The 288,358-nt window shown below is 33.7% G+C and overlaps 2 protein-coding genes across 3 annotated transcripts; one reads left to right on the top strand and one right to left on the bottom strand.

The window, feature by feature from the left end:
• Positions 1-121,338: 121,338 nt before the first annotated feature.
• LOC126888581 (uncharacterized) lies at positions 121,339-125,847 on the bottom strand. Its single transcript, XM_050656932.1, has 3 exons — positions 125,495-125,847; positions 125,075-125,428; positions 121,339-121,567 (listed from the first exon to the last, which is right to left on the bottom strand). The coding sequence occupies exons 1-3, from the start codon at positions 125,845-125,847 to the stop codon at positions 121,339-121,341; spliced, it is 936 nt and encodes a 311-aa protein (XP_050512889.1).
• Positions 122,075-267,288, top strand: LOC126887612 (cytochrome P450 6k1-like). Of its 2 annotated transcripts, none has more exons than XM_050655205.1 (7): positions 122,075-122,196; positions 190,449-190,826; positions 205,472-205,667; positions 237,316-237,603; positions 243,560-243,766; positions 245,584-245,832; positions 267,046-267,288. In XM_050655205.1, the coding sequence occupies exons 2-7, from the start codon at positions 190,449-190,451 to the stop codon at positions 267,213-267,215; spliced, it is 1,488 nt and encodes a 495-aa protein (XP_050511162.1). In that variant the 5' UTR covers positions 122,075-122,196; the 3' UTR covers positions 267,216-267,288. The 2 variants fall into 2 exon arrangements, with proteins under 2 accessions (XP_050511162.1, XP_050511163.1); XM_050655206.1 differs by lacking the exon at positions 122,075-122,196 and adding an exon at positions 167,743-167,886.
• The last annotated feature ends 21,070 nt before the right edge of the window (positions 267,289-288,358 follow it).

Here is a 288,358-nt window from a genome sequence, read left to right as displayed (position 1 = left end):
CAGTTTTATCCATATATTCTGATTTATCCATGGCAACCGTACACCCACCTTTGTCTGAATGGCTTAACCAACAATATAATCAAGCTGCTGAACGGAATTCCTAAAATCAAAATAGCGAAATACAATAGCATATCCAACTACAGCTTATTCTCGAAGCTTAAAGACCAGACACCGCTTCTAAATCAGAGTCATATCATCTATCAACTTTCTTGTCTCGAATGTGATGGGCAGTATATAGGACAAACATCGCAATGGCTGAAACAAAGAATAACGCAGCACAAAGGTGATTGTAAAACACACAAAAATACTTGTGCAGCAGCACACCATTCCATAACAACAGGACACCAATTTAATTTGTCAGATATCAAGATCTTACATTCAGAAAGCAATTATAAGAAAAGATTGTTCCTCGAGATGTACCACATAAACAGTAATAAACGTTCAATTAATTACAAATCGGACACAAGTAGATTAAGCGAAATTTACTGCAATGTTTTAAAATTCGAAAAATAGCAGAATATTAAACAGATGGCTCGATATTGGAACTTTTGACCCTTAACACATGTGAGAAAAGATACCTGACTCAGTGCCGCCCTCGACGTTCTCGTGAAACGACATGCATAGCTTTAAGTTAAATTGCTTTATATAACATACCTACAACAATTCGTAAGTTATATCATTGTAATATTATGTTTGTACCTAACTGTTAGTTAATTTTGTAGTTTGTTCCTGATGAAGATGAAAAATTAATAAATACTCATCGAAGTATCGAATTCAACAGAATTAAATGTAGTTTCAATCTAAGCCACAGACCGCAATTCCCGATAATTTCAACACTGTTTTATAGTGTTATAGAATATACTTGCACGGTCGATAAATACATCGGATTTCGAATCCAGTTCTGTATATATATATATATATATATATATATATATATATATATATATATATATATATATGTATATATATATATATATATATATATATATATATATATATATATATATATGTATATATATATATATATATATATATATATATATAGTCTTTTAAGTCCCTTTTACTTTTCAGTGTCGGGAACCAATCACCTATAATAAAATATTTGGCATTATTTAATAGTTGTCATTATTATTAATTTTATAATATATTATACTATATATAATACTATTATGTAAACAGTAAACACTTGCAAGTTGCAGCAATAAATTGTTTCTTGGCATAAAACTTCAGAAATAAATTATGATAGGGGAGCCCAAGCGGGGGTTTTTGCAGTTACTCGAGCGCGTCAGATTATCATATGGGGAGAAACCTTGTACCCTGTAAATGTACCTCTACCATATATTGGCCCTTAATACAGGGTAGTTCGTAAAGGGGGGGCCGAAAAAAAATCCATCCTTAGAAAAACTCCAAATCGTCAGATTGATAATATAAGTGAGGTACATCCAAAACAGTGTATATTTTAAAAAATCTGACGATTTGAGCGGGCGTAAGGTAAAGGTTTTCAAAAATCTATCGAATGATACCAAACACGACTCTCCACGGATAGTGGTGGGGGGTATATTAAAAATAATACGAATCCCGCGATATTCCGCGAAATGAACTTGAGATCGCAAAACCGCAAAATACACGTATTCAGTAGACTTGAAAAATCTATCGAATGACACTAAACACGACCCCCCATGGAGGTGGAGTGGGGTTTACTTTAAAATCTTAAATAAGAAACCCCATTTTTATTGCAGATTTGGATTCCTTACGTAAAAATAAGTAACTTTTATTCGAGACATTTTTTTAGATCGAGAAAAACGATTGTTGAAAATGGAAAATTAAATAAAAAATGGAAAGTCACCACTAAAATAGAAAACTTTACTTAAATTTTTTTGATTTTAGGACCTATTCTTCACAACCCAGTAGATGGCCAAAGCGCTTGAGTGACTGCACATTTAGCATACTTCACTCCCCTACTATTAGTGTTGCCCAAATGCAAGACCAAGACGAGACTTAGAGAGTCTTGGTTTTGGTCTTGCGACAGTACACCTGGTCTTGGTCTTGGTCTTGGTATTGCGCTCCAGGTTTTGGTCTTGGTCTTGCAGCAAGAGTCTTACAAGTCTCGCAGTTACCCACTAGCCTATTACATATCTTAGAACAACGTAACAGAGTAGGTCAATTTTAAGCTTAAATATCACAACCGTAGTAAAGGCCAACCAAATTTATAAATATCTAAACAACTGACACCGGGTGGGATTTGAACTTACGATCTAACCGATCCGTGTCTATGTTCCAACTGTCCAAAATTTATTAGGAATTTAGGTATTTTTTCGATTATTTCATTCATAGGAGATTCTGACCAATAGAAACCTACAGAAATGCAAATTAAGGTGATAATTTTTGATAATATCCCGTCGTCAAGTATATTACGTCAGATGCCCTTCGTTGCTAAGAAAAAATACATTCAATGACATTAATGACAATTAATGTTTTAAAAGTTATAAAAGTGATGACTTTCAACCGTAAAATATTTTATATGAACTGTGTTTTTAACAGTACTAATTTGTACTTATATAAATAAATTACAATAAAATTTTGGTTTTGAACAGTTTTATTCATGAAATAATCGCAACAACTTGCACTCGATCTCTAAAATTAATATAGAATTTTAGAGCTCTTGTGCAATTACTACTGAGTATTTACCATTGACAATGTGTGATTTGAAAAGCATTTAATTCGGTGACAGATGTGCACAATATGAAGGGTCAGAGGTAAAAAGGATGAATGTAAATTTTTGGTCATTTTGAGATTTTTGTGCAATCTGTTAGCTTAGAAAGAGTACTATCAACCTGGGAATGGACAAGGGGAAATAAATATGACAATCGTCTTAAAATCACGTCACAAGATTGGACGCAAGGGGTAAAAACAATGAATATGTAACTTTGTTTTTCATTTTACCGAAAATTCTTGCGGATAGACGTTCATTCGTTCTTTCCCCTAGCTCTTCATAATGCCAGTCCTTATTGTGGTACAGAATACCAAACCGAGAATTATACACTTCTCCAAGAAATTAAGGCACCTCCTTAAAAATGGGTTATTTTTGATGTCTCGAATTTTCTAAACCTGTTATCTGATTTAAGTAATTTTTTAATATTATATAGCCGTATTCGTTAACAATATCGCTGTAATAATATTGTTGCTAGAAGTTAAATTGTCGTTGTACCAACCAAGCTGTGTTTTTTTCTCAAAGTTAGCATCATCCTGTGGAATATTCTAGCATTTATAAAATACTGAAATTAAAACCCAACTACAGTCTGATATTTTTTTAACATTTTGTTTTTTCATTCGCTTATGTTGGATAACAGTAAAGTAGGTATTTTAACAACTAGCATGTTTTTCATCAATACAGGGTGTTTTTAAATAAGTATGGCAAATTTTAAGGGGTAATTCGAAACAAACGGGTCATATTACCCGTATGCGCGTCAATAGTGAATATTAAATTCTTAAATTGTATGTCAAAAATGCGTAATAACTACCTCTTAAACCCACCAAATTTCATTTGCCTATCTCAACCGGTTTTAGAGCAATAAATAAATCGTCAGTTTGTAAGAAAAATTTTAACACCCTCTATTTCGAAAACGAAGCATTTGCGAACATACATTTATAAAGCCAACTGTCACATTATTTTTCGTGCAGAATTACCCCTTAAAGTTTGCCATACTTATTTAAAAACACCCTGTATTGATGAAAATCATGGCTAGTTAAAAAAGTACCTAACTTTTTATTATCCAACATAAGCGAATGAATAAAACAACAAAATGTTACGAAAATATGAGGCTATAGTTGGGTTTTAATTTCAATATTTTATAAATGCTAGAATATTCCACAGGGTGATGCGAACTTTGAGAAAAAAAATATAGTTTGATAGGTACACCCGGTGTACAATGACAATTTACCTGTCTAGAAACAATATTATTACAGCGGTATTTATACATATTAAGGCTATATTATTATTATAAAACATTAAAATCAAATAAATAAAAAATCAAATTGGAGTAGTGTGTATCAACCAAAGAGTTACAAAAGAACAGTCGATTGATAAAACAAATGACCAATTTAATTTAACTACCTACAGAAAAAACAGCTTATGAATATCCTTTTGTTTTCCAAGTATTTCACTGTAAAATATTTCTTTGTTGAATGCCTCGTAGACAGTATACCGTTACTAAATATTTGGGTATTTGGTTACACGGTATACCGGCACGGCATTATCTGTTACATATTATTATTAGCCTGTTATGTCTCGTTTCGTAGTCACACTCAGCAGAAAAAATATACATAATAGTCTTATTATTCTATATATCGATATGATTTTTGTAATGTTTAAATTCCAAGAAAATTGATTAAAGAAAAAAATGAACTACCTATTAGGTAGGTATATTTTTTTATCAGCATATGACATATTTTTGAAAAGTTTGAATAAATTAATTTATGAATAGAGAATAGGGGAGGGCTATTCTCAAAACCTGGACAATTAATTTCAGAGCGAAGAATGTATGTTTGTTTATGGTACTGTTCGTAAGGCGCATAAGTCCAATTTTACAAATTCTTTTGCTTCTCATAGAGTACCTAGGTACCTAAGAATATACCCGAACTACTATACTTCATAAAACGACTCTCAGTTCTAATTGCAAGACGCAGGAGTCTTGCAGGCTTAGTCTTGTTCTTGCTCAAATCTTGCACGGTAAGTATTGGTCTTGGTCTTGCTCAAATTAGGCGGTCTTGGTCTTGGTCTTGCAAAAACGCAAGAACAAGACCAAGACTGTAAGACCAAGACTGATTTTGGGCAACACTACCTACTATTAGTAATTAATTCCTCGCATTTCACTTTTCAGGCTTTGTAGTTTTTGACCGATATCTCGACTTTTGGAGTGAGTTTTTTGCTAGGGTGAGGATTAATAGGGTACTTTTACTAATAATATATGCCGCTAAGATGGGCCCTATTATAGTCCTTAGAGTAGTCGAGATATACCTATGATTGTTAAATTTACCGTAAAGTTGGCATAACTATTGCTTCTTAGAAACGGATACAGCAATAAATTTTTTCTTTCCGTAATAACTTAGCAACTAATTCCGTGGGGTTGAATATTCTAGTTTCATCATTTTTTCGGGGGTGAATTTTGCGCTAGAGAATGATGTAGTTTTTCGGGATTGGTTAATGTACCAATCAAGAGTAGTTAATTAACAATAAAATATGCCGCTAAGATGGGTCTTGTACCCTTTCCCTTACCGAGATATAGCTTGGGTGCTGCTAGCTTTACCGTAAAGCTAGCAGCACCCACTGTTTCTCGGAAACGGCTACAGTAATAAATTATTTCTATCGGTAATAAATTAGCAATAAATTAGCAATAAATTATAGTCTTAGTCGGAATTCGGTCTTATAAAATGGTGCTGCTGACTTTACCGACATAAAATTAAAGACGAAATCGATAAAGCGATAAAATTACCGTGACCTATCTAAAACGGACGCCTATGACCGGTACTAGAAATTTGCCGTTGATAAAATCTATTCATCTCTGGAAGATAAATAAACGTACCAGTTTTCGTTTCTTTAAATAGTTTTTTTTAATTTTTGTTCAAATTCAAAACACGAAAAATTTTCAATCGATTTTTTTAGAAAACGGTGTTTTTAAAGCAAGAGTATCTTTTAGTACTAGAATACCTCGGAGATTAATAATCCAGTGTCAAAAATACCTAAAAGTTAAATATACAAAAGTTATGGAATAAAATAACCGTTGCCCTACCCAAAATGGACGCCTATGACCGTTACCAGAAATTCTCAATTGATGAAATAGATTTATCTCTGGAAGATAAATAGATGTACCAGTTTTCGTTTGTCTAAATAGAAGCGTTCTGTAGCTATTTAAAAAAAAATAATTACAAGACAACATATTCTTTTTGAGCTCTAGCTCCGTTAGGAAGCATTTTTGGACCAGTGAATTGGGTTAAATTATCTTCAGATTATCTGCGGTATCGTTTGTCGGGTGGGTTTCTGGACACCCTGTATAAGCAGCTTATCGGTATGTAATTCTCCAATTCCAAAGATATAAATTTGTTTTAAATTATATAATAAATGGATTAAAAATAGGGGTTTATAGGGATAAAGTTATTTAGCCAACCAACAATAATATGTTCAAATATAAAAATACCTTTATTTAGCTTCATCAAACGTTACTAAAGCCTAAAAATTACTTTGATTGACGTTACAACTTGTTTCATTTAATTTTGACAAAAAGGGGTAAATTTCAAACCCCCAAAAAATGGTAAGCTTACATCAGCATAGGGTAGACTTTAAATCTGGAGCTAAGTAGAGGCTATTCCCAGATTTTCATTAAAATCCATGCATTAGGATAGAATTTGGAGGCCATATCCCATTTTTGCTCCCATTGACTGGTGTATATGATTTTTTTAATAATTGGGCATTCGGTATATATGAAATTGCCCATTAATTTTAAGTCTATAATTTCTTGTTTTATATAAGTTACTTATTTGCATTTTTTTATAATACGAGCAGAAGGTCAGTCACTTTTTAAATCATTTAGACATCTCTATTAAATTTTTACACATGTCAGACATAATAAGCGAAAATCCTTGGCATAAATCTAACACTTTAATTTTCTTACTTTCTCAATTAAAAGAGTTGAAAAATATACTATATTTTAATAGATCTGGATCCCGCATACCAAAAAAGTTGATTAATAGCAAGCTGAAAATTTAACGGTGTCTAGTCGGACAAACTTTGATGTACGGGAACACTGTAACAGGGGAAGTTTAAATTTTGGAACATTTTAAAAATTTGGAACGTCAGATTACGAAAACGTCCCATGTTGGTTGGACAGAACATCCAACTTATTTGTTACCCTTTCATTAAATTTCATGCAAACATCAGACTACAATTACTAACCAACATGATTCCTGTCATTTGACATGTTCTTCGTGTTCCTCTTATTAAAATGCCCAGTTGGTGATAAACATCAGTCTGATTTTGGCATGAGAGTTTAATGAAATGGTATCAAATCAATTGAAAGTTCTGTCCTACAAAATATATGGAACGTTTTCGTACTCTGACGTTCCAAAATTTTAACCTGTTCCATTGTTCCCATACATCAAAGTTTGTCCGACTAGACACTGTTAAGCTATTAACAAATTTTCAGCTTGCTATTAATCAACTTTTTTGGTACGCGGGATCCAGGTCTATAACTATAAGGTCAGATAAATATGATCTATAACAGGGGTGGCCAAGCTCCTTGATAGTCCGAGCCACTTTTCATAAGTTGAAATTTTTCTTGAGCCGCAATTAAATACGTATTCAAAAAGTATGTAAGGGAGTGTTCAAGTATTACGTAACGCGACTTTTGAAGATTTTTGACCCCCTTCCCCCTAAGTAACGCACTCTAATGGGCGTTTAACTGTTGCGTAACGCAATTTTTGAAGATTTTTTACTCAGAATCCCAGAACTTAGGGAGCAAGAATAGGATATTACCTGTATCCCGAATGAAGTACGTGCCTCCTAGTGGCGGGATACGGGCAACAATACATTGGCTTATAGGGCAGTCCTTACAGTAGGGATCCTGGCCTATATAGAAAAATGCAGGCGGGTGTGGGGTAATACTGCACTTTGGTTGCATTGGTGGTGTATTGGCTAAACGTGCAGGACAGGGCAGGGTATGATGCTGATAGAAAAGGCATTCAGGCATCAAATATCAAAAAATCTTTTCAGGCCATAATAATGAAAAGACCTTCTCCAAACGAAATAAAAACTTATACTGAAATGATAGCTTCTCCTGAGGTAAAATGTTCCGGAAGTAAAATGAGCCTCCATTCGGATCTCCGGGTGAGGACTATCTCAGGGGGAACACCATTTCAGGTTAGAAAAATCAGGATAGGATCTTGGAATCTTGGTAGTCTTACAGGTAAGAGTCTGGAGTTAGTGGATGCGCTCAAACGAAGAAGAGTTCAAATTGCTTGTATTGAAGAAACTAGGTGGAAAGGACAAAGGGCGAAAGAACTAGGTGATGGATATAAATTGTGGTATGTAGGGAGTAGTAACACTAGAAATGGAGTTGGTATAATTGCTGATAGTGAAATGAAAGATAACGTAGTAGAAGTTGTAAGAACGAGTGATAGAATGATGTCAGTGAAATTTGTAATTGATAAAGAGGTATTGAATGTTGTGTGTGTGTGTATGCTCCTCAAACAGGTCTGGGTGAGAATGAAAGAACAGCTTTCTATGATCAATTAGGAGACGTACTGAGTGATATTCCAGCTGAGGAGAAAGTTATAATAGGAGGTGATTTCAATGCACATGTGGGCCAAGCCAAGACAGGATATGAAACAATACATGGGGGATTAGGCTTTGGAACTAGAAATGAAGCTGGAGATGATATGCTAGAATTAGCAACAGCATTGGATATGGCGATTATTAACACATTCTTTAAAAAGAGAGAAACTCAACTAATTATACAAAAGTGGACAACATCAATCCCAAATTGACTACTTCATGATAAGGAAAGAAAACATACGTGAATGCAAGGACTGCAAGGTAATAGTTAGTGAGACAGTAAGCTAAAAGATGTGGTGGATGCTAAAAGATGAGAAGGAAGGTCTATTCAGGGAAAGAATAGTAGAAAAAATATGTTGGAACATGAAAGGAAGCACTAACACAATTTGGAGAAAAATTGCCAATATTATTAGAGAGACGGCTATTGAAATACTTGGGAAAACGTCAGGAAAGAAGTTTGAGGATAAAGAGACTTGGTGGTGGTCAAATGAAGTACAAGGAAAAATAAAAGAGAAGAGAAAATTATATAAAAAAGGCAAGAAACCAGATCGGACATAGATCTTCAAAACTATATGGTCGCCAAATAGGAAGCGAAAGTAGCAGTAGCTAAAGCTAAAACAGAAGCGTATTCAAACCTATACGATCAACTTAATACCAGGGAAGGCGAAACGAAGATATATAAAATAACCAAACAGAGAGCAAAGAAAGCAAAAGATTTTAATCAGATTAGATGTATCCGAGATGAAAATAATAAAATACTAATTCACGAAAGGGATGTCAAAAAGAGATGGAGAAAGTACTTTGACAGCTTATTAAATGAAGAATTTGACAGAGAGCCTGTAGAGTCAACGGAGACAGTAGCAGCAATGGTCACCAAAATAACCAACAAGAAAGTGGCTCAAGCGCTTCAAAAAATAAAGAAAGGAAAAGCGGTAGGACCAGATGATATTCCTGGGGAAGTGTGGAGAGCATTGGGAGAGACAAAAACAAGGTGGCTAGCAGGTATATTTAATAGAATTATGGAAGTTGGACAAATGCCAGACGAATAGAGAAGCAGTATACTGGTACCTGTTTACAAAAACAAGGAAGATATACAACAATGTACAAACTACAGGGCTATAAAACTGCTTAGCCACACCATGAAAATATGGTAAAGAGTAATTGATAGACGGATACCTGAAGAGACCGAAATATCCGAGAATCAATTTGGCTTTATGCAGGGTAGATCAACAACAGATGCAATTTTCATTCTGAGGCAGTTGATGGAAAAATACAGGAGTAAAGAAACAAACGCTCATATGGTATTCATTGATCTTGAGAAAGCATATGATAGAGTACCTCGAGATTTTCTGTGGTGGGCACTCAATAAGAAAGGAGTCCCTGGTGAATATGTAAAGATTGTGAGGGATATGTATGAGGGAGTAACGACTAGTGTTAGGACAGGTGTGGGAGAGACTGATAAATTTCATGTGAAAGTAGGATTGCATCAAGGTTCTGTGCTTAGTCCGTATTTATTCTCATTAGTTTTGGACCAGATAACAGCGAAAATACAGGGTAACCTTCCATGGTGCTTAATGTATGCTGATGATGTCGTGTTAGTAGGAAATAGTGAAAGAGACTTAGAACAAAAACTGGAACAGTGGAGACAAGCTCTGGAGGAAAAAGGTTTAAAACTTAGTAGGACAAAAACAGAGTATTTGGAATGTTCATTTAAAGATGGAGAGCTACTACAAATAAAATGGTATCTTTGGATGGTGAAATGATTGTAAAAAGCAATAGTTTTAAGTACCTAGGATCGGTATTGCAGAGTAATGGAGAAATAGATGGAGATGCATGCAGTAGAATTAGGGCTGGATGGATGAAGTGAAAAGAAGCGAGTGGTGTGTTGTGTGACAGAAAAATTCCAATGAAGCTGAAGGGAAAATTCTATTAAACAGCCATAAGACCAGCTATGATGTACGGAACTGAATGTTGGACAGTGAAAAAGAAAGAGGAACAGCGAATGCATGTGGCGGAAATGAGAATGCTTAGATGGATGAGTGGAGTGACAAAGAAGGATAAAATTAGAAATGAGTATATTAGGGGAAGTCTAGTGGCACCAATTGATGCCAAAATGAGAGAGCATAGGTTAAGATGGTCATGTTCAACGTCGAGACGTTAACCACCCAATATGAAGAATAGCTGAAGTGCAGATTCCTGGAAGGAGTAGGAGAGGAAGACCAAAGAAGACCTGGGGGGAGACGATAAGGCAGGCCATGTTGGTAAAGGGGATTAACATTGATATGGCCCAAGATAGAATTGTGTGGAGAAATGCAATTAGGGAAGCCGACCCCGCATAGGGATAAGGCAAATGGAATGATGAATAGGATATTACCACCGAATTCTATCCTACTGCATGGATTTTAATGAAATTTTGGGCCTAGCCTCTACTTATCTCCTACTTCAAAGTCTACCCTATGCCGATGTGTGCTTTTATCTTGGGGGTGGTTCCCACCCCTTGTTAGGAGTGGAAAATTTTATGGTTAAATGACCACGGTATTCGCTAGAGAACCTTATTCTAAGCAAAAATTGTTCTATAATTTTTTGTTTAAAACTCGGTACTTTTTGAGATATTCGTGGTTGAAAATTAACCATTTTCATTGAAACATAATACCTTTTCGAACGGTTTTTTGCGAATACCTTAAAAACTATGCATCTACCTAAAAAACTCTATTAAACATTTTTGTAGGTTATAAAAAAAAACAAAGAGACACTTACCCTCATAAATCTACTAGTTAAAAAAAAAAAAGAGATGTTGTAGGTGAAAATAGTTTGTTTTTTTTTGGTACATTCTCAAATTGGTGTATTCAACTTGAAATAACAGAGAAACGGTCGATTTTAGGTGTATAATGTCAATAATACTTTTTATAGTGCTTGAAGAGACCTTTAAAATGAGATGTATTAAAGGTCCATTGCATTAAAACTAAGCGATATATGGTGTAAGCAAAATTGATAACTAATGTATTTTAAGAAAAAAATGTAATGTAAATGTAAAGTAATTTTAACCCCCATCCACCAAAATGTAAATGCATCGTTTTCCTTCTACAATACTTTTTATTATAGTGTTATTTCTATGAAATTAGATGGGTTTAAAATGAATGGTTTAAAAAAAAGATCAAATTATAGAGCGCATTTTTAAAATTTCTTAAAAATCTTAAAAAAGATTTTTAAGAAAATTTAAAAATGCGCTTATAATTTGATCTTATTTTTTTTCAAAAACCATTTATTTTAATCCAGTTCAACTTTTTGAACATAGAAATAACCCTATAATAAAAAGTATTCTAAAAGGAAAATGATGTATTTAAATTCTGATGGATGAGGGGTTAAATATACCATTTTTTCTTAAAATATATTAGTCATCAACTTTTTTGCAGAATATCTCGCTTAGTTTGAATGTAATCGACATTTAGTACTGCTCATCTTAAAGGTCTTTTCAAGCACTACAAAAGTTTTTAATAGTATCATTATACACCTAAAATCGACAGTTTCTCTGTTATTTTAACTTGAATACATCGATTTGAGCATGCAGCAAAAAAGAAGCTCTTCTTACCTACCATATCCCTCTTTGTATTTTAACTAGAAGATTTATGAAGGAACGGATCTCTTTGTTCTTTTATAACCTACAGAAAAATTTTATATAGTTTTTTTGTTAGATGCATAGTTTTTAAGGTATTCGCAAAAATCTGTCCGAAAAGGTGTCATTTTTCAATGAAAATGTCCAATTTTCAAACACGAATAACTCAAAAAGCATTGAATTTTCGAAAAATAATTATAGAACAGTTTTTGCTTAGAATTAGGTTCTCTAGTCTCCCCGTGGCTATTTTAACCAAAATATTTTTCACCCCCCGAGAAGGGGTGGGAACCACCCCCAAGATAAAAGCGCACATCGGCGTAGGGTAGACTTTGTTTTTAAGCTATTCCCTACTTACTGTGAAAATATCAAGTACATCGATGTAGTAGGATGGAATTCGGAGCCCTCATTGACTGCCCTAAAAGGAACTCAAGTACATTTATCGAGAGCCACAAGTAATCCCCAAAGAGCCGCATGTGGCTCGCGAGCCGCAGTATCGCCACCACTGATCTATAATGTAATAAATGGAAATTAAGTGGAATCGAACTAATAACTAGTAATGGTACGGGAACCCAAGCGAAGACTATTGCAGTAACTCGAGCGCGTTAGATTATCATGGGGAGAAACCTGGTACCCTGTAGATGTATCTCTACCATATATTGGCTCTAAACACAGGGGAGTTCATTAAGGCGGGGCCGAAAAAAAATCTATCCTTGAAAAAACTCGAAATCGTCAGATTAAGATAAGGTAAGTTAAGTACATGCAAAACAGTGTACATTTCAAAAATCTGACGATTTGGGCGGGACGTAAGGAAATGGGTGAGTCACAAAATTTCACAAGAAAAAAGCGGATATTTCGTGAAATGAACGATAGATCCAAAAATTAAAAAATACGTGCTCATATTTCTCAAAAATCTATCGAATGATACCAAAAAGGACTACTCACGGAGAGGGGTGGGGGGTTAATTTAAAATTTTAAATACGAATCCCGCGATATTTCGCGCAATGAACATCAGACCGAAAACTGAAAAATACACTTATTCAATATGTTTGAAAAATCTATCGAATGGCACCAAACACGACCCCCCCACGGAGGTGGGGTGTGAGGTTACTTTAAAATTTTAAATAGGAGCCCCAATTTTTTATTGCAGATTCGGATTCCTTACGTAAAAATAAGTAACTTTAATTTGAAACATTTTTTCGAATTATGGACAAATGGCACCTATAATCGGAAAAAAACATTGTTGGAAATGGGAAATTAAATTAAAAATGGAAAGTCCCCACTCAAATGGAAAACTTTACTTAACTTTTTTTGGTTTTAGAACCTACTCTTCACAACCCAATAGGTCCCCAAAGCGCTCGAGTAACTGCACATTTAGCATACTTTCCTCCCCTACTATAAAGGGTTACTGCAAATTAGGTGCATATCGAGATAGAGAATTATTATTAACAAAAAACAAATTTTACAAAAAAATATTTTGTATATATTATTTTTACAGATCTATTGAATACTTGACAGTTTCCTACAAGCAAGTAAACCACAACCATGGACCACACATTAACAAATTGATGTTTAAGTTTATATAGATGATGTACTAAGGTCAAAAATCAATGATTACTTAACGATGGTAAAACGCATAAAAAAGAAAAGAGAAAACTATGTAATTGTATTGGACAGAAGAACTCAAATGAAGTGTGTATATTTCAAGTGTTTATAGACAAGGGCATTTTAGCCCGATCAAGGAACACAAAACTTTACGGAAACCTCCAAAAAAATAAAGGGAGGATGAAAATTTGGGAACCGGTAGTTGAAATTGTATTATTATATAAGAAAAAGTTTACAATTCTACATCCCCTCCATTTTACAAAAATGGAGGTGAATACCCCCTTCTCGGGGGTGAAAATATACATTTAAAATAAGTCCGGTATCGGATCAAATGACTAATTCTAAGCAACTTTTGTTCTATAGAGTTTTTTCATCAAATCAACTTTTTCGAGTTATTTGCGAGTGAATATGTTCATTTTTAACAAAAAAAAATATATGTTTTTGGACGGTTTTTCGCAAATAACTCAAAAAGTAAGGATTTTACCGAAAAAAATATTCTTAGCAAAAATATAGCTTATAAAAAAGTGAAACAAAAATGGTGTATGCATGAAGTCTGCTGACCCAGTAGAAACAGAGTTGTAGCTAATGAGTAGTAGGTTCTTCTTCGTTAAATTTCAAATCGAATATTTCGACGTGAAATAACCAACCACGGAGCACTTTTCAGGGAAAACTAATTACAACTTTTCTAAATTATTTAAAAAAAGTTGTAAAGCTTCTAGCAGTAAAAGTAAGTGAGTCTTTCTCAAAATATTGCTGGTGGCTTTTATTTTTTGGTAAAAAAATCGCGAAAATTGACACCTAATTATAGCATCCCAAATAAAATTAATTGTTACCGCCTCACAACTTACTTTGCTTATATATTCTTTATCTGATCTGTAAGTTTCATTGGTTCAAAGTGCTTATTTTTGAAAAGGCTGTAGTTCAAATAGCTTGAACGAGTCAGTAATCACGAGTGTATGCAAATTTTGAACATAGCTTAACCAATTTTTGTTTAACGGGAAAACAAAGAAATCCAAAATATTCAGAAAAGCAAAACGTACTTTTTTTACTCTTTGAGATTTTTGGTATTACTAATAATTTTTAAGTTATTTTAAAAAAAAATGTAATTTTTTTCAGAATTAGAAATTTTTTTTAATTTAAAACCATTTTTTTTAACTGAAGAGTTTGAACCAATGAAACTCATAGATTATTATAAATAATACATAAGCAAAGTAACTTGTGAAGCGGTAATGATTAATTTTATTTTTACCAAAATATAAAAGGAAGCAACAATATTTTGAGCGTAACTCACTTACTTTTAATGCTAGAAGTTTTTTTAAAAAAACAAAAATAACCCTTTTATCTACTCTATGTCATAATATGACATAATGTGACATAATATGACATAATATTATTATGTATATGTTTTTAGTTGGGATTTACTTTTTCGCACACTTTCAAAGGGTTTTTTGGCATACTTTCATATAATCAAATATCCTTAACTTTAGCGTTGTCATGGTGATGACAATATGAGCAAAGACTTACAACCAAATATTTGGCAGTTTTATGGTTTGAAAGTAGTTAGGATTTTTAAATGTCAAAGTTCTAAAAATTGTAGAATAGAAATGAATTCCAATGATGAAGAGTTACAGTTTTTTTTATTTGTTTATCGCAGATAAAATATTGTATGAAACTGTGCGTGAAGTACTTTTTGCGAACTTAGGCGATGTATAGCACTCGCTCCGTTGTCGCTCGTGCTCTAAAAATCGCGTGCGTTCGCAAAAAGCATACTTCACGAATTGTTTCATAAATAACTATTATCTACTCTATGTCATATTATGTATAAGTTTTTAGTTCGGGAAAACTGTCATTATAGATAGCAGTGCGTGAAGGGTTTAAAGTGTGTGTGAAGTAACAATGTATTTTAAATGGGATTTATTTTTTCGCACACTTTCAATGGGTTTTTTGGCACACTTTCATATAATCAAATATTCTTAACTTTCGCGTTGTCATGGTGATGAGCAATGAATTACAACAAAATTTTTTACAGTTTTGTGGTTTGAAAGTAGTTAGGATTTTTAAATATCAAAGTTCTAAAAATTGTAAAATATAAATTAATTCCAGTGACGAAGAGTTACAGTTTTTTTTATTTGTTTATCGTAGATAAAATATTGTATGAAACTATACGTGAAGTACTTTTTGCGAATTTACGCGATGTATAGCACTCGCTCCGTTGTCGCTCGTGCTCTAAAAATCGCGTGCGTTCGCAAAAAGCATACTTCACGAGCTGTTTCATAAATAACTATTTTTAAACACTTTAAAAAAACTTGTAATGCGTTTTCCGAGGAAAGTGCTCCGTTTTTTGGTTATTTCACTTTAAAATGTCCGATTTGGAATTAACCCCCTCTGTGGCTCAGTGGTAAGGGTGCCTACCTTTGGATCGAAAGGTCCGAATGGTCGTGAGTTCGAATCTCAACAGCGTCAGAAATTTTTCGTTTATTATAAATTAATGGATGAAAATAGTTTCTGTCCATGTGCGATCGGTACTCACCGGAGGGACCGCAGACGTTCGGATACAATTAGCGTCTCATTTCAAAGACAATTTGAAAGACACACACACACACACACACACACACACACACACACACACACACACACACACACACACACACACACACACACACATGATTTGGAATTAGGCGAATAAGAACCCACTTTTCATTAGCTACAACTCCGCTTCTACTGGGTATACAGACTTCATGCGTACACCATTCTTTTCAATTTTTTATAAGCTATATTTTACTAACAATATTTGTTTTGATAAAATACTTACTTTTTTTTGTTGTTAAAATTGAACATATTCACTCGCAAATAACTCGAAAATTATTGACTTAGTGAAAAAACTCTGTAGAACAAAAGTTGTTTAGAATTAGTCATTTTACCCAATACCGGACTTATTTTGAATGTATATTTTCACCCCCGAGAAGGGGGTATTCCCCGCTTTTTTGTAAAATGGAGGGGAACTAGAAATTTAAACTTTTTTTTATATAATAATAGACAATTTCAACTACCTATCTCCAAATTTTGATCCTTCCTTTATTTTTTTTGGGTCAGATTGTTCTTTGATCGGGCTATTTATTAGGGTGGGCCGAAAACACTAAAATTATTTTTTTCAAGTCGTAATAACGCGGAAAAGTTGCGAATGTATGAGACTAAAAAGGGGTAAGAATTTAAAAAATATTGGTTTATATCTTCCATTCGCGCATGAGCCATAAATTTTGCCGAGTTTGTTAAAAAACTGATTTTTTGCGATAATTTTTAACAGATTAAATTTAGCGTGGATACGTTTGTAATAGCTCATTTTCTCATTCTTAATAACCATACTAACTAAATTTAACCGTGTTATTAAAATCTCTTATCATTTTCGTTCGCACATAAGGCATAAAAATAGCCAAAATGTGACAAAATTGCATATTTCATACACGTTTAATTTTTCGTAATTAAGAGTTTAGTTGAATGAAAATAATACTCACATATACATTTTGTTAAACTTGTATTGAGAACATTTAAAATAAACACCCTTTAAACACATCATTTTCAGAACATTAGTAGGCTATTATTTAAAAATATTGTTTGTGAATATAGAAAAAACCAAATTTTTTTACGAGATGCAAGTTTTCAATTCGACAATATGGTCCAATGTCCACCAGTCCATTGTCCGTCCAGTCCATCTTGTATTATTTTAACACCTTTGTGCTACTAAAGTATTACAGTAAGTAGTAAAGCTCAATTTTATATTAAACAACACCTTAATAGGACCAGTTTTGATATATGGGGCTGGAATGTGGACCTTATCTCAAAATGATGAAAGACTTCTTGGTATTTTTTGGAGAAAAATTCTTAGGATGATTTTTGGGGCTGTAAATAAAAATGAGCTCTGGCGTCGAAGGTACAACTTTGAACTTTATCAGTAATACAGCGATCCAGACATTGTGAAACTCATTAAAGTACAGAGAATTATATGGACTGGACACATTGCGACGATGTCAGATCATTGTAACCTCGGAAAACTTTTTTTTGGATGGTGCTAGAAAGGTCACCAATGGAGACACAGCGACGGCAGCCAGATGGTAGGGGGAAAGCGAGTCGTGGGTTCGAAACTAGCTTTTGGAACGTGGAAGGGAGTCAATAGAAGAAATAGACAAGAGAAGCTAGATTAGAGAAGAGAGAGAAACAGATAAAAAGATAGATAGGTAAAATTTCCCAAGATAAGAGAAGAGATACAGGGCGCCACTTAACTTTTTGGGGTTGCAAGGGGAAAATTAAGAAACCTTAGAAACGAAAACAGGTAGGTAAGGAAAGATAATGAGGTTCTGAGACCAAATACAAGAAAAGATATAGACAGTTAATTAGTAAATATTTAGCGGTAAATTCTTATCAGGGAATTTATTATGAGTAGATAAATAAAACTAGTGAAATAAATAAAAAACAATATATTAAACAAATGGTTCACCAGAAGGGTGAGTCCCAAAAAAACACAAGAAATAAAGAGAAAACAGAATACACCAATCAAAACTGCACCAACAGTTGGTACAGTTAGAAATAATCAATAATTATGATAGAATAGGTACATACAAGTATCATATTATAACAAAAACATGCACAATTAAAAACACAGTAAAGAGAGCCTGGTTATGAATTTAAAAAAAATCAAATCAAGCATCCATCATGAAAAATATCTCTTTACTGTTTTAGAGCTTATCTCGAGATAACTGATATGGTAAATTTAATGATTGATAGAAAGTATAAATTACAAAGATATAATAAAAATAAAATGCAAAGCATACAAAATTAACAAACGTTTACTGTTCAAAGATCAAAAACCACCCCGCAATCGCACAGCTATTAATGAATTAATGAATGTTTGTACTTAGTTTTGACAATGAAAAGTTCTATTAATTGATAAAAAATTCTATTGATGAAATCGCTGATGAGATTACATCGGAGGTTAGCCTTAACCACAGATTGAAGATATTTTTGAGGTAGATAGCACATAGATTGCTCTATTTTTGGAAATAGTTGTAGGTAGTATAATTAAAACACTTACAGTTACTCTGCCTCTTAAATTTCACTGACTCTATATTATTTACTTTACTTAGTAAGCAAGCACTGAAGTTATTTGGTAATTTGAATCTAATCGGCTGGTAGCTCCAATTATAGATACAATCAGAGAGTGAGTATCACTCAGATAAGATATATTGTAGGTAAGGTAGATGGTAGATAAGATATACGGTACTCTAGAGACACACGTCTGTACTTCCAGCTATTCAGCCGCCAAGTCCCCTTTTTCTCTTCGCAATCTTTGCGATGCTTTCCTTCTAAAAAAGTGGGAATATTTCCCTACTCAAAAAATGGATCTCTAAAAAGGAACCGACCTACTTGCGTTTTTAGGTAAATTAACGGTACATCATACAGATACCGACAAAATGAAGTCAAAACCTAACGGTTGTTTTCAGAAGGGAAAGTGATTCCTTTGAAATGTCACTGAAACGGAAAGTAACCGTAAAATCTGGTAATGCCTTTGCCGCCTTGAATAAAGTGACATACCTAACGGAATGTTAGTAGTGAACTCCTTGGGAGGTTTCTATACGAAACAGATAACAATAGCGAGAACCATATAAAATAAGGGACTTTGGGTTTATTTCCAAAACATTGTGTCTTGGCAAAGCTGCAATAAAAGAATGGTCCCGTTTATAATAATAGACTCAGTTACTTGCGTTTGTCATACCGACAACGAATTTGCCAGTACCGTTATGATAGTAAATTTAGCCAAGGTTAGTTACTTACTGAAACGGCCATAGGCGTACCCGTAATGAGTACTAGCGGGTTTAAAATTTAATCCAACGGGTAAATTAGTTATTAATTAATCCTATTATATAAAAAAATGTTACACCATGAATACACGAAGAGTTTAACATTTTTAAAACCAGAGGCCACAAGAAGTAGAGGACGACTACGAAGAAGATGGAATGAGAATAAGGAAGAACAACTAACGAATCTAAGGGTCAGAAGATGGAGGGAAGTTCATAACCTCTGGCCTACCTCAAGGTATTGTTTTTGATTTACTTTTGTACCTATTGTATACGGCTGACCTACCTTCTTCTGATCAGTGCTCTTTAGCAACTTTTGCTGATAATACCGTCTTCCTCTAGTTTCACAAAATCCTTTAAGGTATGTATAGACATCCGCGCTGCACACTTCGCGCCGTATGCTTTAAGTTTTTTTTTAATGGTTCTTATGTTGAGGATACCACAATGAGGATTGTCCACGATAAGCATCAATAAGTTTGAGCGCGCCAAAACCAGCAGGATTTTGGCGAACCTGTCTAAATACGTATTGCAAACCATCAAAGAATTCGTTTAAAAACCGACAAAAGTTGGATCAGGGTACTCCGTGTTAGCGGCGTTTGTGCGTCAGTTGAAAACACTTATTAATCTAGCGAACATGCTGCGGGCGAGCGAGACGCGCATATGTATACGTACCTTTAGAAGTACGTAGATCGTTGAGACGTGATTAAATTAATGAAAGGTTAATGAAAGTAAATATTCAACCAACAAACTTTTACAAGCAAACTCAGATATGGCAACCTACACATTCTTCGGCACTTACCTTGATTGACGACTAATTTCAAAAAACCACATTTTAAATAGACGAAAACAGCTTAATGATTAAAATTAGACAACTTTACTGGCTACTTGGAAGAAGATCTTAACTGTCATTATAAAATAAACTACATATTAGTATACTTACAGTCATTCGAAAACCCTTATGGACCTATTCGTTGTGTGCAAGTACTTGGAGGGGATACCAGAAACGATCGTGCGCGTGTAGCGGACAAATCTTGCAACTTTCTTAACATATGTTTCTTAAATAATTCATATTGTTAATTGAAATTGTCAAATTAACGTATATCCCATACCTAATGTCATTGAAGAAAATGGGATTTCGCAAATGATGTACTATAAAGTGTAAAAATTATATGTTGCTCCATAATATTGATTTGATATGCAATTTTTAAAGTGAATTTAATTAATGGTATTTTGCTTGTAGTACAATACAATGATACAATGTTTACTATTTAATGACATAACTTCAATCTTACTTTTTCTTGTTATTCTTTTTTGGGCTATGGCCTTGACGATTATCCAGTAACAAAGACTAATATACATAATTGGCCAATATACCTAATTAAAAGTGCTAAAAATGTTGCCGAGCTATGAAACCAGGTGTCGCTCTTCCGAACTTGCACGCTCCCAATAACATTCTGAAATAAAGAAAATAAATTAACTACTACATTTTTTATTTTAAGTCATAAACGCTCTTTTGTAAAACACTAAACTAATTTAATGTACAACAAATTTTTATTACAACGTATACATCCTTTCAGAGCACATTGTTTAAATATAAATAAATTTTGCACACACTATGTATTAATTTTCCAGTAGAGCCTTCGCATCCCTTCCTTTTAGATGTATTTTGGATTGGCAGTGGTACAGGCCAATGTCTTCTTTATCTACTCCAAGGATATTCGCTGCGACACATACAAGTTTCCGGGTTAGATTTAGGTTGTAAAATTAAGTCACCGTGATCCACTACGTAACTATTTCGAATTTGAAAAGATAAAAAACTGCTCAATTTACCATTGTACGAAAAAATGCCTTCTTCTTCTTCTTCATGTACCATGTCCTTTCAGAACGTTGGTTACCATCATAGCTATCCTAATTTTATTCACTGCCACCCTAAATAGCATGCTTGTATCAACACCATATTAATCTCGCAAGTTCTTCAACCATGAGGTTCTTCTTCGTCTTGGAACGCGTTTGCCTGCTATTTTTCCTTGCATAATATTTGGTAGCAACCTATATTTGGGACCTCTCATTACATGTCCGAAGTACTTTAGCTTTCTCTGATGCTTTTTATGATCTCAGTAGTCTTGCTGAGACGTTCTAGTATTGTGGAGTTTCGAATCTTCTCCACCAGAATTCTCCAAAAATGACTGACCAGAGAATATGTGGAGAGACAGCAGATTGTTTTAGAATCATAATTAGTTACTTACAGAAACATATCCATTGGCTTGTTTTATTTTTTTTTAAATAAATTTTATACATTTATTCATTCACTTTTCAAAGACTTTATCAAGACAAAAATAAATATAATTATTTGTAAATTATTATGCATTCTAATTTTTGGTTAAAAATATATGACACGTTTATTTATAAAATTTTGACAATAAATAAAAAATAAAACAATGATGCACATTACAGTTTATTAGTACAAAAACATAATGCATTAAGGATTTCCCTTTAAACTGTCTTTCTACTCCAGGGAATTAAGGCAAAAGTATACCATGTTCGGGACACTTGAGCAGCCAGGTTGCAAATGGGTTTTTTGGGTATTATATACCTAATACATTATACATACAAAAATGCCCGTCACAGTTCGGACGAGAAATTTAGTTATTAACAATTAAGTGTCAAAAATGGCAGTTTTTTCGTTTAAATCGCTACGGGTAAAAATAGGGTAATTACTAATTAAATATCTTATTTATACTGTTATTCTTTTAGTAGATGAGCCAAGGTTTAAAATAGCAGTTTTTGAATTTCGGTTCGATCATTTGTTGCTTCAGAAATTGAAAAATAAAACTAAAATTTAAAAAATAAAAAAATTGCTATAACTTTTGTGAAAATGACCTTAAGACTTTCATACTGCACAAAAAGTTGAAACAAACAGTCCGTATAATGCACAAAAAATTTTAAGACGATTCGTCAATTAGTTTAAATTTTATTCAATTTGTTTATCCCAATGAGCTTTTTCTTCGCAATATTGTTGTTCAGAAAATAGTAATGTAATAGCAATTCTGTGAAAATCATATGAAAGAAGAAAAGTCATGTTTTCAAAGTGTTTTAAAAAAATCATTAAAAAGTCATTTTTATCATTCCGAAAACATTTTACTAAAGTAGGGTTATTTTTAGTTCATAAACAATTTGAATAACTTTGCTAATATTAACTGTAGATTAAAACTACTTTAGGATTTGAAAAGCTGGTATTTTCATACGAATTCTCAAAAAAAAACACTTTTTGCTTAGGTTAATTACAGTCAAAGTTAGCCTCTTTTTTTATTTAATTGACAGCTACTTTGTTTATAACAATTAAGCAACCCAACTAGCGCCATTTCGAAGTTGAAGGTATATAGTTTATGTGTAAAAGTTTGAGTAAACTTTAAACTTCAACAGAGTTGTTAATAAACCTTTAAAAATAGCGTTCTAACGAAATCGATTTGTGGTCGGTGGAAATGAATATTAAAATCCGTGCACTCAAAAAATGAAACTGATTCTTCAAACATATGCTGCGATCTCCAGAGCTTGTTGATGGATTTTGATCATAATTTTTTAAATTGTATGTACTCGTATTTGTGTAGAGTACGTTATGTACGTAAATCCCCACCTAACATTTCAAAATATTAGGGGGAGTTCCCCTTATCACTCAGGGATATGAAAAATAGATTACGACCGATTCTTAGACCTACCGAATATACATATATAATTTCATAAAAATCGGTCAAGCGGTCTCGGAGGAGTATGACAACAAACACTGTGACAGGAGAATTTTATAGATGTAAATATATAGATGGGTATTAACAAACAGGGATTGGTGATGGAAAAGTGTAAATTAAGGGTTGTATGTATTTTTTAAGCCTACATCATATAAAATTAACATAGACAATTTTGTCCAAAAAAATTTAAAAAAATGTCAGGGGGCAACCCCCCTTATCACTTATGGGTATGAAAAATAGATTAAAACCTATTCTCAGTCACATAGGATATACTTGTAAAATTTTATAAAAATCGGGTAAGCCGTTTCGGAGTAGTATGGTAACAAACACTGTTACAGGAGAATTTAATGTATATTGAAGTAACTGTGAATTAAATAATAAAAGTGGCTAACTTTGACCCTAATGAACATAGGCAAAAAGTTTTTTTTGAAAATTTGTGTAAAAATACCAGCTTTTGAAATTTCAAGGCAAATTTACTCTACAGTCAATATTAACAAAGCTATTCAAATTGTTTTCAAGCCAAAAATGACTCTACTTTAGTAAAATGTTTTCGTAGTGACAAAAATTACTTTTTAATAATTTTCTTCAATAATTTGAAAACAAGACTATTGTTCTTTCATGTGGTTTTCACAGAATTTCTATATATTTATTATTTTCTGAACAATAACATTACAAAAAAAAGCTCTTTGGGACACACAAATTGAATAAAATTTAAACTAATTGACGAATCGTCTTAAAATTTTTTTGTGCATTATATGGACTATTTGACTCAACTTTTTGTGAAATATAAAAGTCGTAAAGTCACTTTCGCGAAAGTTATAGCAAATTTTTTATTTTCGAAATTTTACTTTTATTTTGCAATTTTCGAAGCAAAAAATGATCACACCAAAATTAAAAAACTGCCGTTTTAAACATTGGCTCATCTACTAAAAGAAGAATACTATAAATAAAATAGTTAATTATCATATTTTTACCTGTAGCGATTTAAACGAAAAAACTGCCATTTTTGACCCTTATTTGTTAATAACTAAGATTCTCGTCCGAACTGTGACGGACATTTTTGTATGTATAATGTATTAGGTATATAGTACCCAAAAAACCCATTTGCAACCTGGGTGCTCAAGTGTCCCGACAAAAACCTTATTTCCCTGGAGTATTCATAGAACTGTCTTCTGTTAGATCGATGAATGTTTCCTGTAATTCCAACTCATTTGGTGAGGTTCCTGCAAAAGGATTTCTGATCCTGTCAAGTTTGGAATAATCTTTGGATGGATATTAAGAAGAATTATATCAGCAACCCCATCTGATATTGGAGATATTCGTTTTCTTCAAAAATTGACGACAGCGTACTAAATGCAGAGACATCCTTGCCCTGTATTTGAGAACATAAAAGATTCAACTTTTCTTTGAAATTTATTTTCTCATCGGCTGTGAAGGGTGTTGTGTTCATTTCTTGAAGACCCATGTTCAGCATATTGAGTCTATCAAAAAAAATGTCGGCTAGATACGCCAGTCTTGACAATCATTCTTCATCACAAGCCAAGTTTTTCTTGTCAATATTTTTTCAGTTAAAAGAATTAAAACTTCTGATCTCGGTTCAAAGAGACGGGTGAAAATTTTCCCTTAAGATAACCACCTCACTTCTCTATGCAACAGACGAGTTTTGAACTAGCCACCCATATCTTTACACATCAAGGAGAATAATCTTGAATGAAGAGCCCTAGCCTTTATGAAGTATGTTATAAAATGGATATCATAATTTCTGGTATATTTTTAGCAGCTAATTCTTCTTGATGTATGACACAATGTTTACGTCAGCATTCAGAAGTAAATTTTCATTATCTTTGCTGCTAGTCCGGTCAATTTTCCTGTCATAGCTTGTAACGGGTAGCTCTTTCAGGACGACAGACTCCGTAAAATACAGGTTAAAATAAAGTAAATATATTTAAGATAATTATATACAGTTTAAATCAAATAAAATAAAATATCATTCCGTCTTCTGTGTCCGAGGAAGATTCCTGTTTCTCTCTAGAACGAGTAGCCGATTGGTATCTATTTGCACAAGATATCGAGCAGAGAGGAAACTGAGTCGAGAATTCAAGCGAGTCCTGTTTGTTTGTTTATGAAGCAGTCTGGACGAGAGGGACCTTTCGCAACATCCTAAGAGTACGTGTGGGAGAATCGAGGACGACGCAATCCGAGAAAAAAAGTAGAGAAGAAACAAAAAGGTTAGTCAAATCATTTGTGAAACGGAGAGAGTTTGTTTATATCCATACCATGTTTGCTTAATTTTTGTATTGAACAGTTCTATAACATAATTAGTCATTCAAAATTTTAAGGAAGAAATAAGTAATCAATTCAAAAGGAGAAAAGTAAATTTTATTAAATTTTGTAATAATAAATAACGAATTATTTAAATACATTTTTTTTTGTTAAAACAGAGGAGATATCAGAATTAAAGCTTAATTTAGTAGATGAGAAATAGTTGCAACAAATTTAGATTTTAACATATTTTTTAAATCCTATGTTTATGGTATATTGGACAAGAGTAAAAAACCGCTATACGCCGTAAAAATGAGTGGCGCACACAATATTCCAGCTACAAAATAGCTGATATGAATATTACGTGGCGCGTTAATGTATTTTTATTTTGATGAAAAATAAAATTCTAGTTTTATTTTAAAATATTTTTCCATAATATTTGCTAAATTTGAAGTAAAACGCGCCACAAAAGGATAACTTTGACACAATTTGCATTTAAAGCTCTTTTGTGGCGCGCTTTACTTCAAATTTAGCAAATATTATGGAAAAATCTTTTAAAATAAAACTAGAATTTTATTTTCCATCAAAATGAAAATACATTATGACGCCACGTAATATTCATATCAGCTCTTTTGTAGCTGGAATATTGTGTGCGCCACTCATTTTTACGGCGTATAGCGGTTTTTTACTCTTGTATCAGGAGTTTTTCAAATTTATTTATAAATTAAATGTATGAAGTTGAATGCAATGTTTATCGAATACACGTTAAGCTTTATAAATAGTGTCGCATGTAGGGATATTATGCGCCACTGGCGAGAACTGCTGTTCTCTGGTAATAAGTTTTTAACGTACACCATACAAAAAAACACCGCTAACTTACATTATTATGCTTCCAATTGGATTTTTCCATTTTTTTATTCTCTTGATTTTTTAGCCCTAACTTTTTTATATTTTATATTAGAAAGTTTGTTAAAAAAAAATTTTTGTAGGTTTTTATAAGATCTATAAGACTATTAATATTAAATCCTTTTAAAGTCCTCAGTCGCAAAAAGAGGTGACTTTGAAAGGGTTGGTGAAGGTGGTTTTTGCATGTTATTACAAGTTCTAATTGTCTGTAGCTCACTCAATTTTTGTCGTAAAAAAAATTTTCGTAAACCAAATTCTTAAGAATTAAACAAGCTACATTTTCATATGTAAAAATTTTTTCGCATATCTGATGCTAATCTTTCTATTCTGAAGAAAAGGCATGTTTTACCAAACTACAAAAATTCGTTATTCTCTTTTAACTCCAGTTTTTTTAAAAACTAGTTGTCTTAAGCCGGTCCTGTAATCAATAAAAAATACATAAATAAAAAATACGGAATAAGGTCGATGACTAATTTTAATTAGGGTGGTAATTAGGGGGTTGTTTCCGATAACTTTTTGACTGAAAACATAGGGACTGACATTCTTTTCATTATAAGTCACTTAATTTTTAAGCTACAGACTTTATTTTTTATTTTTGAAGATAAATCTTTTTAAACATTTAAAATTAGTTTCTATCAGTTATTCTCGAAAAATGCATAGTTTTTAGTTCTTTTGACTTTGAAACTATAATATTTAGTATTTGACGAAGAAAAGCTAACATATATAAAAAAGTACAGCTCGATTACTATTGGTCTTAAAGAAAATTTAAAAAAACGCTTTGTTTCTTTTTTAAAAGGTATATATTCGTTAAGTAAAGTTGTTTTGATAAAACAAAAACTTTTTGAGTTGTTAGCAGAAAACTGATTAATAACATTGATTTTTTCGATATAAAACTAACACTTTCTGTAACCAATATATCGAAAACTATTAATTTTATCAAAGACTGTATAAAACATTTTTTGCTTACAATTAATGTTTTTACCAACATTTGCGGTCAAAATATAATAAAAAAATTCCACTCCCGAGATGGGGTGGCAACCACCCCATGGTAAAAGCGTCTTTCGGCATCATATAGATTTTGATCCTTGGACTATCCACTACTTATTGTCAAATTTTCAAGCAAATCAATCCATTCTGTAAAAATTGCGAAGTGAAAAGTTTCAGTTCCTGGACTAATTATACTTTTGGAGCTCTATAACTTCTGAACGGCTTAACTGATTTTGATCAATAAACATGAGTTTGAAACGTATTGACAATAGTATCTGATGCATCTAAGATCAAATATGATAACTAAACGTGTTACAGGAATTATTGAGTTTGAAAATCCGTTTTCCCCATAAGAAATAGATTTGATTATAATTATGAAGCCTATAACTTAAAAATTCGAATTTTCCCAGATATGAGGTATACACCGTTAGACGCGACTAGAGACCTCCTACAAATGCTCAGTTATTGGCGCAACCAATTCGTAGGTTGAAATTTTGAGTAATTGCCGAAAAACCAAAATTTTCAAAGTTTAATTTTTCAGTTTTTCGGCTATGGTGAGCAGTGTATATGTCTCATATCGATAGCTTAGGCACTATTTGAAAGTTTAACTCAACCCTATTGATTTGGTTTATTTGCAGTTTTCCTGTCTTTTCTTGAACCTAAAATATATACGCTCAAAATATATGCTCTTTTGTAATTCCCTAGCCCTCTAGCTGGCTTACGGGTAGTCAGAAGTCCAAAATTACACCGGTTCTGAATCGGCCCTCACATGCTCTTGAAACACAGAAAAAAAACATTCAGATCGGTTTAACTTTTCCACACACATACATACATATATACATACAAACATATCCACAAACATTTTTCCTTTTTAAATAAAAATTGAGTCATATTTCTGAGCTCGGTACCTTTTGAATGGTATAACCGATTTTCAAAATTAGACATCCGTTGGAAAGATAATGATCAGTATTATCAGAAGCCGTAAAGGTCGGACTTAAATTTTTGAAATTTTTGGGAGTTTTGCGGACGAGAACGAAAAACAGACCCTAAATGGGAAGGGCCGTAAAATCCACACCCTTGGACCAAAATGGACAGTTGATATATGGATGGGTGAGCCTTTTCCTAAACTTTAAGATGGGATTTGGTCCAATTTTTTATTCAGTCAGATTTAGAAAATCGAAAATTTCGTGTATATATAGTGTCGCTTGTAGGGGTATTGTTGTTAGGGTTGTGCGCCATGACGAGAACTGCCGTTCTCTGGTAATAAATAAATAATATTTTTAACATTTATGTGACATTGAGTGTGTTTAATTTCCCTGGTTTTTCCTGGATGGAGTAAGCAACTAGAGATACCAAAAGCCACAAACTAAAGGTAAATCATCAAAAATAAAATGGCTCTGAGCTCTCACATGCTCTTGAAACACAGAAAAAAAACATTCAGATCGGTTTAACTTTTCCACACACATACATACATATATACATACAAACATATCCACAAACATTTTTCCTTTTTAAATAAAAATTGAGTCATATTTCTGAGCTCGGTACCTTTTGAATGGTATAACCGATTTTCAAAATTAGACATCCGTTGGAAAGATAATGATCAGTATTATCAGAAGCCGTAAAGGTCGGACTTAAATTTTTGAAATTTTTGGGAGTTTTGCGGACGAGAACGAAAAACAGACCCTAAATGGGAAGGGCCGTAAAATCCACACCCTTGGACCAAAATGGACAGTTGATATATGGATGGGTGAGCCTTTTCCTAAACTTTAAGATGGGATTTGGTCCAATTTTTTATTCAGTCAGATTTAGAAAATCGAAAATTTCGTGTATATATAGTGTCGCTTGTAGGGGTATTGTTGTTAGGGTTGTGCGCCATGACGAGAACTGCCGTTCTCTGGTAATAAATAAATAATATTTTTAACATTTATGTGACATTGAGTGTGTTTAATTTCCCTGGTTTTTCCTGGATGGAGTAAGCAACTAGAGATACCAAAAGCCACAAACTAAAGGTAAATCATCAAAAATAAAATGGCTCTGAGAATAAAGTTTATTAGAAAAGTTAATTTAAATTTGGTTTTGTTTTACATAAGCAGTAATTAAAATAATTGAGTAATTAATTAAATTAAGAATTTGCTCATCAATCTCATAAAAGAGAAAAATACAGAGAATAACAACATGGCGTCCCAACTGGTGAGGCATTAAAGGGTATTTCTGGTTGCAACTTTGAAAGGGAAGACAGGGGAAAGCAGGTGATTGAAAGTTTATTATTGAGTGGTCAAAAATTGATATATTTGAATTTAGACATATGAATTTACTTTAGGTACAATTTCTAATAATGTATTTCATTTATTTGATATTGCATTTGATAAATTTGGAAATATTTGACAATTATTACATTGGGTAAGAGAGAGTTTTCGTATTTGCAACATACATATAGGGCGTTTTAAAGTTTCCTATTTGGCGGGGATAGTATTTCGTGAAAAGAAATATATGGGACAAGAAACAAAAGCAAACAAAACAAAAAACAAGGAGAACATTTGGAAAAAGAAGAACATTCAGACCAAGAAGAACATTTAGAACAAGAAGACATTTTAGACACAACAATCATGGCAGCAGGAAAAAAGGAATTGTCAGAATTAGAAAAAATATTACAACTTATGCAAATACAACTACAAAAAATGGATAATAATCAGGAAGAATTAAAACAAGCCATGAAAGAAGCATCGGAAAAAATAGATGAAAATGAACGTGGAACAAAACGAGTAATAGAAGAAAACCAAAGAGGATGTAACGTATGATTTTTCTGGTTGAATGGGGTAGCTTAATAAATGATTAAAGTTTTACAGAAATAGGCTAGCTGGATAATTAAGAGACTAAACAGTAGGGCTCTGGGGAGGATCAGGCCGTATTTGCACGCCCGAAATAAGACGGTACCTAATGAAGTACTGGAGTGTTAGAAACTAAATTAAAATAAGGAAAGAAATGATAAGGAACTACTGACCGAGAAGATATTACTGAGAATGTATAAGGGCGCCAGGGAAGAATTGAATATATTCTTCTCCACGTGACCTATATTGCTGTACCTAACTAATACTATTAATAGATACTATTAAAATGATAGGATAATAAAACATATAAGTATGTACAACCACATTTAATAAAAAAATACCTATAAACCCTATATACAATTTTATACACTAGCTAAATATCCGACGTACTATGGTAGTACACTCCTGTCGATAATGTAGGTTTTACAGTATGAGAAAAACTAATATATGTAATGAATTTATTCTACTAAGGAAGTGATTTGATCTAAATATGCATGTACAAACTAATTATTACTGTAGAATACAAGATTGGCTGACAATCCCGTATCTGATCGGAAGTGACAACCTGACAATATCTGGTGAATGGAATAAATATTATTAAGTAGGAAATAAACCCTTCGATAGTGTGCACAGTATCGTCCCAGATAGTTTATAATCCTGAGATTATTTTAAATACCTGATACAATCATGAAAATGAAATATAAAATTTGTTGGCAAAAAAAATTATTGAATATTATAAAGCTAATAGGTTTTAACCCTTAAGTACTAACATCTTAAATCAATGGCGCAAACACTAACTAACCGCCTGACAGACGGGTTTCACATTTTACTGGTTATTTTTCTTTTGTTAAATATTATAATGCAAAAAAATATTTCGATGACTTACTGAAAGTATTACTTATCTAAAAAACACAGTTATTGATCTAGTTTTTCTGTATTTATTAAACTACAAAACATTATAACAAGAATGGAAGGATTGTTTGTGTGACTTTTTATTCCTGAAAAAAAGTGGGATAAAAATGAAACAAATTAAAGAATTTTGATAAAAATTTACAATCGAGTTAAACAAAGAGTAATAAACATGAAAATAAAAAAAATTTAAAAAATATTAAAACAAAAAAAAACTGACAGGCACTAAAATTTGTACAGTGTAGCAATGGTAGTCAGTGGCAACATTTTCATCACAAATTGATCCCACTTCGCTTACGTCGTCTTCTACCTCATCAAGTCATTTCAAAAGAGTTTCCTCATAGTCTTTATCCCCTTATTTGAACTTTTTGACGAACTGGGGCACATTATGTTAAATGACGAACTGGGCACAAACACTAACACCCCGTCTATTAGACGGAAATCACACTTTGAGTCTAAATATCTTTCGAATAACAACCTGCAGCAAATTGCTGAATTCAATACTAGTAAATAACAACCCAACTTGAAAAGTCATAAACGGATGACCTTCAAATTTTTCTAGGAAGGGAAATATCCCACTTTCAACAAACGATGCCGTCTGAGAGACGGTGTATTAGTACTTAAGGGTTAAGAAGGTGAATTTATATTATTATTATTAAGGTTATGTATTTGAGTTATTGAAAAAAAAATTGAAAATTGAAAACTATTATTTAAAAGGATTGAAAATTTAAATTTTATTATAAAAACCTGGCGTTTCTACAAAAGTAGGCCTGTGGCTTCTTCAAAATCCTGGTGGGGTTGATGATGGGAGAGCCAGGTAGGTATCCTCCGATCTTCCCAATCCTCTGGAGGTAAGGAACAAAAAACATCCAAAACTCTTCCAATCCAAACCCAAAATAACCCCAAAATGATTGCTTATTCCATAAATAACTGAAGTATCCAAATGTGACTTAAATTTTGTTATAGTCTCCCTCCAGTGGCTAAAAGAACAGAAAACCTTCTATTAGCTGGTTTTCCTTAAGTATCTAAGAAACAGGGCCTCTATAAAAAGGTGTTTCACCTTATCAGAACTTGACAGAGAAAAAAATCTAAGGAAAAAGTGAGGTTTGATGTACATGCTTTCATTGACCTTGATTATTCTTGACTGGAAAAAGCCTTTTTAAACGAATATAAGGAAGTATTTGGACAAAAAAATGTGGATCTTGTAATCAAAGATTATATGGAGTTATCTAAATATGGTATTAAAAATGATTTAGATGGTTATTTTTTCCTTGGCATGAAAAAGAAATGGCAAACTATAGTTAAGTGATATTTTTTTCATACATACCCTTTGTTTTTTCAAAAAATATTGAAACCAAAAACTCTTCACAACCCCAAACAAAAAATAAAAACTTCCTCCAACGTAAATTAATCTTCTTATAACTTATTTCAACCAAAAGGTAAATTCTTACAATGGCCACCGGAGAGACTTCCTGATCGGACAAGAACGAAAATTCAAGTGAAGGGCCAGCCACTAAGGCCGATATGACATACACCCCTGCCGGATATCGTCATTGCCAACTGCTAGATCCTAATCTACCAGATATTACCAACTTTATCGTCTATCAACTGCAACTTCTAATACGAGTGCTTGTAAAGTTGGTTGCATACCTAGTTCCCATCGGAATAACATTTTAGTAACGATAGTAGTAACTCATCGTTACAAGGAACATCAAAGAACATGGATGAAACAAAAAATCATGGAAGAAACACAACAAAAAATGCAAGAAAATCAGGAGGAAACAAAACAAGGAATAGAAGAAAACCACCAGGAAATGGAGGAACGCATAGGAAAATATGAAAAGGAAATAAAAGGATGTTTGACAACAATGAAAAACGAGATAAAAGAACAAGAAATGGGAATTAAAGATGACATGAAAGAACAAGAAATGAAAATTCAAAATAAAATGAAGGAGTTAACAAATTGTCAGAAAAAGGAACTAGAAAATTTGGAAAACAAGTTTGAAAACGCGATTCAAGAAGACATGGAAGAAGTGGAAAGGAAGATCAAAGAAAACGAAAGAAAAATTGAGGAAATCAAAACGTAACAGCATTTCGGAGAAAGAAGAGAAATGGTTATACATAGTACAGATGACGTGAAAATACGGTTTGGCGGGGATGTAAGAAGATTACACCCAGTGCCCTTCATAAATAGCCTAAAAAAATTACAACACATCGGAAATTTTGAAACAGCTAAAGAAACGATCAGAAACCATCTTAAGTATGAGGCAGGTCTGTGGTTTGACAGCAAAGAAGAAGAATTTGACAGTTGGCAACAGTTTGAACAAAAATTTTTAAATTATTTCTGGGGAAAAGTACAACAATTCGAAATCAACAAGGAATTACAAAATGGGAAATAGGATGGGTATCTCAGAAAGAACATACGCATTACAAATATACAATAATGCAAAACATTTACAATATAATTATTCGTCAGAACAATTAGTCGAACTGATTGCAAAACATTTCGAAGAAACGCTAGAAGACCATATCACGTTGCAAAATTACAAGGACAGAGATAGTTTGTGCCAATTCCTACAAATAAGAGAATCGCGTCTAAGAGAAAGAAAGTCAAGAAGATCGCAAGAAGATTACAGACCCGGAGAAACACCGGAATACAGAGATAGAAGACAAAATTATAGGAGGGACTATAGGGACTATACAAAACGAGACTTTAATCCCAGGAGAGAAAACGATAATAGAGACAACGGAAGAGGAAATTATGAATCAAGAAGTCGGCAATGGAATGAGGACAGAAATCGAGAAAACCAGAATAGAAGCACCACACACACAAATCAAGAAAACAGAAATAATAGTAGACAAAATGAACAGGGATATCGAGAAAACCGAAACAGATCCGACAGACCAAGAGGAAATTGGAGAGAGGTAAATAATACTCAGATAGAAGAATATGAAGAAGAGAGACACTACGACGAAAATATAAACAACGAGGAGGAACCGGCGTCTTTTCACGAAGGCGCTCACTAAAAACCAAGAACCAAACAGGATTTTTTTGTCACCCGAAGGAATTTATAAAACTGGCAGGAAACAATGATAAAAGAAATGGAATATATTTAAAATTTGTGGATGGTTTTATCAACGAGAAACCAATTAAAATTATGATAGACAGTGGTTCGGAAATAACACTGGTCAACAGAAAATTAGTAGAAGAAGTTAATTTAACAAATTTAATTTACAAAATACCTAGGGTGAACTTAGTGGGCGCAAATAAACGGACATTGGCAAAAATAAATGAAGGAATACTAATAAAGGTACGATTGGGTAGGAGATTTTATGCACTACAATGTGTGATAATGCCAAATATGTCGCATGTCATGATCGTCGGAGTTGACGAATTGACAGAAAAATATGTAGTAAATGATTTCAAAAATAACAAGATGAAACTCACAGAGGAAGATGAAGAAGAACAGGAATATTTGAAAAATGACAAGGAACATGAGAAACAAAAAATGGACGAATCAGGTAAAGAACAAACAGTGGAGATGAATTTGGCAACGAAACAAGGACAAAGCAAAAGGAAGAAAAGGAGGCAGAAGAAGGCAAAAAAAATGAAACCTGGGATTCCTCAAAAGAAGAGATGAGCCCAGAAGAAGAAAAAATGAGACTAACAAAAGAGACTGAAACCTGGGATTCCTCAAAAGAAGAGATGAGCTCAGAAGAAGAAGAAGTGAGATTAATAGACGAAAAGAATACATTTAAAACAGTGTTGTTTGAAGAAGAGGGATGTGAAAACGAGAATACAGAATACACGATAAACATGTTTAAAGAACTTGAGAAAAAAGAAAGAGAGATTATCTGCGGAGAAGGAAAAGAAAAGGAAATGCGGTTGATTTTAAGAGACTATGAAAAAATAAATGAAGAAAATAGAGTGGTAAAAAAGTATGAACATTCAATCGAGGTAAAATACTGAGAAAACTTTCGATCGAAAACTTACCCGATTCCATATAAGTATCGACAACAGGTGAAAGAGGAGATTAATAAAATGCTGGAAGATCAAATCATCGAGATATGTGACTCCCCTTATATCAATCCAATCGTGATAGTAAAGAAAAGCAGTGGAGAATTGAGGCTATGCTTGAATGCCAGAAATATCAACCAACACACTTTATCACAATATGAATCACCGTTAAACATCGAGGCCATTTTTGGAAGAATTACAGGTTCACACATATTCTCTAAAATTGATTTAAAGCATAGTTTTTGGTTGATACGTTTAGATGAAAAATGTAGAAATTATACAGCATTCTCAATCGATGGTATTGTATACCGGTTTAAGGTAGTGCCTTTTGGGTTACAAAGTGCTTGTGCAGCATTAGTAAGAGCGCTACACACCATCTTAAGACGTCATGAAGGTTTCATAGTCCACTACATCGATGATTTATTAATTTTTTCACAAGATAAACAGAGTCATTTGAAAAATAAAAGTAATTATGCAAGTATTGGATACAGCCGGATTAAAATTAGACATCGAAAAATGTCAATTTTTCCAAAACGAAGTGATATATTTGGGTTTCAAATTGGACACGAGAAGTGTTAGCTTAGCCGAAGACCGAGTCAAGCTCATCGACGAATACCCAAGACCAACAAATCTGAAAACATTGAGAGGCTTTCTCGGCACGATCAATTATTTAAAAAAATTAATTCCCGATTTAAGTCAAAAAGAAATACCTCTAATAAAGTTACTACAGAAAGGGATAAAATAGAATTGGAAAGAGGAACAGGAGAAGGCTTTCCCAATTTTAAAAGAAGAATTTTCAAAAGGAACAAAAATATGTCACCCCATGTATAATCTACCATTTATACTCCGAACAGATGCATCTATCCAAAAATTTGCAGGAGTGTTATCGCAAATACAAAACGGACAAGAAGTGCCTATACATATGTTTAATCTCTCGGGTGACAAAAACACATGAACGAAAATATAGTGTGACCGAGTTAGAGTTTGCAAGCGTATTATTTTGTGTGAACAAATTAAGGTTCTATTTGTTGGGGGCGAATTCACAATCGAGACGGAACATGCAGCGTTGGTCCACATCATGAAGAATCGATTAGTGAATATTCGAATACGCAGAGGCATCCTGTTATTACAGGAATACGATTTTGAGTTTTGAGTTCCGATACATCAAAGGAAAAGATAACATCATAGCCGATGCTCTCACCAGAGATGAAGACACAGGAAAAAAGGAAGCAATCACGTTACATGTGGGCTTAAACATCTTAACACAAGAAAAAGGTATATTTTCGTTAAACGAGCTGCAAACAAATCAAGAAGAACTGGATGAGGGAGAAAAAAGAAGAGCAGAGGAAAAATGATCTATTTTCAAGAGAATAGACGGGAAAGAACTTTGTTTGGTGACCCAAACGTTGGCCGAGAAGATTATAAAAAACTACATGAGGACAATGGACACATCGGCAGCAGGAAAGTTCGGCTGGTTTTTCGAGAAAACTACATATATCTGCCGACAGGACTACCGTATTGCCTTGGAGATTACGCAAATATGAGATTTGTCAAAGATACAAAAGTAGGAATTTCAACAATGAAAATATCACAAAAAACATTGTGTCCCGTGGAAAATTGGAAATTGTAGCAATAGATATTATGTTAAGTGACCTGATCATGACGACCCAAAGGAACAAACATATGTTGGTGATGGTTGATGTTTTCTCAAAATATGTAAAATTATATAGTTGCCGTACCACAAAAGGAGCAGAAATAATGAGAAAGGTCGACAATTTTGTCGCTACAGTAGGAACACCAAGAAGAATTCTCCTGGACAATGCGACGTATTTCCGAAATGATCGTTTCAAACGGCAGCTGAGAGAAAAAGGAATAGAGACAATCTTTGTTAGCATCAGACATCCTCAAAGCAATCCATCTGAACGTTTTATTCAGGAAGTGACAAAATTTCTACGTATTGTGACGAATGGACAACATCGACGATGGGATAGGAAGGTAGCGGAAATTGAAAATTATCTAAACACCATCCCGAGTACAATAACCAAAGAGACACCGGAATACATAATGAAAGGTGTGATGCCGATAAGACCATGGGAAGATCCTGAGCCAAGAGTATACCAAGAGGTGGTGGAAACGGTACAGACAAGGCTGCGACGAAGTAATGAAAAATATGATCAAAGGCAAGATCGAAATAGAAGAAAAAGACCAGTGACGTTCCAGAGGGGCGAAAAAGTGCTTGTAAGGGCCTTAAGAATGTCCAATCTCACTAGCGATATTTGTGCGAAGTCAATGCCTGTGTTCGAGGGTCTTTACATAATAGATAACGAAAATGGGGTAAATAGCTATGTTTTGAGGCATGCTGATTCGGAAAAGATAAGAGAAATTTATAATAATCACGATGTGTACAAGTATCATGAATAAAGGAAGGAAGGACACATAATAAATAGTTAAGGTAGGGAATAGGAAATAAATTAGGAAAATGAAATAGGTATACCGGAAAATTGTTTTGCCTCGAGAAAATCAGTTGCAGATGCAAAGATTTTTATCGAGTTCAAAGGCGGGGATTTGTTGTATAATTTTTTTGTGGGAAAAATTTAGTAAATAAATTTATATCAGAGACCACTAAATTATAGATTTTCATCGCCCTCTATATGACCAAAAATTGTAATCGGATAATTTAGTTGGTAATCAGTGTTTCGCGGAAAAGTGAAATCGTTAAAAGATGGTTTTTCTTAATAGGTTTTTGAACGGACTTAAACAATGGTGCGGTCAGATTAGACAATACCGTTTATTTCGCTTTGCAATGGAAAATAACACATTTTATAAAAAATTCGAAGAAGGTTAAGCAGTAAACAAATTTATTGAGTTTAGAATGTAAAGTTTTTTGTTTAGCAGTTTGAAACAACGAAAGTAATTTGAAGTCTCCGAGAATTTAACAAAATGGAAAGTTGTATATAAATTAATTTGGTCTTGAGAAATGATAATATGGGTAGTGGGTAGAAAGGATGTTTTGTGATTGGTGGAAAATGATGGATGGAAGGGATGAGAGTGTTGAGTTTGATTTTGACGAGAGAAAAAATAAGCACTGTATAAGGAATATCTGGAGAGAGTAGTCCAGTTTTTGAAAAGTGAGAAGTCAGTGTAAAGTTGTGAAGTTGGCCTTTGCGAGCAGAATCAAGTTGAAACGAATTCGTTGACCGAGTTCGGAAGTTAATTTTCCTGTGTCTGAGGAAGATTCCTGTTTCTGTCTAGAACGAGTAGCTGATTGGTATCTATTTGCACAAGATATCGAACAGAGAGAAAACTGAGTCGAGAATTCGAGCGAGTCCTGTTTGTTTGTTTGTTAAGCAGTCTGGACGAGAGAGACCTTTTGCAACATCCTAAGAATTCGTGTGGGAGAATCGAGGACGACGCAATCCGGGAAAACAAGTAGAGAAGGAACAAAAAGGTTAGTCAATCAAAGAAGAAATAAGTAATCAATTCAAAAGGAGAAAAGTAACTTTTATTAAATTTTGTAAGAATAAATAACGATATATTTAAATAAATTTTTGATAAATTTTTTTTGTTAAAACAGAGGAGATATCAGAATGAAAGCTAACTTTAGTAGATGAGAAATAGTTGCAACAAATTTAGATTTTAGCATATTATTTAAATCCTATGTTTATGGTATATTGGATAAATAAATAATATTTTTAACATTTATATGACATTCTTCTTCTTCATGTGCCATCTCCTCTAAGAAGGTTGGCAACCATCACGGCAATTCGCACTTTCGATACCGCTGCTCTAAAGAGATCAGCAGAAGTGCAATTAAACCAAGCTCTCAAATTGTTTAACCAGGAGATGCGTCTTCTTCCGCGACTCCTTCTACCCTGTATTCTTCCTTGCATTATCAATTGTAACAAGTTATAACGCTCGCCCCTCATAACATGTCCCAGATATTGCAGTTTTCTGACTTTAATTGTATTTAAAACCTCTTTATCTTTTCCCATTCTTCTCAACACCTCGATATTCGTGACTCTATCCACCCAACTTATTCTTAATATTCTTCTGTAGGCCCATAACTCGAAGGCTTCTAATCTGTCCGAAACATCCTTCTTTAATGTCCAAGCCTCCAACCCATAGAATAATACGGAGAACACGTAGCATCTCAGAACTCTTATCTTTAAAGAAATTGTAATGTCCCTGCTACAGAGTACTTTTTTTAGTTTGTTGAAAGCATTTCTTGCCTGTCCTATTCTTGCTTTAATCTCTTCTGTGTACTCATTAGTTTCATTAATTATTTTACCCAAATATTTATATTTTTCAACCTTTTTAATTTGTTCTCCATGTATTGTTATGCTTTCCTGGCGCTGTTGAACTTTTGTGATTACCATAAATTGTGTCTTTTTTGTGTTTAGGGACAGTCCGTTTTCTTGGCTGACTTCTACCACTCTGTCAACCATTTGTTGTAAATCCTCAAGACATTCGGCTAATAAAATAGTGTCGTCGGCAAACCGTATATTATTGATTGGTCGACCATTTACTTTTATTCCCGTGGTTAGGTCTTCTAGTGCTTCCTGGATTATTTCCTCTGAATACAAATTGAACAAAGTAGGAGACAGGACACAGCCCTGTCTGACGCCCCTCTCAATACGTATTTCATTTGAAAAGGCGTTGTTCTCTTTTACCACAGCGATCTGATTATAATAGATAGCACTAATGATCCTGATGTCCCTCATATCTAAGTTTTTCTTTTCAAGTAATTCGATAAGGCGGTTATGTCTGACCTTATCGAAGGCTTTGTTGTAATCCAAGAAACACATATATACTGGCTGATTAACATCCATGCACCTTTGCACAAGTACATTTACAGCGAACAGGGCTTCCCTCGTTCCCATTGCATTTCTAAATCCAAATTGCGTGTCGCTTATGTCCTGCTCAAGTTTGTTATGTATTCTCCGGTGTATAATTTTTAAAAATATTTTGAGTGTATGACTCATTAAACTTATTATCCGGTGGTCTTGGCATTCTTTTGCATTTGGTTTTTTTGGCAGTGTTATGAACGTTGACAGCAGCCAATCTCTGGGAATGATTCCTGTACTGTATATTGTATTAAATAAGTCGACCAATATTCCAATTTGCTGGTCCTCTATTAACCGTATTATGTCTACAGGTATTTGGTCAGGACCTGTTGCCTTGTTGTTCTTTGTTCGCTTTATCGCCTCTAGTACCTCATCTTCTGTTATGTCTGGGCCGTTGTCGAACTTTTCCTGCTCTAGTACTATTTCAGTCCGTTCGTCTTTAAATAGCTCTTGAATATATTCCTGCCATCTTTTAAGCCGTTCACCGACGTCTATAATTATTTTTCCGTTTTTATCCAGCAGTATGTTTGATTTTTTCTTAATATTAGTGACTGTTATTTCACTAATTTTCTTATGAAGGTTTAAGTTATCATGTTTCTCTACCAACTGTTCAATCTCTGCGCATCTGTCACTATACCATCTTTCCTTTGCCTCTCTTATATGACATTGAGTGTGTTTAATTTCCCTGTTTTTTCCTGGATGGACTAAGCAACTAGAGATACCAGAAGCCACAAACTAAAGGTATAGCATCAAAAATAGAATGGCCCTGAGAATAAAGTTTATTGGAAAAATTAATTTAAATTTGGTTTTGTTTTACATAAGCAGTAATTAAAAAAATTGAGTAATTATTTAAATTAAGAATTTGCTCATCAATCTCATAAAAGAGAGAAATACAGAGAATAACAATATATATCCACGACATGGATCTTTTACTGTGTCTGTGTCTTTGTCTGTTATCAATTTGTGACTTCACTTATATGGTGTTTTATTATTCCTCTGGTGCCAATTTGTAACGGGTAGTTACAAACTGCGTAGCTTTTATTCTGCTCGGGCGCCATTTGTAACGGGTAGTTCTTTCAGGACGTCAGACTCAGTAAAACACAGGTTAAAATAAAGTAAATATAGTTAAAGTAAATAAAGTTAAAACAATAAAATAAAATACAATTCGGTCTTCTGCAAAGGAAAAACAATATTAAACTTTATTTCAGTCATCCGAACATAATAGTAATATTAAAATGATACGATAAACAATACAATATAATACAATAACAACTTCGCTATGTTAAATCAACATAGCCATATATTCCGATCCGGAGATATACCGCATTTCACTTCAATGCGGCACGGCGACACGCAGTCACTTTTTCCTCGCTACTACCGCCCACTGTGATAATGGTCATGGCATCATGGCTTCACCACGGTGGCGTCTGCCTAGGCATAGTTCCACCTCAAGATACGGTTCATCTTTGCCAATCAAGCTATTGCTATTTCAACACGCTAGCAACAGCTGTCGAGCCATTTCTTGTTCAACACGCTAGCAACGACTGACTTTGTCATTTTCCTGGCTCGCCTTAAATATGCTTTAGATGCCACTACTCCTTCGATTTCCCCCAGCGGTGCTATCGCCAACACGAATGCTCCTACGGTCGTCTCCGGTTGACCGGCCCATCATATTGTTACAAGCTTTTGCTCCATATCCATATTGGTATGGGAGCCCAAGCGGAGATTTTTGCAGTTACTCGAGCGCGTCAGATTATGACATGGAGAGAAATCTTGTACCCTGTAAATGTACCCCTACCACATATTGGATCGTAATACAGGGGAGTTCGTTAAGGGAGGCCCGAAAAAAAATCTATCCTTAGAAAAACTCGAAATCGTCAGATTAAGATAAGGTAAGTTAAGTACACGCAGAACAGTGCATATTTCAAAAATCTGACGGTTTGAGAGGGGCGTAAGGAAATGGGTGAGAAACTAAAAAAATATGTGTTCAATATTTTTTAAAAATCTATCGAATGATACGAAACACGACCCCCATAGAGAGAGGTGGGGGGAAATTTAAAATTTTAGATAGGAACCCCGCGATATTTCGTGAAAAAATATCAGATCGAAAAACTGCAAAATACAAGTATTCAATATTTTTGAAAAATATATTGAATGACACCAAACACGACCCCCACGGAGATGGGGTGGGGGGTTACTTTAAAACATTCAATAGGACCCCCAATTTTTTATTGGAGATTTGGATTCCTTACTTAAAAATAACTAACTTTTATTCGAGACATTTTTTCGAAATATGGATAGATAGCGTTTTAATCCGAAAAAACGATTGTTGGAAATGCAAAACTAAATTAAAAAATGGAAAGTCTCCACTTAAATGGATAACTTTACTTAACTTTATTTAATTTTAGGACCTAATCTTCATAACCCAATAGGTCCCCATAACACTCGAGTAACTGCAAATTTAGCATACTTTCCTCCCCTACTATATTATGTACATAAACCAATACACTTTTTCCAAGGAATGCTTATTCTGAGCACATACTCATTTATTGTATTAAACATGAGTTCCGCTGTAGTGTTTGATTCAAGTGGTTTGCAGAACAAAAACTCTTCTATATCTATTTCATGAAAATCAGATTTTACAAATACGAGTAGCGCACTGGCAGTTCTGCAGACAGAAGCCCAGCGTAATAGCTTTTTTCACCCAAGTGACGCATACCACCTGAAATCTTCCCGCGTACCACCAGTGGTACGCATACCCTCAGTGGTACCCGTACCACCGGTTGGAAACTCCTGGTCTAGAATATAGAAAATATATTAAATATTAGGTTAAGTTAAATTTATAGGCGTAACCAGGGGGGTTTGGGGGTTGTAACCCCCCTTGGAATTTACTTTATACTCTATACGCTTAACACCATTACTATTCCATACCCCTCAGCGACTCTTCAGTAGTTGTAACCCCCCCTTAGGGTCATCCTGGTTACGCCGTTAGTTAAATTAAGTTAGGAAATTACCAGCGCTGGCAGGTAATGTTTGCTAATCTTATGCCTGGTTGCACCAACAAATCTTAAGCTCCAGCTTAACTCAGCTCAGCTTATTAATATGACCGTTTTAAGTTTAACTTACTTTGCACCTTACTTTTCGATTCTTATCGATCCAATCCACATGGCAATCTATTGTGACAAGCTGAAAATTGATCTAAGACTCAATGATGTAACACTTATGTTTCGTAAGCTGAGCTTAAAGCACGTCTTAAGCTTAAGATTTGCTTATGCTGCCAAGCATTAATTATCTTTAATTTGAATTACCCAGTTTAATGCTGGTATGATCCAGGCCGAACAGATTGCAAATCTTTACTTTGGAAATAAAATACAAAAAATTATTACTTTTTACTTTATTTGTACCTGTTGTATTTATTATAAGTACAGTAATAACCAAATTGTTGTCTTTTTCTGCAATCTTTGGCATATATTTTTAAACCATTTATGTGTTTTTTATTTCATTATTTTCTTGAAATGAATATTTCTTGTCGCCGAAATTAGTACTTGCTCCGACCCTGTCATTTGCTTTTAACTTCTCTTCAACAAAACATTATGTTGGCCTTTGCTAGTATCACCTGTTTTAATTAGTATTCTTTTTATGGAATTTTATTTTGACTCTGATATGAATAATTAAATTGATAATTTACATATTTCTCTAATTTATGAATTTTTATTACTTTTAATTTAGGTTAATTTACGAATTTTAATTAATTTTTTCACGATGAAAATAATCAATATACGGGACTTCCAACCAATTTCGTCAGAGATCAGACCAAACTCAATGTTTCATTGTCCTAAGTCCTAAGTTTCATGTCCTCTACAAAGATTGGTAATGTCTAAAAACGTCTACACACGTTCCGACCAAACCTCCTGACACGACAGAATTCCCCGACCATTCTTGTCGGGGTTAGCTCTATACACGTCCTGACCAAACTATCTGACACTTCTTCTTCTTTAAGTACCGTGCCCAAATTTTTATGCGTGGGTAGCTTCCATAACAATTTGCCGATATCGTTCTCGATCTTGTGCGGCATGTAACAATTGATCTGCCGATAAGCCAGTCCATTGCCGAAGGTTTCGGAGCCATGAATATTTCTTTCGACCAATTCCTCTTTTTCCGTCGATCTTTCCATTGAGTATTAACTGCAGCATCCTGTATTTGCTACCTCTCATTATATGCCCCAGATATTCAAGTTTTCTCTTTTTTATCATCTTCATTAAGTCACCTTCGCCTTGACCTACTCTGTTTAAGACTTCTCTGTTAGAAATACATTGAACCCACAACGTATAATTATTATTATCACCACATGATCCACATTATGTTGATATCTAACACAACGTATAATTATTATTTTACTTATATATGTTGTCTAAAAATAACGTGCATAAGCCGTTAGTCTGGGCAGGTTATCGGAGAATAGGCCATTTATCCGAAAAGTTATTTACCAGCAAAAGGGCTCCCGAAAATCTTGTTTTTTTCAATTTAGCGCTATTTAATTTTCAATTTCAATTTTCAATTTAGAGCTCTATAACTCCAAAGATTTTAACTTTACACCAAAAACAATCAAATAAAAATTCACCGTAATTAAATTCTGCATAGAGACGTGTTTCTTCCGATTTACTTCGACGAAAATTTTCCTCGGAAAATTCGGGGTTTTCCAACAAAATCTTTAATTTTCAACTAAAATTTTAATTAATTAATTATTTATCAATAATTAAATAACGTGGTGATATAAAAGCACTTTTGGTATAGATGATATTTCCAGATGCCGATAAAAATTGAATGAACAGTATAGCAACAATTAAATTGTTAATTAAAAATTACGGTCGCTATAATAACTACAATAATATTATGATGCATAAGAATAACTAAGATTTTTGTATAAAAAGCCACCATACCTATCTAATGTACACAGAATTAAAATTGGTCCGTTTAAGCGGTCTCAGGAATATTTTAAAATTATAAACAATTCTTGGGCTTATTCAAATAGAATATCTCTGAAAATATTAAACTAAATTAAAGTGTGAAAACAGTATTGGAAATAACGTGGCATGATAATTCTTTTAAAAGGAAAAACGTTTAATTGCGATGAGAGGTTCCTGAGATACAATCGGTCAAAGTTGACCGGCATGTACGGCGAAGATATAAACAGTACTAAGGTAATTTTTAAACCATCACCTTCTTATTTCGATCCTCTTTCCTCACACAACTTTTGATATCTTTAAAATATAATAATAAAAACAATCGATAATACGAGTAAAAAATGCCAAAAATATTACTTGTCAAATATAGGAAAGAGCATGCCAAAATTCCAATAATTAAAAGATAGGTTGGAGAAAATGGAATCTCAGAGTTCAAAATCGGTATACGTTAAAAAAATGCATTTTCTCGGCTTCCCATGGAGCAATGTTCTTCATTTTTTTTGGTCCCAAGTACCTCGAGTAGAGTCATCTAACTAACGCATTATTAAATGTCAAAGGTGCTTTTGTTTTGTTAGAATAAATTAATTTTTTATAAGAAAATAAAACTACATATTTTTTCCACGTGTAGACGTATTTTTAGATAAACTTACCACAAACGTACCTTTTAACGTTTAAGATTAAATATTCTCATTTGAAAGCTGTATAATTATTTAAACAAACTTTGTTAAAATAAATTAAACATTTTTGTTATAATAAATAAATAAATTTATTTTTACAAAACAAAAGCAATTTTGACTTTTAGCAATGCGTTAGTTAGATGGCATTACTCGAGTTATTTGAGAACAAAAAAAAAATGAAGAAAATGCTCCATGAGAAGCCGAGAAAATGCATTTTTTTAACGTATGCCGATTTTGAACTGTGAGCTTCCATTTTCTCCAATATAATTTTTGATTGGAATTTTGGTATTTTTGGCAATTTTCACTCATAATGTCAATAGTTTTTATTATTATAATATGTATATGAATAGTACAGAGGAAAAACAAGGAATGTCACATTTTATACATATTGAGATAAACACCAATAAAGGTCCCTTATGATGTCTAAAAACTACTTATCCAGTACCCTAGTATAACTAGTATTCATAATTTATCATGTGAATTTTAACAATTGCTCTTCTATGAAGGATTTATAAGAGGACGAAGCTCTGATGATGGCACGTTATGTGTTGAAAGTATTTAGCTGATTATTAAAATTTTTTTACACACTTTCAATTTCTTTGAGAACATACACCTGTTTGCCGGTTTGACCTATTTATAAACACTTAGAGCTAAAGCGGCCCTGTACATCCCATGAGTTTTTAACTTACAGATTATTGTCGCTGAAGATGAAACAAAGATTTATAAAAAATAAAACATTTCTACGACCAACTGAAGCCGAGCTAAATGTTGGGTTTGAAAATAAGGGGGCAAATTTCGTTATAAACACTTAGAGCTGAAGCGGCCCTGTACATCCTATGAGTTTCTAACTTACAGGTTATTGTTGCTAAAGACGAAACAAAGATTTATAAAAAAATAAAAAAATATTACAACCAACTGAAGCCGAGATAATTGTTTCTTTTTTCTTAAATCGTAGTGCCTTTATTTATAACAATTAAGAAATTATTTTACAGTCATTGACTAAAGAAGGACTTATATTATCTTAAAATAAAAACTATTATAAAATATAGTTACATTTAATTATTAAAAATTATTTTTAAAATCGGTGCTATTGCAAGCGGCCGAATTTTGCAAATCGCCCGGCTCGCTTCAAATCCGCGCGCTCGGAAAATTTTTACGTAACTTGTATTAAATTTTGACCGAAAACAATTTAATAATATTACCATTATAATATACAGTCTGTTTACCACTGTATTTGTTTTTCTTGATAAACTTTTATATGTGAAATCTCATTTCTGAAGAAATAATATTACAAAAATGATACATATATATGAAATATATAACTATATTTATATAACTATAATAATAATGTTACTTCTTATTATACAATATAAAACTTTTTCTTCTTGTAGTGACTATCCGTTTTGGATGTTGGCGACCATCATGGCAATCTGTACTGGCACACTAAATCGGTACTGCTGCTCTAAAAAGATTTGTAGTTGTTGTGTTGAACGGCGCACGTACGTAAATTTCTAGCAAGGTAATCCTTCGCCTTCCTGTTTCTCATTTTCCAAATGGGGTTTGCCAAATTGCCATGATGGTCGCCAACATCCAAAACGGATAGTCACTACAAGAAGAAAAAGTTTTATATTGTATAATAAGAAGTAATATTATTATTATTATATTTATATAACAATGAAAAAATTAAAAATATAGTTATATATTTCATATTATATACGTATCAATTTTGTAATATTATTCCTTCAGAAATGAGATTTCACATATAAAAGTTTATCAAGAAAAACAAGTACATTGATAAATGCACTGTATATTACAGGGTGTCCCGAAAAGAATGGTCATAAATTATACCGAACATTCTGGGGTCAAAAATAGTTCGATTGAACCTAACTTACCTTAGTACAAATGTGCTCATAAAAAAACTTACAGCCCTTTAAAGTTACAAAATGAAAATCGATTTTTTTCAATATATCGAAAACTATTAGAGATTTTCTATTGAAAACGGATATGTATGATTTTTATGTCAGAAACATCTTAAAACAAAATTATAGTGAAATTTGTCAACCCCATAAAAATTTTATGGGGGTTTTGTTCCCTTAAACCCCCCCAAACTTTTGTGTACGTCCCAATTAATTCATTATTGTGGTACCATCAGTTAAACACAACGTTTTTAAAACTTTTTTGTCTCATAGTATTTTTTCGATAAGCCAGTTTTTATCGAGATGCGGCTTCTTTTTTAATATATTTACATAAAAATGTTCTGTGGGTTTTGCTCCTTTAAACCCCCCAAATGTTTGTGTATGTTCCAATTAAACTATTATTGTGGTACCATTAGTTAAACACAGTGTTTTTAAAACTTTTTTGTCTCCTAGTCTTTTTGTGATAAGTCACCTTTTATCGAGATGTGGCTTCTTTTTCAAAATATACATAAAAATGTAAATTATAAATAAATTTTCAGATTATTAACAGGTCTCTATAATCGTACTTAACCATATACAAATATGTGGTGGATTCGACAAATACTTAAAATATCTCGATAAACACTAGCTTGTCGAAAAAGTACTAAGAGGCAAAAAAGTTTTAAAACTGCTGTTTTTAACTAATGGTAATACAATATTAATTTACTTCGAACGTACACAAAAGTTTGGGCGGGTTTAAGGGAACAAAACCCCCATAAAATTTTTATGGGGTGCACAAATTTCACTTTACTTTTTTTAAGATGTTGCTGCCATAAGAATGCTACATGTTCATTTTCAATAAAAAATCTTTAAGAGTTTTCGATATATGAAAAAAAATCGATTTTAATTTTGTAACTTCAAAGGGCTGTAACTTTTTTTGTGTGCACTATTGTATATAGGTAAGTGAGTGTCAATCAACCTATTTTTGACCCCAGAATCTGTGGTATAATTTATGACCAATGTTTTCGGGGCACCCTGTATAATGGTAAATTATTAAATTGTTTTTGGTCAAAATTTAATACAAGTTACGTAAAAATTTTCCGAGCGCGCGGATTTGAAGCGAGAAGGGCGATTTGCAAAATTCGGCCGATCGCAAAAGCACCGACTTTAAAAATAACTTTTAATAATTAAATGTAACTATATTTTATAATAGTTTTTATTTTAAGATAATATAAGTCTCTCTTTAGTCAATGACTGTAAAATAATTTCTTAATTGTTATAAATAAAGGCACTACGATTTAACAAAAAAGAAACAATTATCTCGGCTTCAATTGGTTGTAGAAAATTTTTATTTTTTATAAATCTTCGTTTCGTTTTCAGCAACAATAATCTGTAGGTTAGAAATTCATAGAATGTAGAGGGCCGCTTCAGCTATAAATGTTTTTAACGAAATTGCCCCCTTATTTTCAAACCCAACATTTAGCTCGGCTTCAGTTGGTCGTAGAAATTTTTTATTTTTTATAAATCTTCGTTTCGTCTTCAGCAACAATAATCTGTAAGTTAAAAACTCATAGGATGTACAGAGCCGCTTCAGCTCTAAATGTTTATAACGAAATTTGTCCCCTTATTTTCAAACCCAAAAATTAGGGGTTAAAAAATATTTTACGCATTTATTTACATCAGAATATGAAAATATAACTCTTTAGAAGGAAATTGGATGTTTCATCAACTCTCTACGACTTTTTTTCAAAAAGTTATAGTCTTCGACATTTGATCTCTTGGGATAAACAATTTATAATATCTAAGCAACAAATTCGTTAATCCGGCCCTACAATTTTTTTTATGTTTGGAATTGAAAGACCTTTATTTTATAGCTTTAAAAAATAAAAAAAAATATTTGTACAATAAATAACGCAATTGTAAAAAACGGCCATTTTGGAAATTTCGCAGGTTGTTTTGCAATAACCAATAAACGAATTTTAACTTACTATAGCTCAAATTGTAGGTTTTTTAATTTACTACAACTTTCTATTAAAAAGTTTTTCTCTAGAATCAATATCCTAAGCTGCAAAATTAAAAATCTTTAAAAATTGCAAATTTAACAAATGAAAATCGCAATAAAAAAAAGCTCACAATATTTTTGGTCACATTTTAGTAGAAGTTATTCCTGGCATCGTCCTTTACAACACCTGATAGGTTTCAAAAATTCCTGAATTATATCCTGAAATCGACCTATTTTTCCCCCACAGCCTGGAGTATATAGTATATTATGCAACGAGCATTTAATGAAGGTCATTATGAAGCGAGTGTGAGGGTTACGAAACGAACCGCATGCGGCGAGTTTCGTATAGAGTACGAGCTTTATAATGATAATTAAATGCAAGTTGTATACACTATTTTTTCTATCACCATTCACAACAAAAATATATTCAAATTTATTAATTTTGTAACACAAATCAATTCAGTAGTTTGTCAGTTTGACGGTTTGCTTACATATTGAGAACTGTCAAAGCGTATGTATTTGACTCGCCATTGGTCACTGCGCGTGTACCACCTTTATCGCGAATGCCATATCGCGATTCTATTGGTTAAAAATCTGTATCTTAATGAAAATCTGTATCATAATGAAGTCCATTATGATACAGGTAGTGACATCAAAATTGATGTATTATAGTATGAGAATAGAAAACCATTCCTTATTTCTGTCTAGTGGCGTGCGGACAATCCAGGTCCTTCGCCTAGATACAAATTTTAAAAACATTTATATAGACTGATCTCTCTGGTTATTGTTCTGAATCGATAGTCTAGTCGATAGTACTCAGTTTTTGCTACCACATGGCGAGAAAAGCCAAAATTCATGAAAAAGTGACATTCCTTGTTTTTCCCCTGTACTCTTCATATGTTATGAGTCTTTTAAAGATATAGTAATTTGTGTGGAGAAAGAGGACTGAAATAAAAAGGTTACGGTTCGAAAATGACCATCCTATTACTTATATTTCCCCGTACATGCCGGTCCTCTTTTGACCGATTGTATCTCAGGAACCACTCATTGCAATTTGAAGATTTTTCTTTTAAAAGAAGCGTCCTGTTGCGTTCTTTTCAACACCGTTTTCACGATTTAATTTAACATAAGATTTCCCGAGATATTCTATTTCTTTATAAGCCAAAAGATTGTTTTTTATTTTAAATTATTCCTGAGGCCGCTTCTCTCTCTCTCGTTCCATCCCTCCTTGTGGAGTATTGCGCGCTTATGCGTTTCTTGGCCAAAAGTGTAAGATTGCTCTCTGGCCGGGACATCGCATCTTCTTATGTTTTATTCCCTGGATAAATTGTGAACTAATTCCTTCCACTCTCTTCTACCTTTAGCTCTCTTTTTGACTTCGCTCCATCTTAGTCCAATTTTTTCGTGTCCTCTCGTTGCTGTTCTTTTCCAGCTGTTGTCTGGTCTGCCTCTCTTTCTTTTCCCCTCTGGTTGGTATTCAAGTGCTTGCCTTGCTATGCTGCTTTGACCTTCCCTCAAAGTGTGGCCGATCCATTTCCATTTTTTTCCTTGACTGTAGTAGATATGTTACGTTTGCTTTGTCCTTTCCCATAGTTCTGTATTAATTATTTTGTTTGGCCAGTATGTTTTTATGATTTTTGTTAGAGATTTGTTTACAAACGTTTGTAGTTTTCTAGTTGTCTTTTCGACCTGTTTCCATGTTTCTGCTCCATAGAGCAGTATACTTTTAATGCAACTATTAAAGATTTTATTATTTTTTAGAAGTTTAGTATTCTCTGTGTTTATTCGAAGTCCGATCGTGTCGGAGGACTGTACCAATTTGTCAATTTTTGCTTGCATATGATTTCTTTGTTCAGTTATCAGGCAGATGTCATCTGGAAATTCGAGATCTTCTAACTGTTTGAATAGCTTTAATCCACCTGATGCCTGTTCGATCGTCGATTACTTTTCTCATTACCCAATCTAGCATAATAAGGAATAAAATAGGGGATAGTACACAACCCTGTTGGACTCCACTTTCTATGGATATTTCTTCTGTTACTTCACCTGAATGTTCTAGTTTGGCTTTGTATCCTTCGTAGAAGGGTTTAATAAAGTTTATGATTTTTAGTGGTATCCCATATAATCTAAGGATTTTACACATCTGTGCCCTATTTACACGGTCAAAGGCCTTTTCGAAGTCGATAAAACTCACATCTATATCTTAATTCCATTCATTTGTCTGTTCCAAGATAATTCTAAGGGTGCAAATGTGATCAATAGTGGAATGATTGCAACGGAAGCCTGCTTGGTTGTTTCTCACTTTTTTATCTAGTTCCGGCTTTAATCTTTCCAACATGATTTTGGTCAGCACTTTGGATGTTGCACTTAGTAGTGTTATTGCACGCCAATTGTTGAATTTGCTCAGGTCTCCTTTTTTTGGGTATTTTTATAATCAATCCCTCTTTCCACTCCTCTGGCAATTCTTCGTCCGTCCATATTTTATTCAAAAGTGTATGTAGCATTTCTACTGACTGCTCGGTGTCTGCTTTTATTATATCAATGGGTAATAGTATGGTATAACTAGACCCAAACCCAGACATCCAAAGTGAAAGTTATCCTCCAACACCAAATTGTTCTATATGGTCCACATAATGTTCAGAAAAAAGTCACACCATTTTGAGCGTCGGGTTTGGGGGGGGGGGGGAGAGGGGGAAGAAATCGGTAAATTCGTAGATTTTTATATTTTTCGTCAATATTTCTAAAACTATGCAGTTTAGCATGAACAACCTTCTATACAAAAATATTCTACATAAAATTTGAAATACAAAAGGCTCTATGCATAATCCTTCTAAAATGAACGGTTCCAAAGTTACGGAGATAGTATATTAATTATAATTGGTCCAAAAAAAGGCCCAATCCAGACATCTAAAGTAAAAGTTTTCCTCCAACACAAAATTGTTCTATATGGTCCACATATTGTTCAGTAAAAAGTTACACCAATTTGAGCGTCCGGTTTGGGGGGGGGGGGGAGATGGGGGAGAAGTCCGTAAATTAGTAGTTGTTTTAGGTTTTCCGTCAATATTTCTAAAACTATGGTTTAGCGTAAATTATGTTCTATACTCAAATTTTCTACATAAAATTTAAAACAATAAAGATTGTTATAAAATCAACGGTTCCAGAGTTATGGAGGGTGAAAAGTGGAGGTTTTCGATACTTTTTATATTTTTTGGGCAATTTATAATATTATTACTGATGAAAGCAATTTTTTCGTAAATAAAATTTGCTATTTCAGTGGCCGATGGTATGTTAGTGATAAGCCCTTAAAGAAACATCAACCTCACCACCCAAAATCATCATCAATTGTCCAAATAATATAAAAAGTATCGAAAACCTCCACGTCTTACTCTCCGTAACTCTGGAACCGACCGTTGATTTTATAACAATTATATATAGTACCTTTGTTGTTTTAAATTTTATGTGGAACATTTTTGTATACAACATTGTTTACGCTAAAGCCTAGTTTTAGAACTATTGACGAAAAACATAAAAAAAAACTACTAATTTACCGATTTCTCTCCCATCTTCCCCCCAAACCGGACGCTCAAAATGATGTAACTTTTTACTGAGCAATATGTGGACCATATAGAACAATTTGGTGTTGGAGGAAAACTTTTACTTTGGATGTCTGGGTTAGGCGTTTTTTTGGACCAATTACACTATACTACCTCCGTAACTTTGGAACCTTTCATTTGAGAAGGATTATGCATCGAACCTTTTTTATTTCAAATTTAATGTAGAAGGTGGTTCATGCTAACATAACATTTTTGTATAGAAGGTGGTTCATGCTAAACCTCATAGTTTTAGAAATATTGACGAAAAACTTAAAAAACTACGAATTTACCGGTTTCTCCCCCCTCTCCCCCCAAACCCGATGCTCAAAATGGTGTGACTTTTTTCTGAACATTATGTGGACCATATAGAACAATTTGGTGTTGGAGGATAACATTCACTTTTGATGTCTGGGTTATGCCATTATTTGGAACAATTTTATCATACTATAAATTGTCGATTCCTGCGGCTTTGCCATTTTTTAGAAATTTTAGGGTGTTTCCAATTTTTTCCCTTGTAGTTTCTCCAATATTCACTTCTAGCTCTGGTCATTCTACTGCATCTTCTATGATTTGAGCTAATTCCTGCTTAGCATATATCTCTTCGAAATATTCCTGCCATCTTTGTATTATTTATTTCTCATTTTTATTATATTTCCTTGTTTATCCTTTACTTCTCGTATTTTTCGTTGTGCTTTTCCTGTTAAGTTTCGTATGATTGTATATTGTGCTCGTAAGTCGTTTTCTTTCGCTGCTGAAAATGAAGAAAATGCTCCATGAGAAGCCGAGAAAATGCATTTTTTTAACGTATGCCGATTTTGAACTTTGAGATTGCATTTTCTCCAATATAATATCGACAGTTTTTATTATTATAATATGTATATCGCACACCTAGTTCAATAGTGCCACAAGTGCAAAACACAATATTCTCGAGAAATGAGCAAAACGTTCTGTAGTAAATGCGTTATGCCCTGTAAATAATTTATTTTGAGAGTGACTGGCTTCAAAATTACAATTTAGGTAGTAAATTATACACTTATTGGCTTGATCTTATTACAATTTATTAAAAATAAAACGTTATTATTGTTTTGATAGTTATGGCGATATTGCATTGTGAAGAAAGTCATTTATAAAACAATACTTAGGAGATGCGGTGGCAATATAATGAAAAAATCAATTGATTTTTGCAGTTGTGGCCGTATTGAATTATACCGGTTGTATTGTGGCAGTCTATATTATCGCCACATCTCTCTTGATTTTTGCAGTTGTGGCCGTATTGAACGTATTAAATTACATCGGTTGTATTGTGGCAGTGTATATTATCGCCACATCTCCCAGTTATGGCCGTATTGCATTTTCAAAACCTCCAGAAACCCTACAGTGAAATACCGAAATAACTTACTTTATACTTATCCAAAAAATATTTTAGTTCAGGCTGTCTTGCATTAGATGGGCCAATATATAGGCAACATTTTACAGCCTTAACCAAAAATTCGAATTTTTTGCAGTTGTGGCACATTTGAACTAGGTGTACGATATGTTATGAGTCATTTAAAGATATGATAATTTGTGTGGAGAAAGAGGACTGAAATAAAAAGGTTATGGTTCGAAAATGACCATCCTATTACTTATATTTCGCCGTACATGCCGGTCCTCCTTTGACCGATTGTATCTCAGGAACCACTCATCGCAATTAAAAGTTTTTCTTTTAAAAGAAGCGTCCTGCTGCGTTCTTTTTAACACCGTTTTCATGATTTAATTTAATTTAAGATTTCCCGAGATATTATATTTGTTTATATGCCAAAAAATTGTTTATTATTTTAAATTATTCCTAAGGCCGCTTAAATAGTCCAATTTCAATTCTGTAAAGTACATTAGATAGGTATGTTGCCTTTTTATATAAAAATTTTAGTTATTCTTATGTAACATCATTATTGTGGTTAATATAGCGACCGTTAATTTTTAATTAACGATTTAATTGTTGCTTAACTGTTCATTTAATTTCTGTCGGCTTCTGGAAATATTATAGTCTATACCAAAGAGCTTTTATGTCACCAAGTTATTTATTTATTTATAAATAATTACTTACCTAAAATTTTAGTTGAAAATTAAAGCTTTTGTTGGAAGAACCCGCATTTTCCGAGAAAAAATTTCGTCGAAGTAAATCAGGAAAAACATGTCTCTATACAGAATAAAATTGCTGGTAAATAACTTTTCCTTGTATTTTGCTAATTAGTCCAGAGTACGTAATTTATAATTTCTGATGTAGAATAGAATAGAATAGAAACATCCTTTATTGTCATGGAAAACTTTACAATTTTATAGACAAAGTACAAAGAGTCATAAATAAAAACAATAACAAACCCAATTTACTAAACATATATGAATCGTCAATATAAATAAAAAACAATGAAGTAAAACAAAAAACAATAAAAATTTTAAAAATTTCAAAAATTGCAAATTGCATAATCTACCCTAATAAATTAAAGAAGTTAAGTTAAGCTGCTGCAAATTACACTCAAAGGTATATTAAAATCCTACTTATACATAAGAATACTCTAATTTCTTAGTTATTGGTTAAGAAACTCTGCTACTGAATAATATGTTCTTTCAGATACATAGGCTTTTGTCATACCAACATATCCTGGAGCTGATATAAACTCTGACCATAATCCTCTTGTAGCCCAATTACCAGTCAGACTAAAAACCTTAATCCAGGAACAGAATAACAAAAGATTAGATATGGATCAACTTAGAAATCCCTAGATAAAAGTAAAGCTTACAAATAGCATTAATAGTAATGTTGCTTTAACAACCAATACTGATGATATTGAAAGAGACTGGATCAACATAAGGGACGCTATAATGAACGGTGCGAAAGAAGTAATTGGTGACTACGAGCGGAAGAAGAAGGACGAATGGATGACAGATGAAATATTACACTTCATGGACAAAAGGAGGGAAAATAAGAATAATCCCGAACAGTATAAAGAACTGGATAGAACTGTCAACAGAAAGATAAAAGAATCCAAAGAGAAATGGTTACAAGAAAAATGTCAAGAGATAGAAGAGCTAGAACGAAGACACGATAGTTTTAACATGCATAAAAAAATTAAGGAGTTTACTTTACAAGAAAAAACAGTTTGGTAAGTTAATAGACGAGAACAACAAACTTATTATAGATAAAGAAGAACAGTTACACACTTGGACAATTTACATAAAAGATTTGTTTACGGATTATCGTCATATTTCTACGAACACTCTTGATCTGAATGGACCAAAAATATTGAAAAGTGAGGTGATAAAAGCTATAGATCAAACGAAAGATGGGAAAGCAACAGGATGCGATGAAATACCAGTCGAATTTTTAAAACTTTTTAACGAGAACAACATGAATGTAGTATTGAAACTGTTCAATAAGATATACGATACTGGTCAAATTCCATCGGACTGGCTGAAATCTACATTTGTGCCCCTTCCAAAGAAATCCAATTCTAAGACGTGTAGCGAATATCGCCTTATAAGTTTAATGAGTCATACCCTTAAAGTATTCTTGCGTATTATCCATTCCAGAATACGAGCAAAATTAGAACACAGCATAAGTAAAACACAGTTCGGTTTTAGATGCGGTTTTGGAACTCGAGAGCCCCTATTTGCAATACAAGTCTTGATTCAAAAATGCCTGGATCAACAGAAAGATGTTTACGCCTGTTTTATCGACTATGAGAAAGCATTTGATACTATCAAACATGACAAACTCATAGAACTATTACATCTTTCAGGACTTGACACTAAGGACATCCAGATTATAAAAAATCTATATTGGAATCAAACAGCCCACATAAAGAATGGACGTATGGTGAGTGAAAACATAAGCATTTCTAGAGGGGTTAGACAGGGCTGTATTCTTTCGCCACTGCTTTTCAACCTGTACACGGAACAAATATTTCTAGAGGCACTGGAAGAGTACAATGAGGGCATCAAGATTAATGGCGTACCAATAAATAATTTTCGATATGCAGATGATACTGTTTAACTAGCCGATAACATCGAAGATTTACAGATGATGCTAAATAGAGTAAATACAACTGGCAACCAATTTGGACTGAAGATCAATAGAAAGAAAACTAAATTTATGGTGATCAGTAAAAAGAACATTCAACTTATCGACCTGAATATTGAAGCCGAACGTATTGAAAGAGTACACCGATTTAAATATCTGGGATATACAGTAAATGATAAGTGGGACCCAGACGTAGAGATTAGGATCCGAATTGAAATAGCAAGATCCAAATTCATAAAAATGAGAAAGCTCTTAAGCAACCGCAACCTAAGCGTTAACCTCCGATGGCGCGCCACAAAATGCTAAGTACTCTCTACGCTACTTTACGGAGTAGAAGGGAGGACGTTAACAGCAGCAACTATAAAGAAGTTAGCGGCTCTAGAAATGTGACTGTATCGACGCATACTGAGAATTCCTTGGACAGACAGAGTGACCAACACAGAGGTTTTGAGACGAATGGGTAAAGAGTTGGAATTGTTAACAACTGTTAAAAGGAGGAAAGCGTCATACCTGGGCCACGTGTTCCTTAATGATAAGTACAGTCTGCTACAGCTTATCGTCGAAGGCAAGATTGAAGGTAGAAGAGGTTTGGGAAGAAAGAAGAAATCCTGGCTGAGAAACTTGAGAGAATGGTTTCAAATACCAGAAGCTGCGAACATAATACATGCGGCACAGAACAGAGAAACCTATCGTTTGATGGTCGCCAACCTTCAGTAGAAGACGGCACATAAAGAAGAAGAGGCTTTTGTCATTTTACGGAACTTGGGGAAAGCTGTTGCAGATTAAAGTTGTAGAGGGAGATGGTTGTATAGTTTTTTTGCAGAATAATATAACTCATTGGACGGTATCGGTAAATAGATGTCAAAGGTAGAATTTCTTGTGAAATAGTCATGACAAGATCTTGCTGGAAAGACATGTAGATATTTACGAATTAAGCAAACAGTTTATAATATATTATATAAAAAAGGTAGTGTTAAAATCATGTGACCTTTGAAGTAGCTTCTGCAATTTGTTGCTCTTCAATGTGTGATTTTCTTCGAAACACTCTGGTCACTCTTGTCTTCTTTTATTTGCGGTTTATTTGCGGATCTTTGAGCCCGAGTTAAAGTCTCTGCTTCATAAGTTTGTACGAGCAAAACACATTGATGATAAACATTTCGCTTGAGACACATGGAAATTGAAATTCTTAGAAAATATCATAGAATTGAAAATGTTCATGTGTTTGAAGATCTGTGCCTATTTTGATACGGTGTCCCAGATATTTGTAAGTGTCTGTTTGTTATATGGTTTTATTGTCAGTATTTATATTTCAGCTCAACCCGTTCATATCCGTCACGAATGACCACATATTATTCAGGAAAAAATAGAAGGGAAACGTGTATGTCGTCAGTTAGTCTAGGCACCAGAAGGGTCACCGTGTGCTTTTCAATTCTGATGGATAAACTCAACGGTTTCTTATGGATTTTTGGCTGCTGATAACGAATTTCGAGGGTGGATTTCGATCCGAGTGGTCAAAAAATTGTTATAAACAATTTAACTGTTTATAAATTGTTAATAAGGCTCTGGCGGCTCATAAACTAAAAGAGATAAAAAAATGTTTCAAATAAAATTTATTCGTTAATAAAAAACGAAGAAAAAAACGTTTACTAAACTTAAATCCAACAATGTTAACTCAAGATATTGTAAAGTTAGTGCACAATGCAAATTGCAAATTGCATAATAAGTATTTTTAGAAGCTTTATCGATCGTAACTCGGCTTCTACGGATGCAAATGAGATTTGGAAGTTCTTATATTTTAAAGATTTATTAATAGGCTTCCAAACAAAGTTTGTTAAATTACCTTATCTTTATTTGCTTTAAAATTATACTCGTTTCAAATTATAATTTTCTTAAAAAAATTGTACATTAATTTTTTTATAAGGGTTTCAAGTAAATTTGGGCTGTAAACGTTTAAACTTTAATTAACAATAATGATAGAAAATCTCAAAAGGAATAATTTGAGCTTAAGAAAATGTTCGTAAGTTTATTTTTGGTCAAGATATCGATATTTTAATGGCGCGTTATGAGGCGCAACGTCGGCTCACAGTCAAGTATTTTTCGACGCTTTATCGATGGAGCAAATATTTTTTTGGTTTAATGTTTATTTTGCAATCTGCTACATCATATAATAACAATAAGCATACATGTTGATTGGTACAATGTCATGAGAGAGAGTTTGTCCAATGATCCACTCTGTGTATGCACTTTTACATTCTTACATTTATGTTAAAAACAATAAAAATTTGTAACTTTACATTATTACATCGATATTAAAAAATAAAGTAAAACTATCACAATTTAAAATTAATTTCATATCTACAATTATTGCTGTTAGAATGGTAGATCCAAGGGTGTTCTTATTTTCAGCCTTCGGGTCTCTTCACTGTTGTCAAGCAGATTAATTGCCAGTGTATTTGGATGTTGCTTTAAGCGTCTTTGGTAGTTTGTGCTAAGCTGTTTAGTCACTGCAGTAACCGTTGGCATCTCTAAATTATTATAAATGTCTCGGTTTGTTACGAACCAAGGAGCATCTACTATACTGCGCAAGGCTTTTGACTGGAATCTCTCGATGATAGCAATGTTCGATTTAGATGCTGTTCCCCATAACTGGATTCCATAGGTCCATACTGGTTTGAGAACGGTATTGTAAGCTAGTAATTTGCTCCGCAATGATAATTGTGATTTTCTGCCAAGGAGCCAGTACAGCTTTTTCCATTTAGTATCCAGCTGCTTTCTTTTTTTCCATATGTGGGTACGCCAGTTTAGATGTTTGTCCAGGTGTATCCCCAAATATTTTACGCTGTCTTTTAGGTATTCGTTCATGGTTGAATGTGATGCTTGGCGTTTCACCATGGCATTTTGTGAATGTTATGTGTGCAGATTTACTTTCATTTATTGTAATTCGCCATTTCCTTGCCCACGTTGCTATATTGTTGATACTGGTTTGTAGTGTTATCGCTGCTACTTCAGGATTTCTGTTTACTGCTAATATAGCTGTGTCATCAGCAAAGGTAGAGGTGACTCTGTCATCAGTACATGGCAGATCAGCCGTGAAGAGTAGGTATAAGACTGGGCCTAAGACACTTCCTTGTGGGACTCCTGATTTGATGATGCGTCGTTTAGTTACTTCATTTTCATATCTGACTCTGAAGTATCGTTCTTCTAAGTAGGATTTTAGAATCAAATATATTGTTGTTGGTAGCTGCGTATTTAATTTGTAAAGGAGTCCCTCATGCCACACCTTGTCAAAGGCTTTGCTGACATCCAAAAAAGCTGATTCACAGTAATCTTTATCTTCGAATGCTTTGATGATTGTGTTAACAACACGATGCACTTGTTCTACTGTCGAGTGTTTCTGACGAAACCCAAATTGATAGTCTGGGATTAAGCTTTTTGTTGCGACAGTTTCCATCAGTCTCTTCATCAGTAACTTTTCGATTATTTTTGACAAGACTGGTAGTAAACTGATTGGTCGATAGGAGCTAGGTTCACTTGCCTGTTTTCCCTGTTTATAAATTAATAAGATTTCTGCTACCTTCCATTGTGCAGGGAAGTACTTCAGTCTTAGAACTAAGTTGAAGAGTTGCTTCAACATAACGACCGCTTTTCTAGGAAGTTCTTTTAATATTTGGCCGGTAACCAGGTCATAGCCAGGTGCCTTCTTGGGGTCTAAGTGATTTTTTATAACGTCGTAAGTTTCTTGTATTGTGAAGTTTTTAATAGGCTCCATTTTTTGCTCGTTTTCCTCAAGGAATGTATACATTTCGTCGTCATTAATTCCGTTTGCAGGTGGTAACGGTTGAAATACTTCCTCCAAATATCTACCGAAAACTTCTACCTTTTCTCCATCTGTTTTGGCCCAGGTACCATCAGATTTTCTAATTGGTGGGATTTGATCTCGTGGCTGTTTTAGGTGTTTTGTGGCTTTCCAGAGACTATAGTTAGTATCGGCTGAGGGTGATAAGTTTTGTAGATATTCTGTGAATGATTTATTTTAAGTATTCTAAGTGTTTCTTTTAGCTGCCTTGCAGCTCGATTGTATCTTCGTCTATCATCTGGGTGCCTTGTTCTTTGCCAGGTGTTTCTTAGTCTTCTCTTTTCGTTAATCATCTCTCTGACATTTAAGGGGCAGTTTACTTGTTTTTGCTTTGGTGTTGTGGTAGGGGTTGATTCCCATGCAGCCCCTTGGCCAGTGTTGTGAAGTACTCCACCGCATCTTCGAGTGTTTTGCATTCTTTAAGGATATAGCTAGGTTTAGCTTTTCTTCAATTTTATCCCGGAATAGATACCAATTAGTTTTGTTATTGCATAAGGTTATTGGTTTTTCTTTTAATACTACCGAAGAGTTAATTGTAGCAATTACTGATGTATGATCAGAGGCAATATCAAAATTTGACTGTATGTCTAGGTATCCTTGTACAAAACCTTTTGTAATGAAGAAATCTAGGCAGTCAGGTATTTTTCGATGATCTGTTGGCCAGTAGGTTGGTCGATATGTAGATAGATGGTCTAGTTTTAATTCCTGTTTTACTTGATGGACTATTCTGCCTCTACCGGGTGCTGTAAGCGAGATCCCCAGCTGGTATGTTTAGCATTGTAGTTACCCCCTGCTAGGAATCTATTGCCAAGACTTTTCAAGACGTTGGTGAATGCTTCTTTGTTAGGTGGATAATTAGGAGGGCAGTAGGCAGCTGAAACCGCTATTGGCCCTATCAAATCCTCTATGACTAAGCTGACTGCTTGGAGGTATGTTTCTTCTACTTTGTTAGCCAAATGGTGTTTAATGCCAGCCTTTATTAGGACCATGGCTCCTGCTCTTGCCAGTCTAACAGCATCGGGGTGCGCTGCATTATAACTGGTATATCCATGTATCCTGAAACTAGTGTTAGAAGTTAGGTGGGATTCTGAAATTAGCATTATATCTATTTTATGAGACTCTAAAAATACCTGCAATTGATTTTTATGGTTCAATACACCATTAGTATTCCAGATAGCAATTTTGAATAACTGTGCCATCTATACTTTAGTTTCCCTGTCTTGTTTTACCTCCAATCTTTGGTTTTTAACCTCTAGTATTAAGTCGTTGACTGAAGCTTGTTGTTTTTCAATCGTTAGCTGCAGTTGTCTGTTTTGTTGCTGGAGGTAATTGTTTTGGTGTTGTAGAAATGCTATTACTTGAAAATCATTTGCTGAGGAATTTGGTTGGGCGTTTTTATTTGTTGGTAACACTACATGTTCTGCCGCAGCTTCTGCATACGTCATAGCTATTGACCTTTCTTCATTTGTGTTACTATGTTTTTTTGTTTTGGCTGGTTGGGCTGTGTTTATTTTGCCAGGTGCACTTCTATTTTGAGGAAATCTACGATTTATGACATCAAGATATACCTGGCACCCTTTGTAGTTTGAGGTATGCGCTCCTCCTCAAAGAGAACATTTGGGTGGCTTACCATCCTCTTTTTTCTTTGTGCACTGTCTATAATCGTGTAGTCCTGCATATTTAACACATCGAAATTGCTGTGTACATTGATTTCTAGTGTGTGCATAATTCTGTCATCTTTTCCACTGGACTATTTTTTGCTTTTTATATGGCATTTCGAATCTAACCACTGCATGCAGTAATATTTTGATGTTATAGATTTCTTTATTTTTTTCGTTTCGTTGGAGGTCTATAAAGAATAAGTTTTTTGGCTCCTTGGTTCGTTTGCCTCTGACATTTAATATTTGATGAACCATGTGACCTTTTTCTTTTAGCGCTATTATTATTTCATTTGTGTCTGTACTGTGGTGAAGGTTTCTCAAAACTCCTCGAAAAAGTTTTTCTTCTGGTAATTTGTATGTATGTCTTACAATCTTATTTTCATCCAGTAGTGTTTTAATTCTTTTATAATTTTCAACACTATTGGCTTGTATTTTCATTTTATTATCGTAAAGTAAGCGATATGTAAAATCAGTTGTTACTGTTTCAATTAACTTTAGCAGGTTTGGGGCATTTTTATTCACCCCGTATAGTATAAATGGTGGAATGCTTACTTTCTTTGTGGTACTTTTGTTGTCGTTTGTGGTTTCGTTTTCATCTCCCTCAGTATCTTGCAGTATATCAAAACGATTGCTCAGTTCAACTTTGTTACTTATGGTCATAGTTTTTGCTGATTTCGAGTTGTTCTGTGGGCTGTCTCCGCTTCGTTTGCGTTTACTCCGTGATTTTATTGTTTGGAATTGGTTTGGTTCGTAGAGCTCTTCTACTTCTGGTTCATTTTCTTTTGATTCCTCAGAGAGTTTGGTTTCATTATTTCGCTTAGAAACGTGGCATATTTTATTGATGGGAGTGTTTTGCGTTGGTAAATCCGGATATCTCGATGTTGATGGAAAAGACATCTGTTGTGGGACGTAATTACCTGTAGTGGGTTGTTGGTATGCTACCTGTATGGGTGGTTGTGTGTAATTTGCAGCAGTTGCCATTTGATCAACCATCATATTTGTTGTCTGTGCTTGGGATCGACCATATGCAATTTGTGGGTAATGTTGTTGAAAAAATAAAGCTTGTGGTTGGTGTGATTATAGCTGGCTTTGGCCCTGTCATTGATTTTGGAGCGGAATGTTGTATGGATATTGTGGTATAAAATAATTAACATTATTTTTACCTTGAAAATTATGTGGATCCCCTGCGGACGGGCCGTCACTGGTTCCTTGCATCTCGTGGAAGTTGTTCAATTAAACATATATGTACCATTTTTCTATTTAAAATTCCACACAATTAAATGATAAAAATTGTATATTTATCTGTTGTTTTGTTTTTAGCTGATAACAATAATGGAAATCAACAAAAACTGGGTCTAATTTTCGCCAATATGAATGTGATATCCATATAAAATGGATCAAGTTATTTTGCAGCATCATCATTGCATATAAGACGAGCATTTATGTTGTGGCGGCATACACACAATGACGTGCCTTGATGATGCTGCAAAAGAACTAGATCCACTTTATATGGATACTATCCACTATCCACTAGATATGTATATGATATAGATTATATCTATATCATATAGATAATTAGACTCTGAAACCTCAGAAAGTTTTAGTTTTACTGCGTACAAGAACAGACTTAGTACCACCATGTAACTGTAAAAATTGCTCTAAGAACTTATGCAGATGTAGAAAAGCTGAGATTCCCTGTATATCACGATTCAGATGCATGAAACAAAAAGTTTGTAAAAATATTATTAATAAATAATATCAACTTACTTTTTAGTTATATTTCTGAAATATTAGTATTTAATGTTTTTGTCTCATTTAGTACAAAAAATAGAAGACAAAGTAAATAGGATGAAAGGTGATACGAGGTTACAGTATGATGATTTAATTATAAGAATTATATAATAAAAGTTTATTAGGATCTTCAAAAATGAAATATAAAGATAACGTATATATACATAGAAATTATAATTTGCATCGAGAAGTTAGCGCGTGAACCTTTACGCGGTGAGCCGATCTTGCGCCTCAGAGCGCACTATTAAAATATCGATATCTTGGCCAAAAATAAACTTAACAACATTTTGGTAAGCTCAAAATGTTCCTTTTGAGTTCTTCTATCATTATTGTTAATTTAAGTATAAATGTTTATAGCTTAAATTTGCTTGAAACCCTTATAAACAAATTAATGTTCAATTTTTTTAAGAAAATTATTATTTCAAATGGAAATAACTTTAAAACAAATAAAAGCCAAGTAAGTTAACAAACTCTATTTGGAAGGCTATTAATGAAGATTTAAAATGAGACCATCTAAGGTTTATTTTCATGCGTAGAAGCCGAGATACGATCGATAAAGCTTCGAGAAATACTTATTTTGCAATTTGTATTGTGCACTAATTTTACAATATCTTGAGATATAATTGTTGGAATTAAGTTTAGTAAACGTTTTTTTCTTCGTTTTTTAATAACGAATAGATTCTATTTGAAACATTATTTTTTTGTCTCTTTTAGTTAATGAACCAGAGCCTTTTAAAAAATTTATAAACAATTAAATTGTTTATAACAATTTTTTGACCACTCGGATCGAAATCCACCCTCGAAATTCGTAATCAGCAGCCAAAAATCCATAAGACCGTTGAGTTTGTCCATCAGAATTGAAAAGGACACGGTGACCTCTATTTGGCGCCTAGACTAAGTACCACGACATTATTTAGGTCCGTTCCCGACAAAATAAAAGTCACGTGACTGATCGTCAGTGTTCTTGGAGGACAAAGAACTTAAAAAAAGGAAAAGGAACAGCAATGCACCAAAAAATAGCAATGCCTCTATAAAACTATCTTCATCATCATCAGCCAGCCTTCTGCATCCAAAGTTAAACATAGGCCTCTCCTAATTTCTTCCTGTTATGTCGGTCTTGGGCTTCCTGCAACCAATTCCCAGCAATCCTTTTGATGTCGTATGTCCATCGTGTATGTTCTACTTCTTCTGTCTGATGGTGGTGATGGTCTCGTGGTCTTCACACTGTAATTTTTTGGGTCCAGCTCGCTTCTTTCATTATGGCTACATGCTACATGGCCTGCCCAATTCCACTTCAGCCATGCTACTTGCACTGTGATATCTATGACGCGTGTCCTTCATCTGATTTCTTCGTTCCTGACCCTGTGTCTGAGAGTCAGTCCAATGACCGTTTCATTCTTCTTTGGGTCACTCTAATTTTGGTTGCTGTGGCCTGGGTTAACGATAGTGTGTCGGCGCCGTAACTCATGATTGGAAGCACACATTGGTGGAACGTTTTTTTTTTCAAATAATTTGGCATGTTTCTCTTTAAAATGTCTGATAGAGCTCCATATGCAGCCCATGCTAAGGCAATAAAACTATATTAAACCAAAGAAATATCTCAAATAATATAAACGTTTACAATATTCACGTTTATATTGGTAAGTAGGGCTCTGAAAATATTTTTTTTAGATTTTTTTATAGTAAATATTTTATTTTTGTTCAATCCTATATTTTGACACCCACTTCCGAGGTGAGAGCGGCAATAGTCTAGAACTACTCTAGAGAATTTTAGAGAAATATTGATTAAAACGTTTACCGTCATGACTTTTGTTAACTGTATAACGTCTAACAAATTAGCCACGTAACAGTCGCTATGATCATTAAACAGATATATTGCCTGCAATGCAATTTCCCAGAATTACACGAAAATCTAAGATTTCAGGATCATGTCAAAAATATTAACAAAAAAGCTTTTTCATCATTGAAACCCATTTTTATGAATCGTCACATTTTAAGTAAAGAGTTAAAAAGCTTCTTTGTGAGAGCCTTGTTCTGTCTCACTACTCTTATGGTGATTTTATGCCATGTCTACTGGAGACAGAGAAGAATAGGATACAGAACATGCAAAACTCGTGTTGTAGATGGATTTACGGGATTAGAAAATATGACCACATTTCACATAAAATAAAAGAATGCGGTTGGCTTAATATGAAAAATAGAAGAACGACATCAGTGCCGTATTAAGGGGGGGCTATGGGACTATTAGCCCCCGGCGGTAAATTTTGAGAGGCGGTACGTCGCCTCGCTCCCATCACGTTTTAGTTCTATATGTGGATATTTTAAATTTATGGGGTTGCAGCAGAATGCACTATGGAAAGAACTTCTTTTTTTTTAGTTGCTGAAGAAATTTATGTTTTTTTCTCAGCTTCAACTTACAGATGGAAACGACTCACTGATCTATTGAAAAATTGTGGCCATACAACATTTGTTCCAAAAAGAGTTAATGTGACTCGATGGTCAGGACGATTTAATGCATTAAAAGCTCTTAATTTATGCTATCAAGATATAAAGCAAGCACTTTTAGAGTTATCCTCTAACGACGACGAGAAGATGCCAGTTCGCTGTCAAGCGAACAATTTACATGAAAAGACGGCTACGTTAGAATTTGGTATTTATATTGCCTTTTGGTTCGAAGTACTGGAAAGAACTGACCTAGCGAGTAAATCTTTACAAAGCGCAAATATGGACTTACATACATGTTCGTCTTTGTATAGCTCATTACAACATTTTTACGAGTCTCTTACGAGTGATAAATGTAATTTATTTCAACAAAAGGGGTAGCTCTTATCACAACAAACGGAATAGAGCAAAGAAATTAGAAGTAGGAAAAGAAAATTACAGTTAGACGAAGCAGATGCAGAAGAGATCCTTACACCGCAAAGTAAGATTAGAACTCAAGTGCTGTACAAAACAATTGATTATATTATTTGGCAAATGCCTCGACACCGTAAGGTACGAGAGGACGACTTAAGTAAGTAAGTAAGTAAGTATTTGACAAATAATCTGAAATCTAGAGAAAAAGCTTATGAAGATCTTGCCATCACTTTCTCATTTTTATTTTCTCTGCCTCTTTCAGGGGATAATGTGATTTCAGACAAAGCGTCGGTACTAATAGTGAATATTTATTCGAATGACTTGGATACATCTCTAGCAAGCGAGTGTATTCAATTAAAATATTTTATAATGTCACTACTATGCCAAGTTGAGTATGAAAATCAAACAACTCACAGTGCTACTTTTGTGATGGAGCTTTTGCATAAAAATAATATAATTGCAACCTTCCCAAGCCAAACGTAGAAATAGCACTAAGAATCGTCTTATCGCTGATGGTTACTAACGCAACTGGTGAAAGATCATTTTCCACTGTAAAGCGGGTCAAAAATTATTTTAGAAATACGATGACGGAAGAAACATTAAATTCGTTCGCTGTTTTAAATATTCATCATAATCATCTAATTACAAAATTAGATTTTATTAAAATCATCGACCTATTTGCAAGTAGGAAGTCCAGGAAAATTTGTTTGTAAATAATTATGTTAATTTACTTTATAAGTTGTGAGTTTAATTATCTCTTGTGAGTAAATTACCTAGTAATATTAAAATAGTTTTAATGAATTGTTAACCTAAGACGCATCTATACCTACTGGAGAGTGGCGGTATATTATGACCTAGCCCCCGGCGGTCTATTAACTAAATCCGGCACTGCACGACATATTATCTAAATAACTTTATTCACAAGTCACTTCTGATGCCAAACACCTCCACTATCCTTAAACAAAGCTCGTCCGAAGAAAGGAAACTCATATGCGAGACGTGAGATTGAATGACACTTTCACAATGCCACAACATAGATCAGCTTGGTTCCAAAAGAGTTTTACCTACAACGCAGTAAAGCTGTATAATTCAATTCCTCATAATAATAAACTGTATTCAATTAATCAATTCAAGTATAAATTTCGTTTATGTCTTTTTGATAAGCAATAACATTGCTTAAGAATTATGTTGTGCATTAAGTTGCATGGACATATTTTTGGATGGGCTGTTTTGAAAGATTTTTTTTTCTCAATGATGAGTTTGAAAAAAATATTTTATTTGAGTACTTGGTTAATATTTAGTTTTTTTTTCCACCTTTTTTTTTAAGTTACGTTTCTTTTTAATTAGTTAGTTTAGGTTTATTTTTAGATTAATTAGAAGCGTCGGGGATTAACATTTGGTTAAGTCAAGTAAGAGTAGCTTAGCTAGACTTCGCCAGATGTTATCCCAATAGGGTTTAACTTTTTTGCTTTTACTCTTTAATGTGCTGTAACTATATGCTTATTTGTTTTACATACCAAATGAATTAAAAGTCTTTATTAATAATTATGTGTTTTACTGCAACTATTATACTAAACAGAGTATCTAAAAGTTTTAAATAATTTGAGTACCGAGTGTGTTAGGCCTGGATGCCGCGTACCAAAAAAAAGTTGATTAGTGGCAACCTGAAAATTTGTTAATAGCTTAAGGGTGTCTAGTTGGACAAACTTTGATGGAAGGGAACGCTGGAACAGGGGAAATAATTGTGGAACAGATTAAAAATTTGGAACATCAGACTACGAAAACGTTCCATGTCTTTTGTCGGACAAAACTTTCAATTGATTTGTTACCCTTTCATTAAACTCTCATGCAAAAATCAGACTGATATTTATCACCAACTGGGCATTTTAATTAACACGTGGAACGTGTCAAATGACAGGAATTGTGACAGATGATAAATAGCAGTCTGATTTTTGCTTGAGAGTTTAATGAAAGGGTAACAAATTAATTGGAAGTTCTGTTCGACAAAATACAAGGAACGTTTTCGTAGCCTGACGTTCCAAATTTTTAACCTGTTCCACAATTAAATCTTCCCCTGTTCCAGTGTTCCCGCCCATCAAAGTTTGTCCGACTAGACACCCTTAAGCTATTAACAAATTTTCAGCTTGCTATTAATCAACTTTGTTTGGTACTCAGGATCTAGGCCTATATATTTAAACGAGTAAAATCTTTTTGTGTTTCGCTTTGTTAAAAGCCCTAGTGTTGTCAATAAAGCATCTTCTTCTTCTTTAGGTGCCGTCTTCCAATTGGAGGTTGGATATCATCATCACTATCTTTACTCTATCTACCGCTGCTCTGAAAAGTTCTATAGAACTTCATTTAAACCAGTCCCTTAAATTCTTCAATCAGGACACTCTCCTTCTTCCTATACTCCTTCTTCCCCTTATCTCTCCCTGTATTATCAGCTTTAGCAGTCTATATCGCTGTTCCGTTATTACGTGTCCCAAATATTGCTTTCTTATTTTTATTGTGTTTATACGATATTGTGTCCATGCTATTCTAAGCATCTTACTGAAACACCATATTTCAAAGGACTGGAACGTATTTAGGTGTTCCTGTTTCTATGTCCAGCTTTAAAGTCCATATTACAGTATCGACAACACGTAGCATATCAGGGCTCTTAGTCTCAGTTCTAATCTAAAGTCTTTGTTGCACAGAATTGTTTTCATTTTTACAAACGCATTTCTTGCTATTTCTATCCTGTCCCTTCTATCTATCTAATCAGTCTTAAACGCCCATTAATGGGCATACGCCTCCCTTGTTAATCTCCATTGGTCTCTATTCTGGGCGATCTGCATCCAGTCCTTTCCTGCCGTCTTTGTCTTTTTCTTTTCTGTTCCCATGGTCGCCAGTGTGGAATTCGCTTATTCCATCTTTCATCTTTTCGTAGCGAAGTTCCATATAAGTTTTGCAACCTGCATTGATACATTGTTCATCTTTTTTTTTCCCTGATCCATGAGTTTTCTCTGATCCATGAGTTTCTTTTCCTGTCTTTAAAACCGATACTCAGTATCTGTCTTTCCATTGCTCTTTGTGTTGTGGATATCCTGTCGATGTTCTCCTTTGTGAAAGTCCATGTTTGTGAGCCGTATGTGATAACTGGTAATATGCACTGGTTGAATACTTCCGTTGGCATATATTAAGGGTACTTTTTATTTTTTGAAATATATGATAGTTTACCAAATCTTATTCTTCTTCTTCTTCAGCCTGTCTGCTTCCACTCCTGGACAAAGGCCTCCCCATGAGCTCTCTACTCTTCTCTGTCTTGTGCTATTTGTTGCCAGTTTCTCCCTACTTTGGCTTTGATGGTCGTCTAGCCATCGTTCCTTTCTCCACTACAACTGTGTTCGCGAGGTCTCCAAAGTACAATATTTCTCGTCCACCTGTCGTTGTTTTGCCGTGCCACGTGTCCTACCCAGATCCATTTCATTTGCGCAATTTTTCCAATTACATCACTAGTTTAGCCAATAATTGCCTTAGTTTGCCAAATAATACCCTTGATAATCTAGTTCTTCTTTTTATTTCTTCTGAATTGATTGTCCCCATTCAGCTTTATTATCTGTCCTAGGTATATTGTATTCTGCCACCTGCTCTAATTTATTATGTTTGACTTCTTCGTAATCAATTCTCCTTGACGTTGGCGATTCATGGCGAAACTGTCTCTTTCTCGAGCTATTTTAAATAGTTGTTCGTTCTGCTTTCTTTATTCCTGTCCACTCCTTGATATTCTTCAACCAAGAGGCCTGCTTTCTACCAATTCTTCTACGTCCTTCGATTTTACCCATAGTAATAAGTTGAATCCACGGAGATTATACTCATGGCGCAACCCATATCGAGGAACAAGGAATCAAATATACTACATCCTAATAAGATCAAGATGGAAGTCGTCGTCCATCAACTGTAAAACATATCCTGGCGCAGACTGTGGAAGCGGTCATCAACTTCTGGTATTGAACGTTCGACTTCGTTTTAAAGTCCCCAAACGAAGACCCCAGAGAAAAGTCATGTCTCTAAATCCATTAAAAATCAGTGACTTCCAACAAAACCTAGAAGATGCTCTTTCTTTAGACCAAGTAGATAGTGACCCTGAGAGTACTTGACTGTATCTAAAAGATAAGGTAATCGAGGCTGTAAAGACTGTGAGGCAGCGGTTTCCACTGACCGTAAGCCATGGATATCCGATAATACGTGGACTGTGATTCAACGCAGAAAGAACATAAAACTAGATACGGAACAAACGATGAATACCGAGCGTTATTGAGAGAAATCAGAAAACAGTGGTGCCGCAAAGATAAAGCTGATTACATCTCTCAAATATGCAGAGAGATAGAGAAACATGGCGGTCGAAATGAACCGAAGGACTTAATCTAGAAGATCAAACTCCTTACCAGAGAATTTAAACCTCAAACGTGGTCTGTAATTGATAAGGAGCGTAATTTAAAGACCGATACTGATGAAATATTGGAAACATGGCGAAACTACTGTAACGAGCTATATAAAAATAACGAGGGATCAGCAGAAAATCAGTGACCTCCTGACTACCCTAGAGAACCTACTGTCTTACTCGCTGAAGTCAAAGATGCAATTAAATCACTAAAGAGAAATAAATCCCCATTGATTCAATACCATGTGAAATACTACAGTTACTAGGTGACAAAGGATTACATATCATCCATTCTATCTGTGTCGCTGTTTGGAATTCAGGAAAATGGCCATCTGATTGGTGTACCTCAATTTATATCCCACTACACAAAAAAGGAACTACTACCAGATGTGAAAACTACCGCACACTGTCACTAATAACACATGCTAGTAAAATCTTGTTGCATATCATCAAAACAGATTAAAAACCTATCTAAATTACCAAATACCTCAAGAACAAGCGGGGTTTATAAAGGGTAAAGGTACAAGGGAACAAATCTTGAATCTGAGACAACTCATTGAAAAGTCTAGAGAATTTCAAGTACCTATGATTATATGCTTCGTTGACTACCAAAAGGCATTTTATTGTGTAAGCTGGATAAATCTGTGGTCAATTTTAATAGAAATTGGCGTACCAATACACCTGGTGACACTTATTAAAAATCTGTACCAGTCTAATATTGCGACAGTATGACTAGATCAGAAGTTCTCAAACCAATTCAAGACCGAGAGAGGTGTTAGAGAAGGATGCGTGTTGTCACCTGACTTATTTGACATTTATGGTGAACATGTCATGAGGATGGTTTTAGAAGGATGGGCCGGTGGAGTAACAGTAGCTGGTAGGAAAATCTCTTATTTAAGATTTACTGATGACACTACAATTATAGCAGCAAATGAGCAAGAAATGTTTGATCTTCTGCGAAGAGTTGAGTACGAAAGCGATAAAGTTGGTTTGAAAATCAATAAAGCTAAGACAAAAATAATGGCGGTCGATATATTTGACACTATTCAACTGACTAACATTTTACAGGAATACCAGACAGTAAACATCTTTGTCTATCTCGGGTCTAGTATAACTAACGATGGTAACTGTGAAGTAGAAATTTGGAGACGTATTGGTATGGCAAAAAATACGATGAGTCGCCTAACTAAAGTTTGGAAAGACAGATCTATCTCTCAATATATCAAGATAAGACTGGTGAATGCCCTTGTATTCTCAATATTTCTATACCAAGCAGAGACTTGGACTCTTCGCGCATGCGAGCGCCAAAAAATTGATGCCTTTGAGATGTGGTGCTGGAGATGAATGCTGCGTATACCTTGGACAGCTCATAGGACAAACGTTTCCATTATAAACCAACTAAATATTAAAAAAAGGCTGTCCACAATATGTCTGCAACGAATTCTGCAGTTCTTTGGTCACGTGGTTCGCAGAGGTGACGACAGTTTGGAGAGATTAATTGTTTCTGCAAACGTTCCGGGGAGAAGATTAAGAGGACGATCACCAACTAGATGGTCTGACCAAATAAAGCATTCAGCTGGAAACTCATTCCGCGAAGCTCTTAGAGCAGCTGAAGGTAGAGACCAATCGAGAAACATTGTTAGGAATATTGAAAGAAATCACGATCCTCAGTAATGGGGAAACGACAGGAGAGAGAGAGAGAGAGAGAGAGAGAGAGAGAATAAGTTGAAGAATATTATACCGGTCTCCCCTTACTACATGTCCAAAATAGGCCATCTATCTATATTTGATGTTATCAAGCAGCTCGTGGGCAGCATTTGCTCTCTTAAGGACTGCCACATTTGTCAGCATAGCCGTCCATGATTTTTCAGTGTACGTCTGTGCAGCCACATTTCAAAGGCCTCCGAACGATTAATGGTGAATTAATAGTGACAATAATATACTTTGTCGGTTTTAAATACAGTGAACATCGAAAATTACGGACGGTACTAGTGCTTCAGTGCTTCAGGATATTAGTGCTTCAGGAGTTGATCGGATTTTAATTAAAATCCCACCGTTCTGGCCCAACGATCCCGAAATTTGGTTCCTGCAAGTGGAAAACCAATTTACACTGGCAAGCATAACAAGTGACGCAACAAAATTCAACTATATAGTTGCTAATCTCGAAACAGCTTACATATCAGAAGTTAGGGACATCATTGTGTCACCACCAGCTACAGGGAAGTATGTAAAATTAAAGTCAGAGTTAATTAAGAGACTTAGTGCATCTCAACAACAAAAAATTAAAAGACTACTTGAGCATGAAGAATTAGGCGACATAAGACCTTCCCAATTCTTACGACATTTACAATCTTTAGCAGGCACAACGGTACCAGACAATATAATGAGATCTCTGTGGTTAGGTAGACTGCCATCATCTACATAGGCTATTTTAGCTACTCAAGCAACCGCTAGTTTGGACGCAGTTGCCGAGCCAGCTGACACAATCTCTGAAGCTTTCTAACTCGCTAGAAAGTACCATCGGGAAATTGATAGCCGAATTAGCTGAAATGAAAATTCAGATAGTTAGCTTGTCAAATACTCAAGCACAAACGAATACATACCGTCGTAACCGCAGCAAATCAATACGCAGACCATATCCTAGAGACAGAAGCTACAGTATTGAAAGTAATATGGCATTGTTGGTATCACTACGGTTTTGGTGACCAGGCTCAAAAGTGTACACCTCCGTGCAAGCATCAGGAAAACATGGCGGGCAGTCGGTAAGTGCGGCATCCGATCCAATCCCAAAGTCTCGCCGCCTTTTCGTAACAGACTATGCAACCAAAAAGCAATTTTTAATCGACACCGGTGCCGATCTGTGCGTTTTCCCGCAAAAATATGTCCGGGGTGCGCGCGAAAAGACTACATACGAACTATACGCGGCCAGTGATACTAAAATCGCGAGATACGGTTATGTGAACTTGACATTAAATATCGGACTACGGCGTGATTTTACGTGGCGATTCGTAGTGGCGGATATTTCAAAGCCCATCATTGAAGCTGAATGTCTTTCTCATTTCGCTCTCCTAGTGGACATTGCTAACCAGTGCTTAGTAGACAGTATGACAAACCTTCGAACAAAGGGACTCGTTAAAGATTGTTTCCATGGCAGCGTAAAGACTGTCGCGGAAGTGTCGAGTTACCATGAACTGTTAATACGATTTCCGGAAATCACGTGACCTGCCGGTATCGTGAAAGACATTCAGCATCAAATCAAGCACCACGTTGATACAACACCAGGTCCACCCGTTTTTTCTAAGCCGCGACGATCAGCACCTGACAAATTGTAATGGGCTAAAAAAGAGTTTGAAAATCTTCTGCTACCAGGCATCATAAGAGCATCAAAAAGTAACTGGTCTACTCCACTGCATATGGTCCCGAAGAAATGTGAGGAATGGAGACCCTGCGGAGATTATCGATGTCTAAACCAAAGGACAGTTCCAGATCGATATCTAATTCCGCACATCGAAGATTTCGGTCAGTCGCTAGCTGGTAAGACAATCTTCTCTACAATAGATTTAGTTAGAGAATACAACCAGATACTAGTAGCCACCGAAGACATACCAAAGACCTCCGTTACCACACCATTTCGACTGTGCGAATATTTATATATGCCTTTTGGTTTACGAAACGCAGGACATACCTTCCAGCGCTTCATAGATGAGACTCTACGTGGTCTAGATTTCATCTACGCCTACATCGATGACATTCTCAATGCGTCAGAATCCGAAGAGCAACGTATTATGTAGCATTTAGAAGAAATATTCAAAAGGCTTAAGCAGTTTGGCGTTGTGATAAACCCAGCAAAGTTTCAATTCGGCAAAAACGAGATTACCTTTTTGGGATACACAGTATCAGATGGAGGACTCAAACCTCCCCAAGAAAAAGTAGCAGCTGTACAAAATTTCACTCATCCAAAAACAGTGAAAGATCTACGCAGATTTCTAGATGTCTATTAAGCTAGAAAGACCATTTCATAAGGGAGCCATGAGACACACCCCATATTTTTTTGCTATTTTATTGCTAATTTATTACGCAAATTAAAAATTTATTGCTTCATCCCCTTCAGAGAAACAGGTGGCCATTCCAGCTTAATATTAAGCTAGAAAGGCCAACATTCATATATCCGGAACGAAAGTAGATAGAGAGTTGCTTCCTGTGGCCTATTTTATTGCTAATTTATTGCTGAAAGATTGAGTTTACAAGAATTTACAAACTCATCCCCTTCAACCCCTACCGATATCATCATTCCCCGGAATCCACAAAAAGTGAAAATAACCAGTTTAAAGAGCTAAAACCAAGTACGTATTTTTTGCTTATTCATTGCTACAGGTCTAAGCCAAAAATGAATTTTTTGCTTCCTCCCCTAACGAGCCACAATGGCTACTGCGGTTTAATACTTAAGGCTACAATACTCAACACTCCTATTTCAGGAAAGAAAGCAGATGGAGGGTCGTTTCTGGCGGCATATTTAATTTTTAATTAATTGCTGAAAGATGGGGTATACCAGAATTTACAAACTCACCTCCTCCAACCCCTACCGTTATCATCGTTCCACGGATTTCACAAAGAGTGAAAATAATCAGTTTAATAACTTAAAACCAAGTGGGTATTTTTTTCTAATTAACAGCTGCAGGTCTACGCCAAAAACCAATTTTTTGCTTCATCCCCTAACGAGAAACAATGGCTACTGCGGTTTAATCCTGCTACAATACCAAACACTCCTATTTCAGGAACGAAAACAGATAGAGGGTCGTTTCCAGCGGCATATTTTATTGCTAATTAATTTCTGAAAGATATGGTATACAACAATTTGAAAAGACAACCCCCACCGTTTTTCTCATTCCCCGGATTTCACAGAAAGTCAAAATTACTAGTTTAAAAACCTATGACCAAGTGGGTATTTTTTTCCTAAGCAACTGCTGCAGGTCTACACCAAAAACGATTTTATTGCTTCATCCCCTAACGAGCAACAATGGCTACTGCGGTTGAATACTTAAACTACAACACTCAATTCTCCTGTTTCAGTAACGAAAACAGATAGAGCGTCGCTTCCGGCGGCCTATTTTATTACTAATTAATTGCTTATTTATTACGCAAATTACAAATTTATAGCTTCAACCCGTTCAGAGAAACAGGTGGCTATTCTAGCTTAATATTAAGCTAGAAGAGCCAACATTCATATTTCTGGAAAGAAAGGAGATAGAGAGTAGCTTTCGGCGGTATATTTTATTGCTAATTAATTGCTGAAAGATTGGGTATACCAGAATTTACAAACTCATCCCCTCCAACCACTACCATTATCATCGCTCAACAGATTTCACAGAAAGTGAAAATTACCAGTTTAAAAATCTAAGACCAAGTGGGTATTTTTTTCCTAAGCAACCGCTGCAGGTCTACGCCAAATTCGATTTTATCGCTTCATCCCCTAACCAGTAAAAATGGCTACTGCGGTTGAATACTTAAGCTACAACACTCAATTCTCCTATTTCAGTAACGAAAGTAGATAGAGGGTCGCTTCCAGCGGCATATTTTATTGCTAATTAATTTCTGAAAGATATGGTATACAACAATTTAAAAACTCACCCCCTCCAACCCCCACCGTTATCATCATTCAAAGTTACTAGTCTAAAAACCTATGACATAAGTCAAAATTACTAGTTTAAAAACCTATGACCAAGAGGGTATTTTTTTCCTAAGCAACTGCTGCAGGTCTACGCCAAAAACGATTGTATTGCTTCATCCCCTAACGAGCAACAATGGCTACTGCGGTTGAATCCTTAAAATACAACACTCAATTCTCCTGTTTCAGTAACGAAAGCAGATAGAGCGTCGCTTCCGGCGGCCTATTTTATTGCTAATTAATTGCTTGTTTATTACGCAAATTACAAATTTATAGCTTCAACCCCTTCGGAGAAACAGGTGGCTATTTTAGCTTAATATTAAGCTAGAAGAGCCAACATTCATATTTCTGGAACAAAATTAGATAGAGGGTAGCTTCCAGTGGCATATTTTTTTGCTAATTAATTGCTGAAAGATTGGGTATGCAAGAATTTACAAACTCGCCCCCTTCAACTCCTACCGATATCATCATTCCTCGGAATCCACAAAAAGTGAAAATAACCAGTTTAAAGACCTAAAATCAAGTGGGTATTTTTTGCTTATTAATTGTTACAGGTCTACGCGAAAAAGGAATTGTTTGCTTCATCCCCGTAACGACCAACAATGGCTACTGCGGTTTAATACTTAAGCTACAATACCCAACACTAATATTTCAGGAGCGAAAGTAGATAAAGAGTCGCTTGCGGCGCTATATTTTATTGCCAATTAATTACTGAAAGGTGGGGTATAGAAGCATTTACAGACACTCCCTCTCCAACCCCTACTGTTATTTTCATCCCCTTAATTTCACAAAATGTGAAAATACCCAGTTTAGAGGTTTAAATCAAGTGTGCATTTTTTTGCTAATTAATTGCTGCAGGTCTACGCCAAAAATAAATTTTTTGCTTCATCCCCTTACGAGCAAGAATGGCTACTGCAGTTTTATGTTAAACCCACAGTACCCAATACTCACTCATATTTCATTTATAATTTTCTTAAATGCTCATTAAGAATATCTGTACAGTTCAATATTGATTTGTAGAGTTTTTTATACTTTAGAGTCTATGTTAAATTGTCGATATCCATTATCACATATCTGTAGCACGTGACCCAATGCTCAGATTTTGTGTATCGTTTTTTAATAACTAAATGGTAATATTATCAGATTCTCTAAAATCTGTACATTTAAAATAAAGTATGCAACGTCCTTAAAAAACGAATATACTAAGACAGTTGACCATAATTTTTGCATTTATGCGTGCTAATAATAAGCTGCGAAAGAATTTAAGCATAGGTACCAACAAATTAAAGCAAGTGTTGTTTATTTAATTTTAATTTATTTTATCTTTAATGTACATTAATAATCTGAGCGCTATTTTTTTGTTTCTTTAATGAAAAATGATTTTTCTAGTAAATCATCGAAGCCCATCCAAGATGTGTTTCCTCTTCGATAGGTATAGGTTATGTAGTGAACACCTCGATTTTCATTAAAATCAGACAAACTGGTTCCTCCTACACCAGTGTATCCGACAGCACCCATTAATACTAGCTGATGATCGTCGTCGTGATGTATGTTTAAATTTTTATGGAGTGTCTTTAATGGTATGGTTTTAATTTCTTCATGTTCATTACAGACTTGAAAAACCACAACATCCCCTGCAATGAATGTAAATTAATTAACTTTTGTTTTTTATAAAATACCTGTAGAGGATTTCGAATGAAATTCAGTACAAAAAAGACAAAAAAGTGGTCATTAGCAAGCACCTAAACAGAAGTATGAAGGTCAATGTCGACAAAACATTGACCTTCACACTGTGACAAAACAAAGATCTGGAAGGAGTGAAGGAGTAACAAGAATAACGTGCCTTGGAAGCAACCTTGTTGAAATTTTGTACCACTCACTGGAAGTAAGAACACATCTGGAAAAGGAACGTACAGTGTTTTACGAAATCCAAAAAGTTCTATGCAACCTCCAGCTGGATACCTCATTGAGAACTAGAATACATAAGTGCTATGTTTTCTACATCTTCCTCTATGGGGTTTGAAGCCTGGACAATGACAGAAGTAACACAAAAAGAATCCAAGCATTCGAACTCTGGTGCTACCGTAAAATGCCCAGAATGTCCTACATGAGCCATACGACAAATGCGGAAGTCTTTCGGATGGTGAACAAGGAAACAGAGCTTATGATTATAAGAAAAAAACGGAAAATACAATTTTTTTTATCGTAAGAAATCAAAAGTATGAACTGCTCCAACTTAACGAAAATAATCGAAAGCAAAATCAATAGCAAAAGGGTACCAGGAAGAAGACGCAACTCTTGGCTTAAAAACCTACGACAATGGACGAATATGACCTCCACAGAACTATTCAGGATGGCTGCAAATAAGATTAAATGGGAAAATGTAATGGTCAACGTCCTTAAGGATAAGGCACCGTAAGGAGAAGATAAAATATATGAGTAATTCCACATAAATTCTCTATATTTCTGTCACAGATTGTGGATTTTTTTAAATTTAGGGGCATGCTTCTGAAACCACTTTTTGTTCGTTCTTTAGGACCTGAAAGTCAAGCTGTTTTGGGAATTGAAATCGAAACTTATGTCATATGTCCGAATTATCTTTCCTATCCTTGTTTGCATTCATTAAATGCTATTTTGTAAATTGTTTGGTAAAATATATCAACACTGTCGATATAAACTTGCACGTTAAAGCAGATGGCCTTAACAGAATTTGTCTAAAGTCCAAAGTAACGTTCCTATTACCTATTTTTGAAAAAGAGACAAGTGTATTTTAGCATGTTTTTCAAGCGAAGGAACATTCCTACTAGCTATTTTTGGACAAGCGTATTTTAGAATTTTTTGCGTTTTTCTGTACTCCGACTATAATTTCAACACAAAAAAAGATACAAGAAACATTTCCATATGGCATAAACAGAATTTACCTAGAACCGTAAGGAACTATCCTACAAGCTATTTTTTAATGAGAGATTAGAGTATTTTAGCATGTTTTTTTTCATTTTTATGCATTTATTTGTACTCGGGCCATAATTACAACGATAAAAAAGTAACAGGTCGGTAACATTTTCGATTTAAAATTTTACACTGAAAAACGTGATACTAACAGAATTTAGCTAAAGCCTGAAGGAACTTTCCTATAACCAATTTTGGAAGGAGAGATTAGAGACAAGTGTAGTTTAGCATCATTTTTCATTTTTATGTATTTATTTGCACTCTGTCCATAATATCAACCCTAAAAAAAGGATCAGGTAACATTTTGGATTTAATATTGCAGGATAAAGAAGATTACGCTAATAGAATAATTAATACAATGCTCGTAGGAACATTCATATAAGCTATTTTTAAAGTAGATGTTAGTGGATTTTTTCTACAATCCATCTTCATGTGCCGTTCTCGTGATCAATTGATTTAAAAATAATACTTTTATAATTACAAGTAATTTTTTCTTAAAATCCGCTAATCTCTCCTTCCAAAATTGGATATAGGGAAGTCCCTTCAGGCTTAAGCTAAATTCTGTTAGTATCATGTTTTTCAGTGTAAAATTTTACATCGAAAATATTACCGACCTGTTACTTTTTATCGTTGTAATTATGACCAGAGTACCTACAAATAAATGCATAAAAATGAAAAAAAAAACATGCTAAAATACTCTAACCTCTCATTAAAAAATAGCTTGTAGGATAGTTCCTTACGGTTCTAGGTAAATTCTGTTTATGCCATATGGAAATGTTTCTTGTATCTTTTTTTGTGTTGAAATTATAGTCGGAGTTCAGAAAAACGCAAAAAATTCTAAAATACACTTGTTCAAAAATAGCTAGTAGGAATGTTCCTTTGCTTTAAAAACATGCTAAAATACACTTGTCTCTTTTTCAAAAATAGGTAATAGGAACGTTACTTTGGACTTTAGACAAATTATGTTAAGGCCATCTTCTTTAGCGTGCAAGTTTACATCGAGAGTGTTGATATATTGTACCAAACAATTTACAAAATAGCATTTAATGAATGCAAACAAGGATAGGAAAGATAATTCGGACAGATTTCGACATAAGTTTCAATTTCAATTTCCAAAAAAGCTTGACTTTCAGGTCCTAAAGAATAAAGAACGAACAAAAAGTGGTTTCAGAAGCATACCCCTAAATTTCAAAAAATACACAAACTGTGACAGAAATATAGAGAATTTATGTGGAATTACTCATATATTTGATCTTCTTCTTACGGTGCCTTATCCTTAAGGACGTTGACCATTACATTTAACCATTTAATCTTATTTGCAGCCATCCTGGATAGTTCTATGGAGGTCATATTTGTCCATTGTCCGGTTTTTTATTATAATCATAAGCTCTGTTCCCTTGTTCATCCTCCGAAAGAGTTCCGCATTTGTCGTATGGCTCATGTAGGATATTCTGAGCATTTTACGGTAGCACCAGAGTTCGAATGCTTGGTTTTTTGTGACTTCTGTCATTTTCCAGGCTTCAACCCCATAGAGGAAGATGGAGAAAACATACCACTTATGTATTCTAGTTCTCAATGAGATATCCAGCTGGAAGTTGCATAGAACTTTTTGCATTTTGTAAAACACTGTACGTTCCTTTTCCAGATGTGTTCTTACTTCCAGTGAGTGGTACAAAGTTTCATCAAGGTTGCTTCCAAGGTACGTTATTCTTGTTACTCCTTCACTCCTTCCAGATTTGTTTCGTCGACATTGACCTTCACACTTCTGTTTAAGTGCTTGCTAAAGACCACCCTTTTTGTCTTTTTTGTACTCAATTTCATTCCAAATTCTCTAGAGGTATTTTATAAGAAACAAAAGTTAATTAATTTACATTCATTGCAGGGGATGTTGTGGTTATTTAAGTCTATAATGAACATGATGAAATTAAAACCATACCATTAAAGACACTCCATAAAAATTTAAACATACCCCACGACGACGATCATCAGCTAGTAATAATGGGTGCTATCGGATACACTGGTGTAGGAGGAACCAGTTTGTCTGATTTAATGAAAATCGAGGTGGTCACTACATAACCTATACCTATCGAAGAGGAAACACATCTTGGACGAGCTTCGATGATTTACTAGAAAAATCATTTTTCGTTAAAGAAACAAAAAAATAGCGCCCAGATTACAAATGTACATTAAAGATAAAATAAATTAAAATTAAATAAACAACACTTGCTTTAATTTTTTGAAACCTATGCTTAAATTCTTTCGCAGCTTATTATTAGCACGCATAAGTGCAAAAATTATGGTCAACTCTCTTAGTAAATTCGTTTTTTAAGGACGTTGCATACTTACCCTCTATCTACTTTTGTTCCGGAAATCTGAATTTTGGCTATTCTAGTTTAATATTAAGCTGGAATAGCCACCTGTTTCTCTGAAGGGGTTGAAAAAATACATTTTTATTTTTCGTAATAAATTAGCAATTAATTAGCAACAAAAAAGGCCACCGAAAGCAACTCTCTATCTACTTTCGTTCCGGAAATATGAATGTTGGCTATTCTAGCTTAATATTAAGCTGAAATGGCCACCTGTTTCTCTGAAGGGGTTGAAGCAATAAATTTTTGTTTTGCGTAATAAATTAGCAATTAATTAGTAATAAAATAGGCCACCGGAAGACACTCTCTATCTACTTTCGTTCCGGAAATATGAATGTTGGCCTTTCTAGCTTAATATTAAGCTGGAATGGCCACCTGTTTTTCTGAAGGGATGAAGCAATAAGTTTTTGTTTTGCGTAATAAATTAGCAATTAATTAGCAATAAAATAGGCCACCGGAAGCAACTCTCTATCTACTTTCGTTCCGGATATATGAATGTTGGCCTTTCTAGCTTAATATTAAGCTGGTATGGCCACTTGTTTCTCTGAAGGGGATGAAGCAATAAATTTTTGTTTTGCGTAATAAATTAGCAATTAATTAGCAATGAAATAGGCCACCCGAAGCAACTCTCTATCTACTTTCGTTCCGGATATATGAATGTTGGCCTTTCTAGCTTAATATTAAGCTGGAATGGTCACCTGTTTCTCTGAAGGGGATGAAGCAATAAATTTTTGTTTTGCGTAATAAATTAGCAATTAATTAGCAATAAAATAGGCCGCCTGAAGCAACTCCCTATCTACTTTCGTTCCGGATATATGAATGTTGGCCTTTCTAGCTTAATATTAAGCAGGAATGGCCACCAGTTTCTCTGAAGGGGATGAAGCAATAATTTTTTGTTTTGCGTAATAAATTAGCAATTAATTAGCAATAAAATAGACCACCCGAAGCAACTCTCTATCTACTTTCGTTCCGGATATATGAATGTTGGCCTTTCTAGCTTAATATTAAGCTGGAATGGCCACCTGTTTCTCTGAAGGGGATGAAGCAATAAATTTTTAATTTGCGTAATAAATTAGCAATAAAATAGCAAAAAAATATGGGGTGTGTCTCATGGCGCCCTTATGAAATGGTCTTTCTAGCTTAATAGACATGATTTCTAGGTATGTTAAACTTCTACCGAAAGCTCATACCCAATGCAGCCGAGCTACAAGCACCACTACATGATGCCCTAAAGGGTAATGTCAAAGGAAAAGCACCAATTGAATGGACACCACAGCAAATCCAAGCCTTTGAGGACTGCAAAAGCAGTTTAGCTAACGCTGCTTTACTGAGCCACCCTGTAAACAATGTTGATATCTCCATCACTTGTGATGCTTCTGATTTTTGTGCTGGAGCTGTACTACAACAAAAAACGGATACAGGTATGAAACCTTTAGCTTTATTTTCTAAGAAATTCTCACCTACCGAAAAGAAATATAGTGCATACGACAGAGAACTCTTAGCTATATATTTAGCCATAAAACACTTCAGACATATGATCGAAGGCAAGGACATTACAATATACACAGACCACAAACCAATCACCTTCGCCTTTACGTAGAAACTAGACAAATGTAGTCCTAGACAATTTAGATGTTTAGACTATATAGGACAGTTTTGCACTAATATTCAGCATATTTCTGGATAAACAAATATTGTGGCAGACGCACTATCTCGAGTCGATAGCATCAATAAAGATATCGACGTCATGAATTTAGCTCTCGCACAAGAAACTGATCCAGAACTGCAAACTTACTTAAGAGAGAAAACATCACTGCAATTAAAGAAAATACGCTTTTCCGAACAAAACATAAGATTGTACTGTGACATATCAACATCTACAGTCAGACCATTTGTACCGAAACCACTTTGAATGGCAATTTTTCGCACCATACATAACCTAGCACATCCCGGAATAAACAGTTCTGACCTTATGTCAATAAATCACTTTTTAAATGCATTCGAAGACCCTTCTTAAAACTACAGAAGCGTTTTCAGCTTTTAAAACACCAGATAAAGGGGCCAGCCTCTTTATGTCGATAAATTAGTCTTCAAAGTAAAACCACAGACATGTGTTTTTAGTTGCACCACATCAGTCTATACACAACCCCAGCAGGCATCGATCGGTCATACAACCCTCGCTGGGCTCAAGCAATAACAAACCCTCTTACGAGATGTAAGTACGCCTTTTTTACCCAAAAATAAATAAATATATTACTGTTCGTTGTTTTACACTTATTTTAATTTAAGTTAATTGTTTCCGTAACCACCAATGGAACAAATTCTTTAGCTGATTATTCAGGTCATTTTCTATTAGCGTTTTGTTGGATGTTGAGATATGTAATTTTGGTTTTTTGGGTTTTTTTTTGGACTTTTTTGAGCTTCACTTGGATGTCAGCTATTGGAGGGTTATGGTTTGAACCGATATCTGCTCTAGGATATGTCGTTGATCTCTTGACACCGTTCTTAAATCTCTTGTTTACTAGAATATAATCTATCTGATTTCTAATTATATGAATTGAGTTATCTCCTGGTCCCTTCCATGTGTATAATTTTCTTTTGTGTAATTTGAACCATGTATTTGCGATTATCATGTCATGTTCTTGACAGAACTGGTATAATCTATCGCCTCTTTCATTGCTCTCCCCTAGTCCATATTTACCTACCATGTCAAATCTTGGACCTTGATTAATTTTTGCGTTAAAATCTCCAATAATATATGTGATTTCGTTCCCTTTTAGATTGTTAACTGGCTGTTTTAATTGACTATAACATGATTCAACATCATTCTCATATTTCTTTTCTGAAGTAGAGGCGTATATCTAGATAACATTGACATTAAATGGCGTATTATTTAATTGGAGAATCGCTAGTCTGTCGTTCACAGGTACAAAATGTTTCACATATTTCTTGAATTTAGATGTCTGTTATAAATATGCCAACTCCATTCCTGTGATGTACGTCATCTTCTACACTTTCAGAATAGTATAGCGTGCCTTCATTTCATCTTGTTAACATGTTCCCGCTCCAAGCCACCGGAGCTCACTGATGTCCATTATATCAACTTTTACTACTATTCTGTTTGACTACTATTTCTAATTGGTCTTCTTGGTTTTTCATAGTCTCGGTTTTACTATAGTTCATCTCTAGACCTAGCTCTGTCGCTTTGCTATCTAGTTCCTCAACCATCTTCTGTAACTCTTCCTTTTTATGTGTTATCAGAACTATATCGTTTGCATATCTCAAGTGGTTCAGATGCTCTCCATTTATATGTATTCCATTATATTTCCGATTCTAATTTTTGCTTTTGTCGTCCTATTGCCTGATTAAACAATTTTGGCGATATTGTGTCTCCTTTCCTGACTGATCTTTCCAATTTTATTGGTTTTGTCTGTAGTGCGTTTGTCAGTCAATTTTATTGTGGTACTCGCGTTTTTGTACATGTTTGTTATTAAGTCCGTGTACCTGTAATCAATTCTGGATTTCTGTAGTGAGTTTTTGATGGCCCAATATTATAGGCTGTTAAACGCCTTTCGAAAGTCTATGAATAATGGGATTTAATATATCGAGTATAATGGGTATTGGTATAATGGATTTGATATTTGGTTGACTTTCCAGTCAGTATTTTTACTGTGAGCAGATGGTCGCTAGGGCTAAAAGCCTTTCTGAATTTCACTTGTTCTCTTGCTTGGTATCCGTCAAGCTTAGTTGTGATATGAAAGTTCGATAGATAAATTTGTGGGTTAGAAAACACCCTGGCCCTTATTTGTTACTTGATCATTGTTGTCTAAAATACAGGTTCCTAGGTATTTGTACTTATCAACGTTATCTATCGGTACGTTTGCCAAATGGATGTTTGTTGGTATTTTTATTTTCTTTGTTTTTATCATATATTTGGTCTTTTTTTTGAATATAGTACTGGTTTATTTATATTTTTAGTGGAACTAATAGTAATTAGTACATCGAATAAATCAGCTGTAAACTAATCCTTCTACGATTTGTGGTTAAAAACTAATTTCATCGTAGTAAAAACCAAAAACTGTTACTGATGACGGCGATAATTAGTTCCTACACTAAATTCAAATAAGATATGCAGTGCATGTAAATAAAGATTACAGTTGTTAAAGGTACTCAGAACGTTCCTACTCGTTCCATTATAACAGTATATTATTAACATCACGTTATCACTTTGTCTCTTTTCTCGATTATTAGATTTTATTGTTAGTGTAGAATCATAGGTTGAACTTAGCAAACTCGACATAGTGCGGCAGATTGCAGATATTATAAGAATTGTGCATTTAATGATATAAGCATGTAATTTGGACCACATATACTACACATACAAAGGTTCAAAATTAGACAGGAGGCCATCTCAGATTTTACCTTATACAAAAATGGCGGGAATTAAAAAAGCCGACTATACATATATGACTAATAGCACGATAACTTTTGAACGAGACTTCAGATTTCAACCAAATTTGGTATATAGGTTATTTTTTTTATGTATAAGATTAAGAGGAAACAGTAGCGATCAACAGGTAGCGAAAACGCGTTCCAAGATTGCGGCTGTAATTTTGAATATTTTTTCGAGATACTTGGCACACGTATTCGTAATATAATAAAGAATGGCGGTACAGAGCCCAATTTGAAAAATATATTAGTATGTGGAAATTACTCTGTAATTAAATACAATATTAAAAAAACCAACCTGTACCGCCATTAAGAAGAACAAAAAAATACACTTTCTTCAAATAAACTTTTTTATCCGATGCTTAGATTTTGTGTCATTTTGGAATAACTAATGAAATAAAAAATTTTAGTAGTTCCAAAATGACACAAAATCAAGGCATCGGATAAAAAAGTTTATTTGAAGAAAGTGTATTTTTTTGTTCTTCTTAATGGCGGTACAGGCTCGTTTTTTAATATTGTATTTAATTACAGAGTAATTTCCACATATTAATATATTTTTCAAATTGGGCTCTGTACCGCCATTCTCTATTATATTACGAATACGTGTGCCAAATATCTCGAAAAAATATTCAAAATTACAGCCGCAATCTTGGAACGCGTTTTTGCTACCTGTTGATCGCTACTGTATCACATTAAGGTCTTGAACCGAAAAAATCGGTTTACCAGAAGTTGTGTTTTCCTGGTTTTTATGTAAAAATATGTTTTTTTTTTGTTTGATTATTTCACCCTGTATGTATTAATCTTTCAAATAGTTAATACGGCCATTAAAAAGAGCGTAAAAATATTTTTTAGGAAATATTTTTAACTTTTTAGTTATGTTAATTACCATTTATTAAGTGTAAAACATATCTTCACATGCGGCAGATTCGTGCAAATGTTATAAAAATTATTGTGCATTTAATGGTAGAAGCATATAATTTGGACCACATATACTACACATATAGACGTTCAAATTTAGATACAATGCCATCTCAGTTTTTGTACCTTTTACAAAAATGGCTTACATTCAAAATGGCTACTATACATATAACCAAATTTGGTATATGGTTCTTTTTTTGATGAACAATATCGAGGTCTTGAACCGGAAGAATCGGTTAACCAAAATTTGTGTTTTTACTCTTTTTTTTTAGGTTAAAATATGTTGTTTCTTTTTCAATTCACTCTGTAGGTATATATTAATTTTTCAAAAGGTTGATAGCGGCATTGAAAGGAGCGTAAAAATATTTTTTAGGAAATATTTTGAACTTTGTAGTTATATTAATTACCATTTAATACAGTCGGAAAAATTAAAGAATACCCATGAACGAACATATAAAACACGCTGTATTTTCTTGTCACCGTGTCACAAAGAAAATTGCCCAGCGCAAGTAGATGTAGTAATAATTATTACATGTACTTCCGCTGGCGAATTTTTTGTGTGACACGGTGACAGGAAAATACAGCGTGTTTTATATGTTCGTTCATGGGTATTCTTTCATTTTTCCGACTGTACATGCCTAACGTATCTTCACTTGTAGCTACCTATGTGCGGCAGATTCGTGCAAATAACAATGTAAGAATTATTGTGCATTTAATGGTAGAAGCATATAATTTGAACCACATATACTACACATGTAAAGGTTCAAATTTAGATAGGAGGCCATCTCAGTTTTTGTTCCTTTTACAAAAATGGCGGACATTCAAAATGGCGACTATTCATATGCGACTAATAGCACGATAACTTTTGAACGAAATGTCAGATTTAAACCAAATTTGGTATATAAATATGTAGGTTCTTTTTTTGATGGATAATATCGAGGTTTTGAACCGGAAGAATCGCTTTACCAGAATTTGTGTTTTTACTGTTTTTTATTGTGTAATAATATGTTGTGTCTTTTTCAATTCTTTCACTCTGTATATGTAAATTTCTCAAAAAGATAATAACGCCATTGAAAAGAGTGTAAGTAAATATATTTTTTAATGCGAAAATATTTTGAACTTTTCAGTTGTGTTAATTACCGTATAATAAATGCATAACATATGTTCACATGTACCTATGGGCGGCAGATTCATTTAGAATGCCCGCCATTTTTGTAAAAGACTAAATCTGAGATGGTCTCATATCTAAATTTGAATCTTTGTATGTGTAGTATGTGTGGTTCAAATTATATGCTTCTACCATTAAATAAACAATAATTCTTATATTGTTATTTGCACGAATCTGCCGCACATAGGTACCTACAAGTGAAGATACGTTAGGCATGTATTAAATGGTAATTAATATAACTACAGAGTTCAAAACACCACACGGTCCACATGGTCCACACATACTACACATACAAAGATTCAAATTTAAATATGAGCCCATCTCAGATTTAGTCTTTTACAAAAATGGCGGGCATTCTAAATGAATCTGGCGCCCATAGGTACATGTGAATATATGTTATGCATTTATTATACAGTAATTAACACAACTGAAAAGTTCAAAATATTTTCTAAAAAATATATTTACTTACACTCTTTTCAATAGCGTTATTACCTTTTTGAGAAATTTACATATACAGAGTGAAAGAATTGAAAAAGACACAACATGTTATTACATAATAAAAAACAGTAAAAACACAAATTCTGGTAAAGCGATTCTTCCGGTTCAAAACCTCGATATTATCCATCAAAAAAAGAACCTACATATTTATATACCAAATTTGGTTTAAATCTGACATTTCGTTCAAAAGTTATCGTGCTATTAGTCGCATATGAATAGTCGCTATTTTGAATGCCCGCCATTTTTGTAAAAGGAATAAAAACTGAGATGGCGTCGTATTTAAATTTGAACCTTTACATGTGTAGTATATGTGGTTCAAATTATATGCTTCTACCATTAAATTCACAATGATTCTTATATTATTATTTGCACGAATCTGCCGCATATATACCTCGTCCAATTTACTTACCGTTGCACGTCATCCGCGCCATAGCCTGTGACACGATACCAACACGAAATATTTAGGCGGTGGGTGTGTTCTTTTTTAGAATCAAAATGATTCTAAAGGTGAACACACCTATCGCCTAGATATTTCGTGTTGGTATCGTGTCACAGGCTATGGCGCGGATGACGTGCAACGGTAAGTAAATTGGACGAGGTATAGGTACATGTGAAGTTACGTTTTGCATTTATTATATAGTATGTTATGTATGGTTCTCATGTATGCATATACTTGGCAACGTTGCACTTGGTAAACGGAACCACAAGCGACAGCTGTGACATGACAACCAGACATTGACAACACACTTAGGTTAGGGACTCCATGTGAATTATGTGAACAAGAGTAACAATGTTAATTTACATATCTTTATAAAGCTTAATAAAACCTATCGTAACTAGCTTTATGTTAAATTATGTCCCACAATCCTAAAGAGGTATACATTACATGGTGGCAGCGTAAAAGTGACGATAGGTTAAGATAGGTGACGATAAGTTGTGTTAAAAGCCGGTGCATGTGAAAAAACCTATAAAAAATATACGTAAGTAAAGGAGCTATACTGTGCTCGAATCAAGATGACAGATACTAGTAAAGGCTTAGAACCGTTTAGTTTCCAAGGAAATAATATTTCACACGAGTGGAAATTTTGGAAGCAAAAGTTCCAGTTATTTTTAACAGCCTCCGGCAAAAGTGAAAACCAGACCACATAAAAATCGCTATGCTCCTAAATCAGCTGGGAGATGAAGGGCTAAAGATATTCAATACCTTCGAGTATGAAAATGATGGAGATGATCAGAAGTACAACGTTGTTTTGTGTAAGTTTGGTACATACTGCAGCCCTCTGAAGAATTTAATTTATGAACATTTTAAATTCTTTAAAAGAGATCAATTACAAAATGAAAGTATCGATCAGTTTGTAACTGCCTTGAAACAATTAGCACCAACATGTGAGTTTAAAGAAAAGGATACTTTGATTTTGGACAGGATTGTTTTGGGTACACATGATCTACGAATTCAAGAAAAATTATTACAATGTGCTGATTTAAAACTAGCACAAGCTATAGACATCTGTAGGGCTATGGAAAATAGTGCTGTTACTCAACGTGAAATATCCAAAGAAAGTGAAAGTGTTAGTGTTGTGAAGAAAAGAAATGAAGAAAGCAGACCTGGATCTACAGGACAGTCAAGGTATGGTGTTCAAAGTATGAGAAGGAGTAGTCTACAAGCCACAAAGTTACTGACAAAAATACAGGTAACCATTTTTTTTTAGCGTATGGCTTAAGTATATCACAGAATATATTTAGATTTATGCATTATACAATGCATCACAAACAGATGTCCAATTTTTTTTATATATTCGATTGACCCTTCGGCTGCCATTACAAAGTCTATAGGGTCGCCTGTGTATGCTCTGCGTGGGCAGTCCTGAACAATGTGACTGATCGTCTGTCTTGCAGCGCCGCAGTCACAAGAAGGCGAGGGGAGTTTACCCCATCTGTGGAGGGAGTCGGCGCATCTTCCACAGTTTGTTCGAATTCGATTAAGGGCTGCCCAAATCTTACGGGGACGTTCAAATTCGCCAGGTTTCCCTATGATGTCCGGTAGACTATGGTAATGCGGATCTGTCCTACTTTCCCAATCTTCTCTCCATCGGGTATTTAAGTCAAAGTTGGATTGCTGCAGCGCTTGAGCAGATTGTAGAGGGGGTAACCTGGATCGGAGACGGTTTCCAAGAATATCGGGATGTCGTTGTGGACTAGAAGCTGGCGACTGTCCATTATTTTGTTATATTCTTTAACCAATGCATGTTCGCGGCGTAGGTTGGGTGGTGCTATATTACTAAGGGTAGGTAGCCACATTGTAGGGGTGGGCTTAATTGTGCCTGTTATCATACGCAGAGTACGGTTTAGTTGGGTGTCGACCAGGTGGGTATGCCTGCTATTTAGCCACACTGGAGCACAGTATTCTGCCACCGGATATATCAGGCCAAGAGCAGAGGATCTTAATGTTGATGCTGTGGACCCCCATGTAGTGCCGCAGAGTTTCTGTATTATATTGTTGAGTGTTTTCAATTTTGCTGCTGTTTTCGTCAGGTGTTCTCTGAATGTGAGCGTTCTGTCTAGAGTAACCCCAAGGTATTTCGGGTATTTATTGTGTTTTAACAGCTTGTTATTAAAATACACTCGTAATTCTCTGTTTGCCAACTTGTTGTTTAGATGAAAAGCTGATACTTCAGTTTTTGTAGTACTTGGCTGTAGTCTCCATTTCTTAAGGTATTCGCTGAGGATGGATAAGTCATTCGTGAGAGTGATTTCTGTAGTTTCTAAAGATTGGTGGCTTGTTGCAAGGGTCCAGTCGTCAGCATATCCAAACTTCCGAGATTCGGTTTCAGGCATGTCAGCAATATAGAGGCTGAAAAGTAAAGGGGCAAGGACAGAACCCTGTGGAAGACCATTGTTAAGTTTCATCTGTCTACTCGTCTCCTTTCCCATTATAACCTGGAAGGCTCTGTTGGTCAGCATGTTGTCAATGAGGTTAATTATCTTTCTGCAGGGGATAATGCGGGCCAGTTTATATATTAATCCCTGTCTCCAAACAGTATCATATGCTGCTGTTAGATCTATAAATACTGTTGCTGTCTTTTGTTTTTTTTGAAAACTAGCTTCTAGAATGTTGTTAATGACAGCACTTGGTCCGTACAGCTTCGATGAGGGCGGAAGCCAGCTTGTTCAATGGGGACAGTTTCTAGTATCCTGTGACTAATTCTGTTGAGGAGAAGCTTTTCTAATAGTTTATATACCATGCTGAGTAGAGCTATGGGGCGGTAGTTTTCTGGCTTATCGTTTGATTTGCCCGGTTTCGGAATTGCAATTATCTTTGTTCGCTTAAGTGAGAAAGGAATGTTACCTGACTGAAGTTTATCATTAAAGAACATTGCAAGCCACTGTTTCGTGTATGCACCACTGTATATCAAGAACTCTGGATGGATACCATCAAAGCAAGGTGCTTTACCTGATTTCATTTAGAAATAAGTATTCTTGCTGAATATTCGGAGTTCGTTCTGTTCATTTGTTTTAATGCCCTTAAGTCTCTTTTCACGTTGGTAGTATGTGTTCGATCTCGTGGAGCTCTGGATAGAGATACTATATGGGAGGCAACCTTGTTAGGAGACATTTTAGACTCTCTGGATTCCAGCTGGTTAGCTCCTCCAATTTTCAGCAACAAGGACCATGCCTGCCGGCTTGATTTTTTGAAGTCAAGGTTTTCGACAGTCTTTATCCATTTTTGGCGTCTAGCTGTATCGATGTTGTGTAAAAGCTCATCGGCTATTTCTCGGTCACCACTTTCGAGAAACTTCGTGTATAAGTCTTCACATGTTTCAGTCCATCCAGGCACATATTCTTTGCGATACCCCCTAGGGATGGTTTTCTTGGCAGTGCTTATTACTGCGCCCACAAACCTCTCATAATGTTTGCTGGTTGGAGGGACCCAGCTCAAGGTCCGGTCTAGTTGTTCAGAGAACTTCTTCCAGTTTGCTTTTCTAAGATTCCACCTGGGTCGAGGATATGATCTAATTATTGGAATTGATATTCCGATGGTGATAAGCACCGGACGATGTTGAGTATGTGGGAAGTCTGCAAGGACACTTCTCGCAGTTGTTAGTGGTGTGTCATTGGTATCTTTTGAGACAAAACATAGGTCTGGGTTATATTCTTTTCTCCATGCAGCTGATTTAAATGTTCCTCTGTCTTTGGCATCAAAAACTAGATATGTGTTTTGCTCTTCGTGCCTCCCCATTTTCATCATTCGTGGTGTACTTCCATATTTCGTGGTGGCTGTTGAAGTCGCCGATGTATATAGTAGGATGTGGATGAGTCTTTAGCACTTCTGGGTTCCATGTAGTGGATGGAGGTTTGTATATGTTAACTACGGTAATATCTCCAATCTTGGTGACTACTTCATGTATATTATTTTCATTGGAAGCAGAAAGTAGGAAACCATTTTCTATATTGCAGCGAATGTAGGTTGCGACGCCGTAATGTTTATCATAGGTGGCTCCTAGTAAATCGTAGCCAGGTATCTTTCCTCTTAAATCAAGCTGGACTTTGTCTTCAGTATGGGTCTCTTGTATGGCAACCAGGTCAATGTCGTTATCGTGTAGGATTTTTTGCAACACTTGGCATTTTGCCTGGCTTATGCCCTCGATGTTAAGGTGACAGACTTGGATACACGGTGCGAGATCTCTAGTCAGTTGGTTCTGAGAAGAACCTTTATTGGTTCCCATCGTATGTTTACGTATAGATAAGATCTCTGTTTGTGATCTGTGATGTTAGCAGGATATTGTTTTTGTTTTTCGTTCGTCTGCCGCCAAATTTTTGCTAGTTCATTTAGCGTTACCCAGGGTGCACCACATGGAGGCGAACTAGCATTACACCCCCATTATACTCAGTGTTATAAATGTGGACTTCAGCATATTAGGGGTAAGTGTCCTGCATTTTTCAGATATTGTTCTTTGTGTAACAAAAAAGGGCACTACCGTAAATTTTGTCCTGATAATAATAACAAAGTCCATGAAATCAATGATAACGATAGTAGTCGTAGTAATTCTGACACTGATTTAACTGATGAACAGGTGCTAGTATGGACCGTTAATGAGATTAATCCGAACTCTTCAGAATGGCTCCAAAAACTTGTTATTAATTGTAAAGAGAGTATTTTAAAAGTTGATACTGGAAGTGAAGTCAATATATTGAACAGTAGTGATTTTAAAAATTTAAATATTGATTATAACATGCTTGAAAATACTAGTAGTTTATTGTCTAGCTATACTGGAAATGTTCTTAATGTTGTTGGTAAAATTTATATACCTTGCTCTTTTAAGAGCATATTTAAAGATTGTCTGTTCTATATTTTAGATGATGATAAACAAAAATCTCTATAAGGCCTAAAGGCAGCAAGAGACTTTAAAATTGTTTGTGATCAGCCTAGTGTTAATATGATAGACAATGAAACAAATCATATTATAAATAGTTATAAGAGCATTTTTTCAGGTGTAGGAAAGGTCAACAGGTACTCTAATATAACTATCTAGTGATGCAGTGCCATTCATAAGTGGGACACGAAAAATTCCACTGGCTATAAGGAGCAAAATTAAAGATAAACTTGATGATATGGTACGTAAAAACCTTATCGTACCAGTTAGTGAACCAACAGAATGGCAAAATCCTATTGTAGTTGTTCCGAAAAATAAGGGATCTGATATTAGAATATGTATGGATCCTGTGTATCTAAATAAATATGTTAAAAGAGAAAGGTTTCCAATTCCTACTCAAGATACTTTATTTCCTAAGCTTTCAGGGGCTAATTATTTCACATTATTAGATGCATCATCTGCTTTTCTTCAGTTGCCTTTGAATTATGAAAGTTCACTTTTATGTACTTTTACTACACCTTTTGGTCGTTATAGATATCTGAGATTACCTTATGGCCTAACCTGTGCACTTGAAATTTTTCAAAAATATATGTCTGAACTTTTAGATAGTGTATCAGGAACAATAACGTATTTTGATGATATTTTGGTTTTTGATGTTCTAAAAGTGAACATGAAAATAATTTGAAATGTGTTTTAGAAAAAATTAAACAGAGTGACTTAACTTTAAGTTTAGGGAAATCTGAATTTTGTCAAACAAAAGTAAAATTTTTAGGTCATCAGATTAGTAATATTGGCATTTCACCTGATCATGATAAAACAAAAGCTATTACAAAAATGACACCACCAAGTAATCGAAAAGAATTACAACGTTTTTTGGGTACCATAGTATACCTTGCAAAATTTATACCAAACCTGTCAGAACACACTAGTCCTCTAAGATGTTTACTTTCTAGCAAAAATGAGTGGCATTGGTAACATAATGAACAGGCATGTTTTGATAAATTAAAGAATCTTGTGGCATCAGCCACTACTTTGCGTTATTTTAACCCTGACAAAAAGACCATACTCTCTGTTGATGCCAGCCCATATGGTTTGGGGGCCATGGTCTCGCAAGATGGGTTTCCAATTGAATTTGCATCAGTGTCATTAACTCCAACCCAAAGAAGATATAACCACATTGAAAAGGAGCTTCTTGGTATAGTGTATGGATGTGAAAGATTTTCATTCTATCTTTATGGCATAGATTTTGAAATAGAGACAGATCACAGACCTCTGTTAGGTTTGTTAAAAAAACCTTTAGATGAAATGTCACCTAGGATCCAAAGACTGGCAATGCAATTAATGAGATATAAATTTTCACTCAAATATGTTCCTGGTAAGAATCTCAAAGTTCCTGACAATTTAACCCATTAACGCCCAGTGATACCAAATGGTATCACAATAGTGCCTTTCAAAAATGACGTCTAGCGGTTACATCTAGGAAGGGATAAACGTTATTACCGGCAGGAGTGCGGCAGGTGGATCATCTAGTTGTAGTCAAGCCATTGCGACGAACAGTTTATACGTCTAACGCTTGTGGTCACGTGTTTTATTGGTTCGCATTCGTAAACTGTGGTAAAAATGGACATACGCTTCGAGTAAGTAAGAATATACATTTTTAGGGATCATATTTTCTATATTTGCTTAGTAAAAGTGTAAATATGTATTAATTGTATAAATCAGATATCTGAATAAATTTGGGGATATACAGGTCTATCAGATTGATGTTTGATACCATATGGTATCACTGGGCGTTTCCACTGCAATGTTTTTTCATTCCTTTCAGGAAAGGCTTTTCGCTATCTCAAGCTCTGGATATGGTTTGGGGAGACAGTAATTTATCAGAACAGGTAGATGAGATTTTTATTGAGCCTCCCGAGCCTAGTGTGGATACGGACGAAGATTCTGCAGACGAAGATGAGGGAGGCATGACACACAATCTTACAGGACGTCAACTACGCGCACCAGCAGAAGTAAAACTCATAAATAATACTCGGATCGTAAGTGAGCCGGATCCTGTAGACGCCGATACTTTCCCAGATACATCAAGTCATGGTCAACCAAGCAAAGCTCAGCCTCCAACAGATTATCAGGATGAATGGATCAACAATCATCTTGGCTGCAAAAAAAATGACTATTCATGGATTGAAGGGGATCTGGAACCTGCATCTTGTAAATTCCCTGATCCAGAGTACAATCAGTTTCAAGGAATGTCGTGTGTAGACATGTTTGAATTGTTCGTTGATGCAGACATCATAGAATACATAACAAAGGAAACTCAGAAATATGCTCTCTTCTGTAATCAACCTGAGCCCAATATTACTGCATCCGAGATAAAATGTTTTCTAGGAATATTGATACTAAGTGGTTATAACATGTTGCCATCTAAACGAATGTACTAGGACGTGAAAGATGATGCAAAAAATGTACACATTTACATACAACGATTTATTCACTTTGCCGACAACACACAAATCGATGCATCAGATAAAGTATGGAAACTACGCCCGCTTATGGATAAAATGCAAAACAAGTTTTCAAAGCATTTTGTACCATCACAGCATCTCGATTTTGACAAATCAATGATCAGATATTATGGTCGTCATGGATGCAAGCAATTCATCCGTGGTAGGCCAATAAGATTCGGATACAAGATGTGGTGTCTGAATTCTTCTGATGGATATTTGATTGACTTTGATCTGTATCAAGGAAAAAATCCACGAGGAAATGAGAAATACGAAATCCTTTTTGGGAAATGTGCCTCGCCTCTGGTGTCTATGCTAGGAGAAATGAGTAATCAGCTTCCATATATAGTACATGTCGATAACTTATTTACAGGAATGAACCTATTCAGTTACCTTAGATATACTGGTGTTAATGCAATAGGAACCATACGTGAAAATCGAGTTCCAAAATCTTGTCCGTTGAGTGACAAAAAAAAATTTCTAAGATGAAACGAGGTACCTTTGAACATGTCTTGGAAAGAAACACAGGCATACTTCTCGTGCGTTGGCTAGACAACTCAGTTGTTATGATAGCTTCTACAAGTGCGGGGGTATATCCAGTTGCACCAGTAAAAAGATACTCTCAGGTCGAAAAGAAACATATTATGGTAGATCGTCCAAATTGTGTGTCTGAATACAATCGTAATATGGGGGGAACTGATCTCATGGATGAGAATATTTCAAACTATAGAATAAATATACAAAGCAAGAAATGGTATTGGTCTATTTTTACTTGGATTATAGATACAGCAGTAAATAATGCCTGGTTTTTGTACAAAAAAATAAATCCTAAAACTTCGAACTTAGAGTTTAGGAGAGAAATAGTCCAAGTATATTTGTCAAAATATGGAGTAGCCCCAAAGAGTCCAGGTCCAGCCAGGTCTTCCTATCCTAGATTGATGTTGCCTGAATTACGTTTTGATGGTTTGCATCACTATGTTGCTCCATGTAATAGACGTCGTTGTGCAGGGTCCAATTGCAAATCCTTTGGCAGAACAATGTGTTCAAAATGCAATGTAGGACTATGTGTCGCCTGTTTTGCTAATTATCATACCAAGTAATACTAATTGTATGTCAAATTTAACAATAAAATACATCATTTAATAATTGATTTCACTTATTTCTATGCGTATTCTCACCCTATCTATTTATTATGAATTTGCATCTTATTAATAAATTAATGTAGTCCAACCGCCCAGTGATACCATATGGTAGCACTCATTATCTCCCACCTTATCAGATATATCTGGTAAAACTAACCTGATGTGATCTGATTATACATAAAATAATACTAAAACAGCTAAACTTCTGGAAAAAACGGAAAAAAAATTCTGGGCGGTAATGGGTTAAATAGAGATGGCTAAAAATTGGTATTGATTTTATGACCGTAGCCTCACAAGACTTTTTAGTTGTGGTTGATTATTTTTCGAAGTTTGCAATTTTTAACAAACTAATGAACAAAACGGCTAGCAGTGTTGTAACCCAATTAAAAATATGTTTGCTATTAATGGACTGCCTTGTGAAATATTTTCTGATAATGGTCCTCCATTCAGTTCTCATGAATTTTTAAATTTTGTCCGTATGTATAATATTTCAGTAACAACATCAAGTCCACAATATCCTCGTAGCAATGGCATGGTGGAAAGAACAATACAAACAATAAAAATCTTGTTATTAAAATCTGTACAAACTAAGAAAGATCCACTTCTAGCTGTATTAGATTATAATACTAACTCCAAAACAAAATTTACCCACTCCTTGTGTGTTGCTATCTGGAAGAAATTTCAGAAACAACTTACCAGTCAGTATGGAATTTCTAAAGCCCAGACATTCTAATAAAAGATATTTTACACAATTGCGAGAAAATCAAAGAAAGCAAAAACACTATTATGGCAAAGGAACAAATAGGTTACCAGAAATAAAATCTGGACAACAAATTTTACTTCAAGAAAAGAAAAGGAAATGGAACCCTGGAGTGGTTGTGGTAAAGAAAGGATCAAGGGATTATGTGGTTAAAGTAAATGATACTGATTATAGACGTAATAGACACTATCTTAGACCTGTACGGTCAGAAGCACAGCAACATACTTATGCAAACTGTGAGCAAGCATATGTGAAAGCTAGTCATGAAAATGATATTGTGACTACTGGAAGGACAAGTATGGGAAATACGAGAACAGTTCTTTGTCCAGATGTACCCGATGATACAAGAGACTGTCAAACAAATAAGACTATCAAAGATATTGATGTACCTTCAACATCTCATAGAATATCACCCATCAATGACATTAATGTACCTTCTACATCATACAGTACTTCACCTGGTTTGAAAACATCTAGAAGTGGTAGAGTCATTCGCCCTCCTGATAGATTCACCTATTGATATATTTGTGTGAATTAAGTATTGTTATCTATGTACCTATGATATATTATTTGAAGTATTTTTATTTATTTTGTTTTTATTAAAGGGGACGTGTTATGTATGGTTCTCATGTATACATATACTTGGCAACGTTGCACTTGGTAAACGGAACCACAAGTGACAGCTGTGACATGACAACCAGACATTGACAACACACTTAGGTTAGGGACTTCATGTGAATTATGTGAACAAGAGTAACAATGTTAATTTACATATCTTTATAAAGCTTAATAAAACCTATCGTAAATAGCTTTATGTTATATTATGTCCCACAATCCTAAAGAGGTATACATTACAATTAATATAACGAAAAAGTTAAAAATATTTATTAAAAAATATTTTTTCGCTCCTTTCAATAGTGGTATTATCTTTTTGAAAAATTAATACATACAGGGTGAAAGAATTGAAAAAAAAAACAGCATATTTTCACATAAAAACCAGGAAAAACACAACTTCTGGTAAACTGATTCTTCCGGTTCAAGACCTCGATCTTACACATCAAAAAAAGAACCTATATATGTACCAAATTTGGTTGAAATCTGAATTCTCGTTCAAAAGTTATCGTGCTATTAGTCACAATGTATAGTCGCCATTTTGAATCCCCGCAAGGCAAAATCTGAGATGGCCTCACATCTAAATTTGAACCTTTATATGTGCAGTATATGTGGTCATTATATACTTCTATCATTAAATGCACAATTGTTTCACGTATCGGCTACACTAACACAAGTCCGGTTTTATTTTTTTCTGGTATATCAAGGAGTGCCTATTATGAGCCATACTTTTTCTTAAAAGATTACGCTCCGGAATACCCATTTTCATCCCTTTAAAGGGGGTAGCTTGTGATTTTTGCAAAAAGTAGCCCTTTCTGTAGGTTTTTACTAAAAATTCCTTAATAGAAATATGAAGAAGACTATATTTCCTACAATTTATTCCGCGTCAGCATATGTCTATCATCCCCCGTTTAGCGGGGCTGGCGCCCCAAAATTAACAAGTTTTTAAAAAAGATGTTTTAGGAAAAAATTATTTTTCCCTAACGGTAATAGGAATGAAGAAGAAACCCTGCTCACAAATAAGTGGCTGATTTTTTGGTATAGGTTTTATTTAAGGGCAATTGCTCATTTTTCAATTACAGGATCTTACATTTTAAAAAACATCTTTTTATACCATCTGAACCACATGTTAGCGTAAAAAAACTTTTAGTGGTTACCCCTGTGCAAGTGTTATTTACAAATTTGTATAATTCACCCCCATATTTTCCTCAGAAACACCCAAAAAAAAGGAGAATGAATAAAGAGAATAGGCAAAAATGTATTTTGGGCCACCACTGTGGCTTTAAGGTGCAAAGAAAGTAAATATTCATAGGTCATAATATATAGAAGACAGTGTGTTCTTTTGTTTGCCGTTATCAATAAAATGAATAGGTGGTGAAGAAAAAAACAAAAAGTGGAGCCCGCCAAAGCATTTTTGAGGTTTACGGCGCCACTGTGCCGTAACGGTTACTTATACGAAAAAAGTACCTTATTTGTAAGCACCTTATTTGTAGAGAAAATAGTGGTCTTTAATTCTGTGTAAGTTTTGTTGCAATGTAATGAGAAAAGGTAATGTTTTCTCAGGTAATGAGAAAATCGTAAAAAACATGGTCGCCAAACTTATTTTCAGGGATAGGGGTAGTTTCCGCAGGGATGTGCAATAACCATACAGGGTGATTGATTAGTGGGGTAAAGCTCAATAGATCCGCTACAGTAATAGATAGCAATAAAAGTTAATAATAAAAATTTTAGCCACCTTTGAGCTTCACATTACAAAATTAGTTAGGGTGTTCGATAACACAGTGGCAGACCAAACTTTTGTTTTTTTAAATAGAACACCCTATATTTTATTTTATATTCGAAATACTGTTAACTTGTTCATCACAAAAATATAAAGGTTTGTCATGTTATACAGGGTAGTTACAAAGTTATAACCAATTTTATATGAAAATCGTAACAAGTTCAGCTCCCTGTTGTCAAATAAAAATAAGCAAAACAGCAATGGTTTATTAATGCCATATTTTTTACGTATTGTCAAAATTTTCAAGAATTATTGATATTGCTAATTTTCTTTATATCAAATACAGGGTGAGTCAAAACGCAAGTACATTATTTTCTCACTAATTTTAAATGGAACACCCTGTATTTTATGTCACTATTGAAAAGTACCATTACCGTACTTTAATTTTTAAAAAACATTCCCTATGTCTAAATTTTTTAGTTTTCGAGATATTTTCATTTTTCAATGGACCAGTAGCGTGGCCACCCAAACCACCAGAATTTAATAAACTGGATTGATTTTTTTGGGGTTACGTTAATAATGAACTTTATAAAATACCACCAACAACAAGGGATGAGATGAAAAATAGAATACAAAGTGTATTTCGATGTGTTAATTTACAAACGCTTCGTAGAGTAAGTAGTTCATTCAATGATCGTTTTTAGGCTTGCATAAATGTGTTAGGAGGTAATTTTGAACACCTTATGTAATTAATATTTAAAGTATTTAATTAAACGCAGCTTCTAATTTTTTCAAACATTTTTTTTTGCAAGATGTATTACTGGTAAATTATGTTTAGTTCTTTATTTGTTACATTGTTACATTTACATAAAAAAGTAGTGTTTCATTGTCTTCCCAAAATGTTGTATTTTGTGTTTGTGTGTTTTTTTGTAATGTTTATTACTAATTTTCTTTCTTTATTTGCTACATTTACATTAAAAATTTTTTAATAGTTTCAAAAATGTTGGATGTTGTGGTTTGTTCTTTTTGTAAAATATTACTAATAAATTATTTCTATTTCTTTATTTGCTACATTGTTACATTGATTACCGGATTGATAATCAGTAATCGTCAACTGTCAATTCAGTCATGGCTTACTTAAAATTTAGATAAATTTACACACCTAAAATAATTTGTTCTGAAAAATGAAACTATCTCGAAAACTAATAAATGTGGACATAGGGAACGTTATTAATTACTTTTAATAATTAATTATTATACTTTTCAATATTGATATAAAATACAGGGTGTTCTATTTAACATTACTGAGAAAATAATGTAATTGCGTTTTGACTCACCCGGTATTTTATATAAAGAAAATTAGCAATGTCAATAATTCTTGAAAATTTTGACAATAAATAAAAATATATGGCATTAATAAACCGTTGCTGTTGTGCTTGTTTTTATTTATACAGCGAGTTGAACTTGTCACGATTTTCCTGTACCCTGTATAACATAACAAACCTTTATATTTTTGTGATGGAGAAGTTAACAGGACTTCGAACATATAATAAAATATAGGGTGCTCCATTTAAAAAACATAATTTTGGTCTGCCACTGTGTTATAGAACAACCTGTAACATTTTAACTCATTTTGCAAAGTGAAGCTCAACGTTGGCTACAATTTTTGTTATTAACTTTTATTGTTATCTATTACTATAGCGGATCTATTGAGCTTCACCCCACTAATCAATCACCCTGTAAATATTTATGAAAAACCCTATTGATGATGGAGAGTATATGGGTCAAAAACCAAAAAAAAAAAAATTCTCTTTCAACCCCCGTTTTATTTTTTTTTTTCGCTACAGCGTTTGCACCAGGAAATCACTTTTGGTATCCATGCATGAGTAATAAGAACGTGCACAAAATAATATTATGCAGCATTTTAATAAAGGGGTGTGTGTATGAAGGATTCCAAGAAAACCACTTTTTTTATTAATTATCCTTTTCTTTGGGGTAGTTTCGGGAAAAAATTGGGGTGCAATATACAAATTTGTAAATAACACTGTACATAAGTAATCGCTGAAAGTTTTTTTACGATAACATAAACGGTTCAGATGGTATAAAAAGGGTTTTTTTAATGTAACACCCTGTAATTAAAAAATGGACAATTGTCCTGAAATGCATCCTGTACCAAAAAATCAGCCACTTATTTGTGATTAGTTGCCGCAGGGTTTCTTCTTGATTCCCATTGCAGTTAGGGAAAAATAATTTTTTATAAAACATCTTTATTAAAAACTTGTCAACTTTGGGGCGCCACCCTGTAACGGTTCACACGTTACGAAATTATTTTTTAACTCTTTAATTATTTTATAATTTATTTTCTGTTGATCTCGGAATTAATTTCTCTAATTTTCTCGTGTTAACTATTTACGTGACGTCACACTTCTGTGTACGGAACGCACTATACGCCACCTAGTGGGAAGATGACTTCACGTTCTGAGAGAATTTGACGATTACCTTGTGGGAGAAGCGGATTTCGCTGACCACTCGACTGGTAACTTGGAATAGGTAAAGTCGAAACAAGTCTAATAGTGTAGTACCCAAAATGGCAGAATCTTAAGTAATAAGTTTTTATTGGAAAATACAGTTCTTTTTAAGTGAAAATGGTATCCAGTGGTTTTACCTACTGAATCCATCCAGTTTTCTATAGAGGGACAACAGTAATGAAAAACTGAAAGATTCGGTAAATATTTTTTTTACATAAAAAGGTTAATGGCCTCGCATGTTACCTTATTTTTACATCTAATTAAGTATTCTTTCCAGTTCAATTTTCCCAGTAAATTTGTTAATTATTGAATTTAGTATCTTTTAATAATTCCAACATCTATAAGTAATATTCATTCAGAGAAAATCCTATCCTTATTTCTTTTGTTACACAAAAGTCAAAATTTCTTTTCAACATCATTAATAATTATCCTATAAATTATTTTAAAGAAATCATATCAATTATGTATTCAAATTCTGCATGAAGGTCAGCATCATACCTTTTGGCATCTGATAAGCTTTGCTAATGGATATTTTTATATTGCTGTTCTTTCTAAAAACCTCTTCCTCATTATTTCTTCTTTTGTTTTTTTTTTACTCACACATGTTCGATTAGAAATTAAAACTAAGACTGGGAAACTGTTTGTTTTTAGCCTTTTGGGGAAGTAATACAACATGAACATGGGAAGTCATAGACCCCTCACCCACCTGAGAGGAACCTATTCCGGCTACATAGTCAGTCATTTGGGAAACAAATTATGGAGCGTTCCAACTCCATTTTATGTCGATGTCATCTCTGCTTACAGGAAGCATGGTTTGGTACCATCGTAGTGCTCATTTTCTGGGAACCTTTTGGTTAGTCGTTCGAGGAATGGGGTTGTTTGGGAGCATTCAGTTTGGTGATTTTAGTAACTATTGCGTATCATATCACAAACATTTGGTTGATGCACTATGTTTATTAATTATTTTTTTTTAAGATTTAGCTTGCCTTTGTTTTGTCATATAACATAATTGTTTTCACTCAATTTTGAAAAAATGTGAAAACTTTGTATTATCCACGTCCGTCTGTCCGTCCGTCTGTCTGTAATCACAACTCCTCCGTCAATATACCAGCTAGAATGACAAATGAGGTGTCAAATGAAAGCTGATAATTCAAGGATGGTACTAAAGGTGAGATATTTGACCTAGGCTGTCTTTCCGTCGGTCCGTACGACCGCGAATATAACTCCTCCGTCATTATACCAGGTAGAACGACAAATGAGGTGTCAAATGAAAGCTTATAGTCCAAGGATGGCACTAAAGGTGAGATATTTGACTTAGGCGGTCTGTGAGTCGGTCCCTCCGACCGCGAATATAACTCATCCATCATTATACCAGCTTGAATGATAAATGAGGTGTCAAATAAAAGCTTATAATCCAAGGATGGTACTAAAGGTGAGATATTTGACCCAGGCTGTCTTTCCGTGGGTCCGTACGACCGGGAATATAACTCCTCCGTCATTATACCAGGTAGAATGACAAATGAGGAGTCAAATGAAAGCTGATAATCCAAGGATGGTACTAAAGGTGAGATATTTGACCTTGGTGGTCTGTCCGTCGGTGTTTCCGACCGCGAATATAACTCCTCCATCATTATACCAGGTAGAATGACAAATGAGGTGTCAAATGAAAGCTTATAATCCAAGGATGGTACTAAAGGTGAGATATTTGACCTAGCCTGTCTTTCCGTCGGTCCGTACGACCGCGAATATAACACCTCCATCATTATATCAGATGAATGATAAACGAGGAGTCAAATGAAAGCTTATAATCCAAGGATGGTGCTATAGGTGAGAAATTTGACCTACGCTGTCTGTGCGTCGGTCCGTCCGCCCGCGAATATAACTCCTACGTCACTATACCAGGTAGAATAACAAATTAGGTGTCGAATGCAAGCTTCTAATCCAAAGATGGTACTAAAAGTGAGAAATTTGACCTAGGACTTCCGATTTTATAAATTCGACCAGAGGTACTGTTTTAAAGTCACCGGAATAGTACAAGTGATATATTATTCGACGCTCCTTCGCAAGACAAGAACAAATATACACTTCCGGTTTCATGACTGTCTGTCCGTCTGTCTGTCCATGCGCGAATACAACTCCTCTGTGATTAATACAGGTAGAATGACAAATGAGGTGTCGAATAAAAGCTTATAACCCAAGGATGGTATTATTAAATATGAGAAATTTGACGTCGACTTTCGGTTTTAGAGGTGCAACCGTAAGTACTATTTTGAAGTCACCCAAATAGTATAAGTGATATATTATTCAACGTGGCTTAGCAAGATGAGAACAACTGTAACATTTTGGGTTTTTATATAATTTCCGGTTAAAAAGTTATAACCAGAAGTACCATTATACTCATTATAGGCACAAAAATAGTATGTAGGTAACACACAAATCGAAGCGTATTGAAAAGTTGAACTTGAATCTTTAGTTCCGGTTTTAAATTTATTTCTGTTTAAATAATGATGACCCAAAGTTTAGTAAAAATGACTCAAAATTAGTAAATTCATATATCAATCCACGCAAAGTTACACGTAAAATTCAAATATCGTCTTCCAGTTCTACTTTCGATTACTTTGGGTGAAAACCTACGACTTACGAAGTCCAATTACTTGTTATATATTAGTGTATTAAGTTCCCAAACTATTCTATCTACGGTAAGTTACTTGTGCACAAGGAATAAGCCCAGAAAATTAGTACATTCTTTCACGGTTTTTGCTGTAAATTTTAAAGAACCGCTTGGATTGACATGAAATTTGGCATACGCATAGCTAATATGTCAAGAAAAAAAATAATATGGTGCCGATGTGTGCTTTTTCCCTGGGGGTGACTTTCACCCCATCTCGTGGGTGAAAAAATATATGTCCAAGATAAGTCCCGAAATGGATAAACTGACTAATTTTAAGTAACTTTTGTTCTATAGAGTTTTTTCACCAAATCAATACTTTTCGAGTTATTTGCAAGTGAATATGTTCATTTTTCAACAAAATAACCACGTTTTTAGACGTTTTGCGAAAATAATGTACTTGCGTTTTGACTCACCCTGTATTTGATATAAAGAAAATTAGCAACATCGACCATTCTTGAAAATTTGGACAATACGTTAAAAAATGTGGCATTAAAAAACCATTGCTCTTTTGCTTATTATTATTTATACAGGAAGTTGAACTTGTTACGATTTTCATATAAAATTGGTTATACCTTTGTAAATACCCTCTATAACATAACAAACCTTTATATTTTTGTGATGGAGAAGTAAACAGGATTTCGAATTTAAAATAAAATATAGGGTCTTCCATTAAAAAAACATAAGTTTGGTCTGACGCTGTGTTATCGAGCACCCTGTAACATTCTAACTAATTTTGGAATGTGAAACTCAAAGGAGGCTAAAATTTTTGGTATTAACTTTTATTGCTATCTATTACTATAGCGGATCTATTGAGTTTTACCCCACTAATCAATCACCCTGTATACAAATATTTTTTGTACAGTATTTTTGTCGCTTTCTCACAATTTGCCGCCCTAGGCAACTGCCTATATTTCCTAATGGATAAAGCAGCCCTGCTTGCTCTATTATCTGTTAAAAATCAAGTTTTTTCTCAACGATTCGTTTCTTTTCTAAGGAGTATGTCGATGGCTTAGTGTGAAAACCTCGTATCTCATTAACCCATTAACCGCCAAGCAAAGAAATACTGCAATAATGTGTAATATATTTGATTAACTAGAGTAAAATAAACTTAAACATTCGTAAAAAAATTGTTTTACACTTTGATAATGGCAGGTGTCACAACAACAAAATCGTTCGTTTTCGAACCTTTGGCGGAAATGAGATATAAAAATTGACAATACACAATTTTATTTTTTGTGAAAAGTCTCAAAACATTTAGAGTGTAAATGGACCTGGAAGTTTTGATAAACAAAAATAGTATGATTAGAACATTGCCTACACCTTCTTCAGCTTCTTTCTCAAAAACGAAGTCGAACGGCCCTCTATATTTTTTAGAAATTATTTTAGATATTTCCAGTTTACACTTTCCAATCCTGTATCTTGCACTGTGCTAGTTGCATAAATTCGACAAATCGACATATTGTCTACAGCACTACACAACCTCCCTTATGTAGCCCCCTCCCCCTCCCCCACCCTAGATTATAACAAAACTGAATACCAGAATACCCGTCTTTCTAAAGGTACGTATCCACTACGTTCGTATTATTGGACCACCGAGGCACTGCCGCACGGTCGTTGGCGTACTGTTGCTCGGTCCGGGAGCGCCAACCATCCACCATGTTCACGAACCTCTTGCACTCCGCGCTCCCTGCAACTGCTCCAATCGATACGGTATGCGCTCCTCTACATATAAACCGACACCAATTGGAACGCCGAGGCGGAGCGTGCACTGTTGCACGGTCTGGGAGTGCCTACCATTCAGTATGTTTACAAACCTCTTGCGCTCCGCGCTCCCTCCAACTGCTCCCATCGATACGGCATGCGCTCCTCTACATATAAACCGCCACCAATTGGACCGCCGAGGCGAAGCGCGCACTTTTGCACGGTCCGGAAGCGCCAACCATCCACTATGCTCACAAACCTCTTGCGCTCCGCGCTCCATGCAACTGCTACCATCTACATATAAACCGCCACCCATTGGACCGTTGAGGTGGAGCGCACACTGTTGCATGGTCCGAGAGCGCCAACCATCCACTATGCTCACGAACTTCTTGCGCTCCGCGCTCCCTGCAACTTCTCCAGTCGATACGGTATGCGCTCCCTTACATATAAACCGCCGCAGATTGGAGCGCCGAGACAGAGTGAGCACAATTTCACAGTCCGGGAGCGCCAAACGTGTCCACTATGTGGAGCAGCTGCAGGAGCTCGAAGAGCAAGCATAGTGGATACGTGTTTTTACACATAATAAAGAAATATCCCAACAAATTACTGCCTGTGCATCACCTTGAACTTATTCTTGATCAGACAGGATTATATATCGACTTCAGCCAATGGTTCGTTATCGAACCATTATTTTCAAACACGATATTTGATGACTCAGAAAATTTTTTTTTGTATTTTTATAACAATTGGTGTACAAATAGGTTAAAAAATAATGCTTTAATTTATTTGACCACAAAAGTGTTATGCCAATAAAATTACTACAGTAAAAATAAAGTTGTCTCGAAGGATTGAAAATGTCGGACATTTAGAAAATATTTTTGTGGTGAAAGCAGGAGTTTGGAAATTAAACAAAATTAAATGTAGTTACACTTATATCTTCTGGTTGCGTAAAAAATACAAAGATTTAAAAAAAATTAACGAATTGTCAAAGAAAAATTCTACAAAAAAATGGTGCGTTTTCGCACCTTTGGTGCTAAATGGGTTAAATTACAATTTTACAGGAGAGGCAAAAAACTGATTTTCTGCATAATATAATCTAAAAACAAAAACTATTGTTACGTATTTTAATTTGAGCACATTGAGACAAATATCTGATCTTGGCCCAGAGCTGAAAGTGTTAGATATTGCTATTAAATTGAAAATACAAATATTAACTATGAAAAACACGTAAATATCCTTGCAGTATATAGAGCCTTTGCCCAAGTAACTATGATATCTTGATATACGTGTTTTTCATCTCAAATGAGGTTGTGTTTATGATTATTTACGAGGTTTTCATTTTTCATAATTTATTGCACACCTCCAAATTCTAGGTTGATACAGTACAAATCTTTTGATTTAATAGTGGAGTCAATGAAGGTGGATATGAGTTATTACCTCAGATTTCGTTGAACCTCCATCGATTTTCATAAAAATTGGTGAGTAGTTAAAAGATACCCCAAGGAACAAAGGCGACATAGTGCCAACTTGCGCTTTTTGCATCTTAGGGGTGAAATACACCCCTTTTTTAAAAATTATATTTTAGATTTCTGAAAGTGCATTCACTGTAAGTTTTCACTTCCTATTTCGTTGAACCTTTATCGATTTTCATAAAAATCGGTAAGTAGTTAGAGGATACCTCAAGCAATAAAATTTATATAGCGTCAACTTGCTCATTTGCATTTTAGGGGTGCAATACAACCCTTATTTTTAAATTGTAAAAAATGCAGATTTCCGCTTTGTGGCGCAAGTAATCTCGTTTAATTAAGAAAAATAAATATTTTTTTTTATATTTATGTACATGAATGACATTTTTTGTAATTTTCAAACTTTATAGCAACTAAAAATCCGAAAATTAACAAGTCGAAAATCACGAAAACCTTATTCTTTTATATTTCTGAAAGTGTAGTCACTGAATGTTTTCACCCACGATTTCTTTGAACCTTCATCGATTTTCATGAAAATTGTTGAGTTGTTAGAGGATACCTCAAAAAACAAAAGTCATATGGCATCAAGTTGCGCTTTTTGCATTTTAGGGGTGAAATCCACGTTTTTTTTTAATGATAAAAATGCAGATTTCAGCATTTTGGCTCAAACAATCTCGTTTAAAATTAAGTAAAATAAATATTTTTTTACATTTATGTGCATGATTTTTGTTAATTTTTCAAACCTTATAGCAACCAAAAATCAGAAAATTAGCAAATCGACAATCGCAAAAAAAATTATTCTTCTATATTTCCAAAAAGGCAGTCACTGAAGGTTTTCACCCCTGATTTCGTTGAACCTCAATCAATTTTCATGAAAATTGGTAAATAGTTAGAGGATACCTCTAGAAACAAAAATGATGTGGTACCAACTTGCGCTTTTATCCTGGGGTGGATGTTACCCCTTCTCATGAGTGAACACTATTTTATTAAAAATAACCCCATAATTAGATAGAGGAGTAAAATCTAAGCAAACTTTCTTTATTAAGTTTATAAATTTTTTATTTAAATAATGCTTCATAATTTAATAAAATATTATTGGTACAGTAAAACCTGTCAATAACGGCCACTAAAAATAGAAAACAATTGGCCGTTATAGAAATGTGTCCGCTAATGCTAGGTTTCCTTTTTATTTCCACAAATACATAAAATATAATTGAAAATTTATCTATTTTTGTAATTAAAGCAAATCTAATTAAATATAATTCTACAAACAAACGGGACATACTATGGTAGGGGAGCAAAGTATGCTAAATGTGCAGTCACTCGAGCGCTTTGGGGACCTATTGGGTTGTGAAGAGTAGGTCCTAAAACCAAAAAAAGTTAAGTAAAGTTTTTCATTTTAGTGGGCGCTTGCCATTTTTTAATTTAATTTTCCATTTCCAACAATCGTTTTTTTCGATTATAACGCCAACTATCCATAATTCGAAAAAATGTTTCGAATAAAAGTTACTTATTTTTACGTAAGGAATCCAAATCTGCAATAAAAAATGTGGGCTCCTATTTAAGATTCTAAAGTAACCCCCCACTCCACGTCCATGGGGGGTCGTGTTTGGTGCCATTCGATAGATTTTTCAAAAATATTGAATAAGTGTATTTTACAGTTTTTCGATCTGATGTTCATTTCGCGAAATATCGCGGGATTCGTATTTAAAATATTAAGTTTACCCCCCACCCCTCCCCGTGGGAAGTCGTGTTTGGTATCATTCAATAGATTTTTAAAAAATATTGAGCACATATTTTTTATTTTTTCGATCTATCAATCATTTCGCGAATTATTCGCTTTCTTCGTGTGAAACTTTGGGACTCACCCATTTCCCTACGCCCGACTCAAATCGTCAGATTTGTGAAATATACACTCTTTTGCATGTACTTAACTTACCGTATCTTAATCTGACAATTTCGAGTTTTTTTAAGGATAAATTTTTTTTTTCGGCCCCTCTTACGAACTCCCCTGTGTTAAGAGCCAATATATGATAGAGGTACATCTGCAGAGTACCAGGTTTCTCCCCATATGCTAATCTGACGCGCTCGAGTAACTGCAAAAATCCCCGCTTGGGCTCCCCTACCATAAAACTAAATTCAATTTAGTACAATATAAAACAATATCTATACGAAAAATCAACTACAAGAAAAACAGAATTTTGTTTGTTTTACATTTTTTTAGATAAACGAAACATACTCAAACTAATTTAATATAGGTAATACATAATATAAAACAATATACTATAGCTACTACGAAAAGAAAAGATGTTCAGCTTAGTATGTGTCAAGTTTTGTTTGTTTTACATTATTTTAACTTTTCTGATCAATAAATAATTGCACCAAGGATAGGATCAACTTTCAGAATAAACTATGTACTTCGTAATTGTGCCATGAAAATTTATGTAACGTTTGGTGACCACTAAAGGAAAGGCAACCAAATTAAATATCTGAAAATGGTTTTTAGTAATATTCTTATGAGAACAAACAAAACAGACCCGTCAAAGTTAGATATTGAGAGTCTTATCATACCAGCCGACGAGTAAAGACGTTAAATTCTAATTAATATTCGCTTACAGTTTTTGCAAAACTTAAAAAACGCATTTTGTGAATGTGTTATTTTAACGATAAACATTGGTAAGGTGACTTTATTTAAATACATATTATAGACGACTTCAAAAATAGGCCAGTATTTACTGGCCTCAAATAATTGATATTTTGGCATACAAAATATCAATTTTTACATCATGGCATCCTCATCTACGTCAACTAAACCTACTTCTACACCAGACCAACAATCTCTAGAACCTAAAAGCTACTCTTCCGTAACCAGACAACCAACCGCTAATGTTTTTCCATCAAAAAACCAAGCAATTGTGTTCGACGCAATTGACAACACCAAAATTGAAGATTACCTCCACAGTTTAAGCCAAATTATTCGACCAATAAATATTATTTTCTGTTCAAAGCTATCCAACAACAGAATGTGCATTTACTTAGCAAATGAAAAATTAGTGGACGACTTTATTACCAACCACGGAAAAATCAAAGTTAATCAACAACTCTTACAAGCACGACGACTAATCACACCCAGCCAACGACTAGTACTCTCAGGCGTATGTCCATCTATTCCACACTCAATCTTAGAATCCGAATTGCAAGCACTTGGTGTCAACCTTTTGTCACCCTTATCATTTCTCCGTATAGGGACTTCCAGTCCTGAGTTCCAGCATATATTAAGCTTTAGGCGACAAACCTATATATTCCCTTTAACCAACCATACCTTACCCGATTCTTTTATTATAACCCACGAGGAGACATCATATAGAATATGGATATCTTTAGACAACCAGACGTGTCATATATGTAAAAACACCAAGCATTCAGCAAAAGACTGTCCAACAAAGGCATCTGCATCAGGTGACACCACTTCAATTCCTCAAAATACAGAATCAGGTGAGAACTCTATTGAAAATAATTACAATCAGGCGACTAAAGAACTAACGAGTGGCATCCCACAAAATAAAACCGAACTTAACGATCAAGTTGTACAAAATGAAACACTAAGCACAGAACTCCAAACTAACCAAATAGAAACAGATCCCATATCTCAAAAACGCACAGTTTCTGAGCGTTCTCCAACTCCTTCATCAGAACACGCTTTTGAAGTACCAAAAAACAAAGAGATCAACTAATAGATTTCTTCGAAAATTGTACAGGCTCTTCCGACCCAATAAGCATTACAAAAATGTATACCAATAAAATTTCTGAAGTTACAGACCTACTGACAAAAATTTATCCTAAACTAATTGACCGAAAAATTAAAAGTACATGCACCCGAATAAGAAATAAAATTTTACGACAGATTGATCCGGACTTCCATACCGAACCAGAAAGCGACACCTCTACGGACACATATTAAAATATCAATATCATTCACTAGTTTAATTCAATGGAATCTGAATGGGTATTACACCCACTTAGAAATGTTGCAAATACTAATCTCAAAATACAGACCAATGATTCTATGTTTACAAGAAACTAATTTTAAAAACAACACTGCACATAAACTAAAAAACTTTAATTGCTTCTTTAAAAATCGACAACATGCTAAAATCGCCAGTGGACGAGTAGCCATATACATAAAGGACGACATTAATAGCACAGCAATACCACTAGAAACAAACATTGAGGCAATTGCAGTCAGAATCAAAGACGTAACTAGTTTTTCCGTATGTAACATATACATCCCCCCCCAATCAAGGACTTAACCATAACGAAATATCGGATCTTTTAGAACAAATACCTACTCCACGATTAATTGTCGGGGACTTCAACGCACATAATCCTTTATGGGGTTCAAAAAAATTAACACATCTTGGTAAAAAAATAGAAGTACTTCTGGAAAAACTCAACCTAAATTTACTTAATGATGGACAAGATACCCGTTTCGACATAAGAACGGGCGAGGGTTCTGCTATCGACCTATCTATATGTGAACCATCAATAACGCATACACTTTCGTGGGATGTATTACCAGAGCCATACGACAGCGACCATTATCCTATTTTAATCCATAACGAAGATGCATCTACAGCTGCACCAGAAGCAAAATGGAACTTAAAAAATGCGGATTGGACGAAATTTCAAAATCATATCGAACGCAACTTGCATGCCATAAATGAAAATAGTAATGTGAACGAAGAGGTAGATGTCATTACAAAACTAATAATAGATTCAGCAGATAAAAATATTGGAAAAATTAACTTCAATAGTAAATTCCTTCCAGTTCCTTGGTGGAATCATGAATGTCGACAAGTAATACAACAATCCAAAAAAGCGTTTAATAAATTCAAACGACAGAAAAATGAACAAAACTCTTTAGAATTTAAACGATTAAGAGCTATAGCCAGATTTACTATCAAAAAAGCTAAGCGCGAATCTTGGAAAACATACGTTTCAACAATTGACAGTTCTACTCCAATGACAACTGTATGGAAAAAAGTAAAAAGAATATCTGGTGCAAAATCACAGAAGTCAATAAATCTGTTATAGCAAAATAATATAATATATAAATCCCAAAAGGAGATATCAAATATACTGGCATTAGTTTATGAAAAAAATTCAAGCGACTCAAACTATTCACCAAATTTCTTAAGGAACAAAAGAAATGAGGAAAGATATACCATAGATTATGAAGATCAAAATAATAGTGAAATAAACTTTCCAATATCGATGGATGAATTAGAAGCGGTAATAAAAAACTGTAAGAACTCGTGCCCTGGACCAGATAATATACCCACTATTTTTCTAAAAAACCTCACCTACCCATCTAAAGAACACTTACTCAGCATTTTCAACTTAATCTTCTCTAAAAGTTTATTTCCAAAATCGTGGAGAAATTCAATAATAATTCCTATTCCTAAGCAAAGTAAATCAAAATCAGATCCCGAAACACATAGACCAATATCTCTTACTTGTAGTATGGGCAAAATGCTAGAGAAAATAATAAATAACAGACTAATGTGGTATCTGGAATCAAAAAAATTAAGTATACCAGAACAGAGTGGCTTCAGAAAACATCGTTCTACTGTAGACAATCTTATTGACGTAGAATCGGAAATACATGAGGCTTTTGCAATTAAACAACATTGTATCGGAATATTCTTCGACATTCGTAAAGCCTACGATACAGTGTGGAAATTATCAATATTAAAAACTCTTAGCGAATGGAAAACTAGAGGTAATATACTCAAATATATATCAAACTTATTAGAAAATAGACAGTTTCAAGTCAGAGTAGATGGCGTATATTCCTCAACAAGAAATCAAGAGAATGGTATACCACAGGGCTCGAACCTTAGCACAACTCTGTTTCTTATAGCTATGAACTCTATTACCGCAAAAATTAAACATCCTGTAAAAGCTAGGCTATACGCAGATGATTTGGTTATACTTTGTAGAGGAAAGAACCCAACAACCATCCATAACCATGTCCAAAAAGCCATAAATCATATTGAAGAATGGTCATCCACAAGTGGACTTCAGTTTAATACCCTTAAAACCAAAGCAGTGTGTTTTACGAAAAGTCACCAAATACAACTGAAGAACTTATACTTAAATGGAGCACAGGTTAAATATGTAGACGAAGTTAGATTTCTCGGTATGATATTTGATCAAAAACTAACTGGGAAAATACATTTAGAACATTTAAAAAAGACATGTCAGCCTGGAATAAATTTGTTACGATCACTTGCAAACAAAAAATGGAGCGCCGACTCGTCTACATTACTACATATCTACAAGGCCCTAGTACGGTCCAAACTTGACTACGGTTCAATTGTTTACAACTCCTCAAAAAAGACGTACTTAAAAACAATAGATGTGTTTCAAAATACCGGTCTTCGAATTTCTTTAGGAGCACACCACACAAGTCCAATACAAACTCTATACTGGGAGACTGGAGAGATCCCACTCACGTTTAGAAGACAATATCTAAGTCTTTCTTATGCCGCTGCAGTATCCTCTAATCAACATAACCCAGTTATACACAACGTATGTGCTGACCGCTTTAAAAGTTGTTTCCAAAACTCAAATAGAATTGATCACCCTTTTTATTACCGCATACAAACTTACTTATCAAAAATAGGTATTCATTTTCCAGACACCTACGATATTTCCGCAATCCAAACCCCTCCTCCTTGGACAATTCGCCTTCCCTCTACTGATACCAGCTTATTGCGACTAAACAAATCAGAAACGCCTGCAAGTCAAATCAATCAAGAATTTCTTAAAATATTAAGCAAATATGGTAGCTGCTTCAAAGTTTACACCGATGCCTCCAGAAACGAAGACGGAACTGGCGCAGCAATCTACTCGTCAGATTACACAGCAGCTCATAAGCAACCTTCATATACAACAACGTTCTCCGCTGAACTGTTTGCTATTCTAAAAGCATTGGCTCTGATAGTTAACAAAAATAATAAGAGAAACATCATTATCACAGATTCTCTCAGCTCAATATTGGCATTAAAACAACTCTATTCTGATCATCCACTACTACTTTTCATTAAAAAGGAACTGAAATATGCAGAAAATATGAATATTAAAGTTAATTTTATTTGGGTACCATCTCATACTGGAATCGAAGGTAACGAGGTTGTGGACAAAATAGCAAAGAATGCACCTAATAACCCAAACGCAGAAGAGAACATGAAAACCCTACACACCGACCTGAAAGCATATTTCAAAGTAAATACTTTTAAAATATGGCAGGATACATGGAGGGACTCATCAACCAAGCTATACGAAGTTGACATTAACCACAATCAAATTCCACAATTCAAAAACAGAAGAGAGCAAGTAATCTTCACTCGTCTCCGGATTGGCCATACTCGATTAACCCATGACTACATACTCCAACGTGCCGATCAACCTGTGTGTGATCTGTGTAGAAGTGTCCTTACCGTAAAGCATTGTTTATTGCAGTGTCCGAAGCATAAAGTGCAACGAAAAAAGTGCAACATACCACCAACATTAAAAAGTGCACTCGGAAAAGACAGTGATACAAAAAGCATATTCACATTCCTCAAAGACTACAACCTCTTACCAAAAATATAGTATTTTACTTTACTTTGTATAGATTTAGAGCTTTTTATAATTTCCTATTATGTTTAAAATCTATTTTTAAGTTATAATTTTGTAACACAATCCAACCCTGCGTGGTTGATGCGTAATGTGAGAAAAAAAAAGTTAGATATCGCAAATCACTTTGGCTGATTTTGTCTGCATATATATTATGTTTGAGGAATCCCTTTTTTTTTTGTGAGACTGGATATAGGACATTTCTCAAGTATGAATTCATATTCATGGTATATCGTTGCTATACAGGGATAATAATCTGTGCAATGTTATGGTACATGCTACGTTAAATATGAAGTAAATGTGGAAGATATACACTGGTTATTCATTTCAATTTAATTTGATTGTTTTTTAATCGTTTACAATATTTAAAATAATTAAAGATATAAAGTTAGGGATTTCAAAAATAAATTCAGTTCTCACTGGCAGGGTGGGAAATAATAAAGTGCCATACAATAGCATTTCATTACAATGCTCATTACAGGCATTACAGGCTGCTCCGTTTGAGAAAACTCATACTCTCAAACTTTGAGAAAACACTCATTCAGTTTCGACCAACCCTGTATTAGCTAAAATTAAACGTTTTGCTAGATTAATAATTTTTAACAATAATAGACTATATTAAAAATCACTTGAACATAAATTGATTTTCTGATGTCAAATCACTACAATTATACAGGGGGTGAATATTGCTATGAAATTTGAAAAAAAAACGTAATTATCTTTTAAACTACTTCGTATAACATCACAAAACCTGATATTTTAAGAAATAAAACGTAGAGGAGAATCCAAAAATGTAAAAATATACAGGGTGTTCCATTAAACAAAAGATAATTTTGTTTCACCCTGTCAATATGGGTGGCCCTGTATATTTGAAAGTGTATTTAAATTCTGATATTATCTATGGCCCAATCTCACCCAAATAAACTTTTTTCGTATCTCCTACAACAAACGACTAATTGGACTTCCCACAACCTGTATACATACAAAATCTCCGCTATAATATTTTTTCAAAGAAAATGTTATTGGTTTTTTTAAAATAACTCCGTTAATTTTTGAAATATGAGATTTATCGAAAAACCATTACAAAGCTAAGTAAAAGGTCTATAACACTGTATTAAACATAATTTTCTATATTCTTTATTTTTTTTAAATACAAGGTGAAAATGCCCCGGTTACATGGTTCTCGCCGTAAAATTTATGTTTTAAATGTTTCTATCTCGGTTATTTTTTGTCGTAAAAAAATATTAAGAGAAGAAAAAGCTTAAATAAAGTTAAAACCAAAAATTTTGTTTTCTACCATTTTTTAAGTATATCGAGTATTTTTGGAGTTATTATCAAAAGAAAATGAAATTTACGAAAATTTGAAAAATTCTAACTTTTTTAATCGTATTTTTTTTTCAAAAATATGCATTCTAAACCGGTCAAAATTGTTGAAGTTATTACTCATGTTAAAATAAATAAAGTTTTAAATGGGTTATTATAAATTTTAATTTTTGTGGAAATGACGTATGTTTCATTTTTCATTCTTCCCTAAAAAATCTGAAAGGGTCCTCTTATTTCCATCATAACTTGCTTAATTTTGATGCTATCGACTTCTTATATAGCTTTTTGATAGTTACCTTTAAGTACTTTAGTAAAATGTTTAGTATCTATATTTAAAAAAGTGCATCGTTTTCCTGTTTTTTAAGCTTGAATACTAAGATTTGAGTACTCGCGGAAAAAAAATATATATTCAATTGCATATAACTCACTTTATATATATAATAAAGGATTTTTCGAATAAGTAGCTTATTTATTTTTATATTATCTTCGATTTTGGTAATAACAACTTTTTTGAAGAAACTTATGGTTTTTGAATTATTTATGAAAAACTGCTTTAAAACATGGATTTTTATCAGGAAAAATCAAAACTTATGATCTTTAATAACTCAAAAACTATTGATTTATTGGAATAACTTTATATAACAAATTTTACTTATAATTTGCCCCTCTATCGATTAGCGGTATTATTTTTAATAAAATAATTTCCACCTCCGAGAAGGGGTGGCATCCCCCCCCCTCCAGGGTAAAAGCGCAAGTTGGCACCATGTCACCTTTGTTTCTTGAGGTATTCTCTACATACTTACCAATTTTCATGAAAATCGATGGAGGTTCAACGAAATTGGAGGTGAAAACCTTCATTGACTCCACTATAAGGTTTGTAAAATGTTTCTATATGCCGGACTACCTTTTGTTGTTCACAAAAAAACATTTCTCCAAGTCGAATTTCTTAAACAAACACTCCAAATTAAGTACCAAATTCTTGGTTATAAATATACATGGTATTCACACTAAATCAAGAGAGCAATAATTGATATACGTGGTTTCTTTTTTCGGCTGTAGAAAATAGTCTGGTGTATTTGGATTTTTTCTAACAGTTGTAAATCGTGAGATAAAAGGTTTTCAAACTAAAACCACCAAAATGTCATTTTGGAAAAAAAATGAGATACGAGGTTTTCACACTAAGCCATCGATATGCGACTAAGAAGGCTTATAAGTCTGTAGTTTTCTAATTCATGGTCTGAGCTTCTTTTTTGTACATTAGAATTATCTCAGTTTGTCGGGTATATTATTGTCCAAGAGGCACATGTTCAAAAGGTTTTTTATTTTCTTAAGTATAGGGAAGTGCCTCCGATTTTGATTGCATCAGTAACTATAGTAAAACCAATTTGCCTGCAACCGGGATGTATAATCCTAGGGCTCAGTGGAGGCTGTTCTTCAGATAAGGGAAACGCCAACAGCGATAAAAGAATTTATTTATAAAATTGACACTAGGGTAATTACCCAGGGAGAACTTTGATTACTGACTTGTTACTTGTACACGTTTAGTTGAAGACTCTTTCTCTAGCTGAGATATCGTAGTTTTATAGAAGCTTAAATTGGGTCATCGTTGACACGATGCCCGCGTGATTTGTATATCTAATTAAGGTAAATAGTTCTACTTTCGTCAGCACTTTCGTATCGTTTCCAAATTATATTGTTGATAATTGAACAATTTGTATCTAAACTAATAATCCACATGTGTGAATATAACAACAAATAAATTCGTGCGATCTACTGGGTGATATAATTATACTGTTCAATATCGGATATGAATTCTGAATATTTGTTATTGGACACGGGAGGAGAAGAGATGACAGACGTTCGTTGATGCGGTGCAAGTGACCTTGAGGGTTTTCGTTAACCCTGTTTACCTGGACACAATCTTCGCCTGGAGATTTGTTATTCTTAGCTTTTCTTAGGTTTAGTTTCATTTTGTCTATTGTGATTTCCGGTAGTATTACATACAGAGTAGTTCTGAACCTTGGTTGGTAATGCCTTTTTTACCTGTTAATATTTCTGGTACTTTGATCTTCTTTGCTATTTGCTTTGTGTCGGCTTATGAACAGCAATTTCTAGAAGTCTTCTCTCTGTTGATTGTAAGATGACTATTTCTATCTTTAATCTTTATTATCTGCCTTATCCCGTTCTTGGTCTTTTTCTCAATACTTTCATACTTCTATTATTCTCAATGGTATGTTCGATTTGGTCTTGGTTGTATTTTCGAGTATCTTGTCTAACAGCTTTGGATATTTCTTTATTTAATTTTTGTAGTTCGTCAGCTTTAGTTTCCGTCTCGCTTCTCATTTCTCTTCTTTCCTGCATAAGTTGCTTGATATTTTGGCTGATATTCTGTTCTTTTTGATTTCTAGAACAAAATTTGTTTTAACTTTCCAGTAAGGCTTTTGTTAATTTATTGTTTAAGTCGTTTATATTACTTTCTGCTTTAGGACTACTAAGTATATAGGAAATACATTGCTGAAAACTATCTGCATCTGATGGTTTCATCCATGGTTTTGATTTGTTCTTCTTTTTAATTATCTGATACCTTACCTTCTTTAAGCTTATTTACCATTTTGATAAGAAACTTGAAATCTTGATATAAAAATAAAAAAGGGGTAAAGACGTAATAAAACTAAAAGATACCTACTTGTCTTTAAAGGAGAAAAAGATAATATAAATTGCAGCTTAGAGAGAAAAAAAGTTGAAAAGTGGAGGCAAAATCGCATGTGGTTAATTTAATTTACTACGGTTCTGTTACAAAAGCGGAATAGCATAAACATGCCAACCATTAATCCCTAATTTATAATTTGGTTATTTAATTTATAGGTTTATAAAAAAATCTGATTAACATGTACATTACATGCCTACCACAAATTTTGGATATCATTTGTTTCTTCTGTAGCTGATCACTCCTATTCATTAGAGAACTCTTTATTTTAGAGTTCGAGAGAAGCCATTCTGATATTGAGATATTGAGTTGAGCGCAGCTGAACCGTAAGTAGTAAACGATTATAATATTGTGATCTAATAAAATGAAAATCTTTTATCAATATTTGTTGTCAATTGCTCACGACTTGTAAGTTTTTTAACGATTAGTATTTAAACAGGAAATTCTGCATTATAAGTAGTCACTCATTTTGGCTAACTTTTTTTTCATCATAATATTGATATCTGACAGTGCCTGAGTGTAGTTTTTAAGGCCAGTATTGGAATAGCCGATAGCTGTTTGCCGATTTTGGTAGAATGCTAAAAAAATTATGGCTTTTTGTAAACAGAATTAATTTATACACTTCTCCAAAAAATGAACACACCACCTTAAAAATTTGTCATTTTTAATATCTCGAATTTGCTAAACTTGTGTTGTCCGATTTAAGTGATTTTATAGCTTTATTTTTTAAGTCTCGCTGGCGCTGTAATAATATTGTTGCTAGACAGGTAAATTATTGTCATTGTATACCGGATGTACCAATCAAACTGTGATTTTCTCTCAAAGTTGGCGCCACCTTGTGGAATATTCTAGCATTTATAAATTACTAAAATTAAAACCCAGCTATAGCCTCATGTGTTCTTAACATTCTGTTTTTTATTCTTTTGCTTATGTTGAATAATAGAAAAGTTAGTTACTTTAACAACTAGCCTTGATTTTCATCAATACATGGTGTTTTTAAATAAGTATGGCAAACTTCAAGGGGTAATTCTGCATGAAAAAATAATGACAAATTGCTTTATACACGTATGTCCACAAATGCTTTATTTCCGAGATAGGGGGTGTTGAAATTTTTCTTACAAACTGGCAATAATTTATTTATTGCTTTAAAACTTGATATGCAAATGATAATTGGTGGGTTTTAATAGGTAGTTATTGTGCATTTTTTGACACACAATTAAGAATTTTATGTTCACCATTGGCGCGCATAAGAGTCATTTTACTCGTATGCGCGCCAATGGTTAATATTAATTTCCTATTAAATGTGAATATTAAATCTCCCCCGAAGAGTTGATTTAGTTTCTTGTTAGGACACTTCAGCAGTAATGAATACTTAAAGGGTATGAGCATAAACCAAAATAGTGGCGTTTATTTATAGACTCATCCAAAGTCAGCCTAGCCAACCTAGTCCGCCTAATGGTTAATCGGGCGCTGATTTGAACATTTAATTTAAGCGAAAAGAAATATTGTTTTACGAAATAAATATTTTTTCTGTTTTCTGATAGTAGTAGAATGTATTTTTTTTTCGATATGAAAGACAATTTAAAATCAAATTTGAGAATACCGAGGTCTAATCTTATAAATATTTATTCACTTTTTATGAGATAAAACCATTTGCTAAACTTTTATTATTTTTGTTTTATTTTGAAAGTAATAAATTAGCGATATATAAATACTAACAGCTTGTTTACAAAACGCGGAAATTTTTATCAATTTATTCGTATAATGCTGAGATTAATATGCTATTTTTGATGCGGATTTAAATTTTAATAGTATTGTAGATATTAACATAATAATGTTTTTAGTTTTACATAACATTTTTAAGATTATTACAGTAACTAAAATAAAAAAATTGTTAAATTATTAGGTGCAGTAGCCTTATAAAATTTGCTATTTTCTTTTTTGTAACGTATCTCTACAATAATATTTTAACTTGCTTGCATAATATGATATTATCATCCAGGATGCAATAAGAAAAAATTACTTTGAAAATGACCTGCATAATATAAAGAAATTAGTTATAATTTATAAAATACCTCAAAATCATAGACAGTTATTAACAAATGCAGACAAATAAAACAATCGCAATTAATGAAGATTGGCCTTCAATATGGCAAATTAATCCCGGTTTTAAGCGGTTCAAATTGAGTCATGAATCTCTATCTACATCTGCCGAATCTCTTATATTTTGAAGCCACATTGATTGTCTCTTTCGGGAGCCATTTTTCACTCAATATGTCTTTCCATTATGAGCCGTGGGGCATTATCCAATGGGTAAAGGGGTACTGGGATAAATGTGTCGTACATAGGTAAAGTCCGGATTACTAGAAGTATTTTACTTTTTTGATTATAACTTAATTTTAGTACAAATACAAATACTTATTTAACAAATTATTTCCGATCCTACATATCTTAACCCGGCATTAGTCGCTATAATATGAGATTTTCTCTCACGGTTTCTGAATATTGCACACAACTTTTTCCGTGGTAAATTACACATACTGTAGTTCTTTCTAGTCTCCTAATAATTACGGACTGGGACGTTTCGCCGTCGCCGTTTCGCCGTCGCCATTTCGCCGTCGCCGTTTCGCTGTCGAGCCACTTCGCCGTCGGCCGTTTCGCCGTCGAGCCAGTTAGCCGTCGCCATCCCGGCATTGGTTAAGTTACAAGAACGTGATAATATACTAACTTTTTTTATACTAACTGTCGCAAGAACGTGATAACATACAAACTTTTATTATACTAAATGTCGGTGTAAATAAAACGCTGATGTTGCTAGTAAAACCAATTTATATTTTCGTATTAAACTATACATTGTTTTCGTCTGAAAAATAAAATATTTAGGGCCGGTTGTTCGAACGCTAATCAACAATTATCATTATCAAATATTTAATTACTGTCACCAAACTGTCAATGTCAACTTTGTTTGGGTTGCTGAAAATATAATTAATTAAAATTATGAGATTTATTATCAATTATGTTAATAATTATTGTTATATTAATTGATTATAGTCTCAGAATTGTAATCAATTATGTTTTTAGCAACCCAACCAACCCAAGTTGACATTGACAGTTATGACAGTAATTAAATATTTGATAGTGATCATTGTTGATTAGCGTTCGAACAACCGGCCCTTACAGAATTAAAAATATTTAAAAAGTTACATTTTATAATTATGGGCAAGTCCTCTAAGATATTGTAAAATATCTCCATCGGCATTGAAGTTTCGGACTAATCTTAAAATCCGCCCATCCGCGTCCCTATATTTTTTTTTCTTTTTTAAGGGTGGCAGATTCCCAGCAACTAATTGTTTATAGTGAACGTCCCTACCCTTATGCACCTTACGGAGGCTGTCGATAAATTTCCATATTGTAGGGTGGTCGACTCCTAATTCTGTTTGAAGCCTTCTGTGTGCTGGCTCCGCGTAATTGTTGGTTCGATCCTCCCTATTCATCGTCCTTTGATAGAGATTCCACAGCTCCTGGGGAAATAATGGAGGGCGTCTACCATCTCCTCGTCTATAAATAATTAATAAAATGATATACAGATTTTGGAATTTATGAAGAAGTACACTTTATAGTTACCTGTTCCTACGTCCTACGTAATTGTCTTTGAACCAATCCAACAGTGGTTGAAGCGCAACAGGTAAAGCGTTTCCCAACACATCAATGACCTGATCTAAATGGCGAACTAGAACAAATGCCAAGGATGTCACCATATTACAATTTAAGGCAAATTGGGCGTCGTTATTGTATTCTGTAAGATGGCCTAACTCTGCCACATGCTTCTTCATGTTTTGTGCTAAGTGGAAGAAGCATCCGTTGATATTTACTCCTGGGAAGCAATCTTCTATGGCTGCGAATGCTGCCTGCTCAAAGTCGCAGTGGATCGCAGTAGGGCTCAGATTTGGCTTCAAATTCTTTATTAGATCGAACATACGGCTATAAGTAGCTCATGATTTGTTTGGCAAAAGGGCATCAAATATAGGGTAGACACCATTATTTTTAGTTGCCATCACGGTGTACACTTGGGAAAAAGCGGCGGTGCTATTGAAAATGTACCATCAGCAAACCATATGGGCTAAGTTTGCAAATGCTGTAGCTAGCTGTCTCTCCCGAAAATCAATATTCTGTTGGGCCTTTCTCCATAGTCCGCCAAAAGGAAATTTCCTTCCACTCCATCCGACAATTCATAAATCCTGTAATGTTCCGGTAGCAGCTTAAATTTCGTTGCGTTTTCGTCTGATGGTCTTCCTCAGTGCGTAACTATTTGGAAGTCGAGCTTGCGAAGCCTGACTGGTATTATTCAAACATTCGTTGACTACCTAAAATAAAAAAATGAATCAATCAATGAAAATTTCAAAGTAAAATATTGTTGGAAATAAGAAAATTTATTAGAATAAATTGAAAATTACCTAAATTGTTCCTTCCATTGTATCTTCTGCTCGTCTTTTAATGGTTGTTACTATTTGGGCAACCTCTACATCCACAACCGACGCGTCATGAGAGTGCAGGTTAACCTTTTTTATTATTTCACCATTTTTAGTGTGAATTCTTGCCTTCCACATGCCTCTTCTCTCACATCTCCAAAATCTAATTTCATCGTCACTTTTGCTAAGGGCATCAAAAACATAAATAAACCATCTGAGCTAAATTTTGGCTTTCCTCTAGTAGATAGAATTTATCGGTCCATAATTAAGTTCGTAATTATCGCAAACACTTTCAAGATACGACTGAACTCTTCAGATGAATTCTGCGCTTATATAGTAAATCAAAAGAGAGAAATGAGGAAAAGGGATATATCTATATATATATATATATATATATATATATATATATATATATATATATATATATATATATATATATATATATATATATATATATATATATATATATATATATATATATATATATATATAAGATTATGGTATTCTCGACTGTATATTCAAATATCAAGCAGTGATTCTTGAGGATGCAGTCTATTATCTTTGTCTTGTGGGCCAAAATAGACTGCATCCTCAAGAATCACTGCTTGATATATATATATATATATATATATATATATATATATATATATATATATATATATATATATATATATATATATATATCATAAAGGAGTACGACCGTCAATTCCAATATAACAAAGGAGCACTCGTAAGTGTAGGGTTTTATCGGTCAAGTGGGTGAAAAAAGAGACAAAGAATTCAGCTACTTCATCTATTTATTGAAGACGTTTCGTCTACTGCTCAGTAGACATCATCAGTTCATCTACAAAAAGAGTGTTATAAGAAACAACATCCAAAAGAGAGGTAAAAAAGCACTAGCGTTACCTTAAAAAGACATGTAGCAAAAGATAAGATGTACATAGTAAAAAAAACCTTATCCATGAACCAATGTAATGTATAAGTATGTAACATTTAAGTGTATAGTTAATATTTAAAAACTTTAGTACAGCCAAAGACAAGACCATGTGGTAACAGTCACATATAAAAAACAAGTGGAAAAAAGCTGGCTTGCTTTTTTCAAAGTCAAGAATGAACCAAGAAAAAACCAGATTCACACTTCCAAAAATTTAGTAGTGTTTAAGCATACTTCATTTTAACCTTAGGCAACATCATTAAATGAATATAGTGCTAATATGCAACTTCGAAAATTTAAAGTTGAATAGTTACCAGCAGGTCATCCTAGCCCAACGGACACACAAAAGAAAATGGAGTTTGAATTATCAGGTGTAAACTGACATCTCGCCAAGAGGCAGGCAACCTTTAAAAAATTTTATAACAAAGAGTGACTGACAACTGCAGCGCAGCGCGGTAAAATTTAAATTGATGTATTTAAAACAGTTATAAAAGTGTTTAAAAAGTGAAAGTAATATCAAGAAGTAATCAAGGGATGTACCTTATACCTCGTAGACAAGAATCACAGTTTATTTTAAACAAGTGAGGGCACTTCACACAATTATATGGAAAAGTGCCTACGTTAGTACTGGTCATCCAGTTACTAACGAATATATAAGATAGTACAATAGTATAACTCCCATATATCGCAGCTCACAATGCAAGAAAAAATATGCAATAATTTAAGAAAATTTATAAATCAGTTTAGCAAATTGTAATTTATAATTAATATCAATAATGCAAAATTTTATCCTATGGAAAATTTTAAATTGTTCAATCTATTAAGTAACTGTTATTATCAAAAAAAAAGTGGGAAAAGCTTGAAAAAACCACCAAAAACTTTTTTACAATAAAATAATTTAAGTGTAATAACATCTACTGATTCCGCAAGATCAATATTAAAAGAAGTGGGAAAAGCCTGAAAACCACAAAAACTTTTTTACAATATAATAATTTGAGTGTAATAATACCAACTAATTCTGCAAAATCAATGCATGGTATATTTGACTCAAGTTACTGATGTCAGTTCTCTTGTTAAGTACATTAGAGGTTTTTAATATGAAACACATCTCTAAGAACTGTCTTTTCGACAGGTTGCGTTCATTGCAAAGGATCTTGGCTTCATCAAAGTCCACCTTATGTTTTGTATCTATTGCATGTTGGGCTAAGGCACAAGTTGGTTTTTTCAAATTGATATCACTACGGTGTGAAATTAAACGTGATTTTAAAGCTCGCTTTGTCTGCCCTACATAACATGCGTCACATTCAGCACAAGGTATGTGGTAGACCACATTAACCTGTTCCAAAGGGGACAAGGGTGTTTTAGTCTTAGAGAACAAATTTCTGACTGATCTTGCGTTCTTAATTGCAATCTTAACAGGAATATTATTATTTTTATATAGTTTAATAAGTTTATCAGTAACCTGAGGAAAATAAGGAAGTGAAGAAAACTGGGAAACAGGAGTCCCAAGATTAGTAGTAGGCAGAATTGTGATGAAAAGACAGTTCTTAGAGATGTGTTTCATATTAAAAACCTCTAATGTACTTAACAAGAGAACTGACATCAGTAACTTGAGTCAAATATACCATGCATTGATTTTGCAGAATTAGTTGGTATTATTACACTCAAATTATTATATTGTAAAAAAGTTTTTGTGGTTTTCAGGCTTTTCCCACTTCTTTTAATATTGATCTTGCGGAATCAGTAGATGTTATTACACTTAAATTATTTTATTGTAAAAAAGTTTTTGGTGGTTTTTTCAAGCTTTTCCCACTTTTTTTTTGATAATAACAGTTACTTAATAGATTGAACAATTTAAAATTTTCCATAGGATAAAATTTTGCATTATTGATATTAATTATAAATTACAATTTGCTAAACTGATTTATAAATTTTCTTAAATTATTGCATATTTTTTCTTGCATTGTGAGCTGCGATATATGGGAGTTATACTATTGTACTATCTTATATATTCGTTAGTAACTGGATGACCAGTACTAACGTAGGCACTTTTCCATATAATTGTGTGAAGTGCCCTCACTTGTTTAAAATAAACTGTGATTCTTGTCTACGAGGTATAAGGTACATCCCTTGATTACTTCTTGATATTACTTTCACTTTTTAAACACTTTTATAACTGTTTTAAATACATCAATTTAAATTTTACCGCGCTGCGCTGCAGTTGTCAGTCACTCTTTGTTATAAAATTTTTTAAAGGTTGCCTGCCTCTTGGCGAGATGTCAGTTTACACCTGATAATTCAAACTCCATTTTCTTTTGTGTGTCCGTTGGGCTAGGATGACCTGCTGGTAACTATTCAACTTTAAATTTTCGAAGTTGCATATTAGCACTATATTCATTTAATGATGTTGCCTAAGGTTAAAATGAAGTATGCTTAAACACTACTAAATTTTTGGAAGTGTGAATCTGGTTTTTTCTTGGTTCATTCTTGACTTTGAAAAAAGCAAGCCAGCTTTTTTCCACTTGTTTTTTATATGTGACTGTTACCACATGGTCTTGTCTTTGGCTGTACTAAAGTTTTTAAATATTAACTATACACTTAAATGTTACATACTTATACATTACATTGGTTCATGGATAAGGTTTTTTTTACTATGTACATCTTATCTTTTGCTACATGTCTTTTTAAGGTAACGCTAGTGCTTTTTTACCTCTCTTTTGGATGTTGTTTCTTATAACACTCTTTTTGTAGATGAACTGATGATGTCTACTGAGCAGTAGACGAAACGTCTTCAATAAATAGATGAAGTAGCTGAATTCTTTGTCTCTTTTTTCACCCACTTGACCGATAAAACCCTACACTTACGAGTGCTCCTTTGTTATATATATATATATATATATATATATATATATATATATATATATATATATATATATATATATATATATATAAATAAATAATCAAAATCATTGGCTAATACTCGTAAAGTGAATGTGAATTTAGTTGGAAATATATAAAATGATGAAAGGGTCATCATTCCATACATTTCTGTGCAACTATATACAACTATATATATATATATATATATATATATATATATATATATATATATATATATATATATATATATATATATATATATATATATAACAGGTATATAATATTTGCTGAACAGTTGGGAAACAAGGCTGAAATATTGGGGTAGCAGCAATCTCAAAGAAAACTCTTTATAATAGTTCCAAGCTTTCGAAAATGTTTATTTTCATCATCAGGGAAACTACAATCATAAATAGACAGTATTTAACAAATAGGCTAACTGAAATCAATAATAATTGCTATCTTTGTGTTACCAAAAATCCAGAACACCATAGTTTCCTCTCACTAAACCAGGTGTCGAGGATCCCCAAAAAACACAAAAACAACAAAAAATTGTTTTGAGAAATGCAGAGTCAATACTTTCACTAAAAACACTGCACATCACAAAACAATCTTACTAAAGAGTTACTTATATGTTTGTACTTACATTATTTGAGGATGTTGAGCCTAGTTGTTAAACACTGACATATAAAACGAAATTTTGTCCTGGTACAAATCGTATATAAAAATTAAAATTAAAAACTATATATAAAAAATTGTTCTAAAAATCGAGTATAAATTGAAAAATGGTAAAATATTTTAAAAAATGATGTATGTCAAATGGCATTTTTGAAAATGTCTAACAAATGTTATATCGATTTTTATTAAATTTTGTTTGAATTCATACGGAAACGTCACTACCACTGAACCAATTATAATTATTTAATAAATGTTTTTTAAATTTTGAAATAGGAAAATTCCGAAATGAGAATAAAACAGTTTTAATCAATGCAAAGTTTTTTTAAAAGTAGATGTCTTTTTTATTATGTGATTTATATTGAAAAAATCTATAAATTATATATTAAATGAAAGAAGAATTTGAATTATTAAATTTAAATTGGTTATTTTTATCTAAGGTGAGTAAATAAGAATAAATTTCACTGAGATGTCTTACATCTGATTTTTTGTTTATTGAATTTTCTTCTTGAAAGATAAAAGCCATTTCCAAAAAGAGTCTTTTGTTATATGAGTTCTCAGAAGCTAGTACTTTAGTATATTGATAATCCATTGTATGACCCTCTTTGGAAACGTGTTCTGCTAAACCACAACGTTCAGGATGTAGTCTAGAATCACTTTTATGTGATATTATTCGAGATGATAAAGTTCTCGAGGTGATACCTATATAGTTCATATTACAACTATGACAAGGTATACTATAAACTACATTGGAACAAGATAATGCAGGAGTTTTATCTTTCAGTCTAGTAAAAATTGAGTTTATAGATAATGTGATACTATTAGCTATTTTTATGCCACTAATTTGATTAAAGATTCTGCATAGCTTTGGTGTGATGTTTTTAATGTAAGGGAGTGAAAAATATTTATTTAAACCAGGAACCCATTAACTTTAAATATTTTTCACTCCCTTACATTAAAAACATCACACCAAAGCTATGCAGAATCTTTAATCAAATTAGTGGCATAAAAATAGCTAATAGTATCACATTATCTATAAACTCAATTTTTACTAGACTGAAAGATAAAACTCCTGCATTATCTTGTTCCAATGTAGTTTATAGTATACCTTGTCATAGTTGTAATATGAACTATATAGGTATCACCTCGAGAACTTTATCATCTCGAATAATATCACATAAAAGTGATTCTAGACTACATCCTGAACGTTGTGCTTTAGCAGAACACGTTTCCAAAGAGGGTCATACAATGGATTATCAATATACTAAAGTACTAGCTTCTGAGAACTCATATAACAAAAGACTCTTTTTGGAAATGGCTTTTATCTTTCAAGAAGAAAATTCAATAAACAAAAAATCAGATGTAAGACATCTCAGTGAAATTTATTCTTATTTACTCACCTTAGATAAAAATAACCAATTTAAATTTAATAATTCAAATTCTTCTTTCATTTAATATATAATTTATAGATTTTTTCAATATAAATCACATAATAAAAAAGACATCTACTTTTAAAAAAACTTTGCATTGATTAAAACTGTTTTATTCTCATTTCAGAATTTTCCTATTTCAAAATTTAAAAAACATTTATTAAATAATTATAATTGGTTCAGTGGTAGTGACGTTTCCGTATGAATTCAAACAAAATTTAATAAAAATCGATATAACATTTGTTAGACATTTTCAAAAATGCCATTTGACATACATCATTTTTTAAAATATTTTACCATTTTTCAATTTATACTCGATTTTTAGAACAATTTTTTATATATAGTTTTTAATTTTAATTTTTATATACGATTTGTACCAGGACAAAATTTCGTTTTATATGTCAGTGTTTAACAACTAGGCTCAACATCCTCAAATAATGTAAGTACAAACATATAAGTAACTCTTTAGTAAGATTGTTTTGTGATGTGCAGTGTTTTTAGTGAAAGTATTGACTCTGCATTTCTCAAAACAATTTTTTGTTGTTTTTGTGTTTTTGGGGATCCTCGACACCTGGTTTAGTGAGAGGAAACTATGGTGTTCTGGATTTTTGGTAACACAAAGATAGCAATTATTATTGATTTCAGTTAGCCTATTTGTTAAATACTGTCTATTTATGATTGTAGTTTCCCTGATGATGAAAATAAACATTTTCGAAAGCTTGGAACTATTATAAAGAGTTTTCTTTGAGATTGCTGCTACCCCAATATTTCAGCCTTGTTTTATATATATATATATATATATATATATATATATATATATATATAAGTAGTGGGGTTCCTACGGTCTCCTCCGCATCCCACATTTCGCTCGCCATCGTTTTCTATCCACCCATTCGTTTTCGTCAATAGCTCTATCTGCCATAGATTGTTCTATGCCTTTCTTCCATGTTTCTGTAAGCCTTCCTCTTTTTCTTCTATTTATGGGTGTGTAATTGAATGCTCTTTTTGGCAATCTTTCCTCTGACATCCTCATAACATTACCATACCATAGCAATTTCTTTGTCTCTATATGGTCAACCGTGGAATATAGACTCTTTGTCCGTCGTCTTATTTCCTCATTTGGTACGTGTTCTAATCTAGATGCTCTGTATGCTCTACGTAAGTAATCCATTTCCGCTACTTCTATATTTTTTCTTTCCTTTCCTGTGAGTTGCCAACACTCTGCTCCATAAGTTATAATAGGTTCTACAATTGTTCTGTAAATTGTTAACTTTGTGTTCAGCTTCACCATGTTAGACCATAGAAGACCATTTAAAATACGAGTTGCTTTCCTTCCTTGCTGTATCCTATGCTCTAGGTCTCTTTTTGTAGTTCCTTCTTCTGATATTATGCTTCCTAAATATCTATATTCCTTACATTTCCTTATATTTCTTAACTCTAATTCCGGATCTTCGGTTTGCTCTCCTATTCTCAAATATTCCGTTTTCTCCATGTTCATACATAGGCCCCATTTTTCATATCCGATCTGTAACTTTCTTAGCATATAATCCATATCATGTTCACCGTTGGCAAGAATTACTTGGTCATCAGCAAAAAACAAAGTTGTTAAGCAGTTTTCTTCAATCATTATTCCCATCCCAGCAACTGTTTTCCTCCATTGCTCCAGAGCTTTCTGGATGTATATTTTAAATAGTGTTGGCGATAAGCAGCACCCTTGCCTTAAACCTTTTGTAACAGGGAATGGTTTCGACATAGATTTTCCCTGCTTAATACAGCTTTTCGGATTTTGATACATATTTTGAATTGCTCGCACATATGCTTCGCTTATGCCTATCGTGGTCAAAATTTCAAAAGAGTTTCTTTAAAGGTACCGTGTCGTAGGCTTTTTCCAGATCAATAAATGTTAGGTGAGTAGACAGATTCCTTGCTCTTCTTTTCTCTATTATTTGTTGCATCACGAATATGTTATCTGCGCACGATCTACCGGCGCGAAAACCACTTTGTTCTTCCATGTCCTGAATTTCTAATTCCACCCTTTTCTTTAATACTCGGCCATACAACCTCCCCATTGCACTGGTTATACTTATACCTCTGTAGTTTTTGCACAACGTTTTGTCTCCTTTTTTGTAAATCGAGCTAATGTATGCACAATTCCAGTCTTCTTGTATTTTTTCTACCTGCAACATGCATTTGTTGAAGAGTTCCGTCATTATTTCGTGCAGTATGTCTGGTCCATATTTTATCAATTGAAACAGACTGTATGACTTGTACACACTGCTAAATAGGTCAAACCGGCAAACAGGTGTATGTTCTCAAAGAAATTGAAAGTGTGTAAAAAAATTTTAATAATCAGCTAAGTACTTTCAACACATAACGTGTCATCATCAGAGCTTCCTAAAAGGACATTTAAGATAAGAGATCTTTTTTATAAACAAAAGATTGAAAAAACTTACGTCCTCTTATAAATCCTTCATAGAAGAGCAATTGTTAAAATTCACATGATAAATCATGGATACTGGGCAAAAGCCACAGATATCGGGTATAAAACCTTTAAAATTAAAAGTTTATCACATCTAAATTCTCTTTTAGTTTAAAATTACAACATGGCTGCGTCAAACCATTGTGAGTTCACGTGAACAGCTGAGCGCTGTCATTCATTAAAATGATAAAAAAGGAAACACTAATTTATGCGCCCTCTATATTGGTATGTAAATAATAATTAAAAATTAATTAAATTGAAAATGGCTAAAAAGCCATGTGTTGGTTAAATGAATTCTAAATGAAGATATTAAATTTTTAAAGTTAAATTTTCAAAATGACAATTATTAATATTGAAGTGAAATGTTAACGTGTATGTAAGTTATCAAAATACTTTTTAAAAAACAAACCGTTATGGTTTGACCAAGTGTGGAAGAAGTTAGATGAAAACAAACCAAGGAGAAATCTCATTTGTCAATTTCAGAGTTCGAAAGCTGTTATTTTATAAAATTAACAATTTTACCACTAGATTAAGTTAAATCTCAAATATTTTACTTATATGTAATCAATGAAAGAAAACTCAAGAGTACCGAAAAAGTAATGTTCAAAATACCTACAGCAATTGTTGGGTATACTGTATACTAAACCAAAATTATTAAAGAAATTTCTTAAAGATAGGATCAAATTTACAATTTAATTGAATCTGTGTGTTAACACAGTTTTGAGGATTTCTTTTCATTTCTCTACTTATTTCTAGACCTTCTAGTAGATTCATTTTAGTATAGTTATTATTAGGTACGCTATGTAGGATCCTACTATCTCTTTGGGGACTAAAGCTGTGTTTCGATGCATGCAAATGATGACCAAAGCTAGATTTATCGAGCTTTGAAAGATGTTCTTTAATACGTGTATCCAAAGGTCTCAACGGTAACACTCCAGTTGTTACATTGTCTAAATTCATTAATACTATTTTACAATCTTCAATATCTTTGCAACCTAATTATTCTGTAAAAAATTCTACTGATCTAGTAAATAAATTGTCAGTTTTAAATTTACCTCGAGACTTCCTTCTCGTTTCTTTCAATGTAAGTAATTTGTTTACGAACGTACCAAGATGTGAAACCATTCCTATAGTGGAGAATTTACTTATTAACAGTAACACTAATAGAGGTACAGTTTCCCACATATTGGGTTTACTTAAATTATGTTTATCACAAGATTTCTTTTCTTTTAACAATATTATTTATAGTCAGGTACAAGGCCAAGGCCTTGCAATGGGAAATCCCTTATCACTCTTACTAGCAGATTTGTTCCTACATAACCTTGAGTGTAATATCTTTGACAATCATTCTTCAGATCATAATCCTTTACAAAAAATCTTGTATTGGTTCAGATATGTGGATGATGTGTTAGCTATTATACATGGAAATTCCTCTGATGCAGACAATATTCTAATTTCACTCAATAATAATTTACATCCAGCCATAACATTCACTTTAGAAACAGAGTCCAACAATTCTATTAATTTTCTAGACCTAACATTGACTAGAATAGAGAACAAATTAAATTTTTCAGTCTTCAGAAAACCAACTCAGACTGACCACACTATCCCTAGATCTTCTAATCATCCTTTTCAACAGAAGATGGCATCTTTTTATTGCTATATCCACCGTTTACTTAGCTTACCATTATCAGACACAAATTTTACTTCTGAATTAGATATTATTAAACAACTTGCATATAGTAACGGTTACTCCCCTACTTTGGTTGACAACATACTCAACAAATTAAGGAATAAAAGGAACATATCTGTAGCTTATAATGCTACTCCTGACAATTCCAATTCAGCAGTTATGTATAGATCTATATCATACATAGGTTATCCTTCAGACAATATAGCCAAAATCTTAAATATCATTCCTAACTTAAAACTCTCATTTAAATGTAAAGAAAACATCATGTCTATTTTTTCTCATACTAAAGACAGAATTAAAAAAACTTCCAAAAGTGGCATATATAAATTGTCATGTGGTGACTGCCCTGTGACCTACGTGGGTAGAACGATGCGACCGTTGGATACACGTATTAAAGAACATCTTTCAAAGATCGATAAATCTAGCTTTGGTCATCATTTGCATGCATCGAAACACAGCTTTAGTCCCCAAACAGATAGTAGGATCCTACATAGCATACCTTATAATAACTATACTAAAATGAATCTACTAGAAGATCTAGAAAGAAGGAGAGAAATGAAAAGAAATCCTCAAAACTGTGTTAACACTCAGATTAAATTAAATTGTAAATTTGATCCTATCTTTAAGAAATTTCTTTAATAATTTTGGTTTAGTATACAGTATACCCAACAATTGCTGTATGTATTTTGAACATTACTTCTTCGGTATTCTTGAGTTTTCTTTCATTGATTACATATAAGTAGAATATTTGGGATTTGACCTAATCTAATGGTAAAATTGTTAATTTTATAAAATAACAGCTTTCGAACTCTGAACTTGACAAATGAGACTTCTCCTTGGTTTGTTTTCATCTAACTTTTTCCACACTTGGCCACAGAGCCTATTTTACTTCAAATCAGGCCCGAGGCACTACACAATTTTCGGGCCCCTAAATATAATTTAATAATAATAATTTTTCTGAATGTATTAATTATTTAATAGAAATATACTTACACAAGAAAATAAAATTTTTATCAGGTAACAATAAATAAAATTTATATTTAAACAATTAAACATTGTTTAAGGGGATAGACGCAAACTTTCGACTTCAATGCTATTTAAATGCATTCATTTTTTTTTTCGAAGCCTGAGAAAACTAAAAGTATTTTTGAAAATTTTAAACGCAGAATGAAAGATTACGATGCTACCGAGAGCCGAAAGTCCCTAAAATCTTCGATAATTTTTTTTTGTAATAAGTTACATTGGTGAAAAAAAGAGCAAATTGAGTGTGATTTTTAATTTTAAATACATATCTTATTCAAAAGAAACTTTTTATTTATTCTTAGGGACATTTGGCCCTCGGTAATAATGTAATCTTTCATTCTGCGTCTAATTTCTTTTTAATATTTAATATCTGACTGGTCTATTCTATTATTTGACAAATAATGACACTATTTCGAAGTCTATTAAGTACGATATAACGCCCAAGGGCGTGTTACTGAAAAATAGCGCCCTAGGACCTATTAAATTTAATTGACGAGTTAAATACTGCCAAGTTGACAAATAAAACTATGCTTACCACAATTACGTTACGACTATTTCTGGTAAATGTACTTATTTAAAAACTAATTAATTCAAAATTCATTCAAATTTTTTGCATATAATAATAGAATAATTTAGTCGGACATTAAACGTTGAATGCACCACGGGTATTATAATAATAACGCTTTCGGTCAACATCATTGACCTCAAGCGTTATTATCCTTATCTGACTACCCTTGCCCCTTGGTACCTTAATAACAATATTAGTTTTTTGAGGATTCGAAAAAATTATTATTATTTATTTATTTATTTATTTATTTATTTATTTATTTATTTATTAACGGGCCTTGCCCACTTTTAGTACAATTTAGTTTAAAAACCTCAATAGAATTAGTCAAATAATAAAACTAAAAAGGGCTTAGAAAAATAAAGTTAAAGTTAAAATAATAAAACAATACACAATACACCATTGATATATGAAACTGATAAGTACAAAATCATTAGTTACACGTTATTACAACATTGCTATACCATCACATTGAAAAATGTATATCACAATTTAACAGGCTCACAAATTTACTAAAGCTTTCATTTAAAAAAATCCAAACTATCAGCATAACAGTTAGCCATTCGTGACACTCTAGGTATATAAGAATTAAGGCCAACATTAATGCATTTAAAGAGCAGTGAAGCCGAAAGTTTGCGCCTATCCCCTTAATTATAACTCTCATGGTTATCATTTATCATTGCCTCTTCGTAAAATGAAAGAATTTTAAAAATTTGTTTTGTTACTGTAATAAACATGTTTTGTTTGGTGATCTTTCCGGGCCCCATTCAAATACGGGCAGAGGCAGGTGCCTCCCGGGCCTAGTGGTAAAATAGGCCTTGCTTGGTCAAACCATAATGGTTTGTTTTTTAAAAAGAATTTTGATAACTTACATACACGTTAAAATTTCACTTCAATATTAATAATTGTCATTTTGAAAATTTAACTTTAAAAATTTAGTATCTTCACTTAGAATTCATTTAACCAACACATGGCTTTTTAGCCATTTTCAATTTAATTAATTTTTAATTATTATTTACATACCAATATAGAGGGCGCATAAATTAGTGGTTCCTTCTTTATCATTTTAATGAATGACAGCGCTCAGCAGTTCACGTGAACTCACAATGGTTTGACGCAGCCATGCTGTAATTTTAAACTAAAAAAGAATTTAGATCTGATAAACTTTTAATTTTAAGGGTTTTATACCCGATATCTGTGGCTTTTGCCCAGTATCCATGATTTATCATGTGAATTTTAACAATTGCTCTTCTATGAAGGATTTATAAGAGGACGTAAGTTTTTTCAATCTTTTGTTTATAAAAAAATCTCTTATCTTAAATGTCCTTTTAGGAAGCTCTGATGATGACACGTTATGTGTTGAAAGTACTTAGCTGATTATTAAAACTTTTTTACACACTTTCAATTTCTTTGAGAACATACACCTGTTTGCCGGTTTGACCCATATTTTATCAGTTCGATGGGGATATTTCCAGGTCCTGATGCTTTCCCATTTTTTGATTCTAATAAGGCTTCTTTTATTTCTTCTGTAGTTATTCTTCTAACTTGTTCATTTACAAAATAAAAATGTATACCATTTTTATTCAGTTGCAATGCGAAGGCAAAACAATCTTACTTTTCAATTAGAATACGGAGTGCAGTCCAGTCCCTTGAATCGCGATTTTCGGCTCTTATTGGAGCCTTCATCGGAAGGAACGTAGGCACTGTTCTCCATATTCTAACTGATTCGTATCGAGAGGTTTTCCCACCCATTGCAACTGAAGTGATGATAGTAGATGGCTAGCGCCATCTGGCATTAAAAGACGAAGTAGTTTTCAATCCTAATAGTAAATTATTAATATTGAAAATATTAAAATTATTACTAAAAGATTTTTAAATTGAAAACTTATTGGTACACTTTCCTGGTGACACCTCCAAGACTTCTACAATTTGCAAGTTAAATGGATGCTGCAGTGAAGACGAGAGGGAAGGAATTCTACACTATGCAATTCACAATTCACATCCCCCGTCTGCAGCTGGTAAAGTTCCAACGGAAAAATGCACCTAGTTACTCTACGGAGTAATACGACTATAAAAAAAAATTTTATTTTATAGGCGTATTACTCCGTAGAGTAACTAGGTGCATTTTTCCGTTGGAACTTCACCAGCTGCAGACGGGGGATGTGAATTGCATAGTGTAGAATTCCTTCCCTCTCGTCTTCACTGCAGCATCCACTTGACTTGCAAATTGTAGAAGTCTTGGAGGTGTCACCAGGAAAGTGTACCAATAAGTTTTCAATTTAAAAATCTTTTAGTAATATTTTTAATATTTTCAATATTAATAATTTACTATTAGGATTGAAAACTACTTCGTCTTGTTCATTTACATTCGTCTGCATGTCCATTTCATTTACCTCAAATTCGGGTCTAGTTTCCTTCAGTAGTATCTTATAGTAATCTTCCCATTCTTTGGTACTTATTGAAGGCTATAGCGGGATAAGATGGTCAAAAATGCCCCCGCACCGATCAGCCCCGCTACGTATGTTTTCGATAAAGGATATAAAATTATGCCCTTATGCAAATTTTTTGCTTCCCAGAGGTCCTAAAACGTCTTAAACCGAGAAAAGAAAAATTTTTAGGTTTTATTTTTTTGTGAGCGCAATTTTACTTTAAAAAATCTGAAAAAATTCAAGAGCTTGTATCTTTTGAATACAAAACAACCTAATTTTTTTCAGATTTTTGTAATGAAAAATGAGCCCAGGAAAAATTATTGAAATTTTCAACAAAAATTTAGGTTGGGATAATATGATTTGGCCAACTTTTAAATAGTATTTTTTTGTGTACTTTTTGCCGTTCTTTTAAATAGCAGAGGCGAAATTTTTAATATCTGAGCGGAAAGAACGAAAAAATCTAAAAACGGTTTTTGGTTGTCTCGAGATGCATCTCGGGACAGCCAATTTTAGGATTTAGGATCCTGACTACAACAACTGAAAAAAAAACTAAAGTTGTGAATTTTATCATGAAATTTGGTATGTGGGGTTATAATAATAGTTGGAACAACTTTTCCAAATAACTGTTATCGATATCTGTAACTCGAAGCAAATCGAATCGCATATCGAAAATTCACCCTGTTTGTGGATTCGCAGTAGGCCGCGTTTAAAATTTAAAGTTCAGTTGACTATTTTAAAAATTGTGAACCATCAACCTGTATGACTGTGCAAAATTTCAAATCTGCATATATTTTCATAGCCGAAACTTACGGGTGTCTTCATCTTAAATGCGACACACTGTATCTTATCAATTCGATAATTTATTGCAACTAATATAGTCGTATTTTTTATAGATTCAAAATATACAATGAGAATACTGACTAATTCACTAATTTTATCATAAAAAGTTCAAATTGATTGCATTGAAATATTGAACCAATTAATGTGTATTAATATATCGATACATTTTTGGCAAAGTAACGTAAGTGACATTTTTGGCGAATCATGTTTTTCCATTAAACAAACGCTCTTATTGTTTAGAAGGTACTGCCGGAGTCTTGTAAGCCTAGACATATTATGTTTGAATTAATTCTAGGCTTACTACACTTTGGCAGTACCTTTTAAACAATAATAGCTTTAATTTAATGGAAAAACATAAAATGTCACTTACGTTACTTTGCCAAAAATTTATCGATATTATTATAATTATATTATTATAATATTTATAATAGAGTGAGTTTTATGTATAAAAATTCTCAAGTATCTCGGAAACGACTTGCACGTTTTTCATAGGTTTTGGTGGGTAGGGGTTTTCTAATGCAGCCGATATTACAGTGATAATTACATTGTTGTCAGATTTTCCGTTTTTCTGGAAATCTAATGAAATTTCCTATTTCAAATAGAACACCCTGTATATTTTTTGCGTTTTAAAGTCCCTAAGATATACTGATTATTTTTTATGTCATATTCTCTATACCTAAATGCCATAGTTTCCGAGTTATTGCTACATTTATTAAAAAAAATTAAAGAAATAAAAATCAATTTTTTCGGCCCGTGTAGACATTATTTTACGTTCTTTGGATTATTGGGAACAAAAAAAGTCTTTTGTAATTTTTCTCTAAACTTAATCGTTTTCGAGTTATAAACAATTTAAAATTGAAAAAAATCGAATAATGACGATTTTCAAGGTTTAAAAACAAAAATAAAAAATATTATTTTTGAAACTGCGGAGTACCCAAGACCCTTCTTTTTCCAGGGGCTCGCTATAATATTTTTTGGCACGTTTTATTCTAAAACATTGCTTTTTAAATTTTAAAAAACAATATTTTAGAATGAAACTAGCTCAAATAATTACTTATTGGTAACTGATAAAATAAGGCTTTAGCTTGAATTTCTATAATTGGCAGTTTCAAAAATAATATTTTTGATTTGTGTTTTTTAACCTTGAAAATACTATTATTCGATTTATTTTTAGTTTTAAATTATTTGTAACTCGAAAACGATTAACTTTATAGAAAAATTACAAGAGAACTTTTTTGTTCCCAATGGTCCAAAGAACGTAAAATAAAAATAATGTCTACGCAGGCCGAAAAGATTGATTTTTATAATTTGTTTAAATTTTTTTTTTAAATAAATGTAGTAATAACTCCGAAACTGTGGATTTAGGTATAGGGAATGTAACATGGAAAATAATCAGTATTTCTTAAGGACTTCAAAACGCAAAAAATATACAAGGTGTTCTATTTGAAATAAGAAAGTTAATTAGGTTTTCAGAAAAACGGAAGATCTGACAACAATGTAAGTATTACTATAATATCGGCCACATTAGAAAACCCCAACCTACCACAATCCATAAAAATCGTGCAAGCCATTTCCGAGATAGTTGAGTGTTTCCATACATAAAACTCACTCAGTATATTATATTATTACACATAATTATATAAACATTATTTTTTATTAATACACATTAATAATTGGTTCAATACTTCAATGCAATCAATTTGAATGATAAAATTAGTGAATTAGTCAGTACCTTGATTGTATATTTTGAATCTATAAATAATATAATATTAGTTGCAATAAATTATCAAATTGATAAGATACAGTGTGTCGCATTTAAAATGAAGACACCTCTATGTTTCGGCTATAAAAATATATACAGATTTGAAATTTTGCACAGTCATACATGGTTAACAATTTTTAAAATAGTCAACTGAACTTTAAATTTTAAACGCGGCCTACTACAAACAGGGTGAATTTTCGATATGCGATTCGATTTGCTTCGCGTTACAGAAAAGTTATTTGGAAAAGTTGTTCCAAATATTATTATAACCCCACATACCAAATTTTATGACAAAATTCACAATTTTAGTTTTTTTGTAGTCAGGATCCTAAACCCTAAAATTGGCTGTCCCGAGATGCATCTCGCGACAGCCAAAAACGGTTTTTTCGATTTTTTCGTTCTTTTCGCTCAGATATTAAAAATTCTGCTTCTGCCATTTAAAAGAGCGGCAAAAAGTACACAAAAAAATACTATTTAAAAGTTGGTCAAGTCATATTATCATAACCTAAAAATTATTTGAATATTTCAAAAAATTTTCCTGGGCTCATTTTTTATTACAAAAATCTGAAAAAAATTAGGTTGTTTTGTGTTCAAAAGATACAACCTCTTGAATTTTTTCAGATTTTTTTAAGTAAAATTGCGCTTACAAAAAAATAAAACCTAAAAATTCTTCTTTTCTTGATTTAAGACGTTTTAGGACCTCTGGGAAGCTAAAAATTTGCATGAGGGCATAATTTTATATCCTTGATCGAAAAAATAAGTAGCGGGGCTGATCGGTGCGGGGGCATTTTTGACCATCTTATCCCGCTATAGCCTTTAAATTACTCTGCCCTTTATTTTCTTTCCTGATATATTTTATCGTTTTCCATGCTGCAGCTACTTTGGATCCGCCTATGTATCTTTCCACCTCTTCGCACTTTCTTTCCCATGTGTCATTTTTACTCCTTATTACTTCTCTTTTCACACCTCTGTTCAGTTGTGCGTATACTCTTTGATCTTGTAAGTCCTGTATCTGTAGCCATTTTTGGTACGCTGTCTTCTTGTTGTCTACTAAACCTTTTAGTTTCTCTGACCACCATTCTGGATTTTGTTTATCATCTTTTTCCAAATATTCTAACGCTTCCTTTGCTGCTGCGTGTATGCTTTCTTTTATTTTCTGGTACAACTTTTCGGTGTTACTTTCTATAAATCTTAATTTTGAGGCTAGTCTCAACTTATACAAAAATTTGGTCGATTCGTGTTTTAAGCTTTCCAACTTATAACACTTTTCTGAAATGTTAGTTTCTTCGCCTTTTTTTAGCCTTTTTGTATTTGTTGACCGGAAAAGGGATATAATATGTTAATGGTACCTGATGTACCTGCCAACCTTTAATAGTCACCTATTGTTTGTAATTTTAAGTTTAACCTATTACTTCTAGGAAATTAAGGACAATAACCAAGAGTATAATTAGAATGCATCATTAAATAGATAAATATGACTATTATCAGATTCCCGGAAATAAACAATATTGAGAAAAGGGATTTCAATTTCAATTGTTTTTACTGTATCAAAAATAAAAAACTTCATTATGCAAAAGTGATAGATAGTATATAATCGTTCGAAAACCATTCAAAACTTATATACAAGTAATGATCATCCCGAAATTATAATTACGAATGCTAACAACGAAATGGCGACGGCGAAATGGCTCGACGGCGAAACGGCGACGGCGAAATGGCTCGACGGCGAAACGGCGACGGCGAAATGGCTCGACGGCGAAACGGCGACGGTGAAATGTCCTAGACCCAATAATTATAAGACCTAATAATTATCCTTCTTCTACAATCGAATAGACTCGTCTGCTCAGATGGTGGTTCAGTTGACTTAGTATTGCCCGATTGTTAAGTCAGTGCGCTTCACGTGAGATATGCTCTCATCGAGCGACCATTATTAGGTTAGAGTAGCATTATTTTATTTTGTATTTGCAATATTGGAATATGAATCGTGCAAAGATAATTTTAGAACTTGCCCTGTTGCAGTAGAACAATAAAATAAACGTACCTACTTGTACAAATTTGAAATTTATATTGAAATATTTTAATTAATATTATTTCTATACATTACTAGGTACATTTTTAGATTAAAATGTACCGGGTGTCCCAATAAGAATGGCTCTCTGCCATATATCAGGAACCATTTCGCACACCTAGTTCAATAGTGCCACAAGTGCAAAACACAATATTCTCGAGAAATGAGCAAAACGTTCTGTAGCAAACGCGTTATGCCCTGTAAATAATTTATTTTGAGAGTGACTGGCTTCAAAATTACAATTTAGATAGTAAATTATACACTTATTGTCTGGATCTTATTACAATTTATTAAAAATAAAACGTTATTATTGTTTTGGTAGTTATGGCGATATTGCATTGTGAAGAAAGTCATTTATAAAACAATACTTAGGAGATACGGCGGCAATATAATGAAAAAATCAATTGATTTTTGCAGTTGTGGCCGTATTGAATTATAGCGGTTGTATTGTGGCAGTGTATATTATCGCCACATCTCTCTTGATTTTTGCAGTTGTGGCCGTATTGAACGTATTGAATTACATCGGTTGTATTGTGGCAGTGTATATTATCGCCACATCTCCCAGTTATGGCCGTATTGCATTTTCAAAACCTCCAAAAACCCTACAGTGAAATACCGAAATAACTTACTTTATACTTATCCAAAACAATATTTTAGTTCAGGCTGTATTGCATTAGATGGGCCATTATATAGGCAATATTTTACAGCCTTAACCCAAAATTCGAATTTTTTGCAGTTGTGGCACAATTGAACTAGGTGTGCGATTTATAGTACAGCTTGGAGAAAAAAAAATTATAACAAAAGATGCCTCGGGAAAATCCTGGAAATTATTTTCATAATTGTAGGTCCACCGCTAGAGGGCGTAATTGAGTATCAAATATTTAAAAATCAAAATTTTACAAAATTTGACTAATAAAAGAGCACTGGAAATCCGATCATCGTGTGTTTCATAAAATTTTACGCGTATCTGATTTCATAAGTTTAACCACACCTTTCACACCTTTGCAAATAAGAGGTGGGGGTGAGTGGGAACCTTGTTATGAAAAAATGGCTGTAAGTCGGGTTCTACTAAATGGAATTTTGCAAACTTAGTCTTATTGAAAACAGCGCTTTCTCGTCAATGTAAGAGTCATAATTTCGAAACAGCCTACTAAGTGATATACCAGCTAGAAGGCGTTATTTAATTTTTTTCAGTAATCTAGTTTTCTTTGGAAAATATTAAAAACAAGTATGCATTTTAAATCCTGTATTACAAAATTGGACCAAACTAGCAACAAAATAGCTAAAACCGCATGTCAATGCCTTTTCTCTATCTCTAGATATCTTAAAAAACGTGTAAATTTTAAACATAACTGTTCTGTCACCGATAAACGAAGTTAAGGTAAAGTAGTATGCTGTGGAAAAAACAAAAAACATTTTCCAGATGTCGTTGTATATTAAAACAACCATAAGACAAACAACACTATAAAATATAACAATGATATAAAAACAACTACTTAATGACGACCTAAATGTTCAACTTGTTGCCCATCATTTTCGATGCAAGCATTATTTACTCTTTCAAGAGCAGATTGAGCAGCAGTTTCAATTTCTGCTCTCGAAATGCTTTGAATAGCGTTTCGTATTCTCTGGATCATGTTTTCTGGAGTAGTGGACCTAGCTGCAAAAACAAAAGGTCTTTAATCCGTCCCCATAAATAAAAGTCTATTCTGACCTTTAGATATTTTTTTGAGACCGCTATTCAATCTAATTTTGAAAATGATGGGTAACAATTTGAGCATTTAGGTCGTCACTAAGTAGATGTTTTTATTTCTTTGTTATATTTTATAGTCGTGTTTGTCTTATTGTTGATTTAATTAATTATATACGTTGAGATCTGGAAAATGTTTCTTTGTTTTTTCCACAGCACACTACTTTTGGTTAACTTTGTTTACCGGCGACAGTAACAGTTATGTTTAAGATATACACGTTTTTTAATATCTCTCGAGAAATAAAAAAGTATCAACATGCGGTTTTCTCTATTCTGTTGTTAATTTGGTCTAATTTTGTAATACAGGATTAAAAATACATACTTGTATTTAATATTTTCCAATAAAAACTAGACTTCTAAAAAAATTAAATAACGCCTCGTAGCTGGCATATTACTTAAGCCGCTGGATTACGAAATAACGAATTTATTCCAAACATTGGCACCATACTGTACAAATGTTTTCCTGCTTTCTTGGAAATGCAGTAAAATTGTTGGGTTAATATGGTTCTCAATTAGGTACAGATATATAATAGAGGATCCGATAATGTCGATCGGCACCGTGCCGTTTAATGGATAAAAAATTATTGGATATATGATTTAATATGTTATAGGGCAGTCAATGAGGGTATTTGGGCCCGAATTCCTTCCTACTACATATATTTACTCGATATTTTTACAGTAAGTAGGGAATAGCACAAGCAAGCAAGCAAGCCATTTGATTCAACCCGACCTGTGGGAGATGTCCACCCTTTCGAAAATAAGTACATTCGGGTGTAACAATTTATTGGGGCGAGGTGTTTTGGCCCGATTAAAAAAACAAGGATCACCCCACCTCGCTCCAATGCCCCAGACCATCCCTTTTCCCCCTATAGCACGCTGATGCGCGATAGGGACACAACTATCAGCCAAATGCTCTTCACAATGGAATCCTGGGTAATAAGATTCCAATGTGGTGCCCTAATCGAATTCAAAACTAGGCCAGCGTGAAGAACTCTAAGCCTTTATCTTCTAATTGCTTATCCGCGGAACTAAAATTGCTTGCTTGGGCCCCAAGTCATTGTACCAAGCCCAACTGGGCTCAGTCCAATGGCTTGGTGCTCAAGTATTTTTTTTTTGTTTTTTATATTTTTTTGGTGGCTTGCGCCTTTTTATATATTTTTTTGTATGCGGACTTTACTTGATCATCTGTCTGGTGCCTTGGATAAATTCTTGGACTACCTTAGTCACTATGTTTGTTACTGTTCTGACTAGGTCGTCTTCGTCTTGGAGGATCGCTGTGGTATTTTGCGTCGTTTTTGGCTTGTGTGGCTTGGGCATAGGATACCTCGGTTGCCCGCTGTCGTATGTTCGTCTGTTGTTGTGGCCTCTGTGGTGGTGGTCTTCCGCGGGTTGGCATCTAGGTTATCCTCTGTAATTTGCGGGTGGCTTCCGTTGCAGTTGGCACATGTTGCCTTTATTTCTCTGGGTCCTTTACACAGCTTCGTGGGGTGATCTTCTTCGCATTTCACATACCTCGGGTTCTTGTGGCACGCGTTCTGTGCATGGTGGTAGCCCTGGCAGTTGAAATACTGCGTTGGTCCTGTCGCTTTTCGTAGGTCCTCTACCACGACTTTCATGTGGCACAAATTGGTGATCCGCTTAGCCTTATCTACGTCCTCGTGATTCAGAGTCAGTATAAACATCGGAAATTTTCTTTTGGGGCCGGCTCTGGTAGTCATGTTCTTCGCTGCGTGACGGACTATCTGGTGTTGTTCTTCCATCTCTACTTGTATTGCCTTCTCGGGGGTGTTTGTGGGCAATCCTCTTAAAACCACTCTGGGTTTTATGTCCTCGTCTATTGGGAAGGCTATCCATTGTAGCCTCTTATCTTTGTATGTCTCTGCATACTCTTCTATTATCCTCACCATTTTTCGATAATATTCCAGGCTTTTCGCCTGGATGAGTGTTTCCCTACCTCTCCTGGAAATTCTGTTTACCGTGTAAACTTTTAGTCGTTGAGCTATCGTGAGGATAGCCCCTGTCTCGCTTACGCTCTGTAATTTAATTAGAGGCGGCTATTGGGACTGTCTCCGAATCACCAGGACGCTGCAAGGCAAGCGTATCTCCATCTGCGGTTGGCGCTGGGGGGACTGGATCATTGGTTTGTGGATCGGTTTTGTTGGTCCTCGTGGCAGGGTGAGAATGTCCGTTGGTTGGCTGGTGTTGGTTGCCAGTGGTGGTAAGTAATCTTTTTTGGCTTCGGTTTCATAGTCGGCGGTGACTTTTCAGTCGTTGACTTCTTTTTCAGTTCGGGCTTCGATTTCGATGGGAGCTTTGCCTGTTGTTGTTGGCTTTTGTTGTCCTGGCTTCGGACTTCCATCAGCTCGTCTAACCGGTCCACCACCTGCTTTTGTGACTTGACCATCACGTCTTTCATCTCCAGTATTTCTTTCTTCAGCTCCGCTATTTCAGCCCTCTGCTGGGCTATCTATTCATCCTTTTTCACCAGCCGTGCCTCGTACTGGGCTTCTCTGGTTTTGTTGGCTTAGAACAGCTGTCCCATCAGTTAAGGTTAAGTTAAAAATAAAAATGTATACCATTTTTATTCATTCAGTTGCGGTGCGAAACCAAAACTGTCTTAATTTTTACTCAGATCAGAGAGTGCAGCCAGCACTCTTATCGACGATTTCACCTCTTGTTAGAGGTTCATCAGAGACTGCATAGGCTGCTTTTTCTCTGGCCCAGGTAAAAATTTTCGACATATCCATCTCCCACCGCAACTGACGAGATGGTAGTAGGTGCCTAGCGGCATCTGCTAAATAAAAGACTAAGTTTTTCAACCTAATAAAAATATTTGTAAATTAAATATTTTTAAAAGATTTTTAATTGAAAAACTTTATTGGCTCATTTCCTGGTGACAACCTCCAAGGCTTCTACAATATGCAAGCCAAATGGATGCTGCAGTGAAGACTAAAGGGAAGGAATTCTACACTATGCAATTCACAACCCCCGTCTGCAGCGTGGTAAAGTTCCAACGGAAAATGGACCTAGTTACTCTATAGGAGTAATACTAATATAAAAATAAAAATGTATACCATTTTTATTCATTCAGTTGCGGTGCGAAACCAAAACTGTCTTAATTTTTACTCAGATCAGAGAGTGCAGCCAGCACTCTTATCGACGATTTCACCTCTTGTTAGAGGTTCATCAGAGACTGCATAGGCTGCTTTTTCTCTGGCCCAGGTAAAAATTTTCGACATATCCATCTCCCACCGCAACTGACGAGATGGTAGTAGGTGCCTAGCGGCATCTGCTAAATAAAAGACTAAGTTTTTCAACCCAATAAAAATATTTGTAAATTAAATATTTTTAAAAGATTTTTAATTGAAAAACTTTATTGGCTCATTTCCTGGTGACAACCTCCAAGGCTTCTACAATATGCAAGCCAAATGGATGCTGCAGTGAAGACTAAAGGTAAGGAATTCTACACTATGCAATTCACAACCCCCGTCTGCAGCGTGGTAAAGTTCCAACGGAAAATGGACCTAGTTACTCTATAGGAGTAATACTAATATAAAAATAAAAATGTATACCATTTTTATTCATTCAGTTGCGGTGCGAAACCAAAACTGTCTTAATTTTTACTCAGATCAGAGAGTGCAGCCAGCACTCTTATCGACGATTTCACCTCTTGTTAGAGGTTCATCAAAGACTGCATAGGCTGCTTTTTCTCTGGCCCAGGTAAAAATTTTCGACATATCCATCCTTGATATTTCCTGAGTAAAAATTAAGACAGTTTTGGTTTCGCACCGCAACTGAATGAATAAAAATGGTATACATTTTTATTTTTATATTAGTATTACTCCTATAGAGTAACTAGGTCCATTTTCCGTTGGAACTTTACCACGCTGCAGACGGGGGTTGTGAATTGCATAGTGTAGAATTCCTTCCCTTTAGTCTTCACTGCAGCATCCATTTGGCTTGCATATTGTAGAAGCCTTGGAGGTTGTCACCAGGAAATGAGCCAATAAAGTTTTTCAATTAAAAATCTTTTAAAAATATTTAATTTACAAATATTTTTATTAGGTTGAAAAACTTAGTCTTTTATTTAGCAGATGCCGCTAGGCACCTACTACCATCTCGTCAGTTGCGGTGGAAGATGGATATGTCGAAAATTTTTACCTGGGCCAGAGAAAAAGCAGCCTATGCAGTCTCTGATGAACCTCTAACAAGAGGTGAAATCGTCGATAAGAGTGCTGGCTGCACTCTCTGATCTGAGTAAAAATTAAGACAGTTTTGGTTTCGCACCGCAACTGAATGAATAAAAATGGTATACATTTTTATTTTTATATTAGTATTACTCCTATAGAGTAACTAGGTCCATTTTCCGTTGGAACTTTACCACGCTGCAGACGGGGGTTGTGAATTGCATAGTGTAGAATTCCTTCCCTTTAGTCTTCACTGCAGCATCCATTTGGCTTGCATATTGTAGAAGCCTTGGAGGTTGTCACCAGGAAATGAGCCAATAAAGTTTTTCAATTAAAAATCTTTTAAAAATATTTAATTTACAAATATTTTTATTAGGTTGAAAAACTTAGTCTTTTATTTAGCAGATGCCGCTAGGCACCTACTACCATCTCGTCAGTTGCGGTGGGAGATGGATATGTCGAAAATTTTTACCTGGGCCAGAGAAAAAGCAGCCTATGCAGTCTCTGATGAACCTCTAACAAGAGGTGAAATCGTCGATAAGAGTGCTGGCTGCACTCTCTGATCTGAGTAAAAATTAAGACAGTTTTGGTTTCGCACCGCAACTGAATGAATAAAAATGGTATACATTTTTATTTTTATATTAGTATTACTCCTATAGAGTAACTAGGTCCATTTTCCGTTGGAACTTTACCACGCTGCAGACGGGGGTTGTGAATTGCATAGTGTAGAATTCCTTCCCTTTAGTCTTCACTGCAGCATCCATTTGGCTTGCATATTGTAGAAGCCTTGGAGGTTGTCACCAGGAAATGAGCCAATAAAGTTTTTCAATTAAAAATCTTTTAAAAATATTTAATTTACAAATATTTTTATTAGGTTGAAAAACTTAGTCTGTTAAGTTAAAAGTTTAAGATTCACTTTGCGTGGATCTTCATTAGTTGGCGGAGTGGACATAGGACGGGGGTGACCGAAACGTAGCTCGGACAATCGTCTGGGGGCGGAAAACCCTAATTTTGGCGAGCCTTTTTTTCCACCGAATGGCCCGCCGTGAGCTCGGCTTCAGGGTCGGTTTCCCTTGACCTATCGCGGCTGTTCACTAACCCAGATAGAACTGGGTTAGGGTTCCTCTTGCTGTTTCTCGTTCTACTGACCCAAGGGGCCGGGGCTACCCGATATAGGTTTCCAAAAAACTACACCTTGCAGTGTCGATACCCTTACGGAGGCACAGTAGAAATCCCGTAACGGGCTCACGTCGAGCCCGTTTTGCTTCTTCCGCTAACCAATCTCTAGTTGTAGCGTCTCAGAGAATCCAATAAAAATCAAACTCCCTTAGTTCACCACATCCAGAAGATTAGCCTTTGCATCTGCTTCTCGCCTCAGAGAGTAAGAAGCGCTTGACTGCTGCCGTGCTTACATTCACGGCTGAACTGAGAAGTTCAACAATCAAGGGGCTGAACACTCCCACTTCGTCGGTTGCTCTCGGCTGCTATTTCGCTCCGCTCGCACGTCTAGTTCCTCCGGTATCTGGCACCGGACTACAAGACTCTACTACTAAACTCTCTATGGAATAGCTCGAGAAACAAAGTCTACCCTATATAGTATGGCGCTTTTATCTTGGGGGCGGTTCCCACCCCTTCAAGGGGTTGAAATTTTTTTGTTAAAATAACCACGAAAGTGGCCATATAACCTTTTTCTAAGCAAAAGCTGTTTTATGTTTTTTTTTTAAAACTCAATTCTTTTTTAGTTATTCGAGGTTGAAAATGGGGACATTTTCATTGAAAAATGACACATTTTCGGACTGTTTTTGCGAATACCTTAAAAACTATGCATCTAATTAAAAAACTGTACAAAACATTTTTGTAACTTATAAAAAAACAAAGAGAATCGTTCCTTCATAAATCTTCTAGTTATAATACAAAAAGAGATATGGTAGGTGAAAAAAGTTTGTATTTTGGGTGCATGCCCAAATCGGTGTATTCAACTTAAAATAACAGAGAAACGGTCGAGTTTAGGTGTATAATGCAACAAATACCTTTTGTAGTTCTTGAAAAGGCCTTTAAAATAAGCAATATTATGGCGCGTCCGCATTAGTAAATTTTTCGTGCGTTTTGAACTAATGGTTCGTCGCAAGAATTTTCGTCGCAAGAATTTGCGTCGCACATTTTTACCAGTGAGGACGCGGTGCTCTACCAGCGAAAATTTATTTATCGTTCGTTGTGCGTACTGCTCAGGTTTTGTGGAGTAAATCACAGAATTGGTTTTCTATTTAAATAAGTAGACGGGTAGGAAATAATATGGATTTATCCAGGGAAGATGTTTTACTATTAATCCAGGAATATAGTAAGCATTCTAATCTATGGGATCCAAAGAATAAATTTCATTATAACAAAAATAAAACAGCTGATTCTTAGGAAGAAATTGGAAGAGTTTTTGATGTGGATGGTGTACAAGGAAAACAAAAAAATATTAAGTTTATTAGGCTCTTACAGAAGGGAAAAGCCAAAGGCAAGAAAACAGTTGGAACAGGGAGATGTAAAGAATTTTTTTATAGAAAGTAAAATTTATAGCATGGTCTTCATGAAATATTTCATATATTTTTTTAAGTTTAAGAGGATTCTTATTAATGATTCTTTATTTGTATTGGGCAAAGGAAGTGTACAAATCAGAATGGTATGCATTCAAAAGCTTTGCTTTTCTTAGTGACAAGGACAAACTTAGAGAATCGAAGAATTGTGAGGATACGTCTTAAAGCACTGCATAGATACTTCTGGAATTATTTCTGATATTTTCTGTTTGGATAACTTGAACATATATTGTAGACTGGAATACGAATGACAACCTTTCCTTGGCGGCGATAGCTTTTCTTAAGTTTGTATCCTATTTTTGAATGTTACGCCCAATTTTATTTAACAAAATTTCAAAGTTTTTCGGAGACATTCTTAGTAAGTTCTTGAAATGACCGGTGCTTTCATCAACTGACAATATAATATACCTACTTAGTATCTGGGAACTGTCTTCCAAAGTTCTTTGTTGATGTAAATATTTGATCCGGTATCGCCGCATCTTTTTATTTTCCTTTTTTCTTATCGAACCTCTAAGTAAGCCGCAGATAATGATAAACACTGCACACTTTCTTTTTATTATTAAACCGTTACTCATGATTAATAGACCAGGGCATTTAGCACTAAAAACATCAGAATAAAGAGATTTTTAAATACAACACCTAGAGACTTTAAGGTTTTTGCATTATGTTCAGGATGACGTCAGGAAAAAGTCTACTATTCAAAAATGGGTGGAAATGCATAATTGCACTCTAAAGTGCATAAAATGCATCCAAAATTGCATAAATACAAAAATAAAGTCAAAATCAGTATACTAAGGAACAAAATTTATTATTTGGGGGGATTTTGAGGTCACTGAATACGATTACGCCATCAGAACTGACTCCCGGATCACCTGGTGCCCAAGTTCACGGCAAGAGATGTCATGTTCTGGAGTGTCGATGGCTTTCGGCATTAAATTGATGCAAATGGATTACTCACGGGTCTTAAGGGTCACTTAATACGAATATGTCATCAGAATTGACCTCCGGAGTACCTGGTGTCCAGGGTTGCTATTAAGGCACGTCATCATCTGGAGTTTCGAGGGATTTCGGCACTAAATTAATGTAACTGGATTCGGGGGGTTTTTGAGGTGGTTAAACACGAATATGTCATCAGAACAGACGTCTGGATTACCTGGTGCCCAAGGTCACTGCAACTGACGTCATCTTCTGGAGTTTCAAGGGCTTTCGGTATCAAATTGATGCAAGCGGATTACTTACGGGTTTTTGAGGTCGCTAAACATGAATATGCCATCCGAATAGACCACCGGATTAGCTGGTGCCCAAGGTCACTGCAAAGGACTTCATCTTCTGGAGTTTCGAGGGTTTTCGGCATTAAATTGTTGTAAATGGATTACTGGAGGGTTTGTTGGAATGGCTGAACGCGAATACACCATCAGATCTGACCCACGGAGCACCTGGTGCCTAAGGCGGCTCATTTTCTGGAGTTTCGGCATTTTTCGGCATCAAATTGATGCAAACGGATTGCCCATGGGTTTTTGGGGTTATTGAACACGAATGCACCATTAGAACAGACACTAGGGCACGTGGCGCCTAGAGCAGGTCATCTTCTGGAGTTTCGATGGTTTCGGCATTAAATCGATGCAAACGGATTACCATTAATATGCCATCAGAATTGACCTCCTCAGTACCTGGTGCCCAGGGTCGCTACTAAGGCACGTCATCATCTGGAGTTTCGAGTAATTTTGGCACTAAATTGATGTAATTGGAATCTGGGGGATTTTCCGGTGGTTAAATACGAAGATGCCATTAGAACAGACCTTAAAATTACCTGGTGCTCAAGGCCACTGTGAGGGACGTCATCTTCTGGAGTTTCGAGTGTTTTTGGCATAAAATGGGTGCAAATAGATTACTCGGGGGTTTTTGGAGTGGCTGAAAGCGAATACGCCATCAGATCTGACCCACGGAGCACTTGGTGCCTAAGGCGGCTCATTTTCTGGTGTTTCGGGGGGTTTCGGCATTAAATTGATGCAAACGGATTACTCATGGGTTTTTAAGGTTGTTGAACACGAATGCATCATCAGATCAGACACCAAGGCACCTGGCGCCTGGGGCAGGTCATATTCAGTTTTCGATATTAAATTAATGCAAACGAATTACTCATGGGTTTTTGGGTTTGCTGAATACGAATACACCATCAGAACAGACATCAAAGCACGTGATGGCTCAGGCATATCATCTTATAGAATTTCGAGAATATTGATGCAAACAAATTGCTTATAGGTTTTTGGGTTTGCTGAACACGAACATGAAATGAGAACCGACCTCAAGCATTCCTAGTGGCCAGAGTGGCTGCTATGCACATCATGTTTTAGAATTTTGAGGCATTCTGTCACTAAATTGGTACACACCGACTACTCGGAGGGTTTCTGAGTTGCTGTTCAAAGAAAACATTCAAATTGGGAACATTTTTTTTGCTATTTTACTTAGACTGTTTATTAAAATAACTATGTTGTGCTATACAGTCGAACTCGCTTATTGCAATAACCTTCGTGCCAAGCAAAATTATTCCTATAACCGGAATATTCTAATAACCGATCATATATGCCTGGTAGAAATGTTTCAGACCTTAAAGTTCAAATGCTTAAACCGGGATATTCCTATAACCGAGTTTCTTATAAGCGGGTTCGACTGTACAATTTTTTAAATGTTTATAAATATAAACTCTATATCTGACAGCATATTTCCTTCATTTATTTCAAAATCGATTTACTATATTCTATTTTGATAATGTGATCCTGCGTGGTTAGTAGATACTCCAAGGTCTTTCATCTAAGTCATATTCATATTCAGCAACTACAAAAACATAAGAATAATCCGTTTGCATCAATTTAGTACCAAAAACTCTATTCCAGAAGATGGCGTGCCATAGGCACCAGGTACATCGGTGTCTGTTCTGATGGAGTATTCGTATTCAGCAACCCCAAAAACCTATGAGTAATCCATTTGCATCAATGTAGTACTAAAGACACTCGAAATTTCAGAAGATGACGCCTCTTGTAGTGACCCTTGGCACCAGGTGACCCTGGGGTCGGTTTTGATGGCATATTCGAATTTAGCGACCTCAAAAATCTTCCAATAATCCATTTGTTTTAATTAAATGCCGAATACGTTCCAAACTCCAGAAAATGACGTCCCTTGCTGTGATCTTAGGTACCAGGTACTCTGGAGGTCGGTTATGATTGCGTATTCATGTTTAGCGACTTCAAGCCCTTAAGTAATCCATTTGCATTTATTTAATGCCGAAGACACTCAAAACTCCAGAAGATGACGTGCCTTAGTAGCGATCCTGATGGCTACCATATGTACGTGCCTTAGATGGCTACCGCACCAGGTGCACATGGTGTCGGTTCTGATGACATATTCGTGTTTAGCGACCTCAAGAACCCTCCAGTAATCCATTTACATCAACTAAATGCCGAAAACCCTTAAAACCCCAGAAGATGACGTGCCCTAGTAGCGACCCTGGGCACCAGCTACTCCGAAAATTCAATTGTGATGGCACATTCGTGTTTAGCAACCCCAAAAACCCGTAATTAATCAATTTGCATCAATTTAATACCGAAATCCCTCGAAACTCCAGAAGATGACGCCCCTTGTAGTGACCCTTGGCACCAGGTGCACCAGGGGTCGGTTTTGATGGCATATTCGGATTAAGCGACCTCAAAAACCTTTCAATAATCCATTTGTATTAATTAAATGCCGAATACGTTCGAAACTCCAGAAAATGACTTCTCTTGCTGTGATCCTTGGCACCAGGTACTCTGGAGGTCGATTATGATTGCGTATTCATGTTTAGCAAATTCAAGCCCTTGAGTAATCTATTTGCGTCAATTTAATGCCTAAGACACTCAAAACTCCAGAAGATGACGTGCCTTAGTAGCGATCCTGGCACCGGGTACACAGGATTTCAATTCTGATAGCATATTCGTGTTTAGCGGCCCCAAAAACCCGTAAGCAATCCGTTTGCATCAATTGAATACCGAATGCTCTCGAAACTCCAGAAGATGCCGTCCCTTGCAGTGACCTTGGGCACCATTTGATCTGGTGGTCTATTTTGTTGGTGTATTCGTGTTTATCGACCTCATAAACCCCCGAGTAATTCATTTTTATCAATTTGATACCGAAATCCCTCAAAACTCCAGAAGAGGACGCCCCTTGCAGTTACCGTGGGCTCCAGGTACAGAGGGGGTCGGTTCTGATGGCATATTCGTATTTAGAGGCATCAAAGCCCCTCCAGTAATCCATTTGCATAAATTAAATGCCAAAAACTTGGGCATTAGGTGATCTGTGGGTCGGTTCTGAGGCGTATTCGTGTGCAGTGACCCAAAAAACCCCCGAATAACAAAATGTGGTCTTTAGTATACTGAGTTTGAAATGTTAATGCACTTTTGGATGCATTTTATGCACTTTAAAGTGCAATTATGCATTTCCACCCCTTTTTGAATAGTAGACTTTTTTCCTGACGTCATCTTGAACATAATGCAAAAATCTGCAAGTCTCTATATGCTGTATTTAAAAATTGATTTATTTTGTTCCAAATGCCCTCGTCTATTATGTATATTATATAAAATTAATATAAACTTTATTTATATCTGACAATATTTTTCCATTATTTATTTCCAGATCGATTTGCTACATTCTATTATGACAAATGCGTTGGCGTTATTATTGATCATCGTAATCACTAGATACTCCAGAATCCTTCATCTAAGTCATACTCGTGTTCAAGTGTTCAACAACCCCAAAAACTCAAAAGTAATTTGTTTGCATGAATTTGGTACCGAAAACTCACGCAACTTCAGAAGATAAGGTGCCTTGGGCAGCAGGTACTCCAGTGTGTGTTCTAACCGCGTATTCGTATTTAACAACCCCAAAAAGCCATGAGTAATTCGTTTGAAACAATTTAGTACCGAAAACATTCTAAACTCCAGTAGATGGCGTACCCTGGGCACCAGCTGGTCCGGTGTCTGTTATGATGGCATATTCGTGTTCAAGAACATCAAAAACCTATAAGTAATCGGTTTTCGTCAATATAGTACCGGAAAACCTCACCCGCAGAGGATGACGCCCCTTGCAGTGACCGCGGGCACCAGGTGCTACGATGGTCTGTTTTGATCGCATGTTCGTGTTTAACGACTTTAAAAGTTACCCCCGAGTAATCCGTTTTCATCAATTTAATGCCGAAATCCCTCAAAACTTCAGAAGATGACGTCTCTTGCAGTGACTTTGGGCACCAGGTGCACATGGTGTCGGTTCTGATGGCATATTCGTGTTTAGCGACCTCAAGAACCCTCCAGTAATCCATTTGCATCAACTAAATGCCGAAAACCCTCAAAACCCCAGAAGATGACGTGCCCTAGTAGCGACCCTGGGCACCAGCTACTCCGAAAATTCAATTCTGATGGATATTCGTGTTTAGTAACCCCAAAAATCCGAAAGTAATCCGTTTGCACCCATCTAATACCGAAAGCCCTCGAAAGTCCAGAAGATGACGTCCCTTGCAATGACCTTGGGCACCAGGTGATCCAGACGTCTGTTCTGATGGCATATTCGTATTCAGCGACCCCTATGACTCGTGAGTAATCCGTTTGCATCGATTTAATGCCGAAAACCATCGTATCTCCAGAAGATGACGTCTCTTGCCGTGACCTTGGGCACCAGGATATCCGGGAGTCAGTGCTGATGGCGTAATCGTATTCAGTGACCCCAAATAATAAATTTTGTTCCTTAGTATACTGATTTTGACTTTATTTTTATATTTATGCAATTTTGGATGCATTTTATGCACTTTACAGTGCGATTATGCATTTCCACCCATTTTTGAATAGTAGACTTTTTTTCTGACGTCATCCTGAACATAATGCAAAAAAACTGCAAGTCTCTAGGTGCTGTATTTAAAAATCTTTTTATTTTGTGCTAAATGCCCTCATCTATAATAAACCCACACTATGAACTCAGTCGATGTTACAAACAAAGAAACAAACAAAAACACACACTCTACCAAGAACAGCAGCGTCCACACTGGAATACGAATGCGACGCAAATCATTTGATTTCGCTCGAATACTGACAAACGATGGTTTGTGTGCGTTGTGTACGTCGAAAATTCTTGCGTTCGTTTTATGCGACGAACACGTCCACAGTAGCACAATTTACTTCGAGCACGCAAATATTTGCGACGAACAGCTGGTACGCACGAAAAATTTATCAATGCGGACGCGCCATGATTACATTCAAACTAAGCAAGATATTACATTTAAGAAAAAATGAGAGGTATTTAACCCTTCGTCCACCAAAATGTAGTTTTCCGTCTGCAATACATTTTAGTATAGTGTAATTTCTATATTCAAAAAGTTGGACGGGTTTAAAATGAATGGTTTTTAAACAACGTAAAATCAAATTATTGAGCCCATTTTTAAATTTTCTTAAAAATCTTCCTTTTTCTCCATGTAACTTGAAGATAATAAAAGGTACAGTAATGAAAAATAAAATCAAAATTTTTATGTAAAAAATCCCTACATTTACCGTATCTTTTTTTCGTATCTCTTATCATTTTCGAGTTACATGGAGAAAAGGAAGATTTTTAAGAAAATTAAAAAATGCGCTTTATAATTTGATCTTATGTTTTTCAAAAACACCATTTATTTAAACCCGTCAACTTTTTGAACTTAGAAACAACACTATAATAAAATGTGTTGCAGACGGAAAACCATGGATTTCAATTCTGGTGGGAGAGGGGTTAAATATACTTCTCAGTTTGTAATACATTAGTAATCAATTTTTTTTGCAGCATATTCTCGCTTAGTTTGAATGTAGTTGACATTTAATACTGTCCATTTTAAAGGTCTTTTTAAGCACTACGAAAGGTGTTGGTAGCTTTATACATTTAAATCGACCGTTTCTCTGTTATTTCAAGTTGAATACACTGATTTGAGCATGCATCGAAAAACAAACTCTTCTCACCTACCATATCTCTTTTTGTATTATAACTAGAAGATTTATGAAGGAACGAGTCTCTTTTTTTCATATAAGCTATAAAAACGTTCTACACACCGAGAGAAAAAAATTCTTGACATAAAGAAACTTTATTAATATTTAAGAAAGATCGACTTGGCATATTGCCTAAGAAATATATCTTTGTATGTAAGATAAAAATTTTTCTAAAATATTTTTAATAAATTTTAATATACCCAAAAAAATATATCTTAAATATGATTGAACTATCACTTTCTTGCAAACTGCAAACCCATTTATCAGAAAGAAATTATACTTGTCATAAGAATATATTTTCTTGGCATTATACAACTCTTCTTTCTGAGCAATAATATTTCTTAGTAAGGAATAGTGTTATCTTACCAATATTAATTAATGTATTTAATGTTAAGAAATATATTTCGCAGATATAATTGAAGACACAAGTGCGTGAAGGGTCTATGTGACATATTTGCAAGTTATTGAGAAAAATGAAGTTAAAGTTTTTAAACTAGAACTTTTTTAATATAACATCTAAATGAACTAAATTTATAGGATAGGTAGTGCTAAAACTTATTTATTTATTAACACTATTAAAAAAACTTAAAAAAATGTTTATTATATATTTTTAAATATAAAAAGTGTACATAGATCCTTTATAAACATACATTTTAAAATTTACTCTGTACATAGTCATCTGTCAATAATAATTTTAAAACGTGTTTGGCTTGTTTGAAAGATTTTTAGGTTCGAACAACTTACTTTTAACATAAAAAACATGTTTTGAAAAATTTGTCACATAGTCCCTTCATGCACTTTTGTCTTCAATTGTATATTTAGAATTAAGTTACATTTCTTAAAAATAAAGTGATATTACATACGTCGAAATGAATCATTCTGATAAGGTAAAATCATTCTTTATTAGATAATAAAAACAGGATATAAAACGTTAGATATTAATACATACAAATAATTTCTCCATTCTTAAACCACTGGCTTCTATAAAATAATAAAAAGATGGAGAGGCAAATCCAACTTCCTTAATTTTTCATTCTTTTTGTTAATAGCACTTTGTATATCAGCAATTACCTAAAACAAAACCGTTATGTAGAGAGAGTAAATTTATTTTAATAAAAAAAATTTTTTAAGGATATAAGTATATACTTATTTTGACAAAAGGAAATACAAAAAAGTCAAATACACGGCCCCACATAAAAACTATTAATTTTTTGGTATAAGAAAAGAACGGTAGGTGTCAGTAAAAAAGTCTACAATCCAAAAACATTTCTTGGCATTTCAACAAATAATAATCAATAGTATTTAGTTCAAACATGGCTTTATTTAACCTACACGTCTTTATTTATTATTTTCTTTTTGTAAATTAAATATTAATTATTTATCTGTATAATATTAAGTCACACACTAAATATTGTTTAGCCAAAACAAGAGGGAAAATACAACCAATGTAAAACATTGAAGCAGACATAATATGTCATTTTATTTATTTATAAAATCTAAAAGAGACAGCATACCTAATCATTTAAAAATTGTATTACGGGAAAGTATTATTAGTTTACATTTAAGATATTTAATACTTATTAACTTATTCTCGGTTTTCGGCAGTAAAATTTCTTAACCATTAAAATCTTTCTTTTATTTCAACTAATATCTTTACCACAATTAAATGAACAGAAAACTTCCTCAGCGTAGCACCCGCCATGTTTGATATAGGTAGCGTTGAATTGCAATATAATATATCGAAATATAGGTATTGTATATCGAAGACGATACATTCAAGAAACCTATTATAGTTTATACATAAGTATACACTTTTTAACAAGGTAGTTACATGTATAAAGCTCTACCATTTTTGGAAGCCTCCAGTTGGTTAATAGCTCCTTTCTTAATATTGTTCTGAAGATATTACATCATATTATATTATTCTGTCCGAGGTGGAAGTACAAACGTCAATTAAATCATGTTTTAAGTTAAATTGTGGCTTATTTCCCAGTTAGAATAATAAGCTCCTTACTTTCAGATTTGTCCATCATTGTACCTAAAAGACATATAAATATATCATTATGTGTCTTTTATAACCATTCGGATATGCAAAAATATTATTATTATCTCTTAAATTACTCACTTTAATTACCTCTGTACCTACCTTTGAAATATTCGTTAATAATGTTTAAAGAAAACCAACAAATCCAAAATCCGTCTACCTATGAACATGAACTAATACCACGCCATATTGTCAAACACTGACAATTCAATCACAAATAGTGAATAATTGTTAATCTGCGCAATTCTTATATGGAAGAAAATCTCTTTGCAAGTAACATTTCGTCTTAGTGGTAAAGTTTTTATTTTATTACACAGAGTTACTACAGAGAGTATTTCTGAAGAATTATTTCTTGTGGTTTAAAATATTTATTTGATTTCAAGAAAATCTCTTGTTCACAAAAATATAAATATGGATTAACCAAACATATTATATTTCTTATACTGCAAAATATTTGTAGTTTTCAATTGAAGAAAACACAACTTTAGGATAAGAACATGAAAATGTAACCATTAATGCATTTCTTAGTATTGAAGAAATTATGTGTATGAAATTATTGAGTTCTGTTTAAAAAACTCGTTTCTTTATACGTGAACCGGTATGTTTAAGCTTAGTATGATATGTTAAATTTTAAGAAAGATGGATCAAAGAAATCAGTGTTATAGCAGATAAGAAATCGTTCTCCCGGTGTACAGTTTTTTGTAGTTAGATTCATAGTTTTTAAGGTATTTGGCCAATGGCCAATTTTCAACCACGAATAACTCAAAAAGTATTGAGTTTTCAAAAAAACAATTATAAAAGAGTTTTTAATTAGAATGAGGTTCTCTAGCCACTTTCGTGGTTATTTTGATCAAAAAATTTTCCACCCCCGTGAAGGAACTGTCCTCAAGATAAAAGTGCACATCGGCGTAATAGTCGAGGAAATGAAGCTGAAAAAATGGCAAAACCTCGCAATTTTTTCGTCCAGCATCGATTTGTACAAAAATTTGGATTTAGGCTCATTACACCCTCTAGTTCCTTTTCTATATTGAGCCGTTGTACGCTTCTGGTTTTTTAAGGGTGAAAACTACCCCAAATTGTAAAAAATTATAAAATAACATTTTAAACTTTAATATTGCCAACATTTGGTTCTTATTAGTTACATAATGATTGTTTTATGCTTTAAGATATACTATCATAATAGTTCAACCCTTAAAACCACCCTTGTTGGAGCTATATATAAAAACTTTACTTATCCTAAAAGAATAATTTCGGCTTGCATCGATTTACATAATAATTTGGGATTAGGATCATCTTACCCTGTACTTAATATTCTATATCATGCCTAAGGGCGTTGATTATTTTTAGGGGTGTAAACTACCCCTTATTGTCAAAAATTATATAAAAACATTGTAAACTTTAATATGGGTAAAATTTGGTTTTGATTGGTTAAATAATGATTGATTTATACTTTAGGATATATTATCATAATATTTCAAACTTAAAAAACCACCCTTAATAACATTACAGTTTTTATAAGTAGATATTTTAGTAGATCTATACAGAAAAAAAGAAGAATTAAAGAATTACAAAAACATTTATTTACACAAAATTACGAATTTACAAATATGTACAAATACAAATACAAAAATAGTTTTTTAGTCATCTTCCAGTATACGAACCGGTTCTGTGGTTTTATACATACATTGAAAATTATCCATAAGCGGACTATCCGAATTTTTCGAAAAAAAAAATCGTTTTATAAACATAGCTTTTTCATTTTTGGCGATAAAAAGTTTTTTCAAAAATGACTTTGTAGGATTTTTGAAGAGTTATAAGACTGTGTAAATTAAATTCCGTAAGATCCCTTAGTTTTTAATTAGGGTGGGTTTAAAGGGCTCGAATAAGGGGGTGTTTGCTCGTAAATAGAGGTTTTAAACAGCTATATCTCGCTAACTGTTCATTGCAATGAAAATCTATACACAAGGGAATTTTAACTATTAAAAAAGCTACAATTTAGTAGTCCATAATTTTTTCGTATCTCCAGTATTTTCGGAGATATTTTGAAGTAAAAGGTGAAAAATGGGAAATTCCAAAAAATGAATTTTTCTTTAAACTTCAATTTTTCTAAAATTAGTCCTTTTAAATAGGTCACACTTCTTGGGTGTATTGATAATACAAATATAAAAGGAATTAGAGAAAGGTTAAGACCAATTTTTAATTAGGAGGGTAGTTAGGGGGTTGTTTCCACTGATTTTTTCATAGAGAAAAGCAGGTACCGACATTTTTTTGATCATAAGTAGCTTAATTTTCAGGCTAGAAACTTTTTATTATTATTTTTTTAAAGGACTAACTGTATACTTGAAAAAATATTATTTAAGTTTTCCTCGAAAAATGCAAAGTTTTTCCGTTATTTTACTTTGAATATTTTAAATTATGCATTTGACGAAAAAAGCTAACTTTTAACATGCCGTATCTAGGTTTGTATTGGTCTTAAAGATATTACAGAAAAAGAATTTGGTTCGTGTTGCTAAAAGATACAATTTTGATATCCACAGTTTTTTTGATTAAATGCATATTTTTCGAGGTATTCTCAAAAAACCCTCTAAAAAAGTCGATATTTTCATCGAAAAACTGTTACTTTCAAGCGCGAATAACTCGAAAAATATTAGTTTTACGAAGAAAATGTAAAAAACATTTTTTGCTTAGAATTACATTATACATCGATTTACATGGTTAAAATGTAATAAAAAATTCCCGCCCCCGAGATGGGGTGGCAACCACCCCCAAGGGTTTAGCGTACAGCAACATGATATAGAAAATGATCCTTGGACTATGCCCTACCTTCTGTGAAAATTTCAAGTAAATCCATGTTGGACAAAAAATTGCGAGCCAAAATGCTTCATTTCCTCGACTATAAGATAGACTTTGATTTAGGAGATAAGTAGAGGTTATTCCCAAAATTTTCATTAAAATCCATGCAGTAGGATAGAATTCGGAGGTAATATCCTATTCTTGCTCGCATTGACTGGCGTATTAACAATAATTATAAAAGAAGGTTGCCCGATCTAGTTTTTTTCGGACTATAATTATTAATTAATAATTAAAAATAACTTTTTTCATAAATTTAAAAAAATTATCGACACGTGCAGATACTATTTTAGATTTTTTGGATCATTCTAAACCAAAAAGTACTTTTGTAATTTTCCCCTTAACTTGATCGTTTTCGAGATAACCAATTTAAAACCGAAAAAGAACGAAAGACAAACGATTTTCAAGGCTCAAACACACAAGTAACAACACAAGTTACAAAAAATATTATTTTGTAACCATCACGTATATAAATTCATGTTCAAACCTTCTTCTATCAGTTGCTGATAAGATTTTGCCATGTTTTATTCTAAATTGTATTTTTTTAATTTCTTATGAGGAAGGATTTTTAATGCCCGCCTTCTGGGAAGGCGGGCATTAAAAACTAAAAAATATTATTTCAAAATAAAATGTGTCCATAATAGTCAAGAACTAATAGAATAAGATTTGAACTTGAATTTAATTACTTTGTAATTTCAAAAATGGATTTTACTTATATTTTTGAACCTTGAAAATCGTCATCTTTCGTCCTTTTTTCAGTTTTAAATTGTTTAAAACTCGAAAATAATTAACTTAAGCGGAATGGGGCAAAATGCAAAGTTTTGACCAATATCAAAATTTTCAGTGTGTTTTAAATGTATTAATTTTTTTCGAATCCTCACAAAACTAATAAATATTTTTGAAAAATTTAAACGCCGACTTAAAGATTGCATTATCCTTCGTAAGGCGGTGCGGGGTGCACCTGCACCCCAGACCTTGTTTTTCTCACCTATCTTTTTAATAATTTTTTTTTATTTTTGTCGCTTTTTTTATTCGCATTAAATTCAATTCTAAACGCACTCCACCCATTACAGCATTTAAAACTCTTTGCGTTTAAGTCCTTTTTTTGGAAAAATGACTGTAGGGTGCAAATGATGAAAATTTCATAACCTGAATTGGACGTTTCTGATATTCCATATGGAGCTAACAGAGCTACGGGACAAGGTCGGTGTTACTTATGTCACAGAAAAAAGACAGAAAGTCCCGACATAACTGTATTGTGTGTAAAAACTTGGAGTTGCTTACTCTGTGAAAAATTTCATGTGTTTGTCTTGCAACGATAATATTTTTTTTTAAGAAGAAATGAGTACTTTGTTTGTAAAATTATGTTTCATAGTATAATAAGCAAGTTCTATTTATCTTTCGAATCAATTTCCCCGACGTTCACATATGAATAACAATGGATATACGGATGAGGTGCAAATGCACCCTGCAGCGTCGTTTACGTAAGAATCTAAGCACCGCCTTACGAGGGTTAATACCGTGGGTTGAAAGTCACCGAAAACTTTTATATGTTTATTTTAATAAGTTACAGGGGTGAAAATAAAAGAGAAGATTTAGTGTGATTTTTAATTGCAAATTAATATTTCATTCAAAAGAAACTTTTTATTTATTTTAAGTGACTTTCGCCTTCAGTAATAAAGTAGTCTTTCATTCTGCGTTTAAATTTCTAAAAATACTTATAATTAGTTTTCTCAGGATTCGAAAAAAATGAATACATTTAAAACACATTGAACATTTTGACACGCGTGAAAATAAGACCTTCTTTGTTTAGAATGATCCAAAAAATCTGAAAAAATATCTGGCTGGGTCGAAAATTTTTTTTTTAATTTTAATAAAAATAATTTTTAATTATTAATTATTTATAGTCAGAACAAAATTAGATCAGGCACCCATTGTTTTTTGTAATAATTGTTAAGATACTAAATTACCTACATATTATCCAATAATTTTTATCCATTAGACAGCTCAGTGCCGATCTGCCTTATATCGTATCTTAGATTAACTGATTAATATTAAAAGATAGTTTTGCAACGAAGTGCATTTATTTTTAATCCTTATATGTGGGAAATCGTAAAATTTTTAAGCACAAAATTACGACGACGCGACGCGACGTTCGCTACTGGTGTCACAACCCTGCCAGCGATAGCTTGCACAAAATGCTTGATTTAAATAGTGGCAACTCGTCTGAAGAGTAATATTATTTTGTTGCATCTCTAAATCGTCTGAAGAGTTGGAAGATTTTTTTGGTATTTATCTCTTGTAAATATTTGTTTGTTGGAAGGAAAGGTAATTATTTTTAATTATTTTTTCTCTTTTTAATTTTAAATTTTTAAGCTTTTAAATATCTCTATTTCTGGTGAATAATATTTTGTAATATAGTAATGCTTGTCTTATCGTATTTTCTTATCTTTAGATTTAATCGATTCCAAACCTTATTTTATTTATTGACGGAAAATTTGTTAACTTATAATAAATTTTATTTATTTATAGCTTTATATTCGGTTAGTTATGGAAGAAATGACTTTAACTTAAGGTTCATACGATATTAGGAAGGCCGAAGTTTATTTTAAAGTTCATTTAAATTAATAGTCCTGTCGCCAGAGGGGGTACAACGGCCTCCTTTATTCAGATGAACTTACCTAAGTTTTTTTATATATGTTTTGACCCGTAGAATACAAATTTTTTGGGTAACAGTTGATCCGGTTGTCGACAAGATTGTTATAGACAAAGAACTTGAGGAATTACATAACAGAGATTTCTCGCAAAACAAAACATTTTTTTGTATTTTTTGGATCATTCTAAGCAAAAAATGTTCTAACAATTTTTTCGTAGGATGTATAGTTTTCGAGATAAACGCGGTTGAACTTTCAAAAATCGAAAAATTGCAATTTTTGAACCGAATAACTTTTAAATAAAAAATAAAATAGCAATTCTGCTTACCGCATTTGAAAGTTCAAGTCAAATTAAGTAGGTATATCGGTTTTGATTATTTTCATTGCTAAAAATTTATTTTTTATTGTTAAACAAAGCTATAAACACCTAAAATCGAACGAGTAGGTAGAGAACAAGTGCAAGCGAGGCAATTTCTACGTAGCATGCATTAAAACGCATGTATTAGGCACGGGAAACACTATGTGGTTATAGCTTTGTTTAACAATAAAAAATAAATTTTTAGTAATGCAAATAATCAAAACCGATATAATTTGACTTAAGCTTTCAAATGCGTTAAGCAGAATTGCTATTTTATTTTTTAATCAAAAGTTATTCGGGTTCAAGAATTGCAATTTTTTGATTTTTGAAAGTTTAACCGCGGTTTACTCGAAAACTATGCATCCTACGAAAAAAACTTGTAGGAACATTTTTTGCTTAGAATGACCCAAAAAATACAAAAAAAAACGTTTTGTTTTATGAGAAATCGGTGTTATATAATTCCTCAAGTTCTTTGTTTATAATAATCTTATCGACATCCGGATCACCTGTTACTGGATGTTAATTTCATCCGAATAAAGGATGCCGTTGTACCCCCCGCCTGGCGACGAGACTATAACCGATATTATTGAACTCGTGGTATTTTAACAAAGGAGTTTTAATTTAAATATGTAATAAATTTAAGTTATATTTAATCAAAGTTTAAATATACAGTGCTAGTCAAAAGTCCGTACCCCCCTCTTATCTTTTGAACGGTTACACCTATAATAGTGAAATTTGGACGGATGTTAGCTTCTTAACTAGTCATGACAGGTGACGTAATAGTGACAGATGACGTTACAGAGCCACTGTGACCGGTAATTGTAAATGGGACCTTACAGCAAGTGACACCACGTTTAAAAGGTATTCAAAATACCTATTCAGGCATGCTAATTTTTTTGGGTTTAAGTTGATTTTGATTTTGGTGAATAAATTAAATAAATATAATATTATAGTTTCGCATTTAATTAATTAAAATTCAAAGGTCCACCAATGGGTTTTTTGACAAAAAAAGTTGACGTTCTTCAATTCTCTAGTAGTTTTTACGTCAACGTCAACCTTTTTGACAAGTTATCATGGGCGGAATTTTGAATATTTATTAATTAAATGCGAAACTACAATTTTATATTTATTTCATTTATTCATCAAAATTAGCTTCAACTCAAACAAAATTAGTATGACTGAGTAGGTATTTTCAATACCTTTCAAACGAGGTATCACTTGCCATAAGGTCCCATTTAAAATTATCTGTCACAGTGGCGCTGTAAAGTCATCTGTCACTATTACGTCACCTGTCATGACTAGTTAAGAAGCTTACGTCCGTTTATTTCCTCCCTCCAAATTTCACTATTATAGGTTTAACCGTTCAAAAGATACGAGGGGGGTACGGACTTTTGACTAGCACTGTATATTTAAAAGATTAACATCTTTTTTCTACAACCGTGTTAAAAATGCAATTTTTGGCACTCCATACGAGCGTTAAAAATGCTACTTTAAGGCACTAGTGCTTTAAAATTTTTATGGCACTGCAGTTCGTAGTGACCGGATGGGCAATTTTGATGTAATGTCAAAAAAATATAAAAATGGAATGTCAGTCAAGTTTAAGTAAACGTTTTTGTAGATATTGTCCTGTAATTAAGTTTGTAGAAAAAATATTGTATGATGTGCGTGTTAAAAAGTACATTTTTAAGGCACTCATGTGAATTGCAGAACTCACTTCGCTCATTCTGCAAACTTTCACATGCGTGCCTTAAACGTGTACTTTTAACACTTATATGATAAATAACTAATATTACATGCTTGACAAATTAATAAGGTCCTGCATATTTAAGGTTGACTGTTATAGGATTTTGGTTTAAATTTTCATAATTCTACAAATTTTCTGATTCGTGTGTTGAAACTTCGTCTAATGTTCAACGTTTTCTCTCTCCCTTTTTTCTAGTTGGTTGTGCTTTCTCGTTATTATGGAGATCCATCTGTAATTATTATTTAAGATTTATTCTAAAGCTATATTCTTGGGTAGTTTTTATATGAACTAACTGTTCTGAAGCTATTTTATTGTGGCATCTTATACAATTTACTATTTTATTTGTGAATTAAATTTTATTTATTTTAGAATTAAATTTATTTGACGTTTCCACTTCCACAGGAAATCAAAATACAAAACAAATAAATTAAACAAATTTTGTTTTTGTTCCTTGATATTTTTAATAAAAATTTGTTCCTCTGTATGTATTTTTAATTAAATATTCCCCCTACTATTTAGCACATTCAAATACATACAGTGTGAACGTTTGAGTTGGAATAAATTCATTATCTCGGGAATGTGCCAATTTGGAGAGAAATCCTGAGACAGGTAGATTGTTGTTTTTAAATTAGGACTTTTTAGCATATATATCATACTAGTGACGTCATCCATTTGGGCGTAATGACGTAATCGATAATTTTTTTAAATGGTAGTAGGGGTTGTGTGACAGCTTATTTGAAAGAATATTCAATTCTCTATTCAGGAATATAAACAATAACCTAATTATGTGTACACGGTGACCAAAAAATATTTTTTTTATTAAATTAGTTGACACAAAAAGAAGAATATAAGCAATTTATTTAATTCAACATACATTTTACTGCTGTCAGAAAACGGGTAAAAATATCTATTTCACAAATAAACATTGCTTTTCGCTTAAATTCAATGTTCAAACTGCTAAGAGACAGGTGGGTGGCAGCTTTAACATTGAATTTAAGCGAAAATAATATTTATTTGTCAAATAAACATTCTTCTTTGTTTTCTGACAGCAGTAAAATGTATTTTGAATTAAATAAATTGCTTATATTCTTCTTTTTGTCTCAATTAATTATTTTATGAAAAAAAAATATTTTTTGGCCACCCTGTATAAATAATTAGGTTATTGCTTATATTACTGAAGAGAGAATTAAATAACCTTTCAAACGAGCTATCGCACTACCCCTACTCTTATTTAAAAAAATAATCAATTACGTCGTCACGCCTAGATGGACAACGTCGCTAGTATGATATAATATGCCAAAAAGTCCTAATTTAAAAATAACAATCGACCTGTCTCAGGATTTCTCTCCAAATTGGCACATTCCCGAGATAATCAATTTATTCCAACTCAAACGTCCTCACTGTATATCGATTTTTACAATAAAATCGACAACATTTATTTTTACACCGGTGTAAATAGCTTTCGAACCATTCTGGTATGTCTTTATGTATTTTACGTTTCTTTTTTCTTTATTAATTTTTCTTTTCTTTTCTCTCTCCTATCTACTGTTGTCCTAGTTCTTCTTTGCTGTGTGGTCCTAAATGCATTGTTTTTACATCTATTATAATTTTGCATTCTTGGTTAAACCAATTAATTTTTTCTTGTTTTCTGGATAGTACCTACCGATGTGCTTTCGGCTGCTAATCACATTATTATTTCGATAAGATTCGATCTTTAACTAAAGTAATTAATTTGTTTTTTATCTGAGACCAGTTACTTATTAATATAATGGATGAAAATTGAATTCGTTATAGGAAAATCCGTGATAAAAGTAGTGAATAATGATTATTCATCGCTAATTTTCTATAAAATAAATTATTTTATGTGAGAAAACGAATAAAAAATTAGTTTATTTTGAAACAGTCGTAGACAAAATAAAATAAGTAAGAATGTGCTTGTATATTGAGATAATTTGACAACGACATTGAAAACAAAGTAAATATTTAAATAATAAATATGCAGTAGCTTATAAAGTAACATTTTTAGCAATAATGATTAATATGAGGCCGATATAGCTTATATATAATTAGATCATGTCAATCACAGAAGATATTTTATCAGTGAAAAATATTATGTATTATGCATCAAGGATATAAAAATAAAATTACCACTTAAGCCTTATTTTTTACTTATTGTAACCAGATCTCCAAAGCCACTTTTTTCTGACAATATCAGTTCATTCTAAAAAAAAATTACTTCAGGAAAAAGGAAAGCTGTAGGTCACGGTAAGGGCACGTTCACATGACAAACCCTTAACGCGCGTTTAAATAACGAGCGATTACAACTACATATAGTAGGAAAAATGAAAAATTACCCTTGAGCGATATTAATACATCTTTTCTATGTTCCAGAAAGTAATGAACCAGTACCATTATTATAAGAACAGTTTATACAGGGTGTCCCGAAAAGTTTGGTCATAAATTATACCGCACATCCTAGGATCAAAAATAGTTCGATTGAACCTAACTTACCTTAGTAAAAATGTGATCATAAAAAAAGTTACAGCCCTTTGAAGTTACAAAATGAAATCGATTTGTTTTCAATATATCGAAAAATATTAGAGATTTTTTATTAAAAATGGACATGTATCATTATTATGGTAGGAACATCTTAAAACAAAATTATAGTGAAATTTGTCTACCCCATAAAAATTTTATTTGGGTTTTGTTCCTTTAAACCCCCCCCCCCCCAACTTTTGTGTACGTTCCAATTAATTTATTATTGTGGTACGATTAAACACAACGTTTTTAAAACTTTTTTGCCACTTAATATTTTTTCGACAAGCCAGTTTTATCGAGATGTGGCTTCTTTTTTATTATATTTGCATAAAAATTGTATGGGAGTTTTGTTCCTTTAAACCCCCCAAAAGTATGTGTACGTTCTAATTAAACTATTATTGTGGTACGATTAGTTAAACACAGTGTTTCTAAAACTTTTTTGCCTCTTTTGTTTTTGATAAGTCAACTTTTATCGAGATGTGGCTTCTTTTTCAAAATACACCTAAAAATGTAAATTATAAATACATTTTCAGATTATTAACGGGTGTTTATTTATAATCGTACACCATAATATATAAATATGTGGTGGATTTAAAAAATATTCAAAATATCTCGATAAACACTGGCTTATCAAAAAAGTACTAAGAGGCAAAAACGTTTTAAAAACATTGTGTTTAACTAATGGTGCCACAGTAATAATTTAATTGGAACGTACACAAAAGTTTGGGAGGGTTTAAGGGAACAAAACCCCCATAAAATTTTTATGGGGTGCACAAATTTCATTTTAATTTTTTTAAACGTTGCTGCCATAAGAATGCCACATGTCCATTTTCAATAAAAAATCTCTAAGAGTTTTCGATATATGAAAAAAAAATCGATTATTATTTTGTAACTTCAAAGGGCTGTCACTATTTTTGTGTGCACTATTGTATATAGGTAAGTGAGGTTCAGTCAACCTATTTTTGACCCCAAAATATGTGGTATAATTTATGACCAATCTTTTCGGGACACCCTGTATAATTATTTCATGTTCTTGCGCTGGCCAATTTTTTTGTGGCACGGTCACAGAAAAATACAGCGTGTTTTATATGTTGGTTAATGGGTAATCTTTCATTTTTCTTAGTATACGTTTTATACAGGCCGTTCACATGCTAACGCGTGTCAAACGTTTGTGATGTGAACGTGCCCTAAGTCAAGCAATTAACGTACATAACAACGAAAACCAATAGTGGAAGAAGTAAATGTACGCAGAGTAACTCATATGGGCTATTCCACGAATATACGACTGTCTTGGATTATCGCGACAACGCATATTTTAGTGTGCAACATAAGAAGTGCGAAAGTAAATGGCTCCAATAATTGTTTCAATAAACAACAATGTATTTTGCAATTCACTTTCGTTCTTCATAATTTGCACAGTAAAATATCCGTTGTCGAGATAATCCACAACACACGTATGTTCGTGGAATAGGATTATTGTCATTTTAGATGTCATGATTATACTGTGGTTCCCAATTTATAGCTTATGAAACTTCCTATTTTTTAAATATTATGTTTATATGGAATAACCCACAGTTATGTTGTAATGTCAATTACCTATTTTACCTAAATATACTTAACATTTCGATTTCCACTTCGAAAATCGTTGTCAAAAGAAGAAATTAATAATAATAATTACAATTTGGCTGTGTACCACCACCAAATTGTTGTTATTATTGGCGCTAAGTCACATCCCTATCAACAAAAAAATTGTACTTTGACTAAGTATGATGGTTTTAGGTAACCACGGTTGTAGGCAACATCCAGATATGGTTGGAAAGATATGAGGGTAAATGTTTTTATACTCCGTGATACATCAAATACTGAGTATTATATGTATTTTTGCATAATTATGCGTTATTTAATTCTTTGGGGTAAATTAAGTTAGGTATATTTATTGTATGTTGCATAAGTATAATGTACGTGGAGAGATGTGCTTTACGTTTCTTTGTCTATTATTGGTATGTTTTTGTTGTTCACTTCTTGAGTATTAGGCTATTAATTATGTTCAAAATAAGAGAGCCAAAAGGAGCTACAATTTTAACGGGATTTTATTGTCTCCTATAGTCAATGGACTTCAAAATGTGAAAAAACCGCGGAGTGCTATCATTTAAATAGGTGCGTTTTTGAGAAAGGGGTGAATTTTTGTGAGTTAGGGTGAGTTCTATGCACTTTTGGTACAAACATGTCTACAGGAAAATTGTTAAAGCTTAAATTTATTATCGAAATCACATCCTAAAGTCACAAGTATTTTTTTATAAAAATATATTCAAAAGAAAAGCAAGAGAAAAACGCGAAAAAAGTCATTTTGTTTTTTGCCCCATAACTTTTTTGACATGGATATAGGCATAGCCATTGCTTCAGCGGAAAATAACTTCCAACCTTTTTCTTTAAAATGAAGTTTAGTAAAAGTATCTAGGATTTATAGTTTCCGAAATAACATTTTTCAAAGTTCGCCGCTCACAGAATTTTTGGGCCATCTTCCCCATTATTTCGCAGACATGGTTCTGTAACTTTTTTCTACGCATTTATAGATATATGCAATGGTACATTTAGTAGAAAGAGAAGTCAATTAAGGTTATATGGCTGTTTTCAAGCAAGTACTGCTTTTTCAAGATTTTATAATTTTAATGGTTTTTGATATTTTTAATGATTATTTTATAAATTTCTCATTATGACTTTTTTCTTGTACATTTAAGTATACATACATTGTGGAATAAAAAAAGCTTATTTTTTTTACTTTAAAATGGTGTATTGCAAAAAATTCTATGACTATTTTTAAACAAGATATCCATATAGACAATGCGATAACGGCGGGTTCGTTAGAAAAAATATTCCCATGAGATTTTTTTGCATAATCACATTCGTGAGACATCCCAGAATAAGGTTTAAAAAGTCGCCCACGTGAAAAGTGGTCCAATTTTTTTTAATCAAATTGCAAAAATCAGTATTTTTGGCCCGCACTAATTTTTGTTAGATTTTTGGAACATTCTGGACAAAAAAGGTTTCTTGTAATTTTTCTCTAAAGTTGATCGTATTCGAGTTATAAACAATTTAAAATTGAAAAAAACGAAAAATGGCGATTTTCAAGGCTTAATAAATTGGTTAAAAGTTATTATTATGAAATTGAGAACGTGACTAAATCAAAGTTTAAAGCCCCCTTGAAGAAATTTTTGTCATAATTTTATTAGTTTTTTATTAGTATTTTAGTCATGAGCGCCAGCACGTATTAGGCGGCCGTCTATGGTGAGTGCGAGAGAGCAGATGCCATTCCGGCAGTCCAATGAGACATCTTACTCGCACTCACATTTACAGCCGCGTCAATGCGCTCTTACGGCTTATTGTTAATAATTAAAAATAACAGCTTAGTAATAAATTAATGACACAAATTTCTTCAGGATCATGTAGGGGGCTTTAAACTTTGATTTAGTCACTTTCTGACTTTCACAATTTTTAACCGAGTTATTAAGTCTTAAAAATGGCCATTTTTGCGTTTTTCAAATTTTAAATTGCTTATAACTCGAAAATTATCAACTTCAGAGAAAAATTTCAAGAGACCTTTTTTGTCCAGAATGGACATTATAAAACCTAAAAAAAATTATCTAGACCAAAAATAAAATTTTTTGCAATTTGATTAAAAAAAATTAAAAAAAAAATTTAAACCACTTTTCTTGTGGGCGACATCTTAAACCTTATTCTGGGGTGTATTACAAATGTGATTATGCAAAAAAATCTCATGGGAATATTTTTTCCAGCGAATCTGCCGTTTTCGCCTTGTCTAATAGGATATCCAAGGTTATCCGTAATTTGAGAACAATTTTAATTTTTTTTTATTTTTTTTTTCAATTAGGAGAATATAATTTTATTATAACATAATTTTTAATTCCAAATAACTTTTCTTAATAACCTTTTCGATATTGTGAAATATAAAGGTACTTTTCTCTTGAGCGAAATTTATATTTTTTATCATACCTCGTACGCTATTGATAAAATTTTGTATCTGATAATTGCATCTTAAGTGTTAGACTATGCAGAGCATTTTATAATGAATAATTTTTTTTTTCATAAAATTGATAAAAAAAACCATATCGCTCACTGAGTTCTATAGTGGCACATTTTTAGAAAATGGTGTTTTGTAATAACCACTAGGTACTTAAAAATCACGAAATTTCACTTTATAATTAAGGCCGGCCATTGGTAATGTTATAAGTATAGGCGATCCCATCACCTTTATAAAGTACACCACTCATAATCTAGAGCATATATGTATACCGAAAAATACTTAACCTACTAACAATATATCTCGCTAATTACAGCCATATTTTTGCTATCCTACCTGTTGTGTACTGTTTATAAAAAAATGTGAAAATTTTGCTTTTTTCTCAATAAATATAAGAGCGTTTATATCTAAATTACTCAAGTATTTAAATGAATTTCATGATAAAATTTCGTCTAGCACTAATATATATGTAATGGAAGGAAGTAACGTTAAAAAAATGTAAAGTAATAAAGTACTTTTTGCGTGGTGTACTTTTAAAATAAATTTCTTCAATTAATAGAAATTGGCATGTGAAACGTAAATCTTGGACATATAATACGAAAAGAGTATAGGAATCTGTAAGAATCTAAGCTCTGTTAATGTAGCCATTATGTATAAGATGGCGCTACGAAAAAAAATATAAAAACCTAAAAAATTCAGGAGCGTAATGGCCCGTTTGAAACTTTCCTTTGGAAATTTCGGTATTTGACGAATATGAGTTTACTAGGGGTCCGGACAAATAATCCCGGACAAAAAATCCCCACAAATTATACCGGACAAAAAATCCCCACAAATAATCCCCGGACAAATAATCCCCACAAAAAATCCCGGACAAATAATCCCCACAATTTTTTTTGGAAAAATATCACCGCAAAAAATCCCCAAGAAATATTTTTGCCGAATAAAGTTGTCAAATGAATGCTTATAATCCAAGAATGCTACTAAAGATGAGAAATTTATACCGTCTGGCCGTCGGTACGTCCGACCGCGCATATAACTACTCGTCATTATGCCAGGTAGAATGACAAATGAGGTGTCGAATGAACGGTTATAATCCAACGATGGTACTAAAGATGAGTAATTTGGTCCGTCGGTCTGCCTGACCGCGAATATAACTCCTCCGTCACTGTACCAGATAGAATGACAAATAAGGTGTCGAATGAAAGCTTGTAATCCAAGGATGGTACTAAAGATAAGCAATTTGGTACGTCGGTCTGCCTGACCGCGAATTTAACTCCTCCGTCACTGTACCAGGTAGAATGACCAATAAGGTGTCGAATGAAAGCTTATAACCAAGGATGGTACTAAAGATGAGAAATTTGACCAATGCTGTCTGTTCATCTGTCCGTCCGACCGCGAATGTAACCACTCCGTCATTATGCCAGGTAGAATGACAAATGAGGTGTGGGATGAACGGTTTTAATCCAACGATGGTACTAAAGATTAGCAATTTGGTCCGTCGGTCTGCCTAACCGCGAATATAACTCCTCCGTCACTGTACCAGGTAGAATGACAAATGAGGTGTCGAATGAAAGCTTATAATCGAAGGATGGTACTAAAAGATGAGAAATTAGACGAAGGCTGTCTGTCCATCGGTCCGTCCGACCGCGAATGTAACTACTCCGTCATTATGCAAGGTAGAATGACAAATGGGGTGTCGAATGAACGGTTATAATCCAACGATGGTACTAAAGATGAGCAATTTGGTACGTCGGTCTGCTTGACCTCGAATATAACTCCTCCGTCACTGTACCAGGTAGAATGAGAAATAAGGTGTCGAATGAAAGCTTATAACTCGGGATGGTACTAAAGATGAGAAATTTAACCAAGGCTGCCTATCTATCTGTCCGTCCGACCGCGAATGTGACTACTCCGTCAATATGCCAGGTAGAATGCAAATGAGGTGTCGAATGAACGGTAATAATCCAACGATGGTACTAAAGATGAGCAATTTGGTCCTTCGGTCTGCCTGACCGCGAATATAACTCCTCCGTCACTGTACCAGGTAAAATGACAAATGAAGTGTCGAATGAAAGCTTATAATCCAAGGATGGTACTAACGATGAGAAATTAGACCAAGGCTGTCTGTCCATCGGTCCGTCCGACCGCGAATGTAACTACTCCGTCATTATGCCAGGCAGAATGACAGATGAGGTGACGAGTGTACAGTGAACGGTTATAATCCAATGATGGTACTAAAGATTCACGCACGCATTTCGTTTCCGAAAGTTGCACTTTCACGCACGGCGTGCGGGAAAGTAAAATACCTTGTCATATGGCATTATAATATATTATAATACATGCAATAAACTAATATTTAGATATTATTTACTAATTTATTTCAAATTAGCTTATGGTGCTCATGTTTTAATGAAATTAGCGCGATAATTCGATAAAATAAAATTATTTTGACATAACATTGCTCATCTTTAGTACCATCGTTGGATTATAACCGTTCATCCCACACCTCATTTGTCATTTTACCTGGCATAATGACGGAGTAGTTACATTCGCGGTCGGACGAACAGATGGACAGACAGCCTTGGTCAAATTTCTCATCTTTACTACCATCCTTGGTTATAAGCTTTCATTCGACACCTTATTGGTCATTCTACCTGGTACAGTGACGGAGGAGTTATATTCGCGGTCAGGCAGACCGACGGACCAAATTGCTGATCTTTAGTACCATCGTTGGATTATAATCGTTCATTCGAAACCTCATTTGTCATTTTCCCTGGCATAATGACGGAGTAGTTACATTCGCGGTCTGACGGACAGATGGACAGACAGCCTTGGTCAAATTTTTCATCTTTAGTACCATCCTCGGTTATAAACTTGCATTCGACACCTTATTTGCCATTCTACCTGGTACAGTGACGGAGGAGTTATATTCGCGGTCAGGCAGACCGACGGACCAAATTGCTTATCTTTAGTACCATCGTTGGATTATAACCATTCATTCGACACCTCATTTGTCATTCTACCTGGCATAATGACGGAGTAGTTACATTCGCGGTTGGGCGGACAGATGGACAGACAGCCTTGGTCAAATTTCTCATCTTTAGTACCATCCTTGGTTATAAGCTTTCATTAAAATACATAGACATTTTCATTCTAAAATAGACAATTAGACATATTTGAGTGATATAATTGTTCTTCCCTGGTATAATTTTATAATATTGGAACATGAGAAGTAGGTAACAAACTATGATGAACCAATATGCGAAATAGATTTCTCCAATACATTTGGTTTAGATTTTACCACGAGATACGAGCACAGTATTTATCCGAGTAAAATTTTCAGCGAGACCACCTAGAAAATTAAAAGTTCGCACCTGATATATAAAACAATTTCGAGTCGTCTTAGCGAGGCCGCACCTGCATACCTCTCTGTACTGATTAAGAACCAAACTAAACTATATATCGGCCGGCTATGCGGCCTCACTTAGATATCTATTGCGTTATTTCTCCGATAGAGGCAGCATCTCTCGGGAAAGAATCTTTTCTCTCTGTTGCACCGAAAGTAGGGGACCTCTCTTTCATACAACGGCCGGCCTTAAACGAAACCACCATAAAAGTAGTTTGTATAGAATCCCCTAGATAGCGTTGTGCCACGTGCATATTTCCTTCCATTTCTCTCGAGCGGCAGCACTATACCCGCAGCAATATACCGGGAGACATATTTAGTATGCCGTTGACATTCGGTGTGTTTGTGTTGCTTGTACGTGGAATACCGGCACATTTTAATAAAACTAAAAATATGACACTAGAATTTTTATAACCTTTAATAAAAATATCTTATTTTTTAATCTATATCGGCACATTAAAAGTTGTGCCAGTATGGAATGAATTTTTTTGGCAAAAACATATTATGTATGTCACCAAAATATAAGGTTCTGTCGGTATAGAATTTACTTTATTTCAAATACTTCACTTATGCCATAAAAAACAAAGTTGTGTCAGTGTAGGTTTACGTTTTCTTATAGTTCAATTAGAATGTAAGAAGAAGAAGATAATAAGAACAAAACGAGAAAAATGAGGGACCAACCTTCTCAGTTGATAAAAAACCGAATTTAACGGCCTCCAAAACTCTGGACAAACTTATCAAATGTACAACAGGAAGATAGACGTTCCAGCCAGATCAGTTAAAGATCCATGTGACATCAAAAAATGCAGGCAAACATGTACCAGAAATTCACAGAAGAAAAGAGACTAGAGCTTGTAAGTTATACTGGGATTTGAAGACATTTCCAAGCAACTAAACTACATAATGGCATTGATGGAACAGGTTAATGTAGGAGAATGGTGGAAGAATCAATAAAAAGTCTTTCTAAAAAATATTGGGATGGCCGGTAAATGAACTCGGATTGGCCGTTGCCAGATCAAATTTAGCGTCGTAACCACTATAACTACATAAACCATTTAGGGAATAATCGTTAATTGGATTATACATTTGTAGCTTAATAACTTCTAAACCGCTTAACCCATTTTGATCACTAAACATGAGTTTGAAACGTATTGACAAGTAATATCTGATGAATCTAAGGTCAAGTATGATAACTGAAGCTATTACAGGAATTATTGAGCTTGAAACTCCGTTTTTCCCATAAGAAATAGATTTGATCATAATTATGAAGATTATAACTTAAAAATTCGAATTTTCCCGAATATAAGGTATACACCGTTAGATTCGCCTAGAATCCTTCTACAAACGGTCAGTTATTGGCGCAATTCGTAGGTTGAAATTTTGAGTAATTGTCGAAAAACCAAAATTTTAAAAGTTTAGTCTTTCAGTTTTTCGGCTATACTGAGCCGTGTGTATTTCTGATCCTGGTGGTTTAAACACTATTTGAAAGCTTAACTCAACACTATTGATTTGGTGTGTTTGCGGTTCTCCTGTCTCTTCTTGAACCGAAAATATATACCCCTTAAGAATATGCCGTTTTGTACCTACCAAGTCCTATAGCTGACTTATGGGTGGTCAAAAGTCACAAACTACACCGGTTCTGAATCGGCCCTGACCCCCTCTTCAAACACAGAAAAAAAATTCAGATCGGTTTAAAAATTAGACATGCGTTAGAAAGGTAATGATCAGTACTATCAGAAGCCGCAAAGGTAAGAGTTAAATTTTCGAAGTTTTTGGGAGTTTTGGAAACGAGAACGAAAAACAGACCCTAAATAGGAAGGGCCGTAAAATCCACACTTGTGGACCAATATGGATGGTTGACATATGAATGAGTGAGTTTTTTCTTGAACTTTTTTCGTGTATATATAGTGTCGCGTGTAGGGGAGTGTGGATGTGCGCCACTGGCGAGAACTGCCGTTCTCTGGTAACATGATTATTTAATATAATCGTTTATGTGTCCCAGCCAAACTTTCGAATTGTTCAGATTTGCATTTACGGTAAGGGTTTGCTCACTACGGACACCAAAGGATGGTATCCTCGCCTAGAGCATAGTATCGTACTCTTCATATTTGTGAATTTTCGCATTTAAAATATTGCATTTATTTTACATAGTTTTACTCAATAATATAGTTTCGATCGCCAGGTAAAATAAATACATTATTTTAAATGCGAGAATTCACGAATATGAAGAGTAGGATACTATGCTTTAGGCTAGGATATCATCCTTTGGTCTCCGTAGTGAGCACACGCTAAGGCGTACATACAAAGACAGAGCTAGTCGAAGCCTTAACAATAAAATTGTTATGTTAAGTGTCGTTTTATAATTACACTAATGAGGTGTCATATTATTGTTTTGATTTTATTTCAAAAACTTAGTCGATACCATTCTTAAGTTCATTTTATCCAAAGGTTTAGTCATTTAAAATATACACACATCCAAACTTATATGGAATCACCATGTATTTCAAAGTAATATGTATTTCTTTTGAAAGAACTTGTTATTGCTTCGAAGATTAAAGGTTTTTATTGAAAATAAACAAATCTATAAGACAATCAGTTAGTACAGCTCGTTACGGCAGAGGTTATTTGCCTGAGTTGCAAATTAAACGAAAATAAATAAACTAACTTTGCGTCCAAAAACGAAAATATGCTTCATGTGGGTTATACCAATCAATAAAGCATACCAATCAATCAATATAGAACTTACAACGGGGAAAGATATTGGTCTTGTGGAGAAAGTAATGTTCTCAGAGGGACATAGATGTAGAGCTATGCGTAACAGAGGCCCAAGAAGCAATATTACGACGTCTTAACGTTGGATTAAATGCCCCAACGTTAATACGCGACGTTGCGACAACGGTCAGAAAACCTCTATTTGCACCTAAGTGGGGAATAGAAATACGGGTTGCCCCGACGTCCCCCTCTCGACTTCTCAGCTCGAGATATTTTATCGTCAAATTACGTTGGTTTTTTAGGACTTTGGTCTTGTAAAGTAATAGTATAATATTCTCTACCACAGAAGTACGGCCGACACACTTAACTGTTACCAAACAGGTTAATAATTTTGGAGGATATTAAATCATCACAAACTAAGATTCATGACGGCCTGTTGATACTTATTTAAGTAGGTTCCTACTCTATTCAGAATATAACCTAAGTGACTTGTATAATTATTTTATTAATCATCTGCCTCATTGCATAATGCGGTCGAAAATTTACAAACGCAAGGAAGTGTACTGTTAAACTAGGTATAAAAATTGCTAAAAACTGAAAGCGCCTCAGAAATTTACAGGTTAAATCGAACAAAACGGTAAAAATAGAAATAAAAATCGTAATTAAAAAACATATTATTATGTCTAGACCCATACAAAATTATCCTTGATTTATATTAGTCCTGTCGCCAGGGGGGGTACAACGGCCTCGTTAATTCAGATGGACTTACTCAAGTTTTTTTTATGTATTTTGACCCGTAGAACACGAATTTTTTGGGTAACAGTTGATCCGGATGTCGATAAGGTTGTTATAGACCAAGAACTTGAGGAATCAAATAACAGCGATTTTTGGCAAAACAAAACAATATTTTGTATTTTTTGGGCCATTTTAAGTAAAAAATATTTCTACAAGTTTTTTCGTAGGATGCACAGTTTTCGAGATAAACGCGGTTGAACTTTAAAAAAATCGAAAAATTGCAATTTTTGAACTCGAATAACTTTTGATTAAAAAATAAAATAGCAAGTCTGCTTACCGCATTTGAAAGTTTAAGTCAAATTATATCGGTTTTGATTATTTGCATTGGTAAAAATTTATTTTTTTATTGTTTAACAAAGCTATAAACACGTAGGGTTTCCCGTGCTTTTACATGCGTTTTAACGCATGTAACGTAGAAATAGTCTTGATTGCACTAGTACCTATTCTACCTACTCGTTCGATTTTAAATGAGAAATCATAGAAACATCACTCACGCACTAGTTGTTTGTAGCTTTGTTTAACAATAACACAATAAATTTTTAGCAATGCAAATAATCAAAACCGACATAATTTGACTTGAACTTTCAAAGGCGCTAAGCAGAATTGCTATTTTATTTTTTAATCAAAAGTTATTCGGGTTTAAAAATTGCAGTTTTTCGATTTTTTGAAAGTTCAACCGCATTTATCTCGAAAACTGTGCATCCTACTAAAAAACTTGTAGAAATATTTTTTGCTTAAAATGATCCAAAAAATACAAAATATTGTTTTGTTTTGCCAAAAATCGCTGTTATTTGATTCCTCAAGTTCTTGGTCTATAACAATCTTATCGACATCCGGATCAACTGTTACCCAAAAAATTCGTGTTCTACGGGTCAAAATACATAACAAAAACTTGGGTAAGTCCATCTGAATTAACGAGGCCGTTGTACCCCCCCTGGCGACAGGACTATATATAAACAAAATTCGTTAATTAAAATCAAATATTCATTAAAATCTAGCAAAAAAATTGCCAAACATTATGTTTCAAAAAATGGCTGAACCATGGCGAGCTTTCATTAATGGCGGATTTTACTCGCGACCTAAATTGCACTACATTTTAAATGATTTGGACAAGGACACCCCCTGCCGACCTTTAGTATAACCTATTTTTACGTTGCACACATCGAATTTACCTATTGGTATACCTAATACGTCCTAAAGTAAGTGCAAACAACCTGGTCTTGAGACAGACTCCCGACGATCGGTCGTCGTCGTGAACACGCCTTAATCTGGTGGTAGATGCTTGTGTATTTACATCAGGCAGCTTAAACCAAAGGATTTTATGAATGCATTTATTAATCTACTTAGTCCCATTTTGAGTAATTAGCTGTTCAGGTTCTGTATGTGCCATTTTCAAAAGTTTAGCTTTTTGTCTGTAAAAGGATGTTGAATGTCTAAAAGCTTTTGATTTCTTTTTTCCATGCATTTCCCCTTCATTTTGAGACATTCTTTTTCTCAAATAACAACTACATATTTTTTTAACTATATAGGTTTTTCATTCAATAAATTGTTATTGTTAATATACTGTTTATAGAAAAACTAGAAAAACCAAGTGTAAAAAAGTAAGGTTATGTTATGCAATGTAATATCTGTCATATATTATAGTCATAAAAATCAAGTCAGATAGGCCCTAATCAGCAAATTTTTACGTCGTTTTGTAGTTGGAAACTAAACAACCAATTGTCGAAAATTTACTTTACGACGCGGATAGTCGTCGACGTTTTTTAGTAAATTACAGGTATCTTATAAAAAAACTTTGACGTCAGGTTAACGTATACAACGTTACTTAAGTATTACGTTGTTATTACCTACGTTGTATTGTCGTTCTCACCTTCCCGCAAGTACACGCAGCAATCTACCATATACCTACTGAGAAAACAGCCGACGCACGTCTCCTGAACGTTGGGTTCGATACTAATAAATACTCTGTAATCCCTGACGTTGAGCAGTCGTTAAATGTCTTCCAGTAAATTACATTGTAGTATAGAGGTTATACCCGACGTCAGCTTAACGTTAAACCTTAACCTAATAATTAACGTTGGTATTCTCAACGTTGGATTGTCGTTGTCGTCTTCCGGAAAAATACGTCTACCATACTCGATAAAACACCAACGTCCTGTGAACGTTGTCATCTATCCTAAAAAATACGTTGTAATTCCCGACGTTGAGTAGTCGTTGATGTATGCCACTTAATTGCACTTATAGTACAGATAGGTTAAGAGCGACGTCAGCTTAACGTCAAACCTTATCCTAATAATTGACGTCGTTATTCCCGATCTCGGTTGGTCATCAGATTATATGACTTATTAGCAGCAACGTTGGTCCATAGGAAAAACAGACGTTGTCCTTGGTTAAGGCTTATTGTGAACCAATTTTGTCCTTAAATTTAACGTCCCATTAAGACAAAATTGGTTGCAGATCGTAAAATTGCTACTTGGGGGCGTTCTGTCCAAAACCTATGCTAGGTAACAGGAACTAGAAAAGCTTAAAAACAAAGCAAGGGAAAGTCGCCAAAAAGTAATAACGGCTCGCCACTTGTCCAATCAGCTGGAAAACACCCAACCATTTCTCACCTGCATCTCCAAAGGCAGCTTTTGGAAGCTACAGGTGTAACTGTTTCAGATGAAACGATAAAAAGAAGAGTTCGTGCCAAGAAGTATACAGCAGGATACAGTTAAGAGTTCCAGCATTATCCAGGCAGCACAAGATTGATCGCCTAAATTTGTGTCTTCACCACCAAAACTGGAACATTGGGAATTGACAAAATGTGCTATTTTCAGAAAAAGTCTGGATTGGTGTGAAATCAGATGACCCACGAAATCGTGTACTTAGAGGTCGAAGAAGACAAGCAAGAACGAAAACTGTCAGATCTGTTCACAAATACAAATCTGGCAAATGAAGATATAAGTTCTTGCATTACATCGGGCGACATACCAGACTAGAATGTACAAAACTATCCCTGACATACGCAAGCTGATGCGAGGTACCTAAAGTTGGTCACGGAAGGATCGTCTAATGCAGGGGAGGCCAACCCGTCGATCGCGACCCCTAGGTCAGTCGATCGATGCCAAGAAAAAATTACAAGGGTGAGTCATGAGGAACTGTACATACTCCTACCTCGTATAGAGGCTCCTATGGGGAATAACAAATGACCATTAAAAAGTGTCTGTTCCCATTGTTTAATAATATACAGGGCGAGTTTCGCATTTTGACAGAAATTTGTATTCGTCATAATTTTTGAACGGTCAGATCGATGTGTCTCTTATTTTGGCCAATGGTTACACTATTACCACCTAATCAACTAATTTATTCAAACAAGAAAAAAATCAGGTCCGGCTTTAAAAAAATTAGTTCGTTTGGGTCTTAGAAAAAATTTCACCCTGTATATGCTTTTTGAAAACTCTAATATGATTTTTACAAATTAGACAAATAGGCAATTAGAATGGCTTATTTATTTTTTTCCGCACACGATTACTTAATTTTTTATAAAAAAATCAAATTTCACTATGAATTAAAAGTTTGGTAAAGTGAACCATAGAGTTAAAAAAAATAACTTTTATTACGAAAATTAATTTTTTTTGCACAAATAAGTAATTTATGTTACCATCCAATCAACTGATTTATTCAAACTAGAGAAAAATCAGGTCCGGATTTAAAAAATTAGTTCGTTTTGGTCTTAGAAAAAATTTCACCCTGTATACGCTTTTTGAAAACTCTAATATGAATTTTACAAATAAGACAAATAGGCAATTAAAATGGCATATTTATTTTCTTACCCACACGATTACTTAATTTTTTATTAAAAAATCAAATTTGTCAAAATCGGAATTTTCTAAAAATGAAAAAAAAAATTAACTCACGGTTTAACTCGCTACAACTCTGTTCCATTTTAATATTTTTTTTTGTAAAAGTGTTGTAGACTTTTAGTCTTCTTCTTGTAAAAGTTGCAAACTTGTAAATCGCAAAAATTAGGTGGAAAAATTTAAAATTTATCAATTTGATCACGTCTATGTTAAACTATAGAGTCCAAAAGAAGTGTTATGGGAAGTTTTAGATCTAGACGTGTTATAGAAAAAAAAAAAAAATGGTAAAACTTTTAATTTTAAGAAAAACGTTGTTTTTGTAAATTAATTTTTGTAAAAAAAGTTAATTTTTTTAAATCTATGCAAAAACTTTGCCAAACTTTTTATGCGTAGTCAAATTTGATTTTTTAATAAAAAAATAAGTAATCGTGTGGGGAAAAATAAATATGCCATTTTAATTGCCTATTTGTCTTATTTGTAAAATTCATATTAGAGCTTTCTAAAAACGTATACAAGGTGAAACTTTTTCTAAGACCCAAACAAACTAATTTTTAAATCCGGGCCTGATTTTTTTCTAGTTTGAATAAATCAGTTGATTGGGTGATAACATAAATTAAATATTTGTTAAAAAAAATTCATTTTTGTAATAAAAGTTATTTTTTTTAATCTATGGTTCACTTTACCAAACTTTTAATTATTCATAGTCAAATTTGATTTTTTTTATAAAAAATTAAGTAATCGTGTGGGGAAAAAAATAAATATGCCATTTTAATTGCCTATTTGTCTAATTTGTAAAAATCATATTAGAGTTTTCAAAAAGCATATACAGGATGAAATTTTTTCTAAGACCAAAACGAATTTATTTTTTAAATCCGGGCCTGATTTTTTTTCTTGTTTGAATAAATCAGTTGATTGGTGGTAACATAAATTAAATATTTGTTCAAAAAAAACTCATTTTTGTAATAAAAGTTATTTTTTTTAATCTATGGTTCACTTTACCAAACTTTTAATTATTCATAGTCAAATTTGATTTTTTTTTATAAAAAATTAAGTAATAGTGTGGGGAAAAAATAAATATGCCATTTTAATTGCCTATTTGTCTAATTTGTAAAAATCATATTAGAGTTTTCAAAAAGCGTATACAGGGTGAAATTTTTTCTAAGACCACAACGAAATTATTTTTTAAATCCGGGCCTGATTTTTTCTTGTTGGAATAAATCAGTTGATTGGTGGTAACATAAATTAAATATTTGTTCAAAAAAATTCATTTTTGTAATAAAAGTTATTTTTTTTTTAAATCTATGGTTCACTTTACCAAACTGTTATTTATTCCTAGTCAAATTTGATTTTTTTTTATAAAAAATTAAGTAATCGTGTGGGGAAGAAATAAATAAGCCATTTTAATTCCCTATTTGTCTAATTGGTAAAAATTATATTAGAGTTTTCAAAAAGCGTATACAGGGTGAAATTTTTTCTAAGACCAAAACGAACTTATTTTTTAAATCCGGGCCTGATTTTTTCTTGTTTGAATAAATCAGTTGATTGGTGGTAACATGAATTAAATATTTGTTCAAAAAAAATTTATTTTGGTAATAAAAGTTAATTTTTTTAAATCTATGATTCACTTTACCAAACTTTTAATTCATAATCAAATTTAATTTTTTTATAAAAAATTAAGCAATCGTGTGCGGTAAAAATAAATAGGTTATTTTAATTGCCTATTTGTCTAATTTGTAAAATTCAGATTAGAGTTTTCAAAAAGCTTATACAGGGTGAATTTTTTTCTAAGACCCAAACGAACTAATTTTTTTAAAGCCGGACCTGATTTTTTCTAGTTTGAATAAATCAGTTGATTAGGTGGCAATAGTGTAACGATTGACCAAAATAAGAGACACATCGATCTGACCGTTCAAAAATTATGACGAATACAAATTTCTGTCAAAATGCGAAACTCGCCCTGTATATTATTAAACAATGGGAGCAGAAACTTTTGAATTGTCATTTGTTATTCCCCATAGGGGCCTCTATACGAGGTAGGAGTATGCACAGTTCCTCAGGACTCACCCACAAGGGGAAGTATAATTTTCTGTAAAGGAATTGTGATCGGTAAAAAAACTCGTTTAGTTTTCATTCAATCAACTTAAACTGCTCACAGGTATGTTGATAACCTGTAGTTAGGCTCTGGAGAGATGCAACAGAAGAAAATTTAATTTTCATGCATGAAAATGGACCTCCACATACCATTAGAGTGACTAGAGACATCATTGAAGCAGAAACTATCCCTTGTTTGGGGTGGACTGCTTGCTCACCCGAGCTTAACCCTATAGATTATTAGTGGGATATGCTTAAAAGAAAAGTTAGAGTTCACCGGGATAATCCACAAAACACCACACGGCTAGTATTAGCTGCTCTTGAAGAGTAGAGCAACCTACCACAACACAATGTTGGTAATTTGATCAGTAGCGTGCCCACGCAAGCTGGAGCTTGTATAGAACTAGAGGTAATAACACTAACTACAAAAAAAAAATAAAAACAATTTAAACATTATTAGTTTTACAATTAATTTTTTTATTCTATTGACTTTAAAACAACTAGTTTCAATTTGTTTGTTAAATACTTTATTGTTTTTTTTAATTGTTACGTATTTGTTATTAAATTGCTTTAAAATAAATTATGTTTGACTTCGTGTGTTCATTTTTTTAAATCTGCACAAAATAATCAGCAATATCAGATGATTCCATATAAGTTTGTTGTGTGTATAATATATTCTACTGAAAATGAAATAATTTCTTTTTTTTTCAGATGTTGCTGTCATCTTCGATTACATTAGACGTAATTATAATTTTAATTACTTCTATTTTTACCATATATTTATACATTTCAAGAAAACAAAAATATTTTCAAGAAAAAGGAGTATACACACCAAAAATACAACCAATCTTTGGTCATTTCTTCAAAGTTGCTTTAATGAAAATAAGTTTTTCAGAATGGTTAAAATATTATTATGATACTATAAATAAGCCATTTTTTGGACTTTACGTATTCGATGAACCAATGTTTGTAATAAAAGATGCTCAGTTGGTGAAAAAAATCTTAATTAAAGATTTTAATTATTTTACGGATAGAAATGTAGCTGCTCCTGATCATTCTCCATTGACGCAGAATATAATGTTCTTCCAGGTAAGTATGTGTAATGTGACCTAATGTCTAAATAAATAAATATTACATATATTCTGTAATTCTCCAAAGAAAACTGCATTACTATGTATTTTTCAAAAATAAGTTTTTTATCAAAACAGATGCCATGATATATTAATTACGAATACAAATATCCAGATTCTTATTTTTAAATTAGAATTTTTTGGAACATGTTTTATAATGACGCGAACCATTTGGTTTCTTTGACAACTAAAACTTGTTCATCTTCTTCTGCTTTTTGTATAGACATGAATCTCCCTGTTTTGTCAATATGCCTCTATGTAGTAAGTTGTCGTTCCATCGTTTTCGTGGTCTTCCCACTGATCGTCTTTCTATTAGGGAACCGAGACTCGCAGTATTTATTACTAAAGTCGTCATTCGGCTTATGTAGTCATTCCATTCTATTCTTCTGTTTATTACCCAGTTATTAATGTTGTCCACCTTGCATCTCCGTCGTATATCCGTACTTCTAGCTTTGTCCCATAGAGTTTTCATCTCCGCTGTTTCGAGCAATCTTTTTGTCCTCTCTCTATCGGGTTGTGTTTCTGCCGCGTATGTCATTATTGGTCTGATGACTGTTTTGTAAATTCTGCCTTTCAGTTTTTTTCCGTTACATTTGTTTCTGAAATTTACATTCCGTTACATTTGAAATTTATAAAAGGCCAACGCCGTAGTATAAAACTCGATAGAGTCTACGGCTTGGTCTGGAATAAACTGGCGTCTGATCGACCTATGGAGGAGCGGTACGGGAAGGGATAAGGGCTTCCGGCTTGGTGATACTCCTCCATAGATCCCTACCGAAGGGCGTTGACGCCTAAGAACGGTGTATACATACATTTGTTTCTCCATATTGCGTCAATCAGGCTACCTGCGGCTCTGTTTGCTCTATTTATTTTAATTTTATTTAAACTCCATCACTTGTTCTCTTGTCTGACTTTCCAGCTCCAATTAAATGTTATTTAATTTGCTATTATAACCATGTATTTTGTCTTTTCTGGTGAACTTAACACGTTAAATTTTCTGACGGATATCTAACTTGCTGAAGCATACGTTGTAAATCATCTTTACTTTGAGAGATTAGTATGGCATCGTCTGCATAGCAGATTATTTTAAGTTGGTTTTCTCCCATTACCATCCATTTTTAGTTCTAACTTTTTCATTATTTCATCCATGAGGTTAAATTCAAGGAATCCCCTCTGTCTTATCCCATTGCCAGCTCCAGTTGGGTCAGTTAGTTCATTTTCTACTTTTACTTTATTGTGTTGTTCTGGTAGGTGTTTTCGATCGTTTTAATTATTCCTAGAGGTACCTCTATTGAATATAGCAAATGGATAACGTCGTTTAATTTGACCCTGTCAAATGATTTCTTAAGGTCCACGAAACTACCACTAATAAGGTCCCCAATAAACACAAGTGGTTCACTATATTAAAGATAAGCTAGGCATTAAGGAATATATTAGATGTTATGCACTTCTTAAAGATGCCGATGCAATATTTAAGAGAAGCTAGGCATTAAGGAATATATTATATGTTATGCACTTCTTAAAGATGCCGACACAACAACTGGTTTTTCGTTCAAAATAGGTCTAAAATCTAAAATATCTATTAACTTATTATTTAATAATGAAATTTGGCCACCTGGTGTTGACATTAAATGGTCCATAGTCTAGAGAATCTTCCTATTCTGAACCAACCCTTTCATCTAAGTCACATACGAATCCGAAGAATCTCAGAAGTTCTGTCCTTGGAAAATCCAATCACCATTTCAATCAAGAACAAAGATGAAGTAGAAAACAAGGTCACACTAAGAGTTAGATTAACCAATAACTCGAATAGTCGATATCTTCTGGTCGGATTAAGGGGACCGGATATCTTAAAAGCCATTAAACTTCGTATTTCTTTTCTTAACGACCAACCTGCTTAAGTGTTTTATGATGGATTTACCAAAACAAGCGTTAAACTCTTTTTGGCTTCCGAGGGACTTCCTACTAAGACTGAAGATCTACGAAAAATTCTGCTAGAATTTAACGATACCGATGGAACTGGTCCAGATGAGGTAGAAGCTGATCTTGCTGCTTTTAGGTCCTTTCTTACTTCTGAAAGAATTATACACCTGCAAAAATCAAGGGAATGTTACCGAAATTACTATTCCGCTGTCTCTCCAAAACGAAATTTTTAAACATCACGACGTGTTCTGAGGGACTAAAATCCTCAAATTGTTTTACTGATAACAACTTTAGCATGGTTCTGATTTATATTCGTTGTATAAGATACAAAACTGATAAATTGTTTTTGTTTCTAGAGGAATTAGGATTTCCCCCGGTCGTAGCGGTTACAAAGCACTGGCTTGAAGTCAACCAGCCTTATTTTGTAGAAAAATACACCACAATTGCTAGGTATGATCGTCCAAGCTCAGCTCATGGGGCACCCTAATTCTTTCTACAAGTAATGATTTTTCTTTGGTAACAAAATATGACTTTCTGTTAAGTGAAGCCTTCTTTGAGTTTCCCTTAATTTACAGTAATAATGCTAATCTTTGTATTATTTGCATTTATAGATCACCTGACTATTCCGTTGAAATATTTTTTCAGAACTAAATTTGTTGGATGATCTGCCACATAAAAGCAGAAAAATTTTATACGGGGACTTCAACATTGATTATGCTGCTGCTTGTGTTACACAAATATCCTTGGTCAACAAATTTGAGTCGTATGGTCTAACAGTGCACGTGGATTCTCCTACAAGAATTACAAAAACTTCATCTACCATAAATAATTATACTGACTCAGATTTCTCACCCCTTGATTTCCACCCTACAATTATTAATGCTGGATTATCTGATCATGAAGCAGTTTATACGAAGTTTAATATCTTCAGCAAATCCTCCTCGAATACCCGTCGTTTAGGCAGGATTTTTTCCACCAGGGACTTTCGTAATTTCCAAAATTTATGCTTGACCTCTGAGTGGCGCTTTCCTTCTATCGACGTGGATAATAATTTCAGTGATTTTTTGGATAAGCTTGTCTGCATCTTCAATAAAGCATTTCCTTTAATAATTACAATTAAGCCAAAACATCGCAAACCCTGGACTACTAAAAGTATCCGAATACCAGCCAAGAATATACTCTTCATCAAGAAATTTACTACCAACGTTTCGTATCACTGAATATATCACAAAGTACAGGACAACCTATCTTAAACTTATAAAATCAGCTAAAAAAGTGTACTACCAAAACCGCCTGGGAAGCTCTAAAAGTGTTGCAAAAGAAACTTGGTCCATAATAAACGATCTTCGAAATAAAACCCACACTGCTCAATAATTTTCCCTTCCAGACCCTGAAAATATAAATGAATACTTTGTTCATGTGAGTAAAAATATTACATCAACTATTTTCCACAAGTTCCCATTTCCTATCTCCCTAATTCAACAAAGGTCTTGAATTCATTCTTTATAAAACCAGTGGATAAATCTGAACTGATCCAAACAATCAATAGTATCAAAAGCAAATCTTCCTGTTATATGTAGTACTGATGGTCTATCGATAAATTTTTTTTCAAATCTCCCAGAAAATGTGTTGGAAGTCCTCATCTCACTAATTAATGATTCTTTTGGGAAAGGTAAATTTCCATAGTGCCTATGTGCCTAAAGACAGTCATCATTATTCCTCTTCATATATAGACCTATTGCACTACTACCGGTACCCTCTAACATTATTGAGAGACCCATAGAAGCCCGACTTATGTCCTTTTTCTCACATTTTGATTAAACAGGGAATTTCTACGCAATTCGAGGTATTTCTTTAAATTGGGTCCAAGCTTGCTTGGATGATAGGAAACAACTGGTAGAGCAAATGATATAGACTCGTCTCAAAAACATTGTATGTGGGGTACCTCAAGGTTCAGTATTGGGTCCTTTACCTTTCCTTATCTTTATTAATATCATCACTAGTTTAAAAATCAAGTGCTCCAAGTATCACTTGGAGCAGCTCAAATATTGCAACCCTTCATGCTACTATAACTTCTGATCTACTTACAATAAAAACCTGGTCTGACTCTAATTTACTCTCGCTTAACGTAGATAAAACGGTAAAATTATCTTATAAAAAAGCTCTTCAACCCTTACCTCTTAATAACAGCCAGATCAGTACCGTTGACTCTGTAAAATTTCTTGCTATTTTTTTAGACAACAACCTTAAACGGTCCCTTCATATCGATTTGTTAAGAAGAAACTTGCTATGCTATAAGATCTGTTTCGAATGAACTTAATGTAGCATCTCCTAAAATAACATATTTTTCTTTGGGGTTCTGGTACAGCTGCCCAATTAGATGTTATTTTCAAATTGCAAAAAAGAGCAATAAGATATCTGTTTGGCCTCAGACGAACAACACATTGCAGAGGTTACTTCAAAGATCACCAAATCACCAAATTTTAACCCTTTCATCTTTGTATATTTTAGAAACTGTTTGCTTAGTTCGTAAACATCTACATGTCTTTCCACCAAAACCTAATCATGACTACTTCGCGAGAAATTCTACCTTTGACGTATATTTACCGACCCGTCCTCTGAGCTAGTAAAGAAATATATATTATATTCCGCAAAAAAACTTTACGATCATCTCCCTCTACAACTTAAATCTGCAGCATCGTTCCCCAAATTCCGTAAAATAACAAAAGCCTACCTATCTGAAAGACCATATTATTCAGTAGAGGATTTTCTTAATCCACAAGGAAAAAGTTTTCTTGTAGTTGGCTGTATACCATGTAATACAAAAAAACAATAAAATTCTTTATAAAAGGTATATACTTAAAATCCCTTAAAAGGGCTACATCACAGAACTAACTTTCGATTGGTTAACCAATCATCATCAGTGCTTACGTGAAATTCACATGCTAACCACCAAGATATATTTTTACAAAGATATGTGAGTCGTAGCCCTTTACAAGTAATTCGTCAAGGGAACATGGGTTAAAAATGCTAACTTAAGCATGGATGTTAGAAATATTTCGTTAATACGCCCCAGGTAACATCTGAGCTATGGTTGGACTTGTTCACATAGTGACGGTATGGCAGCAAGTCATTTGCTGCTATGAGGCTATGACCCATATATTTTTGTAAAAATATATCTTGGTGGTAGCATGTAAATTTCACGTAAGCACTGCATTGATGATGATCGGTCAACCAATCGAAAACTAGTTTTGTGATGTAACCCTTTTTAGGGATTTTAAATGTATACCTTTTATAAAAGATTTTCTTGTTTTTTGATTTTCTTATTCAATAACTAAGAATGTGTCATATGCAGCAGCTTAACTTTTAAACTTATTAGTCATTAGGTAGACAATGCAATTTGCAATTTATTTAAATTTTTAAATTTTGCTAAAATTTATTGTTTCTGTTTTGATTCATTATTATTATTATTATTTTTAATCACATTTATTGACGATTTATGTAATTTTAGTAAAATGAATTGTTATTGTTTTGTTTTCTTGACTTTTTATAAGCTTTGTCGATAAAATAGGACAATTTTCCATGACAATCAAGCATATTTCTATTGTATTGTATTAAACATAAATACGCCGGTTTGTTGTATTTTAACGATTTCTCTTGTACTTGCCTCATTATACATATATGTAGCGTCAGAGCATGACCTTCCCGACCTAAAACCTTGTTATTCTTCTACTTATGTTATAATTTCATTCAGTTTGCTTGTTATCACTTTGGTTGTTAATTTTAATGTTGTGTTTATTAAGTTAATTCCTCTGTAGTAATTCTCCGGGTCCGATTTTTCTTCTTTTTGAAGAGAGGTATTAGGATGCTTGATCGCCATTCTGGTGGTATTCTGTTTTGTTCTATTATCTTTTATATTAGTTTTAATAGTTGTTTAGTTAGATCTTGTCCTCCGTACTTTAGGAGTTCCTTCAATATTCTGTCCACTCCTGGAGATTTTCAATTTTTGAAGTGAAAACTTCTTTAGGGACGTTGTGCGATTTTTGGATAGGGGAAAAAGCATTGAATTCGCGACCGTCATCGCGACCGTTATCGCGACCGTCATCGCGACCGTCATTGCGACCATCATCGCTTAGGCTATATATTATTTATGTAGATTGTATAGAGGTATTTAAATTTAAAATAAATGTAAAACCTATTTTAGGATGGGAAAAAAGGATTTATTTCGCGACCGTCATCTCTTCGGCGAAATAAATTTTGTACGTATCTATATTATGTGTATAAGATTGGATTTTTTTCTAAAGCATAACACAATATGATTCTCGTCTAAAACAAAGTTTATTTAATTTTTACATAACTAATATTTACTAATGAAATACTAACCTAAAACAAAGAATCGACAATTAAATGTTCATGCTTTACATTTCTTATTATAAGAACTTGAATTGTCTTTTAAACTTTTAAATATTAAATTATATTAAAGCAAATTCATTTATGATTGTAATGACAACTTGCCAAAGTCAGTGTCACTACAAAGCTTACATCACCCCCCTTCGAAATGCAAATTTTCTTCGTAAAATTTAGCCGCTAAAATTAAAAGTCAGTGAGCATAGGAATGAGCTTTGTGACATGATACAATCCAATTGATCTTGTTCCACGACCGGTATTTATTTTAAAAACTGAATCCGATATTTTTTCTTCTATTTCAAAGGGACCAATTCTAATTTCATCCATTTTCTTTTTATTTAATTTGTTTCCATAGTCAACAAATACCTTATCTCCTTTTTTAAAATCATACTGTAACCTGTTCTTATTTAATAAAGATTTATTATATTCATGCGATTTTATTGACCTGTGGAGTGCTATTTTTCTGTCTTCTTCCAAATTGTTGGTTAATACATGTTTTTCTTTTAGTTCATGGGGTAACAAGTCTGTAGACTCACCAGATAGCAAATATTTAGGAGAAAATCCTGTTACAGAATGGTTTGTTTCATTATATCTATTTCTACACTCTTCTGCTACTTTTGACCAATTTGTTTTTCCTTTTGACTCATTGATTTTGCATCTTATTTTGTTGACAATTGTCTGATTTAGCCTTTCATTTAAACCGTTTGAAAACGGTGCGTCTACCGCTGTAAGTATTAATTGAATATTTCGGTTATTGAGGTAATTTTTGAATTCAATTGAATTAAATGCTGGATATTGATCTGTAAGCAAGATGTCTATTGTTTCTTCTTTAGGAATTTTTTCTAAAAGTTTAATGAAGTCTCGAGCATATTGATTCTTGGAACATAGGATATATGTATATCTAGTAAAGTGGTCAACTAATATATGTAAATATCGTTTTGTTGACCTTTGTCCTCCAAATCCTCCTATTGTGTCCAGTGACATTATTTGAAAGGGTTTAGTAGCTGGGCCTAATTGCGACATAAAGCCATATTTTCTATTTAGTCTTGTTTTGTTTTTTATACATATCTCGCAGTTTTTTCATATATTTTTAATATTTTCTGATAGATTTGGTGCAGTATAAAAGGGTTTTATTTAAGATTCTGTTTGATTTATTCCAGTATGACAATATTTTTCATGTATCTTTTTGATTATCGTTTTACTGTAATCTTCAGTTAGGACTATTTTTTTCATATTTTTCCCACTTTTTTTATAATAAATTCCATCTTCTAAAACCATGTTCTTTTCTAATTTTTTTATTTGCAAATTTTGTGCTTGGTCATGTTTTATGTCATGAATATCAATAATATTTACTGTTCTTAAGTTGTCTTCATAATTTTCATCAACTTCCAACACCGGATTTCTGCTGAGACAATCCGCTTCTGTATTATTTTTTCCTGGAAAATATTTTATTTCACAATTATATTGTGACAGATAATGTGACATATCGCCTAATTCATCGTCAGTCTGTTTCTTATATTTAACTTCTCTAAAGGTTTGTGATCTGTATAAACGGTAAAATAGTTTCCAATCAACCAATGTTGCCAAAACTTTATGCTCTCTTTTATGGCTAAACATTCTAAAAATATCGCTTTTTTCTTTTTTAGAGATTCATTTATTTTTTTAGAAAAATACGCAACTGGTTTTTCTTCACCATTTTGTTGAATTTGTTTCAAAACTGCTCCTATTCCTATGGCACTGGCATCAGTATAAATAAATATTGGTGCTTGTGGATCATAAATGGCTAGTATGGGTTTGGAACATAGATAATCTTTAATTCTCCGGAATGCATGCTCACTCTGTTCTGTCCAATTGAATGTCTGATCTTTTCTCAGCAATTTATGTAAAGGGTCAAGAACTATCGAGACATTAGGAATGTATTTTCCATAAAAGTTAATTTTGCCCAAAAATTGTCGTATTTGTTTTCTATTTTGAGGAATAGGGAAATCTTTTATTGATTTTAAATTGTCTTTTAGAGGTGAGATCGTATTCTTCTGTAATATATGTCCTAAATATTTAACAGAATCACTTGCAAACTTACATTTTGTGAATTTTAGCCTGAAACCTTCTTCTCGAATAGCCTTCAGCAATTTTTTTAAGTGTGTGATATGTTCATCAAATGTCTTAGAAAAGACCAGTATATCATCAATGAAATTTACTGCAAATCCTGTCAGGTTATTTTTTCTTATAATATTTCCCAAAATTCGTTGAAATATGGCTGGAGATGTTTTAAGTCCGAATGGTAAACAGGTCCATTGGTAATGTCCTTCTTGCGTTACAAATCCAGTTTTGTGTCGGTCTGTAATTTTTAATGGAATAGCCCAAAAAGCTGAATTTATATCCAGAGTTGTAAAATAATTACAATTTATTGTTTTTGTTATTAAATATTCTATGAGCGGAAATGGTTGTGATTGAGGTATAATTATTTTATTTAAATCTCTGAAGTCTATACATAATCTACTTTTTTTTCCTTCGTCCCTTTTAAAAGCTAAGGTAACAGGTGCCGCAAATGGACTGTAAGATTCCTCAATCAACTCATGTTTTAAAAGTTTTGAGATTTGATTTTCTATTTCTATCTTGTCTTGGACTGAACATCTATATGGTCTTTTATAGCAATATTTATCAACTTGCAAATCTATACAGGCTTCATATTTCTTCACTTTGCCAGTATCATATTTATTTTTAGCAAAAATTTCAGTGTAGCTATCCAATAATGTGTTTATCTGATTTCTTTGATCAGTGTTTAAATGTTCTGTATCTATATTAAATTTGTTTGTATCTATACCTTCATTAAAGTTCACTGCATATTCTTCTTCTTCTATATTTATTTCCATATTTTCAGTTTGTTTATCTTCAAACATATTTTTACTACTTATTTTGAAATTATTTGTATTTTGTATTTGGATATTTAAATTCTCATCATGAGTCAACCCAAATTTTTGTATTGAATCTAATCCTAGTATTAGATCATACTCAAAGTTTTCATTTTCAAAGATAAATGCATTTATTTTCTTCTTTACATGTAATAACTCTGCATCCAGCATAATCAATCCTTTAGTTTTACCTCCTCCACTTATTGTTTTTATTGTGTCATAACAATAATTAGGTTTTATATTCGTCACCTGAACTAATTTTGAATTTATTAATGTTATTCGTGAACCAGGATCATACAGCGCTTTGACTTCTAATTTATCATTTAACATCACTGAAATCTCAATTAGTGGAGGAAATTTTAGTTTTTTGAATCTTCATTACTCAGTTCAACTTCTAATAATGAATTAGAATTTACGTTTTTATCATCTGTCATTTCTTTTTCATAGTTATACCAGCAAACATTCTCTTTATGAAATCTATTTAATTTTCCTTTCTTCTCACAAATTCTACAAGATTTTTTTTCAGTTCGATTTATTTCTTGGTTATTGTATTTATTTCCAGTGCTTAAGTTTTTCTTTGTGTAGTTTTTTCTTGTTAAATTTTCTAGCCCTCTTATGCAGTTAAATAAGTCATTTGCATATTTAAGACTTTCTCTGTCTATTCTATCCGTTATGTAGTTTGGTAGACCGGTGGCAATCAAATAAATCAGGGTCGGTATATCTATGGATTTGTTTATTTCCAGCAACAGTCTTTTTTTTTTAGAGCATATTCTAACATTGATCCTTGTATATACTTAAAATTCATAGCGTACCTTATTGGTGACCAGCCTTTATCAGCAAATGTTTCACTTAAACTTTCTTTCCATACAGACCAATCAGAATCTATAGTATGTTTGATAATCATTGAAGTGTACCAATCTACGTAAGTATCGTCTAATAGTAGTTTTAGAATTTCTATTTTGTGTATATCTTTATCTATTTTTAAACGTGTACATTCACTTTCAAAATTTTGTAAGCATTGTTTGACATTTGTCGTATTTCTTGAAAATACCTCTATTGAAAATTCTGCTGCTAATCCGATCTTATTTTCTGGATTTTTTGTCAATATTGGTTTTGTCGATAACAACTCATGACTTTCTTCTAACTTTTCAAGTAAAAACCGATCAAATTGTACATTGTCATTATCTAAATATGTTGACTTTATTTCCTTGGTTAATGTTATCCAAACTTGTCTCTTGTCGTGTCTTCTCTACAGGGATCTTTTTATTTTGTCAAATATTTCATGCTTTAATATTTCCTTGTGTAAATTAACTGGTTGATACTCTATAGGCACAATAAAAGTTTGATTTTGTGTATCCGTAATGGAAGTTATGGCATAAATATTTGTCTTGTTATCATCTGGTTTAGCTTTTACAATAAATTCAATTCGTAATTTCTCCATTATGTAGGTATCCAATTTAAATTTTTTCACATGTATACGAATTGTCGATTTATAAGATTGGATTTTTTTCTAAAGCATAACACAATATGATTCTCGTCTAAAACAAAGTTTATTTAATTTTTACATAACTAATATTAACTAATGAAATACTAACCTAAAACAAAGAATCGACAATTAAATGTTCATGCTTTAGATTTCTTATTATAAGAACTTGAATTGTCTTTTAAACTTTTAAATATTAAATTATATTAAAGCAAATTCATTTATGATTGTAATGACAACTTGCCAAAGTCAGTGTCACTACAAAGCTTACATGTGTATGTATACATAAATTGTATAGAAGTATTTAAATTTAAAATAAATGTAAAACCTATTTTTGGATGGGGAAAAAGGATTTATTTCGCGACCATCATCGCGACCGTCATCTCTTCGACGAAATAAATTTTGTACGTATATTTATTGAAGTGAAAACTTCTTTAGGGACGTTGTGCACTTTTTGGATGGGAAAATGTATTAAATTGGCGACCATCATCGCGACCGTCTTCGCTTCGAAGACATAAATTTTTGAAGTGAAAACTTCTTGAGGGACGTTGTTCACTTTTTGGATGAGGAAAAAATATTAAATTGGCGACCGACATCGCTTCGACGAAATAAATTTGTGAAGAGAAAATTTTTTTAGGGACGTTGTGCACTTTTTAGATGGGAAAAAGTATTGAATTAGCGACCGTCATCGCGACCGTCATCGCTTCGAAGAAATAAATTTTTGAAGTGAAAACTTCTTGAGGGACTTTGTGCACTTTTTGGATGGGGAAAAGTATCAAATTAGCGACCATCATCGCTTCGACGAAATAGATTTATGAAGTGAACATTTCTTTAGGGAGGTTGTGCACTTTTTAGATGGGGAAAAAGTAATAAATTAGCGACCGTCATCTCTTCGACGAAATAAATATTTGAAGTGAAAACTTCTTTAGGGACGTTGTGCACTTTTTGTATGGAAAAAATTATAAAATCAGCGGCCGTCATCGCTTCGATGAAATTGATTTTTGAAGTGAAAACTTCTCGAGGGACGTTGTGCCCTTTTTGGATGGGGAAAAATTATTAAATTAGCGACCGTCATTGGAAAACTTCTTGAGGGACGTTGTGCACTTTGTGGATGGGGAAAAAGTATTAAATTAGAGAATGTCATCGCTTCGACGAAATTTTTTTGAATTGAAAATTTCTTTAGGGATGTTTTGCACTTTTTGGATGGGGAAAAAGTATTGAATTTGCGACCATCATCACTTCGCTGAAATAAATTTTGTACGTAGGTATATAAATTATGTGTATGTATACAAAATAGTCTAGGGTATACGCATCGCGTATATGATATAAGGTATACGCATCGCGTATATAATATAGCACTTCTTTTTGGATGGGGAAAAAGCATTGAGCTCGGAATTTATTTACTGTAAGAAGTTTTCACTGTGACCATCACAGGCCTTTTTATTGAAGTATGCACTTTTAAGGCATCTATATTTTATGTAAAGGGTTTTTACCCAGATATTTTCTTTTGTGGCTCAGCTAGCATCCAGTTTATCGAACACTGATGATGATTTTTTATAAAAATCGAAAACGTTTTGTTGTGATGTAGCCCTTTTAAGGGATTTTTAATAAAAAAATTTTTATACCTTTTACAAAGGATTTCTTTCCAATTTTTCACTTCTGTCGGCACTCCCACGAGTGCCTTCATTTTTTTTTTAATTTTCTTAATGATTCCTTTACCTCTCCCTCCTCGATGTTTATTTCTTCGTTTGACATAACTTTAGGTGTTGGTGATAGTCTGCCCATATTTCCTTCTGAATGTGTTTCGTTTTTATTAATTCGTTTATCTCCTTTCTGTGTCCTCTGATCATTCTCGATGCTTCTTTTTATGTTCCGTAAAAGTCGTGTTCCATCTGTCTGTTTCGAGAAACTCTGCCAGTGTTCCCTTTTTATTTGTCTCACTAAAGTATTCGCTTCGTTTCTGATTCGCTTGTAGTGGTTGTGTGCCTGTTGTGTTTGTTTTGTTCTGTATTGTAAAAAGGCTTTCTTCTTTTCTTCACATTTTATCTTCACTCCCCTCTAAACCATGGGGTTTTCTTTTTTCGTCTTTTATTATTCGTTACTTGCCTCTCTCCTGAAGTGATTCTGTTGCTGCGTTAATTAATTATGTTACTTTTGAGTTTTTCCCAGCTTTCCTCGGTATTATCGTTTTCTAGTATTCCATTCTCAGCAATATCCTCTGAAATTTTTTTCTGTATAAGTATTCCGTGTTTAGTCCTTCGACTTTGTGTTGGTGCTCTCTTAGGTGTGAAGTATTTCATGGTGATTCTAATTTTACATCATACTAGGCTGTGCGCTGTGGTGACTACCTACATCATCTCCTAAGTCGAGGCATCTTACGTCGATTATTTTTGATGGATGTATATCCCTCTTAGCTACAACATAATCTTGATTATTATGTTGAATATGTTATCTTTGAGTTTTTTTTCAGCTTTCCTCGATGTTATCGTTTTCTAATATTCCATTCTCAGCAATCTTCTCTAAAAATTGCTTTTTACAATTAAATGTTCAAATTGTCACCCAGCTGCCTCTTGAATGGTAATGGTTTTAAAATGGTGCAAAATGTTGAATATTGGCAATGTTGCAAACTTTTTAGTAGAATTGTGTTTATTGACAGGTGATTTTGTACAGCCATATACGGAAATAATTTTGCTGTTTTTTTCTGTAATTTTCGTTCCTCAGAAATATTGTTGTGATTTGAGATATTGTTTAGGTATGCTCCTAGAAATTATTTTTATTAAGGGCATAGGCGCAAAATGTCGCCTGTCAAAATGTTCAATGTGTTTTAAATGGATTCATTTTTTTTTCAAATCCTGAGAAAACTAATAAGTACTTTTGAAAATTTTAAACGCACAATTACAGATTACATTATTACTGAGGGCCGAAAGTCCCTGAAAATTTATGTAATATATAATTTGATAAGATACAGGGGTGAAAATAAAAGAGAAAATTTAATGTGATTTTTAATTGCAAATATTTCATTCAAAAGAAACTTTTGATTTATTCTAAGGGACTTTCGGCCCTCGGTAATAACGTGATCTTTCAGTCCGCGTTTAAATTTTTTTAAAATATCCACTTATTAGTTTCCTCAGGATTCTAAAAATTTAATAAATTTAAAAACACATTGAAAATTTTGACTGTTTCAAATATTATCATTCCATTTTTTTCTAGGATTTTTAAGATTATTTCTTCCTCTTGGTGAGTTGCCGTGGGCTATTGGATGGATTTATTATATTGCAGATTGATTGTGTATCTGATTAAATATGAATCTTTTTTCGTTTGATCCTCTAATTTATTTTCTGAAATAGAGTACTTATTTTTCTTACGGTGTGGAGATTCTATTTATTTTGTGTCAAGACGTGAACACTGAATGAGTACTAACAGGTACATCAAAATGAATCATCTGAACTACGGACTTATGGAATGGAATAATACTGAAAATACCCTAGGCTGATAAAATATCAAATGTGGAGGTACTCGGAAGAAAGAGGAAACGAAAATAATTACTATTTACCAGCAAAAAGTCGCAAACTGAAGAATTTTGGACCTGTTGTGTGGGGAGGTAAATATAAATTTCTACAAAACATACTTGGGGAAGAAGAAGTATATGAAGAAGAAAGATGGCTTGGCTGCGACACACAAAGTGCGGTTTGGTTGTTCAACTGTTCTGTGTAATTATATCTAAGATCATTCCTGCAGGTATAGGATGATACATTTCAAACGTTAGATTGTATTTACGTATATTTGCTGATATGCATAATGAATTTCTACCATTAGCACAATATTTGAAACAGCGTGTACATTAGCATATTATATTACCAATATTCTGTTTTTACTTAGAAAAGTCCTGCATGGAAAAACGATAGAGCAAAAACATCCGTTGCATTTACTTCTGGGAGATTGAGGGGTATGTTTCCTGTCGTCCAAAATACAATGAAAGAATTGGAGAAATTTGTTAATGAAAACAAAACGATTGTCGATGCAAAGGAAGTGGCTGCATTGTTTTCTACTGACCTTATTGCCCAGTGTGCTTTTGGTAAGTGGTTAGAGAAAGTTACTTTTAATTATTAATTTTAAAAATGATGTATATGTTATAGTCAAAGCCCGAATTTCAGGCACTCCTAGGTTTGACTAGGCAATCCTCAGGTCTGACTGACGGTCTTAGTTAAAGTCCGAAATAAATTACAGTTTACGCCTTTGACTAGTCAAACTTAGGAGAGACTAAGTTAGTCAGGCAAAGGTCGAAGTTTAATTTTATGAAATCGGGGTTTGACTAGTCAAACCCCGATCAGCTAAATATAAAATAAAACGTAATTTTTTAATTTAATGTTCATTATTTTTATATTGTCGTAAATAAAATAAAAAAATTAGTGTTTATTCACACATGTTGACGCATTGTGGCATTTAGAGTTGCACAATACGTTAGGCCTTTTACACTTACGTAATTTGGAAGAGCATTTCTTATTGCAGTAGCATTTTGTAAATCCTTGTCCTCCAAATTTAGAATCTTTGTACTAATTTCTCTTAGAGACAGAGACAGCTTAACTTCTGGAACATCTTAGAAATTAGGAAATTTCTCTTTGCATTCTGTTATTTGATTTCTTGAAAAAAGTGTGTTTATTGTTCCGTATTTCGTACCAACTCTATATAAACCGCCAATTGTTTTACCTTGTATGATACCCAAAATATTTCAAGCATCTCCTTTGGCTCTATCAAAGCTGGGGATAGGTATAATTACAGTTTTTCCGATCGAAATTGGAGGACATTTTTTTCATTTAATTGCTTCATAGCATTAGGCTGGGCATGAAGACCTTCAATCGCATTTCCTTTATTTATTTTAATCTTTTCTGTCTTTGCACAACGCATGCTCGAACGCGTGCCAAGGAGATGCTCGAGATATTTTGAGTATGTTATCATTCTTATCATACAAGATAAAACAATAACTGACGGTTTATATAGAGTTGACACGAAATACGGAATAACAAACCCACTTTTTTCAAGAAATCAAATAAGAGAATGCAAAGAGAATTTTCCAAATTTCGCAGATGTTCCAGACGTTAAGCTGTCTCTAAGAGAAATCAGTACAAAATATTCTAAATTTGGAGGACAAAGATTTATAAAATACCACTGCAATAAGAAATGCTCTTCAAAACCATGTATGTAAGTGTAAAAGGGCAAACGTATTGTGCAACTCTAAATGCCATAATGATAATGCCTCAACGTGCGAGAATAAACACTATTTTTTTATTTTAATTACGACAATATAAAAATAATAAACATTACAATTAAAAAATGACGTTTTATTAAACCTAACCTAACAAATTACAAATTTTAATAGCTGATCGGGGTTTGATTAGTCAAACCCCGATTTCATAAAATTAAATTTCGACTTTGTCTGACCAATTTAGTCTCTCCTAGGTTTGACTAGTCAAAGGTCGAAACTGTACTTTATTTCGGGCTTTGACTAAGACCGTCAGTCAGACCTGAGGATTACCTATACTAGTCAAACCTAGGAGTGCCTGAAATTCGGGCTTTGACTATAATATATATATATATATATATATATATATATATATATATATATATATATATATATATATATATATATATATATGATAATTTGAAAATCCGAAATTGGTGTGTGTCGACATTCAACGGTGAATTTCGATACACACAAAATGCCTTGGTGAAAGACCGAACATTTATACATTTTTTTATAGTTTTGGAGTATCACCGGTGTATATCGACAAACGCAAAATAGTTTCGGAGAATATCGGAAATAAATAGTTCTCCGGTAAGTCTTATGCAAGGTTTAGAAGCACGTGCTAATTGGATTTTATATTAGGGATTATATTATTTCTGATCAATGTCTACTGCAGTAACTTGAGATGAGTTTTTTCAAAAATTACTTGCCCTAACTAAAAATAAACGAGAAGACAATTGTTTTTATTTTTCACAAGAAAGATACTTACTCTAAAATAGTATTCGAAGCGAATTCTGCTAAAAATGAATGCAGTTGGACTAAAGGCGTTTAAAACGTTTTGACATTTTAAAGTTAATGACGATGACAAGTTAATTGCGACATTAAAACCAGAAGAAACAAATACCCAGTGTTGTCACAAATGAAGAGTTGTTTGTTAAACCAAAAAGGGGCCTAGCGTCGTCATGTCTCATTTACCATGAAATTGAAAATATTGAAGCTGAGGAACAGCTAGAAGCCTATTTGAAGACATTTCATGAAAACTCGATTGAAACAGATCCGCAAACTAACACGCCTATATTATCACAAGCACCGACTGATTCGCAGTGTAGCACTTCTACAGGGTGAGGCAAATAAAGGGCCTATTAGAAATATCTCGAGAACTAAAGGCAACAGAATCATGAAAATGGGAATAAAGGGGTTTTGAAGGATGATCTATTAAATGAAAATATTTTCATCTCTTTGCAACTTCCGGTTATACCGGAAGTTGCTTATAAATTCGTTTTTTTAAATGGGACACCCTGTATATTTTTACTTGTTTAGATTCTCTTCAATGTCTTCTTTCTTAAAATATGAGATTTTGTAATATTATACAGGGTATTTTAAAAGATAATTACGTTTTTTTAAATTTCGTAGCAAAATTAACACCCTGTAGAATTGTAGTAGTTTGCCATCTAAAACTCTACTTACGTTCAATTGATTTTTAATATACTCTACTATTGTTAAGAATCATTAGTATAGGTAAATTTTTAATTTTAGTATACAGGGTTGGTCGAAACTCGGAATGAGTATTTTCTGAGTTTTCTTAAATGGAACACCCTGTATTTTAGTATTGTAATGAAATGATATTTTATGGTACATTTTTATTTTTTAAGCATTCCCTATACCTAAATGCTTTAATTTGTGCTTAATTGTTAATCGCACCAACAATCTTAACTAAGTAGGTATTTCGATAGCTAAACCATTATTGGTAATTTTAAGGACCAGTCTGGATTAATATGTATTTATTTCTGAAAAATTATTTAAGATTAAGTATTTTCACGACCAACCTAATAAAATTTTACGTATTTTTTGTTGCAATTAATGTTTAGCTTGAATCACCAATAACTCACAAATTAAAGCAGTTAGGTATAGGGAATGCTTAAGAAATAAAAAAGTACTATAAAATATCATTTCACTACAATACAAAAATACAGGGTGTTCCGTTTAAGAAAACTCAGAAAATACTCATTCCGAGTTTCGACCAACCCTGTATACTAAAATTAAAAATTTAGCTATACTAATGATTCTTAACAATAGTAGAGTATATTAAAAATCATTTGAACGTAAGTAGAGTTTTAGATGTCAAACTACTACTAGTCGGAGAGATAGAAGCGGATTTTGTGCGTGATAAGTAATATGGAAAAACTATACGGGGATATGTTGAATTAGTTGTGTACATGACTTTCATCAACGGCCGGAAACCAGAGTTGGGGCCGAGGGTAGTTATAAGGGGTCAAAGTCGCGGATTTTATTATTTTTTTATGACGCTCATGATCGAGATAGTACACCAAAATTTGGGAATAAGTAGTTCATGACGTAACTAAGTAAAATCTCTAGGGGCGGTATGCTGCGTGGCCGACAAAGGGGTGGGGGTAGGGGTTAATATAAAAAGTATAAAGGGTTTTTTGTGACGTTTGTGATTGAGATAGTGGACCAAAATTTGGGAATAAGTAGATCATGACATTACTAAGTAAAATCCCCAGAGCCGGAAACCAGAGTTGGGGATGAGGGTAGTTTTAAGGGGTCAAAGTCTCAGTGTGTATTATTTTTTTTTGTGACGCGGCACAACATTTGTCCCCGACGTAGCATTCCGCACCTCGAGATTTTACTTAGTAATGTCAGGATCTACTTATTCGCAAATTTTGGTGCACTATCTCGATCACGAACGGCAAAAAACCCCCATATATTTTTATGCTCACCCCTGCCGACCACCTCTTTGTACCCCAAGCAGCATTCCGCCCCTGAAGATTTTACTTAGTTGCGTCATAACATACTTACTCCCAAATTTTGGTGCACTATCTCGATCATGAGCGTCACAAAAAAATAATAAAAACGGCGATTTTGACCCCTTATAACTACCCTCATGTCCAACTCTGGTTTCCGGCTCTGAGGATTTTACTTAGTTATGTCATGGTCTACTTATTCCCAAATTTTGGTGCACTCTGTCAATCACGAACATAGCAAAAAATCCCCTTATATTTTTTGCATCCACCCCTGCCCCACCCCTTTGTCGGCCACGCAGAGTGCCACCCCTGGAGATTTTACTTAGTTACGTCATGACCTACTTATTCCCAAATTTTGGTGCACTCTGTCGATCATGAGCGTCACAAGAAAAATAATAAAAACGGCGAATTTGACCCCTTATAACTACCCTCATCCCCAACTCTGGTTTCCGGCTCTGGGGATTTTACTTAGTAATGTCATGATCTACTTATTCCCAAATTTTGGTCCACTATCTCAATCACAAACGTCACAAAAAACCCTTTATATTTTTTATATTAACCCCTACCCCCACCCCTTTGTCTGCCACGCAGCATTCCGCCCCTAGAGATTTTACTTAGTTACGTCATGAACTACTTATGCCCAAATTTTGGTGTACTATCTCGATCATGAGCGTCATAAAAAAAATAATAAAATCCGCGACTTTGACCCCTTATAACTACCCTCGGCCCCAACTCTGGTTTCAGGCCTTTGGTGAAAGTTATGTACACAACTAATTCAACATATCCCCGTATAGTTTTTTCATATTACTTATCACGCACAAAATCCGCTCCCAGCTCTTAGACTATACAATTCTACCGGGTGTGAATGTTGCTACGAAATTAATAAAAAAACGTAATTATCTTTTAAAATACCCTGTATAATATTACAAAACCTTATATTTTAAGAAAGAAGACATCGAAGAGAATCCAAAAATGTAAAAATATAAAAAAACGAAGTTAAGGCATCCATTTAAAAAAACGAAGTTATAAGCAACTTCCGGTATAACCGGAAGTTGCAAAGACATGAAAATATTTTCATTTAATAGATCATCCTTCAAAACCATTTTATTCCAATTTTCATGATTCTGCTGCCTTTAGTTCTCGAGATATTTCTAATAGGCCAGTTATCTGCCTCACCCTATATATCTCAATAATTATTAACTCGTTTTGAGCCTAACGAAATGTTTAGCAGCTTGTGCTAATTCGAAAAGTGGAGGATAAGGCTATACACCTTATAACTGCAAAAGAAAGTGCTCCACGGCTAATTGTTGTTTTAAGGGGAAAGGCGCAAAATGTCGCTTGTCAAAATTTTCAATGTGTTTTAAATGTAATCAATTTTTTCGAATCCTGAGAAAACTAATAAATATTTTTAAAAACTTTTAACGCAAAAGAAATATTACATTATTACTGAGGGCCGAAAGTCCCTGAAAACTTCTATAATGTTTATTTTAATAAGTTACACATGTGAAAATAAAAGGGAAAATTTAGTGTTATTTTTAATTGCAAACATTTCATTCAAAAGAATCTTTTTATTTATTCTAAGGGACTTTCGACCCTCGGTAATAACGTAATCTTTAATTCTGCGTTTAAATTTTTCAAAAATATTTATTAGTTTTCTCAGGATTCGAAAAAAAATGATTACATTTAAAACACATTGACAATTTTGATAAGCGGCATTTTGCGCCTTTCCCCTTAAAGACAAAGGGCTTTTGTACAGTTCAAAGTGCCATGGTTGTTTAAGCTGTTCCAATAAATAAGATTATACATACATAATGTTGATTATTTCATTCATAGGAGATTCTGACTAATAGAAAGCTACAGATTTTAACTTCCAATCGTGTAGTACGATTTTTCATCACGTGATTAATTCTGTCCCATCAGATTATTATTACGTCGGTAACTTTCTACTGTAGAAAATTACAGTGGGAATTTTTTTAAGCAGATTGTTTTTGTTTAATTGCAACCAGTTTCCTAGTTTTGACAACTGCCACATTTAAGAAAATATCCATAATAAACTTTTAGTTCTGCATCTAATCTTAAATTGTTACGAGGAGAACAAAAATCGGCAAATTTAAGCACTCGATTTACTTGGGTAAGATTATTATTTCATAAGTAAAACTGTATTTATAAATAATTTTATCCAATAGAAAGCTACTCATTCAACATTTTATCCAATATTTTATTAATATCTTCGTCTTAATATTTGCTAAACTGTGATGTTCACTTTGACGAGTTGAAAAATGTATGTGATTTTTTGGGAATTAATTGGGATCAAGGTCACTAAATGTTTTTATACAAAGACTTGAATTTTATATATAATTATTAAAAAATAACCTTACGAATATCACGCGACAGTAAGAATAAATAAGAAAATAATGCTTCCCTTTTTCTCAAACTTGTTGTTATTGGGCAATGGCCACTCGAGCCCTGTGGACTCTCGTGTCTATTGCCAGACAACAAGTTTTCGAAAAATTGTCGAATTATTGTCAGTTTATTCTCACTCTCTTGTGATATTAATGTCGACAATTTTTGATAATATCCCGTCGTCAAGCATTACGCCAGATGCCCTTCGTTACTACCCAAAAATGAACATTCAGTGACATTAATGACAATTATTAACGTTTTACAACTTGCCACAGAAAATACCAAGAAACAGGTTTAGCAAATATTCAGGTGAAGGTATCCATAAAATATTAGTTAAAATGATTTAAAAAGACAGTTTTATTCATTAGATAATCTCAGCGAATTACGCTCGATCTTTAAAATTATTATCGACTTGTGGCACTTTGACATAATTTCACTCCCTTTGGGGTCGTGAAATTGAAACTCTCAAAGTGTCACAAAACGATAATTTAGAGCTCTCGCGTAATTACTACCGATAATATTTTAGTTACCAATAGCTACTCTACTGTTTGTTTTAAATACAATAATCTTCTTATGTGTATCTATATATTAAAACAATTTTCGCAATAAAAAACATACCCAACTAATTTTGTATTTTTCCGTGATAAAAAAAATTTATTTTTAACATACAGCAAAAATATATGATGAATATCGACATTCACCTGTGAATGTAACAAAATAAATATGATATTTAACCAATAATTCGAACAAACGCCAAGCGACTTGGTGCATGTTGACATTCACTGGAGTTGTTCTGAAGCTATTTCTTTGAGGTCCACTCCCCCCTTTTTCGATTTGAGGGTCAAAAAAAAGCTCATTCGTTTGTATTGCGTTAGTACTGGATTGTATCACCCTTCATTCGTTTGTACTGCCCCCACCCTTTTAAATCTGCCTGGAGGGGCTGGTGACATGCCATCCCCCCTTTTTCGATATGGGGGTTCGGGATGGGTATGTTCGTTTGTACTACGTTAGTATCGGATTGTATCGCTATTATTTTGTATGTACCGGCCCCACCCGTCTAGATTGGCCTGGGGGGCCAGTGACATGCTACCCCTCTACTATGCATTCTTTGCCATCTGAATGTCAAAAATAGGCTATTTCGTTTGTACTGCGTTAGTACTGGATTGTACCGCCTACTTTTTTACCGATTGTACCGCCTACTGTATTTGTTTGTACTACCCCTACCCTTCTACATTTAAAACAGAGAAGGATTAGCGCTAGCAGTAAGGAGTCTCTCGGTAGCCGCCGAAGAGACAAGACGTGCAGAGTGCGGACGAGCAGCAGTAGCAGCGCAACAAGTCGAGGAGAGGGAAGTGCTTTGGTGTAACGTACTTCTTAGTACGGCTGTGAATGTAAGCACAGCAACACTAGAGCGCTCGCTCTCGCTAGACGCGAAGACGTGGAAGCAGAGGCAAAAGCCAACCTCTTGGATGTGGTGAAACTCAGGAAGTTTGATTTCATTGAATTTTCTGAGACATTGCAAACAAGGGTTGGAAAGCAGAATAAGCAATAGCGGGCTCGACGTGAGCCCGCTACGGGATACTCTCTGTGCCTCCGTTAGGAATGGGTACAGTTTAAAACACTGTGCCTCGACACTGCAAGGTGTAGTTATTTAGAATACATCTTGCAGCCCCGGCCCCTAAGGTCAGAGAGTTGAGAAAATCAAGAGGATCCCGTACCTAGTTCTGTCTAGGTACGAGAACTACCGCGCTGTTGTGCAGGGAGCCAACCCTGAAGTCGATGTGGTGTCGGGCCAATCGGCTGAAAAAAAGGCTTCTTCTAAAAGTTAGGTTACCGCTCCCAACCAAAGATGACACGAGTCAGATCTCGGTCACCCCCCAGATCCAAGGCGCTTTCCCCGCCAAGATATGCAGACTCTAAAGAGTCCCTCCTGTTACAGCACCCTGAAGAGAGCAGCGATGACCACTCGAGCGACCAGGAAGATGGAAAAGACGGTTTTACGATCCAAAATCGTAGAACAAGAAAAAAGAAAAAGAAGTCAAAAGGCAAGGACTCCACGCAGAACGTCGAGACCACCGAGAACGTCACCGAAGCCACCCAGGAAGTCGAGGATTCCCAGAACATCGAGGCCACCCAGGAAGTCGAGGACATGGACGAAGACGTCCCAGGCGCCGAAGGCGGGGGCACTACCAAACGTCAGCGGGTTGAAGAGGATGCCGCCAGCGAAGACGAGCTGACAAGGGCCAACGAAGAAATCAACCGACTCAGAACCCTGATGAAAGAATTTGCAGCAAACGTTGATGCAAACAACAAAAAATATGAAGAGGTGATCGCACAACAGAAGGCAGAGATCAAAGAGCTGAATACGGAGATTCGACGAATGAGCGAAAAGATGGATGCCAGATTCGACGAGTTGATAGCTCTCCAGAAACAACTCGCAAAGAAACCGGAGAAGAAAAACCCCGAAAAGACGGACAAAAAACCACCAGTAGAGCAGCCTGCCACCAAAAAGATGACCACCGAGCAGACTCGACCACCCAGCCAGAAGGCTACCACCTCGACGAAGGAGGCGTCCACCCAACAGAGGAAAAAGAGAAAGGAAGAGTTTCCACCCCTGGTGACACTAACCGACGAGGAAGACGCCACATGGACGTCCAACCAAGAAAAAGCCATGAAACTAGCTCCCCAGGTACAGCTCCCCGAAGAACCAGTGCCATCCACGAGCACAGATAGGGACGCGCTTGCCGCTTCCAGTCAAACTGATACAGTGTCAATGGAAACAAACCAAAACGAAGAAGAAGCCGAAGAAGCCGTGTTACCTGAAAACCAGGTAACACCATACAGAAAACCGCCTGTAATTAAGTTACAGAGTGTCAGCGAGACAGGGGCTATTCTTACCATAGCCCAGGGCAAAGGCATCATCACCACAAACAAAATCTCCAGAAGTGGCAGAGAGACGCTCATCCAGGCTAAAAGCCCGGATGACTACAGAAAGATGACAAGGATAGTGGAGGAATATGCAGAAGCATACGCCGCCAAAGAGAAAAAGAGGCTACAATGGATAGCCTTTCCACTCGACGAAGACAGGAAACCAAAATTAGTGTTACGAGGATTGCCCACGAATACCACCGAGAAGGCAATCCAAGAAGACATGGCAAACCAATATGGAATAACCTGCCACACAGCACGTAACATGTCTACGAGAGTAGGGAAAAGGAGGCCACTACCCATGTTTGTCATGACACTGGATCAGGAAGACGTGGAAAAAGCAAAGCGGGTAACGAACCTGTGCCACATGAAAGTTGTGGTAGAGGACCTACACAAGGCAGCAGGACCGACGCAGTGCTTCAACTGCCAAGGGTACCATCACGCCCAGAACTCGTGTCACAAGGACCCGAGATGTGTGAAGTGCGGCGAAGAACACCACTCAAAGCAGTGCCAGAGAGCCAGAGAAGTCAAGGCAACGTGTGCCAACTGCAATGGGAGCCACCCAGCCAACTACAGAGGATGTCCTAGGTGCCCAACCTGGGGGAGGCCTCCACCACAGAGGTCACAACAGCGACCACCACCAAACCGAAGACAGCAGGCAACCGGGGTATCCTACGCGCAAGCCACGCAGGGAGACCAACCAGCGCAGAACAACACACCGTCCAACCGACCAACCCTCCCAGACGAAGAGTACCTAGTCAGGATGGTCACAAACATCGTGACTAAGGTAGTCCAAGAGGTGATACTCAGCACCAGGCAGGCACAGAACTAATGGCAGAGAGGGGATACTTGAGGATAGGCTCCTGGAACCCGGGCGGCATAACCACAAATCAGAACATACTAGATGAACTCGCCAACAGATACGAGATGGACATCGTAGCAATTCAGGAAACAAAACTGACCAACAACTTCAACCTAAAGTTTCCTGGATACGACGTATATAGGAACGACCTCACTAGAAGATCAGGAGGAACGGCCATCCTAGTAAAGAAGGGTATTAGACACACCAGTTACACTACTCCACCACTGGTCAACATGGAAGCCACAACAATAGAAGTTAACATGAGGCAAGGCGCAATAAGGATCACATCAGCCTACGTAAGACCACAAGACCCTTTAATGGACGATGACCTAGATGCGTTCCTAAACATCGCCGAACCATCCATCATAATAGGAGACCTGAATGCAAGATCCCCCAACTGGAACGACAGAGCTACGAACAGGAATGGACGACTACTAAACAGATACATAGAAAACAACGAAGACACAATAGCAATGGGCCCAGAAGAACCTACCCACTACCCAGGAAACGCACTTCCGACACACATCGACTTAGTTGTAGCCAAAAACCTAGGACTGCAATCAGAATTAATCACGCTGGACGAAGGATCAACTGACCACCACCCCATCCTATTAGAAATCGGAACATGGGAAGAGACAAACCCGCCAAAAAGAACAAAAAAGAAAATAAAGTGGACTAACTACAAAAGGTTAGTAAGTGAAGGAATAAACATAGTGCCAGTAATAAACAATCCAGAAGAAATAGAAGGAAAAGTCCTAGAGTTCGAAAATATCATCCAAGAGGCAATTAGAAACAGCACAACAGAGGAAGATGTCGAGATATTCATGGGAAGGTTCAAAGACATACCACAAGAAACACAAGAGTTGATAAGGGAAAAAAATAGAGCAAAGAAAACAGCAAAAAGAACAAGAAACAGAGTAGATAAATCCTGGGCAAATATTTTAAATAGGGAGGTCCAAACGGCCCTAAAACTCCACCGTAGCGAAAAATGGGACAACTTTGTACAAGAGATGGAAGAACAAGACTCAAACATGAGAAATGTCTGGAAGCTCCAGAAAATGTTGAGAAGCGACAGGAAACCCATCCCCCCACTACATGGAAGATACGGCATGGTATACACCATAGAAGACAAAGCAGAGGCAATGAGGACTACACTCGAAGATGAATGCAGACTGAACTTCCACCAAGATGAAGACGACGACTTCCTGGAAGAAGTCGAAGAACAAGAAGAAGGACCAGAAGACCCAGAGGACTTCATCCCCCCAACATCACCGGAAGAAATCAATGAACATATCAAAAATAGTTCACCGAGAAAAGCGCCTGGCCTCGACGAAATAACCAACAGAGCCCTAAAATATTTGCCCAGAAAAGCTATAGTGTATTTCACAAATATTATAAACGCAATATTAAGATTCAAGACATTCCCAAACAGATGGAAAGAGGCCCGTGTCATCATGATTCCAAAACCTGGCAAGAATCACACATTCCCACAGAACTACAGGCCAATCAGCTTACTTCCAGCGATCAGCAAGATAGTGGAAAGAGTCATCCTCAGCAGACTGCAAGCGGAAACAACCCGACTAAATATCATCCCAGAGGCTCAATTCGGATTTAGAGCAGAGCACTCCAGCGAACTACAAGTCCTCAGGCTAACCGAGTACATAGCAGCCGGTTTCAATGATAAGCAGTACACTGGAGCAGCGTTCCTGGATGTAAGCAAGGCATTCGACAGAGTCTGGCACAAGGGGCTCCTATTCAAAATGCGGGAGTACGGGTACAGCGGAGCGATGACGAGGCTAATCTCGTCGTACTTGGGCGGCCGGAGGTTCAGGATTCGGATAGGACAAGTCCTGTCCGAACTCGGAATCCCGGAGGCTGGAGTACCACAGGGAGCGGTCTTGTCACCCCTGCTGTACACGATATACACCGCAGATGTACCTAGAACACCAGGTACCCTCATGAGCCTCTACGCCGACGATACAGCAATAGCGGCCAAGCATAGAAACGCAGATATAGCAGTGACCAACCTACAAACTGCACTAGAAGAAATTGAAGCATGGTGTATCAAATGGAAGATAGCCATAAATTCAGAGAAAACACAAGCGGTTCTATACAAGAAAGGGAGACAGCAGCCAGAGGAACAATTGAGGGTGCAGAACAGGCCCATCGAGTGGAAAAACGAAGCCAAATACCTAGGAGTCATTATGGATAAAGGATTAACCTTCCAAAAACACGTAGAAGCCACAGTCCAGAAGGCCAACATAGCAAGAGCGAATCTAAGAGGACTCACAGGCAGAAAAAGTAAACTAACACTCAAAACAAGGTTAAGATTGATAAATAGTATAATCCTACCGGTATTAACTTATGCGTCTCTCGCATGGGGACACGTATGTAATACACACAAGAAGAAGATCCAAGCAGTCCATAACAACAGCTTGAGGGAGGCCGCCAGAGTCCCAAGATATGTAGCTGAAAGATTCCTGTTCAGAGAACTCCAACAGGTGAGAGTCACAGAAACCATGACAGACAAGGCAAGGGTCAAATTCGCAGAATTAGAACATCACCCAAATTACATACTGCGAGAGACGCTAAGATACGACGAGTTCCACCGATGGAAGCACAGACGCCCGAAACAACAAATTATAGGATAAACTAAAAGTGATAAGTGATAGTAGTGTGTTCGTAGCTCGAAACAAGTGCCGAAGATAGCGTTACCCACGAAGTCCAAGTACCACGACCACCTCCAAGGTAAGCAAATATTAGAAAATTAGAAGGGCCTTAAGCCCCCAAAAAAATTCATATAAAATAAAAAAATGGCGAAAGCCCCCAAAAAAATTAAAAAAAACCAAAAACACAAAAAAATTAGAGCATCGAGCCATCGGGCGGGGCCCAGCAGGGCCCAACAGGGCTCAGTGGGGCTCGGCACGATGACTCGGGGCCCAAGCAAGCAATTTTTAGTACCGCGGATAAGTTATTAAGAAGATAAAGGCATAGAGCGCATCACGCTGGGCCTAGTTTTTTGCATTCGATTAGGATACCACAGTGGAATCTTATTACCCAGGGTTCCATTGTGAAGAGCATTTGGCTACGATAGTTGTGCCTCCATCGCGCATCAGCGTGCTATGGGGGGGAAAGGGATGGCCTGGGGCATTGGAGCGAGGTGGGGTGATCCCTGTATAACTCGGGTCAAAACACCTCGCCCCAATGACTTGTTACACCCGAATGTACTCCTTCGAGAGGGTGAACAAATCCCACAGGTCGGGTTAAATCAAATTGCTTGCTTGCTTGCTTGCTTGCGCTAGCAGTAAGGACACAAAATCAGCCAAACCTTGCACATAGTAACACCGCGGGTGTAAAATTTGGTAAATTCGTCAAAAATGAAACGAATTAAATTTTGAAACTGAAAAACAGGCTTGCAAGCCACTCTCCACTCTCCATGGGGAATGGAAATTTACCCCCTCGGATGGATCTCGGAGTAGTAGCGATTTGAAAAATGGTACATGTATTTGTTGGAGATATTTTGAACGCCATTTTCAATCAGAAATCAGAGCAGCGACCTTGTCTTTTCCTACTAGGAAGAAATTTATCCATCCCCTCAATAAATTTTACAGTTTCAGACGCTATCGATATGAAAATCAAACATCTTATGCGGCGCATTCCGAAATGCACTCTTCGTTGTACAGTTTTAACCTCTCTGGATAACTGATTAACTGAAACATAGATACGGCAGAATTCATTGGAATCGAAAATTATTAAAAGTATTTGGAACATTAAATGAAAAATTCCCACAATCAATATCTTTCTTAGCATCTAATGTCAGAGACCAGATAACAATAATTGCCGCTACCATGTTATGGTAATTTGTTTTCTAGAAAGGATTGTATTGTTCGTTTATGACTTAGTCCTGTCGCCAGGGGGGTAACAACGGCCTTCTTAATTCAGATGGACTTACCCAAGTTTTTTTTATGTGTTTTGGCCCGTAGAACACGAATTTTTTGGGTAACAGTTGATCCGGATGTCGATAAGGTTGTTATAAACAAAGAAGTTGAGGAATTACATAACAGCGATTTCTCGCAAAACAAAGCATTTTTTTGTATTTTTTGGCTCATTCTAACCAAAAAATGTTACTACAAGTTTTTTCGTAGGATAGATAGTTTTCGAGATAAACGCGGTTGAACTTTCAAAAAATCGAAAAATTGCAATGTTTGAACCCGAATAACCTTTGAATAAAAAATAAACTAGCAATTCTGCTTACCGCCTTTAAAAGTTTGAGTCAAATTATATCTGTTTTGAATATTTGCATTGCTAAAAATTTATTTTTTGATTGTTAAAAAAAGCTATAAACACATAGTGTTTCCCGTGCCTAATACATGCGTTTTAATGCATGCTACGTAGAAATAGCCCCGCTTGCACTTTCACCTCTTCTACCTACTCGTTCGATTTTAAATGAGAAATCATTGAAAACATCAATCAAGCACTAGGTGTTTATAGCTTTTTTTAACAATAAAATAATAAATTTTTAGCAATACAAATAATTAAATCCGATATAATTTGACTTGAACTTTCAAATGCGGTAAGCAGAATTGCTATTTAATTTTTTAATCAAAAGTTATTCGGGTTAAAAAATTGCAATTTTTCGATTTTTTGAAAGTTCAACCGTGTTTATCTGGAAAACTATGCATCCTACGAAAAAATTTATATGAACATTTTTTGGTTAGAATGGCCCAAAAAATACAAAAAAATGTTTTGTTTAGCGAGAAATCGCTGTTATGTGATTCCTCAACTTCTTGGTTTATAACAATCTTATCGACATGCGGATCAACTGTTACCCAAAAAATTCGTGTTCTACAGGTCAAAATACATAAAAAAACTTGGGTAAGTCCATCTGAATACAGGAGGCCGTTGTACCCCCCCTGGCGACAGGACTAACTGCAATAAGATTCAGAATTTCCGTATTTCATTTGTAAAATAAATATAGTGTCAAAAACTTGCTTATACATTTGACGCACTGTCCGTCAACGTGTTAATTGACTCTACAGATTCAGTGCCAAAACGAGATATTTTTATAGAAAAATATTTGCAAGTATATTAAATGCCAAACTGACCTATTAAATAAACAATGACACTGCAATTTTCGATTTCTACTATGGAATTATCGCTGTATAGACCAGGGCGGATCTGTTTTGAGGTGGATGTGAGAGGTGGCATTCCGATTTTTGCAGATAAAATTAGGTGACAACTTCAGTAATTATAATTGACTTATGCTCCTTCTCAAATATGTTTGGAACATTATTAAAAAAATTTAAATATTTAAAAATTTCGAAAAACATCGATTTTTTTCAACTTTCATTGCTTGTAACTTTTCATTTTGGAAACTGCTTTTTTCAAAAACGATTCATTTTGGAACAAAGTCAAAATGAAATAAAATAAACATAATTGAATTTTGTATGATATACGACACGACTGGTATAAAATATCTTAAATGATTATCCTTTCCGCAAAATAGCAATAAATACAAAATAAGAGGGCAAAATAAGCCTCTTTTATTCAATGTTTTTCAACCACTTTGGTTGTAGTTAGAACCTTCGTATTTTACTTAGAAAATTCTAACAACATACTCACTCCGTCCACCAAATTTCATTAAAATCGACATAATAGATTTTGCATAATAATTTTGCAATCTAAATTTTTTTAGAAAAAGTTTAAATTTTTTAAAAACTTTCTGAACAAAAAGTAGACCTGTTAGAAGTTTGCCAATTTTTTTTACATATCGAGAGGTACTTTACCTCCAATACACTTTACAAAATTGAAATCGAATTTTTTAGGCGGCCTCAGCGCTGTTTTAAGGATATAAAAAATTTTTTGCTTATAAACAAATATAGTGAGGACGTTTGAGTTGGAATAAATTCATTTTCTCGAGAATGGGCAACTCTGGAGATAAATCCCTAAACAGGTCGATTTTTATATTTCAATTATAATTTTTGGGATATCTATCATACTACTAACGTCATCCATCTGGGTGTGATGACGTAGTCGATTATTTTTTTAAATGAAAATGTGGGTCGTGTGCTAGCTTATTTGAAAGATTATTCAATTCTCTATTTATTACATAATTATTTATACAGGGTGCCCAAATTTTTTTAATTAATTGAGACAAACAGAAGAAGGTATTTAATTTAGTTAATTCGAGATACATTTTACTGTTGTCCTAAAACAGAAAAAAATGTTTATTTGATAAATAACAGAAAAATGAATTTATTCGTATTTATTAACTCAAACGTCCTTACTGTATTTGTTTATAAGCCAAAAAATTGTGTATAACTTTAAAACATTGCTGAGGCCCATTAAATAAACCAACTTAAGTTCTGTAAAGTGTATTAGATAGGTAGGGCGTATCTTTATATGTAAAAAAATTAGCAAGCTTCTAAATAATGGTCTACTTTTTGTTTAGAAAGTTTATAAAAAATTTTAACATTTTTTAAAAAAATTTAGATATCAAAATTATTATGCAAAATCTATTAAGTGTATTTTATAGTCGTATATCATAAAAATTCAATTATCTTTATTTTATTTCCCTACGACTTTGTTCCAAAATGAATCGTTTTAAAAACGATTGAAAAGTTGAAAAAAATCGATGTTTTTCGAAATTTTTAAATATTTGAATGTTTTCATTAATGTTCCGGACATATGTGAGAAGGAGCATAAGCCAATTATAATTACTGAAGTTGTCACCTAATTTTATCTGCAAAAATCGGAATGCCACCTCTCACATCCACTTCAAAACAGATCCGTCCTGGTCTATACAGCGATAATTCCATAGTAAAAAAATCGAAAATTGCACTGTCATTGTTTATTTAATAGGTCAGTTTGGCATTTCATATTGCAAATATTTTTCTATAAAAATGTCTCGTTTTGGCACTGAATCTGTAGAGTCAATTAACACGTTGACGGACAGTGCGTCAAATGTATTTGACAAAGGTTTTTGACACTATATTTATTTTACAAATAGAATACGGAAATTCTGAATCTCATTGTAGTCATAAATGAACAATACAAACCTTTCTAGAAAACCAATTACCATAACATAGCAACGGCAATTAGTGTTATCTGGTCTCTGGCATTAGATGGTAGGAAAGACATTGATTGTGGGAATTTTTCATCTAATGTTCCAAATACTTTTAATAATTTTCGATTCCAATGAATTCTTCCGTATGTTTGTTTCGGTTAATCAGTTATCCAGAGAGGTTGAAATTGTACAACGAAGAGTGCATTTCGGAATGCGCCGCATGAGATCTTTGATTTTCATATCGATAGCGTGTAAAACTGTAAAATTTATTGAGGAGATGGATAAATTTCTTCCTAGTAGGAAAATGCAAAGTCGCTCCTCTGATTTCTGATCGAAAATGGTGTTCAAAATATCTCCAACAAATATGTACCATTTTTCAAATCGGTAGCGTAGAACTACTCCGAGATTCATCTGAGGGTGTAACTTTCCATTCCCCATGGAGAGTGGCTTGCAAGCCTGTTTTTCAGTTTCAAAATGTAATTCGTTACATTTTTGACGAATTTACCAAATTTTACACCCGCGGTGTTACTATAATAGTTTTGGCTAATTTTGTGTCCTTACTCCTAGCATTAATCCTCCCCTGTTTTAAATGTAGAAGGGTACTATGTCACTGGCCCCTCAGGCCAATCTAGACGGGTGGGGGCGATACAAACAAAATAAGGACGATACAATCCGATACTAACGCAGTACAAACGAACATACCCATCCCGGACCTTCAGATCGAGAAAGGGGGGATGGCATGTCACCAGCCCCTCCAGGCAGATTTAAAAGGGTGGGAGCAGTACAAACGAATGAAGGGTGATACAATCCAGTACTAACGCAATACAAACGAATGAGCTTTTTTTTGACCCTCAAATCGAAAAAGGGGGTGATGGCATGTCACCAGCCCCTCCAGGCAGATTTAAAAGGGTGGGGGCAGTACAAACGAATGAAGGGTGATACAATCCAGTACTAACGCAATACAAACGAATGAGCTTTATTTGACCATCAAATTGAAAGAGGGGGGGCTGGTGACGTTGACCTATTTCTTTGTGGCATTTTGTCATATCCTCGAGGTGGAAGTCGAACCGTAAATAAAATCAATTTTTTTAAGTTTAATTTTGACTTTTTTCTCAATAATTGGAATAGTAAATTAATCAATGGTTTATCTCAACATTCACTGGATTTCGGGCCTTCGTAGTAACATACACTTCCAAAACAATATCTAGATTTTAAAGATTTTTTTAATATTGTATTATTTTAATTTGTTATATTTAATAATACAATTTTGGGAATATTTTTTGCGGATACATTATTATCACCACACATACCGAAAATTATGTATCTAACTATATATTTGTATAAAAACAGAATAATCAATTCGACGCGAACACCGAATAATACGGAATAAGTAGATCCTTAACTACCTCAAAACAGGCAATTCACGGCGCATTATACGACGTTCCGATCGGGTCATTGAAAAGCATTTTCGTTACAGTAATATAGACAAAAATCCACGAGAAAAATAAATTCCTCTAGCTGGCTCTATACCATAAATCACAAAAAATAGTAAATTCCTTTGTGAAAAGTATATTTAAAAAATCCATAAAAAGAGATACATCCCAGAACAGAACGTTTTCAGAATATTAATTCCATTATCAGTGTTTATTTCCAGTCACATATGCCTGGGCCAGCTAAATGTTTGGGTAAAAGACCCTTTAAATGTTATAAAGTTTTAAAGTTTGTTACATATTGTAATTAAAAAGATGTGATTTTAAAAATATTCCTGGATTTATCCTACGGCGTCACAGGACTCTTCCCACGTAGGTTGCAATGTCCAGAGGGGCAAACATCACCAATGGACTGTAATCGGCAACTAAATTTATTTGTATTTTGGTAACTTTAAGTTGCCAATTTGTTGCTTTAAGTTGTTGTCCATTGTCCAGTTGTTTTAAGTTGTAAATAAATTATTGTTGAGCAATATTTTTAACATCATATCTTTTTAATCAATATCTAACAAGTTTTAAAACGTCATACCACTTAAAGGGTCTTTATCCAAACGTGTTGATGGCTCAGGCATGTACATTACTGGAATTAAACACTGATGATGGAATTAGTATTCCGAAAATGTTCTGTTTTGTGATGTAACTCTTTTTATGGATTTTTTAAAATATAAATTTTACAAAGGAACTTAATATTTTTTAGCAATATAGACCTCTGTAGAAATAGATAAAAACAAAAACTGGTAAGGTAAAATAGAAGTTCAATTAGAGTAAAGCACAATGTTGAAGCAGTAGAAAGCATATCCTGGAGTAGATCTAAATACAGAGGAAAGGGAAACAGAAAAGCTTCAAATATAATAACGAAAGGCAAAAAATGTAGTACATTACAAGAAGAGAAAAAAGATCATTAATATTTATAAAGTCATTAAACAAATGTTCTTTACCAAGTGGCTAAATAGGTATTTAGTCCAGGGCGGATCTGTTTTGAGATGGACGTTGAGAGGTGACTCAAATTTTTTTGCAGAAATTGCTTGAAAATAAATCAAATAATAATATTTGAGTTATCCTCCCTCTCAAAAAGGTCCGGAACATTGTTTAAATAATCAAAATGTCAAGAATTGAAGGAAAAATTCGATTTTTTTCTTCGTTATTTGATTATAACTTTACCAGTATTCATTTCCGAGAAAAGTTGTACTGACATAAAAGTTGCGTAATTCAATTTACTACAATATAAAATTGGTTAAAAATTTAAAAAATAGTCACCCTACTTGCAAAATAGCAATAATTGCGAAAAAACCATACAAAAACAAGTATTCGCATTTTACGTTTTTCAACCATTCATGCTACACTTAGGACCTTCATATTTCACCCAGAAAAACTCTATGATACAGTAAAACAATATTGTAAATTTCATTAAGATCGGTTTAATAGATTTTGCAAAATAAATTTTGCAATGCAGCTTTCGCAAAAAAAATTCATTTTTTAAAAATGTTACAGGACTGAAAATAAAGCAGATAGCAACTTGAATATTTTTTTGCTTATAGAAGTGTACTGTACCTTTCATTAATTACCACGGCGTCAGAAAATTTTTGAAGTAAACAATAATTTTTGGTGCTACGCGCAGGACAGCGGTGTTCGATTCACACAGGTTGATTTCCACCAAAATTTCTTCCAATCTTTATCTAATATATTATTTTCTTACTCTATATTTTGTTGTATTTTAATTTTTTAATTCCACAAAAATCAAACTAATTTTATTATTGTTTGTGAAATATTGTTTAAACAATTGCATATGTTTAAAAATAATAAACTTTTATTATTTAAATTAAAATATATGAACAAAGAAAGTTTTTGCTAATAAAAGTGTTATTTCAAAGGATAGAGTATGTGTTTTTATTTTGCAATAAACAAATTTATTTATTTATATCGAAATGTCATAAAAATTAAAATTTATCAAATATTATCAAAGGTCATTGGAATGCCAAATCAGAGCAACCTATCCGCTGTCCTGCGCGTAGCACCAATAATTAATGTTTATTTAAAAAAATTCCTGACGCCGTGGTGTTAAGCGATTTTAATTTTGCGAAATTGCAAATGACAGGTACAGTACACTTCTATATGCAAAAAATTTTCAACTTGCTATCTGCCTTATTTTCAGTCCTGTAACATTTTAAAAAAATGAATTTTTTTTGCGAAAGCTGGATTGCAAAATTTATTTTGCAAAATCTATCGAACTGATCTTCATTAAATTTACAATATTGTTTTACTGTATCATAAAGTTTTTCTGGGTGAAATATGAAGGTCATAAGTGTAGCATAAATGGTTGAAAAACGGAAAATGCGAATACCTGTTTTTGTATGTTTTTTTTACAATTTTTGCTATTTTCCAACAAGGGTGACTATTTCTTAAATTTTTAACCAATTCTATATTGTAGGAAATTTAATTACGCAACTTTTATCTCAGTACAACTTTTCTCGGAAATGAATACTTTTAAAGTTATAATCAAAAAACCAAGAAAAATATCGAATTTTTCCTTAATTTTTTGACATTTTGATTATTTAAACAATGTTCCGGACCTTTTTGAGAGGGAGGATAACTCAAATATTATTATTTGATTTATTTTCAAGCAATTTCTGCAAAAAAATTTGAGTCACCTCTCAACGTCCAAATGTACTAATATTTTTACAGATGCGCCCTGGTCTAATTCTAATTATAAATATACTCCTATGACAGGCACAAAATTTCGGCTTTAATGCTTTTTAAATATATTAATTTTTTTCGAATCCTAAAAAAACTAATAAGTATTTTTGAAAAATTTAACCACACAAACTGAAAGATTACGTTACTACAGAGGGTCAAAGGTCCGTTCGGATAAATAAAAAGGTTTTTTTGAATATATTTTAAAATTTGGGAATTTGAGAAATTTGAAATAAAGAATCACACTAAATTTTCTCTTTTTTGTTTAAACCCAAAAACTTATTAAAATAAGCATTTCGCGGACTTTCGGCCCTCGGTAATATCGTAATCTTTCATTCTGCGTTTAGATTTTTCAAAAATGCATATTGGATTTCTCAGGATTCGAAAAATGAATACATTTAACCCGGGAGCAGTCGCGCTCACTTCTGTCACGTAAGCCGTCGCGCTCATTTCTATCACGTAAGCAGTCGCGCGTAGGGAAAAAATCTGACAATACAAATTTAAATACGAGTTTAAATCAAATTTCTATTTTATAATATTTTTATTTACTTGTTATGTTAAAAATATCTATTTTTAACAATTTTGAAGCTAATTGCTAAACTATAAAAGAAAATTCAAGAAAATTCCCCGCATTACTACAATCTTCCTTGAGGTACTTACGAGTGGAAAGTTATGTTGCAAAATTTTTCACCAAGTTATTAGAGAAAAGGATAAAATGTTAGATTTTTTTAACGGCGCGACTGCTCCCGGGTTAAAAAGCATTGGAGCCAAAATTTTGGGCCTGCCGCCTTAAGAAATTCTCAGAAATACAATTTGGCGTCTCGTAGTCCTTGTAGATATCAGTCTCTAGTACATCTTCTGTGTTATATGATATTAAACATTTACCAACCCCTGAAAACAAAAACATCGTAATGCATGCACTAAATTGTAAAACAAAAACTTTTGGAATCTAAATATTTACACTGAAATGAAACATCATGTTTCATTTCAGTATAAATGTTATTTTTGTATTAGACTTGAAAATCCTATTTAAATTAGTAATTAAATTCAACCTATAGAAGGAGTACATTATTTATTTCATGTATATGTGCAATGATGTCCTAGAAAAGTTGATAAATGTCTATAAAATATAGGTTCATAATTATTACACTAGTTTGCTTTTAAAATAATTACAATTAAATATGAAATCATTATATTAAATAGACAAATTAAAATTATACCACAATATAAAGTATGTCTAAATCTGTTGATTTAAAATAAATTTATTAAACATAGAGGAGTCAATAGAGGTTTTGACTTCGGAAAAAATCAAATATAGAACTTTTTGTAATTTCATTAAGAAATGTTTAATAAACAACACATCAAAAAATTCTACTCCATAAGTCGGTGCTTCATTTTTTATTAATCAAATGAACTGTAAAGTTACTTGTTTTTTAAATACCTCAGAAAATACAAATAACTTTACCGATGTAAGTACACGACGTACAAATACAAAATAGAAAAAAAATGACTTTACCGTTGAAAAATTTAAAAAATGTTACACAAAAAACCTTATGTAAAGGTTTTACTTTTAAAATTAAGTCTATAGATTCTGTTCCGTCTCCTTATAGTTTAGTTAATTTTAGTTTTTTCGATTTTATTTCACGATGTAAATTCATATCAGACCATTATTAAAGTTTATGTAAATTATTTTCCAGAAATCTCTTAAAAGATTAAAATACATTCATTCTTACCCATATTTCTGGGCAACATTCATCATAATCCTCTTTAGAAAGTAGGTATTTGGAAAGTTATGCGAGTGAAGCGTTATTGTCAGCTTCTGAGAAGGACAGTGATGACGAAGAGTTAATTACGTTTTTTCCAAAGTGAAATTTTGTAGGACAGATATAGACATTTTTTATTTTCCCCACCACCAGGGGATTTCTGGTCGAGAGTCGTTTTGTAATTTTAGTAGTATTCAGTAGCGAGCGAAAATTAGATCTGTAAACACGTATAGCAATCAATAAAGAGTTCTATCGAAAAGTGTCGTCGCATATTATTTTAATTTGCTAAAGTAATATTTTATAGTATACTCATGGTAAATTAATCGTGGGTAAAACAGCTTCTATAATTTTTTGTTTATAACGCTAAAGTCACCGTTCTCACAAACATTGGCGCACTGTAAGCTAACGTTCGGCGAAGTGCATGGTTGAGTTATTTTAATATAATTCTTTAACTAATGGATCAAATGAAATTTTATAAATTGACATGAATTAAGAACAATTATTAAGCTAGGTTATGGTTATAATAAAAAGAAATAAAATGTATGGGCATAAGTACGGTGTGGGCCGAAAGTGAGACGTGAGACTTACATGAATTTTGCAAAAAAATTATTTAAATATGTGTAAGCGTAACTAATACAATTTTACAAATAAAACTCTCAAATTTGGACAACTTACCTTTAAACCATCTGAATTAACGATGTTTCACTCAAATAAAAATCAAAAATTTAATTGCAATGACGCGTCGCAATGAGACGTCTCAAAACATGTAATTTTTGAAAACTTCGTAGTTTTACAGAATTACTACCAGTTTAAGACGGTGAACAGATTTATTACAATTTCTTAGGTGTTTTTTAAAAGCTTGGGATGTAATATTAAAATGCACTAAATTATTTTACTTTAGAAATGAAATAAACAATTTATTTTTGAGAAAATTAAGAAAGATAAAAAATGTAATAAAAAAAACGAAAATTAGCAGTTAAAAAAATGTTTACACAAAGTGTTCAAATTTTTTTCTCTAAAACTTACCTAAAATACATTTAATAATAAGCTTTAACAATAATAAATGTTCTACACTATGTCTGCGTAATTTGGAACTTGGTACCTATTGATAATTTTTTTTAACGAAAAGAAGTTATAATATGCATATATAATCTTAATCTTATACTAGGTAGGTATGTCAAAAAATATGAATGTCACTAAAAAATAGAGCACCTTGAAATTTCATAATATCGAAAATTGTTATTAAGAAAAATTGTTTGGAATTAAAAACTATGTCTCAATGTTTCATTATATCCTTCTAATTAAATATTGTAAACTATAAAGACACAAGCAAAATTCATATTTTTTTACATACCTGGTCTAAAATTGAAAAAGTTTAATGTCTGATGATTTTGTCTTAGATTTTAGATCAGATAGAGAATTTTATGAAGAATAACTTTTTTTCGTAAAATTGATAATAAAAAAGTTTCGCATATAATTCCTAGCTACGCACACATACTGTATAAGAGCTTCTGTGTAAGAACTTTCAAATTGTAATGCCATATTCGGATTCAGCATAATCAAAAACAAAATAAAAACATATTTGACCAAAGTTAAATTATGAACTCAACGATATTTTTAAAATTCTTTATGCAAAGCAATTGTTATTGTTTAAACAATTAATAAACAATTAGCGGCATATTCTCTGAGTAGAACTTTTTACTTGAACATGTAAGTGTATTAAACTAACAAAAAAAGTTTTAAAAAATATAAGGTTGTTTGAATTTTTCCGAAACAATGCATATTCTCGTTTTACATTGACTCCCAGACTGACCAGATTTACACGTTATGTTCGGCAGCTTCTTGAGAAACGCCTCATAAAAAGAATACTTCTTTTTAAGTTGCACAATAAAATAACTATAGCGTCCATACTTTTAAGCTACATATTCGAATTAGACTCTTCATTCTTGTTAGTTCAGACAAATGCAGCACATTATGTAGTATAATAAACAAGAGAAATATTATTTTTGCACGATTGATCATTTTTGACTGTTTACCGTGACAGATTTTACGTCAGTAGGTGACATTTACTAGCAACTCGACGGTAAGTAATCCAACTCGACGGTAATTACTCCAACTCGACGGTAAGTAATTCACTTACCGTCGAGTTAAAAAATCTCTTAATTTTAATTTATTTTTTGAAAGAATAAAGAAAACTAACGAATTATTTATTAATATTGAAACTTATGGTACAATTTGTTAAATTATTTGATGAAATCTCACTTGTTTGGGCTGTGGTTTCACTTCTAACAGGAACTCCTGCAGAATCGCATACATTAGTAGTATCCAACATTTTTTCTCTTCAAATACGCGATCAAAGTTGAAAACTTGGGAATATCAATGCCATCATAAAGAAAAACGGTGGATTTAATCATTGAATATTCTGCCCAGAGGCTTCCAGGAGCTTTCAACTGAATATGTCTTTGAACGAAATATGCCAATAGAGTCTTTTCTTCGATTCTTAAATTCTTGCCTTCGCACCATTTTTTAAAACTTTGGTAGGTATTTTGATAACGGATTTTGGATTTTTCGGGAATAATTGCGGAACACCCTTCTTCCCAAGCCCGTTCAGTTTCTTCAAAATCACTTTCGCTCATATTTTAATTTATGATAATCAAAATTGTACTTAAAATTATTGACAACTAAATAAAAACTCAATTCTCCATTGTTGTTATGCACCCTAGTTACTACCTAACAACCAAAGTATCTATCTTGATAAAATGAATGAAACTAGTCAATATGACGAAAATGTTTAATTTTATAATTTATAATGGTATCAATCGTGCAAAAAACGTTATAAGCATGTCCAACGTTAAGGGCAACCGATCTCAGACAATAATTGGAGTCGTCGCTCCGCTCCTCCTCCAAACAATTGTCTTCGATCGGTATAAAACCCTTACCGTTCTCCATACTTAATATACTATTCCGTGACTAATCCGGCTAGATAGGTATCAAATAAATTCAATCAGTTTAGTTTCAATCAACCCAGAAATCAGAGTTTTCTGGGCATCGAAAAATAATACAAAAATTTCAGTTTTCTCTCTGATATATCCAGTAGGGCATTTAGAACAAAAACCCACGGAATAAATCGATTTTTAAATACACCACCTAGAGACTTACAACTTTTGGCATTATGTACAGAATGACGTTATAAAAAAAACGTCTACAATAGAAGAATAGGTGTAAATTAATAATTGCATTTTTACAGTGGATAAATTGAATCTAAAATTACATAAACCTGTCAAAATAAGTAAATTAAGGGAAAAATTTTGCTACTCGTGGATTTTTCATCCCCGAAATAGATGTAAACAGATTACTCGAGGGTTTTTGTTTCGCTGAACTTTAATACTCTATCAAAATCTGGTGCCCAGGTTTACTACTAAGACACGTCATTTTTTGCAGTTTCGAAGTTTTTGACGCTAAATGGATGCAAATAGAGTGTTCTGAGTTTTTTGTGATTTCTGAACACGAACATGCCATCAAAACCGACCCCCTGAGCACTTGGTGCTTAGAGTGACTGCTAAGATACGTTATATTCTGGAGTGTCGATGGTTTTCGACACTAAATTGATGTAAACAGATTACTCGACAGTTTTTGGGGTATCTGAACAAGAATACATTTTTAGAAGCGTCTCCCGAGCACCTGGTACACGTGACTACGTCCTGGGGGACTGTGCTGGGTACTAGTTCTTCCGAAGGTCGGTTTTCATGTCATATTCGTGTCGAAAACACTCAAAACTCAAAAAGATGGCGAGCGGCCTCAGCAGTGAGCCTAGGCACCAGGTGCTCCGGGGGTCGGTTCTATTGACGTATTCGTGTTCAGAGACCCCAAAACCCCACGAGTAATCTGTTTGTATCAGTTTAGTGCCGAAAACACTAGAAGTCAGGTTAGATTGCGTATTTATGTCCAGCGACTCCAAAAACTCTCGAGTAACAAAATCGGGCCCTTAATATACTAATCTTGACATGTTTATGCAATTTTAGATATATTTTATGCATTTATCTGTTGTAGACTTTTTCCTGACGTCATCTTGAACGCAATGCAAAAAGTTTGTAAGTCGATGGACCCTGTATTTAAAAATCAATTTATTTTTTCCTAAATGCCCTGGTCCAAAAACACTTTTTATGTGTGTGCTTTTGCCCTGGGGGTGGGTATCTCCTCTTCTCGGGAGTGAAATACATACGTTTAAGATAAGTACGGAAAAGAATAAATTGACTATTGATTAATTCTAAGCAACTTTTGTTCTGTAGAGTTTTTTCACTAAGTCAATACTTTTCTAGTTATAGAAAAATAATTGCTCAAATAACTCAAAAGTAAATATTTTATCGAAAAAAATATTTTCATCAAAAATATAGCTTACAGAAATAAAAAAAAAATGATGTATCTCTAAAGCCTGTAGACCCACTAAAAACAGAGATACCTATAACTAATAAAAAGTAGGTTCTTGTTGGTCAAATTCTAAATCTAATATTTCAAAGCGAAATAACCAAAAAATGAAGCACTTTTTGGGGAAAAATTTTTTGCGAGTGTTAAAAAAAGCTTTATTTTATTTCTTTTAAAAAGACTCTAGCATTAAAAGTAAACAAGTTACGACCAAAATAAAGTTGGTCCCTCTTTTTGAAAAAAAAAAATCGTCAAATTAATCCTTACCGCTTCACAAGATACTTTACTTACCTATGTATTGTTTATAGGATGTGTAAATTTCATTGGTTTAAATTTCTTATTTTTAAGAAAAAATTGGTTTAAATTAATTATTTTTACAACGAGGGGTAAGGCAATGATGCATACTTTTTCCTCTACTCTTTAAGCTATATTTAGAGGTTCAGATGGTACTAAAGGAATTGTCAAGTGGAATTAAAGTAAGCGGAGAACCTATAAATAACATCAGATAAGCTGATGATACTTTACTAATCGCAGAGTAAGTTGAAGAATTTAGTCCAGGCAAATAAGGATTTTCTCAGGACACTAAAATATCCAGGTAGCTGACTACTTTTTTAGTTATTGTAGACCTATAGGAAGAAAACCTACCTGTTTCCTGCCTAGAGTTCGCGTCCGTTGTTTAATTATCAACAATTTAGTGCAAGAAACGCGATTTTTTGCACCCCATAAATAGCTAAGTAGTTGACATAAAATTACAAAATTTGATTTTTTTAGAACACTGAAAAAGCTTCAAAATACCGATTTTTTAACTTTATAAGTCTATTTCTTGCTTCACAAATTGCAAAATAAATGAAAATTGATATTTGTTAATAACTTTTACCAAATTTAACCAAGAATTTTAGGGTTTCATCCAAAGTTGGGTATTTTGGTAGTTAACAAACCCTCAAAATTTGAGACCGATCCATTAATTAGTTTAAAAGTTATTCTATTTGTTTATCACATAGACCTTTATTTGGCAATAACATAAAACATAGGTCATATCTGAGTATGCCAAATGAAAGTAGAAGAGCAATAGTATCAAAATGTATTAAAAAAGGTAAAAAAATGAATTAATATTGTCAAAAATCCTAATGCCAAATATTTTAAATTTTGTAGTTTATAAACATTTCGAATAACTTTAAAAATATTGTCCGTAGAAACAATATTTTTATATATTCGAAAAGCTAATGCGTGCAAAAATCTCTACTTTCGCGTACGCGTTTTAGTTTGGAAAGTTTTACTTTTCCGCACGCGTTTTACTTTTCCGCACGCGTCTAGATATTTTAATATGGCCTTAAAATAATTATAATACATCATCATCATCATCATTTGGCTCTACAACTCTATGTGAGTCTTGGCCGCGTTTACTATTTCCCTCCATTGTTGTCGGTCCTGAGCAGCTATTTCCCATTGCTGTACTCCCATTTTGCGTAGATCGCTGGCTACTGCGTCCTTCCATCTCTTTCTTGGGCGACCAACTGACCTTTTTCCATCGGGCCTTTCCCAGAATGTGGCGTTTAGAAGTCTTTCGTCACTTGATCTTAGTACGTGACCCGCCCATCGTATTCTGTTTGATTTAATGTAGCGTACTATGTTTTCATCTCCGTATATTGTCTGGAGTTCATCATTGTGTCTTCTTCTCCATTCTCCTGTTGTCTCTTCTCTGCAAGGCCCATAGATAGTCCGCAATATCTTTCTTTCAAGTACCAGTCATTTTGTTGTTTCCCGCTGATTCAGAGTCCAGGTTTCGCTTCCATACGTTATTGTGGGACGAATTATTGTCTTATATACTCTTATTTTTGCTGGTCTTGAGAGTATTTTTGATTTAAGTAGGGTCCTTAACGAGTAATATGCCCTGTTTCCTGCAATAATCCTGGCTGCCACGTCCTTTTCATAGTTATTTTCAGATGTTATGATCGCTCCCAAGTACTTAAATTCTTTGACGACTTCAAAATTGTATTCATTAATTGTTACGTTTTGTCTAACCCTTGGTCTTAAGTTCTTCGTAACCACCATGTACTTGGTCTTGTCCTCGTTGACCTTAAGACCAACTTCCTTGGCTCCGTTCTCGAATAGGGCGAAAACTTCTTTTGCGTCTCTGGTGGATTGTGCAATTGTGTCCACGTCATCCGCAAAGGCTAATAGTATTTTTGATCCTTGGGCGGCAAATCTGTTTGTCAGTTGTGGCTGAGCTTTCCTTTCTGCATGTTCCAGTGCGAAGTTAAACAGCAGGGGGGCGAGAGGATCTCCTTGTCTAAGTCCGGTGTCAATGAGGAATTCCTCCGACGTGTTGCTGCCAACTCTGATTCGTGCGGAAGCGTTCTCCGTGCTCACCTTTGCTAATCGTATCAGTTTTCCAGGTACTCCCATTTCTACCATAGTCTCCCACAATGCTTCTCTGCTAACAGAATCGTAAGCTTGTTTGAAGTCCACGAAGATTTGGTGTACATCGCGGTTGAATTCCCAGTTTTTTTCCAACACCTGGCGTAGGACGAAGATCTGGTCTATAGTCGACCTTCCCGGTCTGAATCCGCTTTGGTAGTCGCCTATTATTTCCTCTGCGTATGGAGTTAATCTTCTAAACAGTATTATGGATATAATCTTGTATGTTGTATACAAACAGTATTATGGATATAATCTTGTATGTTGTATTAATTAACGATATTCCTCTATAGTTCCGACATATTTGTTTGTCTCCCTTCTTGTGAATAGGTATTATATGGCTTTCATGCCAGTTTTTCGGTATTTCTTCTCTTTCCCAGACTTCTCTTATAAGATGATATATCTCAAGATGTAGTTTGTCTCCCCCTTTTTTTAGTAGTTCCGCCTGTATGCCGTCTGGGCCTGGGGCTTTATGGTTTTTTAGGGACGAAATTGAGGACTTTACTTCAGCTAGTGTGGGCCCTGGTATTTCAGGTTCGGCTAACTGGTACTGTCTTTGTTGCCCTGCCGTTGTGGGGTTTTCTGTATTTAAGAGTTGCTCAAAATACTTTCTCCATTGGTGGCTTATCTCTTCGTCGTCAGTGAGCAATTGTCCTGCATCGTCTTTTATAAATCTTGGGCTGTTGATCGTGTTGCCCGTCATTGTTTTTATGTCCCTATAAAACTGTCTAGACTGACCGGTTCTATGTTCCTCCTCGAGTTGCTGTATTCGTGCTTCTAGGTACTGTTTCTTTTTTCTTCTCAAAAGTCTTCTCGTTTGAGTCCTTACTCTGTTGTAGTCATCCCTGTTCTCTTCTGTAGGTCGCGTTAGTAGCTCCAGCCTCTTGATTGCTTTCTGCTGTAAGCTTTGTTCGCACTCCTGGTCAAACCACCAAACCACTGGTTTTTCTTCTTGTTATTCTTTTGTTTCCCTATCGTTTCCGCTGCGGCGCTTTCTATGGCGTTTGTTATATTTTGCAATTTCTGGTCTATGGTCAATTCTGGTGTTGATGTCTCTTCTTCTTCCATTGTCTGCAATTTATTTTGAATCAGTGACTGATATTGGTCAGGTCAATTATAATACATGCAATAAACTAATATTTAGATACTTACTATTTCATTTCAAATGTATCTTATTGTGTTCCTGTTTTAATGAAATTAACGCGACAATTCGATGAAATAAGATTATTTTGACATAATATTCGAAAGTCAAATCGGTAGACAATAACAGTCGTTTTGAATTATCGTCATGGAAACCAAGATCGTCGTCATGCTAACTAATTATATTGAAAGTTTGGTTTTGACAACCTTGCCAAAGAATTAATTTGTGTATATTTATTTATATTAATTAAATTAATTGATTAAAATTTGGTAATTTTTTAAAGACTCGTAGAAAAAATATTGTTCTTAACTCTTGCAGAAAGTCTCTTTTCCGCACTCGACTGCTTGCCGAACTCCCGCTTCCCGTCGTTCGGCAAACTGCAGTCGCGTGCGTAAAAGTATGACTCTCTGCACTTGTTAGAAAAATAAGTATTTCGATTTTCGTTTCGGAAATCGTTATTAAAATACAAAATTTTATTACCTTTTCAAATATGGATTAATAAAATCCTAAAATATATTTAATTTTTTATATTTTGCAGGTATCCAATCTTATTGCTTCGATAAAGCTCCTTCAATATTTCGAGCACATGGCAGAAAATGTTTTGAATTTTCAGTGAGGAATGCATTTGCGCAGATGATGTACTTTTTTAAGCCAGATTGGGCTGCTAACTTAAAACTAGAATTTTTGCCCAAAGACTCAATGGATTATTTCTCAGCTGCGATTCTTAAAACGATGAAATCCCGTCAAGATACTCATACATTCAACGACATAATAGATATAATAAACGATTTGAAAAATAAAAAACAACTCAGTCAAGATGACGAAAGTAAGACATATTTTTAAATACTTAGTATTTAAATTTGCATGGTAACAAATAAATAGTTTTCCCCGATAAGTCAAAATTTATCTTTTGTTTTCACTGACAACCATCAGTTCCTCCATACTAGTCCAGTAGGGTTAAGACGAATAACAGGCCTAACCTTGCATTAGGAGCTGCCCCAAATTTTATTCTTTTAATCTTTAGGGGGGGTCAATAGTAGTGTAAATTTAAAATCTCGACTGAATTCCGCGGTTGCATTAGCCGCCATATTGATTTTAAAAGAGAACCGTTGTTGCTTAATATCTCCGCCATTTTCAACTGTTCGACAAAAACGGTGGGAACTAAAATTATTGGAAACGAAATTTGCTACAATTTCTTTTCCACAATTTTTTTATGCGGTCAATATTCTCCGAGTTAAAGAGGTAAATAATGGAAGCGGAGGGGAAGCATAATTATTGAATTGTCTCATTTATTATTAACTTTACGACATAATTGTGCATAAACAAAAATAAAGAGAATTATATTTTATACAATTTTTGAAACTTCCAATGAAACACCAACCAAACTAAGTACTTACATAAAAGATATAAATAATAACTTATATGCATTAAGTTCACTTAATTTTATTAACTAGCTGGTTTTATTGGTTGAATTTGTCTGTCGATAATTAGGTTTCATGTCAGCTAACATATTTTAATATTTCAACAATTTTTTTTAATTTTGTATCCCGTTGTGGGGAATTTTCCCATTCACCCCCCTCTTAGACCCGCCACTGGTTCTCTCGAAAAATTGTAGTAAATCGTAATTGCAACAATTTCAGTCCTTACACTTTTTGTCGAAAAGTTGAAAATGGGGAAGATATTGAACAAAAACAATTTTAAAATCAATCGGGTCTTACGCTCGCGCCTTTACCGCATACGTACTACCTTAAATATTGATTTTATCAAAACAATGAACGAGATCAAAATTGTACAAAATTTAATTCTCTTCATTTTTGTATAGGTTAAAATCTGTTGTAAAGGTAATAATAAACGAGATATTATGCTTTAACTGTCACTGTTTTTCCCCATAACTCGGAAAATATGGACCGCACGAAAAAAATTATAATAAACGATATTATATAAAATCGTATTTTCAACAATTTTAGTTTGTATATTTTTTGTCGAAAAGTTGAAAATGGCGGAGATATTGAGCAAAAACGGTTTTCGTTTAAAATCACGATGGCGGCTAACGCAACGGTCAAATTCAGTTGAGATTTTAAATTTGTACTACTATTGATCGCCCTTAAGATTGGAAAAATAAACTTTTGGCAGCTCCTAATGCAAGGTCAAATAGTATCCCGACTGGGCTATACGCATTATTGTGTTTATGCCTTACTATGCCCATATCAATATTGTGTTTGAGCCTTACTGTGTCCATAATATGAGTTACTATGCCAAAATATTTTTGAAAAATTTAAACGCGGAATGAAAGACTACACTATGAACGAAGGATAGAAAGTCCCTTAAAATAAAAAAAAAGTTTCTTTTGAATCCAAAAATAGTTTTCTCATGATCGAAAAAAATTAATAGCTTTAAATAGTCATCATCATTATCATAATCCTAACAATTTACGTCCACTTTTGGACATAGGCCTCCCTCAATTGTTTCCAAACTTCATTTGTCCATCGTGTAGGCGACCTTCCTCTACTGCATTTATCTTCTATTCGTCTCCATTCCATCCGCTTTCACGTCCATTTTGAATCATTCAGCCTGGCGACGTGTCCTACCCATTTCCATTTCAGCTTGGCGATACTTTCTATAACATCTGTGATACCGGTCCTTTGTCTGAGATCTTGATTTTCATTTTTATTTTTCATATCATTTTTTTTTTCATTTTCTTAAAATATTATTGGAGCCGAACATTTGCGCCTATCCTCTTGACGCGATCGTTGCGTATATTTTTTAAGTGCTTCTCTCAGAACCTGAAATAATTATTATAATGTAATGTAAGTGAGCACATGTCGGTGATCGGTGACATCAGCACTGGAGAAGGAAACTGAATCTCGCAGATGAGCGACATACGCATCGAACGTGTTAATTAATAGTAAAAGATGGTTTTGCTTGTTTTTGATTCAGAAGGATGCACAATCGCTGGACAAATGTTTCCACCGTTTCAGACTTTTTCAACAGCGCTAGCGTGCACTCCTCTGAATCGAAAAACAGCTTAACCATCAATTTAAGGGGAATTTGAAAGATCATTCAAATTCCCATTGAGACGCGATCCAGCGACATCTGTTAACAAATTGAAGAGTCTCAGATGCAGAATTCACCATTATAATGGTAAATAGTTATTTAAATCTGAGACTATTCACGTTGAAAGCTCTTTCTGGTACATCCTTAATCTGCGACTTTTACAATTTATAAGACCACAGACGACGAATATAGAAAACAAAAAGGATTCCTTGCAATCACATTCCGTTTTCATTCGTCTCGGTAAAGGACAGAAGTGGAACTTTCTAGTACTCAAATCTGAGTAAAGATAGAAAAGTAAAAGATGGTTTTGCTTGTTTTTCATTCAGAGGGATGCACAATCGCTGGACAGCTGTTTCCACCGTTTCAGGCTTTTTCAACAGCGCTAGCGTGCCCTCTGAATCTGTATCCCTCTGAATCAAAAACAAGCAAAACCATCTTTTACGTTTGTATCTATTACGAAAACTATGATGCGTTCATCAAACTTGTAAAACGAACCTAATGTAAACACATACGCAGAGGATGTCAACAACATTACATATCTGGCCTGAACGAAGAAGCAAAAGACATTATGACAAAGTACACCGAAGAATATAGTAAAGACCCATTTAGCAAAGTTACGGCAGAGATAGGGGAGAGACTGCAGCAAATACTAAGCGCCTCCAGACAAGAACGGTGGAGCGAGACTTTAAGTAAAATGGATATGACGCACAGTAGTAAGCAGGCTTTGAATATGATCAAAAAACTTAATGGTGATCCCACAGAAGTGAAAGAGCCATGTGCAATAACGCCAAATCAGATAGCCCACCAACTGCTTTTGAATGGCAAAACAAACAATCGTTGAAAAACGCCAAATATTATAAGAACTCAAGACCAGGAAACAACTCTCTTGCGAAACCCATTTACCATCAAAGAGCTAAAAATATTGTGTATGAAAAATGGAAAATCCCCTGGGGTGCAGAGCAGATAAAACATTTCGGGCAAAAGCGAGACAATGGGTGCTCGATCTATTTAACATCTGTCGCTCTACCTACCAGATTCCACAAATATGGCGTAAATCAAAAGTAGTAACCCTTCTGAAACCTGGTAAAGACCCTGAACTACCGAGTAGCTACCGTCCGATATCTCTTCTATGTGATTTATATAAATTGTATGAACGCCTCATTTTGAACCGCATCCAGGAAACATTAGATGCAAAACTAATCCCACAACAAGCAGGCTTCAGACCACGTAAATCATGCACAGGCCAAGTGCTGAACCTAACAGAGCACATAGAGGAGGGATTTGAGCAGAGGGAGATAGTGGGAGTAGCCTTGATAGACCTCACAGCGGCATATGATACGATAAACCACAGAACCTTGCTAACTAAGATCTATAACACTGTGCTTGACTATGACCTGGTAAATATCATAAGATCACTGTTGTGTAATAGACGCTTCTAGGTTGTGCTAAAGGGAAAGAAGAGCAGATGGAGAACCCAAAAAAATGGCCTACCTCAAGGAAGCGTTCTGGCGCCGTCCCTATTTAACATCTACACCAATGACCAACCAATGCACCCTCGGTGTGAGAGTTTTGTGTACGCTGACGACCTTGGTATCGTCGTAAAGGGGAAAACACTCGCACAAGTAGAGTCGACAATGCAAGAGGCTTTAAACATGATGTCAACTTACTACAAACAAAACTCATTAAAGCCAAACCCTACTAAAACCCAAGTATGTGCATTCCACCTCAACAACCATCTGGCGCATGCAAAACTATATGTTTCTTGGGAAGGACAACCCTTGGAACATACTGATAGGCCCAAATATCTTGGAGTGATACTAGACCGGTCACTAACGTATAAATTCCACTGTCAGAGTACAAGACAAAAGGTTTCTACGAGAAACAACCTTCTCCGGAAACTTGTAGGGAGCAAGTGGGGTGCAAACCCCCAGGTCTTAAAGTCAACAGCTGAGGCCTTATGTTTCTCAACAGTGGAATATGCTTATCCCGTCTGGCGTAGATCTAGACACGCCCAACAAGTCACCACGGCGTTAAATGAAACATGTAGAATAATTACCGGTTGTATGAAGGCTACCCCTCTACCACTACTGTACCGGGCAGCTGGATTCGCATCACCAGACGACCGTAGATGCGCCTCACAATATGTGGAGAAGTTCAGGCAAACTTTCGATGAAAGGCACCAATTATACGGGTTTGACGAACCGCCAGGAATCAGCCGACTTAAATCAAGGAAAAGGTTTATGAGAAATGTCATCGTCGAACCACCCGAACTGTTCCCCCTACATCCAGAACGACCAAATGGAATGAACCTGGACTGGAGAAGCTGGCGGACACTCAACCGAATACGCACAGGTGTTGCCCCTGTAAAACAGACCTTATTAAATGGGGCATCAAGACAGATAACGACGCACTTTGTGAATGTGGGGAAATACAGAGCGTAGAGCATCTGAGAGTATGCAGACTTTGCCCATCACAGTGCACCCTCGATGATTTATGGCTCGCAAATACAAAGGGTGTAGACGTAGCCCGATATTGGGCAAAAAAACTGTAGTCGGATCCAGACAGGAAAAAGAAAGACGTTTCTATCTTTACTCAGATTTGAGTACTAGAAAGTTCCTCTTCTGTCCTTTTCCGAGACGAATGAAAACGGAATGTGATTGCAAGGAATCCTTTTTGTTTTCTATATTCGTCGTCTGCGGTCTGATAAATTGTAAAATTCGCAGTTTAAGGATGTACCAGAAAGAACTTTCAACATGAATAGTCTCAGATTTAAATAACTAATTGCCATTTTAATGGTGAGTTCTGCATCTGAGACTCTTCAATTTGTTAAGAGATTTCGCTGGAAAAGTAAAAGATGGTTTTGCTTGTTTTTGATTCAGAGGGATGCACAATCGCTGGACAGCTGTTTCCACCGTTTAAGGCTTTTTCAACAGCGCTAGCGTGCCCTCTGAATCTGTATCCCTCTGAATCAAAAACAAGCAAAACCATCTTTTACTTTTCTATCTTTACTCAGATTTGAGTACTAGAAAGTTCCTCTCCTGTCCTTTTCCGAGACGAATGAAAACGGAAGGTGATTGCAAGGAATCCTTTTTGTTTTCTATATTCGTCGTCTGCGGTCTTATAAATTGTCAAAGTCGCAGTTTAAGGATGTACTAGAAAGAACTTTCAACATGAAAAGTCTCAGATTTAAATAACTATTTACCATTTTAATGGTGAGTTCTGCATCTGAGACTCTTCAATTTGTTGAGATTTCGCTGGATCGCGTCCCAATTGGAATTTGAATGATCTTTCAAATTCCCCTTAAATTGATGGTTGAGCTGTTTCTCGATTCAGAGAAGTGCACGCTAGCGCTGTTGAAAAAGCCTGAAACGGTGGAAACAGCTGTCCAGCGATTGTGCATCTCTCTGAATCAAAAACAACCAAAACCATCTTTTACTTTTCTAACTTTACTCAGATTTGAGTACTAGAAAGTTCCTCTTCTGTCCTTTTCAGAGACGAATGAAAACGTAATGTGATTGCAAGGAATTTTTTTTGTTTTCTATATTCGTCGTCTGCGGTCTTATAAATTGTGAAAGTCGCAGATTAAGGATGTACCAGAAAGAACTTTCAACATGAAAAGTCTCAGATTTAAATAACTATTTACCATTTTAATGGTGAATTCTGCATCTGAGACTCTTCAATTTGTTAATTGATACTTTTTATATATTTTAAATATTTTTTTATTTTAGACTTAATTGTTGGTATACCGATACAATTTCTTCTGGCTGGGTATGAAACTACTAGCACTACAATTTCTTTCACCTTATATGAATTCGCAAAAAATGTGGAAATTCAGAACAAAGTAAGAGCAGAAATAAAAAACAAGCTTAAGCAATACGGTGGGATAACCTATGAAGCTGTTCATGATTTACCGTACTTGGATATGTGCATTTTTGGTAAGACATGTATATTTCTGTAAAAAAAAGATTAGATTACTTATTGAGAGTTTATATTTTGAATTTACTCTCGCACTGGAACACAGTATAGGCAATACACTCCAGTCACAGAGATTTGTGGTGTAAGCCGTAAATATATGTGTTTTATATAGCTAATTTATTATAGTTTATACATGTTTATGGATATTTTTTTATAATTGTAAAGACTGAAATGGTTTTGTACACACTTATGACTACTAAATGACAGGGAGAGAAGAGTACTTTGAAGTGTGTAAAATATTTAATTCCTAGCTGACCGCACTAGGCTTATAAAGCCATCTTCAAAGCTATGCTGAAATAAAAGGTATCTAATGAATAATTTATATTAGAATTCAGAAGGTTTAACTTACGTCAATAATTTCAAACTACCACTATGAAGGGAGAGGGAGCCCGTGTAACATTGAAAAAACATTTTCTTATCCAGTTTTTTATTGATTGAAAAAATTTTGTTCCACGTTTGGTTTTTTTTTGACTTTACGTTGATTAAATTTTTAAAATGTGCTTTTTGTGAGAATCAATTGTGACTGTTTTATATGTTTTTACTGTATCAACCACAATTTCACAACAGACAACAAGATTTTTTTCCAAACGTCGAACAAAGTTTTTTTAATTAATAAAAAACTGCACAAGAAAAAGCTTTTCCAATCTTGCATGGGATCCTTCTCTCTTATATTGGTATTTTGAAGTTATTGACGTAAGTTAAACCTTTTGAATGCTACGACCAATTATTATTCATTAGAGATTAGAGATAGAGATGTTTTATTGTGGCATAGCTCTAAAGATAAGATGGCTTTATAAGCCGAAAGCGCTCAGCTAGGAATTAAATATTTTACATACTTCAAAAGTACTCTTCTCTCCCTGTCATTTAGTATTTCTTCTTCTTCTTCTTCTTCTTTTTATATATACATTACTCTGTTTGTTTTTCAATGTGCCTCCAGTAAGTTGTCATTCCATCTTTTTCGTGGTCTTCCCACTGATCGTCTTCCTATTGGGGAACCGTCTCTCGCCGTCCTTACTACTCTATTTGCTGTCATTCGGCTTATGTGGTCGTTCCAATCTACTCCTCTGCTTTTCACCCAGTTATTAATGTTGTCCACCTTGCATCTCCTTCGTATATCTGCACTTCTAGCTCTATCCCACAGCGTCTTACTATCGATTGTTCGCAATGTTTAGTATTTTTTATAGCTTATTATTATATCATTATTTATGTATACCTTGAAAATGAATAACGTTTGTAGTGCAACGTGATTTGTTATTAATTTATTTAAAATTTTTGTTTTATTTTTTGTACAGTCTTCGAACACTTATTTTAATTTAGTTACACGAGCACTAAAAAGCGACTACTTAATTTATAATACATTTATTAATACCTAAACAATACGAGCATAATACTAACTATCAAAAGACGAAAACTTGAGTACTTGGGACATGTGGTGAGAGGGCAAAATTACTCATTATTACAACTTATTATGCAAGGCAAAATCCGAGGAAAGCGAAATGTGGGAAGACGAAGAAAATCCTGGCTTAAGAACTAAGGGAATGGTTCAAATGCCGTAGTGCAGAGCTATTTAGAGCGGCAGTCAACAGGGTCCGCATTGCCATGATGATTTCCAACCTTCGATAGAAGAAGGAACTTAAAGAAGAAGAATACGAGCATTATATCATTTATCTAACTCTACGATTTCGTCCTCAGTGTATATAATAAAATTTAAATATTAAAAAATTGCATTCATTAATATTCCTAAATTGTTAACATAATACTATATTCCTTTTTTTAGAAACCTTACGAAGGTATCCAGTTCTTCCATTTCTAGATAGAAGATGTAATACAGACTATTCCATACCAAATTCCAATGTAGTTATCGACAAAGGTACAGCAGTATTAATCCCAATTTACGGTTTACACTTGGACAAAGACATTTTTCCAGATCCGTATACGTACAATCCTGAAAGGTTTAGAGAAAAATTTGATAACTCAATTGGTTCCTTTTTTGTCCCTTTTGGTGATGGTCCCCGTCGATGTGCTGGTAAATAATTTTTTAACACAAAAACATTCTTATTTGATACAATCATGATAATTAGGTAATTTTGTTTTTTGGAAGTGTTTTCAATGAAAATGGGTCCGTGTAGTAACGGATCCGAATAAGGTCGACCTGCATCCGGATGAAACATTTGTTTTATAAAATTTCATACATAGACAATTACGACTTGCATGGGTTGCCTACCAAAATCGTGTCATAGCTATCTAGCCCAATAAATGACCGTTTTGGAGTGTAATTTCCAGGGGCAACTCCGAATTGCATGAAAATTTGGATTTAGGTTATACTTACCCTCCACTTTAAAGTTGAATTTGTGCCGTTGGTTGCTTTTACTTGGTGGATGACATTTACCCCTTCTCGGGGGGTGAAAAACGCGTGTTTAAAATAAGGCCGGAAATGGATAAATTGACTTATTTTAAGCACCTTTTGTTCTATAATGTTTTTTACGTAAGTCAAGAATTTTCGAGTTATTCGCGATTTAAAATGTTGATTTTTCGACAAAAAAACTACGTTTTCAGACTGTTTTTTCAATTAACTCACAAAGTAAATATTTTATTGAAAAAAATATTTTTAGCAAAAGTGTAGCCTATAAAAAACGAAAAAAATGGTGTACCAGTAAAGTCTACAAATTGAGTAGAAGCAAAGTTGTAGTTCATGAAATATACGTTCTTATTCGTCTAATTCCAAATCGAATAATTCAACGCGAAATCACCGAAGAAAGAAGCGTTTTTCGGGAAAACCTTATTAACATTTTTAAAGTATCGAAAAAAAGCTTATTGTTTGTTTTTTACAAAAGTTTACAGCACCAAAAATAAACGAGTTACACTGAAAAAAATGTTGGCCCCTTTTTTTGGTAAAAAAAATCGTGAAAACCTCCCTCTATTTAGCACCCTAAATGAAATTAATCGTTTGGCTTTACCATCTATTTTAACTGTATGTGTATTGTTTGAAAGCTTATTTTTGAAAACATTTGGTTTTATATTAAAAAAAAAATTTCTAAAAATTTCATTCTGAAAAATTAAATTTTTTCAAAGTAACTTAAAAAGTATTAGTGATAAGAAAAATCTTAAAGAGTAAATAAATGTAGGTTTTGCTATTATAAATATGCTAATTTCATTTTGTTTCTCCCTAAGACAAAAATTGGTTAAGATATGGCTGTTCAAAATTTTCATACACTCGTGATTAGTGACCAAATCAAGCTTTCTCAATTATATCCCTTTCAAAAATAAACACTTTAAACCTGTGAAACTGAGAAATCATTTAAAAAATAGATAGGTAAGTAAATTGTTTGTAAAGCGGTAGCGATTAATTTCATTTGGGGAGCTAAACACGGCGAGATTTTCATGATTTTTTACAAAAAAAAAGAGGCCCAACTTTATTTTGAGCGTAACTCGCTTATTTTTAATGATAAAGCTTTTGTTAGCAATTAAAACAAAGCTTTTTATAAACACTTTAAAAAAGTTTAAATGGGGTTTTCCCGAAACGTGCTTAATTTTTCGGTGATTTCACCTTAAAATATTCGATTTGGAATTAGACGAATAAGAACGTATTTTTCATGAGCTACAACTTTGTTTTTATTTGATTCATAGACTTTATACACCATTTTTTTTTTGGGTTTTTTATAAGCTACAATTTTGCTAAGGATATTTTTTTAATAAAATATTTACTTTTTGAGTTATTTGCGAAAAACCGTCTGAAAAGGTAGTTTTCTTGTCGAAAAATCAACATTTTCAATGGCAAATAACTCGAAAATTATTGAATTAAGTAAAAAACTCTATAGAACAAAAGTTGCTTAAAAACAGTCAATTTATCCATTTCCGGTCTTATCTTGATTGAAAGAGTATACAGGGTGAAATTTTTTCTAAGACCAAAACGAACTACTTTTTTTAAATCCGGGCCTGATTTTTTTCTAGTTTGTATAAATCAGTTGATTGGGTGGTAACATAAGTTAAATATTTGTTCAAAAAAAATTAATTTTTGTAATAAAAGTTATTTTTTTTTAAATCTATGGTTCACTTTACCAAACTTTTAATTATTCAGTGTCAAATTTTTTTTTTATAAAAAATTAAGAAATCGTGTGGGGAAAAAATAAATATGCCATTTTAATTGCCTGTTTGTCTAATTTGTAAAATTCATATTAGAATTTTCAAAAAGCTTATACAGAGTGAAATTTTCTCTAAGACCAAAACGAACTAATTTTTTAAATCCGGGCCTGATTTTTTTCTAGTTTGTATAAATCAGTTGATTGGGTGGTAACATAAATTAAATATTTGTTTAAAAAAAATTAATTTTTGTAATAAAAGTTATTTTTTTTTAAATCTATGGTTCACTTTACCAAACTTTTAATTCATACTCAAAATTGATTTTTTTATAAAAAATTAAGTAATCGTGTGGGGAAAAAATAAATATGTCATTTTAATTGCCTATTTGTATAATTTGTAAAATTCATATTATAGTTTTGAAAAAGCGTATACAGGTTGAAATTTTTTCTATGACCCAAACGAACTAATTTTTTTGAAACCGGACGTGATTTTTTTCTAGTTTGAATAGATCAATTGATTAGGTGGTAATATTGTAACGATTGACCAAAATAAGAGACAAATCGATCTGAACTTTCAAAAATTATGACGAATAAAATTTCTGTCAAAATGCGAAACTCGCCCTGTATATTATTAAACAATGGGAGCAGACACTTTTTAATGATCATTTGTTATTCCCCATAGGAGCCTCTACACGAGGTAGGAGTATGTACAGTTCCTCATGACTCACGCTGTATAGTCTGTTCGCTAAACTCAGACACAACTGGCTAGTGATTTTATTAAGTAATTTTGTCAATTTGGTAAAATTTGCAAAAAATAATTACTAAATAGTAAATAATTACTAAATAGTTAGTAATTTTGCTAATTTTGGCAAAAGTGGATAAAAACAAAAAAAAAATACCTACTCAAATCACTAGCCAGTTTTCACACAATCTTATCGACATCCGGATCAACTCTGTTACCCAAAAAATGCGTGTTCTACGGGTCAAAATACATAAAAAGAACTTAAGTAAGTACATCTGAATTAAGGAGGCCGTTGTACCCCCACTGGCGACAGGACTATATATTCGAATCTTAAGACTATTAATTATGTTTAATCTTAAATATTCATACATATCTGAACAATTAAACAATATATTTAATGCCCAATATTATGCATGTTATCACGCTCCATGTGCGGCCTACAAAGTTTAGTTACTTTAAATGAGTACTGATGCTAAAATAACAATTATTCTTTGTTCTTCTATTAGGACCTATAATAATAAATTGACGAGTGTAGAGCTGACCCAGAAATCAATTCTATAAAACATAATATTGCACCTAAGAAAGAGGGTTTATTATTAAGAATTTGTTCATTATTTATTCCTTAAGATTCATTCAAGTAGTTAACATGTAGTTTCACTATATGTATATGTTACCGGCCAAACCCGATTTCAGGATAAACTACTTTGGCCTAGGCCAAATCACCATGTTGTGTATGAGCGCTTTGTCTTGGAATTCTTTAATTAATCTTTGAATGTCATCTTCATTTTCGGCTGTTACGGCATCGTCGGCATAACAGATTATCTTTATTTCTCTTTCTCTCATTCTATATTTCTCCCCTTCTTTTTTTAACTTTCTTTATCATTTCATCCATTATCAGGTTAAATATTAATGGGCTCAGCGAATCTTCTTGTCTAATGCCAGTTTCATACTTGATAGGTTGCGATAGATTTCCTTTATAACCGTAACCTTTTTCTTAACTCCACCTGTACTACTCACTACACTAGGTGGATATAGTAGCTTGGTGAGTGATGTTGGCGGTCCCAAGCCCGGATAAAGGAGGAGGGTTGTAGGGTTAGTTTAGCAGCCTAACCTAACTAGCAATTGGTTATTTTTTTGTCCCTTTTGTTGATATTCCTCGTTGATATGCTGGTAAATAATTTTTTTAACACAAAAACATTCTTATTTGATAAAATCATGATAATTAGGTAAATTTGTTTTCGGAAGTGTTTTCAATGAACATGGGTCCGTGTAGAACGGGATCCGAATATAGCTCGACCTGCACCCATCTGCTTTCCTGATAAAACATTTTTTTTATTAAATTTCTTACATAGACAAATACGACTTGTATGGGTTGCCTATCAAAATCGTGTCATAGCTACCCTTAAGCGGGGTGTAGGTGTTAAATTCAACATTTCAAGCATTTCTCTGAATTTATTTTTGAAAGTATGATAGAATTATTTTATTTTTAAATTAAATGAGTATATTCACTATAATTCAAAGAATATTAAAAAAAAATATTCAAGGAAAAAATTGAAAAAATAAGCCAACGGTGGCAAATTTGCGATGGACATCAGAAATCATGGGATCATGTGAAACAAAAAAAAATCTAAGGGATTTTATTAACTTATAAGTTTTTCGATGTAACGCTGTTAAGTTTTTTCTAGTTTTAGCAATATTTGACTGTTTGGTATCACTCAGAAGTCAAAACGACGAAATATTTTACACAAAAAAGGGTGAAAATCAACATATTTATTATTGTTAAAAAAATATAAGCATTAAACAAAAAATGTCTCTACAGCGTTACCTATGAAATGTCTAAAGAAAATATATACAAAATTTCAGGTAGATCGGTCTAGTAGTTTTTGAGTTACAATCTCCTCAACCGCGTTTGAAAAAAGCAGTTTTGAGAAAAACGCGTTTTGTCATTTTTTTTTCAATTTCTTTTTTATTTGTCAAATGGTAAAGTGCTGCACACGGGAATTTATTTTTGAATTGCGAGGTTATTTACAAAAAAAATGGGATAACCTTTTGAACGATTCTCACTACGCTCAAACGCGCTGGCGCGAACCTGCTGCAAAGCCAGTCGAAGATGGAGATATTCAACACTATATCATTGCGTTTGATATTAAAATTTAATCATTTAATATCATTTAAGATTCTTTAATATTCTTTATTTTGATATATATTTTGATTGGAAAACAGATCGGTGCAGTCACCTACATTTGCTTAACGGTGTACACTGCTTGTAGTATGGTATAGTTAGACCCAAACCCAGACATCCAAAGTGAAAGTTATCCTCCAACACCAAATTGTTATATATGGTCCACATAATGTTCAGAAAAAGTCACACCATTTTGAGCGTCGGGTTTGAGGGGGAGAGGGGAGAGAAATCTGCAAATTCGTAGTTTTTTACGTTTTTCGTCAATATTTCTAAAACTAAGCGGTTTAGCTGAACAACCTTCTACACAAAATTGTTCTAAATTAAATTTGAAATAAAAAAGGCCCTATGCATAACCCTTCTAAAATGAACGGTTCCAAAGTTACGGAGGTAGTATAGTATAATTGGTCCAAAAAAAGGCCTAACCCAGACATCCAAAGTAAAAGTTTTCCTTCAACACCAAATTGTTCTATATGGTCCACATATTGTTCAGTAAAAAGTTACACCATTTTGAGCGTCCGGTTTGGGGGGAGATGGGGGAGAAATCGGTAAATTAGTGGTTTTTTTTAAGTTTTTCGTCAATATTTCTAAAACTATGCTTTAGCGTAAGGAATGTTCTATAGAAAAATATTCTACATAAAATTTAAAACAAAAAATGTTGTGTACATAATTGTTATAAAATCAACGGTTCCAGAGTCACGGAGGTTGAGAAGTGGAGGTTTTCGATACTTTTTATATTTACCGATTTCTCTCCCCTCTCCCCCCCCCCAAACCCGACGCTCAAAATGGTGCGACTTTTTTCTGAACATTATGTGAACCATATAGAACAATTTGGTGTTGGAGGATAACTTTCACTTTGGATGTCTGGATTTTTGGTAAAAAAAGTATCGAAAACTTTGACTTTTCACCCTCGTAACTCTGGAACCGTTGATTTTATAACAATTATGTATGAACCTATTTTGTTTTGAATTTCATGTAGAACATTTTTGTATATAATATTGTTTACGATAAAGCATAGTTTTAGAAATATTGACGAAAAACTTAAAAAAACTACTAATTTGCCGGTTTCTCTCCCATCTCCCTCCCAAACCGGACGCTCAAAATGGTGTAACTTTTTACTGAACAATATGTGGACCATATAGAACATTTTGGTGTTGGAGGAAAACTTTTACTTTGGATGTTTTGGATAGGCCTTTTTTTGGACAAGTTATACTATAGTACCTCCGTAAATTTGGAACCATTCATTTTAGAAAGATTATGCATAGGGCCTTTTTTATTTCAAATTTAATATAGAACAATTTTGCATAAAAGGTTGTTTATGCTAAACCGCATAGTTTTAGAAATATTGGCGAAAAACTTAAAAAACTACGAATTTACCGACTTCTCCCCCCTCTCCCCCCCCAAACCCGACGCTCAAAATGGCATGACTTTTTTCTGGACATCGTGTGGACCATATAGAACAATTTGGTGTTGAAGAATAACTTTCACTTTGGATGTCTGGGTTATGCCATCTTTTGAATCAACTATACTATACTATTGCCCGGTAGCCATGAACGTTACCACGTGGGCAAAACCTTATAGACCTATTTTATATGTTTTATTCTTTTAGTTTCAATAAAATCTGATTGGTAATCAAATGTGTGAAACTGTAACAAATGAATTATGAAAAATATATTTATTGGTAAAATTTAATTAAACAATTAATTATTTTAGTAGGTCTGTAATTTTAATATTATATTATTTGTATATGTACAAAATAAGTGCACTACCCGACATTAATTCGGTTTTAGTCACCAGCCAGATGGATTTAAAAGCGTTAAAATAATATGTATTTAGCAGTGACGTAAATTTTCGTTATTTTTGACTATTTGTAACGATTCCTATAACTATCAATACCAGGTACTTTATACTCTTAATGGTAATAGTTTCATTAGTCATCTAACAAATATAAAACTACAAAAGTGTATTTCTGGACCATGGTTCTGCCACTCTGCCAATTCGTTTTTATAACAGATTAAAGAATAGTAGGCTTTTTTTAGAGTTACAACAATAAAGCAACAAATAATGTAAAATATCAAGGAACCTTTTAGTACTGGCAGGTACTTATTTTTACCCAAGTTTCGAGAAATGCGGGAATGCATATTGCCCGCACTTGTATTTAAGATGAGCCAGTCACACATTGTTAAGTTATTGTCGTGTTTCTTGCCAGTAAAATTTTAATACAATGTTAGAAAATGCAATGTGTTTTCTGCAAGGGAAAAAATGAGAAAATAATCAAATACCTATGTCATTTTCTGAAATATAAGTATAAATTTTGATACGACTTCAATTTCATTTTGTCCTGTCTTTATTCTATAATTATTTAATTTAAACCAAAAATAATTTATCCAGGTATTTTTTATTTGTTGAAAATTTTGACGATAAGTTTTATTTATTAATATTTAATTTAAATCTGTCATTATCAACTAATAGTTTGTGATAAATAAAACGTGCAAAAATGTCTGGCAATTATAAATTCATATTTCTTCTTCTTCTTAAGATGCTGTGCATTTCTGTATAGGCGTCCACCGTTTATTGTCTTGTCAGATGAAACGTTAGATAGTCAGGATTACATAAATTTGTTTTCAACAGCATTGCGAAGCATTTCATAGCTGCGGGTTCCTGTCTATTGGCGATTAGGCAGCCATGACATCTTGTAACTCCCAGTCCTCTCTTACCCTCCTTTCCGTCGAGTATCAGTTACCGAAATGTGTATCGTTCTCCTCGTAACAAAAATGTTGTTGCTTAGTAAAACATTCTTCTAATAATTTATTTAATCTGACTCATTTATATCGGCAATTCAGATATGTATTATACTTATAATTAATATTTAATAATTATATATTTAATAATTACAATTGCCAATATTTATGAGTTGCGTTCCTGAAAAATTACTAAACATTTTATCTCGAAGAAAAGTATAATATATACTAAATAAATTAATTTTCAAACCCTTTCAAACTAGTTTGAATTTTCAAACCTGTAACCATTGACCAGTTTGACTTGACTTGAATTAATTCCAGAAGGATTGACTTGAGTTCGACTTGAAATTATGTCAAACTCTTGTCAAGTTCAAACATTCAAGTCAAACTTGTGCAACTCTACGAATAAACACATACGTATAATACACGTGTTAAAATTTCGTATCAGAAACGTCATTTTTTGTTAGATGTTACGTAGCAATACAAAAAAACCTAAATTTAACGTTAAGGCAACGTTATCTTGCTAGCTGGGTTGAATACCCCTACCTTCGACACGCTTTGCCCAGAGAGCTTGAGCATAGTGTTAAATGTTCAACCGCTGTTCCCATTTTTTTTATAAATAACTCCGCTATTCAAAAACATATTCTGGTGGGCACCACTTAACGATTTGACACAAAAAAGATATTAAAAATAAAAGTTGACAAAATTTTAAAAGCGTTTATATCAAAACTGCTTTTTTCAAAGACGGTGGACATTATAACTAAAAAACTACTAGACCGATCCGCCAACAATGCTGCATTTTATATTCATGAGACATTTCTTAAGGTAACGCTGTTGAGATATTTTTTGTTTTATGATTATTTGTTATTTAACAATAATAAATACGTTGACTTTCGACCTTTTTTGTTCAAAAAATTCGTTGTTTTGAATTCTGAGTGATAACAAAAAGTCAAAAATCATTATAACTAAAAAAAACCCGACAAATTTACCTCGATAAACTCATAAGCTAATAAAATCTTTTTGATCTTTTTATTTCACATGATTCACCGATTGTGACTAATTCTGATGCCCACCGCAAAATACATTTTTTGAGATGTCTTTAAAAATTTGCCAATGTTTGCTTATTTTTCCTTATATTTTTTTTAAATATTCTTTGAATCCTACTGAGTAAGCTTATTTAATTTAAAAATAAAATTATTCTATCATACTTTCCAAAAAAATTCACAAAAATGTGCTTGAAATAATGATTTCAAACCCAACTCCCTCCTTAGGGATAGCTCTGTCACGATTTTGATAGGCAACCCGTGCAGGTCGTATTTATCTAGGCGTTAAATTTAATAAAAAATTTGTTTCATCAGGAAAGTATATAAAGAGGCGCCGACGGCAGAGCGGTACATAAGCGAAGTCCTACATAATGTGAGACCGCACGTGACCAGAATAGTGCTAAATTATTTGACTACTCACAGAATTCAGGTTATGGAGAGGCCAGCGAAGAGTCCAGATTTAAATCCCATCGAACACATTTGGGATACACTCGGGAAGCGCTTGAAGGCTCGTCAACCACTAAGAGACATACAAAATGTCGAGGAAGTTCTCGTGGAAGAATGGAAACAACTAGATCAAGCAACTACTCGAAATGTGTTGAAAACATGCCTGGTTTTCGATGAGTTAGCGGAGCCCATACACGCTACTAGTTTTGTTCTAAAATAATTTTTAGTAGCTCTGTTATTAAAAAACAAAACTAATTTTTCACATTTATCATTTTTTTTTCTTCAAAAAATCTACAGTTCTTCTTCTTTTTCTTCTTCTTCTTCCTACTTTATAAATAGGCTCAATGCCTGTTTTACTTCGGTTTTTAGCCTCAATTGACGTTTTCTGATCAATATTTTACTCGGTCGTCCCAATGATCTTCTTCCATTTGGCGATTTGCCTCTTGCTATTAGTACTATCCTATTTTCTGTAATTCTTTCTATGTGTTGATTCCATTCAATTTTTCTCCGTATGGTCCACAGGTTTGTTTCTTCTATACCATATTTCACTCGTATTTCCTCACTTCTTACTCTGTCTCCTAAGGTAGAATTCCGCACCAAGCGACCGAGACAGGAGACCGCGACAGGCGACAGATAGGCGAGGTCTCCCCACGACTGCTCTCAATGCAATTATATCAGGGTAGTTCTGCAGCCCGCGACCGAGACCAGCGACCAACTATCGTCTATCGCGAACTATCTGTCGCCTGTCGCGGTCTCCTGTCTCGGTCGCTTAGTGCGGAATTCTACCTTTAGAGTTTGGTTTGTTACTTTTCGTAAGACTTTCATTTCTGCTGTTTCCAGCAGTCTTTGTGTTTTCGCCGTATCTGCTCGGGTTTCCGCTGTGTACGTCATTATCGGTCTTATTTTTTATTTATATATCCCGGTTTTCGTTTCCGTTGTGAGGTATTTGGTTCTCCAGATTGTGTTGTTGAGACATCCTGCTGCTCTGTTCGCCATGTTCACTTGTTTTTGTACTTCTTCTTATAATTTTCCGTAGCTTGACAATTTTATTCCCAAGTATCCTGTTTCCATAACTTGTTCTATTATTTTGGTATTTACGACCAGTTTACATCGTATCAGTTCTGCTCATCTCACTAACGATTTAGTTTTCTGTGTTGAGATCACCATGTTGTGTATGAGTATGTCTTGGAATCCTTTAATTAATCTTTGAATGTCATCTTCATTTTCGGCTGTTACGGCGTCGTCAGCATAACAGCCGTTTTTTTATTTCCTTTTCTTCGATTCTTTCAACGAGACTTTTTTGTAGAAAAATATACCACAATTGCCAGGTATGATCGTCCAAGATCGGCTCATGGAGGTACTCTAATTTTCTCTAGATATAATGATTTTTCTGTGGTAACAAAATATGACTGTTTGTTAAGTGAATCCTTCTTTGAGTTTTCCTTAGTTTATAATAAAAATCTTAATCTTTACATTATTTGCATTTATAGATCACCTGACTCTACCGTGGAACTATTTTTTCAGAACCTGCTAAATTTGTTATATGACCTGCCTCATAAAAGCAGAAAAATTCTATGCGGTGATTTTAACATTAATTATGCTGCTGCTTGTGCTACCCAAGTGTCCCTGGCCAACATATTTGAATCGTATGGTCTCTCAATGCACGTTAATTCTCCTACAAGGATTACAAAAACTACATCTACCATAATCGATTATATTGTCTCCGATTTCTCACCCCTTGATGTCTGCTCTACAGTTATTAATGCGGGACTATCTGATCATGAAGCAGTGTATACGAAGTTTAACATCTTCAGCAAACCCTCCTCAAAAACCCGACGTTTAGGTAGGATATTTTCCACCGGGAATTTTCGTTAATTCCAAAATTTATGCTTAACTTCTGAGTGGCACTTTCCTTCTATAGCCGTGGACTATAATTTCAGTGTTTTTCTAGATAAGCTTCTCCGCATCTTCAATAAGGCATTTCCTTTAATCCCTATTAAGCCAAAACATCGGAAACCTAGGGTTACGAAAGGTATTCGCATATCAGCCAAGAATATGCGTTCACTACTACACATCAAGAAATTTACTACCAATGTTTCTGTCACTGAACATATCACGAAGTACAGGACAATATATCTAAAACTTGTCAGATCAGCTAAAAAAAGCCTATTATTAAAATCGTCTGGGAAGCTCTAAAAGTGTTGCAAAAGAAACTTGGTCTATAATAAACGATCTTCGAAATAAAACTCACACAGCTTAATCATTTTCCCTTCCAAATCCTGAACGTCTAAACGACTACTTCGTTAATGTGAGTAAAAACATAACATCAACTATTTTGCCGCAACAAGATCCCATTTCCTATCTCCCTATCTCAAGAAAGGTCTCGAATTCATTATTTTTAAGATGAGTCGATAATTCTGAACTGATCCAAATAATCAATAGTATCAAAAGCAAATCATCTTGTAGTACTGATGGACTATCTATAAAAATTTTCTCTAATCTCACAGAAAATATGTTGGAAATCCTCGTCTCCTAATTAATGATTCCTTCGAAAAAGGTAAATTTCCAGAGTGCCTAAAGACAGCCATTATTATTCCTCTTCATAAGGGTGGTGAAAAATCTGATGCCTGCAACTATAGACCTATTGCCTTACTACCGGTACTCTCCAAAATTATCGAGAGACTCATCAAAACTCGACTTATGTCCTTTATCGTTGATAACAACATTTTATCACAAAATCAGTTCGGCTTTTTAACAAATAATTGTACCACTGATGCCATGTTTTCTGTACTACATGAGGTTTACCAAGCACTAAACAATAATCTTTATACTGCCACTGTTTTCTGCGACTATGCCAAAACTTTTCATTGTGCAAATCACGACATCTTGATTACAAAACTAAATTTCTATGGCATTCGAGGTATTTCTTTAAATTGGTTCCAATCCTACTTGAATAATAGGAAACAACTAGTTAGAATAAATGATACTGACTCTAGTCTCAAAAACATTGTATGTGGAGTACCACAAAGTTTAGTATTGGGTCCTTTTCTGTTCCTTATCTTTATAAATGACTTAACTAATTTAAAAATTGATGAAAAAATTTTTCTTTTTGCTGATGATACCAGTATCACTTGGAGCAACTCAACTATTGCATCTCTTCATGAAACCATAACTTCGGATCTACTGACGATAAAGACCTGGTCTGATTCTAATTTACTCTCTTTTAACGTAAATAAAACAGTAGCATTATCCTATAAAGGAGCTCTTCAACCTTTGCCTCTTAATAACAGCCAGATCAGTACCGTTGATTCTGTAAAATTTCTTGGTATTTTTTTAGACAGCAACCTCAAATGGTCCCTTCATTTCGATTCGTTAAGTAAGAAACTCGCCTCAGCTTGCTATGCAATAAGATCTGTCTCAATGGAACTCAATTTAGCATCTTCTAAAATAACATATTTTTCGTTGTTCGAGTTTCATCTTCGATATGGTCTTCCTTTTTGGGGTTCTAGTACAGCTGCTCAATTTGATGTTATTTTTAAATTGCAAAAAAAGCAATAAGATATCTGTTTGGCCTCAGAAGATCTACACATTGTAGAAGTTACTTCAGAGATCACGGAATTTTAACACTTCCATCTTTATATATTCTAGAAACGGTTTGTTTAATTCGTAAACACCTTCAGTCTTTCTAGCAGGGCCCAATCATCTTTACTCCACCATAAATTCAATCTTTTACATTTATTTACCGATTCCATCCACTGAGTTAGTAAAGAAATCTATATTATATTCCGCAAAGAAACTGTACTACAATCTCCCGTTACAACTTAAATCTGTAACATCTTTCCCAAAAGGGAAAAATGACAAAAGCCTACCTATCTAAAAGACCATACTATTCAATAGAAGAATTTCTTAATGAATAACTAAGAAAATTTGGTTTCATACGCAGTAGCATAAACTTGTCAGTTCCTTATGTATTTTATTATATTTGTTGTAAGTATGTATGTTTAATTTGAAATTTATATAAATTTTGCAATAAATTGCTTTTGTCTTGGCTTTTCTATTTTATATTATACTGTACATATATATTGACGATTTATCTTATTTTAGTAAATTGTACTTGTTGTTATTTGTTATCGATATTATGTTTTCTTTTGACTGTATGTAAGCTTTGTCCATAAAATTGTAAAAAATTTCAGTGACAATAAAGCATATTTCTATTCTATTCTATTCTATATTTCTCCCCTTCTTTTTTTAACTTTCTTTATCATTTCATCCATTATCAGGTTAAATATTAATGGGCTCAGCGAATCTCCTTGTCTAATGCCAGTTTCATACTTGATAGGTTGTGATAGCTTTCCTTTATAACCTTTTCCTTAACTCCACCTGCACTACTCACTAGGTGGATCGAGTAGCTTGGTGAGTGATGTTGCCGGTCCCAAGCCCGGATAAAGGAGGAGGGTTAAAGGGTTAGGTTAGCAGCCTGCCATATATAAAAAAAAAATAAAAAAAAAACAGCTCAAAGAAGCGGTGGAAAATCTACAGTTTAGTAACAACTTTGCTATATTCATAGCGAAAAGCCGTAACTGTAATTAAATAAAAGTAATATGTACTATCATAAAAAGAATAAGTTCAAAACTACGAACATCTTTATAAGTGGCTGTTTTTTAGTTTTGATCGGTGTATTATTATGACTAAACTTTTGATAGAGTAAACACTCCACATGCTAAATTGTATCTAAATTCCCGGGCCTAGAGCTAAATAAAGTTGTGAATTTGGGGATTGGTGTTTCACTACATACAGAAATCCAACCTGCTCCTGTATCGATTCAAGGCTTAGCTAGCTAATCCCCTAGCTGATTCTTTTCACCTTGTAGTAGTACTTTATGATATTTGTTCATTAGAATGAACTTTGCCGTGTTATATTAAAATTGTAGCAAAAAATTAGGTACCTATCTACTTTTATTCTCGTCACTGCTATTTCCAAAACAAACCTTTTAAACTATATTATCCACTAGAGATATCCAATATTTCGAATATTTCGTAATGTGAAATAATCCTTCAGACAACCTAATTTTGTCAGATAAGATCTTAATGTTTTCATGTTTTTCTGAAAAGGATTAAGAAATTTTATCTTATTCTCTACATAGTCTATTTCCTCGTTCCCTCCAAAAAATGGAGTCACAACCTGGATAATTATCCAGAACTGTAAAAATCCTACCCGTTACCAACACATCTTACTAAATATACCCGATTCCAGCACATTTGGTGCCATTTAAACCTTTTATGCAGTAATCCTGAGTGTGCTCGTCAGTTTGTTGGTGGTCATCGTTTCACCTAAATACGTATGAAATAGCTATTTGTATAACAAGGGAGGAAAGTGCTACTTTTCCTCCCGAGAATGAAGTTTAGGAAGGAAAAGTCACTTTACTCCCATGTTATACATATGGTTTTTCCACTTTCCTCAAAAAAAAGTCCTTTTTTCATTTTTACTTAATTTATTTATGTAATTAGCCAACAAAATTTATTAGAACTAAAACTAACAAGTAGGTACAATATAACTGTCAACTGTCAAATATAAGTCAAATTATTAATGTAAACATTGTTAAATCAGAATAACAATTTACTGTTTTTACCATTCTGCAAAATAGAGAGTGTTTTTAAATAAACATATTGTACAGGGCGCCAATAAGTTATATTTCACGAATGAAATACCATGACGTCATTTTTACTTTTCCTCCCTAGGAAGGAAAAGTACAACTTTGCTCCCTACAATCAGGTCCGGAAAAGTATACTTTCAGTAGAGGTAGGTGGAAAAATGTTTTTCCACCTACCTCTACCGAAAGTATACTTTTCCGGACCTGATTGTAGGGAGCAAAGTTGTACTTTTCCTCCCTAGGGAGGAAAATATTTTTCCTCCCTAGGGAGGAAAAGTAAAAGTGACGTCATAATATTTCATTCATGAAATATAACTTACTGACGCCCTGTATAATATCTATTTTCTATTACGGAGTATCTATACATTTTAACGTTTATTTATAAAACATCCTATATTTTGCAGAATGGTAAAAAACAGTAAATTGTTATTTTGATTTAACAATGTTTACATTAATAATTTGACTTATATTTGACAGCTGACAGTTATATTGTACCTACTTGTTGTTTTAGTTCTAATAAATTTTGTTGGTTAGTTACATAAATAAATTAAGTAAAAATGACAAAATTACTTGTTATTTGAGGAAGGTGGAAAAACCATATGTATAACATGGGAGTAAAGTGCCTTTTCCTCCCTTGAATGATTACTGCCCTCCGCTACGCGTCGGGCAGTAAACTTCATTCTCGGGAGGAAAAGTTACACTTTCCTCCCTTGTTATACAAATAGCTATTTCGATGTTCTTTTGAAGATATTTGAAATTAAAGATTACAATAAATTTTCTCTTTTTTTTTATCCCTGTAACTTATTAACATAAACATTATAGAAGTTTTCAGGGACTTTCGGCCCTCGGTAATAATGTAGTCTTCTATTCTGCGTTTAGATTTTTCAAAAATACTAATTAGTTTTCTCAGGATTTACCCCACCAAAAATTATTTTTTATCTTTATACGTTTTAGTGCACGTTTTAATGCAAGTTAAATAATAGAACATTTTTATCAAATCATAAAACTACATTATTATTCCCTCCGAGATTTCCTCTCTGGGTAAATTTAGTAAAATGTGTTGATATCGGTTAGGGATTCTTACAGTTCTGAATAACGTATGTGTAGTAGACGGAGCTTGTGCTGAGAGCGGGTATGTTTTGTAAAATCGCAACTGGCGATATGTAGAAACATCATAAATGTAATTACGGAGACCGAATGGATGATGACGACTTCTGACGGTATGGTACCGGAAACGACAACCAGTTATAACTAATAAAGAGTTATACCTAATACAGAAACGGGTCTAAAATTGCAGATAAGTAGGGCGTAGGAATATTCAGTAGTGGAGGAAATGTAAACATTTTCTATTCAAACAGCAGAATCTACCTCTGCAGTCCAAACAAATTCTTGTAAGATATCAAAGAGAAATTAGCATGGGCGACTATGGGGGCTCTTAGATACCCTAGACTAATCTAAGAAGGAAACATTATAAGCTGGAAAAATAGAAAAGTGTCATACTGGTTTAAGTTCCGGGTCACCGGCAAATATACAGTAATGAAACGGATGATGAACATGTCACAAGAGGACCAGTTACATAATACTTTGATACAGGGCAGATTGCAAGTATACTAAAAATCTGCGGTCTTAGAGAAAAAACCGACCAATATACTAATCAGGATATTTTATTAAGAATTCAAAAAGAAAACGAACTATAACCTACAATAAAAGAACCAAACAGCAGCAAAAGATATGAGTGTTTGTAAATAATTTACAGAAAAAAGTAGAAGGAAAACAAGGACCAGGAAAACGAATAACTTCCTGGCTGAAAAATCTGTATGTACGACGTGGTTCAACACTACAGCTATAAACTTTTTAGAGCAGCAGTGTGTAAAGTAGATATTGTAATGATGGTCATTAACATCTTAAAGCGATAGGCAGTGCAAGCAGAAGAAAAAGAAAATACAGAGTATCTGCAGAGAAACAGTAACCATATCTTCCATACTTGCGAGACATTAGCTTGGAACCGGCATATTATATAGAGAGGTTCTAAATTATGGAATAAATTCATTTTCTCTAAAATGGACGACTATAGAGAAAAATCCCGAAACAGGTCGATTTTGTTTTTAAATTACAACTTTTTGGCATATATTTCATACTAGTCACGTCATCCATCTGAGCGTGATGACGTAATCGATGATTTTTTTAAATGGGAATAGGGGTTGTGTGGCACCTCATTTGTAAGGGTTTTAAATTCTTTATTTAGTAATATAAACAGTAATATTATTATTTATACAGGGTGACCAAAAATTAATTTTTGAATTGAATTAATTGACGCAAAAAGGAGAATGTATGCAATTTATTTAACTCAAAATACGTTATAGTGCTGTCAGCAATTACAAAAAAAATGTTTATTTGACAAATAAACATTTCTTTTCGGCTTAAATTAAATCACAAACAGCCTCCCACCTACCACGGCAGTTTGAACATTTAATTTAAGGGAAAAGCAATGTTTATTTGCCTAATAAACATTTTTTTCTATTTTCTTATAGCGATAGAGCGTATTTTGAGTTAAATAAATTGCATACATTCTTCTTTTTTCGTCAATTAATTTAATTCAAAAATTATGTTTCTGGCCACACTGTATAAATAATATTATTATTGTTTATATTACTGAATAGAATTAAACGACCTTTCAAATGAGTTGCTACACGACCCCTATTCCCATTTAAAAAAATCATGGAGTACGTCATCACGCTCAGATGGATGACGTCACTAGTATATAATTCATACTAGTGACTTCATGCCAAAAAGTTGTAATTTAAAAACAAAAATCGACTTTTTTCGGGATTTTTCCCTATAGTCGTCCATTTTAGAGAAAAAGAATTTATTCCATAATTTAGAACCTCTCTGTATAGTTAGTATCCATGTACCTGATCTGGAAAAGCTAGTACACGGTTCCGGAATACTGAATCATAAAAACTAGATAAACATTAATTCAGTCGGCTGCAGTTCAACCGGTTTATGAGATTGCTACCGGGAATAAACTGATAAAGCGAAGCAGCGAATAGGCACTTTTAGCCATATGTAACATTGTATAGCATATTTATACTCTGGGATAATTAGCAAAATACAAGGAAAAGTTATTTACCAGAAATTTTGTAGCTGGGATCGAATCTTAATATTGTATATATTAATAATATAGGTATGCAAATTCCGCAGATAGTGTGCTACTTTTTTATAAACAAAATGGCGCCCGAAAATCGTGTTTTTTCAATTATTTTTGCTCTATAGCTCCAAAGATTTTAACTTTACACCAAAAACACCCAAATAAAAATTCACCTTAATTAAATTCTGCCTAGAGACGTGTTTTTCCCGATTTACTTCGACCAAAATTTTCCCCGGAAAATGCAGGTTTTTCCAACAAAATCTTTAATTTTCAACTAAAATTTTAGATAAGTAATTGTTTGTAAATAACTAAATAACTCGGTAATATAAAAGCTCTTTTCGTATAGATTATAATTCCAGAAGCCGATGGAAATTGAATGAACAGTTTAGCAACAATTGATGTTGTTCTGAAGCTATTTTCTTGTGGCATTTTTACAATCTTAACTATTTAGAATGGGAAATAAGCCACAATATTATTAAAAAATGATTTTTATTAACGTTTCGACGCCCAAATCGGGTGCCGTTGTCAAAATACAAAATACTATTATTATTATTATTATTACAAAATACATAGTATTTTGTATTTTGACAACGGCACCCGATTTGGGCGTCGAAACGTTAATAAAAATCATTTTTTAATAATATTGTGGCTTATTTCCCATTCTAAATAGTTAAGATAGCAACAATTGAATTGTAAATTAAAAATTTACGGTCGCTATAATAATTACAATAATTATGATACATATAAGAATAACTATGATTTTTGTATAAAGAGATTGCCTATCTAATGTACTTTACAAAATTGAAATTGGACTATTTAAGGCCATGGGTACATAATTCGCAAATATTTTACGGCTATCCCTACCTTTTCTGCCTTTACATGGCAAATTACGTGTAGTAAAATTCACACTGGTATGGATATGCACATATTACTAGAATGTCATTCTACTTGACAATATCATAACTAGCTTAAAGAGATGGCTTTTGAATGTTCTTGGATAGCGGTTATTTTTTGTATAATTACAAATTATTAATTCAGTTAATAAATGTGATAATTTTTTCCTAGCTATGTATTCAGTGATTGTAATAATTTATATGTACATGTACCTACAACAAAAACTAATACTCAATCGAGAAAAGAGGAAAAGTGTTAAAGTGATTTTTTAATAAACGGAATAACTTTTAACTTTTAACGGAAACTTTTTTAATAAATGGAACGCTTACAATTTTGAACATCTTTAACAACAAAATACTTGGATGACAGAATATATCTTGATGTATTCTCTGCTTCTGCATAAATAATACAAAATAAATAACTTTTTATAAAGTTCACCTTTTAAATCAATTATTTATCAAATACACTATACATCAATATTATTTAAGCAACAATTCAAAATATTCCCTATTCATGTCAAAAAATTATTTAAAATTGTCATTGATTGTCGGTGTCTGACTGACAATATTTTATTCGACTGAGTGCGTTGTAAGACAAAGATAGATTTGGAAAATTACCACGAACATTGTGTTAATTTTTTTCAAATCCTGAAAAAACCAATAAATATTTTTGAAAAATCCAAACGCAGAATGAAAGACTAAATTATTAACGAGGGCCGAAAGTCCCTTGGAATAAATAAAAAGTTTATTTTGAATGAGATATTTGTAATTAAAAATAACACTAAATTTTCTCTTAGTTTCTCACCCCTGTAACTTATTAAAATAAACATTATAGAAGTTCTCAGGGACTTTCTGCCCTCGCTAATAACGCAATATTTCATTCTGCGTTTAAATTTTTTAAAAATACTTATTAGTTTTCTCAGGATTCGAAAAAAATTAATCCCCATTTGAATAGCATTGCAGCCGAAAAAACGTACCGATCCTCTTAAACGGTCTCGGGAATATTTGAAAATTAAAAACAATTTTTTGGCTTATAAACAAATAGAATATCTTGGTAAATATTAAATTAAATTAAATCATAAAAACGATATTAGAAAAAAAAATGCGAAGGACGCTTCTTTTAAAAGGAAAAGCGTTTAATTGTGATGAGTGGTATCTTACATACAACCGGTCAAAGTTGATCGGCATTTACGGCAAAGATATAAACAATAGGATCATAATTTTCGAACCATCAAATTTTTATTTTTGTCCTCTTTCTCCACACCAATTTTCATGTCTTTAAAATACTCATAATATACTATTTTAATAAAAACTATCGATATTACGAGGGAAAATGGCCAAAAGTAGCAAAATTCCAATCAAAAATTAGGTTGGAGAAAATGTAATCTCAAAGTTCAAAATCGGTATACGTTAAAAAAAATGCATTTTTTCGGCGTCTCATGGAGCAATTGTCTTCATTCTTTTTTTGTTCCCAAGTAACTCGGTTTCTAACTAACGGATTATTAAATGTCACACTTTCTTTTGTTTTGGTATAATAGATTAATTTATTTATAAGAAAAGAAAACCACATATTTTTTTCAGTTGTAGACATTTTTAGATAAGCTTACTACAATTGTAACTTTTTACGTTAAAAACGCAAATATTCTCATTTGAAAGCTGTATAATTATTTAAACAATCTTTATTCAAACAAATTAAAAATTTTTGTTATAACAAATAAATTAATTTTCTATCCCTGACAGATTTTTACTAAATATCAAACACGTATTTTTCGATTTTTTTATCTGATGTTAATTTCGTGAAATATCGCGAGGTTCCTATTTAGAATTTTAAAATAACTACCTACCCCTCTCAGTGGGGGGTCGTGTATGGTATCAATCGATAGATTTTAAAAAAATATTGAACCCGTATTTTTCAGTTTTTTATCTGACGTTAATTTCGCGAAATATTCGCTTTTTTGTAAAAATTTGTAACTCACCCATTTCGTTACGCCCCGCCAAATCGTCATATTTTTAAAATATACACTGTTCTTCATGTACTTAACTTACCTTATCTTAATCTGACGATTTTGAGTTTTTCTAAGGATAGATTTTTTTCAGGCCCACCTTACGAACTCCCCTGTATTAAGAGTCCATATATAGTAGGGGTACATTTATAGGGTACAAGGTTTCTCCCCATGTGATTTTCTAACGCTCTGGAGTAACTGCTAAAATCCCCACTTGGGCTCCCCTATTATTTTATTCCATAAATATTTTTAATTATAAAAAATATAAATTAGCTGTATTAATTTTTTTAATAATTACACTAATTTTGTTTCAGGTGAGAGATTCGGTTTGATCAGTACTAAAACTGCGATAATTACTGTTCTACTAAATAGTGAAGTCACAGTAACCGATAAAACTCCAGCTGTTATTAAGATTGAACCAAAATGTTTTCTACTGAATTCAGCCGATCCGTTATTTTTAAATTTTAGAGATATAAGCGACTAGAAATAATTAAAATGAGATTATTATTTTATTTCATATACTGACAGATACTACAATAAAAACAAAACAAACGTAACTGTAAGTTATTATTTCAAGGCTATTTTCTTATGAAATTTTTAATTTGTTTTTTGTTAAATATTATTTAACTAATGATTTTGGCCGTAACCATGCGGCTAAGGATATCAATTATTGTTCTCTATAGTCACTGCATTCAATTTTTCCTGGCATCCTCATATTTTGTCGTATATCCCGACGTATATCGAGGAGTGCCGACGAAAATGACTACTGCTTATAGCGCGTTATTACTCTATGTAAGTTAATGAAATGGTATGTCTGCCTATTACTAAATTTTAGGGTAAAAGAAGACAGATATCGAGCACTAAATTTATTAAATCTTGACCAAGTATAGCAGGAGCACCTCATAGAGCATTGTTAGGGGCATCTGAAATAAGCCAAAAAACGCCATTGTAAAGAGAGAGAAGTGTTAGAAAAACTTTGACAAAAGCTCGAAGATCACGTATAATAAAAAATACAATAGACTAACTTCGTCGTATGAGGAGCATTCCCTGGAACATCGTAGATATTTATTTAACTGAATGACAAAAAATTTGAAATATAATATATAACCAATATCCCTTGAAAATGTTCCTCAGATAAAGAACCTTTTAATTGTACCTCAGTCTTCGAATATGTTAGCCCGATCAAAGAACAATCTGACCTCAAAACAATAAAGGAAGGATGAAAATTTGGGAATAGGTAGTTGAAATTGTATATTATTACAGAAGAAAAAATTTACAATCTTACATCCCCTCCATTTTTCAAAAATTAGGAAATGCCCCCTTGTCGGGAGTGAAAAAATATACATTCAAAATAAGTCCAGAATTGGATATAATGACTAATTCTAAGCAGTTTTTGCTCTACAGAGTTATTTCGCTAAGTCAATATTTTTGAGTTATTTGGGAGTGAATGTGTTCACTTTTAACAAAAAAACATGTTTTGGACGGTTGTTTTATAAACAATACATAAGTAAAATGACTTGTGAAGCGGTAACGATTAATTTTATTTGGGATGCTAAGTAGGGGCTGATTTTTGCGATTTCTTTTACCAAAAAATAAAATGGGCCAACGATATTTGAGCGTAACTCATATTTACAGTTAAGAGTTTTTTTTAACAAAAATAAACCTGTTTTTATACACTTTAAAAAAGTTGTAAGGAGTTTTTCCCGAAAAGTGCTCCGTTTTTTGGTTATTTATAATTTGGTTATTGAAATATTCGATTTAGAATTGGACGAATAAGAACCTACATTTCATTAGCTACAACTCTGCTTCTACTGGGTCTACAGACTTCATAAATACACCATTTCTTACTTTTTATAAGCTATATTTTTGTTAAGAATATTTTCGATAAAATACTTACCTTTTGAGTTATTTGCGAAAAACCGTCCAAAAATATATTTTTTCTTGTTAAAAATGAGCATATTTACTAGTATTTAACTCAAAAAGTATTGACTTGACCAAAACTCTATATGTATTCGGTTCGCTAAACTCAGACACAACTGGCTGGTGATTTTTTGAGTTTGTAATTTTTTTGTTTTTGTCAAAATTACTAACTATTTAGTAATTATTAACCCTTAACTGGTGACCATGCGTCTCACAGACTCCGCACGTTTATTAACGCGTCTGCGTTTCTCGCCAAAAATACGAAGCGACCTGTAATTCGTTATAGGTAAATACCTTCCTTTCCTTTCGAAATATTTACGTCGCGGAGTCTACTAGACGCAACGTCATCATTAGTGTTATTTTAATATGGATAGTTCTCGTAAAGCTGTAAGAGTATTAGACGATGATTTCGAAGAATGGTATAATGAGGCGAACAGTGACATTAGTGATGATCATGTGGAAGAAGGATATTATATAGAAAGTGATCATTTTACGGACAGTGAACAAGAACTAAGTGATAATGAACAGCAACAAGACTCAGAAATAATATCTAGCGAAGATGAAGAAGATTGTGTCAATTCCAGCAATTATTACTATGGAAAGAATAGTTATAAGGATACGCCTGCTCACAATATTGTTGTACTTCCATCAATCCGTTTAAAAGTAGAAAAGTCAGCGAGTCCAGTTTATTATTTTAATAAATTATTTTTGCCAGATATGTATAGTCTTGTTGTCAAGAGAACTAACGAAAAACTCGCAACTTTTCGACCAAAATATCAACAATATAAAAAAGACAAATCCGAGTTGGCTGATACTGATGAAATAGAATTGAGGGCTTTCTTGGGCTGCTTCTTTATACATCTATTTTTAAGTCAAATCATGAGGATGTACGAAGTCTGTTTGCTACGAACGGGAAAAGACGGTCTATATTTAGAGCAGTTATGTCGCAGAAACGTTTCCTGACCCTGATGGCTGCCTTAAGGTTTGACGATACCTCGGACCGAGAACAAAGAGCAAGGGACAATTCAGCTGCTGCTATCCAAGAATTCTTTGATTTATTTGTAAGAAATTCAAAAGATGCTTATACGGTTGGGAAAAATGTGTGTGTAGACGAAATGCTGGTAGGCTACAGAGGCAGATGTCGCTTTAAAATGTATTTTCCCAGCAAACCCTGTAAATATGGGATACAAATATTATGTATGACTGATGCACGAACTGGGTATTTACATAATGCTTATATTTATGCTGGGAAAGGTTCAGATGTATTTGGCCTCACAAATGAAGAAAGAAGAATGAGCATACCTACTCAAGCAGTTACAAGATTAGTCAAACATCTTTACAATACTAATAGAAATGTAACTGGCGACAACTGGTTTAGTTCAGTTGAATTCCTCCACAGTTCCTTCCGCGACCAAATCGTAATGAAGGCGACACTTTGTATGGATTTACCAAAGACCTAACACTTTTATCTTGTATAACTAAGAAAAATAAAGCTATGATATTAATTTCTTCCGTGCATCATGCCATAGAAGTAGATGCAGATAATGGACTACCAGAAATAAATTCTTTTTACAACTTGAACAAAGGGGATGTAGACGCGATGGATGAAAAGTGTGTAAAATATTCCGGTAGCTGCAGAACACGTAGAGGGCCCATGGCTATTTTTTATAAAATAGTAGACGTATGTGGAGTAGATTCATACATTACGTTTACTTCGATTCCCGAAAATAATTGGACTAGATTCAAATTTATAGAAACCCTGGCCGATGAACTCGTTTCCTCACATTTGCATAGATAGAAGATATGAAATTCCAACATTACAAAGGCAGCTGAAAGAACTGAACGGAAGTATCCTTGATATTCCCGAAAATAAGGCTAACGAAGAAGAAAAGCTTGAAATAAGAAAATATTGCTACATCTGTCCATACAAATTAAGAAGAAAGACTGAATATTTATGCACAACGTGTCAAAAACCCATATGTTTGCAATGTTCTCGAAAGATTTGTATAAATAATTGTACCAGGGTAGAATAGATTTTTAACGTTTTTTGTGATTTGCAGGTTTTGTGCAGAATTGCAATTATGCTGTTTTTAACAATTTTTTATATAAAATGTACCTATTTTTAAACATACATATATTACCTATATTTGTTTGTATATGTTTAATTTTTTTTGAAATATGACTTTAAAAATACTGTGTTATAAAACATGTTACCATTTTTTCTGTTTTTGTTATAAGTCCTACAGTTTAATTTTTTTCTTTTTAATTAAATAAAAATGACATTGCAATATTGTTTTATTATTAAAAACTGTTTTATTGCATTTTTTAGGTGGCAAAAACAGTTTTTTTAGCCAGAAGTCTGTCATACTCATGGTCACCATTTATGCAATTAAAAATAGGGTCACCAGTTAAGGGTTAAATATTTAGTAAATATTTTTTTGCCAATTTTACCAAATTGGCAAAATTACTTATTAAAATCACTAGCCAGTTGTGTCTGAGTTTAGCGAACCGACGACTATAACAAAGTTTGCTTAGAATTAGTCATTTTATCCAATCTCGGAATTATTTTGAATGTACCCATATTTTTTCACACCCATATATTTCCCAATTTTTGTAAAATGGAGAGGATGTAGAAGTGTAAACTTTTTCTTATACAGGGTGCTTGGTAAAGAATGAGCTATAGCTTAATCTTAGATTCCTGGGGTTAAAATAGGTCGAATTCAGCTAATTTACCTTAGTACGAAAGTTAATAATAACCGAAATACAGGGTGTCAAAGTTAAACTTTTATTTTATTTATTCTTGAATATTTCCTCACAGACATGGGATAATCACACAAAATTTGGTAAGCGAAGGTTTTTTGGGACGAGAAATCTAAATTTGTCACCAAAATTGATGTATTGCCCAGAGGGCGCCACATACCCCTTTCAGTGCTCATTTAATAGGTTTAATTTTTTTATTACCAACTCTAGATACTTTTTGGATCAAAACATTTATTCTCTTTACATTTTTACTTAAAAAATGTATAAGTATCTAGATAAAAGCATTTTAAATCTGCGAGGCAACATAATTTTTTACATAATATCATTGTTTACACCCGAAAAATAACTTAAAACCATAAAAGTTTACAAAAATGTATTGCAAATTTCTTCACATGGAATTGACGAGGCAATGACATACATATGAGAACTGGTACAGTTATTATGGTTACCACTTTATTTTTCGGGTCTAACTACAATGATATTATGCAAAAAATTATGTGGTATTGTAGATTTAAAATGCGTTTATCTCGAAAAAAGTTGAGTTTAGCGAGATGAATGTGGTATACCTTTTTTAAGTAAAAATATTAAGAGAATAAAAATTGTTATTCAAAAAGTATGTAGAGTGGGGATAAAAAAAATTGAACGTATTAAATGAGCGCGGAAAGATGTATGTGGCGCCCTCTGGGTAATACATAATTTTTGGTGGGGAATTAAGATTTCTCATTCCAAAAGACCCCCGCTTACCAAATTTCGTGTTGTTATCCCATATCTGTCAGGAAATATTCAAGAAGAAATAAAATATAAGATTAACTTTGACACCCTGTATTTCGGTTATTATCAATTTTGGTACTAAGGTAACTTAGCCTAAATTGACCTATTTTAAGCTCAGTACTCAAACACCCTGTATAATAATACATGTGTGTGTTTATTTATATGTATAATTTAAAACCATAGGTTCCAGTATTTTTCGGAATAAAAAAGTTCTAACTTCATTTTTAAAAAATTATTAACATTTGAAAAAATATTACTTATGTTACAAGTTTCTAAGCAACAAATAAGTTTATAATATATTCATACAGAAGTAAAAACTTCAACTTGTGTTCTAGTATAAAATCGTTTATTAAAAAACTATCTAAAAAGTCTTCCAAATGGATTGCAAAACGTTTTCGTTCTAATTCAGAACATCTTCAGTGCATTCTGCTGAGTAGTTTGAAACTAGCACACTAATTAAAGTGGTAGCCCCATTCATAATACATGGTTTAAATATCTTATTTTAAAAGAACATGTTGGCTACAAGTCGATGTTGTTAGACATAATAGAACCCATGCTCAAAGGGCAACATGGTTACCTGCCACCATGTTCTTTTAAAATAAGATATTTAAACCATATATTATGAGGTTAGCACTTTAATTAGTGTGCTAGTTTCAAACTACTCAGCAGAATGCACTGAAGATGTTCTGAATTAGAACGAAAACGTTTTGCAATCCATTTGGATGACTTTTTAGATAGTTTTTTACTAAACGATTTTATACCAGAATACAAGTTGAAGTTTTTACTTCTGTATGAATTTTTTAAACTATGGTATACAGCCAACTATTGGGTTTTTCCCATTGATTTTTTATAATATATGATTTATGTGTGTTACCCATTGTTTAGTGATAGTTTTGGTTTTTTCTGATATTTTTTTTTAAATACAGGGTGATTGATTAGTGGGGTAAAACTTGATAGATCCGCTATAGTAATAGATAGCAATAAAAGTGAATAACAAAAAGTAGCCAACTTTGAGCTTCACATTTTAAAATTAATTAGAAGGTTACAGGGTATTCAACAACATCGTGGCAGACCAAACTTATGTTTTTTAAATGGAAAACCCTATATTTTATTATAAATTCGCAATCTTCTTAACTTTCCCATTACAAAACTATAAAGGTCTGTTGTGTTTTACAGGGTATTTACAAAGTTATAACAATTTTCTATGAAAATCGTAACAAGTTCAGCTCTCTGTATAAATATAAAAATAAGCACAACGGCAGTGGTTTATTGATGCCATATTTTCTAATTTATTGTCAAATTTTTTAAAAATCATTGACATTACTAATTTTCTTCATATCGAATACAAGGTGAGTCCAAACGCAAGTATATTATTTTCTCAGTAATTTTAAATGGAATTAAAAGTCACCGTTAGCGTACTTTAATTTGTATAAAATATTCACTATGTCTAAATTTATTTGTTCTCGAGATATTTTCATTTTTCAATGGACCAGTAGCGTGGCCACACAGATCACCAAAATTTAATAAACTGGACTAATTTTTTTTGGTTACGTTAAGAATAAAGGTTATAAAATGCCTCCAACAACAAGGGATGAGACGAAAATTAGAATACAAAGTGTATTTCGAAGTGTTAAGTTACAAATGCTTGGTAGTGTAAGTATTTCATTCACTCAACTCATTTTGAACACCTTATGTAATTAAATATTTAGAATATTTTACTAAAAGTAGCTTTTAATTTTTTCAAAAATATTGTAGGTATTTTGTGTTCATGTTTTTTTTTGTAAATTTTTTACTGAAAAATTATTTTTCGTTCTTTATTTGTTACATTGTTTCATTTACATACAAAAGTAGTTTTTAATTGTTTTTACAAAATGTTGTAATTTGAGTTTGTGTGTATTTTTATTTAATTTATAACTAATAAATTATTTTTCTTTCTTTATTTGCTACATTGTTACATTGATTACCAGATGGATAATCAGTAATCTTAAATTATCAGTTTTAAAAAATTCAGTCATGGCTTACTTAATATTTGGAAAGATTTAGACCTCTAATTAATAATTTGCTCTGAAAAATGAAAATATCTCGAAAACTAATAAATTTAGACATAGGGAATATTATACTAAAATAAAGTACGGTAACGGTACTCTTTTCGATAGTGACATAAAATACAGAGTATTCCATTTAAAATTACTGAGAAAATAATGTACTTGCGTTTTGACTTACCCTGTATTCGACATAAATAAAATTAGCAATATCAACCATTTTTAAAAATTTTCACAATCAACAAAAAATACGTGATTAATAAACCACTGATGTTGTGCTTATTTTTATTTATACAAGGAGCTGAACTTGTTACGATTTTCATAGGAAATTGGTTATAACTTTGTAAATACCCTGTACAACATAACAATGCTTTATATTTCTGTGATGGGAAAGTTAAGAAGATTTTGAATAAAAAATAAAATACAGTATGTTCTAACATAATGTATGTTCTAATACTGTAACATTCTAACTAAATTTGTAATATGAATCTCAAAGTTGTCCACAATTTTTATTATTAACTTTTATTGCTATCTATTACTATAGCGGATCTATTGACCCCACTAATCAATCACCTGTATATAGATATTAACACCTATACAGTGATGAGCTAATAACCGGCATAATAACACAAAAGATGAAAAACGTATTATGTTGTGAGATAAAAAGAAAAGCAACTAGTCGAGCTTTTATACATAGTAATAATGTGTGTCTGTAATCAATCTTAGCTAATCTCATTAACCTTTGTTTTAACCGAATTGTTTAATTTACCCTCGTTTTCCCTATTTATAGTAATTTCTTAAACATTCGTTTTTAAGAGGTTTTCCTTTTTTTTCTTTTCTTTGACTTTAATGACCTCTAGGTATAGATAGACACTTTTTTATTTAGTATTAAGTAAATTAGAATAATATGCATTTTAAAAATTTGTATTAGCTTTAATAGTTTTTTTTTGTATTAGTATTAATTATTATTATCAACATGATTGTATCTGGCTAAATAGCTAAGTGCTAAAGCCACAAATAAAAAAAAAAGAAAAAAAAAATAAAAAAAACTAGTCGAGCTGGGAAATTTAGCGACATTAACCTAAAAATTTACATTATATTGATTGTTTCCTACCTTGAGACGTATCGGACGAGTTTGGCAACTGCCACTGTCACAGTGACAGTTTTAGTTGACATACTACTCTGATACGTGTAAAGGTGGGAAACAATCAATATAATGTGAATTTATACCGGGTGGTGAATTGGAAAACTGGCCAGAGAAAACTCAGTGTAAAATTCTAAACTGTTGAATTCCTGCTTCCCTAATTATTTTACATCAAAGGACATTAGAAACTATTTGTAGAGGATTGAAATCTGTATTGAAAACAACTGTTAAAATTGTTCTACGAATTAAACATATTCCGAAATTTTTTAAAAATGTAATACATTTTTCAGTTTTCAGCCCAAAATTAGGCCACACACAGTGCAATAATGTGTCACAATGAAGTTTTTATTTTCACATTTTTGAACTGTCAATATAATTTATTTTATCATAATTTATTGTTTAAAAACAATACAGTTGATAAGATAGGTACCCTCAGTTGCGGAGAAAGTATTAATAATAAAGATTTTTTATTCAGTCGATCGTGTGAGCACTGTCAGTTAAATAGTAACGTATGGCCTAACTTTTACACACATACCTACTGTGGCAAATGTATTATATTTTTCAAACTTTTGGAATGCGTTTAAATCGTAGAACAATTTAAACTTTTGATTTTAATACAGATTTTAATCCTCTACAAATATTCTCTCATGACTTTTGATGTAAAATAATTAGGTAAGTTGAATTCAACAGTTTATAATTTTAAATTGAGTTTCCTAATGCCCGTTTTACAATTCACCCCCCGGTATGTTAATATCGCTAAATCTCCCAGCTCGACTAGTTTCATTTCTTTTCATCTCACAGCTTAATACTTTTTCCATCTTTTGCGCTAATAAAAATTACTGAAAATTACTGCTTCCGATTTGGGCTAGTTTGGTATATGTTGTAGGGATTTAGATATGGCATACAATTCGGCGGAATATATGGAGTACTCCTTAGGTAGCTGGAACTGATGTTTAGTTGTTTCGTCAACGAAAGCTGCGTCTACCGTTTCCATTTCAGAAGTTTTTGACGCATCTGTATATATTTGGTAATATCTTTTGTACTTTTCTTTAATCTCTTGAAACCGTAGTAGAATTTTATGTGATGAAGTATCAGATTTAGGATACAGTAGAAGATTTGTATTACATTTGGGGAGTTTTATGGTCAAAGGAGGAGGGTAGTTTATTTCATTGGAAATAACTTTCGGAAAATTGAAACCTGTAATTCTTTTACTAAATGATGCAGAAAGAAAGGGTTTTTGTTCAAAAATTAAATGAAAATTTTCAGAGAATGTGTAGGAGTAAGCAGGGTTATTAGAGTTTGCTCCAATTTTCGCTGCATATTGTAGGCTTAGTCTGTGTATTCTAATTGAAAGAGGAGGCTCAACAGCTTCTACATACAGACTCTCTACTGGACTGGTCCTGTAGGCTCCAAGTGCAAGCCTTAATGCCGTATTTTGTGTGATGTCCAATTGCTTTAATAAACTATCTTTAGCTGAACTGTAGACTATTGATCCATAATCTAGCTTGCTACGAATCTGTGTTTTATATATATTTAGTAATTTTATGGTATCAGCTCCCCAATTTTGATTGGCTAATACTTTGAGAATGTTCATATTTTGCATGCAAGATTTTTTAAGTTGTTGAATGTGGGTATTCCAAATGAGTTTTGTATCTAATATTATTCCCAAAAATCGATGTTCTTCTACATACTGCAAATTTTGATTATATAGTGTTAATTTTGGCCAACTTGTTTGTTTGTTTCTTGAAAAACATATTGCTTTTGTTTTGTTTGTAGAAAAACGAAGACCTGTTCTCTCTGACCATTTTTCTAAAAATTTGATGGACTCTTGCAGAACAGTTGCAGCTATCTGGCTATTTTTATTGCTTACATAAAGAACAAGGTCATCTGCATATAAACCAATTTGGACAGGAGTATTAATGTTATCAACAATTTCATTCATTGTAATCAAGGAAAGTGTTACACTAAGTATTGATCCTTGGGGAGTTCCGTTATCTTGGGTATACGAACTTGAAAAATGATTATTGAGTTTAACTCTAAAATTTCTATCATAAACAAAATTTTTGATAAAATCTAGAAGATTTCCGTCCACGCCCCATTGTTTTAATCTTTTTAGGACATCATACTTCCACACAGTATCGTAGGCTTTTACTATATCAAAGAAGACGGCCAGTACTTGACGATTACTTGCAAATGCCTCGTGTATGACCGATTCTAGTTTAATCAAGTTGTCCGTTGTACATCTGTTTTTCCTAAATCCGCTTTGTTGTTTGCATATTAAATTATTGGATTCCAGGAAGTAATGCAGACGTTTGTTAAGTATTTTTTCTATTAGTTTGCACAAGGTAGATGTTAAAGATATAGGTCGATACGAATTTGGATCCGTCTTTGTTTTGTTAGGTTTTAAAATAGGAATTACAATTGCTGATCTCCAAGATTTTGGGAATTGTTTCGTATAGAATAAGAGATTATAGATATCCAGAAGGTATTGTTTAGCATTTGCTGGAAGATTTATAAGGAATGTATAAGATATTTCTTCAGGTCCTGGGCTAGAAATTTTAACGTCCTGAAGTGCTTCATTTAATTCATTTATACTTAGTGATGAGTTCAGTGGATGATTGTTATTGGTAATGATTATTTCTTGTTCTGAGTTTCTTTTATGTTCGATAAATATAGGGTCATACATAGAGGAAAGGCACCAAATTTGAGATACTTTTTTTGAAAAACAAATATCAAACAGAATATTCAAAAGTTTTTAAAACATTTATTTCGAAAACTTAAATTTAATGTTTCTACAACACAACAAAAAATAGATAAAGCGAATAAGACATATATTTTTGCAAAAAAAAATACATTTAATTTTTTTGCGACATTTAATATTAAAAATAAAAGGTCGCCTAATTTGAGATAGCCAGGTATCCAAATTTGAGACAGGTACCCCAATTTGAGATACTATTCAAAAAAGCCTTTTCCTTCGCAGAAAAGGCAAATAAATGTGCTGGACTTTATTTCTCCATAGTCTTCATGTGTCCACCTGCCACATTGGTAACACTTTGCCCATCGTTCTCCATATTTATCGTCGGAAAATTTTCCGGTGCAAAATAGACATTTTGCGTCGTTTTCTCTACTTTCGTCGGACGATGAATCAGCTAGTGGAAATTTAAAACGTCTTTGCTGCTATCTGAACTTGAACTCGAAGAAACTTTCCGTTTCCTTCTTGATGTTTTGCCTTGTGATGTAGAAGGTTGATCTACGTCTTCGTGTACTGCTATTTCTTCTTCGGACGTTGCTGTTTTTCTGATCTAACACTTTTTGTTGAATTGTTTTTTTCTGGAGCTAATACAAAATCCAAGTTTAGCTAGGGTACTAGTTTTTTTGCTTTTTTCTTCTGCAAACTTTGCTATAATTCTTCTTTGTAGGGTGTTAGAGTAATTACTGAAGCCTTTCCTGATCTGGCATGTGGCTTTTTAGTGGTGTCTCTCTTGTATGCAGGGATCGGACAGATGTCTTTCGGAGACACAAGTTGTTGATGAGGTAGTGGTGGACTAGGAGTTCTATGTTCTCGCATTGGATGATTTGGTTGTTCATGGTTTGGTTCTATTATTTGTTCGTCCCTTTCGTTTTGTGTTTCCAAGTGCTCTTGAATTCCAAATTCAAAGTCCCTAAAAATATGGCGACAAATAGGGACCAGTCCCGTTTTTCGGAAACCATTGCAAGATATTTCCATCTTCGCAGCTTTGTTATATGCTTTACAAAAAATACTGGCAATGGCATAAGGCGACACAACACTCAACCGATTTTCTCTAAGCCAGTTTTCTATTTCTTGTGCGTAGTAAGTTTTCAATTTCAACGGTGCCATAAAAGCAACATCCAACGGTGCATTTTATGTGTAGAATGTGGTGGGAGGCAAATAATCGTCACATGATTCTGTTTGGCCAAATCTATTAGAGCAACGTTTCTCGTATGAGAATAGTGGCCATCAAGGACGCGAAGAACAGGGTCTGCAGCTGAAGGTTTAGTGAATTTTATGAAGTGTTGTAGCCATCTAGTGAAAATATCGGCCTGTACCCAACCTGACACATCGCATTCTGCGACTGCTCCAGTGGAAGCTCCTAGCATCAACTCTGTTTTCATATTTTTTCTAGGGAAGATTAAAAATGGTTGTACGAAAACTCCTGCAGCATTCATACATGTAATAACAGTAATCAGCTTGCTCCTTTCTGCTGAAGTAAGTGACGAAACCTGCTTCTTCCCTCTCATAGAAATGACTTTGCTATATTTGTGCTGAACAATTGTAATACCTGTTTCATCTACATTGAATATACGTTGTGCAGGGTTAGTAAGCTTAAGATATTCTGGTTCATACAGGTCAAAGAACTTGGATACATTTTCACGAGTAAACGATTTTACTCGAGCAGATGACATTCCCTGAGGAGTACGCATTGAAAACGTCGGATGCCTTTTCAGAAAGAGTCTCAACCATTTCTTTCCGGCTGATTTTTTGACTACGCTAAATGGATGTGGTATTAGTTTCGTATTGCAAGTTGAAATGCCAGTCGTTTTATATCACGCGCTCTTAGCCCGAAATAACATTGCTCCGTAGTTAGGGCATACTCAACCAACTCATTTTCTAATTCCAAAGGAAGAATAGGTCGGCGGCCAATTGATATCCCGACGAGTTCTTCTGGAATCTTGTCTGATTTCACATAAGGTACCTTTTGGTACTCCAAAAACTTTTGAGGCTTTCAAATAGCCCATATATCTATTTCTTACTGTATTTACAGCCCGTATCATATCACTTGCATTCCATTTATTATTTTTTGGCGGCATCTACAAACAAAAAAATTTATAAAAATAAAAATTTTACACGGGGTCCTAATTTGAGACACTCTCAAATTTGGAACCTACAGGTGTCTCAAATTAGGATTTTTCCGTCAATAAATAAAACGGATTTTTGTTAGTTATGTATGCCATACAATTACCGTTTAATTTGCATAAAATGTATTAACTAATATTAAACTACCAAAAAAAAATTACTGGAGTAAATGTAATCATCTTACCTTGATGTATTGTAAGTTTTTATAAATTCTGAAAAACTTTTTGTATGGTGTAAATCAAATTAACGTCGACAAAACAACAACGGTCACTTCTAAGCGCCAACTAAAAGCTGATCTACTACTAACTTCACAGAATGATCAGTTTTCAATATTTTCACTAGATGTCAACCCATCGTACACAAATATACGACGGTGTCTCAAATTAGGCGCCTGTCTCAAATTTGGTACCTTTCCTCTATAGTCATTGCTGTATGTTTGAAACGAAACTGCTAAGGCATTTGTTATTCGTGCTTCATCAGTTATTTGATTTCCGTTTATATTCAGAGAGTTTATCTTGTAAGTATATGGAATACCTTTAATTCTGCGGATCTTGTTCCACACTTCAGATGTGGGGGTATCATCGGTATTTGAGGATACATATTGTTTCCATGACTCACGCTTGTTCTTTTTGATTATATACCCTAATAACACAAAACATTCCAGGAATGTTCCTAGAAGGTACACACAGGACATTGAAAACATTCCTGGAATGTCCCCAAAAGCATACGAACGTCCCTGGAATATCCCAGGAAAGTGCTGTGTCAGCATTTTAAACATTCCTTGAATGTATTGTTGGAACATTCCATGAATGTCTACGAATGTTCTTTGAACATTCACAGTATATTGTTTAGACTGAATGTATTGTTGAAACATTCCATGAATGTTCTTAGGACATTCAAAATATATTTTTTAGACATTCTCTGAAATATATCGTCAGTGATGTGACAATACCTCCTATATGTTTTTTCATGAGTTTTGCAGGAGACGAAAAACATTTTTTACGGTCACCTCCTGTTTTCATACGTAAGTTTTGACTTGTTTTGTAGTAAATAGATAGTTGAATTTACTACAAAACAAATCAAAAAGTATATGAAAACACGAGGTGGCCCAAACAAGTATTTCATCTCCTACAAAATTCATGAAAAAGCAGATACGAGGTATTGTCACATCACCGACGATATACCAGAGGTACAGTAGGAAAAATGAAAGAATACCCATGAACGAACATATAAAACACGCTGTATTTTCCTGTCACCGTGTCACACAAAAAACTGGTCAGCACAAGTACATGTAATAATTATTGTTACTTGCACTGGACAATTTTCTTTGTGACACGGTGACAGGAAAATTCAGCGTGTTTTATATGTTCATTCATGGGTATTCTTTCATTTTTCCGACTGTATATGTAGCCATACCAAATAATACATCCTTGATAAATATATAAACATTTTTATTGCACAAAATCTTGTCATATATTTTTTTCCATAATCATCACTACGATGACGATTCATTGTATTGAATTGTTCATTAGAATTACAATCTGGTCATAACTCTGACCAATGAGCAATTTTAATTTAACCTAAATTACTACTGTTCCTTAAAATGAAGAGCTTACCCATAGCGTCTCTTCTCTAATCTAACAGGCACACAGGCACTATGCTCTGCTTTTCTAACCGCACTATTCTAACATACACATGCACACCAGCATTATGCTCTGCTTTTCACTATCACTCAAACTAGTTCAAAAGGCTTTGTCCTCTTCAATCTTCTAGTTTGCCCAGTAGTATCCAGGAGCTGGATTTCCTCAATATTCTTGTAGGTACTTATGAAGTTGTTGCTTGTGACTTCCAACTTCACTCCAACTTTAAAAACAAATCCAGCTGTAAAATATTTATGTGCCTGAAGGCTTTTGTATGCTTTCATCTATAATATCTATAATAGTAATTTGGTGGAATGCACTTTATGGTAGAATACAATTCCTACTGAATTGTATATGGATCTAAATCCCCAATTATTTTCAGCTTCAATAAATATCTAAAACAATAAAAGAAATAATGTTATTGCTTGCAAAATTCATCAATATTGATAAATATCAGATAAAAATGAACATTGATAAAAATTGTTTGCCCTACCTTTCTCCAAACATCTGGTGTCTCCAATAATAATTTCCTTAAATAATCACTTTGCAGTGTGGTAAAGTTTATAAAGTTCACAAAATACAGCAAACGAAATCCAAATAAATCCAAAATATGACGATAAACAGTGAAATGTTGAAATGAAATGATATTACAAACATAACCTCTGTAACCTGTATGCCATGCCAACCAGAACCAGAAGTCACGTGGTTTGGATTGCCTAAATACATATACACGTGCAGCAAATTTTAAAATGAATGCAAATTGAATAGTAAATGGCCTCTCTTAAAATATAGGACATTGGTAGTATGCTCATAGCATGTCTTGTGGTAACATTCCACGAATAACTTAATCAGATATTCACCGAATGTTCCTTGAATATCCAGTACATTCAAACATTAATATAACTTTGATAGTACATTCCTGGAATGTTTTGTGTTGTTAGGGTATCTCGCCTTAGCTCTATGTTTTTTAAAATTAACTAAGTTCTCTTCTCTATGGTGTTTTTTAATACGTTGAAGGCATGTTTACTAAGTTTCAGTGCATCTTGATATTCAGCATTCCACCATGGGACCGTTTGTTTACGTTTTGGCCTGCTTGTTTTACCTATAGATTCTTCTGCAGCTTTTATAATCATTGTAGTGAATTTTTCAACGATTGAATCAATATCAGTTTCCAATGGTCCTAAGTGGGGTATAGAGTTTATGATAAAATTTTGATAACTTTCCCAATCTGCATTATTGATTTTCCACTTTTCTGGAAAGGATATTTTAGTATTTTTATCTGATGCATAGTTTGTTATTAATATAGGCCAGTGATCGCTATCATAAGTATGATGTATTACTTCCCAGTTTAAATTTGGAGCTAGCGAGCTTTCGCATATAGAGAGATCGATAGCAGAATGCTTACCAGTAATTGAGTTAAAGCGAGTTTTTTTCCCTGAGTTAAGCAAGACAAAGTCGGTTAAGCTTAAAAATCTTTCTATAGTATCACCTCTTTTATCTGTAGATAGATATCCCCATGTTGTACTATGTGCATTAAAGTCTCCTACTATTTTTCTGGGTTTTGGAATTTGTTCTATTAACATTTCGAGTTGTTATAGTGAATATATACATTAATAATAATATAATAATATGTAAGCACTACGGGCCTAGTAGGCCCATGGCTTGATGTACTATTCTTTTTCACTCCCTTTTGTCAGTCGCTTTTCTGTCCCAGTTCGTTACGTTAATTCTTCTCATATCTTCTCTAACTCCACTACTCCATCGTGACCTCGGTCTTCCTCTTCGTCTTTTCCCTGCCAATGCACTAGATAGTACCATTCTGGGAATTCTCGATGGAATCATCCTCTGCACATGGCCGAACCATCCAAATCTTTGCGCCTTAATTACTGCTAGTATGTTAGGATCTTGATAGAGCTCAGTTAGTTCCTTATTTGTTCTTCTTACCCATTGTCCATTTAAGTTTTCCCACCGAAGATTTTGCGCAGTATTTTCCTCTCCCAAACTAATAACAACTCTTGATGTTTTTTTTTTGTTGTGACCCATGTTTCAGAAGCATACGTTACTATCGGCCTTATTACGGTCTTGTAAGTTCTTAGTTTTGCTCTTCGTGATATATTTTTACTTTTTAACAACCCATTAAGAGCAAATATAGCGCGGTTGCCCGACATAATTCTCTTTTGTATTTCTTCTTCACAGTTAGGATCTCTTGTGAAGATAGTTCCTAAGTACTCAAATCTCTCAACTTCTTCGAATTTATACTGTGTTCCCTTCACTGTTGTCATTGTTATGTATTGCCCCCGAACGAATTGCTTATTTGTCCATTCCATATACTTTGTTTTTGCTTCATTTATATACAATCCTTTGGTTGCTGCCCTCTCCTCGAGTTTCATGACTGTTTCTATAAGTTCTATTTTGCTCCTAGCCAAGATTACCAAATCGTCTGCGAATACCAAGCACTGATGTTTTTTGTGGTAGATCAGACCTGTTCTATTAATGTTTGCTTCCTGTATAACCTTTTCTAGTAATATGCTAAATATTATAGACGATAATGGATCACCCTGCCGCACTCCTTGTTTGACCTCAAAGCTTTCTGTTGTAGTATTGTTTATCTCGACTTTATTCATTGTTCTTTGGAGAGTTAATTTTATTATTCTAATAAGCTTTGGAGAAACGTCCATGTCTTGCAATGCTGTGAATAACTCGCTTCTTTTCACTCGATCGAAAGCCTGTTTAAAGTCAATGAAAAGAACCATGGTGTCTTTATTTTATTCGTAACTTTCAGCCTGTATTTCTCGTAGTGTGAAAACCTGATCCACAGTACTTCTGCCTTTTCTGAACCCACTTTGATATTCTCCTATGCTTTTATCAACCTTCGTTGTTAATCTGTTTTTAATATGCATAGCCAATATTTTATACGTTATGTTTAGCAGCGCTATGCCTCGATAATTCTGACAATCAGCCATATTTCCTTTTTTGTGAATAGGACACAGTATTGCTTCTGTCCTTTCCTCAGGTAGTATTTCTTGTTCCCATATATTATTAATTAGTTTATGGATTTTCTCTACTAACTGATTTCCTCCAAATTTAATCATTTCAGTCGTTATGCCGTCGCTTCCTGGGCTTTTGTTCATTTTTAATTTATCGATGATATTCTGAATTTCGCTTATAGTCGGAGCCTGCTCTTCACCCTGTTGATTTTGTATTTCATTTACTAGATCCTCTGTTTCCTCGTTATTATCGTCTGTCTTTTCAGGTCCATTTAGAAGCTCATCAAATTACTGCTTCCAGCGTTCTAATATCTCTGGTTCACCCGTAATCATTTCTCCATTTTTGTCTTTATAATGTACAGTTTTCGGTCGGTGCCCTCGTTTCTCATTTTTTTATTCCTTGGTACAGGTTCCTAATTTGATTATTTTTGTAGCTTTCCTCTATATTTTTCAGTTTAGCTTCATAATATTTCCTTTTTTTTTGCTCGTAGTATTTTTTTGGTTCTATTTCTTTGTTTAGTGTAATTTTGACTTATCATTTTTAATCGTAGCTTGGCCCGTTCTTCCAATGATTGTTCACATTCTTCATCAAACCATTCTTTTTGTTTTTTTTATGTTGTCATTGGTGCTGGAAATATTTGCTGCTTCTTTAATTACATCTTTTAATGTTCCCCACATGCATTCTACATTCCTTTCATCCACTATGTTCTCTAATTTGTTGTTAATAATTTGTCCATACAACGTTTGCTCACATTCTGTCTGTAATCTGATTGGTTTGTTTCTTTCGTATTTTAATCTCTTTTTGTTTCGAAGAGTTGGTACTAATTGTTTCATCCATATTCCGACCAAATAGTGGTCTGAGTCCATATCAGGTTCTCTATATGTTCTCACCTTTGTTATGCAGTGTTCTTGGTTTTTCTCAATTAAAACATGGTCGATCTGGTTGACTGTACGGCCGTCTGGAGATTTCCATGTTCCCTTATAAATGTCCTTTCGTTGGTGGTACGTACTTTTTATTATAAGTCCCTTTTCTTTGGCAAAATCTACCAGGAAATATCCATTTTCTTTGGTCTCTGGATGTAAACTCTGCTTGCCTATAGTGGGCATTAATATTTCTTCTCTGCCTATTTTGGCATTAGCGTCTTCTAGAATGATCTTCATATCATACCTGGGTATATCCTCATATACTTCATCTAATTTGCTATAAAATTGCTCTTTCAGATCCATTCCTTTTTCCTCCGAGGGTGCATGTATATTAACAAATGTTATTTTTTGTATTTACCTTTTAATCTGAGAGTGCACATCCTGTCCGAAATTGCTTTAAAGTCTGAAACAAATTCTTTCAATTTTTTACTTATTATAAAACCTGTACCCAGCAGTCTGTTAGTGCCTCCGCTATTGAAAAATATATAGTCGTCTATTTCCTGGCTACCCTGCCCCAATTGTTTTGGCTCTTGTAGAGCTACTAGATCAAACTTACATTTCTTAACTTCGTTTATTAAATGCTTCAGCTTTCCTTCCTGATAGGATCCTCTTATATTCCAAGTTACTGCTTTTACCATTTCTTCTGTTATTTTATTAATTTGTTTTTTGATTTCCTTTTTTTGTGTCCGTGTTACCTGCGGTGTCGTCTTTGTTGATTCATCTTCGTCTGCATCTGATTCTAGTTTTTTGAGATGTCTTATTTTATTTTCTCCAGTTGCTCGCTTTCTTTGTTCCATTTCCATAGTTCATTGTTTACTATTAATCTCTGGTACCCCATTTTTGTGATTTTTCCTTTGTTTTGCTGCTCTCTAGCCATCATTCTAATTTTGGCTGGTATTTCCCTTTCGTCTTTTGTTAGATCATCATATACATATATTTTGTCCCTTAGCTGGTTAAGCTTCATTTTATTTTGCATTACTTTTGACTTTTCGTATATATACATTACATATAGAATATTATGTTTAAGATTTTATTTTAACTGCTACAACCTCTAATTCTGATTGTATAGGGATTTCCTCTGATTCCAAATGTGAATTAACATAAATGGATACGCCACCACTAGCTTTACCACCGTTTGTTCTAATTTTATGGTAGGCCTCATATTGTTTTAATGAATATTTTTTATTTATGGTGAAATTTGTCTCTTGTAAGCAGATAACTTGTATATGTGTTTCTTTAATTAAAAGCTGTAGCATTTCTATATGTGTGAATACGGATTGAATGTTCCACTGAATAATAGCCATTTTGTTAACTCTTTTTTTTATTTATCGTTGGAAGGAGTATTCTCCTGTGATGCGTCAGTATCAAAAGAGGTGTCATCCTGAATACTAAAATCTTGGTTTATTTTACTAAGTAGCTTTTTCTTGATTCTTGTAATTATATATTTAATTGCTCTTTCGTTCAACATAGGATATATTTCAGTTAGCATATGTCCCAACCCGTTTATATCTTGTGTATATTCTAGGGCCAGTTGTACTGGGGTGGAAGAACCGTGAACGTCTTCTAAGAATGCTAGTAATTGGGTGTAATTTAGTACATATGGTGGTGATGCATCCTGGATAAATTGTTAGACTGGTTGTAATAATGACTCAATATTGGTAGTTTCTGAAGTGGATTTGTCTAATTTGATAATTTTTTTCTTCTTTTTAATTGGCACTGGTTTGGTTTCGTGAATTCTGTTGGTATAGTTTATATAGGAGCAAGTTGGGGATGACACTTCCGAGTGTGATCGTTTATTTTTATTATCGGTATCAGTGCTGACTTGAGCATCCATTTCTTTTCGAGATTAGTCATTTACATATGTAATTTGATTTTGTTCGGGGCTAGCAGATGGTATTTGTGGAAGAAAATTTTCCTCCGTTTGGGGCTTTTGAGTATTTTGTGGATAAGAGGGATTTAAGGTACAGTCCGAGGAAACGTGACCAGTTTGGTGGCATTTGTAACAAGTTAGATTATCGGAAAGAAAAATTCGGTAAGAAATATTTTCAAAATCAATTAGAACGGAGTCGGGTACAGTAAAATTTTCTGTAGTTGCAAAGTAAACTTGTCTTCGAAAACTAAGTACATGGCTGTATTGCGGGTCTTGTATTCCAGCTCTAAGGAACGAAATCGGAGACATTAATTTAAAACCAAGATTGATTAAAGACTGCTCGATTATGTTATGGGGTATAGATGGACATACTTGGAATAGAACTAGTCTATTAGCGGGTGTAATTAGTTTACGTGCTTTGATTGTATGTTCTCCAATTTTAGTTTCACCATGTTGACTTAGAAAATCATCTACGACTTCTATGCTTGAAAGGTAGATGCATATTCTTCCGTTTGACGTTTTGGATGAAAACAGTACATTTTTTGGATGGACTATAGTTCCTACTGCAATGGTGTACTTTTCTGTTCTTATTCCATCTACTGCCGGTACAATTATGGCCTGGTTTTTTGTTGGGAATTTTGTTAATGGTTGTTGCTTAGTAATGGTAGAATAAGTAATTTTTCCTGATCGGAA

This window comes from Diabrotica virgifera, chromosome 7 (genome assembly GCF_917563875.1).
Source record: "Diabrotica virgifera virgifera chromosome 7, PGI_DIABVI_V3a".
Classification (NCBI taxonomy): domain Eukaryota; kingdom Metazoa; phylum Arthropoda; class Insecta; order Coleoptera; family Chrysomelidae; genus Diabrotica; species Diabrotica virgifera.
Note: the sequence above shows the minus strand (reverse complement) of the source record. Positions and strands in the feature narration are given on the sequence as shown.

Bases quoted from the DNA above. Each gene is read 5' to 3' on its own strand.
- LOC126888581 (XM_050656932.1), bottom strand. From the start codon at position 125,847: ATGTTCGATCTAATAAAGAATTTGAAGCCAAATCTGAGCCCTACTGCG. The intron at 125,429-125,494 runs GTAACTATAAAG...AATTATTTATAG, and splicing joins TACGTAGGACGTAGGAACAG to ACGAGGAGATGGTAGACGCC. The intron at 121,568-125,074 runs GTAACTTTTTAA...ATTTTGTTCTAG, and splicing joins CTTGCCCATAATTATAAAAT to AAATCAAAAAGAACAGAATA.
- LOC126887612 (XM_050655205.1), top strand. From the start codon at position 190,449: ATGTTGCTGTCATCTTCGATTACATTAGACGTAATTATAATTTTAATT. The intron at 190,827-205,471 runs GTAAGTATGTGT...GTTTTTACTTAG, and splicing joins AGAATATAATGTTCTTCCAG to AAAAGTCCTGCATGGAAAAA. The intron at 237,604-243,559 runs GTAAGACATATT...TTTTTATTTTAG, and splicing joins ACTCAGTCAAGATGACGAAA to ACTTAATTGTTGGTATACCG.